General features: G+C 43.5%; 1 long non-coding RNA gene across 1 annotated transcript; it reads left to right on the top strand.

Annotated features, from left to right (window-relative positions):
• Positions 1-64,410: 64,410 nt before the first annotated feature.
• LOC138259454 (uncharacterized) lies at positions 64,411-267,696 on the top strand. Its single transcript, XR_011198735.1, has 2 exons — positions 64,411-65,834; positions 262,357-267,696. It is a non-coding gene; the product is annotated as an uncharacterized lncRNA (long non-coding RNA).
• The last annotated feature ends 20,662 nt before the right edge of the window (positions 267,697-288,358 follow it).

Genomic DNA, 288,358 nt, shown 5'->3' with positions numbered 1-288,358 from the left:
TGCAGCTGTGGTCCGTCCATTGGAGTTCGGTGGTGTGGCTGACGGAGACGTGGTTGCTGGCGGAGAAAATGGGGTCCAGTGTGTGACCCGCTGAGCGAGTGGGAGTGGTGACGAGTTGCTTGAGTCCGAGGCTGGCGAGATTTTCAATCAGGGTTGTGGAGTTGTTGTCGTTTGGGTTTTCCAGGTGGAAGTTGAGGTCCTCCAGTAGGATGTATTCCTTTGATATAAGAGCGTGGGTGGTGGCTAGGTCAGCAATGGTGTCGCAGAATGGGGAGCGGGGCCCAGTGGCTGGTAGATGAGGGTGCCCCGCAGAGTGGTGTTAGGGTTGGTTCCAAACTGGAAGTGGAGGATTTCCATGTTCGTTGTGGAGTCTTCGGTGCTGGTGGATAGGCGTAGGGACTCTTTGTGGACCATGCCGATGCCTCCCCTGGAGCAGGTAATGCGATCTTTGCGGATGATCTTGTAGCCGTCTGGGATGCCGACGGTGATGTCTGGAGCCGAGGAGGGGCTAAGCCATGTTTCTGTGAGGAAGGCGACGTCCGGGAATGTGGTGTCGATGAGGTTCCAGAGTTTGATAGCGTGCCTGTGGATGGAGCGAGTGTTGATCAGGATACATCTGAGGCTGTGTTTTGCTTTGTGGGACCTCAGGGATGGGCTTGAGTGATGGAGGCTGGTGAATTTGCAGTGGTGACAGGTGAAGGGTCCCTTGGTGTTACTTGGAGATGCCTGCTTACAGTTGTTGTCATGTCCTGGGTTGAGTGCGATTAGTGCTGCTGGCATGTAGCGGTGGTTGGTGAGAGGTCCAGAGGTCCTGGCGGTGGTCGCGGTTGGGTCACTGACGGGTGCAAACGGGCTTGCCTTAAGTGTGCCTTTGGCACGCCAGTAGCACACCCGCTGAGCGGCCACGCAGCAGCCGCCATTAAGTAGGGAGGGGGGAGGAGAAGACATCTGGGAGGTGGGAGTGGGAACGGCGTGAAAAAGGGGGGCGGGCCACGGGACCGCAGAGGCAGCATCGGCGGGGAGACTGCGAGAGATGAGGGGGGTGGGCCGCAGGGGCAGCAGCGACGGGGAGAATGCGAGAAGAGGGAAGCGTAGAAAGTGAAAATGCACAGAGACAGCACACTGAAAGAAAGAGGAGGAGAAAAGAGAAAGAGGCAAAGAAAGAGGAAAGCGCCTAAACGAAAGGCACAAAAACAGCACACTAAAGAAAAAGGAGGAGAAAAGAAAAAAGAGGCAGAGGGCAGCCCAGCAGAATAGCAGAGCTCTCCCACTAGGCACCAGGGATGAGGCGCAGGCAGAAGCCTGCAGGTGGAGGAGAGCCTCGAACTTCTGACAGAGGTTAGAGTTTGAGCCAGGACGGGCTTTCACTTACTGGTGGAGCTATCCATGTTAGTGCTGGGTCTGTAAACACCATTTAGGAAAGCACACTAGGCCTACATCATGTTTTTGCTAACTTTCACGTGTCCATTTTGCTGCATAATTCCAGTAGCCTTGCATATGACCTAGCGTTCCATAACAGCAGTATGTCTAGTGGAGAGTTCGGCATCAGTGTTTCCAGTGTTCGTTAGATGAGGTATGTTGGGGACGAGGGACCGTGGGAGAGGACTCATAGTACCTCAGCACCACCGCAGGGTTGAAAGGTGTGTGGAAGTCATTAATTGGAGTAGTGACCTTGAAGGGAATTATGCAAATGAGGAGGTGTAGGGTAGTTGATAGAGGGAGCAGGGTAACAGACTGTAGGAGGTACAGTGACTGAGTGCCCTTGGTGTGGGGAGAAAAAGCCACTCCAGGTATGCATAAAGTGGTACCGCTCAATCGAGGCAATGCTCTCAGGATACCTGGGGCAAGGTCCTCAGGTACAGACAACACACAGGGATACCAACCTCTCTGAGCAGGGTGTGGAGTTGCCAATGGTGCTGCAAGTGCAGAGGCACTGGGGCCCAGGGGTGTGAGGAGCCACTGAGCTCTAATAATAGCTGCCTTTTACTACCCAACCAAGGCCTATGGGGCCCTTGTTGTTCCCCATATTAGGACCCATGGTGATCTTGCTATGCCTTCTACTTTGGGAGGGGTTCTCCAGACTCATTGGATGCAGAGGGATTATGGCCCATCAGAGTAGAGCTGACAGAGTCCATGAAGGTTGACATTGTGGTAACCCCTCATCGTGGCAATGGGGCACACACAGGCACAGTCACTCGTGGCACAGTGTGCGTGTTACTGTACATGAGGCACAATCCCCTGGTAGCAGGGGGCACATGACACCGATCAATATGGGTGCCGCTCTCAGGTGCACGAGGCATCGTTCTCAGTATTCAGGTCACACAAAGGGCCACCGATCAGGTAGGGCACTCTTATATGGGATCATGTCGCAGAATCCTTGGGGTGCACAACAAAGCACCAATTATTCATCTCAGTTTGCACAGAAGGGCACCAGCCACTCATGCAACAGTTTGAAGTGTACACTGGGCAAAATCCTCAGGCTACACAGGGGCACTAGTGACACGGACACAGGGTATATTTACACGGTTCTCAGAATGCAAGGAGTTTTGCAGAGGCACCATCGGATAGGGCACAATCCTCAGTGTGCCTTGGACAACGTATTAATCATTGTGCACAAGGAACTAGGGCCCAGTCACTCACATTTTGTTATTGTAGCGTGTCGATGTAGAATACAGGGATGGCCAGGGTTGGACCGGTACAGAAAATAGTTTTGAGAACCAAAATAAAATTAACCCCATTAGTGAAACAGATAGCCAAAAAATGTGGCCGACATTCTCAAACTGGGGCACTTTTGAACTTCTAAAGACGCACTGCAAAAGTATTTTGCAAAGTATAGAAGAGTGCATGGATTTAAGCTTGCACCAGGCAATGTTTGGGGTAATACCATGCAAAGGCAGCTGTCAAAATCGCCCCATCAAACCATAACAAACGCCAACAAACAGCCACAAAACTGGACCATACACTGAGCTGCAGAACCAGCCCTTCTGTCACAATCAGGTTGCCCTACAGGCCAGTCCGACCCTATAGATGGCTGTCCAGCTCTCAGAATTCAGGTGGCCAGACTGTGAAGTGCTTCACGCACCCACCTCCCTCCCTTATATTTAACTGACTGGTGGTGGGGCCCAGAGAATGCACGTGTACAGCCTGTGGTATTTGTTTCTGTAAAATCAGGAATCAGTGATTGTGTTACTGCACCAAATAATCATAATATCAATGTGATTTTGAGGTTTATATGTGTACTAGGAGTCCGAAGTAGTATTTACACATGTTGTTTTCTGCTTCTGTCGCTGAGAGATTAGTATCCACATTTTCTGGGGGCTAAGTGGAGTGATATTCCAATGCAGTGAAATAAACCAGATATGCCACATCACTGCACTATACTGTCACATTTTGTATTGCGGCAATTCCACTTTTTTCTAAATAGAAAATGGTGTTAAATACCCAGAAAAACTCTTACTGCATATTTTTTTTTTACATCTCGGCCTACACTAAATAGGCGCCATGGTGTGTTTTCTGAGCCATTTGAAAGGTGACAGCTGTTTGTTTGTGGTGATGGAAGCTATTCCAACTTCTTTGCAGGGCTTCGGAAATAGTGAGAAATTCTAGAAAACCATTCAGGAAATTAAAAGCGTATATCAAATAATAAAAAATCTAAATACCCGCTTGGTAGATTTTTAAATGCCAGCCACACAGCTAAATTAGCATTCAAATTGTATGAATAGAAATGACAGGAATAAAGGGAAATGTAATCAGGGCAAAGGGTGCTTCAAATCCATCATCTCCATTCAATCCGTGTGTAGGATGCACTCGCGGATACAGTCTATTCTGTGTTGGAAGTTTTGGGTTAATCTCATTAAGGGGATATTGATCATGGAACTGTTATATTGATGTCCTGACTACAGTGCTATCCATGGCATTTACTAATTGATTGATAAAATGGAATGGGCGGTAAGGGTCTGAGCTGCTGAAGTCTCTCGTTGCTTTCTGTGCATGGAGTGTGTGTGGAATTTTGTCAGTACTTGTTGGTGTTTGAAGTAGAAGAGGACACCCCTTTCTCTTTCTGCTGCACACATGGGTCAGAGCATTCTTTAGAGAAAACGCGATGTTGTTCCATTCCTGAATGCAATAAAATAACAGATAATAACTCATTGTGCACTGAGGTCACTGTTCAGAATCATGGCTTCAAATCCCAGTAGTAAAACATTTGGCAAAAGTCTAGGGCAAGTGGTATTTTTGAATGATCTCTGTTTTTATTGGCATACACTAGGAAAAGAAGTGTGACGAGGAAAAAGTTACACTTGATGCGGGTAACATGAGGTCATAATGTGGGAAAGAGGTCCTCCAGAGTTAGAGAACTGATGGATATTTATGGATCATTGAATAGGACAAAACAAAAACAGGGTAGAGGCAGCTGCTGCTCGGCTAACCTAAGTGAATGTAAGCTTGCTTCCGTGGTAGCACTAAATCTATAGGACACAGTAGTGAGGTGGTGGGAAAGTAGTGGATCCTCATTTGGACTAAAGTCCAAGCCCACTACCCCGCCCAGTTCCACTGCTGTCCTAGTAGCAGGACAGGAGCCCCTGAGGCGGCACTACTGTTAAATAGGTGCAGGTGGGGTCATCAGTACTCTTTTTGGGGGGCCCAGACATATTTTCATCATCAGATTATGACCCAGAGTAAGAGAAAGATAGGCAGAAAAGGGAAAAAGACAGAGGAAAAGAAAGGTAGGAAAAGCGAGGAAACAGGGACCTGCAAGAGTGAGACAAAGGGACAGGGAGTGTAGTGTGGTGGAAGATAGAGGCATGAGGTGGAATCAAGACTAGGGTGCCTTCATGTTCAGAAACGCAGCAGTCGACGATGCTGCTAGTGGGCTACAAAGAAAATCTTTGGGCCTATGCACTTTTTTTTTGCACTAAGCAGTGTCCAGCGTGCTTGGTCATCCACATGGCTACCTCGACCACCAATCAAACAGTTTGGTGTATTCCTGAGAGTGTGAGGAGAAGAAACTAGACGGCGACCACTCCAGCATTTGTACCCGTGTGAAAAGGCACATAGCCCATTCCACCCCATCAGTACTAATGATGCCAGCAGTGGGTGCCTCAGGGCCCACAAAGCCCTTCGCTCACTGGAGGATTAGTGAAACCTTTGCTGCGCGAAGGCCGAAGCTGCTTGCAGGGTAGGGATTTCCAGTGCAAGCATGCTGCTCTAGAACCTGGTCCATGGGTCTGCGTACTTTAGATACAAAGATCTGCACATGCAAGAGTCACCCCTCCCCCCGTCGCTCCCCCGTTTCAACAGCATCAAGAGTTTGACCATTGTAAGCGTGCTCTGTTAACACAACACAGCTACTTTTCTGATGGCTTTTCCCAGACCCATTATCTATTTAAATATTACACAATGCTTGTCATTTATCACTTCCTCTATTTGTAAACTTTTTTGAGGCTTACTTAAAATAGGGGACGCAAACCATTAAAAAAAAAAAAGTTTGAAGGGTTTGCTATAGGTGGAGAGAAGAGTCAAAACAACAGAAGGTTCGTACGGTGATTCCTGGCCTATTTGTTATAGGAACTATGGGGCATATTTATACTCTGTTTGCGCCGGAATTGCGTCATTTTTTTTTACGCAATTTTGACGCAAAACTAACTCCATATTTATACTTTGGCGTTAGACGCGTCTAGCACCAAAGTCCATGGAGTTAGCGTCATTTTTTAGCGTGGACACCTACTTTGCGTCAATTATATGCAAGGTAGGCGTTCCCGTCTAAAAAATCGACTCCGAGGCATGTGCGTCGGATTTATACTCCCAGGCAAAATTCACGCCCGGGAGTGGGCGGGTAAAAAAAAATTACGTACGCCCGCTTTTGCACCGTTTTTTAGCGCCTGCAAAAGGCAGGCGTTAAGGGACCTGTGGGCTCTGAAGGAGCCCAGAGGTGCCCTCCCATGCCCCCAGGGACACCCCCTGTCACCCTTGCCCACCCCAGGAGGACACCCAAGGCTGGAGGGACCCATCCCAGGGACATTAAGGTAAGTTCAGGTAAGTACTTTTTTTTTTTTTTTTGTGGCATAGGGGGGCCTGATTTGTGCCCCCCTACATGCCACTATGCCCAATGACCATGCCCAGGGGACAGGAGTCCCCTGGGCATGGCCATTGGGCAAGGGGGCATGACTCCTGTCTTTGCTAAGACAGGAGTCATTTCTATGGGGGTTGGGAGTGAGAAAAAATGGCGCAAATCGGGTTGAGGCGAACAAATTGCCTCAACCTGACTTGCCCCATTTCTTGACGCCCAAGCCCCATATCCCCCTACGCCGGCGCTGCCTGGTGTACGTCGTTTTTTTTAACGCACACCAGACGGCGCCGGCGGCTAACACCGGCTAACGTCATTCAATAAATACGGCGCCCGCATGGCGCTTCAGAATGGCGTTAGCCGGCGCTAATTTTTTTGACGCAAAACTGCGTTAGCGCAGTTTTGCGTCAAAAAGTATAAATATGGGCCTATATATTTTGAAATATTATCGAAAATGGATGTTAAAATTGACAAACGAATGCAACAATAAAAGCATTTGTGGTGGAGCTTGAATTACATTCTAGACTGGCCACCTAAGATCCAGTGGCAGCTGGTTTCTCCGTACCGCGGGAGGCGGGATACAATGATAATAGTAAAAAGAAACTCACTTAACTGCTGGCGTCTTCCTCTCCTCATATTGTCTTCTTTCCCTCTCCTTGGGGCAGGTCCAAAGCAGCCGCAAGCAGAACTGACAAATCCTGACGCTGCTTTTATGCTGATAATCAGCATGAAAGCAGCATCAGGATTGGTGGGAGCGGGCTCTGTCAGTGTTCACAAGAGCCCTGGAGACCTGTGCTTTCTCTAACCCAGGTGTCTTAAGACAGTTGGGTTAGAGATGTTTAAAGTGTGCATATCTGGCAGGCCATCTCCCTGCTGCCACTCGGCAGCAATTGCCCCGTTCCATCCTGACACTTGGTTCAGGACGGGGTACTGAAAAATAGAATGGTAATAAAGAAAGTTTATTACCATTTTATTTTTCAGTTCTGGGGCATTTTTGCAGAGGGGCGACACTCTTCTGCTTACGTGGAGGGGCCGCGCCTGCTAAGATCAAAATGCATGCAAAATGTCACTTATTTCTAAGAGATAAAGGGGTCATTTAAATTTGTGGGGGCACCCTGCCAGCCACAATGTCAGTAGAGGCTATGGCATCTGCTCTATGGCCTCTGCTCCCCTGGTGGAGGCCCATTTATGCTCCTACCTCACTGGTGAGATTGTGCTTCTGAATATCGAGGTATGAATATTGAGATCCAGGAATATCATGGACAAAATATTAAAGTCCATAATACAGAAAGGTAAGTGCACGCAGAGGAAGTATAGATTTACCATTCCTAAATCCACATCTATCTACTTTGGAAAAAAAAAATCTATCCATCTATCTATCTATCTATCTATCTATCTATCTATCTATCTATCTATCTATCTATCTATCTATCTCTCTCTTTCTCTCTCTATCTCTCTCTACATATATATAGAGATTACAGGGACGTTATAGTTAGGAAATGGAATTTAAAAAACCCAATACAAATTAATTTAAATGTACAAAACCATAGAAATTGACCTGTTATAGTTAAAGTTATATCAAGTAACTATAACTTGTGCCCTAGGGTAAATATAACTCATGCCCCTGCCATGCACACTTTTCTCATCACAAATTTTACTGCAAATATTACATTGATATAACGAATTATGTTATCAAAGAGGTCAGGAGTGCTGTAATTTTTGGGGTAATTAGCAGTGCATGGCAAGTGCGCGCTTGAATTTCTATGTTTTTCAAATTCTATCTCCTAACTAGAAGGTCCCTGTAACCTTTGTTTTTTTCAGTGAATTTCTATGGTTTTCAACGTAAAGTAATTTTCATTACTATACGTTCATCCAACCACCACCTACGGCCAACCCACATAACCACTCAACCCCACGCTGTGCACGGCATTTGGCTGTGTAGAGCAGGGGTTGGCCACAGGACCCTCCTCCCCAGGCCAATCTTGGCTCCGGGACCCAATCCCCCTGCCTAAATATTTAATTATTTTTTGGAGAGCAGGGCTGCCTGGTCCCCCTCCCCAGGCCGATCTTGGCCCTGGGGACCCCATTCCCTGGGGTCCGGCCTAAATATATTTTTTTGGTGGGGTGTGAGGGCCCCCTCCCCACGCCAACCTCGGGCCCCAGGTACCCCATCCCCCTGGGCCTGGCCCAACAATGAAATTTTTGGGGGGAGAGGAGGCGCATGGTCCCCCTCCGCAGGCCAATCTCGGCCCCGGGGACCCCATTCCCTGGGGTCCAGCCTAAATATTTATTTTTTTGGTGGGGGTGTGAGGGCCCCCTCCCCAAGCTGATCTCGGCCCCCAGGTACCCCATCCCCCAGGGCCTGGCCCAAGTATTTAATTTTTTTGGGGAGAGGAGCTGCATGGTCCCCCTCCCCAGGCCAATCTTGGCCCGGGGATCCCATCCCCCGGGGCTTGGCCTAAGTTTATTTTTTTTGTTCCGTCCCTGGGGCCCACCCAGGTGATCTGGGTGCCTTCACAATGTTGGGGGCCAAAGAAGGGGGAGTCTGAAGGCCCCGTGGTCCCAGCCGGCTCTCCACCTCCTGTGGGAGCCGGCAATGCTGTCACAGAGAGGGAGCTGCTGAAGCAGCTCACACTCTGTGAGAGCAATGCAGGTAGGGAAACAGAAGAAACCTCTACTCGCGGCAAGAGAGAGCTGTTTTACAGCTCTCCCTCACCACGAGTGGAGTGTTTGCTCTGACTTCGTGGGAGTTGACTAGGTGGGACCTCTAGCCAAGTCACAGCAAACAGCTATGTCCCAGGTCGGGCACTCCAGGACATAACAAGAGCTCGAACTGGGGGGTGACAATCCCCAGGGCCATCTGTGGCTCTTTAAGGAGGGACACATGGCCCCCCTCCAATGTAATAGCACTGGGGAGGTGGTGGTCCCTGGGACCAGGGGTCCTAAACAGGCCCACGTTGTTATTTAAATTGAGCACCGGGCAGGTGGCAGTCTCCGGGGCTGCGGGGGTGCCAGGCGCTCCCCCCCACATTTCACTAAACAATGTGCTCCAGGGAGGTGGTGGTCCATGGGGATGCTCACCCCGCATTCTCTTTAGTTGTAGCCCTGGGGAGGTGGCTGTTCCGGGGGCAGCAGGAGGGAGCTGGGTGACCCACCCTACATTCTTTTTTGATATAGCCCCAGGGAGGTGGCAGATTCCGGGGGTGCGGGGTATGGGGGGTGGACGCATGGACACCCGCATTACACTTACTTGAAACCCCGGGGAGATGGCACTCCCCAGGGCTGTGGGGGACCGGGCAGCCCCTCTGCAATCAATTAGAAATATTTGCCCCAGGGAGGTGTCTGCCCCCAGTGCTGTGAGGGGACCAGGCAGCCCGCCTGCATTGAATTACGAATAGATGCCCTGGGGAGGTTGCGGTGCCTGGGCTGCAGGGGACCAGACGGCTCACTGCACTCAATAAAAAACATGTGCCCCAGGTAGGTGGCGGTCCCCTGAGTACCAAGAGGGGGCTGTGCGGGTCCCCTACACTCATTTAGAAATATGTGCCAGGGAGGTGACGGTCCCTGGGGTTAGGGGGGACAAGTGCCCACCCACATTTAATTTGTTTAAAGCCCTGGGGAGGTAGTTGTCCCGAGGGCTGCGAGGGCCAGACAGCCCCCCAAATTAAAAAAATGTCAATGCCCCCCAGACTTGGCCCACTCAGGGGCTCCATTTAAACAAACGCGGGAGCCCGCGCTTGTTTTTATTTTTATTTTCACTGAGATTTGTGGATGTAAAACAATGTTTTTTGCTCTGGGGTCTTCCCTCTGGGATCCCAGCACCAGAGCTAAGGGTTCAGGGTGTCCCTACACCGTCCCCTTTTCTTTTTTTTCATCTTTTTTTCTGGGACTCGGCTGAAGCCACATTGCTGTCACAGAGAGGTAGTAATTGTTTCCTCTGTTTCCCTGCCTGAAAGCAGGGAAACAGAGGAAACCTCAGCTTGCAGCTTGCAGCTTGCAGCTCTCCCTCACTGCGTTTGGAATGTTTGCTCTGACTTGGTGGGAGCTGTCAAAGCTCCCTCCAAGTCACTGCAAACATCTATGTCCCAGGGGTGGGCACACTAGGACATAGCAGGAGTAGGCCCTGGGGGGTGGAGGTCCCCAGAGCCATCTGTGGCTCCTCGTGAGGGGCACGCGGCCCCCCTCTCATGTAAATTGCCCTGTGGACGTGGTGGTCCCCGTGGCCCGAACTGGCCCCCCTTTAATATTTAAATTGAGCATTGGGGAGGTGATGATCCCCGGGGCTGAGGTGGGGGCTGGTGACCCCCCTGCATTTCATTAAACAATGTGCCCCAGAGAGGTGGTGGTCCATGGGGCTGCAGTGGGGCCGGGCAGCCCTCCTGCGTTCTCTTTAGCTGTAGCTCCGGGGAGGTGGTGGTCCCCAGGGCTGCAGGGTGGGGCATTCTCTGTAGATGTAGCCCTGGCTGGAGGGTGGGTTCAGGCGACCTCCCTGCATTCTCTTTAGATGTAGCTCTGAAGAGGGGATGGTTCCTGGGGCTGTGGTGGGGGGGAAGCCCTCTGGCATTCAATAAAACTTTTGTTGCAGGGAGGGGCCATTCCCCTGGGCTGCGGTGGGGGGGGCGTTTGGCCCCTTGCACTCAATTAGAATCATGTGGCCTGGGGGGGGTGGCGGTCCTGGGGCTGCGGATTGTGGGCTGCAGGGCCCCCTGCATTGGATTTGATTGTGTGCCCCGGGGAGGTGGTGGTCCCCAGGGCCCCCGGCATTGGATTTGAATGTGTGCCTGGGGAGTTTGTGGCCCCCAGGGGACAGTGAGGGGACTGGGTGACCCCCCTGCATTGGATTTGAATGTGTGCCCTTGGGAGGTGGCGGTCCCTAAGGCTGCAGGGCGGTCGGGATACCCCCCCCCATTTAATTTGTTTAAAGCCCCGGGGAGATCGTGGTCCCCAGTTCTGCAGGGGGGGTAGGGGGCTCGGCCTCCCTCCCCTACATTCAAAATTTCAATGTCCCTGGAACCTGGCCCACCTGGGGGCTCCATTCAAACAAGCACGGAGCCCGTGCTTGGTTTTTTTTTTTTTTTTTTTTTAATTGTAAATGAGTCCCACATGCAGTTAGTCAAATCTGGCTTCTTTTTATCTCATTAACTCAATGCATGCCCCTTTAACACTTATGTAAATGATAACACTAACTCAATAACTGCCCGGGAGCTGCAAAAAATAAAAGGAATTGTTAAGTACAATGTGCTTTCGTTTACAGATCGCACAAATAAAGTGTAATTCTCCTGGAAGTCACATTCGACAGCATAAAAAATGTATTGAAATGCGTGCGGTTAGAGCGATAATAGCTAGAAGCTAAACTGAACTAAAATCCCATCTCGTTTATTTATTCAAATGAGATTGAAGTAGGCGATTGGACTATACGAAGCCAGACCAGCTAATTCGTGATGTAGTGACATTTACAGTGGTGCGTGCAAGATAACGATGCAATGTTCTTCAATTTGCCTCCAGGTCCTAACACTGAGCCAGAAATAGCACACATCCGAGCAATGATATCTTTGCAAATCAGATACTGGGAACAAAAGAGTACGAATCTATGTTTTGTATCTGATGTTAACCGTGTTTTTTGCTTCAGCTCACTTCATTCTGGGCCTGGTTCGCAAATGATTTGTGTGCCATTATGTAACCGAGGTAAGCACAAGACATTTGCAGTTTGAAATTCGACACGCGACATTTTTTGAATTAGAAAGGCCCTCATTAAAACTGGGAGGGAAAATTCCTACCCTCTATTTAAACCCCTGTTCGCACAGAGGTTAGAATTATGAGTTGTGTGGAGTTTTACCGCATTTTGCATTTATGAGGTGCAATAAAATCCGCTCCCCTGCAATTTCCCAAAGCTGCATAAGAGCCTGGCGATCCTGCCAATTTACTGGGCAAAATACTGAGAAAATATATGGATTATGTTGATTACCGTGCAAAAGGCCCAATAATCTGCATGTTATGCACCACTTTGAAGCGCTGTAATAAGCAGTGGTTATTGCACCCAATAAATACTAAACCCGGACTTATTATGTTTTACAGGTGCGATGAATCACACCAACAACGGGGACACTCGTAATCGAGGTCAGAGTATGTCCTATGTTTCCAACCCCCAAACCTCATGTAGAACCAGAACCACACATTCTGAAAGCAGGTGGGTTGGAACAGTGGAAAGGGGAGAGGGCGCCCACCTTTTTAATGTAGATGCAGTGGAAGGAGTGTCTCTACAGGGAAATACATTTTCACAGTGGAGAAAGAAAGTTGCATCTACAAATTCAGGTTTCTGCAAGATATAGTCATGCAGAAGTTTAAACCGATGAGCCCTGGAGCTATCAGTACTTCTTGGATAAACTTTGAATATTCCCAAACTCAAAAATACTTGGAATAGGTTCAGACTTTTGAAAGAAGGGCTTTGTGAACCTGAGTTTTTCTCCTGAATGACAGATCACAAAACACCGACAATGTGCCAACCACCGATGAAAAGAGCAAACACCTTCAAGATGGAGTCCTGCATCACCCTTGATAGGCAATATAGAGGTGCAATTTGCTCCTTTGTAAAGGCTCCTGTTGCTGACAACGTCCTAATAGCTGACAAGATGTCTCCAGAAGTTAGCCAGCGATGCTGATATCTGCAGATACCTACGGGCTAGAATTTCAGTTTTGAAAGGCCAAACTCTACTTTTCATCCTAACAAAGTTGATGGACTGAATACCATTAAAATTTGTAAAAATGACTCTTTGCATTCATATTACAAAAATATACATAAGCAAGAATAAAATTTCAAAGCTATTTGTAACTTTTTTGTTACTCATGCAACAGGGAATGCAGCAAATGATTTTTACACAATGGATAACACGTGCTTATATATTAAGAAGTGGAGACAACACATTTTCTAAACTTTTCACATGTGAGAAGCAGAACGGTGTTTGATACAACATTGGCTCATTATATTTTTTTTGTTACACATTTAACAGACAGTGCAAAACTATAAGCTTTGTCCTAAAATAAAAGCGTTGTTCTTTTTAAAGAAATATCACTAACTCATTTTCAATGAGTTATAAGCAATTTGCGCGTGTTCAAATCCATTTTCCTCCATAAACGTACATTTGCATTTTGCGCCAGAACATTTTTCTAAATACCCATCATGTATTCACATAAGAAATCGTGGCAATTGCAAATTGATTTTCTACCTCATATTTCTATGCCATGACTGTGGAGAAACGTGTAGTAGTAACTCACATGCAGGAGCTGGAGGTGGACCAAACAAGATGTGGTCAGCAGTTTGAGTTTTGAAAGCCCGCACACATGTATCTTTTTGGGCAGTCACAAATCCCAATTGGCCCTTTCTCCATCTTGGAAATGGTTGTAGATTTACTCCAGCAAAGGGCTGGATTAACTTTCTTCCTGGAAAGCAGGGAAGGGCGAATCATCTTCAAGATTAGGTGCGATGTAGGGAAAGGGTTTCTCCATAGGAAAACAAGTTTCCCAATGGAGAAAAAAATGTGTGTTTGCACTTCAGGCCCAATTTTCCTAGTGCCTAAGGCAGCGCTATATAGAATTAAGCATTGTGTAAATTAATCCAGAGCATACGTCACATGGTATTCCATACTGGCACAGCTTTCCAGACACCCACTGGGACTGTTTGCAAATTCTAAAACGTATTAAATATGCTGCTGTTCCTAGTAGTAGTTTTTACAGGAGCACACTGGCTACTTTTTTGCATCCGAATTCATTGTTTTTCGCCCACCATGCCATATGCAAATCAGTCTTGACCCTGTTCCTCATGGGAACAGTCCAAGCTCTCCCTGAACCAGCACACAAACAATCCAGGATCTGTTTTGCCCTTGTTATGGGTGTCAAATGCAAAAACAACAAGATGATGGATGGAACCAATCTTGTCCGTAAGGCGTGAGGTGATGCTTAACAAGCTCTTGAAAAATAGGGAGGACATTGTCACTGTATTCCAAAAACGATCCTTAAAGTAGGCCAGCGGATACTATGCCACAAGTAGCACTTATCCAAATCATCATTCGTAACTTGACAGAGTTTCGCAGGAAGCAGCTTCCACCTATCCATAAATTCACCCATCCATATATCCACCAATAAATGAGATCAGAGACCTCAAAAGGTATATCAGGATTATCTACAACCTTTGATTATCTGCTTGTTGCAACAGCAACACACAAGCCTGATCCTCCAAGCCACTAAGAAACAGACCCAGTAAAGTTCAGTAGCAGCAACATCTTCATCTCAGTGGCTTTTTCGAAAGAGACAAGGAGCTAAAGGTCAAGGTTTCCAGAGTTGCAGTCAGAACTATTCACTTGTGGTCTGGCCTGCTGGAACCCACTAGAATGATTGTCGCTGTCTAAGATAATAGAAACATGGACTTTTGCCTTAGGCACGGGATCTTCACTACTGGAATATCTTCAAACTTCACAACACCACTACTCTGCTGACTAAATCAAACAGTACTAAACAATACATCAACTGAGAAGAGCCGACAGTCTAGGTACTGTTAATTTTCCCAACCTGACCATTTATCTGCAGTGATCTTTCTTGAGGTTGTCTGTAATTCCTTGTTCTTAGGAGACAATATCCATGCTTTCTTGTGGGTGCTTACATCAGAAAGCTTTCTTTATGAGTGTTAGTTTTAGTACTTAAAAAACAATGTTTATTAGAATTAGCATGGATCCGAGTCACATTCATGTCATGTAAAGAGCACATCCCAGGAACTAAAGGCAATTGGGTGGATTCCTTCCTTTACACGAAGCACGTGAAGAGACACTGTAACGTCAAGCACTGTATCAGACCGTCTACTACCATCTAGGAGGCAACGAAAAATCCTTCATAGTTTGATTTGTCTGCCAGGGCGTTGGACGTTTTTCCACCAAAGTGGACATATTTTTCATAGGAGTGGCAAAATTCATGGAGAAACTCAAAATTGGAAATGTCAAAATGTCTGTCACCTCTGATGGGTTCCATGACAGAACCACGTGTGCCAGAACAACCCATGCCTTAACAACACAGTCGGAACCACGATCGCGTCTTTTCCACCCATGCCTTTATCATGTATTCCTTTACAATGAATTTCATTGTAAAAGCATGCTTAGTAAAGGCAAATGGGGAAACAACATGTGCTGTTCTGCCATACTGCCCCCCCACCCCCCCGAGCCCCAAAACTACCCCCACCCCTAATGAATAAAATACCCAGGCACCCCCACCCCCTGGGCCCTAAAACCTTTCCCCACCCATAATAACTAAGCTACCCTGACCCCCACCGACCCTAAGCCCTAAAAACTAATTACCCCAAACCCCCACCCGCCATGAGCCCTAAAAAAAGAACTACACCGATCACTCCACCCCTGCCCGTAAAATCTAAACTGCCAACAGCCCCACCCACCCTGAGCCCTAAAATCTTCCCCCTAATAAGTAAACTACCTCGCCCCCCACCCACCATGAGCCCCAAAAAAAACTAAACCTACTCCACCACCCGCCCCTAAAAACAAAACTATCCTGATCCCCACCCGCCCTGACCCCTAAAAAAATCAACCCTGACCCCCATCCCTGCCCCTAAAAACGAAACTACCCCAACACCCCCACCTGCCCGGAGCCCTAAAACCTCCCCCAATAAGTAAACTACCCCAACCCCCCCACACACCCTAAGCCCTAAATCTACCCCATGCTAAAAACTACCCACCAACCCTGCCTCAATCCAACTTACCTCATCGCATCACAGTGCTTTATTTGTGCTTGTTATTTCCGGTGCTGAGCACCAGCACTTATTTTTGAGGGCCGGCGCTTATTCTTCTGCCTCAAGCATTTGCTGCGAGCAAAAGACACTTTTGGGAAAGACGGAGGAAGAGAAACACAAAAAAGCGTCACAATGGGAGAAAGTAGAAAGCTGCAGGAGCGATCTGAAGGGGCAGGAAGTGGCTTTAAATGTATTGAAGAGGCTCAAGATGGCTTCAGGATTACACTGCTCAGTATTCTCTGCTTGCATATTTAATTGCAGCAGCTGCGTGTTTCAGAGGAGAGCACTGAGCACCGGCACGTTTTTATTTACAAATTAAGTACTGCCGCATCCTCTCCTGATCCCTCCTCCTCTTCCCTCCTCCCTTCCTTCCTTAAACCTTCCCCACCCCTAAAAAATAAACTACCCCACCTCCCACCCTAAGCCCTAAAAAAATAAAATACCCCAAATGCCCCACCACACCCCTAAAAATAAAATATTCCAACACCCCCACCCTAAGCCCTAAACAACAAAATACCCAAACGTCCCCACCCCTAAAACAAAAGTAGCCCGCCCCCCCACCCACCCAAGCTCTTAATCCACCCCCACTCCTAAAAACTTCCTACCAACCCTGGCCCAGCCCCACTTACCGCACTGAGTCCTCTCCCGACCCACTCTTCCTTTTTCTGTGCCTTAACCATGCATATGCATAGTTTGTGTAGGTGACTGGCCTTCTATGTAGTGTGCAAAGCTGGGCACACTGTGCAGGGGGTTCAGGCAACCACACATTGGTTTACAGGGTTAAAAACTAGATCACCAAATGCTCTAATTTTTAAGGTAGCTTGGTTGAGCAGTTAGGCCAATCTTGGAGAAGTGCAAAGCATTTGTTGTACTCACAACATCAATCTTGCAAATCACACACTCAAAGGAATAACTCGAGACCAATTTATAAAAAAATACTTCAGATTTTTATGTACTTTGTAAGACCAAGATTATCAAAATTGGTTAAGTAATTTTTGAGATATGAATTTTTGAAGTTTGATAAAAATATTCTTTTTGTGCACAATTGCGCACCATAGGAATCAATGTAAAATCACTGTTAAAAATACATATAAAATCGTGCAGTTGGTTTACCAAGTTCTTCTTTTGCACGTTGGTCGAGGTCATCAGTGAGCACACTGTGCTAGCTGGAGAAGTCCGGGTGGCTTCTGGTTCCAGCGAGAGCAGCAGCAGAACGTCTCTGCAGCTGGTTCAGGGCCACTGCGAGGGACCACTGCACAGGTAAGTTTAAAGACGGTTCCGTGGGGTCCCCATGGAGTGTCAAGGTCACAATAGGTGGGGAACCATTGGGGCACAGCAGGTTCTTTGGTGCAGGATACAGGGCAGCCGTATGCAGAGCGAATTGGTGAGCCAGGAGATGTGTGCAAAGATGCCCTCAGAAGCAGGAGGAAAGTTGGTTCAAGGGTCGTTTGCAGGACAACGAGTGCACTCTGGCGGGAGGTCCAATGTGTTCCTGAATCCCTAACTGGGACTACTTCCTGGTATTTTTTCAACTCCGGCGGGCTGGTTTTCTTGGTGTCTGATGTTAGCTGACCAATACCAAGGGTATTGGCACAATTTGACCACTGTAGGACACAGTACCACCAAACTTGGCACACTAGCAGGGTTTGTCCTCACGGTCATTGTTGCCACATTTGGTCCAGCTGCAGCATCCGGTTCAGGATTTAGTGGCTGGTCAGTGAAGGGACCCTCACTGGGTTGCTGGTTTCTAGTTGCTGTAGAGTAGTACCTCCACTCTGGAGGGAGTTCTATGGCAATTTGTAAAGCCTGGAGGTCCTCTGGGGTTCTTTAGAGTTTTTCCAGTTGCCCAGCAGCTCCCTAGCAGCAATTGTCGGATCCTGGGTGCAGCAGGCAGGATTTGGCACCTTTTCTTTGTTGCAGCAGGTCTGCAGTTCTCGTACCTTGGATCTGCTTGGTGCTGGTCTTCTTTTATCTTTCAAATCTCAGTTCCTTGTCTAGGGAGGCCCCACTAAATGCTGTATTTAGTGGGCGTTTTCGGGGGAGCCTGGTAGTGACCAATGGGTCATCTACCTCAGGGTGGCTACATCCACTAAGTGACCAGTTCCTGTGGAGAGGGGTCACTTCCCTATACCTGGTTGGCTATTTTTCCTCGATCCAAGGTGGAGGAAAGTGAAATGGAGTGCCCACCTTGCAGGAAACACCTTAGGGGTGGGGTAAGCCAGGTGGGTCCACTCCTCCTACCCTTTGTGTATTTTTCCGCTTTTGCTCCCAACAAAAGTGGAGGCTTGCAAGGAGGGTGACCAACTGCTGCTAGCATGTCCTTTGAAGCTTGCCGCCAGGGCAGTGCACATTCTTAGGGGAGGGGGTGTTAGCACCTCCATCCAGGAAGGGCTCTGTTCTACAATCCACAGAGACGGATCTCTCCCCCAAGGTTGTAGTGTGGCCATCTGGCAGTGGCAGGCTGGACAGGACCAGTCATCAACCATTCCAGGGTAGGTGGCTTTTGCAGAGGGCTCCTCCAAGGTGACCCCTGGGTACATTTAGGGATAAATCCAATACTGGTACCCGTTTGGATTTATCATTCTGAGTTGTTTGATACCAAACAACCCAGGGTTCAGAGTGGCCACCATGTAGCTGAGAAACTCGTATTGACCAGTGTCCAGCACATGTATTAAAATGGCTGCTCTTTTCACTCACTATGTCCCAGGTTTGGCAAGTACACAGTGGGGGCATATTGCTCATGCAGCTATGCCCTCACATATAATATGGTGCAACCTGCCTTAGGGCTGGAAGGCCTGCCAAAGGGGTGTCTTATCCCTCGTGCATGGAGTGTATGGTGACAGGGTACACAGGCAGTGTGCCAAGTCGAATTTGCTTTTTAGGTTTGCACCAGGACACCCAGCCTGCAGTGGCAGTGCTGGGTGCATCTGAATGCATGGGCCTAAAGGGTGACACAAGCAGTGCTGCTGCCCTCAAGGGCCTACCCTTAGTACCCCATGCCCTGGGTACCTAAGCACCTTTTACTAGGGACTCATAGTGGTAGCTAAAGGTGTATTCAATTGTGCCAATACATCACAACAGGTTTAGGAAAAGAGCTCTGGCCCAGAGAACCTGGTTAGCAGGGACCTTGGACTCTACAATTTCTAGGCTACATCATACATGAGGCAAAAAGCAAGGGTAACCATGTAAAAAAGAGGCCCTCCCTCACACTTTGGCACATGCGTGGTTAAGGCACAGAAAAAGGCAGTTGTTGTTCCGGCAAGCGTGGTTACGTTTGTGTGGTAAATGTCCATGTTGTTCACAACGCTTTATTTGGGACATTTCCTTTGGTGATGGAATTTCTAACACCAACTGTGGGTACTGGAAAAATATAGGCCCTCATTACAACTTTGGCGGGCGGCGGAGGCCGCCCGCCAAAGTTGCGCGTCGTGAATACCGCACCGCGGTCGGAAGACCGCGGCGGGTATTCAGAGTTTTCCCCTGGGCTGGCGTGCGGCCGCCGAAAGGCCGCCCGCCAGCCCAGGGGAAAACGACCTTCCCACCATGAAGCCGGCTCGTAATCGAGCCGGCGGAGTGGGAAGGTGCGACGGGTGCTACTGCACCCGTCGCGTATTTCACAGTCTGCTATGCAGACAGTGAAATACATTTTGGGGCCCTCTTACGGGGGCCCCTGCAGTGCCCATGCCGTTGGCATGGGCACTGCAGGGGCCCCCAGGGGCCCCGCGACTCCCCCTCCCGCCATCCGGTTCCCGGCGGGAGAACCGCCAGGAACTGGATGGCGGGAGGGGGAGTCGGAATCCCCAAGCCGGCGCAGCAAGCTGCGCCGGCTTGGAGGATTCCTTGGGGGCAGCGGGAAACCGGCGGGAGACCGCCGGTTTCCCTTCTCTGACCGCGGCTAAGCCGCCGCGGTCAGAATGCCCCGCGGGGCACCGCCGGCCTGTCGGCGGTGCTCCCGCGTGCCGCGGCCCTGGCGGTTCTATACCGCCAGGGTCGTAATGAGGGCCATAGTCTGTAGGAAAGTGGGGTATTATGCAGTAAGTCTGGTTAGGTCTCACTATGTAGTACTCTCACAATACCCCAAACTGGGTCCTTTGGATTCACGCTGGAAACCCTTGCTCAGTTCTAGTAGTGTTACACAGAGCATTCAGGCTTTACTAGAGGAATATGTGTTAAGCATTTCAGAGCACCATCATGGATGGAAAGTAAATAACACTACTTAAAGTAATCAGGCACCAATTTATAAAAATTGAGCAGATTGTTATATAAATGTAGACACTAAAATGAACACAATTGGATCAGTATAACCAGGGTTATACATTTTAGAAGGAAAAATAAATAAACGCATTTCACTGTTGTCAAACTTTAACATTACGGTCAATGGAGAAAGCAGCTTGTGACAATGGTCCTTGGCTGGTCGAGCCCAGTGGAAACCACTGGGTGTTATAGTGTTGCAGGTCCATTGACCAGGGTTCAGCAGTCAGTACAATTTTACTTGGCTTGTGTGGCCCGGGCACAGAATGGTCCTGGATGTTCTTGATGCTGAAAGCAGGAGCCGCAGTTGCTGTACAAACACACTAGTGACATTCGGTCACTTGCAGGCTGAGTCAGCAGACCACCATGTCACAGGACACCATGTCTGTGACTGCTTTTAAATAAAGCATTTCTTTATTACATGCAACCCATTTTCCTTTGATGCATTTTAAATAAATGAAAAGTTAAACTAACATTTTTTCACACTCACAAATATGAAGGAGTCGCTTTGTGTAAGATTAATGTTTTGCAAACTGAATTGGGTGAAAAACATTCATACATACCACTGGGATTCAGTATTTGTAAGCAAAGCCCTAAACAAGTCCCTTTCAAATACGAATTGCAACCTCAAATTGCAATTGGGTAACTTGTTATTGAATGGCAATTTGTAGGCTGTGCATAAGAAAAGGTGTGTTTGCAATAGCAATAAAACTGATTCTGCAAAACAGGTTGCTTGCAACTGCAGCGATGCTTTGTATATCTGGTCCTTAGTCTAAAAAATGGAAGTCCAAAATATTTAGCAGTGTAAGGTAGCAGGCTGGAGCCAAAGTGGGTTCCACAAGGTTGGATAGCCATTGGACACGGTCGCAGTGAAGCTGTTGGGTTTTGGTGGGAAAGCTCTAAGCAAGGGCCCTTCGAGGTTCATGCTTGGAGAAGGTCCCTTGCCAGTCGGATACTTTCAGTCCCGTTGCCTGGCCAAGATGTCTGCGTTCGCACTTAGTAACTTTGTCAGAGCTTGGAATTTTTCAACAGAGCAAGGCTGCCCGCTGTAGCTGAAGAAGGCTCCATGGGGCTAGATACCTTTTCCGTGAGGTCAAACTGAATCGGATATGCTGCTGCGGAAAAGCTCAGAGTGGGAGATATCTGAATCTTCAGCCCAGCTGCAATGAACCTCAGTCAGTCAGATCGGATTGGCAGGTTTGTCCCAGTCTGTTGGAGATCTTGGAAATGTTTCTAAGTCTCAGATTTTCAAGATTTGTAGGAGAAGTCCAGCCAGAAACAGCCAAGGGTTCCAGGATCTGAGAAACAACACTTGGGGGGTTTGGATGCACCCTAACAGCGGCCAACAGAAGGGTCCAGCTCACGTCCAGTTGGAACTGTTCAGTTAGGCAGTTGCAGAAGAGACCTCTTGTAGCTTGCTGAATCCCTGTAGCTTGCACAGGAGGTCAGTCTTATGACCCTTTGAGTCCACTGCTTTGTCCTGGATACAAGAGGAAGCATAACCGGTCCTCCAGGGCTCATTTCAGGTCACAAGCAGCAGGTCCAACTTACTTCTGTTCTTCCTCGGGTCCAGAAATTATTCTGAAGAGGGTGCTAGGGGATGAAACATTTATGCCTGGAACTAGCTTGTGGGTGGGGGTGAAACTTAGCTCCTCTCTACCCATGGGGTATAGGTTCCCAGGGGTAACCATAGCCACTTTTGAAGCAGTTCCTGTCTGCCCTAATGCAAAAAATCCCACAGTATCCCTCTGCCTACATCCAAGCTGGCGAAACCTTTCTCCCTTGTGCAACGCCTGTGTGACCACCCAGATGTTTGGCCAGGGTAAAGAACGGCCCCACCTCTATGGTCACTCCTAACCTGTTCTGGGGCAGATCCCTTCCCACTGGGATTGGTACCTGCTGATTGGGGGAACAAAAGAAGGGACCTGTCCAGGTGTCAGCTGGACACCCACTTGAAGTAAATTAAGCTCCTGTACACAGACCAAATACTCATTCTGCCTGAGGAACAAAAACTCATCCCCATACCCTGGCCTTTGTCTCTGCTCTGAGATACATTTTCACACAACATCAGGGCCTGAGCACTCAGAGGGCTACAGCTGGAAGCTAATGCAAATTAGAACCCAGAGGATTTAGGCAGAGAAAATATAACTTTTTAAAAGTAACTGGTCCATAATAATTAGCAAACATTTGACTTCGTCATTAAAATGGGCTTTTGCTAAATATTAGAAAGAGTTGTTGAATCAAGTGTTTGGCTGGTCCCTATCCTGCAATAGCAGAATTAATATTTAATATTGCTTCCCAGTGTTTCTCTGTGGGCCAACTAGCCTTCCCACAGTGAAAATAGCTTTTGGGTGCTAATTACTGTAAGGACATGTTAACATTACATGTCTACATCTCTTATTTTTAAATACCATGCAATCTGACCTGTGGTCTTAAAGACCTAATTAGGGGTGACTTGTTAATATTTAAATAGATGATTTAGCCCTGAAAAATACATTTATTTTGACAGGTGAATTGCATGTTTTCACTGCTCAATAGTAGGCCTGAAACCATATTTTGCACTGTAGTGGATGGCACAACAGGTGCTACAGCCCACTGCAGGCATTTAACTTCCAGGCCCTGGATACACCTTATACCATGCACCTGGATGTTTAGGCAGGCTAAATAAGGCCAATTTGGAGCATAGCAAATCGACCACGCCGTCAGGAAAAGGACAGGCACTTTACATCTGTTAGCAGGGGTAAAGTGCACAGAGTTCTACAGCAAGCAAAACAGACAGAGCAAAGATCTTGGGGTACACCAAGCAAAAAATAGCTATTTCCTACATTCAGGTATAGCATGGACCTATGGTACATTATGCTTGCTAGATTAGAATATAAACTTTCACTCTACACTACCCAAGCTACAAATGTTTGTTGACTGCAGGTTCAAATTGGGGGTAGACCAACAAGCACACATTCACTGAAAGGCTTCTCTCTGGTTGGGGTGATTGGAAGCTGACACATTGGAATTAACCAATACAAGGATCTTATGAATGTTTGAGATGAACACCATGGCCATAAACAGGTGGTATTATTCAACCCTCTTTTGGATTACCATCAACTCCCTCAAGCTGAGATCTGTAAATGCATTGGTGTTTGGAGAGGAATTTTCACTATCATATAAATTCACTGTATTTGGCCAAATATCTTACACTTTAGGGAAACGAAATAAGGCTAGTGCCACCTGTCTATACCTCCAAAGTGAATAAGTCTTATTCCTGGTAAGGTTGATCTGCTATCAAAGCCAAATGTAAAGGAAAACTAGACTGTCAAATCCAGATACCCAGTAGACCAGAGGTACGAACAGCCAAACGGGCATAACAGAAACCAATACCAAACTCATATAATGCAAGATTCCAGATGAATGGTGGTGGACTCTGTGCAGACTCAAATTCTTGTGGCTAAACACCAAGTCCCCTGCTGTTGGCAAACGCCTGTGCTATGACTTACTCCCAACTTTTGTTTCTGGCCAAATATACGAAACAATTGCCTGACTCTCAATTAGGAGACTTCCAAACACCTTTGTAAATGACTCTCGACTGCCAAGATGGTGATGAATGTAAGTATCCTCTCAAGGGGAAACAAACAACTGCCTACACCTATGGCATGAAGCCTAACAAAACAATAATCCATCATGTACAGGATCAACAATCAGAAAACTATACATACTGCTTTAGAGCCTCCTTCTGAATTAGTCTCTCCTTTTAATACTCCTGCTAAAAAAGGGGTGAATAATCCAGACAGCGTTATGTTGTTGGAATAATCATTTTGCAGTCATAGTAAGTCATAGTAAGTCACTTTAACAGTATCCCTGATTGGACACAAGCCTTTAACGCAACAATAAATATTGGAAAGTCACCAGGTCCACATCCTACCATAGCTCATCAGTTATCACGTTTCATTTTGGTGTTTGGGATGAGGTTTGTTATTAGCATTGCTGTGTATGCTGTGTTATGTTACGTCAATTGGTATTTCTAGAACATGCTGTTACCGTTGGGGTATCTTGTTGCTCCCTGAAAAGATGAAGTGATGTGCCTAAAGTATGAGAACCTTTAGGAACGGAATTTAGAAACTATGAAATGAAGTACGGCTACCTAAACAAAAACAATCCTAGTGTATCACTATATCCCAATAAAATGAGGGATACAAACTTGGGAATTATAAATTGTACATTCCACCTTTCCAGGAGATAAATGTTAAAGTGGTTTGCTGGCTCACTGTGGCCAAAGGTGGCTATATATATTTTCTTTCAGCTGCATCTTGGCTGGAATGTGTGATGATTTAATTTTCTTACCATGTGTATATTTTCAATGTCTAATTTGGCTGGTTATGCAATGTTACAGTTATAATATGACCTAAGCTGTAGCAAAAAAAGTGGTGTATGGAATACTTGAATTGGTCTCAGTCACTGGTAATTACTCCAGGTCGCATCCCAGTCTATCATTATTTTGCACACCGTGCCACCTCAGTTTGGACCCAAACATATGCAAATCAGTCTTCACCCTGCTCCAATGGGAACAGTCCAGTCAAATTGCCAGGCTACATCCTCCTTGAACTGGAACACAAACAACCCTGGACTGATTTCACCCTTATCCAAGCTCATCAGCCAGACATAGCTTGTTCCAGTGGCACAGTGTGCACAGGTCCCATTTTTGGCATCACACTAAAGTACACAAAAAAATGATGGATTTAATGCTTGGCTTAATCTCAGTCACTGGCAAATACTCAGGTATCTCAGTCCATTATTCCTTTGCACACCATGGCACCTCAGTTTGGACTCCGTCACATGCAAATCAGTCTTCACCCTGCTCCAGTGGGAACAGTCTTGCCCAAACTGCCAGTCCGGTCCTCCATGGATGGGAACACAAGCAACCCAGGACTGGTTTCATCCTTATTAGGGCTCATACGCCGGGGATAATTTGGTTAAAGTGGAACAGTTTTCACAGAACCCAGAAAATTGTCCCTGCCCTTTTGGTGCATCCCCTCTAGTTCCACACATGCACTTCTAAATTCACCCAGGCTTTCTTCCTACCTCTACTGCAAGCTGTAGATGCAGATATGAGAAAACCTCTAATTACTGACTTTAGGGCAGTGGTCTTCAAACTTTCTAATGCCGCGCCCCCCCAGTTGAAAAATAAAAATCATTGGCCCCCCCCTCAGTATTTTTCACAATTATTAGAAAGATGGCAATGTTTAAATAGGTCTAAAGCTATTTAAACATTGCAGTTAAGTACTGTTACCTTTTTAAAACCGCAATAACATGCTTCTGCTTAAAACAAAGGCATGTTATCTGTATAATATTTCTTTTGGACAGAGTTTGGTGCCCCCCCTGGGATCACTTGAGGCCCGCCCACCAGTTTGAAGACCTCTGCTTTAGGGTATCCCAACCTCTTCCTTATTGTTTTCTACTAAATAGTTTTTTCTTTCTTGAGCTAGGGATTCCTATGTTATGGATCTCACAACATTCTTTCTTTAAGACACCAATACCTTCTGGTGCTTTATCTGTCTGCCAACTGAATTTCTACAGAGGAACTAATTTTCCCAGTTTCTGGTGTGGTAACATCTTTCCAGAGTTCTGAAGGAGCTCGGGAAGTAATGCAGCATGGTTTATGAGTTATGACTGTGTGAATGGAACGTGAAATCTAGATCATTTGCATACTGTCCCCTCCAGATACCCATTTGGCCCATTTGGATGAGCCACTAAATAATTTCTGTTGTGAGTGTCCCTGCGTTATCGGCTCTCAACGCTGATCCCTCTCATGCTGTATCCATCATTGTTTTTAGACCCCCTCCTACGATAATATCTCTAGAATCCTCTTCTAGAGGTATTATAATTCTTCCTTGAGGAGGATATTTTGATTGTTATTCGGGTGAAGTTTAGAAAGTTAAGTGAACGTGCCCCTTCTCGGATCTCTAACATTAGTCATTTACTCTAACAATCTATTCTCACTTGGTAAATTTCGCAGTTGTGGCGTGGCGTTTGCTTCATCTTTTTGGTCTGGGGATGCACTGTCTGCAACTGCTGCGTTGTATCTCCCCCCGGGGGTCCATTTTCAGGCATAAAGTGCCAGACCGCTCTGACAATCTAATCCCATGGACGTTTCGTGCCTGCCTTCCCTTTCATTTCTGGAGTTGTCAAGTGCCAGTTGCAGTGAGTGTCTGCGGGATTTGCTGCTTTTGGGGCACTGTGAGGAGGAGGGGACTTTCTCTCATGCTGCCACCTTCACCCAAAGCCCATTAACCCTTAACTTTGTTAAACGTTCCACCTGTTGTCCATTTTGACAATGGTCACTAAAAATGTAAACTATACCAAAAACGTACATAATATTCGAATTGTTTAAGTGTTATTTCACAGTACTGCCATAGTGGAATTGCCAAAAAGACGATACAAACACAACACAATACAAATGCCCTCAGAGGCACAAATATGAAACTGCAAACTTGCTTAAGAGAACTTCCAAATGAGCAAGAAATCACTGGATCCAAACTGTGAAACGTTGCAACCAAAAGCTGCGGGGGTTGAATCTTTCTTACCTGAGTCGAACATTGCACAGTGCTAGAACGCACACAGAACAAGGAGCCCTGATCGTAGATTAGCACTTGCCAGTTTCAGGTCGGAGAGTGAGAGGCATTCTTAGGTTAAAGCAGACCTCTGCTTTCATTTCATTTACTTTGTTCCGGTTATTAACCATTAAAGTAAACACAAATACATTCCTATAAATGTTTAAAATGTACGTTAAATACTACACAATTTTACTGCTAAAATCAATATGACAAATAGACAATAATTATTATTCCATTAAACCAAGTTCTAAAATAACGCTACAAACAGCAATTAAAATTTCAAACCCAATTTCAAGCCCATGATCCTTAGAGCCTCTAGATGCTTCCTAACACCTTAGTTGCTGCAGATGGGTCGGATCCATCTCCGTCTATCAATCAATCAATCAATCAGTGCATTTATAGAGCGCGCTACTCACCCGATAGGGTCTCAAGGCGCTGGGGGGGTTGGGGAGTTGGGGGAGATGGGGGGGGGGGGGGGGGAGGGAGTTACTGCTGCTCGAAAAGCCATGTCTTGAGGAGTTTCCTGAAGGCAAGATGGTCCTGGGTAGTTCTTAGGTTTGCGGGGAGGGAGTTCCATGCTTTGCATCTTTACTTATCATAAACTGTACAAACCAATAGCATGTGCAATACCTTCAGTGCTGTCTAAAGTGCATAATGCACAGAGTGCAGCTTCTTTGATGTTCTCAGGTGACTTCCATTTTGCAGTCAAAGGTCTCACTTGGAGAATGTCATAACGAAATTTCAAGTATAAAGTCTAAGCTAACTGTGGTGGATCATATCAAGGAACTCTTCAAAACCTGGGTTAGGCTTGGCCATTACAAATTGTGTAGATAATCTGCCTAAACTAGATTCTTTTATAGAGCCTCTAAACTATACTCCCAATATGTCAGTTTAAACAAGATCTTTGATCTTGATATCAGTGTATGGTATTCACTCCAAAAAGTGAAAAACACAAGCTTATTAAACCAGGTCTGGATATAACGAAGCCAAGGAAAAGTTTAAAAAACTGTCAAGTGCCTTCAGTTCCTCAAGGGCTTCTCTATAGTGGATCAGTTCTTGGGTTATCCATAATCTTACGTAATAGAGTAACGGTCTGAAGGGGTAAGTATTCTATCCGTCTAATGTTCAAGCCCTGGTGCATGGGTATTAATGGTGTTGGACTGGGCGGTCCCAATAACCCCATTAGAAACTTGTTCTCAGATAGAGTGAGCTGTTTTAGAGCTCCTGTAAACCATAAATCAGCCACATTTGGTGCAGCGGCTGGAGCCTTGTTCTTATATAACTCTAAGGCTAGGGTAACTGTTTTGATTTTGGAACCTTGGCATTTCTTAGTAATAGCCCTTGCATTGTGAACAAGCACTGTTTTTGCTTTTCTTAAGTGGGGGTGCCATGACAACTTCAAATCTAGGGTAATACTCAGATAGTTGAAATTGGGAACAACCTCTAACTTTTGCTTATTAATTTTTACATTTATCTTTGAGATCCTATGAGGATTAATAACCATGCACTTTGTTTCACTAGGGTTTATATCTAGCCCCCTTCTCTCACAGTACACATTAAATTCATCAAGTAGACACTGAAGGCCCCTGGGTATCTGTGAGCCCAGAAAAATGGTGTCCGCAAAGAGTAATGCTAGGGCAAGCACCCCATTATTCTTTGGGGTGTCATGGTTGGATTTTTTAGATGATCAGCTTTGTCATTCATGAAGAGTGAAAACAGGATTGGTGCAAGCACACAGCCCACCTCACTCCCCTATTAATGGGAATTGGCTCCGTGAGGTCACCATGTACACCCCACCGCACTTGGGCAAAGTTGTCCTGGTGCAGTTTTATAATCTGGATTAGAAGATCATCCGGTACTTCCTCCCTCTGAAGCACGGTCCATAGAGGGCCTCTTGGGACAAGATCAAAAGCTGCCCTGAGATCTATAAATGCAATATACATGTGCCCTCTCTTAAATTTAGTATGTTTCCATAGGATGCAGAAGAGCCTGAAGTCTTGGTCAACTGTACTCACACAGGTTTTAAACCCTGCCTGTTATGGTGAAAGTATATTATTATAATCCATCCATTCATTCAGTTTCCTTAGTACCTGCCTGGCGTACACTTTTTGCAATACATCTATAATACTAATTGGTTCCTGCCTACTCCCTTTCTTATGAAATGGCACTGTTTTGTCTCCTTCCATGGTCGAGGCCCTGGCACTCCTGAGGCTACTGCATTGCTAATGAAATTAATGTATGGAGCCCAAACATCTTTATCATGCTTAAATAAATCCCTGGGTATTTTATCCAGGCTAGGTGCTACGCCTGGTTTAATAGCATCTATAGTTTCTAGTGTTTCCTTGATACTAAAATAGTTGCTAGATGTCATAGTTCTCCCAAGGGAGTTAAAGGAGTAGCCATATCTTTCTATACTGTGCCCTTTAGGCTCAGAGCATAACTCTGCAGTGTTGAAACCAAGAATTGGTATCCAGATGATGTTCAGTGCAGGTTTATTTATTTTCACTCCTGTGGGCAATTATATTCCAAAATGCAAAGGTGTCCATGTGCTTTGCAAATCCTCCCAATTCTGTTCTTCCAAATCAGTTTCTTCCTTTAGTAAAGCTCCCTTATATCTAGCCATTGCTACCCTCACCCCTTGTATGTCTCCTTTTTTTAAAGATTGAAGGAGTAACTTCTTCATTACTTTACATTCCTTCAAATACCAAGGGTTAGACTGATGAGGGCTAAGAGATGTGACTAGGGGCTCCAAAATCGAGGTATCACAACAGCTCTGATATACATAAGGGCTCACAACCTCTACAAAAGTGTTTTAAATATTAGTTAACATTTCTGGCTTATTCAATAATTTAGGCCACCTCAGTTTCCTACGATTGTTCCTGATTATTGTTTGAATATGTACTTTGCTTATGCCTCAAATTTGTGTTTCAGCAAGGCTCCCTTATGACGTCAGACATAAAGAGAAATGGTGACTAATCTCTCTCAAGTCAATTTTGAAAGCCTTTGATCTTTCCCATAGGGTAGTACTACATAGGATAGAGGTGGTCATTTCAACCCTGGCGGTCGGTGTTAAAGCGGCGGTAAGACCGCCAACAGGCCGGCGGTAAAATTTTAGCAATTACGACCGTGGCGGAAACCGCCAACAAAGACAGCCACTTTTACACTCTGACCGCCACGGCGGTACAAACAGACAGCGTGGCGGTCACCCCCAACAGCAGGCGGAGGACAAAGTACCACCAACAGTATCACAACCTACCAATCCCCCACCTTTTTCGGGGGTGGATTCACCGCGGATAAAAACACGGCGGAAACAGGATTCCGAAGGGAAAACACTCACCTCTACACACCCCATGATGAACTAGGACACCATGGAGCCGGAACTCCAAATTCTCCCTGCGATAGTCTTCCTGCTCCTCTACCAGGAGCACGAACGCCGGCGGCGAAGATCACGGTGAGTACTGCACCTACGACACAGGGGAGGGGGAGTTAAAAAACAGGGACACACACAAGCAACACCCCCACCCCAACCCTCACCCACCACAACACACACACTAATCCATATTGATACATCACAGGTACACCCCCCAACCCCCTGGAAGAATGCAAAGACAAAAGAAAATGAGTGTAACCATTGTAATCTATTAAAACCAAGTAGGCAAAAATATATACATACACCATTAACAAAATATACACCAAGCATAGTAGTCCAGGTATTGCTCCAATTAAGTCAGTGGAACACTGGGCCCACACGGTATGGGCGAGGCCCACACAAGATCCCCGACCATGACGGAGAGAACACTGCAGGGGCATCCGATAGCAATAAAACAGGCACCTCAGGGGGAGGGAAAGGGGGGGCACCTCAGCCGGTTGAGTGCACGACGCCAAATCCACGAGGGGGCCACATACCCACTGTTCAATCCTGGGGAGTGCAAAGCCACAGTCTCTCAAGTCTCTACAGTGGGTGGGTTGCCCACTGTTCAATCCTGGGGAGTGCAAAGCCACAGTCTCTCAAGTCTCTACAGTGGGTGGGTTGCCCACTGTTCAGTCCTGGGGAGTGCAAAGCCACAGTCTCTCAAGTCTCTACAGTGGGTGGGTTGCCCACTGTTCAGTCCTGGGGAGTGCAAAGCCACAGTCTCTCAAGTCTCTACAGTGGGTGGGTTGCCCACTGTTCAATCCTGGGGAGTGGAAAGCCACAGTCTCTCAAGTGAATAACAGTCTCCACTGGTTCTGGAGGGGGCATGGTGCCCAGAGTGCTTCATTCTGCTAAGGACAGAGGTAGTGGATGGATCTCTCCACTGGTTCTGGAGGGGGCATGGTGCCCAGAGTGCTTCATCCTGCTAAGGACAGAGGTAGTGGGTGGATCTCTCCACTGGTTCTGGAGGGGGCTTTGTGCCCAGAGTGCTTCATCCTGCTAAGGACAGAGGTAGTGGGTGGATCTCTCCACTGGTTCTGGAGGGGGCATTGTGCCCAGAGTGCTTCAACCTGCTAAGTACAGAGGTAGTGGATGGATCTCTCCACTGGTTCAGGAGGGGGCATGGTGCCCAGAGTGCTTCATCCTGCTAAGGACAGAGGTAGTGGATGACAGTCTCCACTGGTTCTGGAGGGGGCTTTGTGCCCAGAGTGCTTCATCCTGCTAAGGACAGAGGTAGTGGATGGATCTCTCCACTGATTCTGGAGGGGGCTTTGTGCCCAGAGTGCTTCATCCTGCTAAGGACAGAGGTAGTGGATGGATCTCTCCACTGGTTCTGGAGAGGGCATGGTGCCAGAGTGCTTCATCCTGCTAAGGACAGAGGTAGTGGATGACAGTCTCCACTGATTCTGGAGGGGGCATGGTGCCCAGAGTGCTTCATTCTGCCCGTGACGGACTCAGTAGAGTCAGTGCCCTTGGCGCTCATGGGCCAGCATTGCTTGAGACGGCGGTGCCCTGTTCAGCGTTGCTTGAGACGGCGGTGCCCTGTTCAGCGGTGCTTAAGACGGCGGTGCCCTTTTCAGCGGTGCTTGGAGCGGTGGGCTCCTTTGCAGTGACTCAGCTGCTGGCGGTCCTTCAAGGCCCAGCGGGGCTGGTGCTGGCGGTCCTCTCTAGCCCAGCGGGGCTTGTGCTGGCGGTCCTCTCTAGCCCAGGGGGGCCTGTGCTGGCGGTCCTCTCTAGCCCAGCAGGGCTGGTGGTGGTGGCCTCCGGGGCAGCAGGGCTGGTGCTGGCGGGGGCCTCCTGGGCAGCAGGGCTGGTGGTGGCGGGGGCCTCCTGGGCAGCTGGGCTGGTGCTGGCGGTTGCCTCCTGGGCAGCAGGGCTGGTGCTGGCGGTGGCCTCCTGGGCAGCAGGGCTGGTGGCGGTGGCCTCCTGGGCAGCAGGGCTGGTGGCGGTGGCCTCCTGGGCAGCTGGGATGATGGCAGTCTTCTCTGCCGTGCTGCTCTTCCCAGACTTGCTGAGTTTCTTGTGCCCCTTCCCCACCTTGGAAGGTGTCACAGCTGACTCCACACTCCCACCTGTACCCCTGGGAACGGCTTTGGTGGCTGGAGTGTTCCCCCTCTCCCGCCGGGCACTGGCCAACTTCTGATGTTTGACAGGTGGGGGACTGTCTGTGCTGTGGCTCCGTGCCACACTGGCTGCCCTGGTGGCGGGTGCACTCCAGATTCCGGTGACTACAGGCACCACTGGTCCCGGAGATGTTGTGGCTGAGGTGCTAGTTCGGGACCTAGGAGACGGACGGGGTGGGGGAGGTGTGGGAAAGAGGTCAAGGTTGGACAGGAAAAGTTTCTTGGAGACACTGGGACGGGTAGCTGGAGGGGGTTTGGGAGTGGAGGAAAAGGTTGTGGTTGTAGGAGGTGTTTGTTTGCTGACTTTGGGTGAAGGTGCATGCGCTGGAGGCTGTCGTGAGGTGGATGGCTGTTGGGTGGGTGTGTGCCTGCGTTTGTGTATCTTGGGAGGGGGCATCACAGACACACTGGGAGAGGACGCAGGGGACGAGTGAATGGTAGTGGGAGTGGAGACTGCCCGTGAGCAGGGTGTGGTGGTGGGTGTGCTGGTGATGGTAGTAGTGGCTGTAGAGGTAGTGCATGCAGGTGTCAGTGTAGACAAGACTGGGAGGGAGGAAGGAGACGATGAGGAGGGGGACACAGTGGAGGCAGTGGATGTTGGTGTGTCTGCATGTGTGTGATGCTTGCATGAGTGCCTGTGGTATGTGTGGTGCTTATGTTTGCCTGAGCTTCCCTTGTGTGTTGACGTGTGTGCATGCTGGTCTGGAGGTGTGCTTGGGATAGGCTGGGATACAGGGGATGGGTCTGGGTGGAGGTAGTTGGAGGGGGGAGGCTAGAGACAGGGACAATGGCTGTCATCAGTGCTGAGGCCAGAGTCTGAAAAGCTTGCTGAAGGGCCGCCTGACCAGAATGAATGCCCTCCAGGAATGCATTTGTTTGTTGCAACTGCCTTTCTACACCCTGGATGGCATTCAAAATGGTAGACTGCCCAACAGTGAGGGACCAGAGGAGGTCAATGGCCTCCTCACTGAGGGCAGCAGGGGTGACTGGGGCAGGGCCTGAGGTGCCTGGGGCGAAGGTGATGCCCACCCTCCTGGGTGAGCGGGCAAGGGGCAAAGGCTGAGGGGCTGCTGGGAGGGCCGTGCTGGAAGGGGGGGTGGCGGCTGTACCTATAGATGTGGGGGGGGCACAGATGTTGCCGCCACCACAAGGGAGCTCCCATCAGAGGACGAGTCCATGTCACTGGTCTCAGTTCCTGTCCCCGCCGTTGAGCTCCCCTCGCCCTTCGTCTCACTGGTGGAGTCCGATTCCGTAGTGTGGCCCTCCATGGCCATGTGGGATGCAGCCCCCTCGTGGTCCGGTGCCACTGCTCCTCCGTCTGATGATGCTGATGCACACAAGAACAGGGAGACCACAAAAAATTGGGGGATGACAGAAGAAAGACATGTTGAGTGCATTCATTACCGCTACCGTTGGCGGACACGACAGACACACAAGCCCCCTGCACTACGCCGCGCTGTTGAGCTCCACTGTTCAATTCCTGGGAAATGGCCTACTAGGCTATGGACGACATCTGCACACATGGATGACACAGGGGCATGACTAGGTGTAGTTGGCACTCTACAGAGGTGCGGTGGGGTGCCAAATGGCCTGCTTTACGGAGGTAGCTTGCCTACGGAAATCGTCCTGGCCTAGGGAAACCCACAGCCCACCTCCCCCACCGAGACCCCTCCACTGCACGCAAAATCAGCAGAATGAGAGTGTACTTACCCCCTTGTGGCTGCTGTGATGCCCTCAAGCGCCCATCCAACTCGGGGTACGCCACCGCCAGGATCCTGAACATCAGGGGGGTCATGGTGTGACGGGCACCCCTCCCACGTTGGGAGGCCATTCCCAGCTGAGCCTCCGCCGTCTTCTTGCTCCAGCGGCGAATGTCCTCCCATCTTTTCCGGCAGTGGGTGCTCTGTCTGTGGTAGACCCCCAGGGTCCGGACGTCCTAGGCGATGGCACGCCAAATATATTTTTTCTGGTGTGCGCTGACCTACATGATTTGTACAGGGGGAAGAGAAACGTATTACCAACTGCACCGTCACAGTCATTGGCCCCCATCCCTACCCTTGGCATGTGGCACATGGACTCACCGTTGTTTCATGCAAGCTGCACTCTCCCCCCTTCCTTCTTACATCCACCCCTCTCCACACAGGCATAGCCCATACAGCATGCTCCCAGTGTACTTACCTGGTTGTCTGGTGGACCGTAGAGTAGCGTGTACTGGGGGAGGACCCCATCCACGAGTTTCTCCAACTCCTCCAATGTGAAGGCAGGGGCCCTTTACCCAGACACTCGAGCCAATTTCTCTTCCAGACCGAGGTCACAGCAGCACTTGCAGTGTAGGTCCTCTCCTGTCGAAGATCAGGTATCGAGTGATTGAAGTGATAGAAAATGGCAGTCACGTCCGCGGTGGTGCGTACCGTCATCGCCGGCGTACATCGTCATTGGCTCCTGGGACCCACAGGGTCCAATGTTAACCAATGCAGCATTACACCACGGTCTTCGACCGCCTACTGGGACGGTGTACAACGCCAGCGCAGTTGCCTCACATCCCATTGTCCCACTTTACAGGTCAGGCAGCCGCCATTTCAGGGGCCCACATGGCTTTATTTTCAACTGCGTCACACATACCTAGGCCTAGACTCAACACACATACAGGTCACTTTTTAGATTATGATTGGTGTTCTGTGTAAGCTGGGGGTACATACCTGTGAGTTGTTTGACTCTGTGCTCGCTGTTGTCCTTCATAGGCACCGTCCGCTGGGACATGTGAGGAGATGGTGGCATCCTCCGGTGTACAGACCGCTGGTGGACCTGTCGACAATGGAGGAAAGACGTGATCATCACCTACAGGCTTGACCGTGCCACAATCCATGAACTGTGTACCCAGCTGGAGCCAGACCTGATGTCAGCTATCCGCCATCCCACAGGAATCCCTCCTCAAGTGCAGGTGCTGTCAGTGCTCCATTTCCTTGCAAGTGGGTCATTTCAAACAGTGGCCATAGCATCAGGGATGCCCCAGCCTATGTTTTCCAACGTGTTGTCCAGAGTGTTGTCTGCCCTGCTGAAACACATGCGAAGCTTCATCGATTTCCCTCAGGTGGAGTATTTGCCTACAATGAAAGGTGATTTCTATGCCCTGGGACATATCCCCAACATCATAGGTGCCATTGATGGGACACATGTGGCTTTGGTACCCCCCCACAGGAGTGAACAGGTGTACAGAAACCGGAAGAGTTATCATTCGATGAATGTACAGATGGTATGTTTGGCCGACCAGTACATCTCCCATGTGAATGCCAAGTTCCCTGGCTCAGTGCATGACGCCTACATCCTGCGGAATAGCAGCATCCTTTATGTGATGGGTCAACTCCAGAGGCACCGTGTGTGGCTATTAGGGGAGCACCTGGAAGCTAGTCAGTGGGAATGGTTGTCTGGGTCTGGGGATATCCCTCCAGGTTAGTGTGTGTCTAACAGTTGTCCCTCGCCATTTGCAGGTGACTCTGGTTACCCCAACCTGTCATGGCTACTGACCCCAGTGAGGAATTCCAGGACAAGGGCAGAGGAACGCTACAATGAGGCCCATGGGCAAACTAGGAAGGTGATCGAGCGGACCTTCGGCCTCCTGAAGGCCAGGTTCAGGTGCCTCCATATGACAGGTGGATCCCTATTCTACTCACCAAAGAAGGTGTGCCAGATCATCGTGGCCTGCTGTATGCTTCACAACTTGGCTTTGCGACAACAGGTGCCTTTTCTGCAGGAGGATGGTCCAGATGGCGGTGTTGTTGCAGCTGTGGAGCCTGTGGACAGTGAAGACGAGGAAGCAGAAGAAGAAGACATGGACATCAGGGACTCAGTGATCCAGCAATATTTCAAGTGAAACACAGGTAAGAATACTAACCGGCCTACTACATGTACTTAAACACTACTACCTCTCTACTGTCTGTCGTTTTCACCCAGTGTATGGTCACTGAGTTGTCACTTTCCCTTACGATTTCACAGATGTGGGTCCCACTGTGTGACATCTGCTTTGATTCCTCATGGACTAGAGCTGTGTGACATAGGTATGTTGACATTACAAATGAAAGAGCTTTTTGCCATAGTAATTGCTAATACAGTATTCCGAAATCACAGACTGACTCCAGATTGTTTTGTGCTTTAAGGGTGTTTATTTTAGTGCTCACAATTGGAGGGGGTAGCAAAATGGTGAGGGTTGATGGAGGAGGAATGTCCATGGCAGAGTCCAGTCTATTAGTCTCACAGGTGCATTGCCCAAATGGGAATTGGAGGTGGAGCTGGGGCAGTTTAAGGATGGACAGGGTGACAAAGTGGGACAATAGGATGACAATCAGGGTGGTCTCATTTCTTGGCGGGGGTCTTGGCATCGTTCTCTGTCTTTGTCCTGGATCTCAGGGACCGTTTGCGAGGTGGTTCTCCATCTGCAGGGGGTGGGGTGCTGGTGTGGTGGTCCTGGGCGGTGCCTCCTGTCCACTAGCTCCGGCGGCGGTGGTGGGCAGTTCATCATCCAGGCTAGTGTCAGGGGCCCCTTGTAGTGCCACAGTGTCCCTCCTGGTGTTGAGTACTTCCTTCAGCACCCCTACGATGGTGCCCAGGGTGGAATTGATGGATCTGAGTTCCTCCCTGAAGCCCAAATACTGTTCCTCCTGCAGGCGCTGGGTCTCCTGAAACTTGGCCAGTACCATTGCCATCGTCTCCTGGGAGTGGTGGTATGCTCCCATGATGTTGGAGAGGGCCTCGTGGAGAGTGGGTTCCCTGGGCCTGTCCGCCCCCTGTCGCACAGAAGCCCTCCCAGTTCCCCTGTGTTCCTGTGCCTCCTTCCCCTGGACCGTGTGCCCACTACCACTGCCCCCAGGTCCCTGTTGTTGTTGGGGTGGTGGGTTAGCCTGGGTTCCCTGTAGTGGTGGACACACTGCTGATTGACGTGTCCTGGGGACGGAGGTATGGGCCTGCTGGGTGGGTGCTGTGCTGGTGTTTCCAGAGGAGGGAAGCTCTGTGTTGGCCAGTGACTGGGTGAGGGGAACCGACTGTCCCGAGGTCCCCGATGGGCCGGGCTGGTCATCTAGATCCAGTTGGACAGAGGTGCTGTCATCACTGTGGGCCTCTTCTGTTGGTGGTGTGGACATGTGTGGACCCTCCTGTCTGGTGACGTTGGGTGCAGGGGTATAAAAGGATGTTTATTACATCTGTGTGTGCCATGGTGTGCAATGGGTGGGTGACCGTGTACCCCAGTGCTTGCATTCCTGTGTGGGACCTTGTGTGATGATGGTTTAGGGGGGTGTATGGGTATGTGCAGTGGGCATGCTTTAGTGATGGGTGTCCTTGATTTGTTGTTGCATGCAGGGCTTTGGGTTAGGATGTGTGGTTTGTGATGTTGGGACATCTGTGAGTAGTTAGAGTTAAGGGGGTGAGGGTGGGGGTATGTGCTGGCATGCAGGTAGGGTGGGGGATGTAATAATTAAGATTTGACTTGCCAGAGTCCATTCCTCCACCTACTCTTGCGAGGCCCTCAGGATGCAGAATCGCCAAGACCTGCTCCTCCCATGTTGTTAGTTGTGGGGGAGGAGGTGGGGGTCTGCCGCCAGTCCGCTGAACCGCAAGGTGGTGTCTTGAGACCACGGAACGCACCTTCCCCCGTAGGCCGTTCCACCTCTTCCTGATGTCCTCCCGCTTTCTTGGGTGCTGTCCCACTGCGTTGACCCTGTCCACTATTCTTCGCCATAGCTCCTTCTTCCTTGCAATTGAGGTGCGCTGCACCTGTGATCCGAATAGCTGTGGCTCTACCCGGACGATTTCCTCCACCATGACCCTGAGCTCCTCCTCCGAGAACCTGGGCTGTCTTTGCCGTGCCATGGGGTGGTGTAGGTGATGTGTGGGGTGGTGTGTGGGGTGATAAGTGTGCTGATATGTAGTGGTGTGTAGTGTGAGGTGCGTGGAAGTTATGTGGGTGATGGTGTTGTGTGCCTGTGGATGCTAGTATTGTTGATGGTGGTGTTGTCTCTCTCTGGCCTTCGTTCGTGATTTTTGGTCGTAGGGGTTTGTGGGTGATGTGGGTGTGTGTTTTATATTGTATTGGGTGTGTGGGAGTGGTGTGTGTATGTGTATCAGGTGTGTGTATTTCGAATTGTCCAATGTGGTAGTGATTTGCATGTGTGTGTGTATTCGTGGTCGTGGATTCGTGTGTCGTGATAGTGTGGGTGAATTTCTGTTGGCGTGACGGTGGAGGTTTTGTTTTCGCCAGTTTATCACTGACCTTTGGTGTGGTGGACTTGTGTGGGTGTCTGGATTTTGGCGGATTCCGTGCTGTGGGTCATAATAGCTGTGGCGGTTTTCCGCGGCGGTGTGTTGACGGTCTTCTGCACGGCGGTATGCAGCTTTTACCGCCAATGTTGTAATGACCGCCATAATCTATCTTTGATTGGGCATTCCCCCTCTTAAAGGTATACAAATTAACATTATCAGGGTTCAATCTGCCATTAGAGGCTTGCAGGCCATGCTCTAAAGTAAAGTGCAAAAGTTGTATACCAGTGACAGTACAAGGGACTGGGTCGCATCCTCTAAATGATGGGATTCCTGTAGCCATATTCTCTTTTTCCATGACAAGACCAAGCCCAGAATTGGGTCATATGTGCAATTGAAATCCCCCACTATAACTACTGTCCTTTTATTTACTATAGTTTTAAGGGCGTTATCTAATATTAGTGCAGTCCTTAATTCCTGGTCACTCCTTTACGGTCTTATATATACATTGAACACATGCAATGCGCCCTTATTACGCATAGTTAATTTTGCTCCTTGGATACCTAGCAAGTCTATAGGGTAAACAGCTATTGTAGGACTCTGTGAGATTTTTATCCAAAGGACTAGCCCCCGTGAGGGCCTTCCACGCGACAAGGGGATCTCATTAATTGAATATGTTGTATATCCTAGTTTGTAATGTGGATCAACTAATCAAGTCTCTTGAAAGAGCCAAAGATGGAAACCTTCAATATATTCCTGCCAATCTAGGTCTCTTAACTTGAGTTTCAGACCTGCTACGTTTCAGGAGACCAAACAAATAGATTCTAATTCAAGTATTTATGGAACCAGCTTTATACCATGAGTGTCTGTGTGTCCCCGTCCCCTTCCTTCATACCGGCTGGCCTGTAGTATGGTCCTATCAACATTTATAACTCTACTTCCTCTCCAGGTTTGAGCCAAATTGTCCTCTTGTTCCCCAAGCTCTGTTACATTGGGTAGAGGACAATTCAGGTTGTATGCCTCAAGATTTGCATTGTGTTAGTTGCTACTTTGCTGGGGACCCTTAGCCTCCTGTTCTCTAGGTGATGTATTTCCCTCAATCAATGGATTATTATGTTTAAACTAGATTGTAGATTTAATAAATGGACTAGCTCTTAGATCCAAAGCAATCAGACCCCCTAATATTGCTTTATCGTTGACCATGAGTTCTATAGCATCATTTCCCCCATTCCTGTCGGTCATCTGCTCAGCTCTTAGTATGTCAGAACGAACAACCAACAGGCAGTGTCGCTTATACCTGATCCAATAGATGATCCTGTTTTTAAGTGAGTCCTCACTTTCCCAGCTGTTCTGATTTAACTTAGGAACATTTGTCATGAACAGTTTATGGGCCCTCACTTTACTTATATATTCCCTAGGATGTTGTTTACTACAACTGTGGTACATTTAACTATACTCAGCCTTGTTTCTGGGGTGGCATGTATTTCAATTTCTCATCTGGCATGTGGATGACCTATAGTATTGTGGCGATTTACAGGGAGCCTTCGCTGAATGACGGCCATCTATATTGAATGATCCCCTCTCTGCATCGTTGCTACTATTCATCTGATTGCAACATGGAATATTACTACTCCTCTGCCACGAGGATGTGTCCACAGGTAGATGCTTTGGCTCAACTGAAGAAGGTCGTAAAATACTGTGTGTATTTAGAAAATCTTCGGTTGAGGGCATGGTCGATTAGTGGACACAGTGAATTAGTGGACATAGTCCTAGGACTCTCTTGTCTGCTTAGGGGTAAACCATCATGACCCTTCACATGTATCATTAATTTAGACACAAGATATTTTAAACCCACGATCTCATTTGTCAACATATCTATTTTTGTCTGTAATTATCTCATATCTTCTGTTGAATGCCCGCAGCCTAATTTTTTTGGCACTGATTCTTTCCCCTTTTTAGCCTTCTCCCCAATTTGCTTACTCACTTGCCCTATGGGGCCGTGCCCTTCCAAGCTTACCTCAGTGGCCTTTGCTGGTTGTCCAATTGTCAAAGGAATATATCTAATCGAACAAACAATGCCCAAGGTCAAACTCTCGCCCCCTTTATCTGTTCCTGAGAGTATTGAGTTTACTGCTAGATGGGAGCCTGGCGTTTGAGTTGAGGTCACTACAGTTCTCCCATCTCTCTACTATGGCAAGAGATTGACAGTCCTTCTGCTCCATGCCATTGTATGATGCCAGTGCCTGTTGTGTGTCCATTTCTTTCTGGGAATCTCACTTTTTTAAATAAAAGGCAGTGATCTTTGAAGTTGATGGCTTGCCCAATTTAGCTGTTTCGCTTAACATTGCCTCTACTTCCTCAATTAGGTCATCTGTTTCTGCAATTGTACAATTATCTCCTGCACTCCTTTTTATTTTGGGGGGTCTTCCCCTTACCAGGTAATACATCGGTTATCTTGCACTTCCCCATATTTTACACAGATCACTTTCATGCTATTCCCTTCCTGCAAAGTAGGAGGAGCAAAGTATTGATCAGGTTGCCCATCCTTGAAGAATACATATGATTAAAAACTAAGTCTCACGTACGACAAATCGTGTGAGGGGCTAATTCAATAATTCAAGCCAAACTCCTGCTCCCAATAGATCCTAATATGTTATCAGTGTTTCATACCACCTGGCTTATTCCAATACCAAATCAGTTCAATTTCCGTTTTGCTCATATGATGTCAGCGGATGATCAATTGCAAAAGTCAAATAGCCTAAGGGCCGCTAGACTCAAATAGCCATAAATACAAGTACCTGGGGTCGCACACACACCTGCAAACACCTGATTACCAAAGTTCCAATGCAAAGCATCCAACAGCGTCCGGAGTTGAAACAAAAGAAGGGTGGGAAGAGGGAGCGCTATATGGCTGATGCAGGTGTCTTCTCTCTTAGGGCAGCTGATGGCAGGTATCAATCTCTGAGGCAAGGCACCCTGGGACAGTTACTCTCACCAGGGCAACAGGCAGGTAATGAGTGCCACAGACGAGAAAAGGCAGAAGTACATACACCCTGGGGCAGTCCGTCCCACCATGGCGAGGATGGTCCCCTATGCAGTTCGCACCCAAATACAAATGCATCCTCATTTGTTTAGTTTGAGATGAAGTCCAACCAGAGACATACTGGTTACTGCAGATGGCAAGAATTACTCACTGCGAATAAAGAATATGAGATCAGCAGCCAATAGCATAATAATTATAAATTGATAGTACAGGATTTAATACAAATAAAATGGCATAGCAAAGGTGATATTTTAATGGACACCTGAGTACAGCTAGGCAAAATGATTACCAGCCATTGCAGCCCTCTCGCTTTAAATGAGGGTGTGGGTGTGGCTAGGAAATGCATCACTGCCACCACGGCTGTCAGGGAGTTGTAGTCTTTCAGTGTCCCACCCTCCTAACCTACATGTGTGTAAATGCATTGCTTCTGTTCTTAGGCAGGATGGCGCAAAATCTGGATATGGTTTGTGGGACTTATCACCCATTCCAGCTCCCAGAAACCTGCTACCAACTTTCCAGCTTTCTCGAGGTTTTTGTTTACTTATTCAAGCGGCTTGAATCTATTGTGGTGTTGAATGTGACCGACTAAAATGTTGACAACCCAATTAACCATGTGCTTTTCAAGATCAGATCAGTAAATTGTATTTATACATGTTACTTCTTGTACAAGTAGCAATTAGAAAACAATCTCATGAATGTGATTAATCAATTAGCCTAATGACCTCTGTCAGTGATCATCCCCCTATAACTGAAATTCTCCTACCAAAAGTAATTGATTTGCGTCATCAATGGGTAAGAGTGCGATTACTTTTGACATGCTATTGTATTGGGCCAGACCACTGCTGAGTGTCTGCTTGTCTGGAAATGACATCCCATTTGCACGTTGATAATGTTTGAGGTTAATGGCATCCATTTTCTTCAATAGTACGAGTGTGAATTGTAAAGGATGCAACTGTGACCTTAAGTACCCGATTCTGCAGACCAATTTCTGATGTTACTAGGATTCTTAGTGTCACTCATTGCAAACTGGGGATTTCACAGAGCTAAGTGACTCTTTTGATCTCCAAGGAAAGCGGAGTGCTCAGAATCACAAAGTGGCTCACAGGATGGATGGATCAGACAATAGTCAAGTCCAAATTGCTCTAATGTGTAGAAGGGTAGGCACATAGAATTATGACAGGATAGCTGAGCAAGTCAGAAACCAGGTAGCATGACACTAATCGCAGGAAAAAGGACCTTATTTCTCAAAACAAAATAGGATTACAGTGAGGATTCTGATTATAGATTGAAATAAGGTTAAGAAGGTTGTATGTGAGATATAGCTTGCTTCCAGGTAATCATAAATAATCAAAACTTCCTTGAACGTGCTTTGAAACATCATATGCAAGTATTCTTTGACAAACCAATCAAACAATCCACTGCTGGCCACAATTAGAAAGGCAGTTCACTACTCAGTGCATCACTCATAAGTCTCTTTACTTCTCATCCTAAAAAGGTTAGAGGCACTGATTTCAAAGAGTGGCTCTGAAAGTATGTTTCAGTATGCGTAGACGTAGAGGGGTGGGGGTCAACAGACCAATCAATAATCAGCCCAAATGAGTCCTCAAGTACGCATCTTACACATTTACATTAATTCACCAACTGTGAAAAAACAAGTGATAATGAAAGAAACTGCTGAGTTCGTGAAAATCTAGACTTCATCTCCTGGATGAAATAAATCCTTCTTTGTCTAACTGGCACTAAAACAGAGATCCTGATAGCAGGAGGGCCAGACAATGACGAGCCTCCTTTGGAATTGCCCAAAAGGCTCTGATTCCCACCGTTCACACACCTCGGAAAGTATGGAATCTGGGGATAACCTTCAATGAAACCTTGGGCCATATTTATACTTTTTGACGCAAAACTGCGCTAACGCAGTTTTGCATCAAAAAAATGAGCGCCGGCTAACGCCATTCTGAAGCGCCATACGGGCGCCATATTTATTCAATGACGTTAGCCGGCGTTAGCCGCCGGCGCTGCCTGGTGTGCGTGAAAAAAAACGACGTACACCAGGCAGCGCCGGCGTAGGGGGATATGGAGCTTGGGCGCCAAAAAATGGGGCAAGTCAGGCTGAGGCAAATTTTTCGCCTCAACCCAATTTGCGCCATTTCTTTCGACTCCCAACCCCCATAGAAAGGACTCCTGTCTTAGCAAAGACAGGAGTCATGCCCCCTTGCCCAATGGCCATGCCCCCTGGGCATGGTCATTGGGCATAGTGGCATGTAGGGGGGCACAAATCAGGCCCCCCTATGCCACAAAAAAATAAAAATAAAAACACTTACCTGAACTTACCTTAATGTCCCTGGGATGGGTCCCTCCATCCTTAGGCGTCCTCCTAGGGTGGGCAAGGGTGACAGGGGGGGTCCCTGGGGGCATGGGAGGGCACCTCTGGGCTCCTTCCGAGCCCACAGGTCCCTAAACGTCTGCCCTGACCAGGCGCTAAAAAACGGCGCAAAAGCGGCCGTACGTCATTTTTTTTGACCCGCCCACTCCCGGGCGTGAATTTTGCCCGGGAGTGTAAATACGGCGCACATGCCTCGGAGTCACTTTTTTAGACGGGAACGCCTACCTTGCATATCATTAACGCAAAGTAGGTGTCCACGCTAAAAAATGACGCAAACTCCATGGACTTTGGCGCTAGACGCGTCTAACGCCAAAGTATAAATATGGAGTTAGTTTTGCGTTGGAATTGCGTCAAAAAAAACGACGCAATTCCGGCGCAAACAGAGTATAAATATGCCCCCTTCTATTTGATTCATAAGTGTGAATGAATTACACACTGCTTGACTCTCCACGAGAGGGTGTGAGAGGGTAGGGTGTTGCTTGGATGCTTCCTGAAATGTGAATGACTTGTTCTTGTGCTTTTGCTCCTTCCAGCTACTCTGATGCCGGTGGGGTGGCTGTGTGAATGAACTAGCCCAAGGAGTACTCATCTCACTTGGATACTTTATGGACATGCTGTTCCAGCAGGACACTGACCAACCGATCCCAACAATGTCATCCTCATACATGCTAGATTTTGTGAGGATTCTATATAGCAGACGTATAGATTTTACTCCTTTCTGTGGTACTGAATGTCTTGCTGCTGTTGTTTAATTTCCTGAGGCTGACCAGTGCACCCCTCTTCAACCATTGAAGTAATGCAATGCAATAGAGACTTTGCAGTGTGACCTGAAGGACAGTGAGACCCCACATATGACTACTTCGACAGACATGCCCATTTTATGATCTTTAGGATCCTAGAGTACTGAGTCTTCACTAAATAAAGATGACTTGCCCTCCACGCTTGAGATGAGAGAAACAACCTGGTCTGACTGTCAAAAAGTGGTATGCATGGCTAACAGAAGTTAAAGACGGGACATGAACAAAGGTGGGAAGATTCATTCGGGATCCTTCCAGTCCGGTAATATAGCAGCTAAGGTGCACTGAAGCAAAAGCAGCTCCATCTGTTTCACTGCTGGAGCTGAAGAAACACCACTTATGATAATCTGGACAATTCTGGGGCATGGAACCTCAAGTTTTCCCTCATTTTAGCTAGGATTACATGGAACCAGTCCAATGGAATGCAATTGCTTTTTATTCTTTAACACTTCCTTCTATAACAGAGCCCATGCAAAACTCAGATGAACTGTTCCTACCTCCAGAGTCGGACTGGTAAAGCGGGCATTCGGGCATCGGCCGGTGGGCCAGTGCCTGCGACCCATTTCTGGGCCGATTTTTTTGGTGCGATTAGGATGCCCGTTTTGAAGGGTTTTGGGATTAGCTGTGTTGTCTGGCATTGCCGAGGCGGAGACTCTGTGGAGGCTAATTGCCCTCTCTGGACGCCTGCAGCAGGGACAGACGGTCTCCTCCCCATCTCCTGCGGCATTGTCCCTACCTGTCCCTTGCTGGGTCTGCCATATAGTGTGTGGGGGTGGTTTGGTCTGGCAATGGCCACACTTGAGTGCAAATCGATTCATGTGAGGGAAGAGAGGAAGAGCTGCCTCACTGGAGCACAGGTGTGAAGAGAATTATCACCCCTTACCTCTCTGTAGGAGGCCAGCAGTGTCCTACATCTGACATCCCCCCTGCCAAGCTGAACATGAAGGGCATTGTGGTGGAGGGGCGGATGGTCCTGAGCAGCCTCGCTGGAGCCTGGGTGAGGTGGGCCATTTCCCGCCGTCACCTTCCCACAGGACACTGGCTTTGTACTGCCCTGATCCCTGCCTGCCAGGTTCTATACACTTGCACGATGGAGGGAGGGGGATGGGGGTCAGTGTTGTTTGTCCCTGCAAAGCCATGGACATAGTGACTCCCTGGAGGAAGGCAGATGGAGGAAGACAAAGGAGTGATGGGGCAAAGAAAGGGTAGAGGACAAGCTGAAGGGGGAGAGTTAGATAGGAGAGGGGGTGATCTATGGAATAGATGGGAAAGAGGCAGAACTATGGAAAGAGTAAGAGAGGCAAAGAAAGACAGGAAGATTTAATATTAGCAAAAGAAAGTGGTGTGTGGGGATACGGTTCAGCTGTGCTACAGGAGGAGGAAAAAGTTACAGAATAAAGAGAAACTGGAGTGAGTGGAAGAGGGATCGAAAGATAAGAGACAGTGAAAGAGAAGAATGAGAAGTAGAGATAAAGAGTGTGTGAGAGGTAGAGAATTCTGTATGCATAGAAATATAGCTGGGCACCCACCGCAATCTCCTCCCTGTAGCTGGGCATCTTCCTCTCTTTCCTCCCTATAGCTGGGCACCTTCTTCTCTCTCCTCCCTATAACTGAGCACCTTCCTTTCTCTCCTCACTATAGCCGGGCACCATGTGCACTCTCACTATAGCTGGGCACCCTTCGCACTCTCCTCCCTATCACTGGAAACCTTCCTCTCTCTCCTCCCTATAACTGGGCACCCTGCACATTCTCACTATAGCTGGGCACCCTCCACAGTCTCCTCACTATAGCTGAGCACCTTTGTCACTGTATTGCATCTTCATCATGGGCAGTTGCAAAGGCCCACACCTCCCTAGGTCCTCCTCATAAAATTAACTCTTACTCTCTTTTTCTGCACCTTTCACTTGTTATACCAACGGTTCTCTGTGTCTCTCTCTTCCTGTCTCACCACTTGCTACCTTTCTCTCTGCCTCTTTTTCTTCTCTCACCCATCACTTGTTCTAGCATCTCTCACTATCTGATATCATCCATCTTTACTGACCTCTCTTCTTTTTTTGTCTACCTCGTTTTCACGCTTCACCTCATCTCCCTCTATTTACCTCATCTCTCTCCATCTCTCCCTTCTCTTTGTACTTCACCTTTGCTACTTCATCTCTTTCTACCTATGTTTTTGTGCCTCATTTCCTTCTACCTCACCGGTCAACAAACCCTGCTAAAAATCACCCACTCTCTCTGCCTACCTCATCACCTTATGGCTCTCTGCCGCTTTCTCTGCCTCACCTATCTTTCTGTTTCAGATCTCTTCCCTTTGCTCTTCTACCTAAAACCTTCACTTTCCCTCTCTCTTCACTGATATCTAGACTTTATGTACCAACCCCAAATCTCTATTTCAGCCCTTGCTACCACATTTCTTTCCATCACACCTCTTTCTTCCAAATACACCTCTCTGAATCCCATTTGTCTCTACCTCTGTCCCCTAGTCTCTCTAACTCCACACCCTCCCTATACTGTTGCTACCTCAGTCCTTTTCTCAGCACCTGGCAGTCCTTTTCATATTACTGCACTGCCTTCCTCCTCCACCTGCTTTGCCCCTCTCTCTCTCCCTCACCTATTTCATCTATTTCTTTTCCGCACCACTCTATCTATATGTCTCATCTCTACCTTTCTCACCTATCGCTCTCCCGTATCTCACTCTCTACTTCACATTTCATAGAGTAACTCATCTTTCTCCCCACACAATTCCCAACCTCTCAATATCTATCATTTAAACACTCCCTCACCTCACCTCCCCACTTCTTTCTAGCTCTAATCCCCTCTGTGTTGCTTCTCTCACAACCTTGCCCTTTCATCACTATTTCTTTATCTCTAGCCATCTTTTTAAACTATAATTGCTTTTCTCTCTGTCATCCATCTCTTTCTCTCTGGCCTACCTCTAAACACACCTACTGTGCTTCACATCTTTGGTTCTTTCTTTTTATATCCATCTACTTCACCTCTTTGGCTCTTCTTCACACCTTCACTCTTTATCTATCCCAATTCCCACTCTTTTTCTCCACCTGACCTCTGGCTCCACTTCTTTTTATTACAAGTAATCTCCTTTTCTTACGTTCGCCCTTCTCAGTCTACCTTTCTCTCTACCTAATAGCCTACTTTGCCTAAACAATCTTTCTGTGCCTTATTTATCATTCTGCCCCCCCCCCCCAACTCACAGCTGCCTCCATCTTGGATTTCCGTATATTTCTGCCTCATATTTTTACCTGGGTACCGCTGCAGCAACCCTCTTCCTACATTACCTTTCCCTCTATTTCACCCCTTTGTGTTCCCCAACCTCTTACTTACATTTCATTATTCTTAGCTCCATCTATATGTATCTACCTCTCTAACCCACTCCAAAATATTATCTATCACTCTACATCCCTTTTCCTATCTAACCCTTCCTACCTCTCCATATCTTTTTTTTGGCCTCCTTATCATTCTCTTCCTACCTCATCTCACCCATCTATATCATCTCAGTTTTACCTCCCTTCTCCCTCTACATCTCACCGGAACATTCTCATTACTTCTCTGTCCTTTCAATTTTGCTTACTCAAGCCAGGAGGACCACAGGTCACCAAACCCAGAGGACAATCAAATTCACTGGCCTCCCCCCACTCCCGTACCCAGAGGACTGACCAATGCAAGCTGCCCTTAAATCTTGGCTTTGAGCTAGATTTCTATGATTGAGACTGCAAGTATGTATTCAGCTTTTAAAGATACAGTATTTCTTGTCTTGGTCAACGTTGCTACCCCTATAAGCTTAAAATCTACCACACATATTTGCAAAAATGAGCCCCCTGATATTAATCCAGCAGTGTTTTGTGAAACTGCATACTCAAATGTGGGCCACTATTTTTGGGGTGCCCGGGCTGATCTTTTACCCCAATCCGACCCTGCCTATATCCCAAAAGATGCCCTTCTCTTTCTTTTCTCTGCTCCTAGGACCACTACAATGAACTTCCTGTTTTCCCATCATGCAGACTGTTTGTTGCCTTTTGGCATCCTTTTTAGATTTCCTGTGATGCTTTCGTGGGAGTGTGGTGTGAACTAGAGAAAGAGGACTCCACAGAGATATGGCGCCTTTGTGAGGCACGCTTACAATGTGGATTGCTTTTCGGGTGAGAACAAGGGCACCACTTATCCTTGAATTGCTATTAACTTACCTGAACTCTGACGGATATTAACCAGTTCCCTTTTGCTCCATTGTGGAAACTAAAATTGCCCACAAAGTGAATGCTACTGTCTCAGCACATAACTCCCATTCAACATAGCTCCTCATAGTAGGAGGTGGGGCCCTGGTGCTGTCTGGCATTACCACCTCCACAAGCAGATAGCATTCTAGATCAGAATGAACAAAAGTGAGATGACACTTCACCATAAATGTACCGCTTTTATCTACTTTCTCCTGATCATCTTAAAGGAGGGATTTGTGCTGCGTTTTGCATCTCATACTCCTTCTGATCCCATCAAGTATGTTTGTTGGGACAATCTTGCCAATTAATGATAGATATTCTGTAACATAACCCAGAATTAAGAATTGTGGCACTTCAATGAGGTGAAGGGAACATATGCCAGAACATATTCCATTCATCAAAGCCTCTTTCTCCAGAACAAAACAAGGCACGAATTGTCAAAGCCAATAGGTCTAGCCTTTGTGACCTTTGGCTTTGCCAATGCTTGTTGTGTCGTTGACCTATTATTTTTTAGCTACACTGCACATCATCAACAATGCTGTGCAGCTTGGCTAAAGTTTAAAAACAAAACAGGCCTTTCACATGCCTGAGTCATTTGAAAGGCACGTGCACCACACATGCACGTGCTTACAAAATGACAAGGGAGTTTTTTAGGTCTCGTCCAAGACAGTGCATACGCCATCTGTTGCAAGATATAGCTTACAGTAGGGTTATAGCCCAGAAATTGCTTATCTTTGTTGGTTTTATTGTCACTCTCATTTGCTTGCTGCTTATTCATCATCATCTGTAGGCTTTCCTTCCTTCTCTGGTTTTTGTCTCCCCTAGGAACATGGTTCTTCTGGTGCCATTTTTGCTTCCCCGTGCCCCGCCCACTGCCCACACTCCATTGCCTGTTTGCTCCCATTGCCCACACTCCAGTGCCTGTTTGCTTCCCCAACCTTGCCCATCCACCCTCCATTGTCCCATGTGCTTCCCTATACCCCAGTGTACACCCTCTGTTGTCTGTGTGCTTCCAAATCACCGCCTGCCCTCCCTTGTCCAACATTCTATTTACCAACCAATTCGGAAAGTTCATTACAAAAATACTTACTTCATTTTGTAGGCACACACATCCATATTGGGGCGTGCCTGAAAAATGATGCGACAGTTGCCCCAAAACACTCTTTTTTTAAAAACGTTGTTTAACTCATACTGTACAGCACGGCTAAAAATAATTTCCAAAGCTACTAAGCCTAATATGCAAGACCTATTGGCTTTGCCACTGCTTTCTTTTTTAGTTTCCTATCCGAGTAAGTTTGACAACTAAAAATAAAATAAAATGCGCAAAAGCAACTTTTTTTAAGCTGGCAGTGGGGTGCTGAATAGCAAAGCCACAATGTGCCTCGTAACAGATAGCGTATATGCTGTCTATTAGGTATGATCTAAAAAATGCAGGTGGGTCCTCTTGTGGCATACTTGTAGAGTGGGAGAGTGAGGTAGTCAAGTCAGAAGTCTTTCTTTCTCTATAGTTGCTGTATCAGAGATGAACAAGCCCTTTTTTATGGGCGAGCGCAAAGTGCTCTTCCCATGCTGTAATCTCTCTTTGGGCTTCTAACCACGCCCATGACATGTCATTCACTTTCATTGGTTCGTGGGCTTGCCTTTTAAAGTCTGCTTGCTTTAATGTGTGAAAGGCATGCATACATCATGCCTTTTCCGGTGTTTATCCCACCTACACAGCACTGGTAAACTACTGAAACCATTCGAGGTTCAATCTTTTTATCATGGTTTCCGGACTACTTTACCTTTTTATTTTCCATGCATCAAGATTGCGCTGGGGTTTACGTAGCACAATCGCGCTCGGTATTTCCGTTTTCAATTTCAGCGCGATCGTGCTGCATTTTACATAGCGTGATCGCGCTTTGTTTTTTTTCTTGTAATTTGTGTGGCAAGAAAAGTCCGGTTAGGAGTTTACAACGCTAATAGCTCTAACTCGAGCAAATGCGAGACCCGTTGCATTGCAAATGCTTGTTCTCTAAAGCTGCTCTACCGGAGGTGAACATTATCTCAAAGGTTAGACAGCGGGAAGTGGTGATAACTAATGACGCTATGTTCTCTGGAGCTTTTTCATTTGACCCCTCTCCAAATCATTTGTGGTCTAATACTTTTCAGGCAGACACGTGTTTCTTTAAAATATTTTTATATTTTATGCTGATACTTTTCCAATTGTTCTCACTTATAGGGTTGCATTAATTTCTGAGTTCCTTTTTGTTCACAAAACCTTTCACTGCCTGCTCTGGTGGTGTTCCAGTAAAGGAGGTTTGAAGAATAGATGGAAAGAGTTGGTGCATTCACTCGAATCAGCCTTGTAATGTGCTTCACAAAGGATGCCTCTCTTGGAGACTACGCTTTAGACATTGCATAAAGCATTTTTATGTAGTGCTGTTTGTTCTTTAAGGCATTACAAGATAAACTTGTTTTCGTGTTTACAACATTTTCAGTAAGCGTCTTGGGTATCGGGGGAGAGACACTCTTATTGTTTTCAAGCCAACCAGAAATGACCAGCCAGCCTAATGTTCATACTGCAAAAATACTGAAGCACGAATACCAAAAACAAACATATTGTGAATGTAAGTATTTTTAGGAGATTACAGATCTGCTACAATTAATTCTGCATAAATGTACCTTGAAAATATATATTTTCAAAGTTTCTAGATTTGGAGTACACACAGACACGCACTCGAAAAAGACAAGGTAAAATTAGGTAACTTATAACTTGAGCACTTACCATTCACATTGATGGCATCAATCGTGTCATTTCAAATGTTCTCAGTGATGTTATCATTATCACAGATAATGTCATTGTTGGTGATGTAATAGGTAAGGTCATGATCAGTGCATGGCAAGTGAGCAAGCTATAGTTACTTTGGTTAACAATAACTGGTGAATTTCAGAATTGTTTTTAGTTTAAAATGGTATTTTACGTCTCGCCTGCATGCATACACTGTACTGCGAGACAACTTGTTTACAATTCAGTGGGCTTACAACTCATCTACAACATACCATTATTTGTTTTTGTTGTCACTCATCTGCAATCTATTGATTGCTTAGCTCCCGTAGGCTTCCCTTCCTTTCTTGTGTTAGCTCCTCCTCGAAGCATTGAGCAAGTACATGTCCTCTTCCTCATCTTTTTCTTCCTCGTCTTTTTGCAGCGCAATATAATTTGTTTTGTTTTATAAGCATTTTGGTATTATTCCTAGATGTGAAATGTGCTTTCTTACTTTTGACACAGGCATACAACTTCTTGTTTACCTTGCTTCACCCATCTGCTCTCTCTATTAACAATGTAATTACTTACGCCCACAACTGTACTACTCTCTGGCCCTCTACTCTATGCTACTCCACTATATGCCACTCCAATTCACTCTACACCACTCCACTCTGTCACTCCACCCTATGCCACATCACTTTACGCCACTCCACGTCAATCCACTCCACTCCACACCACTGTACTCTACGCCACTGCACGCCACTCAATGCCAATACATACAGTGTCATAGAGTAGATTGGCTTAGAGTAGACTGATGTGGAGTGCAGTAGAGTGATGTCAAGTGGAGTGGCATAGTGTGTGGTACAGTGGAGTGGCACAGAGTGGAGTGAAGTGGCATGGAGTAGAGTGGCATAGGGTAGGGTGGCACAGAGTGGAGAGGCATAGAGTGGAATGACACTTTAGTTGAGTAGCGTAAAGTGGAGTGACATGGAGTAGTGTAGAATGGCGTAGAGTAGATTGGAGCGGCATAGACTACAGTGGCATAGAGCGTGGGTTTTAATTAATACAACCTGTTTAGCAAGTTCAGAACACTCTGTATGGAGGTCTGCGAGTTATAGTAAGTTTTAGCCAGCGTGAAAAATGCTAACTTTAAGTTATAATTACAAAGTTAAATCTATAACTTTTGAATGTCTAATACCTAATGTTTGTGTAATTTAAGTTGGTTTTCTTTAGAAATAATACCTTTGTATTTGTTTGTGTTTTTTTCATTGAATTTCATTTTCTTGTTTTTACAAATCGTAGAGTGGAGTGTTGTCGAATGGAGTGTCATCAAGTAGAGTGTCGTAGACTGGCATAGAGTAGAGTGTTGTAGAGTGGAGTAGAGTGTTGTTGAGTGGAGTGTTGTAGAGTACAGTGGGAGAGAGAGTCATAGAGTGTAGTGTTGTAGAATGTAGTGTCATACGGGTCATATGCACAAAATTCTGTTTTTACATTTCCTAAATAGAGAATCCTAAGAAATCGCTATTTAGGAAATGCAAATTGGAATGTACAAAAATAGAGATTTTCTAATAGCGATTCCTGTGGAGTAGGAATAACTATTAAGAAATCACTATTTAGGAAACACTATGGAGTAGGAAGCGCTATTAGGACATCGCTATTTAGGAAACGCTAAAACATTAGTTCCTAGGGGCTTAAATTTGGAAATGCAAAACCAAGAGTGCCTATGAGCCTAAGGCCCCCCCTTGATGCACCCCAAAAAAGTGGTGCACATGTAAAGTGCACAAATGCCCTAAGTGCAAGTGCGCGCTCTAGTGCACTTTAAAAAACAACATTTTTGGGTGTTTTTATTAAATTGCACTTGGTTAGCATCAGTTTGGATCCAATGGTAATAGCATTTCCTAAATGGCCATTTTACATTTAGGAAATGCTTTGTACATGTGCTTATGAAATCACAGATAGGAATTTGTGATTTCCTATTTAGGGACTGGGTAGAAATCACATTTTGCAACCTTGTTAAGCCTTTGTACATGAGGAAAGGCAGTATTGCATTTCTTAACGGATCGAAACTGCGATTCGGTATGTTAAGAAATGCAATTTCCTTTTGTTCATCTGGCTCATAGAGTATAGTGTCATAGAGTGGAATGTCATAGAGTGGCATAGATTGTCGTGTCATAGATGTCGTAGAGTGGGATGGCATAGATGGAGTAGAGTGTTGTAGAGTGGAGTGTCAGAGTGTCATGGTGTACAGTGCTGTGGGGAACAGTGTTGTGGTGAACAATGTCTTGGAGTAGAGTGTCGTGGGGTAGAGTGTCATTGTAGAGTGGAGTGCTGTAGAGTGTAGTGACATAGGGGAGGGTGGTGTGTCGCAGAGTGGAGTGAAGTGACATGCCGTATGGTGGAGTGGATTGTCACAGACTGGAGTGGCACGTCGTAGAGTGTCTTAGAGTAGATGGTGATGTGGCATAGAGTGGAGTGGCTTGTTGTAGAGTGGCGTGAAGTAGATTGGACTGAAGTGTCATATAGTGGAGTGGAATCTTGTGGAATGGAGTGGCATATCGTAAAGTGGAATGGAGTGGCATGCTGTCGATTGGAGTAGATTGGCATAGAGATGAGGGGCATAGAGTGGAGTACAGTGCTGTAGAGTGGAGTGGCATGTCGTAAAGTGAAGTGGCATTTCAAAGAGTGGCATGTCATACAGTGTACTAGAGTCAAGGGGGTAGAGTGCAGTGTCATGCCATAGAGTGGAGTGACCTGTTGTGTAGTGGAGTGGTGTGATTTGGAATGTCATAGTGTGAAGTAGCGTGTCGTACAGTGGAGTGGCGGGTCATACAGTAGAGTGGAGTGGTGTGGTATGGTGTAGAGTGGAGTGATGTGTCAGATTGGCATATCATAGAGTGTCGTAGAGTGGAGTGGCGTGTTGTAAAGTATAGTGCACTGGTGTAGAGTGGAGTGGCATGCCGTAGAGTAGGGTGTATAGAGTGGCATGTCGTACAGTGGTTTACAGTGGAGTGGCATAGAGTGGAGAGGTCTGTCATAGAGTGGAGTGGTGTCTTGTAGAATGGAGTGGAGTGGTATCTTGTAGAGTGTCGTAGACTGGAGTAGAGTGACATACATTGGAGGCACATAGAGTGGATGGAGTAGAGTCTTGCAGAGTGGACTGGCATAGAGTGGAGTTGTGTGGTAGAGTGGAGTGGACTGGCATAGAGTGGCGTGTCGAAGATTGTCTTAAAGTGGAGGGGCTTAGAGTGGAGTGGTGTGTCAAAGGGTGGAGTGACATGTGGTGAAGTTGTGTTTTTTGTATAGTGAAGAAGTGTGTCGTAGAGTGGAGTGTTCTGGAGTGTCATTCGAGTGAAGTAGCTTGCTGTCAAGTGTTCTTTGTAATATTTATTTATTTTCATTTCCATAGGTACAGAAATTCTACCTGGATAGTTTCGAGAAAGTACAACGTTACTCCGTAACTTTAAAAAAAAACATATAAACGAATAAAAAAATACTTTTGCCTGACCATAGACACTTTTCTGAAGTGCCATCTTTGCTTATATACATTATAAAAACACTAAGAAACAATATATCTCCTTCAATCTCTGAGCAAACACATAGGCCCTCATTACAACACTGGCGGTATTGACCGCCTACTGCCACGGTGACGGTGTGTGCGCATATAGGTGTGTAAATGTGTGGGGGGGGCAGGAGAGGGAGGAGAGGGTGGGGGAGGACTCTGGGGAGGGGGCGGAGGGAGGCGGGGGAGAACCCTATCAGTGCCAGGGAAGGAATTCCCTGGCACTGATAGTGCCTACCGCCATGGTTTTCGTGGCCGTACGCTTTCCATGAAAACCATGGCAGTAGGCGGGGTCATAATCCCGATGGTGGGATTGTGACGGCCGCCTGGCTGAAGACCGAAGTCTCCAGCCCAGCGGCCGTTACCACCCTTGTGGACGGAGTGGTACATAGGCGGTTTGGCTTTAGCCAAACCGCCAATGTCATAATTTGGGAAAAGGTACCGCCAGCTTGTTGGCAGTACCTTTCTCCAAATTACCGCCGACCGCCAGGGTCGCAATGAGTGACATAGTGTAGTCAAAACAATATTGATGCCTTTTTAGTCTGTAAAGGCTATCATCAGCCAATAATATTGTGTTTTGTCATCAACTTGTGCTGCAATATACCATGGCCCAATATGGCACTAAGTTTTTGTTCCTTATATCTTTAAAACTACTGAACCAATTCGGATGAAATAGCAAAAAGAACCCTTTCAACCCCAAAACCTGTATTCCTGAGAAATTTCATCTAAATTTGTTGGGCCATTTTCTCACTAGTTCTGAAATGTGTTTTTGGACTCACCTTTTTTCTTTGCACCCCCTTAGTTAATCATCACAAAAACGTGCATCATCAGCCAATGTGGAATAAGGACTAGGTCTGCAAAGTTTTGTGGAGATTCATCAAACGGTGACAAAGTTATTCACAAGCAAAAATCTGAGGGATTCCCATCTCTGAGCTACAGCCATTCTGTAATATATATATATATATATATATATATATATATATATATTTATTCACTGGCGGTCGCCAGATTAGGACCTTTATTTTGCTAATAAATCTGTTCAGTAGTTTTGGAGGTATTCAAGAAAGTAAATGTAAGTATATCTAGAGATGTGGAGGGTCCACGAATCCAACAGATCTCAAAAAGAGATCTGATTGGCTGCCACCGCCTCAACCAGGAAGGTGTGGTAGCCATCTTGGGGCTCGCACTCAGCCAAGTTCTAAGAAAAAACATAAAAAAGACAATGGAGCAGGGTAGGAATACTCTGGGGGTGATTCTGACTGCAGATTGCAGACACTGAAATACTTTGCGGGGCCCTCTTACGGGGGCCCCTGCAGTGCCCATGCCATTGGCCATTGGCATGGGCACTGCAGGGGCCCCCAGGGGCCCTGCGGCACCCCCTACCGCCATCCTGTTCCTGGCGGGAGACCCGCCAGGAACAGGATGGCGGTAGGGGGTGTCAGAATCCCCATGGCGGCGGAGCGCGCTCCGCCGCCATGGAGGATTCTCCCGAGCAGCGGAAAGTCGGCGGGAGACCGCCGACTTTCCGTTTCTGACCGCGGCTGAACCGCTGCGGTCAGAATGCTCGAGGGAGCACCGCCAGCCTGTTGGCGGTGCTCCCGTGGTCGGTGACCCTGGCGGTCACCGGCCGCCAGAGTCAGAATGACCCCCTCTGACCCCTAGGCCTGGTGGTAGGGTCCCACAGAGACCCCATTGGTGCCAAAAACATATTTATTTTTAAATTAAAAATAAAATAAAAGAGAAAACAAGTGTAGTTGCTAGGGCTTGTTTTTATGAGACCCCACTGGGTGGGCCAGGTCCCCACCAATGCCAGTATTGGCCCAGGGAGCCCCATACCTAGGGGCCTGGCTGATATTTTAAAGGTAAAGGGGGCTGCACGCCCCTCCCTCTCAGGCCTGTTTTGGCCCAGGGACCCCAATCCCCCAGGGCACATCCATAAAAAACAAAGGGGGTGGAGGGCCGTGCACCACCCTCCAAGCCCAATTTTGGCCCGGGGACCCCATCCCCAGGGCCCCGCCTTAGCAAAAATAGGAAATGGGGGCACAAGCCCCCCTCCTCAGGCTTCATTCAGCCTCGGGGACCCCATCAACGGGGCATAACCATGCATTAAATGGTGGGGGGTTGACTGTGCAGCTCCCCTCCTGGAGCCACTAATGGCCCAGGGACCCCCTCCACAACGGCTGGCTCCTGCTATGTTTCTGGGTGCCTAACCCAGGACATAGCGGTTTCCCTGCTCTTACTGTTGCAGGCAGGGAAACCTGTGTTTGCTCTGGCTCGGTGGGCCCAATTTCAAAGTTCCTGTCAAGCAAGAGCAAACACTAAGGGGGTCGTTAGGAGTTTGGTGGACAGAAACATCCATCCACCAAACTCCCGACTAGGAGACTGCTGCAGTGCTGGCGGTCTCCCCACTGGCTCCATTACAACTTTCCCACCACGCTGACCAGCAGAAACCAAGGTGTCCGCCGGTCAGCCCAGTGTGAAATGTGTGGCAGCATTGTTTTCGGCTCATAACACAGGGTGCACCAGCATCTTTGAAATGCTCATTGTCTGCATAGTGCATTTCAAGGGTGCTCGGCAGGGGGACCCTGCCCCCTGCACTTGTTCTGCGCCAGTCTTTGCATGGTGGTGAGAACAAGGTTTTAACCAGCAGGGCGGCTCTCAGATCAGCGCCGCCCTGGCTGATTACAACCAGGACCGCTGTAAGCCCGTCGGAGTCTTGGATCCTGGCGCGGACAGTGGTAGGTTGCCGGGTCTGCCCACCAACCCTCTAATGTGGTCAGACCGCCATAGCCGCGGCGGTCCAACCACCACTGCGAGTCTGGTGGTCTTGTGACCGCCAGACTCGTAATCGATCCTTAAGTCTGCTCCAGTGGGTGAGAGCATGAAAAATGCTACCCCCTGCTGGGAGCAGACTTTTCATCTGTTTCCCTGCTCACACTGAAGGGAGCAAGGAAACAGATGAAAATATTGCTCCCGCCAACATGGTGCAGCATTTTAAGCTCCTCCCTGTGGCCGGGAGCAAGGCCAGTTCCATTTGGAGGAGGGGAGCTAGTTAGGACAATGGGGGTCTTGGGGCTCCCTCCGCAAATCCCAACAACAATATTGTGTGTGCCATGTGTGAGCTCCAGGGCACCAACCCTTTATTGGCCATGCCCCGGGTTATGGGGTCCCTAGGGCCGAATTGGCCCTGAAAGGGGGCTACATTCCCCCTCCCTCTTTATAATATGGCTGGGCCCCAGGACATAGGGTCCCTAGGGCCAGAAATTGGCTTGGGGAGGGGGATGCGTGTTGCACTCCTCATTTACAATATGGACGGGTCCCAGAGATGAGGGTCCCTGGGCCTGAAATGGGCCCAGGGAGGGGGCTGCATGCCCCCTCCTCCATAAATACAGTGATGGGCCCCGGGTGATTTGTCCCTGGGGCTGTATAGTTCCAACAAGGAGGGCCACGTACCCTCCCCTAAAAGAATAACTTGCACTCTAGTCATCCGCTGCTAATTACCCCACTTATTAAGTCATATTAAGTCAGTCATTACATCTTCTATGATGTCACTGATAATTTCACTGTAACATTTACAATACAATTACTGATGAGAAACGTGTGCATGACTAGGGTGCAAATTAGTTACCTGAGGGCACGAGTTATAGTTTCTTGAGATAAGTATAACTATATACACACAAATTAGGAAATATAGAAACATATACTTACTTACATATACATTGAAAATATTTTTGTTGACGATATTCTTGCAATGATATTTATGTAGCATGACACTTTCGTATCTAATATTCTGACATTATTTGACATTTCTGCCTCAACCGTAATAACCTAAAAAATTGTGCACACATTTTACAGGTTATGTTAGCTACTTATGCTATGATTTGTGCTGGGGTGCATATCATTCCGGGGAACAAAGCTGGGATCAGAACTGGCTGCCGAGGAAATATTTCTGAACACTACCACTGGAGAGGAAATTATCAGTGTGGAAATATCCAGGGGCTATTCCTGTCTCAAGCAAAGCGTAAACATATGCTTGCTTTCATTACAATCTCCTCAATTATAAACAGACATTTGTTGAGTTTTTGTTGTATTCTGTGCCATCGCTGAGACAGTGATTGTATTTAATTGTTAGTTGTCCATTGCTACTGATATGCAGTTCTTCTCATATTAAAATCTCTGATTTGATGCACGCTTAAAGCAGGAGTAAAAATTGTATATGCGAAAGGAAGCAGCGATGCAGATCACATATTACTAACCAAAATGATACAGAAATCCATGAATACCTTCACTTACAGTAAAACAGCTGTTCATCAGAAGATACCACATCGGATATCATGTCAGTTATTCAATGGTATGTTCCCCCTAAAATCTAATTTCTTAATCATATCCAAATATTTATGCTTAGATAGAAAGAGCGTTCAAATATACGAATAACCAAACACAGAACCGCTGAATGCTCCTTTGCAGTGCTCTGTCTAATTGCGTTTTCTAAACAAAAGGGTTTTCCAAATTCCTTGGCTCTATGTTTTTGCCCTGTATGGACCTAGTTGAAATGCGGGATGTGACTCCCCAGAGGTGGTTGCCTAGCAACCAGTTGCTGCTTCATGATAGCCAAGGCTGATGCAAAAAGCGAAAAGAGGGGAGGGGGAATCCCTGGCATCATTACATGCATGCATGAACAAAAATAGACCATTTTTAAATATACATTGCGAGTACATATTATGAACGTCAACTTTGATTCTGACGCCGAATCCTTTTACTGCAACCTGAAGGAGCTACAAAAAGGAAACACGAAATAAAAGTAGGGGATTCCCATGACAGTTTAAGATTGAGGGACACCCTAATCAACACAGCCCACCTACCATAAACAACATGTTTGCGACGCACAGGCACTTTTATAAAAGCCATTATTGTTTTAATGTCGTGAATTTAAGTTAGCATCTAATGTTCAGCGATGCATTCTGTACCTCTTTCTCTCATGCTATGATCACCGAATGGCTAATAATGCCTGCCAGTGTTCTCGAAATGTCTAGAAAATGCAAAATCGAGTGATACAATGACTGTGCTTGCTTCACTTTTAATATCTAGGCCTGCGCACTTTAAGGTTTATTAATCTCTCACTCCATTAACATGCACTGATGCATGTGTCAGTTAGAAAATGGTACCATTAGCTTGCCTCCACCCCCGCCTTGCATTGCACCTTCTCACCTCTGATCTAAAGAATCATGAAATCTGCAGCAAGAATGGAATGGAAAGTAAGGGGAACTCCAATAGAAAAGATTAGTTTCTGCAGTTTGTACTCATTTCCCTTGTATAGAGAAACAAACTGGGGGCTCATAAGGTCTAAGGGTGATACAGAGGCCACCCATACAATGTCGTTGGGGATGAAGGGGCACATGATGTAATTTCTGCTTCCTTTGATATTTTAAGAAATCAGACCTCATTTAGTTATATAACGTTTTTCTAATATATATATATATATGCATGCAATATATGTGCATGCCTGTGATGCAGCTCATACAATGGTGTAAACATGAATACAATATTGAGGACAAGGATGGGCTAAGGAATGCATTGTAGGAATAAATTACATTTTAAGACTGTGGACAACGAACGAAAACTGAGGATAGGCAGATGAATTTGTGGTTATAGGCAGGCACTTGTTATAGAAGGAAATTTAGTAGAAACAAGCATAAGCAAAGGCAGAGGGCCTTGCCTTGTCAAGCTTGTATTTTTTTGATTCATTTTTTGAAAATATATGCCATAGGCATTAAAAGGTTAAGAGTAATAAAAAGTAAACATATTGCGGTGTAAAAGTGGCGTGCCTGTGGTCTAAAAAAATAAAAAGTAATAAAAAGAACCACTGAAAAGCAAAAAAGTGACATTAAATGAAAGCAGTAATGAAAAAGAGATTGAGGAACCAGCTTTTGCACTGAAGAGAACTGCTTTTCAGGTGGATGTGTGCAAGCAAAATGCTGTGACTCATAGTGAAGAGAGCCGACGGTTCAGGTGGGTTGACCCATTGCCCCTGTTGTGTGCTGGGTTAAAAATGCAGTAGAACACAGAGGAAGGCGGAGTAATGTTTTCATTAGGTAGCTAAAATTTCATCCCAGGCCATCAGTGGTGCCAGACGTCTGGATATGCGTACCTTATTTTTTATAAGTACTCTTCTTCCATTTTTAGCAGTTTACAAAAACAACAGGTGTGGTGATATAGTTGCTCATGGTGGGTATGAGAGTGTAATAGGAATCTAGAATGCAAGTTGTGGTCGAATGTGGATTGAAAGATGCAAGGCAATTGGCAGACAGTGGCCCTTTGTTAATGCTATTTTCTTGGTGCCTTCTTACTGTTTATCCTGAAGGAAGACTAAGGGGCATATTTATACTTTTGGTGCAAAACTGCACTAACGCAGTTTTGCATCAAAAAGTTTTGACCGGCTTGCACCATTTTTGAGCGCCAGCCGGGCACCATATTTATGGAATGGTGCAAGCTGGTGCAAAGGGTAGGCTAGCGTAAAAAAAAAAATTACGTTAGACTGGTGGGGTGGCGGTATGGGAGAAGGGGGTTTTGCACCAAAAAATGACATTAGGCTGATTAGAGTAAAGAAAATGACTCTAACCAGCCTACTGTCATTTTCTGACGCAAAATCATCCATACCACATGACTCCTGTCTTAGAAAAGACAGGAGTCATGCCAATCACCCCCAATGGCCAGCGCAGGGGACCAGGGTCCCCTGCCATGGCCATTGCACCCAGTGCCATGTAGGGAGGCCCATTTCAGGGTCCCCAATGGCACTTTAAAAAATAAACTGAAATACTTACCTGTACCTACCTATACTTACCTGGGATGGGGTCCCCCATCCTCTGCTGTCCCTCTGGTGTGGGTGGGGGTGTCCCTGGGGCACGGGGAGGGCATCAGTGGGCTTATTCCATGGTGTTCCACCATGGAAATAGGCCCACAGGTCCCCTAACGCCTGACCTGACCCATGTGTTAAATAATGGTGCAAAGCAAGCTTTGCACCCTTATTTGACCCCTCCTCCCCCCTTGCGTGATTTTAGCACAGGAATAAATATGGTGCTAAGGCCATAGAGTCATTTTTTGCACGGGAACGCCTTCCTTGCATCTCATTGATGCAAGATAGGTTTCCACGTCCAAAAACTGACTTTGACTCCATAACTTTGGCGCTAGATGGGTCTAGAGCCAAAGTCTAAATATGGAGTTAGTTTTGCACCGAATTTGCGACAAAAAAATGAAGCAAATTCAGCGCAAAACAAGTATAAATATGCCCCTAAATGTGATTCTCATACATCAGCGTCGACCTCCTGTATACTGATGCATCAACTACAATGGCATTAAGGAAGTGATGTGGGAAGGAAGACTATATGGTTACGCAACCTCAAGCTTTTGTATGTGTAAACATGAAAGCATTTACATAGCGCTTAACACAAAAATAGGCAACTAAGCACTACCTTGACCACAAGGCAAAGCCATTCACAAAAAGAAACATTTCCAATGTGAAATAGTTGGCACGGTTTCCTCAGTTCCTTGGGAAGCGCGCCCCGGCCTATTTATTACAGACCCACCTCATCTCTCTACTTTATGCCTGCCCTTGACAGACTATGCACGTCTCTGGCCAGTGTCAGATTGCCCATTTATTCCTATGAACATTTTGATGGGATACGGTTGTCTTTAGAGGCTGTTTTTTCAAAGCAGCAGTGCTTAATTTAGCCGGTGGTTACCGGTGCGGGGCAACGGCACTTAGTTTTGAGGGCCGGCGCTTATTTTAATGCATCACGCATTTGCTGCGAGCAAGGGACACATAGGGGAAAGACGAAAAGGCGTCACAAAGGGAGAAAGCGGAAAGCTGCTAGAATGAGCTGAAAGAGCAGGGAGAGGCTGTAAATGAATTAAAGAGGCCCGAGATGGCTTCAGGATTAGGTTTCCTCAGCATTCTGTGCTCGCACATTTAATTGCAGCAGCCGCGTGTTTCAGAGGAGTGCTTTGGGCACCGGCACGCTTTTATTTACAAATTAAACACTGGAAGGCATGGGATTGTTGCAGGCACCTCTGCTACTTCCTCCACCACTCCAGGTTAATTGGGCAGGCACACTGGGTGTTTTGGGAAAGCTAGTGGAAAGGGAGAGGGAAAAGACAAAACAAGCGAGAGGAGGGAGAGAGGGGGCTATCTTGAAAATGCTTGCCAGGGCTGCTTTTAAGTCCCAGACCACCTCTTTCTCCGGTTTTACACTTGCTTTATCATTACTATTGCCTTCGAAGTCTGTCATATTTCATTTTTGTGATCCTCCCTCAGTCGGAGGGTGTTGCTCCCATTTACTCCTGCCCCATCTTCGCTGACATCTTACCCTGGGGGCCCTCAATGTACAGGAAATTGTATCCCTCGCTTCACCTGGATCCCATTTCTATCCTTCTTCTCCCAGTCTTCCTTTCTCGTGGTTATCTGTCTCCCTAACTCCTCTCCCACAGCTTCCCAAAGGTCCTCTACTTTCTCTTCACTAACACTCTTGTCCCTACATCTTCTCTTCATATGGTAGTGATTCCCCTTTTTCTATCTATGCCTCTTTCCTTCTCTGAAATCGCGTTTCTTACATTCCCCGTAATCCCTAACTTTGTCAACCGTTCTTCTTTATCTCCTTCTCACTACATCGTCTGTCTCCATCTCCCGTTTCGGAGTGCTCCCGGTGTTGCTTTCTTACCAGTTCCCATGAATTCTCATTTCAAATTCTCTTTCCCTAATTCTGCCCCTTCTCTGCCGCCGTGTCTTTCTTTCATGCTATTTTTGTCCCTTTCAAGTCTCCCTTCCAATTCCACTTTTATTGCTGCTCAAAACAAAAGGTTCATCTTCCTCTGGGGTCCTGAGTAGTTGACGTTTTTTGCATTCAACACCCGCTTCTCGCGGATCCTCGTCTTTCCTACCTGAGCGAGTCCCAAACCCCAGGCCAATTATAAATCTTTTTTTTCTAGTACAGCTCGGAGGAGCACGAAGGAGGTGGGCGCACAGGTGGCCGCGTCCACAAACAGAGCGGCCAAGAGCCACTTTCCTCTCCTCGACGGCAACCTGCGGGAGATAGCGGGGCGGAAGACTGAGCGATACGGGTAATAAGGGGAGGGAGGGAGAGGAGTGGGAGGGCGAGAAGACGTGGTATCAGAGGGGGAGGTAGTAAAGGAGAGTAGCAGCTACGGCGCACGCCTGGCCGCGGAAGGAGATAAATCTGCCGGACGCACGAATGCAGCGGGCCTGAGGCGCCTGGGGCTGCCGAGCCGCCACCTCGCCCGCGGACCCAGGGGAGGGCCACCGCCCTCCGGGACCTCTGACGCGCGCTCGGTGAGGAGGAAGGGGCTCGGTCCACTTTCCTTCTACGACTCGGAGGCGCACACAGCGCGATATCGCAGTCGCGGAGGGAGGAGGCTACCTGAGAGGCCAACACGCCCGCCGAGCCAGCAGCAGAGTCCGTATTTGAGGCGGGGCGGACTGGACACTTCCCTGACAGGCCACCTAGCACGCCCCAAAGAAGCGCGGGAAATGGGCACGTTGCTCTCCTGGGACCAAGCGTTCATAAAGAGCGGGGCTTCCGGGCTCGGAGGTGATTGGAGATTGGATCGGTGACTCCCGGACCCGAGGGGGCAAGCAGGTGTCTTCCAGGGTCGGAGGGAACCGCGCAGAGGAGAGGGGCCCCTGGCTCTGAAGAGACTGAGCAGCAGGGAAACCGGAGAAAGGCATCTAAGTGGGCATGCAATGACGGGGAATTGGGGAACTGGGTCTCACGTGCACTGATTGCCTCAAACAGGTGCAACGAAGAGAGAAACGGCGCCTCGGTGGGCTGATGGGACGAAGCAAGGGCTTAGAAGCAGGGCAATTTTGCCTCTAACTTTCGAGTCAGTAATGGGCAAGGATACAGAGATTACGGGTAACTCATAAATACGCATGAAAATGTGATGTTTAAGGCATAGGGAAGCAGTGCCGTGTCAGACATCCCAGGAAAGCCAATCAGGTGATTGACACGAAATACATGTAGGTATAGTAAGCGAAATTCAGGTCTTTGGATGCTTCGTAAGGGGTAGGTGAGAGGCAATGGCCACTTTCACGAGGCCACAATCATGAGGGAAAAACCCCAGCTGCTATTACCTCTTTGGGATGAGGCGGAGAAGACCTCGGACACCGCACATCAAAAGTAAATGCAGTGCCAGGGACTTAAGGGTGATGGAGAGAGACACCTGAAAAGGGCCTTGCTGGTGAACACCCAGAGTCCAGTGTCCTGAACACAGTATCTCGCTTTATTAGATAGACTCTGTGCGGGGCATAATCCCAAAACTTCTACCTGGTGTCATTTCTGACGTTTAATGCATCGTCTTTCACAGCCCTACTCCGGATCCGCTAATCCTGGAAAGCAGTTGCATCCAACAGGCCGAAACTGTACTCTGGTTAACAATAGACAACATAATGTGGGCTACAGAGTGAAGAGACTCCAACATGAGGCTTGAGTAGTCTGGGAGAAGAAGAAGGGATCACATCTTTTAAATTGAGGTCTGATGGGATTATTTACAGCCACCTCCCGATGCAGTGCGTGGTGAGTATGCTCCTCTGTCCACCACTCATTATTACCATCAATTTTAGCAGCCATCCATCACTTTTACAGGGACTGAAGATGCAGTAGAGATTGCTGGCAGGAGACAAGCATTAGAAACCCTAACCATTCATCAGAGAAAAATAATTTAAAACAAAAAATAATTTAAACCAACATGAATGGAAACCTTGCTTTATAATCGTCTTGTTCAGCAATTTGAGATACGTTTGTTTATTGAACTGGTGTGGTGTCTCATTGCTGACCCTAGTTTTAAATTACATTCACAGTTTTTGGTAACACGTAAATACATACACAGTCTTGATGAACAGTAATTTCAAGCAACACCAGATAAATGCTGTTGAAAACAACTTTGCAAAAATGATCAATGTATCTGCACGAGACAAACGTAAGGTGAAGGCAGTTTAGAAGGTGTCAGCTCTTTCTTCAAGAGCATACACTGTGATAATTGAGGAGTATCGGGGATTGCAGTAGTTGTCACTTTGGCACAGATATCTCAACACATCTGATGAAATGCTTAGTGCCTGTAAGCCTAGAGAACTTTGTCAGTCCACTCTTGCTCCCAGTAAAGGAGATGGGAGAAGATGAGCTAACCAGGATAAAGCAGGGTAGTGCATGTACAATCTTCAATATGTTCACTCCACACGAGTTCTTCATAGGCCCCTTATTTAGAGCATTGCAGTTGTCCCATTCATCGCTTAGTTAAAATAAGGTATCTCCTGAAGGAATTATCATAAATAATGGTCCAATCCAACATTAAATCCAGGAATTTTCGAAGTAAGAGACGAGTGGTCTGGACCAACAGTATTTTTTAGTGGATACAACATTTCTAGTTTTGGGGTTCTGTATGTCTTTCAGGCTGGTAAGAAATTGTCTAAGCGGCAAGGCACGTCAGCAAACAAATAATTGTTTAACTGAAAAAACCCATGGATTTCAAGAGTTACAACCAGTAGCCATTTTGAAGAGCATTTTGGAAGAGCTTAGAACTGTTTAGGGGATATCGATTTAGGACCACACTGAAATATTTTAAATAGTACACATCTACCTAATAACAGTCTCAATAAGATTATTTTTACTTTAGGATCTGTGTCTAAAAATGTATGACATTTGAGAAAAGTTATAGGAGATATGTTTTGGGGCAAATTTATGCCTGCCCCTAGTCCTGTGCGTGCCCTTTTTTGTGATAAATTCGAGGTAATCTGATAATGAACAAAAAAAAACCAAATATATATTTTGATTCCACTGAGCCTGTGAAACAATTTTCTCTATTGTGATCCCATGAAGTAGCAGTAGGACAGATATTTCAGGTGTGTCGTGAGGGAAGTGTAAGGTGGCTTACTACTTTCTCAGCGTGGTGTACTCGTAGAAGTAAGTTATTTTTTTCCCCACTGTGCATGAAACTGCATGTGTGACTATTTTGCCATGAAGGTAAAATGGCCCGATCGAGAAGTATTGTACTTTATTATTGAAAGTTTATTAACTGAAATGCCTATACTTGTGTTTAATCTCTATGAGGTAGTTTTTCTTTTAAGCACCCCTTTCAGAAGTTCATAGCTAATACACACTCTCTGCTTTGTATCCCAGAACACTTACCCCACCTTTTATGCATCATGGAACTGTTGGGTAATGTTCCCTTTGTTTCCGTGTACTCTAATGCCTTACTTACTGTAGCTTCCCATCTACTATTAGATGTCACATGACAGGTGTCCCATAAGCCTCCTTTTCAATACACTAAATAACTATATTCAAAATAGCTGTCATCTTACATTTGATGTCCCCCCAAATAACCAGCATCTGGCACTATGCTACTCCTCCCTGCACAAAGGACACATATACCTGTTGTCCGGTGCCCTTCTCATACAAAACACATAAAACTGTGCTCCACTCTTTCTTCTCTACGAAAACACCCACAACTGCCGGCTGCTTCCCAAAACAAATGCGGCCTTATTGAGGGAAGTACAATAATGGGGCACCTGTCAAAAATGGTACTTATCTGTTCTGCCGTCATCTCCGTTCCCTAGTCTAATTTGGAGTACAGGTATTTTTCCTTTGGCTCTCTTTTTGAGAAAACTCTGACAGCAAGCCCAACACCGGCAGGGTTTGTGTTCACCGGGCACCTCTTCTCAGCATCCTCTCTGTGACCCTGGACACAAAAGTCCAGATATTCTCTCATGCACCCACAGAAAACTTGCAGTGCATGGGGGATACTACTTATGCTATTTCAGAATAGATTTCCTTGCATTGGGAATTTGTCTTTGAAAATGCCATGAGGGGCTGTCGGTCCAGCCCTCCATAGCATGATGGACATGCTGCCACCTTTTCCCTTCCTCCTGAAGTGGGTACTTCCACATGGATAAGAGCCAGTTACGGTCAAAACTAAAAATGAGCCCTGTATATTCTCCTCTACTGTTCTGCCCCCTCCTATATCCTTTTTACATCCCCAAACACACATACCAAACGCCCTTACCTGCTTCTTCTAAAGCCACTGGTGTCCTGACCCACTTCCTTGTCAGAAGATGATGATATACCTGGTGCTGTACTCTTTCTTTCCTCTCAAAACATACATACCTGTCTTCCTCATCCCAAAGCGCCCAACCCGAAATAATGGCACACCTCCTTTGTCAACACCATATTTACTTTCGTGGCAGTCACCAGTCTTTCCAGAAAACCAATATATCTGGCATCATGTTGTCTTCCTCCTCCGTTGCTACTTGGCTCCACCTTCCTGTCGCGTCTTCTCCCATTTACCTCATGGCTTTCTCTTTAAATCATTCAGACAGAATGTAACTTTTGAATCCGCTAGTTAACGTTTGACATCAAGTGAAGCAGTCTTTGATGGTGCAGTATTGTGCAATGAAGTGGCTCCATAGTCACTGAAGTGAGTCGCAGCACTGTATCCTTCCTCCCTCGGATCGTGACCTCTTGCAAAACCTGACCTCTTGCAAAATTGTCTTGTCACATCCATTGACTCTCAACTCTGCCATTTTAAGAAAATGGGCTGTACAAATCGGGCAGAACAGTTGAACCCTATAATGGGATTGACCGGGAAATTTTTGACATTTGTTCATTGGCTATAAGTTTGGAAAGAATGCATTTGCCCCGTCTCTGTATTAAGCTGCTGAACATCTCATCCTTTCACTTTTTCTGAAAAAATTGCAAAGACATTGTCAAATAGTTAAGAAGTAAACACCTTACAATCCTAATAGGCTCAGTCCTGATAAAAATCAACTGTTGTTAAATCCGACAAAACAGCACTAAAAAGTATTAAATTAATCAAATTTGAAAAATAATGTTCAGCTGGATTTACTTAAGTGATAAAAATAGGAAAGTGCCACAAAAACCGACCTACAAAGCCTAAGGTCCACATTTCTTTTTTGGACAGGCTATTTAGCCCGGTCATAGTTCCCCCTACTGCAGGTGGTAGAGATCACCCCTTGTGTAATATATGTTGTGATCAGTTAAAGAGCAGTATTTATTTATTGAGAAACCAATGTTGCTAATTTTTTGGGGAGTGGAGAAGTACAAGAGTATTTATGGGGTAATTCATTTATGCTTCGTGTGGATCACTGATGGTTTTAAGGTTTAGTCTTAACTGGATAAAGATGGTTGGGCATGTTGTCAACAAACTGAATAGCGTTTGACTTTAGAGTTGAATATTTTCTGGTGAGAGAAATGGGAGGGCTTACGTAAGACTGTCTTGTGCACGGAATATGAGAGAAGTTATGAGTCAAACGTTAAAGTAAGGTATCACTAGTGGATGTATATGCAGTTAAGGATTGATTTGAGGCCATGAAGGTTATAGCAAGGTTTCAAGCATAATCAAAATGGTCATGGACTGGTAGTTGCTTCACGAACAGTTGTGCCTATTGCAAGCTTACTGGAACTTTGCAGATGAGTTGCTGGGAGAAAATGGTGTCTTCGTCTGATAAAATATATTCTGTCATCTCACTTCTTTAAGGAGGAGAATTATAGTGGTGCCTCACGATGCACAATCATGTGACCTTCCTCACTTGACCAAGATAAGCAAGGAATGGAGATTTAGAGAATGTGTTGCTGTCATGCATGGTACAGTGTTTGAGAGTGAAACTTCTTATTTCCTAAGCGGTGCTGCACAAAGAAAGCTGTGACTTGTTTAGGTCAATATCAAGTTCTGAAGTGGCATGTACATGCCCAGTACATACGACTGATACATTTTCAAATTCGGCACACTTGAGATTTGTAGGAAATCCCTATGCGGAGTTGATTATTCCGTTGTTTTCAAGTGTTTTCTATAGAGTGGGGTTCCTATATTAGCTTGTGCTCAACAGTGCTCAGCTGTTTACATTTTAGATGCCCCGGTTTTTTGTTATAAAGTGAAATGTGTAATCACAAGTTTGCATGGTATTCTCCACAGGTAAGTGGCCTGATAGAATGGGTAAACAAGTCGATGTCAAATTGTGTTCAATGGATGTACAGTAGTTTTTGTCGGATGTTTCGAAGGAAGTGTTGAGTATGCATAAGGAGTGTTGTGCACACCAATTGTAGCTTCCAGGATAGTGCCTTGTGAATTGCTGCAGGACAGAATGAAAGGTACGTTGATGTTCCCAGTGTGAATATGTATGTGGAGTGACTAGGAGACATGTAGATGTATGCCATGAGCAAAGAATAAAAGAGACAAAAAGGGTTATTGTAAAGAAGGTGAATGTAGGGTTAGAAAAATAGAACCGTACAGGGTGGGGGGTAGGTTCCATATTAAACTTGTTTTAACAACTATTCGAGGTATTTTGGTATGACGTGGCAAATTACAGCACCAGTATCTGTAGATTTTTTTGTTTTCTCCTACACATACCTGTTCATGTGAAACTCACTGCTGCCTTTGCTTGTTTATTCTCAATATGTTTTGCTCTACATGACTCACTTTTTCTCCATTACTTATTAACAATGGATTTAGAAAAATAAGTGCTTGAAAGCCGAAGAAGTGAGAAGGAAATGGTATTCTTAGTTGGTTTAACAAGTCACACCTATTTGTAACCCTGAGGCACTTTTTCCGGTCAGCATATGGCCTCAGCTTCAGTTCTAATTCATTTAGCACACAGCAATACCATTTATGTTGTGCAAAAGGAATATGAACTGTAAATAGCACAGTGAGGGACTGGGGTTTACGTCCACCAAAGACAGAAATGTTGGTGTGGACAGTTAGTGCAATTGTGTGTCTGTTGACAGCAGAGACAGTCATCATAGATAACCATAACAAGACAAAACACTCACTCATAAAGGACTTAGTGGAGCAATAATCACTCTCGGCCTTCTAATAGTAGACAATGACATTGTAAGGCTTTTTCAAACTCCTGGAGTGAAAGGCTTGACTGAATAACTGATTACAATGAGGTCCAGTGCAGAAGACCTAAGAGGTTGAAGGAATGGAATCTCGAAGAAGCAAACAATTGTTTCAGTGAGAATAGTAGGTTATGGGTAGCTGATTTAGGCTCAGAGAGGAGCATAGTGAGAAAAGAAATAAGAGTCATAGGGGAAGTATCATGGACAATCTTATAAACAAGCATCAATAGCTTACATGGTCTCTGTTATTGACAGGGATCATCCATGGCGATGTTAGTTGAGGTAGATCATTGCCTTGTCTCTCATTATATCGTAGTTTGGACTATAACCAGGCTCCAATTTTGCCACCATTCCTTAAATCTACACAGAGGAATGGAAGTAGGTGGGAAACAGGAAGTCCAGGGTTTAAAAGCACTCTGAATGCTATGTTAAAAAAAGAAGCAGGGAACCCTGGGTATTTCCTAATTTTAAGATGGGAAGCTGCTCCTTCATATGGAGCACTCTTTAACCCCACCAACACTTGCCTCACTGACACTGCTCACCTCTAATACCTTACCTTTGAGTTGAGCAGTTTTGGAGTATTGCTGGTGTTGTACAATGCGCCATATAAAAAAGCTGCCTTCCACCTAAAACCTGAGAACTGCCTGGGATTTCCTACTTCCTTTTTTTGCATATTATATGCGTCACTCTAAGCCTGAAATGGTATTGCTTTAACTTATACTGGGTGCTCGCTTTTGTATGGACAGAGCTAACATTGAGTGTTTACACAATATCTTCTTGTTACAGTACAATAACACCAATGCTAGATATTTGTGCTCAAATAATAGTCCTATTTTCTATGTTCTACATTAAAACTAAAAAAAGAGTTTATATCACTGTTGTAAGTGTACCTTGCTGCTAGAATTCACCAGGCAATGTTCTATTAAATTATTTTCAAAACTTATACTTTATTTTTATTGCAAATATATGTCCACCATGTTTAGGGTTCTTGTTTTATGTTTCTGGCACATACTGCTACACAAAAATAAAATAAAAAATAACCACCATTCAACTGCTAATGCCTGATATATTGGCTTTTCCAGTGCTTGGTTACATATTTGCATGCATCAAACATGTTTTACAAAATGCTGCCACCTGGCCATTTTTTCAAAGTTATTACATTTCAAATTGCATTTTTGTGTATATTTTATTTTGAAAGCAAGCAATCTCTATTCTTACTTTCAGGATTCTGTGTGTATTTGCATTTAATCAGGAATCATTCTGGGAGCATTACAATTAGTCTCAAGTTGGTGAATTTTGCAAACAGTTGTACAGATTTCCAAACTAACACCAATTCCATAATGCATTTTGAACTCACAGCTCACTGTTTTTACTTAGACCACGCACTCTAATTGTAAATACTTTGCATTAATGGGCTGTATATACAAGCTTGTTCAACTTTTCCAAATGGATACAAATCTTGCCTTTGCAGCAGATAATCTTTGTTCATATATCCATACTATGGGACTGTAAGCTAGCAGTCAAATGGTATGTGCTGTAGATTGTGCTTACTTGTCCAGCGGATAAAATACATTTTTGTTCTTGACCACAGACAATACTTGAGTGTTGAACAGTAGCAATTCCACACCCCTGGAATAGGAAGGTTGAATAAACTTATAGTAGCAAAATTTAAGACCTTGTCCACTGGGGAGAAAGAGTATTAGAGGCGGCCCTCTGGAAGGATGCCCCAGATGTTCCACTTGGAAGTAGATTTAACTAGAGAAGCCGGCGCAGACAATAACAAGTAAAGTACAGGACCTTTGTCTTGGTGGTCTTCAACACAAGGGGGCTTATGGAGATCTGGTGACAAATGGCAAAGAGACACTTCAATATACATGACCAGAGTGGGGTGAGAATGTAAGAAAAAATAAAATGTGTCTGTTGTTTGATAGTAATGACACAAGAAACCAAATTAAAAGATGAATTTATCAGGGTGTGTGGTGTAGAGAGAAAACACATCAGACCTTTGGACTGAGCCTGGAGGCACCGCTCGCTGTTAGTGAGATGGATGCAGATAGCTTCAAGTCTCAAGTAACAAAAAAAAGGAGCAGACAGAGAAGTAGGAGGAGAACAATTTGTGTGATAGGCTAGTGATGCCTTATGGCTGTAGGAATAGTAGTAGGGTAGGGTGATCAACTGCATCAAATTAAGACCAGAAATAGATTAAGCACTATGAGGATGGATGAAAGGTGATTGTGATGTGCTGAGGAAGTTGTGTTTATGTGAGTGTGCAGTTTCTCTTGAGTGGAGCACATAGAAGTCTGATTGGAAGGGATAAATCAGGTTGTTACAGTAGATCTATAGGTTATGCTTGGCTCTAACTAGAAGGAGAGGAAGAATGTACTTTAGTTTTTTTTAAGGAAGGACAGAGCCACTGTATAGTTGAAGAGGATTTGCAGAGACGAACCATAGAAGTTAGTGCTAGAGGTTTGATAGGTTTTGGGCTGAAGGGGTCAGGTGGAGCATGAGATGAACCAGCTGATTTGATTATGGAAATGAGCTGAGCGTGAGATGTGAAATGCAAGAGTATTGAAGAACAAGGTTGGGCAATTAGGTGGTGCAGGAGTAGGGAGGAAGAGCTTTTAGTAGCACAGAAACAGCTTCTTTAGTAAAGGTGAATTTTGAAGAGAAGTAGGTCGGAACATATTTGGCCGACAGTGAACAATGTCTTACAGTTGTATGTAACTGAGCAAGTAGGTAGTTGGTTGTGTGTGTACGTTTTTTTGGGTGAGGATAAAGTGAGGTGATGAGAGTTTGGAAGTATGTTTGACATTAAGGTTAAGGGTAAAGTATGAAGGCCTTGTATAAGCTTCAAGATGCATGACCATGTAATTCTTACACCTTTTCTAAAGTAGTGCTCTCATCCTTTGTTTCATTGTGTGAATAGTTTGTGAAATCTCGGTTTATGGAACAGAGGAAACTGGGGTGAACATTCAAGGAGAATAAGTTAAAAACATGTTCCAGGGCATCGAGGAGATGGTGAAAAGATGTAATTTTTTTACAGAGGTGTGGAGTCATGATGGATTGGGTTCAAGGATGCTAGTAGGGAACCTGTAAAGTGTATCATTGTAAAGATAGGGGTGTTAGTGAAAGGATGGACGTCTAGAGGCACGCTGACCAGAATTTGTGCTGTGGTACCCTAGGAGGGAGAGGAGTCAGTGACATATATTGTGAGGCAGTGTGTTGGATATTACAACTAGATACATGTTATTTTCTTAGGGGTTGGTATCTAGTTGATGATTGGGGTTCATTCTAAAATCACCAAAAATGATGAGTAGAGTGGTGGGGAGTGGGTTGATGCCACATGATCCACTGCTAGACGCGTTTCTGGAACCTCCCATCTTGCTTCGTGCAGTGTCTGTTTCTGGGAACTCCTTCTGGGTTGGTTGCAGCTGCAGTCTGGTTCTAATGTTCAGCGGGTGGAGGAGGGATTCGTGCAACATCCTCTCTAGACCGGGTAACTCTCGAGAGGCTGAGGAGTTCAAGGGGTCTGGAACTGCAAAAAGGAAGGGCAGGATTGACCAGCTGAAGCTACTTTTAGAGACTATTTTGTGTGAAATATGTGAGCTGAAAAATACCCATGCTAGAGAAATGATGTCACTCTATCAGAGGGTGGGTAAAATTGAGGAGTGTATGGGTCAAATTCCAGCGAGTTTGCAGGAGTTGGAACAGAGGAAGTCAGACCTGGAGGACCCGTCTCTTGTCTGGGATAGGGAGATGAGTAATATACAGAAAAAGCTGCTTGAATCATACAGTAAAATTGATGATATGGAAAATTATGCACAGAGGTTGAAGCTCTATTTTAGGGTGATACCAGAAGGGGCCGAGAGCATGGGTAACTATCAGAATATGCTGCAATATATGGAGTTGTTGATTAAATCATACATTCTGGAGAACCTACCAGAGGACTTATCTGTTATGAGGGGTCATAAGATACCTGCTCAGAGGCCAACAAATGCAAAGTATCTTCGTGCGGACATTATGAGTTTTACGGATTGCAGAATAAGGGAATTGATACTTACAAGGCGATTCAATAGAAGTATTTTATGCTACCTGAGAATGTCCAGGTCTGCATATTGTCAGATATGTCTGTGGCATCAACACGAAGGAGTGGCACTTTATTGGTCTGATGGGACAATTTAGGGCAGCTAGAGCCCAGGCGTTGATAGTCCAGCAGTCAAAGTTAAAGTCTTATTTAAGGGCCAGATTTTTCTGTGTTCATCCTTCGAAGATGCTGAAGGCCTACTGAAGAAAGTCCAGACCTGACGTGTGGCATAAAAAACGATGCAAATGTTGCATTGTTTTTGCTGAAGTGATTTGTCAGCTTGTGTATGTTAGGTCTTATCCAAAATGCTTTGCGTTGTTAGCTCGTCTCAGCAACCCAGCTTTGCATAGTATCCATAGGATGTTTAGAGCAGTAGCGGGCCTGGGTGCTAGACCAGGGCACCCGAACTAGGAAGGGATTGTTGGGGGTAGGGTGGGCTATTCCTCCCTCTAAGGGTAGGTGGGTACTGGGGGTGATGGAGATGATGAGGAGGGTACACTTGGGGTAGAGTATGACAACAAAAGAGCAAATACACCAGCAGGAGTGTGATTTTAGTTGTAAAAACAGCAGTGAAGGGTTATTGAGGAGTGTGGCTGAGTAGGAATACCCAGGATATTGCGGAGCTGACTTTGTCAGAGTCTAAGCTTTAGACAAAATGAGTAAAATGTGTAAGATAGGGATAGTTTCATTCAAAGTAAATGACATTTTAAATAGTAAGAAATATGGGGCTATAATAAACTGGTTATCTTCCTTTAATTCAGAAGCCATTTTTCTGCAGGAAACCCACCTTAAGGACAACAGTCTGAAACTTCACATCCCCACGAAGTATGCACATGCTTTCTTTGCTTCTGCAGGGCTTGATGTACAGGGGGGTGGCAATATTTCTTTCTAGATCAGTAGACTGGGACATGAAGGAAGTAATAAGGGGCAAACAAGGAAGATGAATTTGGTTGAAATTCTGGGTACGAACAGCCATTCTGAATCGTCTAAATTGTTATGGCCCTGTTCAGGATGAAGTCACCCCCTTAAAGGAGTTGTTTGCGTTAGTAATGGGGACAAAGAGGCCCCTGATATGAGGGTGTGGGAGACTTTAATTTTTATCAAGGATCATAAACGAGATATTTCAAATAGAAATAAGAAACAGTTAAAGCCTAAAACTGTTTCGGTTCTGGACTCCATGAAGCACAGGTTTAAATTGATAGATTCTTGGCACTCGGATCACCCTGATCAGGTGCAATTTACATGGTTTTCTTGCCATTTTAATACAGCCTCACAACTAGATTTCTTTCTGATTTCACAATTGTTAAAATGGGGCAGTAGCGATAATATGGCCAATGCCTTTTCAGACCATTCAGTAGCACATGTTACATTGGAATTAAAAGAGCAAGGTACCCCAATGCCGAGGTGGCAGTTTGACAGAACTCTTTTGGTAAAGTGGGCTTGGCTGGGGGCTCCTGAATTTTTATTCAAGAATGTTTTTAAATCAATCACGGTATGGCCTCGCCTTTTGCGGTTTGGGAATCTTTTAAGGCCACATTACAGAGCCGTCATTGCATTTAAGTCAGAGCAGAACAGGCTTCGGAAAGCCCACACTGGTGAGCTACAAGCAACTTTTGATAATACAGAGGATGCTTTAGCCAGGGCAAGGCGAGGTGAAAGTGTCAGTCTAAAATAAGGGTTTGATCAGGCCAGGCAAAAATTAAATATTTTGTTCTGGAAGAGATCAATAATGCGAGAACCTTCCAGCAAAAACAATATGAAGAGAGGCAGTTGGTAGGCAGGTTATTGGCTTGGGTGACATGCCTTAAGCAAGACTCATCACGTACTACTGAAATCTGGGATCAAGGCTCAAATGTAGGGCAGACAGAGGGTCACAAAATTACTCAGATATTTTTGCAGCATTATAAAAACATTTACGAAAATGCCAAAACAATCCCAAGGTCAGTCTCGAAGATTTTTTTTAGATTGGTCCAGCTCCCACTTCTGATAGATACTCAGGTAAGGATATTGCAGGAGGCAATTTCATTAAAAGAAGCTGCCCTTGTTTTTTAAGGAATGCCGAATGCCAAGGTGAGTGGGAGCGATGGGATTCCAACTGAGGTGTAAGAGATGTTTCAGAAAGAATTGCAACCTCATTTGCTGGAACTATTTAATGGAATTAAAAGGGGTGCTGACATCCCACCTACCTTTAAGAAATCAGTGTGGGTGAGCTTTTAAAAAAAGGATAAGCCATCTGCTAGCACAAATTCATATTGCCCAATAAGCGTGCTTAATGCAGACTATATGCTGTTTGCTAAAATCTAGGCATCACGTATAGTCTGGGTTTGGCAAACTTTGGTTCACAGTGACCAAAATGGTTTTTTGCCAAATAGAACAATGACATGAGCGAACACTCATTATCTGGTACAGGCAATAGATTTTTTCTTGAATTGTCAAGAAGAAGCTGCAATAATCCCTCACCTAAATGCATTCTGGGAGGGGATCTTTGCAAAAATATCAGCCTGCACTGAAAGATCACTGCATAATTCTCCAACTGCGGCCTTATTGGGGGATTTCCCAAGGCCATCAGCTTTTAAAATATCCAACAAGTTCATAGATCTAGCCCTAATTCTAGCCAGACGTGAAATCACCTCAAATTGGAAATCCCCAGCGGGTCCACAACTAATCAGATGGCAAAACACAGTCGAGAAATGGGCAGAGGTGGAAGGATCAGTTCTAATGCGCGAAGCAATCCGAGAACAAAGACCTAGGGAAGACACCATACAATGGGACTCAATTCTGGAGAAATTAAAATCACCAGAAACATCCACCATAGAAGCAACTGTAACTACCTCGGACGCTGACACAGACTCAAATGCAGAACCTGAACAATAAAGCTCTGCGAATGATAAGAAAGGGAAAAAGGGGAAAAAATAAAATAAAATAAAGAATACAACAGCTGAAACCACTGAGACTTGCCAACAGAGAACTATATCACAAAATTTGAATTGCATGAGGGGAGGGAGGGGGGTTTAGTTATATAATGTAGAGTAATCAATATATCATTTTTACTGTTATGTTGTAAACTTCAATAAAATATTATTTAAAAAAAAGATATTGGCAGTGGGTGTGTGAAGGGATTTCTAGGGTCCCTCTAAGTCAGAGGTCTTCAAACTTTTTAATGCTGCGCCCCCCCAGTTGAAAAATAAAAATCTTTGGGGCCCCCCTCAGAATTTTTCACATTTATTTTAGAAAGATGGCACTGTTTAAATATATCTAAACCTATTTAAACATTGCAGTTAAGTACTGTTACCTTTTTAAAACTGCAATAACATTCTTCTGCTTAAAACAAAGGCATATTATCTGTATAATATTTCTTTTTGCCAGAGTTTGGCGCCCCCCCTCGGATCACTTAAGGCCCCCCAAGGGGGGCTCGCCCCCCAGTTTGAAGACCTCTGCTCTAAGTTGTATTTACCTGTCTGCTCAGCTAATCATTTTTGTTACATCGAATAAAGTACTCTTAAAGTTGAAAAAAAAAAAAATGCAAAAAAAAAAGAAGCTGCAATAATAACGCTTGATGTCGAAAAGGCATTCAATCTTGTTAACTGGGATGCCTTGTTTTGTGCACTCAGTAGGTTTGGATTCCTGGGCAGCATGGTGGAAATGCTTATAAAGCTGTTTCAATGGGCAGAGGCGCGGATTATGGTCAATGTAAAGTAACTGGTATGGTACAGATCAAGCGAGGCACCCGTACTCAGTGTCACCAATACTTTTTGCTTTGTTTATTGATCCACTCTCAGCTAAAATACATGGTGCAGATACTATTGTTCTCCCGCTTCAAGACGTCCAAGCTCAAATTGTTTGTGGATGATATGTTCCTGTACTTAAAAGTAAACAGGGCTAACATTGAAGGAGCCTTAAACATTCAAGACTATACTAAGATAGGTGGCTATAAGGTCAATCAAGGCAAAACCGAGACTCTCTTCTTTTTAACACCCAGTCATCTGCTTTGCCTTCAGACTTAGTAGATCAATATAATAGCGGTTGCCCAATTCACTGTCTTGGAGTTTATGTGACTAATAATTACGCAGGTTTGTCCAAATTGAATTACATAAAGATGCTAGAGAAGATGAGAAGTCTTCTGACCAGATGGTCGCTCCTGCCTCTCACAATAGCAGGGAGCGTTTTATTAATAAAATGTCCATTTTGCCCCTGTTTTAATTTTTGTTTGCGAATATTTCAGTCAAACCAATAGGGCCTTTCTGAGGAGCTAGACTCTCTTATGATTAAGTTTTTATGGAAGTGTAAAAACGCAAGAGTGAGGTATTCAATCCTCCAACTCGATAAAGAACATAGTGGGCTGGCTTTGCCTGATTGTTTTCTTGTACTATCAGTTTGCAGGGTCGGATACCATGGTTAGAAGGGGTAAGGCAGAAGGAGGGTTTTATACTTTCCTGTTGGGGAAAATGGTACAGGAGTTTAGAGGCACTCTTCCTGTGTCCTGCAAGAATGCCGAAAAGATCAAGATATGAGGTGCTAGGAGAAATTAATTGGGTTGTAAACTCTTTAGAGTAAGACAAGTCCTGTCGTGCCACTGTTTATTAAGGTTTCAGGATTGCCAGGCGTTAGATTTGTCTATCTCAAAAACTGGTGGAACTCTCGAAGGTACCAAGTGTTGGGTGATTTTAATGTTGGGGGAATGATGGTAAATTGGGATGATGCCCAACAGCACATAGGCACTGAGGGGCATATTTATACTCTGTTTGCGCCGGATTTTGTACCCTTTTTTTACGCAAATTTGGCGCAAACGTAACTCCATATTTATATTTTGACGCTAGACCTGTGTAGTGCCAAAATATTGGAGTTAACATCATTTTTTTACTGTGAAAACCTACTTTGCGTCAATGAGATGCAAGGTAGGCGTTCCCGGCCGAAAAATTACTCTAAGGCCTTAGCGCCTTATTTAGCCTCCTGTGCAAAAATCACGCACGGGAGGATTAGGACCTTAAATAGTGGCGCTAAGCCTGTTTAGCGCCATTATTTAATGCCTTGGTCAGGGCAGGTGTTAGGGAATCTTTGGGCTCTTTTCCATGGTCGGAGACCATGGAAGCAGTCCACAGGTGCCCTTCCTTGCCCCAGGGACACCCCCAGCCACCCCTACCTACACCTGGAGGACACCTAAGGATGGGTGGACCCATCCCAGGTAAATCCAGGTAGGTTTTACATTATTTTTTTTAAGTGCCTTAGTGGGGGCCTAACTTGGTCCCCCCTACATGGCACTGTTCCCAAAGGCCATGCCCAGGGGACATAAGTCCCCTGGGCATGGCCATTGGGCAGGGGAGCATGACTCCTGTCTTTACTAAGACAGGAGTCACGTCCATGGGGGTTGTGCATCAAAAAAATGACGCTAGTCAGGTTAGAGTCATATTTTTTTACTCTAACCTGACTAGCACAATTCTTTGATGCACAACCTCCTGTTTCCCCTACGCCTCCCCAACCCGGTTAGCGTCATTTATTTTTATGCTAACCGGGACTTACCGTCGGCTAGCGTCATTCCTTAAATATGATGCCAAACTGGTGTCCAGGAATGGCGCTAACCGGTGGTAAACTTTTTGACGCAAACCTGCGCTAATGCAGGTTTGCCTCAAAAAGTATAAATCAGGGCCTGAGTGTCATAAATTCTGGCAGAATTTTGTGCAGATTCGAGGTATTATGACTAGCCACTTGCAAGAAATGAGTCAACACACGAGGCCCTGGTAAAGCTTTGGTACAAAACTCAATTGATGGGGATAGAGAACTGATATAGGTCCCTTCTGGAACACTCAGACTTTTTTCTGATTGGAGAATATTTGAGTAAAATAGAGCAGAGGTGGGATGCCGGGTGTCAGCCAAAGAATGGGAGTATAATTCTATGCTAGGTTATAAATCCCTCGGAGCAACTAACTTTCAATGGAATGAGTGTTTTAACTAGTTGGATGGCATACAGTACTCCACTGGCAATACCTAAAATGTTTCAGTCCATCCGAAATAAGTACTTCAGGTGTGCTCAAAAAGATAAAGGCGATTGGTTGCAAACTTTTTTCTTTTGTCCCAAACTGTCACAATTTTGGGAGGAGGTTCTTCAAGCCTTCAGTGAGTGTTTACAAGTCATGAAACAGATCGAAGCAAAGCTAGTCCTTTTTGGGCCATGCAGTTCAGCCTCCCAGCTTGATATTTATTGACAACACAGTTTATTGCCGCATCTCTAGCAGTAGGTAGATCTTTGATATTGCAATGCTGGTCGACGGCAACAGTCCAAACGTTTAAGATTTGGTTAGAAAAACGTAAAAAGACGAGTATGTTTGAAGAAGCATATGCTGGGAGGGTGGCCAATATGAAAAGATACATGGCTCATTGGGCACGTTTGGATGCCCTAGTCCAGGATAAACTCGCAATTTAGCACTTTATATTGGATACTCCAGACGCCTTATCGTTCTTGCACTTTCATTGTCTAAAAAAACTGCTATCTTTTAGCAATTTATCTGGAGACTCAAGTCTAGGCACCTTAGACAACTTTAAGGTAACTTTAAATTGGGAGGCACTCAGGAGGGCTCATTTTTGGTACTTTATTACTCTTGCACTTTTACTAATTAATAATGCTGCTACCCTCTGTAATGTAAATGTGCAGTGTTTGAATGTTCTTAATTTATGCACTGTGTTTTGGGAATGTCATTAGGGACAATCATTTCCAATAGTCATTGACTAAGGTAACCCCATCTGTGTGACCTTTTCCAAAGCGGCTGTGCTTCATTAGATTTCGTTGGTGCTATTTTGTGGCAGAGCTATAATGTGGGAGCTATGCGGTTTCATAGGCTTGGGTGTTTTTTGAAACATGGAGTGCAGACGAGCACTTTCACTTGTGTGGTGCTAAGTTTTTTATGATGGGTGTTTGCAATGCGCTGCTGTTGAGAAATCGTGATGTTCCTAGTTAAGTATAGAGAGAAGTGAAACGATGTTTTAAAGCTTAGCATAGCCTTACAAACTAGGGAATTCCCTCCTTTTCCCCACAATTATTTATTTTGTTTAATTTTTTGTTGGTTCAACATTTTTTTGGTTATGAATTATGTTTATTGCTTGTTTAACTAAAGATCCATTCAAAAGTTATATGGTTATCTAGACTACCATTTTTAAGCCCATTTTGCAGGTGCACTTTTTACAAAAGTACCATATATAGACTCAGTAACATACCACAGGTGGGAGTCTAGGGAAACGTCCCCTTTTCATGGGAATGGAAGTCAGCAAACTAGATTCACGCCACGCGGTGAGGAACACACCTCTCAAAAGGCAATGCTTGATGGTGTTTGCTTGGTCTCACTATTGTCTTTTGAAGACAGCCCGTTTAGTGTCACAGCCGCTTTGAAGTGTAAGAAATCAGCTCAGTGAGGACAGAAGGTTGCGGTCATGTCAGACATTCGAAGCACAACGCTATGGGGTGTGTGCCTCTGACTTTTCTGTAGTCATATTTTCAACCCAAGGGCTCCACGGAGTATGCTGAGGCACATACCAGCGCCTTTGTAAGTACATCCAGTGTGCGCATTAGTTTTACTATCGCCCCTTACTTATATTGTCCTTTTCTGCAACAGGACAAGTTTCACTTTTTTCACTTTTCCTGGTGACAAAATGCCATTAGAAGCATATGCACGGACGATGTCCAATTAAGCACTCCCACATTATTGACGCCCAATTCAGCTTTACATTATAAGCATGAAGAGTTGAATAGGCATGGAACCAGCACCATAAGCCGAGCACAGTGTTAATTTCGCTGAATCTTTTCGGAGGCAGTCAAGCCTGCGCACATGGCTCAAATGTGCAGGGAGAAGCAGTTTCCTATACCAACAGTGTATGGACTTGATTTTGATTTTTGTAGTAAATTAAAATCCTCTGATTTCTGGAAGAAATGCTGAGCTCGGATGAGAATCCACCAAAGAAAGGCCCAACATGATAATACCTCCAACACTCCACCAATATATTTCAAGACTACAGGCTAGCCTAATGCATTTCAATCTAACTGCCAGGCAGAAAACTTAAAAAAACCACACTGAGACAAACAAAATCTATAAATTCTAGTACGCTAACTGCTATTACTTCATTTCACTTTTTTGGTGTTTTATTGCTTGGCCTCGAGTACTCGGCGGCAGTATAATCAAACTCGAACCCAAAGGTCTTATTTCACGTGCCTATTTTAGTGGAGTGTGACCAGTTCTGGTATTTCAGGTGGAAGGACATACATAATATTTCTTTAATGTCATCATCCACAAAAAGGGCTCTATATTTTCAGTCTATGTGCAAATAAACAGCTACCCAATCCATTTGGTCATTTTCTGGATGCCAAGTAAAGAGGTGGTTATCAATAGTTGCTGCTGCTTAAGAGCACAGACAATAGCTCGGGACAAAAGAAACGAATCTACATGGGTACACATGAATCAATGAATTAAAAATCACCAAATTGCAATAAAAGGGTTATGCCACTATTTACAAAGAGAATTGTGACAAATAAAGTCAGTGCAAATGATGATAACCCTTAATTTTAAATGGAAAGCGCTCGTGAAAGAAACTAAAAGAAGGTAAAAAACATTCATGAAACCTATAAAACAATTTTGCCCAATCTATTTAGACATTGTTTGAACCAGACTGCACTATAAGATTTGGACAAGGCGTTTCTTTTGCAACTGCTTATAAAGATTCGTTTCAAGATGTTCAAAAATCCAGTTTAAACTACTGTTTCAGAAATATGGACTTTGAACCCATGATTGACTCTGTGCCTAATTTCCACTTTTAATTCACCGCTATCAGCTATTAATTATGACATATTGACCCCTGGAATTGGCACAGAACTGCTATCACCCGACAAACATGTCAAATGATGAATTTAGTAGACTTATTAATGCAGCTTTAACACTTCACTTCAGTAAATAAGTGCAGATGAACGTGGAGGAATACCCGCTGGCCCTGCACAGCTACATCCCATCTAGCCAGTAACCCTATGAAAACACTTTGAAATGTGCAGAGCAACAATCCAGTTCCAATATAGTTAATTACTGATATTGATATTAAAGGTTGATGTGAAAATGAAAAAATAAATGCAGCAATTACCGACTGGTACAGTTTGAAATTTTACTTGTACATCAACAAGTTTAGATGTACCCCTGTTAGTACATCTTAATTGTTGCATAATATTTCTGTGCTAGAGAATGTCATCCTACTGAAAAAAAAATGTAAGAGATGTAAGCCTACACGTGTTTCGCTGATGTCTTCTGTTTATACAAAAAGCAGAAGGCATCCGATTTTCCTTCAGAAGAAGAGCAAGATAAAATCCCTAGAGGGACCTCTTGGAGAGGATAGCAGAGGAAAGTTGAAGTCACATTAGTTCTTGTTGGTGGCTACGTGTGCAGATGCATGTAAAACCGGTTTCTAGGATGTTGTCACTTTTTGGGCAAAGCCCTGAAGTGTCAATGCCAGTAGTCTGTGCAAGTTCGTTCTAGGGATTGAATTGCAGTTTTCAGATCCTCTTGCAGTTTTTGAAAGATGTTTAATTTGGGGTTGCAATTTAATGTATTTGTAAGCTGTGAAGCTTAGACATCTAGGCAACACCACTAATTCAATGTTGATAATACATTATTTTAGGACAGTAAGCCACTTGTGGTTGATTGTCGTTTCTTTGCTGTGGAAGTGAAAGAGGAATCCTGCCATAGCATTGTGTGGTTTTTATCTAATTTTGAATTGTGATGAGGCAGAATGTCAAGAGTTAGGGGACGGAGGGGTCAGACCGATGAGTTAGTTGTTCTCTGTGTTCTGTACAATGTTGAATTCTAATTCTCTCATGAGTTCGCCTGTGGATTCAGTGTAGACACGGAGTTGCACGGGTACCAGGATAAACCCATGGGAAATTCCCGAGTTTGAGTGTGAGGATATGCTTCCATTTTTTGGCCATGTCAGGAGAGAACTTATTTTCAGTTCTCCTAGCATGTTCCCTTTGTTTTTTTAAGAGACCTTGTCTAGGATGTTTGTCAACATTTTGATGCAAAAGTTTGGTACTGTGGTTGTTTCGAGATCAGGGTTATGGAACTTCGAAACATCTTCGTTTGCTTTTTATCTTCAGCATATAACTGAATGCTTGCTAGATTTTTCACGATTTGCTGTCCCAGTGTTCTGCAGGGCACTTGATCAGGCCATGTCTCTTAGGTTTGTTATCCTGGGAGGATGAGCTTGGGCAAATAAGGTGAACGACACCAAGGTCTGGTCTGGCCAGTCCATTAGGCGATAAGCCCCTATTTTTATGGTGTCATTTTGGCTATAATGAGGTCTGGAATGCCGTCTTTTTTGTGAGGTGGGGATGTTGGAGTGTTGGATGAGAGGTTTGACATGGCTGGGTGTTTTTTGTTTCTTGAGTTCTGGTTTAAATCTACTGAAACTATATTGTCTCTGCAGGTGAGAAGTAGGTGTGTCATGTAGTCAAGGAAGTCCACAGCGAATGTTTGCTTTTTTCCCCAGTGTGTAGTGCAGGATGTGATATTTTTGGTATTTTTTTAGGTTAAAAGGATGAATAGACACCCTGCTAGTGTGTCTTAGATTGTGTCGAGAATGGTTTTTGACATGGTTTCAATTAAAAACGTGGCATTGGTTTCCATGTGTAAATGTAAATTAACATATGCAATTCATTTAAGGATAGGAGGCATTGTTTGCTTACTTATACGTTTGAACAGCAGTGATTTTATTCAAGTTACACTTTTACCGTTTAGGAATGTAGATCCCATTTACACACTTGTGGGGCGAGCCAACAGAAGGTCAAATTTACGTGTCGCGTTTATAATTGGACTACCCATTGGACTCTTACCTCTTGAATTTCCGAAGCGTTCAGCCTTTACTTTTTAATATTGTTAATTAGCACTATTTGTACTCTTAATGTTTTGTTTAAATCTTTTATCAGTGGATATATTTACATATGATATTGATGTTCTCAAGTTGAAACACATTATGGGTGTGCCAGAATGCTATTGGAGATGCACTACCTTTGGAGGTATACTTAACTGGGAGACACTTACCTAATGGTCAGAGTTTCCTGACACAGAGCCTCATTTAAAGGTAGGTGGACTGATGTCCATACCACCACTTTGGTTGAGACTGTGTCCCTGCTGGGGCAGCCACAGCTTTGCTCCCTAATTTGAGCATGTCTGCAGTGGTTATGAACATTACACCCCAACACCCTCCTCCCCCTGAAAATGTTTCCTGTGTACATGGTGAGAGATGCGTTGTGAGAAAAATGATCCGCCACTTATGGTATTCCTTATGACAGACCTATCAAGTGAATGAATTATGTATCTTATATATCCCAGGAGCTGGGAGTTGTCTCCTAGTGAGAATGGAACATTTCAAGTGGTTCATCTCATCCCATGCAGGAAGGGCACAATTTCCAGGCCAGGACTCTAGCGAAACGCCCCAAACACTGCATTCTGCAGCAGCTCTACCCTTTTTAGCACTGGTTTAAAACAATGACCTAAATAAGTTGGGGACAACAGAGTCGAATGGCTGGGATATCCACATCCACAGGCCCAAAATATTTCCCCTGAATGGCATGTATCGCTGCCTATCGAAAGTTGAATTACCAAATAGCTATTTATTTATTTCATTTATAAGTTTGAGATGTTTGAAGTGTTTGATTTTAACTGTTTAGGAGTAATGTTGCAGCAATGGCCATCACCGATAAGGACTCTGCAGTTTTCCAGTGGGTCTTCAAGGTGTTTCAGGAGACTTCATGGTCAGTTGTGTGGAATGCCGGCTGAACGGGGTTATGAGATATACTTTACTATTATCCTTTATACAGAATGCACCATCAACAGTCCCTTCGGTGTAGCCTTTTCAGTAGTCCATGTTAATCAGACGCCAATTAATGTTTGTCAAGGAATTTGTTGTCAGAGATGGATGAGGAAACATAGGTCTTTATTTTTGTTTTCTAGAAATGAGAGGTTTGTGATAGGGTGGTGATTCCCGCTGTTGGATGGGTCGAAGGAGGATTTTCTGAGCTTAATGGGCAGTCTTCATAGTGGAAGGACATTTTTTGTTATGTCTGTGTGTGCCAGTGGTGAAAAGATAGTTTTGAAAAGAGTAGCCTGTATATAGATAGAAAAATATGTGTCTGGTCTCTTCAGTGGGACACTCTTTGTAGGTCAAGGTGCAAAACTGAGGAAAAGTTGATCAATGTAGGTTTGTAAATTGCTGCTTTCATGAAGGCAGTGACTTGGAGTCTGGCGTACTAACTGATTTTACAGTTGCAGAGCCTTTGATGTGCAAAATCACAGGCATTGCGACTGCAAAAATCAAGGTTCATAATGTACAAAAACACATTTTGTGTTTTGAAAAAGTCTTTTCAAGTTGCAAAATGATTCTTTGCGACCCATTCCAACTCACAAATAGGAGAGGGCATGAATGAAATGGGACATTCACCTCCTATCTGTGATTCACAATGCTATATATCAGTGGTTTGTAACCTCAGTTCGGGTGGTAAACCTTTCAAAGGATACTAAACACCCAGATGGACGGTGTCCCTTAAATGCTGGTGAGCAATCTTGAGGGTGCAGACAGTGGTGCATGGTACCACTACATGCTTCCTTGATAGCATTCCCTACAGATGGACTTTTTAAAAATAAAAAAACAAGTCCCTGATGCTTATTAAGAGGCACCCCCTGTATTCTCAGGCCTTTGCAAAAGGTTGCAAAATGTCTACTGTTACATCCATATTAATGATTCAGCCAACTGTAGGTAAGAGATGTGAGACCTATGTTGGAGGGAGGTGATAAGTTATGTGCTTTACAATTCGAAGTGTATTTTTTCATCAGTTGCTGGCTTTGATTCATTGGGATTTGAAGTACGCTGTTTTTGACTGGACAGTTTTTTTTAGACTGTCTCGTCATAAGCCTTAGGGTGCTTAGGTTGCTTTTGATTGTAGATTTTGTTTCCTTGTAGAGAGCTCATCTTTCTGTCTTGTGGCAGACTGGGTTATATATAGACTTTGGTTTCCTCCTTAAGAAGACAGCGGTACAGGAGCTTTTGTTGTTATGAAGTACACCCGGATCTTCCTTGAGAGTTGCTAGGCTAGTTGTTAAACGTGACTATGTTAATATTTGGATTTTTCCACATTTTCTGGAGAACTGGGTTGTCATGAGTGTTGTGCCAGTTAAGGAGAATATGAAATGGCCTAATCAATCGACCCAGACTGGCATTTTGAATTAGTAGCCTGTAGTTCTTAGCTACAATGAGATCAGGCGATTTGCTAGCTGTGTTTATATTCAGTACTGTTCGTTGGCCTTTAGGAAGTAGACAAGGGAAGACATTAGCTAAGTTGCCATATGAAGTCTCCACACAGAAGAGTGCACCTTCCTGGGAATATGTTGTTATTTGACTCAATGAGTTCATTGGTTATTTGGTCAGCACAATGCTCCACAAACAGACTGTCCATTTGTCAGGTGTGACAGTGTTGAGTTTAAGAACTTTTGAGGAAGTGATTTATAACCCTACTTGAATTTTGTTTTGTTTGTTTCTTATTGGTTCCAATTTCATCTGCACAGTGCATCTTCTACAAGAGCAAGCTCTCAGCAAGAGCAGCATTCTACAGTGGTAATCAAAGTGTGTACCTTAATTTGAAAGGTAACCATAGCACACAAATGCATGCCTGAAATGAAATTGTTTGGTGTAACCGAGATTGGCGGGGCAAGATAGCCACATATATAGTAATTGGAAGGTGGTCTAGTAAATGTTCTATATGTCATAATGTTTATGTCGCAACACTGCCCCTTCAGTGGGTAGAGCTACTCTCTATAAATACCTAAGTAAATAAATAATGAAGCGAACTTACTTGCTATTCATTTGAATATATACTTTTTAAACCTGGCAGCATCAATTATTTTGCGTTTGTGAATTATTTGTTTTATATTATCTTCTTTTTTATTCAACCTATAGTTTTGCTGTGGTGACTGATTAAAGTGGAAAGTAGTCACTTGGAAGGAACGAGTTGATGATGCTTTGTGATGAAAGTTTAAGTAATGTTTCCATCATAATGACTTGGTTAAGGATTGTATTACAAGATGATGTCCACTAGTGAAGTAGTTGTAAGAGGGGTGATGGGTGTATGCTTATAGCATGGGTTTCAAAGAGTAACTGGTAAATGAAATTTTAAGAACTCCACCACCATGTGTTTATGCAAAATCCATTGGCTTGAGTTTTTTTGTTAGGCTCTGCCCCAGGACTGCAATCGCCTAACTTGGTTTGTGGATGATGTCATGTCATTCCCTAGAATCCCGGCAGAGTTAACCATTGATATTCCATTGGTGCCGAGAAAACTGGCCACTGGTATACGTTTCCACCTGCAACAGGTTCATCAACTGCCATCTGAATGGCCTGCTGCAGGTTGTTCGATAATATGTGATTGAGAACGCCTGGAAAACAGCTCTCCTGACAGTCATTACATTGATAAGGTACCTAGTGATCTCAGACGATAGTCGACTCTAAACTGAGTACCATTTTGGCTTGAAGGGTGGTACTAAGCTCCCAGTTTAAAGAAATGTATCTACCAGTCCTGTCTGTGTCTTCACTTTTTCTTGATTGAGATGATGTTACATAACATCAATGACAGGTACGCTGTATGTTTCTGTCTGGATTGTACCTGGTGTCTTTTACTTTATAACCAGTTTTCATCACTTGTAGTGACCTAGAAGCAGGAAAAGCTTCTTCGGCATCAATGCATTACCTTCTGCAGCCACCATCACGCTGGCTTGGAGGGGACATCCTTACAAACAGTGTCCATCCACATTAAATCTGTCAGAAGATGGCGTCTGGTTTTCCCCAACCAAATCACGTTCAGATAAATAGGCAAGGCTGCCAAGTGAGGCACACTGAATATATTCTGCAACATTCAACCCTCAATTAGCCGCAAGCTGATGCAAAGTGTTCCAGGAGATCTTGAGAAAATGTGTTTGCTTACGCTGTTGACCTGGTTCTTGCCTCATTTACTCTCCTCATTATTCCTGTTCTGTTCCTTGGAAGTCACATTTTTGATAACAGGAGAGGTCTAAGATATAAAATTTGATGTTACCTTCACTGTGAATCTGTTACTATTACTCTGTAGTTTGTTTCGGAATCCTAAACGTTCCCACCTATAACCTGCCATTGGCCATAAAATCACAGAGGCAGGTTCTTGTTAAAAGGAGGGATCTTGCTTGCGTGCCCCAAAGGGCATTGGAGTTTACTCATTTACACACACTCACTCATTCACACACAAATACACAAACACACACATTCTGTCTCCCTCTCTCTTTCTCTCTCTCTGTAGGTATCTATAAGTTTGGAGAAGCACCCACAAATATATTTTCAGTGCCTTGATTGTTTTTTAGAACAACAAATTACAATTTTTGCACCTTTTTTGGGATGCAATGGAATTTTGGTGGCAAAATGTAGTGGAACTGAACTTTAAATTCCATATTGATTTATTTTTCCTTTTTTCTTATGGGTAGGTAATAGACATTTCTCATTATTAACTAAATTGGACGAGGGAACAGCCAAATCATGGTATCATTTCTCACATTTTTGTTGTCTCTGTCTACTTGCTAGTTTTCATACTTTCCTTGTAATATTAACACACAGCACACAGTTTGTTGAATAATGGTCAGCCTTTTGGAGTAACTGAACCATCTATCATGTTTCATTCATTGTTTGGGATAATTGTGGGCCTTTGTTTTCTAAAGGTTTTTCCTCATTTACAGCATTAACAATTTCCACGTTCTTACAATCCTCCTGTACTGCCTTAAGCCAAGATAGATGTCCCTAATTCATGAAGGGTTTTGTTGTTTCATAAGACATTCTTAAGGCTACATTTTCCATCTTTATCCAGTCTTAAGATTGCCTTAATCTAGAAATGTATTGTAATACTCATTAAACCATGGTCCTGGTAAAATTTACTCCTATAAATTTCATCCTATTTTTGGGTAATTCACAAGGAGTTCTAGATAGTTTCCATAAATGCACTGGGAAGAAGTGACACATTTTAGGATCCCAGTACCATTCCTTCTGAAACATTTCTGAATTTCTGTTTACGACAGTGATAAGGCATTTCCTAATGCGTCAAGGCATTTCCTCATGCATAAGTGCTTAAATGTGAAACAGTCATGTCTTAACTTTTTATCTGTATGAAAAAGTTTGGAACCAGTATGTTTTCCTGCCTAGAAACACTTTCTTTACACACCTTCACCAACTTTGATGGTGTTATCTCGCCATTCCCACCAAAGAAACAGATTTACTCTACCTTTGCTAGAAGTACATATCTGACCATGGGCCTAGGAAAGTTTGGGAATATTCACAAACAGGTATATTTGTGGATGTTAGTAAACTTTCCAGAGAATTCCTGCCCTGCCTAGGAGAAGATTTATTTACAGACAAAAAATGTGACTACGTGTGTTTACAAGTGTAAAACCACATTTTGTCAGATACAAATGTGTTTTACACTTGTAGAATTATCCATTGTCCATGTAAGTTGAAGTATATACTTTGTCTAGACAGTCTTGAAAGTGCATTAGGCCGGGGCCAATATACAGAAACTCATGATGATATATTAAAGGTATCAAAAATATGAACCCAACGCCGCTAACTGGGTTTAGGAGGAGGGTCTTAAAATCTGGTTCCAATGATAATGCACCCGCAGACAATCTACAACAAGGATTTCTCCCACATGAGTTTGGTTGGTAGGTTGCCTGATCTACCAATTATCCCATGGAGCACAAAAGTGGAGAAACGCATATTTTTCTCCACTACGCATACACAGTTGAGCAAGGTACTCAGTGGGCATACTAACAAATGTAGATCCACCCTCTGGATCAAAAGGTCTAAGAAACGACTTTACTGGTGGGCATACACCATATTTTCAGTCTCGTACAAGGAGCGGATCTGGTACAGTCATTTCAAGCCTCCTGGCAACTCAGACAGTACTGCAATACTGTAAGATCCTTCAGCTACTGCTGGAAAGGATCATCCATTCTGAATCACAGCTCTTCATCTGCCATCTTATTGCACTTTTGTCCATTACATCAGTATCTACAAGATAGTTTGGTGGTACCTACTGTCACACCCATCCCCCTACTCCTTCAAGGAATGTACTGAACCAATCAAACCGTGCATGACCAAAGGGTACTCTCCACAGACAGCTCTGGTAATATTCCATACTTCCCACCTTGAAAGCATTGTTAGCTTCTCCAGAGATCTCTCATATGCTTGTTATAATGTGTCCACATACTACTGCAAGCAACCCTCTGGGTAACCTGACCTATCATCCCACAAAACCATTTAAGATGCTTACCCTGGCTTTCATAAACATCTCTTCTAGATACTTCTTTTGTTATCAAACATAACTTTCCTTTTGTGGCGATATAAGCCCTTCCCACTTCACTCATCCCATATAAGTACTGACACAGCCATTCCACACAACTTTGATAGATGTCTGCAGTTGCCATCTCATAAATCCCTGTTAGGTACTCACTCAATACAACCACGCAACACGGATAGGTTTCCACATCTGCTGCCCCATAATTCCCAGATTGGTACCTGTTCCCAACAGTTTACAGTCTCCTTATAGGATTTAGTGTATGACATCCTAGTATTCTTGATCAGTATTTGCTCTTGCCAGCAGGTTATTTATGATTGGTCGCTGCTTCTGCCATCATTCCCATTCCTGGTAGTTACCCTCTTCATTTGTCCTACACATCCCTGTTAGATATCTGAGTTATTTCTGCATATTGCCCACAACTCGCCTCATAGATCATAACCTCCTTTTTTGAAACCATAGCATTGCAGTGTAACAGGACCTAATTACCTTGCGTCTATCAATTATGCCACAAGCTACTCACATGAACTCACATGACCCCATTAATGATCTCATCTAATGTTTAATCTACCACAAAGAAAATTGATTAAAGTAATGGTGTGATTTCCTTGAGAGTACAAAACTAGTCCCAAAAAGAACTGATTAATAAGCAAGCAATAACCACTAGTATAACCATTAACCTTGGGTTCCAGAACAGCGTATCATCACCCAAAAGTGCCTTGCCTGGGGTAGTAAGCACTGTATAAGTACAATAAAAAGTGCATAACCGGACAATGTGATTTTCATCCACATTAGTCTCTGAAATATTGTCTTTAGCTGGTGTTGTGTATCCATTGCACAACCACCTAGAGCAGTGCTTCCAGAATGTTTTAGAACCGCAACCCAATTTTTACAACATCAAACTTTTACGACCAGCCTAACTTTAGTGGACATGAGGTGGGGCGGTTTTTGAATGTAACTAAAGCTTTGTGTGGCAGAGCCTTATCATTTACAGACAGCACATTTTCCGTTGAAATGGCCTCTAAGTTTGCACGGACCTATTGTTCTACTGACAAAACAAAATAGCACACAAATGATAATGTGTAGAAATTGGATTTCTATCAGTAGTTATCATTTGTGCATCACTAAGTAAATTGTCTTGATTTGTATTGATCCTATTGAAATCTCTTTTTCATTGCTCACTTGCCTTCGAAAGTTGGAGGGATATGTTATTGTGTTTGTTTGTTCTCTGCAAAAAATGAATAAAGAGATATTAAAAAATGTCTTTTTCCAGCCTACTTCAGTAGAACAAAAAATGTGCTCCATTTTTGCTTTCTTAACTGCTGAATGCATACAGATCATTTACAGGTATTCACATATTAATGGGTGCTGCAAAAATGGCACCCATAGCCTTTCCTTTCACACTCCCTGTACTCCAGCAAGATTGTCACATAATTCTCTTTAAAAACACCTCTCATTTTGCAAAAGAGAAAGATAAATTAATGTCAATCCCCATGTTAAAAGAATAAGCAGCTGTTTGTCAGCATACACAGTCTGACATTTGACCTCTGTCTTTGAAGCACCCGCAAATGTGACAAAATAAGCCCAGAATTTAAAGGCACCTTTATTTACTTCTTGGACCTACCGACCCACCATAATTCAGGTCGCAACTCACAGTTTGGGAAAATGACCTAGAGAAACCCTTGTTGCATCTGTGATCAGATCTCCAACAAAGTCAGTTTAAAGCTAGCCTTTATACTGGACACACATGATTTCTTTTCACGAAAGGTGAATGTTGCAAATCAGTGATTGACAGTGTATATGATTTGTAGAAAAGTGAAACCAAAAATGAACAGCCCATTTCACCAAGCATTTGCTAAATGAAGGTGTTGTTAAGATGAAAAAGAAAAGTTCTAATCTGGATGGTTTAAATTGTTTGAAGACACTGGTAGCTTTTTCTACGTGCTAATTTGGGGCCCATATAGTGCCATCTGGTGAACTGAAGTCCACAACTAAGGCTAGTCATCAAATCAATATATTTAAATAACGTGAAGCATACTAGGCTCCACAAGCAAGACCAAAATTGTTTATTTTTTTTAAACCATAATGGTTTACTGAGGTTAAAAAGGTTTGCATATTTGAAATCATCAAAAGGGCCAATCAGTAATCAATACATAGATGCATTAGTAAATCTGAAGCTCAAAGCCATCAAGTCATATATGCAAGATGATGAAGTGTCATAAAATCACCTCAAAGGGAACAGGTAATTAAAGTTAGCACTCCCATACAGGGAGAACCCGAGTCTGCTCTAAGCAGTTTGGAAACGGATTCTGTAAGCATTCTGAGAAGGTTCTGAACTCCCATCTACACTGCTGTAGCTTAAATCACACAATTCTTAAATGTGCTACTTCTGCACATGGTTCTTACAAAACGAAACAGTCAGGTTAAAGCACAGAAATACAAAATAGAGCTCATTAGTTTCTCAGGATCTTCTGCAGTACAGCTTCTCTAAATGTCATTCAGGCTTACAGACACCTTCATAAATCGAAACCCATTGGACAAGTCTGTACTCTGCAGGTGTACTGTCGCAAATAATTAGGGCATTCCACAGTTATCATGCAAAAGAAAGCATTACACATGAAAAAGAAAACCAAGACACACGTTTGTAAATGTGTACTTCAGTTTTTCCTCGAAATAAAATGCACAGAGTTATGTAATGAGATGGCAAACAGATGTTGGCCATTTTAATATGCAGACCTACATTAGCTATGGTCAATCTAAACACGAATAAGAAACAGTAAATAGCATTTACGTATTTACATGTTAATGTTGATAAGATGTGAAACATTTAATATGGAAAAGAACATTCAATATGATCTAACTTATATGTGATATCTTATTTTGCAGGTACAGACACTTCACTGTCTGGCATGCGTGAGCAATCAAAGCTATTTATAGACCTGCTAATGGTCTTACTTTTATGCCCTTTTTAGGATTTCTGAGAAGCTGATGTATTTCTAGCTTTACTGTGAATGCATTCTCTCTCAAATTAACCATTTGTTGTGCAATTAATGCAGGGAACTCAGCTGCTTCTGTATGTTTAACTGAACCAACATTTGTCTGCAGACCCTCGATCGCCAATGAAATCTTAAAAATGTATTTCAGCTTCAAAGTGCAGGAACTTATAAAGGATGCTGTAGACAGCGTTTTATCACATGGAAAACAATTATGAATTGAAACACCTTTGTGGTGGTGTTGTAGCCACCCAGTTCGGTCATTACCATTGAATAAGACTTTTATAGACCCAGAATGGCAGCTTGGCTTGACTTTTTCAATAGCATAGGTTTACTACGCATTTTTCCACGTTCTGTTCTTCTGAGAGCCCATCGTGGTTGAGCATGACCATCTTTGTCCCCTTCCCCCTCTGTGTTATTTCACCAACATCATAAGAGTAGCAGAAGTGACTTTGGCCCTCATTATGACCCTGGTGGTCTAATGACCGCCACGGTTAATGTGGCGGTATCACCGCGAACAGGCTGGCGGTGAATAACACCACATTATGAGTGTGGCAGGTTGGCCTCTGCTAACCCGCCCTATCTCTACTCATACCATCATGGCAGTACGAACTGTTGGGCCAGAGATGTTCATCTCCGACCCGGTGGTCCACAGAAGACCCACTGCAGCATTATGAGCAGGCCGACCGCCATGGTTACCGCAGTGGTAGCACCACCACGAAAACCATGGCGGTAGGGCTACCGGTGACAGGGAATTCCTTCCCTGTACCTGATAGACTGTCCCCCCCCAGCAAGCACTTGACCCCCACCTGACACACATAGTGCCCCCACCCCTCCACAGTCACTGCACCCCCATACCCCCCACAGTCACTGCACCCCCACCAACCCTTCCCACATACATGCACACACACCCACACGCACCACACATACACCCATTCAACTCCATTTCCATACACCCATTCACTCACACTCATCCATACATGCATTTACTCACACATACTCACACGCATTCAGGCACACATCCATACTTACATGCTCACATGCATACACACACTCACTGCAACATTCATTCATGCATTTATTCAATGCATACAGGCATGCATAGACCACAACACTCACAGACGCATTCACACATGCACACACACATTCAAATACACAGGCAGACACCACACACAACACTCCCCTCCCCCTGTTGGATGCCCAACTTACCTTGTCCGGCGAGGAGGTCGTCTGGCAGGGAACGGGAAGGGGCACTGCTACTGCCGGCAGCGCCCCACCAGCAGGATACCGCCAGGCCGTAAAAATGGCCATAATACAGCAGGCAGCGTCCTTCTGGCGTGGCGGTGCATGTGTTAGCACCGCCCAGGTGCCTCGCCTGCCAGCATGGCTACTGCTGGATTTCCACGCTAATTGTGGCGGAAATCTGTCAGTGTCTATATTATGGCGGGCGGAAGGCCGTCAGCACTGGCGGTCTTTTGGCGCCTGTGGAATCGGCAGTCTTGGGAAAAGACCGCCGATGACATAATGAGGGCCTTTGTGTTACGTTATGATTTGTTATGTTAGGGGCATGTGCACTGTTCTCTATTAATATGGTCTTAAACCACTGTGTTTTGTTTTGACCCAATCCTTTCTCTTCGGAATTGCATTCAGGAGCTTGTGTTGGGGAGCAAAACTAAGGCAGGAATGAAGTAAAAGTAAAGGAAATAGCTATTTACCCTGCCACTGGTCAACTGGTACCTAATCTCTGCTATTTCCCAGTGGCCAACAAAATAGTGCATAATCTATGATGTTTAGTTGGCCACGGGCTAAATGGTAGAGATGATGTACAATTTGACTGGTGCTGGAAAAATAGTGTGAAGGAGGTTTTTATTTAGCTGGCTGTGAATTAAAATGGAAAAACAAGCAATGGTACGGTGGTGGCAGTCTTGTAATGGGCATGCAGCATGTGTGAGGCATTAAAATGTAAGTACATATACAAATGTAAAGTAGTTTGTATAAAGGTAACTGCATGAATTAAGCTGTTTTCAGATGAAAAACAGTAATCAAATTTTGAATAAAACATTTCATTTTTATTATTTTAATATTCAAATAAGAAATGTAGGAATCAAACGTTTATTGTAGGAGCTTCAGGATATGGCACACATATATTTTGTTCCGTAGCATAGGAATATTTGGCTGCCTGCAAGGAATAATGAGTATGGATTTAAGGCATGTTACATAAATGTTTTATTCACTCATGAGAACACATTTTTTTTTAAAGTTCATGATCCTCCTTTTGATGATTTTTTTAGACCTGGGCTCTTTTTAGGCTTCTTACAGAAGGCCTTCAGCTAGTTTTAGGATTCTTTTAAAAGGGGGTTGTACTTGCTTAGTATTTCAAACTTGGTAACCCAACAGCAGTCAACAGGCAGCAGCCAACAGGGAATGCGAACAGAAAGGTGGTATCTGGATCCCAGATGAAGGGACATTTACAGTCTGGAATTGGTGCGTGGGGTCACAGTTCTTTGAGATATTTGTAGGAGGTAAATTGAGTGAGACATAGCATTAGAGTGTCTGTCAGATGGGAAAGTGAAAGCAGCAGACAGGTAAATAATGCATCTGGATAATTCACAGTAGGAGTTCACTCAGCTGCCTCCGAATAAACACACGTGTTCATAGTAATCACTCAGGAGAGTGGGTTTCAGACATAGATGCTTATTGGGCCCATGTCATAAGTGGTCCATTCAGCCACTCAGACATTTTAGTCAGTTGTACCATGTATCTTGAGAATGGTAGTTTTGCTTTTTAACATGCTAAGCAGTGTTTTAAGGGGGCAAGGTCCTGTCTCTTCTGAGCTCTCATTTCTCTTCCTGATAATGCCTCAGCAAAAGAAATCTGGAAGCAAAAAAAAATAATCTGGATGACAGGATTGGAGGCTTTACCTGACTAAAGGCATTGTGAAAGGGGTCTTGGGAATGAAGGAGTAGGACCAGTAGTAGTAGGAAGATGATAAGTAGCGGAATAAGGACCAGAAAGTGGATCAGAAGGAGGGCTAGGACGACCAGAGCCATAAGAGCCAGGACAAGAAGAACCAGGACAGGGGAGATTAAATCTATGAGGACCAGGGTTACCAATGCCACAGGGGACAAGGAACAAATAGACAGTGTGGAACAGGACAAGAAAAAGCATTATTAGAGGTACTGGGATCAAGGTGATAAGGATCAGGAGGGCCAAGAGGATTTGGAACAGGGGACCTTGTCCCAGTCGGCAATGGCCTGATGGAACAGAAGCATCAGGGGTCGAAGGAACAGAAGGCCCTGGAACACAATGACAAGGAGAGCTTGAGTGCAATGGCCAGGTTCAGAGGATCAAGGATGACCAGGGCCAGAAATAACAGACCCATGTAGACAGACTACAGAGGACCAGTGCCAGGAGACCAGTGGAATGAAGGATTGGACACAAAAGAGCCAAAGCCACAGAGATCAGGTCAAGGAGAACCAAGAGGACAGAGGCAAATAGACCAGGATCAAGAAAGCCACAGCCAGATAGGACTAGGGCTAGCAGTACTAGAAGACTGTAGAGCAGAAGGACCAGAATGGATATAAAGGCCCAGTGAGACTAGGATCAGAAAGTCTATGAAGGTCAGACTCACAGAGATCCTATCCCAGGGTGACAGGGACTACATGAACTAGGGAGACTCACAACATTGGAACAGGAAGGACTAGCGCCACAGGGATGAGGAAGACCAGACTGAAAAAGACCATTCCTCGGAGAGCCATAGTCAGATAGTCAAAAACAAGGAACTAGGAGGTCTAGGATAGACAAGGTCACTGGGACCAGCACCACAAGTCCCGATACACAAGGACCAGTCAAAGAAGTAGCTAGATAAATGTGGGGCGCAGGGCCAGGAGTACTGATGGATGAGAATTAGGTTGAAGAGGATGAACATGTCCAGCACTGAGAGCGTGTGAAAGTGGAGACCAAGGATACAAAGGATTAGGGAAGAAATACTTGGGAATGATGACCAGACAGACGAGGCAAAAGAAGTACAGGGTCATGAGGTTCAGAGACTAGCATGAACGAGAGGTCAAGAAACAGCAGAGCCAGGAAAGGCGAGGGTGATATTTGACAGGACAAGGTATTGCAGACCCATGCAGGCAAGGAGCAGGAGAACGAGGGTGAAGAAGATCAGACTTAGATTGAAGAGGACTATGTAGAACAGGGCCTGGATGACAATAGCCAGTATGTCCACAATACTAGGATAAACAGGACATGGACGAGCAAGACCATGGGGCAGTACGAAGGGAACCAAAAAACAGAGAAAAAGGACTAGGTAAACTAAAATGATCATGACCTGGAGGATTGAAACAGGGCTAAGAGGGGCATGAGATCCAGACAGAGGGGACCAGGGATTGGATTACCAAGTAGGGCAGAGCAATCAGTACAAGTAGCAGAACCAGGGTGAAGAGGATCAGATGTAATAAGACCAGCTAGAATCAGAAAGACCAAGTGGAATGGACAGTGGTGACCACGAGGACAAGTGCTAAAATAACCAGCTCAAGAGGACCTGAACAAGGAGAACCTCAATCAAGCGGGCCTAGATCAATGACTACAGTACCAGTAGGACTAACTGGACAAAAAACAGATCCAGGAGAACCAGGGCAAACTAAACCAGGAGAACAAAGACTGAGGGCCTGATTTAGAATTCAGTGAATGAGTTACTCTGTCACAACGTGCCAGGACATGAGAAAGAAGCTGGGTCAGGACCATGAGGACCAGAAGGGAACAGGGCTAGATTGGACTACACTGAGGAAACCAAGAAGGGCCACAGTTATTAAAAGGCAACATTTATGATAACCAGCACAATAGAACAAGAAGAACCAGGGCTGTGGAGTCCACGACTAGGCTGGCACATGAGTCAGGTCCAGGAGAACCCAAAGTATAAAGAACAGGGCCAAGAGGATTAAGGATAATGGACACAGAATCTCGAGAAGGACGCCGACTATGAAAAACAAGAATAACATGACTTTGCCTCCAGGAGTGCCAAGTAGGTGAGACTAGAGACACAGGCAATCAGATTTAGAAGGAAAAGTTCCAAGAGGACAAGGAAACAAAGGACTAGGGGGACTAGGAAGATCAAGACATAGAGGATCAGGACCTCGAGTGCCAGGACCAGGTGAACTAGGGTAAAGAGGATCTGGACCAGGATGAGCATAGCATAGATGTCCCCGCCACAGGGCTAGGAACAGGATGGCTATTAAGGTAAGCAACAGGATGGCCAGGCCCAGGAGTACCAAATAAAGGAGGCTCCTGATAAGATTTTCTGAAAGCACCAGGACGAGAAGCAGAAAGACCAGGGCCAGCAGGATCAGGACCAGATCCAAGAAGACCAGATCCAGGCGAATAGGACCATTGGGCCACAATAGGCAAAGAAGATGAGGGGGCCAGAATCAAAAATATCAGTACGACCAGAGCCAGGAGGACCAGAATGCGAGGAAGGAGGATTAGTAGGATCAGTACCAAGAGGACCACAAACAGCACTAGTCATGCCAGAGGGACCATGGCAATGCAACCAGGACCCAGAGCTCCAAGTGGAGCAGAAATACCAGAACCTGGGAGTACAGGACGACAGTGAGGAAGATCATGAGCACCAGAACTAGGATGATTCAGGGCACTGGTCCTGGATATCCAGGAGCACATGGACCAAAGTGATGAGGCTCGCAAGGACCCAAAGATAATCAGGACCAAAAGATCCCAGACCATAGGATGCAATGCCTGAAGGGCCGTGAGGTCAAGGATAATCCAAACCAGGAAGACAAGGGCTAAGAGGGCCAGGTAGATAGGGGCACCAGCAGGACCAGAAACCGATGTACTAAAAATCAAATGAGCATGCTGAGAAGAATCAGAAGGGCCAGGTCAAATGGGCAAGGGTCAAGAGGATAAGGAAAGAAACGGAAGAAGTAGAGGAAAGGGGTCTGAAAGGATCAGGATGGCCAGGAGGACCAGAACCAAGAGGATTAGGCATACAAAGACCCAAACAAGAAGAAGTAGAAGAATCAAGATGGGCTGTGAGGATCAGGAATAGGAAGATCATTGTTAAGCAAACCAGACAGATTGAGGAAGACCAGGAAAACAGGACCTAAAGAATAAGGAAATGATGGCCAGGCAGCCTGCTAAGAGAACCAGTGCAAGGAGGACCAGTGGGACCACACCCAAGGGGAAATAAAAGCTCAAGTCTCAGAGGCACAGGAATATCAAGACCTGACCTACTAGGACAAGCAGGACCAGGACGAGGAGGAAAAGGAAGGCTATGACAAGGAATGCCAGGATGACAGGAGCCTTGATGATCAAGACGGGTGGCTGAGAACAAGATGACCTGAACAAAGAGGATCAGGACAAAGTGGACAAGTTAGTCAAGGATGGTAGCGAACAGGAGCACCAGGGCCAAGAGTATCATGACATTGTGGAGAAGGACTTGTGGAACTTTTCAGGTCAAGAGCAGGGGGACTAGGGCTATTAAGACTAGGGACCAGATAGGGGAGTATTAGATGAACTGAAAGGATCAGAATAAGCAGGACCAGGAACGGGGCTAGGAGGACCAGAGAGGTCAGAACCAAAGGGATCATGATCTGAAGTTGAGCAGGAGGACTAGGAGCTGGATATCAGGATGGCGAGGACCAGGGGAACAAGGACAACCAGAGCCATGAGGACCAATGGGACCAGACCAGGACCAAAATGACCAGGCCCAGCCCAAGTATACCTAATAAGGGGGACCGGTACCAGTGGATGCAGTACCTGGTGGAGCACAGGAACCAAGCAGGGAGAATCAGGGTGACCAAAACCAGGAAGACTCAGAGTGCCAGCCCAAGGAGAACCAAGACAACAAGGCTAGGTGGATAAGGATGCAGCAGGATCAGGATGAGCATCAGTAGTAGCAAGATAAGGAGCCTTAGGAAGGGCTAAAACAAAGGCTAACCCAGGAGCAGGGCTGAGAGAACCAGGGTCAGGAAGGACTACAACCAGGAATATCAGATTCAGGAACAGGTAGACCAAGAACTAGTTATACCAAGGCCAGGATGAGTATCCGGAGGACTAAAACAGCTGATAAAAGGAGGCTTTGGAACCAGACTAGGAGGAGAAGGGTAGAGAAGGACCTGAAGGAGAAGGAAAAAGACCAGGAGTAGGATGACACCTATGTGTGTCTAAGCCACATGTATCAAGCCATTCCCTTTGTAAATGTTTTTATATTTTTATTCATGCTTCTTATGTGCCAACCCAGAGAAAACTCCACCTCTTTGGCCCATGTATAGAACGGGTAGGTATATGCTAAAAAATCAAAGCATGCAAAGTGAATAAAAAAACGGGACTGTTACTTTCTGAGAGATAGAAAACGCTGTCTCATGCTGGCACAGTAGTCCGAGGGAGGATCTGAGGGCATAGAAACTGAAACTTGACAGACTATTTTAATGGTGGATCGGTAAAAATGAGTATGGTTTGTGAAGGATGGCAGAAAGGGTTTGAGAAATTCAGATGGCTGAAATCAGGAAAAAATGGTTAGTGGTTAACAAAGGGCTCAAATGGCTTTGACAATCAGTAAAGGAGGCTATGATGAGCAGGAGAGGGGGTGATTGAGGCCTAGATACAGTGTTTCAGATGGCCCAAAGAGGGATTCACAGTGACCCTAGGATCTTTGCCCATGATGTTCCATCTACATGTATATGCGGTAGGTATGTAGCAAGTGTGTAGTAGTAAGACGTCTGGTGTGATGAAAGTCTAAGTGAATGGACCAGTGGGATATATTTTGCATGACATGATGGGGAGTAGATACAGTTTCCCTATGCAGTGGGCTTGTAATGATCGCATCCCTGTGAATGGAGGGTGGAGTCCTAGAACTAAAATGAGGGAGACTAGAGAAAAGGCTACCCAAAGAACTTTTATGAGGTCCTTTGCATCCCTGTGAATGGAGGGTGGAGTCCTAGAACTAAAATGAGGGATACTAGAGAAAAGGACACCTGAAGAAATTTTATTAGGTCCTTTTTAACAACGGGCTGCTGATTAGTACTTCCTGAGTGATAACACAGGGTTGATAGAAGGAGTAAGGGGTAAGTCATTTGTTTATCTCGCTAATGTTGTCAACGTTTTTAAACAGGGCTGCCCTTTTGTCTGTGCCTGATGACTGCTCAGAAAGGCTGATGACAGCCAAGTGCTGAGATCTTATGCTTCATTGTGTCCTTGTTGTGGATATTTCTGCTTGGAACGAGAACTATTGCTACTGCAGTGAAAGCCACCACCTAGCTCAAAGGCTGTGTCTGAGCTAGAACCAGAAAATTATAACTGAAAGAAAATCACCCGAAATCAGTTCTGAAATCTCAATAGTGGATCCACATACCATGTCTGGAAAATGAGTGTTATGGTGGAAATGTGAAAAAATCTATCTGTAGGTCACAAGAATGTAATAAAATGTCTCTATTTATTCAGTCACTTATTTCTCCTAATATTTGTAATAAAGTGAATGAATAAAAATCACTGAGTTTATTTTCTTCTGTGTCTTTGATGGATATTTGTCTTTCTCTGATTTATTAGGAAAGTCATTCATATTCCAGTGAAAATCAATGCAATTAATTATATTCCCATTCCTTTGCTTGTCGGTCCTCCAGGGAATATTTCCACTGATGGCCTGAGAGAGTAGGGGCCACCAACGGAATAACTTTATCCTGTCACTTTGTTAAGAGTAAAACATGGCTCAGGAAAATAATAATGACCCGTCACCCTGGGTGAAAACTCCCAACGCGTGCGACCATTAGCTTTTTTGTTTTTCAAAAATGAACTCTCACTTTGGAAGTTTGTTTTTGAAAACAAAACTTTTTTTAAAAGTTTGCTACCCGGCCAATATGTCTGATGGTACTGCCTTTCAAACCAGTGACATAACGAAACTTAAGGGGGCCCCCCGGCAAGTCCCTGAAAAGGGACACCTTCCCGCTGGACCCTGGTAGGGGACTGCCTCTTGTGCACAGTGCACTTTGCTGAGGGGGTCTCCGGGAGCTCCGGAGCCCCCTCCATACCATGGGAGCTGCTGGGGCCTTTGTTACACAACTGCTTCAACCATTTTGTGCTTAGGCAGGAACTGTCATGTGAGCAGTTCCTGTCAATGTAGAGAGTTAGCCTCAGAGCCAGTGGAGGTCCCTCAGGATGGTTGAGGTATTGTACTCTGCCATCCTGACGGAGTTGACTCCAGCCCCGAAACTCTAAAAGAGGCCCATAGCTTTTCTTTCTTCTGTCATGAGATTGGAATAAGACCTCATTATTATACCTTGTTGATCACTTCATGAGGGGGCCCAAAGAAATTGTTTCTGTTTTGATAAAATCACCCTAAATATTAGATTGCATTCTGTCACTGGGAAACAAAATTTCTAGATCTTCTTTTCCTATTACAGATCATTGTTTTCAGCTGGTTTAGTCTGAATTATTGAATTGAACTGAACCAGAACTGATAATTCTAGAATGCATTGATTGGGTGCAGAAGAAAAGGTGTTCTGATAACATGGAGCCTTTTGGTAATATTATATCTGGTCCAGTACATTCCGGTGGCTTTGTGAGTAAGTGAGTACATAACTTTAGAAGAGCAAACAGCTATAACTAGTCTTGCAGGGGTTCTAATCATCTTTATCATTAGTCACCTCTGCAGATAAGGAGAAGAAGCGTTTGTGGAGCATGAGACAGCTCCATAAAGGGCCTCTCAAGTCGCTGTGTCTTGACTCATTGTGTAATGGAGTGGCATCCTGTGCCATGTCTATTAAAATAATTGGAAACATTCAAACATTAGACCTATAAGTTATCCCCTGCATCTAAGTCACTTGTAGCACCAAGGGCCTCAAGTCACAAAATCACAAGGTTTGTGACCACAGACGTGCTTATCATTATGTACAAAACTCTTTTTATAAGTTGGAAAATGATTTCAACTTGTAAATGGCCTTTTGCTGTTGTTTCTGAATTGCAAATAGTAGGGTTTCCTCCCACCTCTATTCAATTTGGAAAGGAAATGTTTGTTAGTTTGTGACTGCACTTGCTGCTGCAAACCATTGATGCTCTAACAACTTTCGAGTTGGGGTAGCAACTAATTCGCAAAGGGAAGGGTTTGCCTTAGGACCCCTTTCCCTTTGGGAATCATGCTGGCAGCCTCAGGGGGGGAGAGGTTTTCCAATTCCAAAACCACTTTTTAAAATCTAGCAATGATTCCTCAAAGGAACATGGGCTGCTTTGAAAAAAAAAAAAAGGTTCACATTTCGGAATGCGGTCATAGAGTTGATGGTGTGCTGTCCTTTGCAGGCCACCATCTATGATTAGAGCCAGGGTCGCATATTGGCACCTGCCTACTGAATATTAATTAGGCAGATCATTCTGATAACCCTTGCGATTCAGCTTCTGACCAGCCGAAGAGTACATATTTTAATTTGCAAAATACTGTTCAATTCAGAAAATGTATGAGTGGAATTTGCAACCATTTTGCAAGATGCTACATGTTTTCACGCAGTGGCAGGTTGATAGATATATAGTGACTGACCTGCCGCATTTTGGACCAGGAAGACTTACTGAATTGGCAATTCTTTGAACTGCCCCCAGATTTATTGGGATTGGTGACTACCATATGCTTATCGTGATGAAGACCCTGAATGATTTATCTATTAAAGGGGTTGAAATGCCGACTGTCTTTGGGTCTACCCAGATCATTTAATGCTGGATATTCAAACTGAAATGCTCTTTACATTGTGTTTTTTATTTTTCCATCCTTGGGGTCTGACCCTTATGTACATATTGTAAATAATTGTTTATTTTTGTAGTTTTTAAATGTATTTGCTTATGGCACACTAATTTTCACTTCTCACAGCACAGTCACTTGGAGCACCTCCTTGGATACTTGATCAGTCTCTTAAAACACCTGATTGTGAATGCATACTCTGTGAAAATTAAAAAAAAATTGAATGATCTATGTTTTTGGGTTGATTTGGTAAGAAAACATTTTTGTGATATTCCGAGAAAAAAACTTTTTTCAAACCCATGCCCATTTTTGTGTTTGGTATGAAAAATAGGCTATCCTTGTAGAACACTTGTTCATTTGTAGCTTCATTACCCTTGTTCTAGGGATTACAGGGTGCTCAATAGTTTTATTACTTAAAATCAGCTAGAGTTTTGATTTAGGACACTTGTCATTTAGATTTAAACTGACTTTCATACAACTTAACAGGTGGGTTGAAATGTCTTCTGTTTCTGCACAACCTCTTGTACATCTCACAGATATGTGGTTTGTAGCGTTATTCACCAGTTCATTTAAACATTGCTAACAAGTATTATGTCACAGTGCAAACTTCAGAGCTACAAGCCACTACTCTTCCATTACATTGCCTACGTGGGACCTACATATGGCTCTTAGGTGCCGAAGAGAAGTGAATATTTTCACTACTATTCTACTCAAATATCTGACTAATTAAATCACACTCTGACATTATGTATAGTTTGTGAGGGCTACAAATGAGCAATAACATGCACTTCATATTCTTTTTTTTCATCCACGTAGGGCCACGTACAAAATTTCCATTTGCAAAAGGTGGTCACAAATTTCTCTTTGAATTTTTGCGAATGGAAAATAATTTTGTGAGCCAACCTATGTATAATAGGTTGGTTCACAAAAATCATGAATCATTTTGAGTTGCAGTACTACCTATCTGATTAATGTTTATGAGGTAAGTTGCAAATTAGTTGGCATCGCAGAGATGTTGTCTTGCTGGGGTCAAAAGACCACAAAGTCTGTGGTTAGATTTCAGTTAAGTAAACTGGTTACCCCATCCCTTTTCCAAAGGCGTCACCAAACCAACTAGAGAGTCAGTAACGTTTCAATGTTTTGCAATCAGATTTCAGTCACAAAAATCGATTCATACCATAACAAATTGTTATTTGAAAGGAAGGCTCTAAAAACTCCCCTTCCAAATAACAGTTTTTATGCCTTTTTTGCAATTACAGAATTGCAAAATGGGTTTAGTACGTTTAAAAAAGCGATTTTATGGTTGCAAACTCTAAGATGTTGCGAGTTGTAGACTTGGGGACAGCAAAATGGCTTTATAACTCTTGTTGTGTATCTTTTTCTCAATAAGTCTAGGGCCAGAGGTTCACACATATTTGTTCTTTAAATATGTTAATTTAGTGACTTTGATAGGGCTGTTTGTGCATTTATTATTTGTAAAATAAGAGTAAGACAACATAGCAACGTTCTTGTTGGTGTAGTCTGTACTGAAAAATAGATCTTTTGAAATTCAGAATAAGGTGGAATATCATTAGTAATTCCATTTTGCTAATTATTTAGGACTATAGTAGGCATCTCTTGACCTTATGTGTATTTAAGAACGCAACAGAGTAAATTGATTGAAATGATAATCTAACAGCCCATCTAGAGGTATAGGAAAGAAAGAGCTGTGACCTCACCAACTTTGTATATAAGAAGTAAGAGAAGAGTAAGCCAAGAGACAACTCTTTATGACATGCCCAACTAGAAGGTTAAATAACTTCTCTCAGCCCTTTAGCCTTGCAACATCACTCCAACAGTTTGTAAGGGATGCAACCTGATCAAGGATAGATAAGGAACTTCCCAGACCGTAAGACTTTGTTCTCACTTCACTAAACAAAATAGGCAGGCATACTCTTTGATTCCTGCCCTGCTCTCTGTTGAGTTGTACCTAGGTTCACACTTTTTTGCACCACTTACCACAAAGAAACCAACCTGATTGGTATTTCCTATAAGTAGAATTGCTTATGTAGGGTTTCCATATTACTTTGTAGACCACAAAAACTGAAATGCTAAAAGGAAGATAGACCTCACCAAAATACTCCATTTGGATATATTGTGAAAAATGTTGATATTTTGATATTCAATAACCCTGAGCCCAATTCAGAGTAAGATTGTATTTTCTGTGTCTTTTGAACAATAGATACTCATTCACATATTCTTTGGTTAATAACAGGTTGGTTCTGGAACTTGTTTCAAGACTTGGAAACCCCCCTGTTCTGTGTGTGTGTGGTGCGGACATTAAGGCCCTCATTCTAAGTCCGCCAGACTTCCCCCCTCCAAAATACCGCTCCGCGGTCCAGAGACCGCGGAGGGTATTCCAAGTTTTCCCCTGGGCTGGCGGGCGGCCGCCAAAAGGCCGCCCGCCAGCCCAGGGGAAAACAACCTTCCACGATGAAGCCGGCTCGTAATCGAGCCGGCGGAGTGGGAAGGTGCGACGGGTGCTACTGCACCCGTCGCGTATTTCACTGTCTGCTATGCAGACAGTGAAATACTAGCGGGGCCCTCTTACGGGGGCCCCGCGACACCCCCTACCGCCATCCTGTTCCTGGCGGGCGAACCGCCAGGAACAGGATGGCGGTAGGGGTTGTCAGAATCCCCAAGGCGGCGCAGCATGCTGCGCCGCCTTGGAGGATTCATTTGGGCAGCGGGAAACTGGCGGGAGACCGCCAGTTGTCCCGGTCCGACCGCGGCGTTACCGCCGCGGTCGGAATGCCCAAGGGAGCACCGCCGGCCTGTCGGCGGTGCTCCCGCCCTTGTGGCCCTGGCGGTTCTGTACCGCCAGGGTCATAATGAGGCCCTAAGTGTTAATGAATATGAGCATATCTACTTATTGATCCCATTCCAGCTTGTTGGTGATTTCTGCTTCAAGGTCTTCAAATCTTCAGATTGAACAAGTGGATGAGTATCTATTCTCGCTTGGAGAAGGTAGGCAGGTAGTACAATGAAACACCTCAGTTGTTTAGCAAATAACCACTTATTGATTCCCTTGTCTGACCCTCACATTTTAGCTTTGTAGTGCTAAAGCTAAATCTTGCTCGTTTTTAAATCTCTTGTGTACTTCATCCCTGTGGGTCCAGACCAGTGCATTTTTCATTTAGCATTGTGAGACTGCCTTGAATTCTCTAGCAATTTTGAACCCCTTTCATTCCTCATTTTGGCAGTCTGCCAGACAAATGAAATAACACACTTTAACTATTATTTGTAGACTGTGCATGTCCTTGATCACTTTATCTGTCTGAGTGCTATCCACAAGTTGAGTGGCTGCCAGAGTTGTTGCTGGTGTGAAAAGTCACTGTCATAGGAAAGTCTTTTGGAACATCATCTTGGGGACTGCTATAAAATGAAGAAACATTTGGGAATATAGCCAATCTTCTAACCACATTGACCTCATCAAACGATACACCAGACTCTTATTTGGTACACCCAGCTAAATCCCTTGTCTCCCGGTTTGGAACAATTTGCAAAGACAAAATTAATAATCCTTGCATAATATATATAACTATGTATTGAAACACTTGCAGTATTCATAGATCTGGAAAAACGTAAATAGAAGCTCACCACTTTGTAGGACAATCAAACAATTAATATGAATGCATCACTTGGGTTTCCTGGTGTTCCCAGAATGTAACTGCAAGATACGGGCAAGTATCACTCCTGAGTCATGGACACAAAAGCAATTATGGCAAGAGATATTCCCACAAACGGTTGTAATGTATCCAGAACCAGACAAACCAGAGGTTCATTAATGCAGACAACCTTGGAGGACAGGAAGTGAACTATGATGGAAAAGGTCATCCTTTCCCCACACTTTTAGCTAAGGGAGGGTAGAAATACAAAAAGTAGAAGTAATACGTTAGCCCGTATAATTTTCTGGAAAGGCATGACATTGGCTGTACAATTTAGGGTGATATCTCTTTCTCCTCTCTGCCCTCCAAAGACCAGCATTGGGCTGTATGGATTCACTGTTCTTACCACTACATTTACATACTTTGGCACATCTATGTGGAGTGAAATATATACTAAACCTCTAATCAGCTATAAATACGTACCTTCATAGCATTTTGGTAGTCGATAATTTTGCTACAATATTGACAGTGTTGTGGTGTCATCCCAGTACTTCAGGGGCATCCATTTAGGACTCTCCAGGAAGAGACTGTTAGCTAAAATAATAATAATTAATTAAGGTAATACTAAGAAAAGAGATGTAAACTACAAAGGGATCTATCTCGAAAGAAAAACAAGGCGGCTTAGAATTCATTATATTTCAGTTCTCAGAAGACATTTAGTTTTACAGATACCCATTCTATGATCTCTCTACTAGCATGTACAAAAGTCGTAGGGCAGGAAAATACATCACAGTTCGTTCCTTTGAAAGGCTCACTGATATGGAGTCAGTGCTTCATTTAGTTATAAAAATAGTTCCCACTCCCCAATCAATTCACCAAAGAGAGAACAGAGAAGAAAGGGAAAGAGAATAGATTGAAGCCCCTGGGTTGAGGAAAATGCTGAAAGGACAAGCGTTGGCAAAGCCAATAGGTTTCGCCCATGAGAAAGCAATTGGCTTATGACAATGTCTTTTAGCCATGTTGTACAGCAGTGTGACTGTGCAGCTTGGCTAAAAGTTAGAAAAAAATTGCTATAGCACTGCCAGTTGGTGGCTTTTCTGCCCTGCTACCTGGATGCTGCTAATGCCACTGCTTCCTTTCTGCATGCATGGCAGCTTTGCTTTAATTCCTGCCCAGTGGCTCCTCATGCCTTCATCCAGGCGATGCTCACACAGTGAGCATGCATGGTGGCTCCTTTACCCTGATGACAGGAGCCTGGTTATGTGGTAAACTTACCAAGTAACTGTTTTCTTCTACCACCAAGCATGTGCTCCACTTAAGTGCACCCCGCTTGTTCCTCCACCTGCATTTAAACATTCACAAAGCGACTGTATAACTAATATATATCACAGTGCAAACCAGGACAGTCGTATTGGTTTTGTCCGTTTTTGTTCTTAGGTTAGGGACCATATACTACAAAGTGGCTTCCTTATCTTCCTTTTTTATGTAAGTAGAGTCTCTCCTTAAAAGCTTTGGCAACAGCTATAGCAGCTGTCCCAGACATGTGTCCTTTCAGCAATGGTCAAAAGTCCCCAAATATGAGTGTATAGGATGTGGTTTGTCTATTGGAGTTTAATATTTCAGTGTATTTCAGAAAATACAATACAGTAGACTAAGGGGCAGAGACCAAGCTTACTTCAGGGCTAAGCTGTCCTTCTCCAAATGATGCAATTATTTCAGGTCCTTACTAAATCCCTGCAAATAATTACAGGGCAGGTGATACCTGTGTCATGAAACTTAGGCCCTGATTATGAGTTAGATGGAAATCCATGTGGAGAATCCTAGTTGCTGAAATTAAGGTTACTGTCCAGTATTGCCACCTGGAATCCCACCTGTTAAGCGATGAATCATTTGGAATGGGGAAATCACTGCAAGGAAACATAATAAAAGTGTTCTAAGCAGGTGGTAAATGGGTGCAGTGGCTTCCCTACAGGGTGAGGTTGGAAGAAAAGGGATCTGGGAGAGCAGGGAAGAGAAAGCAACCATTTGTTTTGGTGAGGGTAGCATTGCAAAGCATTGCATACTCCACCTTGCCAAAGAAAACACTTGGCAGGTTCCAGATGATGGGGCTTGGCTGTTGAAGATAAATTAGCATGTAATTTAACCAGCTAGAAGTTCTGGCTGGTAAAATCGGGTCTGATGTTCCTGCACTTGGAAAAAACAGGTGCAGGAGCACCAGGCTATTTGTTACCATCAGGGAATACTCCTTACTCGTAATCAGGCCCTTAGTGGGATGCACTCTGGTACACCAGGGGTTTTTCAGAGAATCAATGCAATCGGTCATTCCCATTAAAATTCACAATGTTCAGCATTGAGGCATTTGAAGTAGATATTACTGGTGACCTGCTGAGAATCTGGGCCTTTGTCAACATGGGCTAACTTGGTGTCGAGGACTCAGCCGTCATCTAGAGCCTTCTATTGAGATGCTCTCCATCGAAGCACATTTTGTGTCAAAAAGTTTTTATTTTGAGATCTGCTTTAATCGTCAAGAAGTTTAGTTTCGGAGAGTGATTAGTCAAATAGACAAAGGAACTTCCCCCCTCATTGGTCTGAATAAGGGGAACATATTTTCAAGGATATGATTTATACAGGTCACTTGATATTCCTGACAAAGGACTTTGTTGGAGTTTTGGATCATGGCTGTTGCCTCAGTGCGTCCATGAGAAATCTCTCAAGATTGAGACTCATTTCTCTAGGTTCATACACTCAACTGAGAAATCTAGACCATCTTTTCAAATCTGTTGGCTTGAATAAAGGAAGAGGTTCCCTAGAATGAGGGAAACTGCAGCCTTCAACAGCACTTGCACTGGCCCCAGCAACCCAGTAGCAATAGATTGGTCGATTTGCCCCTCATGCTTTAGCGCCTCAGTGAGAAAAAAAATTAGAAACCAGTTTCCAACAACAAAAGGCAAATAACTAAGAGATTTTACACGGTATAGACACTACACCTTTTATCAAGAGAAAGGTTAGTACAGACTCCAAAGTAACAAAGGATTCATATATTGGTGGAAGGAGTATTTTCTGTGAGAATGGCAGAGTACTTAATGACTGCCATTCGAAGTGTACTCTGCTTGCCATATTTAGATCTGTCCTTTTGGCCTGAGGAAATGCCTAGCATTTCCAGAAACTGCTGTCACGCAGTGAAAGTTTGATGGATAGCTCTGTCAACATGACAAGATTTTATTTTCAAAAACAAAACCCGAAATGGGAATTTGTTTTTGAAAATATAAAAAATGCACCTCCTCCCCATGGGAGTTATCTCCTGTATTCATGTGGGCATTTTGCAGTTTTCACTGCCCTTTATCACCAGATTTTTCCTGGCAGTGATGAGTAGTAAAAACTGACTGGTATGTCCTCCTTCTGAGTTAGGTGGATGGACATGGAGGTCAACCTCAGCCGACACATATTTGGTTGTAGGGGTATAACCACAGAGGAGATGGAGTACTCTCTGCCTTCGTTACAGGAAAGGACGAACCATCATGTTGGCAGAGCGGGTACTCAGTTGCCGTTGCAATTAAACACTCCTTCCCGCAACATATAAATTACGGTGTAAGTATTGTGTTCATAGTCCATTTGGACCTTTCTACCACTTTCAAAATTGTCTTCCTTCCCACACTTATTCAGTGACTTTATGAAGTGGGAGGCAAAGCCCTAGCATGGCTTATTTCATTCTTGGCGGGACATACCCCAGATGTCTCATTGGATTCTCACAACCTTAGCAACTGCACTGCAGGGTACCTCAAGACTCGTCACTGCTTCCTTCCTTGTTCAAATAATGTATGAGGCAACTAGCAACACTAAACAACTTATGTGGCTTTCGTTTCTATGGTTATGCAGACAACCGTAAAAATAGAAAATACCTTTAGGGCCTCAGCAGTGAAATGCGTGACGGTCGGGCAGTGAAATGCGCGACGGGTGCTACTGCAGCCACTGCACATCAGCATTGCCGCCGGCTCTATTACAAGCCGGCAGCAATGTTTATGTGACTTTTCCGCTGGGCCAGTGGACGGTAACACTGTTACCATCCGCTGGCCCAGCAGAAAAGTCGAAATAGGGAGCCAGAAATACCGCCAGCACTGGTGGTATTCTGGCGCCCGCTGCCTCAGTGGTCTTCTGAGAAGACCGCTGAGGTTGTAATTAGGGCCTTGTAATGAGGACCTTAATGTTTATCATTGAATTGAGGACAAGATGGACTCTGTTCAGCAGCATTTTTAGTTGTTTATGGTTGCCCTGGCCGGGTGGATGACTTAACGCTTTTTAGTTGAATATCAGTGAGATTGAAGTTATAATATTTGGTTGTTGCCAGCAGCTGGTCTGACATTTGGTGGTCTCCCTGAGTGAGTGATTCAGTGGAGAATCTCTGCTTTGGCTATAGCAGTAATCTGGCATTCACTCCTCAGATTAGTAAATTGAAATCTACCGTGTCTCACTCTCAGGACTCTAAAAACAATTCTCTCATACTGACAGAATGTCCAAAACTATAGTCCAGATGGCAATTAGTATGTGCATAAGCTATGACAGCTTCTTGTCTGTAGTTCTCCCATGCTACTATCTCTGGATGATGCAGATTATTCAAAATATTGCAAACAGATTAGTTCTAAGCGTAAGAAGGCATGATGCATTCTCTGAAGAAATTATTTTTAAATGTCTCTATTTGCCAGAGTACTATTCAATGATGAGGCTGTTTTTCTTCAGAAGGAATTTTGTAAATACCTTCTCTGTTTTATGCTTGTCCATCCTTTAAAGTTGCCTAAAGTCCCCTGTATGATATTAGATGTACCTGTCCTCTCTTTTTAAACTACCCAGGAATTGAATCAACTACCCTCCTCTATTCAGAGTGAAGCCAATCATTTCAAACTTAGGAAAAAGATAAAAACTTAATTTTCCACTGTTATTATTTTTGGGTGATGTAAAAAACATATACTTTATGATCAGTCTCTGTAGCTCCATCAAGTGCAGTTTGCCATGCTCATTTCCTCTGTCAGTACCGCGATGCCCCTAGGGGTCGCCATGCACTGTACAAATAATTAAATTGACATACATACCTGCTGCTTTGTAGCTAAGCAGGAAAGGTCCAAAACAAGAATTCAAACCCATAGTAGTCCTCAAGACTGTGAACACATTGCTCAAGAAGGAAAAATTCAGAATAAGTAGCTACAGCAGATTTATCCACAGGAGCACCGAAATTTTAAAGAAGCATTCTTTTATATTTGAATCTTGGGAAACATAGTGCCTGATTTAGAGTTTGGCAGATAGGTACACCCTCACAGACGTGACGGATATCTTGTCTGCTTTTCTACAAGTGCATTAGGACATAATGCACTTGTAATAAAGTGAACAGGATATCCGTCATGTTTGTGGCTGAGTATCCATGTGCCAAAATTTAAATCAGATCCATAAAGTTTTCAGTTTTAAGCTCAACAACCAAACTAAAGTAGAATATATATATATTACTACTGGCGGTTGCCAGTAGGTAGTTATAGTTAGCACCATGTTACCATAGGGAAAACGTTTTTTGACTAGCCTATATCTTTGGCACAGTTTCAGGAATCTTCACAAAACTTTCCTAAAAAAGTGTTGCAGTGATTCTTCTTGTGCATGGAAAGTTTTGGGGTGATCCGTCAAGCGGGGACTGAGAAAAAGCAGGTCCGCTGTCAAACAGCAGAGCTTTCATCTCTGTCTCCTGCAAGCGGACAGGGCACAGAGATGAAATGCTTCAGCAAGCACAGAGCTGCTGTCAAAGCCAACCATAGCAATTCAAGAAATCCATTAACTAGGTGCATACGTGTATACAAACGCCACAAAAGTGCATCCTCCATAGGACAGGTGTTTCTTTAGATATGGATGATCCCTGATCTGTTAGATAATTTTTTTCTATTCTGTACTTCACGGCAACATGTATTTTCATTGTCCTAAAAGCAAAACTAAACAAGACCTCTTAAGGAGTGCTAAGAGAACCAGTTGCGGCTCGCGGGTAGGGCTGGAAGGGTCGGGCCGGCACGTTGCAGGGAGGGCACAGAAAAATAAAATAATACAAATTAAACGTACCTTTTTTTCCGTGCCGCTCCATTTGCTCTGCTCCTCTGTTGCAGGCTGGAGGCAGGCACAGGCTCCTAGCCTGCCTTGCGACCAATCCTGACGCAACTCAATGCAGGGTCAGGATTAGCTGAGAGCGCCCAGCCAGGGTGCTCCTAGGCAGACTGGGAGCCGGTGCAGGCTCTCTGCAGCCCAGCCTCTATGTTGCTGGGCTGGAGAGAGCCCTGTGCGCATGTGTGTTTGGCAGGCCTCAGACGGCCTGCCAAACATACTTGCGCACTGAGGCCCCTCCGTCCACGTCATACCTGTGGCCCAGCCCACTTTTACAGAAATAACATAATAAACTTAGTTTATTATGTTGTTTCTATAAATGTTTTGCAGCTCCTGCTGCTGGCAGGGGGGCGACGCTCCACCCTAGTGGAGGAGTTGCCCCGGAAGAGAACAGGTGATGCTGGAGAATAGGAGTTTTAGAGGTCAGCAAATCTCCCTCGGCCCTTCCTTGTTTTTTGGTGATGTTAGATACTGAGTGTTCTGTGTCCCCTCCAGCCTTTCCATAGTAGGAGAAATTTTACTCACTAAGAAATACATTGGTGGTCAGCACCTTTTAATCTCTGCCCTGTCTTGCCTTAGGACCAACTACTATGTTTCCTTCCTTGAATGCCATTCCACTTCATAGACTCCAGCAGGCTTCCTCCCACCTACACCCCCCCCCCACCACACTAAAGCATTTTGACATTGTCATCATTCTGGCCAGGGGTTAGGTCTTCTTAATTTGTAATTTAGGTGACATATTATCACATTTCCTGTAGAATCAATCAGTTAAATTGTCTGTTACATCTACTTAATGCAATGCCTAGTAGCTGCAGATAAATGGCAATCCCATAATCAAAGCAGGAGAATGCTTGCTGGTCTTTGTCACTGCTGAGCCATAGACTGCTATTGCTTGGCTTATACAAAAGGCAGCAATGTATTCTTGAACAGGAGAGATTTGGAGTACTGTGACCTCTTCAGGTTTCACTTTACAAAGGCCTTACCCACCTTAACTTTAACATTCTGCTGTCTACTTAACTGAAGTCTATTAAAAATGTACAAGACCGTGGCATTCAGAGGCACACGTATTAAGGAGACAGGAGTGCAGAATAGCTTTTTATTTTAAATGGTTTCATTTTCCAAATCATGTAGCTCTTTCAGACGCCAACCTTAGTGTGCCCTTATTTGTTGAGCTAACAAGGAAGCATGCAGTAAATCGGAGCTGTTGTCAGATGGTGACGTGTTAGATATAAATATTTGGCAAACATTTCTGCAAAATCAGCAAAGGAAATTTGTACATAGTTTTAGGATTCCGATAAATGGTTCAGGATCATATATGTTGCCAGGACGATGAACGGTGAGAAGGATTGTTTTCTGGTATTATCCTTTTGAGTTCTTCGTTATTTATAATACACCGATGTAAAAGCATTCTGCGTTGCCTTGACTTATGAGATGGTGTTTTCTTCTGTCAAGGGAGAGTTGCCTTTTGGTTGTATTTGCTGTGTAGGTGAAACAGCACATACCTTGATGATAATGATGCTGGCCTGTATGGAGCTAGTTTACTTCTTAAATATAGGAGTTTGGTAATGGTGGAATTCTTCAGACCTTCGGTTGGAGGGCAAAGGTCAGAACTCTTCATTGCAGCTCGGTAACAGCTGAGGATGAAAACGCGCAGAGAGTTGCTTATTTGAAAGCAGAAGAGGATCAAGGTGTGTACAAGGATAACTGGTAGCAGTCTTGGTGGAAGAGTTACTCCATCACAACTGTGACGGATATCCCTTCTGCTGATATCTAAATCTCATGGGATATAACGGGATTTAGATTTTGGCGGATTTAGATTTTGGTGGACGTGATATCCGTCACTGTTGTGAGGGAGTAAACTGTCGCCCATTATGTAAATTAGGCCCTTAGTTTTATCTCTGATGTGTATGCTGGAAGGTTTCGGTCAGTAATGAATTGGAGCTATTCTATTTGTGCAGTGAGTACATACATTTGTCTCAATTTATAATGAAGAACATCTTCTAAATCTGGGCTTGTTTCAATCTGCTGTCATTGAGGATGAATTTGGCCTTGGTAAGGTTTAGTATCAGAAATACCAGTTCTTATGAGAACCTAGGTCTTAATCGCACCATACTCTTTATCTCTCAAATGTCCTGTGCTGATCCAAGAATTCTCTGATTCTTGGGTCTCTCAATTTCCCTTGGGAGATGTCTAGATGGTTAAAGCATTCACTATTTTTGAGGGATATGTATAGTTCTTTTTCCAAACATTTTTGCCAAAGTATTGGGTAATGGTTTAGTTGAGCCAAAAGCAGAAATTTTTCAACTGATCTATGGCCTCTTCCCTCATGACACTGGTCTCGTCGCTAACATGTCTTATTTCAAGCCTTTACCTCCAGGTGACTTGAAGGTGGCACTGGAGCTTCACCAATAATCGGGTTTCCTCTATGCACCTTCCTTCGATGGGATACTCCACAAACCTGATTCCCGTATATGTATTGGAGGACTTGGCTCCACTGGTGCTCCTTCACGCAGTGCTTGTGATATGTTCAGGCTCAGGGTTGTCTGATGCTAAGGTTAAAAAAGGCCACTGGTCTACATGCACAGCTTCCATGCATGCCCATACTATTTCTGTGTGTTCAATTCTTGTCGGAAAGTCATTCCTCTTTCTCTCTTTCTTCCTGGTTTAGTTGCACATAGTGGTAATTTTCTAGTGTTGCGTCTACACCTATAGGCTTCCAATCACAGCATCAGCTTTCCTGATAGGGTTCCAGTTGGAGTCAGGTTACTTGTGGCCTGCAGATGCTCCTGGCAAATCACCTGAAGCCTGGTTAATCTAGCCCAGAACTTGTTGGGTCACCAGTGACATGCAGGCCTTACAGCCAGTAGCAGCTCCTGTCTGGGGTATAAGCGCAGAGTGCCATCAGGTATTGAAGTCTATCAGTTAGAGTGGCTGAAGCTGTTGGGGTCTGCCCTTTATGCACTGCTGCTCGAAGGACTACAATGCTCCAAACCCTTTGATTAGAAGCTCCATGGCCAGGACAAATTGTGCATGTGCGATGGACTGAGTTTCCAAACCCACATACACAGATCAGATTGTTTTAGGCATAGGCTTTGGAGTAAAGCTCATGCCAACTGTTTTGACACAGTCCTATGGCACCTCACTTACAGTTAATAGTGGTTGCTTTATGCCGACAATGTATTTGCTAAGAGGTCAGTGATGCACTCAGACTGACTGTATTTCACATGATTGCAACAAAGGGAGACAAATTAAATGCCTAATTGCTGGTCTACAACTTGCTGATGGTATAAGCGTTTAGTATGAGAAGAAATCAACTGGCAATTTTTGGGCAATGGCCATAATTTTAAAACGTCAGTGAGCTACTGTTGGACCTGGCCCTTTTTGCAGGGTCATACCCATCCTTTTTGTCTCCTTCCTCCTATTTTTTCTGGCCTGTTTTTGTTGGCTTTAGGACTATGGGCACTTTACCACTGGTAACCAGTGCTAAAGTGTATATGCTGTCTGTCTAAATTGTACTGGTGATTGGTTTATCCATGATTGCCATATTTAATTTACTAGTAAGTCCCTAGTAAAGTGCAATATGTGTGCCCAGGGCCTGTAAATCAAATGCTACATGTGGGCCTGCAGCACTGATTGTGCCACCCACGTGAGTAGCGCTGTAAACCTGTCTCAGACCTGCCATTGCAGTGTCTGTGTGTGCAGTTTTAAACTGCCATGTCGACCTGGCAAGTGCACCCACTTGCCTGGCCCAAACCTTCTTTTTTACTATATGTAAGTCACCCCTAAGGTAGGCCCTTGGTAGCCCCACGGGCAGGCTGCACGGTATTTAAAAGGTAAGACATGTCCTGTTGTGTTTTACATGTTTTGGTAGAGAAATATTACCAAATTCATTTTTCACTATTGCAAGGCCTATCTCTCCCATAGGTTAACATGAGGATTGCCTTTAAATTTTCTTTAAGTGCAGTTTCCCATTGGGAGCAGATATAGATGTGAAGTTTGGGGTCACTGAACTCACAATTTAAAAATACATCTTTTGGTAAAGTTGGTTTTTTGGCTGTCTGTTTGAAAATGCCACTTTTAGAAAGTGGGCATTTTCTTGCTTACCCATTCTGTGCCTCTGCTTGGCTGCTGAATCCACGTCTGGGTTAGACTGACAGTTGGGCTGTTTGTGAATTCACTCGGGACAGTAACACAAAGGTAGCTAAGGTGTATCTTGCATATCCTGATGAGTCTTCCTGGGCTAGAGTGGGAGAGAGAAGCTGTCACCTGTCCTTGAAACGGTTGTGTCTGTCCCCTCATAATACAGTCTCCAACCCCCTAGAGTGTGGCTGGGGCAGGGCAAGGAAGAGGCAGGGTCTTGTGCACTACAAAGACGTTCCTTTGAAGTGTGCCTACTTCAAAGGCAGGAATGAGAATAAGTAATGGACCCAAAACCCCAGATTTTTAGAATTTTTCTGGATCAAGAGGAACCTCTGCCAAGGAGAAGAACTGTGAGGAGGAGTACTGCCCATTCACTGTGTGTGCTTTTCTGGGTTGCCCTGCAGTTGCTGCTTCTGCCTTAGAGAGGTCAAAGACTGGACTTTGCTGTGTATCCTGCTTGTGAAGTTTCTCCAAGGGCTTGAACTGAGCTTGCCTCCTCTTAAGAAGTCTCAGGGACATGAAAGACTTCACCTGCCAGCACCTGGGCTGTCTTGCTGAGACTCCCTGACTTGCCAAGTTTTGCCACATGCAGTCCCTGGGACCCTAGAATGAGAAGCTGGTAGAACCTGAGTGAAAATCTACGCACCAGAGACGAGCGGCTGAAAAATCAACTGTGACATCGATGCATCACCAGATCAGTGTGGATTCTTGCCGCTGTGCGTCTCGATTTTCCATGCATTGTTCCTGGGCGTCAAAATCTTCAACATCACCGCATAGACCTGAGGCTGCTTGTCTGGAAACCGACGCATCCCTTCCCTGTGAGGAAAGCATTAACTCATCATTTACCCAGTGGAGAAAGAATTGACGCACAGCCTCACTTGCAAGTAAGGAAGTGACACATCACTTGCTTTTCAGATGCACACTCGCCCTGCAGCTCTAGTTTTGATGCATACCAGGTACTTTGTGCTAAAACAACGCATCCATTGATTCTTATGGTTTAGGGCTCCATTATTTTTACTTTAAAATTTGATTAGTTTACTTGAGTATGTTGGATTTTTGTTATTTTGGTTTCTGTGATTTAGAGAAATATTGACTATTTTTCGAAACTGGTGTGGAGTTATTTTGTGGTGTTTTCACTGTGTTACTGTATGTGTTTGTGCAAATACTTTACACATTGCCTCGGAGATAAGCCTGACTGCTTGTGCCAGGCTAACAAGGGGGTGGGCAGTGGTTATCTGAGCTGTGTATCTCCCTTACCCTGACTAGAGTGAGGGTCCCTACTTGGACAGGGTGTAAACTGACTGCCAACTAAAGACCCCATTTCTAACAGCTACACATTGACAAGATGACACTATAACGCTGTTTTGCAAAAGAGGCTTGAAATCTGGCCTTTCAACAAGGCTGGTGCTAGGAAGGAGGTACGCTTTGCATCCTCTTAGGCTCCATGTCTGAATAGTCACAGGACACATATATTGCGTTAATGAAAGCAGGAGGTGTTATCCTACCAGGCACGTGAAGAAAATTGCCTTCTTATCACAAGGCTGTAAATACTACATCACATGTAAACCATAGGCAAAAGTGAAGATTTATTTATCCTGCACAAATTGCATTTTCTATATTGATTGCACTAGTGGAATGAAAATGCTTTACTGCTACACCTCCGTTTTCACAAATATTCCATCTATCCACATTTGTTTTTTTTTTCAAAATAAATCATAGTGATGCTGTTTTCTATATAATAATTCTGGACTAATATTCCAGATGTGTACAGAAAAATCAGTTGGTGCACTTTGGTCAAGTTTTAAAAGTACCAACTTGCTTATCAACTATTTCTGCTTAAACCTCGTGTATTGTTCCTACATCTACATTTCTATAACCTATTAATATCTAATATATTAAATGGCAATATAATGCTGACTTAGGACACATTAAGCTGTCCCTGATGCACTTGATCCAATTCCTGACCACTCAATACCTTTTTCCATTGTCTTGTTAAAGTCTCCTACTAAGATAGCTACTGATTCTGGCAAACCCATTATTTTACGTAAATCGATTTTGACTATGGTTGGGGGCATACAGAGCTCATATTCTTAAGATCTCCAGACCTGTCCTATTTACAAGATCATATATTCTGTGTCTGTCTTTTAAGGTATAGAACGTCTGGACATTCAGAGAGCCCCTAATTTGGACAGCACTTCACATGCTGACGATGTAGGTACGTTGATGCGGAGAACAGTAATGACTAATTACCTGTCTACACCCACTTACTTTGGTAGTCGATATTCTGTTTATGATGTTTTGGAAGCCCATTATTTTTGTGCTCAATATTTCATCATACACAAACTCAGGCCTCATTCCTTCGTGGTTCCATCTCCTTTCTGAATGTTGACGGCTTTACCATCAATATGACTCTTTTGCAGTTCTGTTTCTGACTGCTATCTTGTTTCTAGTCTTATATGGTGACTACCTCAGTTTCAGTCTTGGCTTCTAATATATCTAGCTGTTCGCGTATGTCAGTGACATTGTGGTTCACTCCATCGCTTTGGAACTGGAGACCACAGGAAAAGTCCACCTGGATTTGAAGTTCTTTCCAGCTAGTGTTTCGACTTCCCGGAGAAAGTTCTCTTCTCCAGTGTAGACTGATAGGTTCTACAATAAGAGCACATTGTCGCCACTGAACAGCACTAAACATTGGCTTTTGGCTTCTATTATAAGTTGCTCCTTTTGCTGGAGCAATACCATTTTGGTCAGTGCATCCAGGGAGCACTTTCCTGTTCCTACAGAGCGAGGACCAAACCTGTGGATCATTAATACCCATGTAATCACAACCTGAGAGACCCATGAGAGCAAATAAGAGATTTATATATCATGTTATATGAGAGTGTGCAGCTTCCTCATACACATTGTGAGGTCTGATGGGACTTAGTTCAGTTTTCAGCCTGTCAGATTTATTTTGTGATGTCAGAATTTGTGCACTCATTTAGACTAATTAATCTGTATCTCTACGTCCCTCTTCTGAAGCTGGAAGAGGCAAGGTTACTTGTGGCATCTGCCTCCTCCACTTTCCCTCACAACATTGCCTTATTTTCCAAAAATTCTCAGTGAACCCCCCCCCCCATTAGTCCCAGGAGCACTTCCGTATTGTTTGCTTCGTTTGCTCAGTTGGTGCATCTAGCGGTGACTACTTGTGCCACAATGTTCCCCCAGATTCTCTTCTGCCACTCACCAAGGGAGAATCAGCGGCCTTAGAGTACCTGTAAATAACGACCTATCTACGAAGGGGTAAAGTGGACATCTTCTACACTCGTAAGGAATTGATTCAGTACACCGTGACTGAAGCATGCGTCTGCTAAGCGTACGCAGGTACCTCTGTACGCCTGTTTAAAATAGTGATTTCAACATCCGTGAAATCAGTTTTTCAAAATGAATATCCTCAGCCGACTTTCAGTTAATTTCACATAATTGAGCTTGCAGATCTGTGGTACAAATCCATTTGGACATTTATTGTAAAAGCCTCCGGAATCGTTGCAGGGATGCAAAAATGCTGCCTGGGAAACGATGTCACGCTTCCCTTGTGGGCTTCAAGGGGCAAGAGAATTTGATTATGTTGACATGAGAAAAAACGTCTGACAGAATGTCGCCTCTCATCGGTTCCCTCTGAAAGGGCTGATGGTAATTACAAATGTCAATGATTATCTGTTTTAAGACATTTATTCAATGGTGACAGAGGCACTCCCTTCCCCTGAAGGTCTGTCATTGTGTATCAGTAGCTAAAACATTATAAAAACGAAGTCTCTTTTCTATACAGTCTTTTATCATTTAGAGCTAGGTAAGTACTCTCAGAGGACTATCTGGATTCGTTCTCAGTTTATTGATGACAGTTTTTTATAAGCACCATGGTGGTTATTATTTGACCCTTTTGTCTTGTTTGTTGTCTTGCTTTACTTCCGAGTAGGGTGTCTCTGGCATTAGTTGACTTCTTATTGGCTCTGAAATATCAGATAATATCAGCTTGACAAACCAAAGAATTGTGTCAACTCATACAGGCCGTGGGTATTCAGCTATGTCCCCTCTGACACTTGGACACATGCTGTGACTGTTACTCGACTCCTCATTTCTTTGTCTTCAGTTCTATGGCCCCGAGGCTTGGCTGGGCAAAATATTGTAATTTGCCATTGCAAGGCTTGTCTTGGCTATCTCAAGGATGCTTTCCCTGGGCAATTTCAATATATACTTAGAGTGCTAGATTACTCAGACGTGCACTGCACTCTTGCATCCTGTGCTGTTCTTGGTCTGGACGAACTGGTTGTGGGTCCTGCTTATATTGTTGGCTGTATCATACTTTTCCTACTCCTGGCAGCATTGATTCCTTCGTCCCCTTCCCTTATCGTAGTCTGACCAAATTCAACGAAGTGATATTCACATACAATAAATCCTGCATTAGCCTAGCTCCAGCACTACAAAGGACATGTTTATCAATGGCAAGAAACTATCAGTACCTACATATTCTTAATATGTGGTCTCTTTTTGTGTAACCTCTGTGATTCGCTGCATATCTTTTTCATTCGCAAAATAGTCGGCTTTCAGCAGCATCTCCTTCCTACTGCAGTTCGTCCTGAAGGCCCCCAGTGCTGCTGTGACTGTGATGTCCTAGTGTTGTGGAATGTTATACTGGTTCTCGTGTTTGCTGGAATGTTCTAACAATACAGGATCACCCACATTTGGGGCTGGGCTCAGCCTTTTCAAAGCGCCTGATTAGGGTTTTACTACGAGAAATTAAATGGACCTGCAGTCTACATTTTGGAGAATAAAGTATCTGTAGTCTGCACCTTCCTGCTACCAGTGATCCCTCAACGTGCAGACACATATCCTTGCAATCATAGACAGAGTTATCTGTAACAGGATAACAATTCATGAAATCTGCAATTTTCAGTTTTAATAAAATGCATAACTAGAAAGTGAAAATATGTCCAGCACACTGCTATCAATTGAACTTCTCACTGGCTGGTTGTAACGAACGGTACTGTTTTCTTAGGGGAAACATCCCCAACCACGACTCCCGAACAATGAAGTCATGAACAACGAAAGCAGAACAACGCTTTTGTTAACCATGGTTTCGTTGTTCTGTGCCTTAACCACTCATGTGCTGAACAACATATAAGCGTGGTTAAGGCACAGAAGAAGGGAGTCGGCTTCGTCGGAGGACGCGATCAGGTAAGTGGGGCTGGGAACATGGGTGGGGGGTCAGGGTATTTTTAGTTTTTTGGGATTGGGGTGGGGGTCAGGGTAGTTTAGGTTTTAGGAGGTTGGGGGGTCATGGTAGTTTTAGGGGCGGGGTGGGGGGTCAGGGTATTTTTAGTTTTTAGGGGCGGGGTGGGGGGTCGGGTAGTTTAGGTTTTAGGGGATTGCAGTAGTTTTAGGGGCAGGGGTGGGGGGGTCGTTGTAGGGGTGGGGGTGGGGGGTCGGGGTGTTTTGAGGGGTGTGGGGGGTTTGGGGTAGTTTATATTTTAAGGTGTGGGGGTTGCGGTACTTTTGGGGGTGGGGTGGTGGGTCAGGGTATTTTTTGTTTTTAGGGGTGGGGTGGGGGGGTCGGGTAGTTTAGGTTTTAGGGGATGGGGGTGTCACAGTAGTTTTAGGGGCGGGTGGGGGAGTCAGGGTAGTTTAGGCTTTAGGGGGTGGGGGTTCGCGGTAGGTTTAGCGGCGGGGGTAGGGGTCTGGGTAGTTTAGGTTTTAGGGGTGGGGGTTGCGGTAGTTGTGGGGTTGTGGGGAGTCGGGGTATTTTTAGTTTTTAGGGGCAGGGTTGGGGGGTCAGGGTAGTTTGGGTTTTAGGGTGTGGGGGAGTCACTGCAGTTTTAGGGGCGGGGTGGGGGTTGGGATGTTTTTAGTTATTAGGGAGTGGAGGGTCGCAGTAGTTTTAGCGGTGGGGGTCGCTGTAGTTTTAGGAGCAGGGGTTGGGTATTTTTAGTTTTTAAAGGTGGGCTGGGGGGGTCGGGTAGTTTTAGGAGTGGGGGGTCGGGTAGTTTTAAATTTGAGGGGGGGCGGAGTGTCCCGGTAGTTTTAGTGGCGGTGGTAGTTTAAGTTTTAGGAGTGGGGGTTGGGGTAGTGGTAGAATTGTTCTTAGGGGTGGGGGTGAGGGGTTGGGGTACGATTGTTTTAGGGGTGGGGGGAGTTGCATGCTGGAACCATGCATGCCATTCACGCATGCCTTTACCAGGAATGCCTTTACAACGAAAAATCGTTGTCAAGGCATTCGTGGTAACAACGCTGTCGTTGTTTCGACCGCATTGTTTAGGCATGCGTGGTTCCAGCATACGTTGTTCCAACTCTGTTTCTTTTCTTAGACCTTATAACATCTTGTTAATCTATTCTATTGCATCTGTTGAGATTTGGGCCTTCTTCAGAAATACTTTTGTGTGCTAACTCAGGAAGGCCTGTGATTGTAACATGTAAACGTAGTTCTCCTTTTCCTTACTTTTGTTTTATTATTTTCTGCACATCAAACGATAACATCTACAGTTTGTCATGATAGTTTAAGATTGATCAAATATAACATATATCTTAAATAACAATAACGATAACAACTCAGGTCTTATCTCCATCTACTTTGCACATTTTACATCTTGCAGTTAAATCACTCGTTCTCTTCAGTATCATTCTTAGCAGTTGACTTAGGCTTTCTTGTTTTCCCATGCGTTACTCAGTTGCATCGGGGGGCCCGGGTCAGGGGACACTTATTGATTTTGTGTGTGCTTGTTCCACTAGTGTATATTATGGCCATGTGGAGAATTTTCTTTCATGTGTGATTGTATATAGTCTATGTCCTATATGTTTTTCTAAATCTCTGTCAGTTTTCATGGTGGACACTCATCGTTTTTAGCCTCCAGTTTGGCCACAAATGTTTCCCAGGCTTCGGACCCAGTGTGTTTCTGGCCTTCATCTAACATCTTATGTAGTACCTGATACTCTGTGCGTGCCCAGCGTAGTGTCAAGGCTCGCCATGTTTTCAAATCCGGTGGTTTAGAGGCTTTCCAGTTGGCGATTAACCTTTTATACATTACAAACTCTAGATCTGCAAACCTATGTATGTGTTTATGCTTCTTATCCCTCTTCCTGATTCCAAGCAGACAGGAGCTAGGATCCAGTGTGAATACAAGGTCTGTAATATCTGATATATCAGTCACTACCGCTTGCCATATTGAATCCAGAGGGCACACTCCCAGACCATATGATAAAATTTAGCTGAGGGGGAGTTGCATCGGGGGCACTAGAAGTCCGCACCGGGGAACATACGCTTCAGCCGCTCAGGTGCAAGATGTGTTTGATGTGTGTAATTAAATTGAGTATATCTAAACCGGGGGTTTCTTGACACATTGCGAGTATGGCCTACTGCTTGAGCTCACTCTTCTGCCGTCAATTGGTTCGGTAATACAGTACTCCATCTAGTCCTAGCGTTTTCTAGTCCGTTTACGGGGAAAGTATGTAAGGCTTTATACGTGTTTGTTATGACTTTGTTATGATTGTCGTATGTTAGCATGTGGTGTAATAAAGGGGATGTATTAGGTTCCCGATCCCCTGACGACCATGCCTTTTTAATTAAGTGGCAAATAGAATAATATGCCATAAATTGGCCCATTCCTATTGAGGTAAGTTCTCTCATAGCTCCAAATGTCATTAGCTTTCCGTTCTCAAAACAGTCTCCCACTGTTAATATACCTGCCTCTGACCAAATCACAGTGGAGTACATGCCCGCTATGTTCCCTTTCCCTAGGATATGCCTTAAAGGGATAAGGGGGAGTATGGGATTCCTTTTTGACCCTTTTGTACGTATTTTGTCCAGCATGCGTGTGCGGTTGTCATTAATAAATTATCGGTTGCCCTTTTTGCATGGACATTAAACAACCTCTCCAGCAACGGTTTGCCATGTAGCTGCTTCAGGATCCATGTGGTTTCAGCCGATTCGGGTCTATGTATCCAGTTCAGGATCCACTGTAGCTGTGCCGAGGCAAAGTACAGTTCGAAGTTTGTGGCTCCTACTCCCCCCTCACTTAACGGCCGCTGTAATGTGGTGAGGGCCACTCGTGTTCTGCCACTCCCCCATATGAGTCTCAATAAAGCTGCATTTAATTCTCGAAAAAAGCTTTTGGGTACTAACACCGGTAATGCCGCAAAGAAGTATGAGTCGGGGGAGTAGCAACATGTTTGCTATCGCCACTCTACCTAATGGCGATGGTGGTAATGCGCACCAGAACCGCAGAGACCCCTTTATAGAGTTCAGTGCGCGTCCCAGATTCCCATCTCTCAAATCCTCAGGTTTATGGTATATATGAACTCCCAGGTACTTGAAGGTATCAAAGCACCATCTCAAGCGCCCCTCTTGTATTGAATCCCTATTCTCAGTAGGCCAGACAGTCAGTGGGAACACACATGATTTATCCCAGTTTACCTTTAGACCAGATATTACGCCAAATTCCTCTAATAGGGATATCACCAACGGTTTAGTTTCATTACACTCTCTTACATATATCAGGGCATCATCTGCTTATAACAAAATTGTATGGTGTGTCCCTGCGGTGATCACTCCCCATCGTTCCCCTACCATGCGTAATCTGGTCGCCAGTGGTTCCATCGCTATGGCGAACAATAAAGGAGATAATGGGCAACCCTGCCTGGTGTCCCTTTCAATAGGAAAACTGTCCGAAATAATGTCTCCTGTCTTTACTCTGGTCCTGGGTTGGGCGTATAGTGTCTGCACCCAGCCTATGTAATTAGGTCCAAACCCCATATTTTGCATTGTTGCGAACAGATAGTTCCATCCCAGTGTGTCGAATGCTTTCTCGATGTCCAGTGACATTGCCACATCATTATGTGCCTCTGGTAAAGTATCTCCTAATATGCTTAGCAGTCTGTGAATGTTTAAAAATGTGTTGCGTTTTGGGGTAAACCCATTCTGATCCTCGTGTACCAGGGTGTGTATTATGGGGGCTAATCTGTTCGCTCGGATTTTACCTAGTATCTTACAGTCTAGATTTAGTAGTGAGAGTGGTCTGTAAGGCCTAACATCTGTGGGCTCACGGCCTTGTTTGGGCAGAACCACTATCAATGCTTCTTGCTGCGAGCATGGGAGTAATTTATGCGTCCATGCTTCTTCAAACACCATCAGTAAGTGTGATTTCAAATGTTTGGGGTACATACTATAACATTCTATTGGTAAGCCATCTATACCAGGCGCTTTGTTCCTAGACATCTGTGCTATGGCTGCCTCTAGTTCCACCATCGTCAGGGGGGCTTCTAGTGTCTCAATATCCGGTTGTGACAATTGTGTTAAGGTCGCTCCCTTTAGAAAGGACCCAAGTTGTTGACTAGTGCATGATTCCCGTCCCTTGTATAGGCTTGTATAATAATTTTCAAACGCTTTATTAATTGCTTCTTGGCTAGTAGCCATAGTTCCATCTGCCTGTCTTATAGCCCCTATCGGAGCTTGCTGGCGGTCCTCACGGAGTAACCACGCCAATAATCTCCCCGATTTATCCCCTTCCATCTGCAGACGCATTAAATAATAGTTATAGTCGTGTCGACGGAGCCTCAGATCCGCCTTTTTATACTTTAAGCGGATGTTCACTAATTCTTCCTGTGTTGCTCCATTTTGTGCCCCTGTGATTTCTAGCCTTTTCAATTCTTTCTCCAGTGTAGTGACTTCGATGTGTAGTGAGCGCCTGACCCCCCAAGTGGCAGACAAACAGTGCCCCCGAACAATAACTTTGTGAGCATCCCACTCTGTCGCTCTTGTGTCTGTGGTGCTCTTATTAATTTCCCAATAGTTCTTTATAATTGTGTATAGTTCTTCTCTGAAAGCCTGGTCTAGAAGAGCCTCTCTTTGCAGGCGCCACGTAGGTATCATGGATCTTCTCCTTCCCTATCGCAATGTTAGTCGCAAAGCTGAGTGATCAGATAGCGTTTTGGCCAGGTATTCCACATCTTTGACTAATGAACATATTTCGTGGGTGCCCCATATGATATCTATCCTGGTATGTACTTTGTGGGGTATGGAATAAAACAAATATTCCCGTTGTATTGGGTGACTTTTGCGCCAAATATATAGTCTCAGGTCACTAGCCCATGTCGCCAATGGCCCAGTGGCGTTTCTATGTGTCAATCCACTCTGAGGTGGGATGGAACGGTCGAGTATCTTATCTGGTGTGCAATTAAAATCCCCACTCCACACCGCTGGAGCCTCGGTATTACCTAATAGGGCCGGCGTGAGGGTGCGCAAAAATTCAGGTAGTGCACTGTTAGGGGCATAAATTCCCACCAGTGTAAGTTGTTTACCATCTAATTGCCCCTCCAGCACCACATATCTGCCCCCTTGATCTATTTTGTGTGTGTGTTGCACATATGGTACTCCCTGGGCTATCCATATAAGTACCCCTGTGGCGTAGGCCGAGTATGATGTGCCTATTATCTGTCCACCCCAGCGCCCCCGTAATCCCTTTAGATCAACCTCTAGTAAGTGTGTCTCCTGAAGTATGGCAATGTGTACCCGCTGGCGCTTAAGACAGGTGTGCACACGATATCTTTTGCCCTGAGATGCCATTCCTCGCACATTCCACATGATTATGTTGTATTCATGCATGATACAATTTGTAATTTGTCTTGTATACTTTTAAAGCATTTTTACCAGTGTTTCCCGGCCCGCGCCCCCAGCCCATCCGCCCTCATTGCCACCCGCTTTGCTTTAACAACGTCAACTGCTAGTTGTATCAAATTATCTCGCTGGTTGGAAAGACCTGTGTAACATAACTCCCTGCCAACCCTTTTCCCCACCACCCCAACTAAGTCCCCACTACAATACTTAACTTGAATATGCGACGCATGCATGACACTTCTAATAACATAAGACCGTATCCATACGGATACCTTCTGGGGAGGCATAATAGCAATTGAAGGTGACCCTTATATGGGGTCTCCACCTTTGGTCAAGATATGAATGTCTAGTAAAAAACATAGATTACGAGTGTCGGCGCCTCCGGTGCACGCCGGCCCAGCAGCGAACCAGAGCAATAGATCCTCCCCTCCGGTCCTCCCCCTAGGCCCGTACCCCCCCATACCTACTATGTTCAAACCATGTCCCATTTGTCCTGTCTTGAGCTTCCGCCACAATTTTCCTTGAGAGTCCCACTGGAGCCGATTAATGGTGAGATCTCTTTAACCCCTCCTTTTGCCACCATCACAGTGCATCCGCTGATCTGGGAGTAACCTTCGGACCTCTTAATGCCTCTAATAACGTCGAGTCGGAGTCTGTGTGGTCACTTACATTGGACCGCAGTGCATTGAAGAAGTTTTGTGTGTGTAAGGACGTCTCTTGCAATACCTTTGCCCTCTCGGCTGCCGCTTGCTTCACTGAGGGTTGTGATTTAGAGCGTTTCCTAGTTTTCCTTCGATCCGATGGTGTTATCCATTCCTCATCCTTTCCCGTACCTTCTCGGGGTTGTGCCAGCCCTTTGGCATGCAGCCATGTCCATGCATCTTCAGGGGAGTGAAAAATATGCGTTTTGTCCTCTGATATCACTCGTAACTTAGCAGGGAACATTAGAGCGTATTTAATGTTGTGTTCTCTAAGCCGTTGTTTGATCCTCAAATAAGAGTTACGTTGTTTCTGCACTTCTTGGGTAAAGTCCGGATAGGCAGTGATAGATGAACCTTCATATTGGACGGGCCTTTATTACGGAAGTGTTGCAGTATAGCGTCTCTGTCTCCGTAGTTCAGAAACCTGGCTATTAGTGGCCTGGGCTGCGTTCCTGGTACCGGTTGTCTCCCGGGCACCCTGTGTGCTCTCTCCACCGAGAAAAATGTTGACGGGTTGCCCAGCATAACTTCGTTTATTAACCATTGTTCCAGAAATAGTTCTGAGTTTTGGCCCTCTGATCTTTCGAGGAACCCCAAGAAGTGGACATTGTTGCGCCGAGATCTGCCCTCCGCCTCCTCCGCCCTGCGCCATAGGATCTTGACTTCAGATTCCAAGCGAAGAATCTGTTTTTGATTTCCTTGTACTAGTGAGTTCAGTCCGCTTAGTGTATCTTCCACTGTGCCCACTCTTTCCGCTAAGTTGCGATGATCCACTCTTAGTAAGTTGAGGTCTTGGGACACTGTGTCAATTCTATTTTCTAGTGAGGATTTAGTGTCCAATATTGCCTGCAGGATTTTCTCAAATTGAGTTGAGTGGGCTTGTAATGTGGATTCTAAAGAGGACAGGCTGGGCATTGTTTGCTGGTCAGCTAGTGTTGGGGCCAGAGTGGATCTCTCTTGGGCTTTGGCAGCTTTTGATTTCCCTGCCATAGTCACTGTTTTGCGGTGCTCCTCTGTGTTTAATTAAATGTATAACTGTGGTCACGGGGGGAGGGGGTCTATTTCATCGGGTTGGCTCGGAGATACTCTCTACGCAGTCTCGTTAGGTGGCCAATGGGTAAAGTCCCTTCGGGTCTGGGGAAATCCTGTAATGGCAGCACTCTCTTTGACCTTTGCTGCCTTTACCTATTCACTCCAGGTAGTAGCGGCCACCAGAGCAGAAGTCCACCTCCCTAATAAATTGTACAATGGCATAGCCAATTTAACATTCATTAATGTTCCAACCCCAGTCCATTACAGGTCTGCGCTCCGATCTTATTTCTGCGTCTCACGGTCCATTCTGTCTGGGGTGCATTGGTTGATTCACATTATTTCACTGTTTTACCTTGCTGTCCCTCTGGGCCTCAGGAAATAAGAGGGGGGGAAAGCAGGGGGAGGGGAGGGCTTTTATATATCCAGCCTGGGCATTCTTTGCTTGGCTTGGGCCCCCCCCCAAAAAAAAAAAAACGACTTGCAATAGTTGTCTATCGTACTTTTTCCATGCCTGGTCCCATTAATGCCAAGAAATGAGTTTTTATGCAACTGTTTGCGCTGGGAGGCCTTCCTGCTGTCTGTGGCCAACCCAAGCGCTATGACCGTTTCTTCCCTGGCCTCCAAGGTCGATATCAGTTCTTCTTTTCCGTTTTCTCCCATTTCTTTTCCTTTCTCTTTCCCTTTCGTTTCCCCCCTCCCCCCACCCCCCGTTTGGGGAGCCACGCGGCTCTTTCTGGAGCCGCGCGCGTGCTTTATACTGCTGTTGGAAGGGGGGGAGGGGGGGAGAGGAGGGAACAAGCGATCCTCCGGCGGGGGCCGGTAGAATGATGACTGCCCCCGCAGGTCCCCTCTCTCACTCACTGCTCCCTGTATTTAGCCTGCAGGGGCTTGATAGCCCGGACGCCGGCAGATGGGCGGGCCCATCCTCTGCCTCCTCTGGTAGCGAAATGGCTGGGGATCCCTCAGTGCTAAGGCCTCGCGCAGTTCGCGAGCCTCCAGGAGTCATCTCCCTCACTCCGACCTCCTCCTGATGCGCCGCTGGGGCCGCAATGCCCGGAAAGGCAGCGTCCGCCGCTCCACAGCGTCTCCGGAGGCGCCGCTCAGGATGTTAGGTGGGACCAAGACGGAGCCTATGTGTCAGGCATCCGTCGCGGTCGCCATCTTGGCCACTCCCCTCCTCCTTTTCCTTACATTTAGGTTTATGCTATGGAGCACAATGGAACAATTGTAGGACATGTAGTTTTCAGATGTGCTTTACACTAATTTTGGATTTACTAAAAACTTCTTTCTTAGTGTCTGGTAGGTTTAACACAGGATTTGTATACTTTATTAAATGCTGTGTACTTATTTAACCCCTTGGGTGCCGCTGGTTACATCCTCGGCGCTCGTGTGCTGAGAACGTAACCAGCTCATCTTGGACCTGGCCCACAGGGGATAACTAGGGTGGGCCTCCCACCCCCCTCCCCTGGGCAGGGATGGAATGGGAATTGCTTCTCCTTCCACCCATGACACTCCTCAGTGACGTCTGATAATGTCAGTGCGCGATTGCGCTCTGACCTCATCAAAGACGAGCTTCCAGGCAAAATTGTTTTTTTGCCAAATTGTGAGGTTTGCAAAGGATTCTAGGTAACAGAACCTGTTGAGAGCCCCACAAGTTGCCCCATTGTGAATTCCCCTAGGTGTCTAGTTTTAAAAAATGTATAGGTTTGCTTGGTTTCCCTTGGTGCCGGCTGAGCTAGAGGTCAAAATCCACAGGTAGGTACTTTGCAAAAAACAGGTTAGTTTTCATTGGAAAAATGTGATGTGTCCATGTTGTCGTTTGGGGCGTTTCCTGTCATGGGCACTAGGCCTACGCGACAAGTGATGTAGCATTTTTATCAGGAGACTTGGGGGAATGCTGGGTGGAAGAAAGCTTGTGGCTCCTCTCAGATTCCAGAACTTTGCAGCACCGAAATGTGAGGGAAAGTGTTTTTTTTTTTGCCAAATCTTGAGGTTTGCAAAGGATTCTGGGTAACTGAGAGCCCCACAAGTCACCCCATCCTGGATTCTCCTAGGTGTCTAATTAAAAAAAAATGCCCAGGTATAGTAGGTTTCCCTTGGTGTAGGCTGAGCTAGAGGCCCAAATCCACAGCTAGGCACTTTACAAAAAAATGTAAAATTTTGAATGTAAAAATGTTGCGTTTCCTGTTCCGGGCACTGAGCCAACCCACACAAGTGAGGTACCATTTTTATTGGGAGATTTGGGGGAACACAGAATAGAAGAACAAGTGTTATTGCCCCTTGTCTTTCTCTACATTTTTCCTTCCAAATATAAGACAGTGTGTAAAAAATAAGTCTTTTTGAGAAATGCCCTGCAATTCACACGCTAGTATGGGGACCCAGGAATTCAGAGATGTGCAAGTAACCACTGCTTCTCAACACCTTATCTTGTGCCCATTTTGGAAATACAAAGGTTTCCTTAATACCTATTTTTCACTCTTTATATTTCACCAAATGAATTGCTGTATTCCCGGTATACAATAAAAACCTATTGCAAGGTGCAGCTCATTTATTGGCTCTGGGCTCCTAGGGTTCTTGATGAACCTACAAGCCCTATGTATCCCCGCAACCAAAAGAGTCCAGCAGACGTAATGGTATATTGCTTTCAAAAATCTGCCATAGCCGGAAAAAGTTATAGAAGAAAAAGTGGCCAGAAATGGCTCTTTTTTACCTCAATTTCAATATTGTTTTATTTTAGCTATTACTTTCTGTAGAAAACCTTGAAGGATCTACACAAATGACCCCTTGCTGAATGCAGAATGGTATCTACTTTTCAGAAATGTTTAGCTGTCCAGGATCCAACATTGGTTTTACACCCATTTCTGTCACTAACTGGAAGGAGGCTGAAAGCACAAAAAATAGTTAAAATGGGATATGTCCCAGTAAAATGCCAAAATTGTTTTGAAAAATTTGGTTTTCTGATTCAAGTCTGCCTGTACCTGAAAGCTGGGAAGATGGTGATTTTAGCATTGCAGACCTCTTGTTGATGCCATTTTCAGGGAAAAAACACATGCTTTCTTCTGCAGCCCTTTTTTCCAATTTGTTTGAAAAATACAAACGTTTAGCTGTATTTTGGCTAATTTCTTGGTCTCGGCACAGGAGGAGACAAGGCCTGGCAGCAAAGGGGTTAACTTTAAAAAGACAGATCAAGTTGAAATTTTGCCCTCGTGAAGGCTTAGGAGGGTGCCTATCTATAATGCCCCAAAGGGCAGGACGTAACACCATCACAGCAGGCGGGGGCGAACCCGGTCCATAAATTGAAATAAAAATAATAATTTCTTAGCCCACTTAGTTACAAATTGGTTTTAATCTAAATTAAAAATTTCCAAAAATAAAAATAAAAAGAGTCCCTTGGAAGAAAATGGCTCAGCTATTTATTTACTAAGCCAATTTAAAATAAAGGAATAGAAAGGCTTTGCAGCAGAAGGGCCCACTAGAGGGACAGAGCATTTAGACTGTCCCCTAGAGAACCTCAGCATGGCCAGATGGTTCTCACAGTCCAAGGGGCAGGTAGTTTAGTTTGGTGAATGCATGGCTTTATCAAAAGCGTCTGTACCACTGTGGATGCTGACATGTTAGTCTAGGGACAGGTAAACTCTGTTGCTATGAAAGCATCCCTTCTTTAGTGGGTCTTCTGTTCCCAGATGAAGATTGCATGGTGGGTGAAGATTGTACACATCTAGGCCATTTTTAGGCTGTATCAACAAGGCTGTAAAATGACCATAGCCTTGATGCAAAGGTGCCGCAGTGGTTTCTTCAACATTTTACTCTACTTCGATACACAGCAAAGTGCAAGCTCGCTCTCAAATGTACAGGAGTGCTCATCCGTAATCCCTGGATGACCATGGCCTTTCCCGATAGCCCACCACTATGGAATTCAGAATACTTGGTTCTCTCACAGCAGACAGAGGACAAAGGAGCAGATGGTATCACTCTGTTTCACAAGGGAGATTGCTAATTCATATGGTGTACAGAATACAGGTCTTCTATGACAATAGAATGGACTTCTTTTTCTTTAATAATTAATCATTGAAAGTCCCAAACTCCAGAATGCTTTAAAGGTCAGTGGAACATAGCAATGTACACTCTAGGTACATACAGCCTTAACAGCACTGATTATAAGCTACAGATGTATGCCCTTTTTCATAAACTTGACTTTAGGACAACCTAGTGAGGTTTACTTTTAGCCCATTCAGATTTCATGTGTGACTGCCTAGGGTCAGTAGAACACTCGGATTTGGTGAAGAGTTGCTCTGTTCCTCTCTCCCAGGCTGTTCTTTACAACAGAGAGATTCTATGTAGTGAGGCAGGGCAAAAGAAGTGGTCATATTTCTAAGCATGGAGCCAGCAAACTGACTGTCTCCCAGTAGGGGCAGAATAGTGTGCATCTGTTTCCTTATATTTCCCTCCAGGGCAAGTTACTAAGGCGTGACCTACATTTTTATTTTATATCTTAAGAATGTTAATTGGCGCTTGCTGATGTTAAAAAAAGGCCTAGGCAGCAAGTTCTATATTCACACGGTTGATTGGATGTATAACCTGTAATGTTTGTAAGGATCTGACACTATAGGGAATTATGAATGTAGTCTAAGTTGTTTAATCAATGACTGATTTTCGTCAGTTCCAGCAGTCATGGTCTATCTAGTGCGTTTTCCATTGCAGATATTTAAAGTTCATAGTGACACCTTTCCATATTTACGACTTCCCTCAACAGAGTCTTTTTAACGCCATCAGAGGTCTTGATACAGATCCCTAATGTCTCTGAATGAGTGGTGTGGAATATAAGAAATATACCTTATGTTGTTTTGCCATATAACCCAACCCACTTACATACCAAATGCTAAAATTATATCTATGAATCATTGCGGGGAGTCTTCGGGGGAAGGAAGTGGCACAGCCCAACTATCTTTGTGTGTATGCTGAATGAACGCTGTGATTGTAGTCCATGCTTCGGCCTGTGGGAGAAACATAGGGGGTGATTCTGAGTCTGGCGGGCGGCGGAGGCCGCCCGCCAGACTTCCCCCACCAAAATACCGCTCCGCGGTCGAAATACCGCTGAGGGTATTTTGGGATTTGCCCTGGGCTGGCGGGCGACCGCCAAAAGGCCGCCCACCAGCCCAGGGCAAATCAACCTTCCCACGATGACGCTGGCTCAGAATTGAGCCGGTGTAGTGGGAAGGTGCGACGGGTGCAGTGGCACCCGTCGCGTATTTCAGTGTCTGCAAAGCAGACACTGAAATACAAAGTGGGACCCTCTTACGGGGGCCCCGCGGCACCCCCTACCGCCATCCTGTTCCTGGCGGGTCTAGGGGGTGTCAGAATCCCCATGGCGGCGGAGCGGATTCACAGGGGCAGTGGAAAACCGGCGGGAGACCGCCGGTTTTCCTTGTCTGACCGCGGCCGAACCGCCGCGGTCGACGGGTCAGAATGACCCCCATAGTGTTTGAATGTGGATATTTACCTGTGCCCCAGTCAAAGCCAACCAATAAAAATGAAAGCAACAACTTAACCATAGTCCCAAGATGCGCATATCTGCAGCGTTTTGCAGCAAGTGGTCTTACAGTTGTGTGTAACAATGCTAACTTTCTACTGTCATATTGACAACGGTCGAATCCAGTTTGTGCTTTGCAATGTCTCAATTAAGGCCATTCACTGCAACTCCTTCACTTTGGCAGTCCTGGTAAGTTAAGATCAAGTCACCTAACGGCCTGGGAGTGACCAGGGTCCTTTCGAGGATGATGCTTGTCCTTCTGAGAACATTGGGGGTCATTAAAACCCTGGCGGTCGGCGGAGAAGCGGCGGTAAAACCGCAAACAGCCCGGCGGTCAGAAAAATGGAATTTGGACTGCGGCAGTTACCGCTGCGGTCGACCGCCACTTCACCATTCCGACCGCCATGGCGGTAATGACCGCTGGGCTGGAGGTTGCGGTCTCCGGCCCGGCGGTCGTCACTAGACCGCCAACGGTATCAGGACCCTGCATACCGCCATGGTTTCTGGCGGTTGGGAACCGCCATGAGAACCATGGCGGTAGGCACTATCGGTGCCAGGGAATTCCTTCCCTGGAACTGATAGGGTCTCCCCCACCCTCCACTACCCCCCACGAGTCCTCCCCCCACCCCCCTGCCACCCCCTTCCCCACCCCCACCCCAACATGCACATACACGCACCCCTACACGCACACACCCCCAACATGCACATACACGCACCCCTACACATACACCACGAGAACACATACCCGCACACATACATTCTGACATGCACACCGACCGACCCGCACACATATCCCATACACACAGCACCCCCCGCACGCATACACGCACTCACACACCCCCTCTACACACTCACACGCACACCCCCATGCACGCACGCACACAACACACACCACCCCTCCCCTAACGGACGATCAACTTACCTTGTGCGTTGGTCCTCCGGGAGGGGACGGGATCCATGGGGACATCACCGCCACCAGAACACCGCCACACCGAATCATGGGATGTGATTCTGTGGGCGGTGTTGTGTTGGCGTAGCGGTGGAGGTTGAGCAGCCTCCACCTTACCGCCGACCGCCAGTATGGCTGCTGGCAGCTTTCCATACGGAAAACGTCGGAAGGCTGCCAGCGGTCATAATACGCGGTGCGGAAGACCGCCACGGCTGACGGTCTTCACCGCGGCGGTAACTTGGCGGTCTTGCAAAAAGACCGCCAATGTTGTAATGACCCCCATTGTCTCTGATTTACTCTTGGTCATCTCCGTAAAACTGGATTGTCGATGGATACAGGGTTCCCTCTTTGTGCAGATATCTGAGTTCAGGGGCATTCTCTCTGCTACTGCTTGTTCCTTCATGGGAGCCCCTGAAGGAAGTCTTGGCGTGCGGCATTTAAGTTGCCCTTCTTGCTTGACATCATTCTTGGTTGCATGTAGACAGGAGCATTCATTGCCTTTATTGTCCAGCTGTGTCCAAACCTTGTCAGAGGAAGTGAAGAAAAATGTTTGAATTATTAGATGTGATTCTCAGTTTCGCAGGGTAAAGCAGGCCATAAGTTATCCTCAAAGTCTTTAGCGCTTGCTTGGCCACCATGAAGCTATGCCGCTCCTTCAGATTAGCCTGCACAGTATCATCAGGGAAAATGTGCACTTTGTGGCCTTCTAGGTCCCATGGTCATGGGCCTTTGCAAGATGTTGTCTCAGCTGCAGGTTGAGCACCAGTTTGGAGCCAACCTAGACAGCACTCTGTGCGGTCTTTTGCCTGTAAAGAAGTTGGACTGAGTGTTCATAAGTACTGTTGTGAGCAGCCATTCCTCCATGAACATTTTCACAGAAGGGTCCTTTGTCTTTTCTAGTAGGCCCACAACTCTGATATTATTACAGTTGGACCACCCCTCTACATCTTCTGCTCTCTCCTGCGGAATCTGTAAGTCTCGGTGCATTTTGTTCACTTGGAGTTGTAATGCAGCTACTGTTGGTCCCATAGCAACAAGGGTGAACACCATTTCCTCCACCCTGTGGGACAGTTTTCTATGGTCTGCCCATAGCAGGTTCAATGACAATTGCACTGATTTTCTGTTCCAGCATCATATGGGAGTCACAAATGACCTGTAGTATCATTTCGGAATGGTCTGCAGTGGCAGAATCTCCATGGGTGCTCATCACTAATGATTCAAGAGCCACAGCCCCTTTAGATCTATGATCATCCTGGGGGCTCTGCCTTGCACCCCCTTTGTAGCTAGGCTTGTGGGTGGGTTTAACCATGCTTTATATCCACGGCCAGGGTCCAACAGTGGATTGATACTGTATTGCCCCACTTGTCTAGAGCTTCTCAGCAGCAACTGAGTCAATGGAGTGTGCTGTGCATGTGCTGCAAGGCCTTCCCCCACAATGGCCAGGTCAAATGGGCAGTCTTCTATGTCCTGTTAGCAGATAGGCCTGATCAGTAGGTAGCAGGTGAAACAGGGAGTTCTCTAGTGAACTCTGCTGCCCCATTTTGTAGCCTGTCTCAGTTCCCCTCAGAGGCAGGCATCTTCGTGTTGCCTCCTCTACATCCCAGTAATAGCTAGGGGTGACAAGTTCAGGCCCCAGGAATAGATTTCAAGCGCATATCTCATGTATCTTTCAAATTGCTTGGCCAAGCTATTCGTAAACCTACCTGCAGAGGTCTCCGCCTCTCATTTTTTTAAAGTGTTGAGATCTAAAACCTGACTACAGAGATCTACCCACATGTATGTACATGTTTTTTAGTGAATTTGGGAAGGACCAGGGGGAGTGGTTGGACAGCCAAAAAGCACCCAAAACGCTTTATATATCTACTCCAGCTAAGACCTGTAGTACGTCTAGCACCACACTTGCCAACCACTGATACTAAAACACCTTCCCGTGGAAAATAATGAAGGTGGGGACTGAATATAAAACCCCACTAGAAATAATATTAAATTAATGTATTTCTACTTTGTAAAAATATGTACATACACTTAATCTAATTTAAAGAAAATACCTTTAGTTAAAAAAAATATATTATTTCATTTTAAATTAATTGAATATTTTTTAATTTTAAAATAAATGTTACTTTATTTTTTGCAAAGTGATTTTTAATTAAATCATGAAAAAATAAATTAGATTGAACATATGTAAGTTAATTAAATATTTAATTTAAAATTCACTTAATGGTGTCACATTTTTGTTTTGTTCTACATTTAAAATGAATATATATAACTGATTTACAATAATATCTAACATTAAAATATGTTTACTATTTTCTTTAACATTTAAAAAACTTTTGCGCTATAATTTACCAAGGGGGATCTCTGCCCTGGTGGTGGAGGTCTCCCCCTACATGTGTAAAGTTACAACTTTACACTTGTATATTAGGCTCCACCCACTGTATAGGAAATTGGGGTAATGGTTGAGGAGGCTGAAACCCTACGCAAGCAGCAACCACTATTCTTGTCAGGGTGAAACACAAGCAAAACCAAAATTAACCTTTGCTTAAACCTGTGGTAGCTTGGCACAAAAGCAGTCAGGCTTAACTTAGAGGCAATGTGTAAAGTATTTATGCAGCATACAAACAGCTGTACATTAAAAAAACACTACATTAAAAAACAAAACTCAGTAATTTAGAAAAACAGAGTAAAGTTTAATACATTATTTGACACCAAAACAACAGAAATCCAATTAGTAGAACCAGAGATATGCAGTTTTAAAGCTTTAATTAGAACTAGTGCTTAAAAGCGCAAAGCACCAACTGTGGTTATGTGGTTGCAATCGACTGTTACAAAGTCACAAGTTCAGGCCGACTGCAATGGAGTGCGGTCTGAATATAAGGACCAAGTTAGTCCCACTGAACAAAGTACCTTAAATCTTGGTTACTGAGTGCTGTGCGATCCTGTGTCAAGAACATATCACGCAGCAGCAATTCTGAGGAACTGTGGGCTAGGATGCAAGGTCCTGCGTCTGGGATGCATTTCGCAGCTACGGGTCCGAGGAGCTGAGGGGCTGCGATGTGAGATGCTGTGTCAAGAAGGATCCCGTGATGGACAGATGTCACATTTTTATTTGTATAGTGTCCTGATGCCTGGCTCTCTAAATCATGAATTAGTTTCAAGTTCATGTTGACTTTTTCTTGCAACTTTGAAGAATGAAGAAGCAGATCGGGTGGGGTTTAGCAGAACTGGAAAATGAGAAGAGTTGAAGGGATAGCAAGCAATTAGCTTTACGAAAACAATAAAAAAAAAGCAGCATTAAATAATTAGGATTACTGAACACGGCAAAGAATAATATGCACTTATTTAGCAAAAAGGTCAACATGAAAAGGAGAAACGAGCACTCAACAATACGTTATCAGGTGACTTCCTCTCATTGGGAACATCATATTCCAGGACAGGGCTTTTTTAAATCTAATCTGTTGAATCATTCAGGAAGCTGTAACCTAGTATTCTAGATCACAGTGTACTCCGAAAGGAAGCATTGCAATGGAATATGGTGTCCCCCAAAGAAATAAATTAATGTTGTAATCTTACCCTATCTAATGGTGAGGTCTTAAAGTATTCAAGACACAATGCTCTGCATTCAAGAATGCCATAGGTAGTGTGAAATCATTAGGAAGAATAGGCAGTTAGCATTTTTATGTAATAGGCCTACTCCTTGAATATTACTAAGGAAAGGCAGCAGCCTAAAGGTGCCCTATCAAAAATATTGTAGCAAAACAAGGGCCTTAGTATGAGTGGTCGAGAAAATAGGCCAGTATTTTTCTTCCCTGGGATGCTGGTATCTGCAGAGGTGAGAAGAATCTGGCCTATTTTGAACTGGACCCTGAAGGTCGACTAATAGATGAGCAATTACCAAGGGAATTTGTAAATTGATTTCCTTGATAATCCATCATTTGCCCCAGACTTTCAAATGGAGATGGTGTTCCTAGGTATCTCATAATCCATTGGGCCTGTAACTTGAGTTACCATTCCTGTCGGAATTAAGAAGCCCCTTGTAATTAGGGCATAAGTGTCATCTTGCCCCATGCCCTTCTGACTTCAACTCGTCTTGGTTTTTCAACAACACGAAACATGTGGGCCTTTAAATAATTGTTATGGGAGAATTACAAGAAGCCTATAATCTTTAGTGTTGTTTGCAAATAGTCACCATGGTGACATAGAGCCAGCTGATATGAATGCATTCTGCTTTACAAAAAGTTTACTTATAGAGAAGTTGGTAGTGTTGCTTCTTCATGAACTCAAAAGTAGTACTATAATTCTTCTCTCTATAAATTTGATAAACTAAGCACACTGCGGTCTTCCTACTATGCCAACTTCAATCACAGCAGTGAAGAATAAAGATGATCGAAAATGCTACTCTTTCTGCCGCTGGGCTGTTCTCTTTGCTTTTTGTGAAAAAGAAAAACAAAATAAAAAAGACTGCACTAGTCTAGGCATCAGGACTCTCCATTTCTGGTTGCTTGTTGCGTATACACCAAGTCCATCTCCTTGACTCACAAATTCATACAGTTAGAAGGTTCAATTTGGCTCTGATCTGTGATTCACAAGTAGGAAACATGAAGGCAACTCTTTCTTTCTAACAGTCCAAATATTCCTCAAAGAGGGACACCAACATTTTCACCTTTCTTCTGACTTGCTTCCTCGAAGATCCTACAACAAGGTAATCCATGTCTTACCAAACTGCATACCAACTTCTGTTGATTGTTTTCTCACAACTCCTACAAGGTTCCTCCTTTAGGTGCATGGCTGTTTTAGCTTCAGGCAAATCATATACGTCTAGTAAATGTACTGTTATGTGTACTTGTATGGCACACAGTTCTCCCAGAAGGGTACCCTGATGCTGAAGAAGGAGTTGTAAGGGCCTGGGCAGGTACGTAGCCAGCTGAAGAGCCAGGTGTGTCGTTTCTTGTGGCATTCAGGATCAGAAGAGGCAACTGTGAAGTGCAGTGGTAGGTCATCCCAAGCTTTAGGAGCGAAGTAGGAGAAGGCACAAATGCTGGATCTAGTTCTGCATATGGAAGGGTTTGTGCGAGTAGGAGTCCAGATTAGCAGTGTTGTACGTTAGGTTAGTATCAGTTTATGCGGTTGGATGTGTGCATGAGGAGTTTGAAGACTGCTTGTTTATGGACTGGGAGCCAGTGGAGCTCTTTGAGGTGTGAGCCTGGCCGCTGAGTTTTGTATGGTGTGGACTCTTTTGGTCAGTTAAGCGTTGATTCTGGCATAGAGTGAGTTGCTGTAGTCTATCCGTAGATGAGAGCGTGTGTGACGATTCTGCGAGGCAGTTGGTTTTCATCTATCTGGCTACTTCAGTCATGTAGGTAGAGAAATTGGTTTGGTTGTTTGGCATCTTTTCAAAGAGGGAGAATATGCGCTCGGATAATTAAATATGAAAAGTCCATCCTTGATTAAGAAAAGCCCATCCTGGCCACAACAGCCATTTTCGGCTCTCATATTAATGTTCTGTTTGAGTTTTCTCACATTAAGGTTGTGTTTGAAGAAGTCAACAACGTTAGTGACTCTGGTAATAGAGAGCAGATGTTTACCTTTGATTAATGTGCCTAAGCCGTTGCCCTGGCACAAGCTAGACTGCACAGCGGCTGCAATATCCTTGTGCTTTTCGTGATACAGCTTCAAACATCTTTCATTTCAACATATTGCCCCCATCAGTAAGGACTCAGTTACAAGTGGACCGGTGGGTGTGAGACATTAACCGCACCCAGTAAATTACATTACCTCAAAGTGAGATATTTACAGAGTGTGATATGTGCCTCCTTTTCCAAGTTTTTCACATGGAAACGAAGCACAGTATGTTAAAATGGCGAATTTGGATGTTTAATTTTTGTCTGGATATTTTCTTCCAGTAGATCTCAGAAGAATTGGCATGTAAACTCTTTCAGGGGAAAACAGAGATTTCTGTTTTCGACCCCTGTGCAAATTTCTGCCTGCACAGTGTTAGTGCGTCTGACCTTAATAAGTAAACTTGCAAGGGGACGGGAATAGGTCGATGAACCTTTTCGTAATTAAAGATGTTCTTACCATAGCTCCAGTACATAATCAATAATCAATACACAATATCAGCAATCACCAACAATCAATAACATCAATAATCAATGGAGTCAGTAATTGTCACACACCATGACCTTTCAGTCATGAATAACCACACCTTTTAGTAAACATTAGAATATTTATTTCCCTATATTAACAATGCTAAGGTCATGTAGATTAATCTCACTATCAAATGAAAAACATACAAAAACAATACCGGCTTTCCAAAATGGCGAAAGAAACGTAATCTAATCAAAGCTTGAACTACAACACATTCTAAGGTTATGGTGCAAATTAATAACAAAGTCAACTGCGTCAAAGTGATTATATACATTTAAGTTCAGCAAAGAAGTTCATCAAGCATTATTCCCTATTAGCACAATTTCATTAGTGAGGATCCTTAACTAACATCAGATTAGCATCAGCATGTTGGGCTTCATGCAAACAATTTAGTAACACGAATTTGGAAAAAACATCTAACTATGGCTCTGTCAAAACAGTGCAGTTGGTACCTAGAAAGGAAAAGCAAATATGCATGATAGTCAACAGTCTAATTTATAATACCTATCCTCAATGTGGATCAGCAAGCAGAGCCAGTCTTTTTCCTCAGGACATCAGTCGATCAGCAAGGCATCGGGATTCTGCGTCAAAGTTCAGAAGATGCAAAGTCTTTAAGCTCTAAAGTTAAGCACGTCTCTTGTCAAGACGCACAAGGAAATACTGACCTTTCGGCCAGCAAGAAAATGGGCAATGAATATGTCTGTTCTAAGTGCAGCGTCATTAAATTAAAACAACTAAAACTACTTCCCAAATCCCAATTGGTCAGTTAATCGCATGTTCACACTTTGTCCAATAAAACTAAAACTCCTTATCTATGAATTCTACCATTACTCCGTTCACATGTCGTTGATTGTTTTGTCCTGCAATGTCCTCATCGTCCAGCTTGTCAGGGAACAATATTGTTGCAGCTTCTACTCCAGTCAGTATCTCTATTGTTCTTCTCCTGAGAAAGCCAGTCTCACACGCATTACACACAAAATGTTACATTAGCAAGAACAGCATCTTCTAGCAGTCGGTTTTTATGAGAAAGGACTTCAGCTATGAGCACATTTAAACAACGCAAAATGAAATCACAGTTCACCACTCTAAGACAGCCATTTATTAAACGTTAAGAAATACAGCTTTGACATGAGGCCTGGCAAACTAGGCCAAGACATTCGCTAAGTTAAGGCCTACAATTAATAAAGCTAGATCCTAACACATAACCTTTAAAATGACATATTACTATATTAGTCAAACATATTCAACATTTCACAATATTAAATCACTTTGTGAACATTGGCGGCCACTCTTCGTAATCACATTTTCAAATGCGTGCATTATTTTCTACGTTATTATTTTTTCTACACAAATCACTTATTCAGAATACATGAACACTCGTTAAAATCTTGTATTAATACACCTGCGCTAGCATAGGGACTGGAATGTAACGCCCAGCTTGTAATCAGGACCTGCATCAGTCTGAAGCGATGTTGAGGTCTGTTTTAGGCTATCATTCAAGGCCCAGCATGTGGTATTTACTGCACCTAGTAAATACCAATCCCCCAGGGTTTGGTATTTACAAGAATGATGAAAACCTTGTTCTGAGTATTTCTCAATTTCTCAGAAAAATTAAGAATTGTTACGTTCCACACCAAATTCCTCATGAGTTAGAATTTACCCCTTATTTCCTCCCTGGTAAATTTTGGCTGCTATGACCTGATGAAATTTAGCAGGAAAAATTGTGTGGGATTCGTGGTTTGCCACAAAACCTGAAATCTCTGTATACCCCCTCAGAGATGTAAGTGCACATAACAGAATTCATATCTGTGTTCAAGAAATATATCGTACTAGCATTACCACAGTGAATGCTTGATAGGCTTTGACTATTAATGATATTAACCTGTGGTGACACAGATACAATCCAGTACAGAGGTGAAAATAAAGACCCTGGGGGAAGCCTATAAAAGTGCCTTTAAAACTTGCAGTCACCTGTTGGGGCCTACATTGCAGGAACAGGAAGAAACACCACAATGCCCCTCCCCTTCCTGCTAGGATGTTAGAGGTTTGCCTGGTATCACCTCATGGCTGATTGTTATAGAGAACTGCTGCTGCTCTTTCTTTGTCACTTTACCTTTAAACAGTGTGGCAAAGCTATCTGATAACTACAATACAGTAAGGGCAAGTGAGCAAATACATTCGTTTCCTACTCCACCAACTTAATGACTGAATCATTCTAAGTGGCTCATTACAAGTTTGGCAGTCGGACACCATGTTGGGGGTCCGGAAAAAAACACCATGTTGGCGGTCCTGAAAAGACCACCATGTTGGCGGTCCTGAAAAGAGCACCATGTAGGCGGTCTTTCAGACTGTCCTATTATCAGTTATACAAGCAGGACCGCCGAGCGAAAAGGGCAGCCCGCCAACAGTGTGGTGGCATGGAAATAGGCAGTCCGACCTCAAGCGCCGACAGCAGTGCGACCAACCACTAAGCATATTACAAGCACACATTTGCTGTGGCCGTCCCCCCCATGGTAGTCAGCCAATGGCGGTCCAAACCACAGCGGTTCGCGGTCAGCAAAGTAATAGACAACTGCACATTAGATACATTTGAAAACAACACAGCTGGCACACATTGCCACAATGGACATACCTACAAAGGACACTATAAAACACATACTGAGTCAAAGTACATATTTCAAGGTACAGACCCCCAGACCACAGAGGAAAGGGATTTGTCAGACATTGTCCTGTAGAATAGGAAAACATTGAAGTGATCAATGTCATCAGCTTCAGTCTTATCACATACCACACCAACATAATCCAATTCCCATGCAGATACAGAAAGTTTACAGTGCAACAGTCCCTGATCACAGGCCAATCATAATCCAATTCCCATGCATCTGGTGGTATGACACAAACTTATTTCAGTGTTGTGGCACAGGCACTGTGGACTACAATGATGAAACACAGTCATACAAAAGAGTGTTTAGCCAATGTGAAAGAAAAATAAGTTTGTCAAAAGCTAAGACTACGTATTTTCAGACCATAAGATGACTCAGATGATGCATCAGGCCCACCACAAGACACAAAACAAGTGCAATGTACACTTCTGTACCTCCACCCAAACACTGTGCCAACTGTCTTGTTATAGGTCTCATACATCCAAACTCTGCGACCTACATTACCTGAATAGTCCATGCCCACTTTCTGTCAGAACAACATCTGATACCAGCCAATGTCACAACTCTGAAATGCCCACAAGAAGATGCCGTAGTGAAGGTACGTGTACAAAGAACAAAACAAGGAGTATATGATTGAAACCATACCTATGATACAAGTCACATAACAAGCAAATGGAAAATAAAGTGCAATGCAAGGAAACTGACACAAACAAAGCAACATCATCAATGTGGGTATGTGTCAAAAGCTATCTTATCAAGCAGACTTTGGTTGAATATTGCAGCTCCCTAGCTGTTTCCAAAACACTCAGCTCCACACATTCTCACAACTACAGTTCATTGTACAGTCACAGTCATGACATCACATGACATACACTTACGAAAATTAGCTGTTGATGAGTGAGTCCTTCCCGCAAGTCCGCTCCTTACTCTTCACCACTGTCATCCTCCCTTGGCATTTCATGAGTCTCACCCGGTGGCCCTGCAGGCTCCCCCTCCTCTGGCATGTATGGGCTATGCCTCTATAGGGCGATGTTGTGGAGAATGCAGCATGCCACAATGATCTGACACACTTTCCCAGGTGAGTAGACAAGGGCTCCACCAGTCCGGTCCAGACAGTGGAATCTGGTCTCCAGTACCCAAAAGCCCACTCCACTGGCCTCCATGTTCTTCAATGGACCTCATTCAAGCAGACTTTCCATGGCTTAGTTGGATTTGTCAGCGGCGTCAATAACCAAGAACGGTTTGAATATGCTGAGTCTCCTGTCAAGGAATTAGACATAAGTGCAAAAATGAGTCCCTTACTTGATGATTGTAGCACCTTACATTGCACACACACAAACAGGACAAACATGACTTACCATCCAGCCAGACCCTCTCTGCAGTTGTGACATCAGCTGGGGTATGGTGCTGTTTCGCATTATGAAGGAATCATGGGCTGAACCTGGATAATGGGTATAGACATGTGAGATCCGCCAAACAGACAGCTTGCACGTTGACGGAATGGAAGTTCTTTCTGTTGTAATACACTTGTGGCAGGCAGCCAAAACTATAAAAGTCAGCCTTCACATTGGCGAAATCCCCACGACTGGGGAACCTGATATAGCTGTCAATGTGTTTCACCATTGCTGATCCATCAACACCAGACTGAACATAGGTTGGGACATACCAGCAGATAGGACCACTGTATGTTGGAAGGACCATGTGGCTAGGAAGTGCAGTACTATAATGACTTGTACAATAGGTGGTATGCTGGTTGAATAACTAATAGCTGGCTTCAGATCTGGCTTCAGCTGACGGCATAACTCCACAGAAGGTAGAGCAGGATGATGTGACATTCTTCCATGGTCCAAAGGTCTGGCAGCAGACAGGAGGTTGTCACATTCGCCCTCTCCCAGCGTACCTATGTGTGACAAGACGTGATTTGGAACACTAGTCAGTGTGTCCCCAGCAACATACATGATGCATGCCAACAATATGTGACAAATTTCATACTGGATAGACATGACACCTAGTACACTTCACATTTGGTAACTATAAAAGGGTCACATGTGGCCCACATGACTTTCAAGACATGTGTCCACAACATGGATTTGGATGAAACTCAAAGGTGTGCTACACAAGTGCCCCTCAAAATGTGTCTGCATATTCCGACCTGCAAAAAGACCGTAGGTGGTGGTGGCCCGTAAACCGCAGTTAAATGCCATCTGTGCCCTGTAGAAAACTACAATGGTGGTTGAGTAGAAGGTCCTGCATGACAACACAGAGTAAGGATGTTTGTAATGCAATTAAACATATTATGTAGGTGTAACGCAGTTTATAAAGTCAAATACAGCATTTCAGGTCGGCAAAATGGCGGATGCATGAACTACTCCACTGGACATTAGGAACCGCCCAAGAACGCCGGCAACCACGGCAGACGCAGCCAAGGCTAACTTTGTTGCCTGTGGCGGTCGCATCCGAATGGCTGTCCGCTGGCAGTGACGACCGCATATGTGGCAGACGTGACCTCCATGCTGTGCATATTTACTCTCTTGACTCCAGACACTGCTGCCAGCAACACCTTCACGACCTGAGCTGCTGTGTGCTGCCTCTGGGAGCAATCATGCCATGTCTAGCAGGTGATAGGGCCCCTACCTTCTCTCCAGAGGAGCTGGAGAGGCTAGTTGATGAGGTCCTACCCTTGTATGGACAGCTCTATGGCTCACCAGAGGAGCAGGTAAGAATCTCATAGTCAAAACTGATACTGTTCGACACCATTCTTTCTCTCCTCACAGACTAAAATGTGCCTGTGTGCCAGTTAGACTTCTTGTGTGCCTGTTGTTGCAGTCTGTGTGTCATCAATGGGATGTACATCGTGCAGGTATTGGTGGCTAGTAACATATGTTAAGTTCAGTCACACTGTGTTGTGTGAGGTGTTTTGGGGTCCTATATCTTTCTTGTGCTGGGTGCACATAACTAAGTAAGGAAACTTTACTGCTACCCACTAACATCTTTTTTTTACAATTTTTGAAAATGTTAGACAACATGTATGTGCATGACAGCATGAGCTGTATATGCATTTTGTGTGAGTCATTTGAGTATCTTGTGAGCAATGTGTATAGTACCACAGATCATTCACCTCAGATCTGGCCTTGTCAAACCTTAGTCTGGAAGACATATCATGACTCACTCTGCCCTTCAGGTTGCCACACACACCACATGCAAAATTGCTGATGGCCCCATGATGTACTGTCATGCATGGAAGTGAGGCAAATGGAGTGTCATGTAAGTTGTGTATGCTCAACCTGCAGAGACCAGGGCCTGTCAAATGTATCTCCCAGTATGGGACATAGTCCAGGCTGGGGTAGGGTCACTGTAGCTATGCAGTATTGGCACTGTGCCTACTTCCTGTACACCAGCAGATCCTTTTGTGGGGCCAGTATGAGGCTCTAATGGCAAAACGTGCCTTGAATACCTCAGTACATTGCCTAGATTAGGAATGAGTACTGAGGTTAATCCCTGAACTAATACATATGTGCATTTAGCATCGTTGTCATTGTGTGTCTTTGACTTATGACAGGTTCCTTAATCAACAGCTCTGTTATCACCTTCACATGAGTCATATTTGTCCTGTACAGGCTAATTGCACTGATGACAGCCCCACAGTGCAGACAGTGTGTTGATTCCTGGGAGGCCATGACATGTGACTCAGTAGCTTGGTCACATAGCAGACATTCTACAATGCATACCTTTGTATGTTGGATGCCATCTCTGTGGGATAGACACATATGTCCAAAGGAATGTTTTGTAGTACAGGTACATACCACAGGTCCCACCCCCTGAAGAGGCATGAATCTGCATTTGGTAGGCCACATGCCCACAAATGCGCAAGGAATACATTTTCTGTGCCCACCATGCCAGCCCCTTCATTTTCACTCAAGTGCAATGGGGAAGTCTATTCTATGGCAGTTGCCTGTAGGGACTGTATGCAGTGAGTCAATCTCTCAGACTGTGAATGTGTTGGTTCAGTCAGGCCTCAGGAATTTACCCTTCAGAAGCCACATATGTGTGTAGTGTTTAATTGTGGCTCACATTACACTACATGTTGTTGGAGCATGGCCTACTTGATGTGAGAAGGCTTGCTTAATCATTGTAGGCCATGAAGAGGGTAGTGGATTAGTCTGCAGATGGATACAAAAGTTTGTAGGCATGCCCCTGTACTTATTGACTTGTGTGCTTTACACTTGGGGTGTGTTAACAAATAGAAATTTTCTAGCTTGGTTTTTCTGACATATGTGTGACTCAACCATTTGTGTGAAAACTTGTGATTGTATTCTTTTGATTTGTCTCTTGCACCTATGCAGGTCAACACCCATCAGAAGAATGAGATATGAAGAGCCATCGCCCGGAAGGTGCGGATCCTGGGGGTCCACAGCCAGCGGAGCACCCAGTGTCGCAAGCGGTGGGAGGACCTGAGTCGCTGGGCCTGTAAGATCGTAGAGGTCCCACTGGGGCTTTCCTTCCAACATGGGCAGGGTGCTGGTCGGACCATGACCCCTCTAATGTCCTGCATCCTGGTGGTGGCATACCCATACCTTGATGGGCACTTGAGATGAGTGCAGCAGCCACAAGGGGGTGAGTACAGGGCATATTCCTGTCTATCACATTGCCATGTTAATGTTTTAGGTTCTCCCCCTGACAATTAGGGGTGTGCCATGAGTGACACAATAGATAAGTGACTGTTTGTATAGTTATGTAATGTGTTGCATACTGATGTACCTTGCCTATTGGCCCATGGACCTAGGACACAGCTGTGTACAGTCCACAAACAATTTGCTCTCCAGGGACAAGATATGGCTGTGTACATTGATCAATCAAGTACTTTTTGTTGTTGTAGTGGTTGTAAATTCTATGCAACAGACCACTACTCCTCAGTGTTACAGGCCAAAGTAAAGGAAGTGATGGATCACTGTCCTAAGCCATGTGTCTGGTTAAATTAGTATATTGACATCTGCCACCCAGAGGCCACTTGTCTTCAGCATGTGATGATGCTGGTGCCTCACTACTGTCTGTAATGTGAAGACGACCATCATACATGTGACATAGCATACATTGTTCTTTGGGTGCAGCTACAGATCAGTACTTTCCCCTGGTAAGTGGGGAAGGTCCATGGACATGATTTGTGTGCCATAATTGTTGCCAACATTCCTTCTGCCTACATGTTAGCATGTGTCCGTTTCTCTTTTGACACAATGGCCCTCATTCTGACCTTGGCGGGCGGCGGAGGCCGCCCGCCAAAGTCCCGCCGTGAGGTTACCGTTCCGCGGTCGAAAGACCGCGGCGGTAATTCTGACTTTCCCGCTGGGCTGGCGGGCGGTCGCCTTCAGACCGCCCGCCAGCCCAGCGGGAAAGAGGCTTCCACGATGAAGCCGGCTCGGAATCGAGCCGGCGGAGTGGAAGCTGTGCGACGGGTGCAGTTGCACCCGTCGCGTATTTCACTGTCTGCGCAGCAGACAGTGAAATACATGTAGGGGCCCTCTTACGGGGGCCCCTGCAATGCCCATGCCAGTGGCATGGGCACTGCAGGGGCCCCCAGGAGCCCCGCGACCCCCCCTACCGCCATCCGGATCTCGGCGGTCCGACCGCCGGGATCTGGATGGCGGTAGGGGGGGTCGGAATCCCCGCGGCGGTGCAGCAAGCTGCGCCGCCGCGGAGGATTCAATGGGGCCGCGGTACACTGGCGGGACCCCGCCAGTGTTGCCGGTCCGACCGCGGCTTTACCGCCGCGGTCGGAATCCCCATTGGAGCACCGCCGGCCTGTCGGCGGTGCTCCCGCGGTCCTCCGCCCTGGCGGTCAAAGACCGCCAGGGTCAGAATGACCACCAATGTGTACACTGCTGTTTAATGCAAAGTCTACCTGTGATCATGGGATGATTCCTGTATTCCTTCACATATATGTTCATGCCAGCCAGTGTTTGGAATAGGACATTTGCAATGGGAGTACGTTTCATGTGGTGCCACAGACAGGAGTGTGTCACCATTGACTGTTGTCTGACACATACTCTTAACCGGCATTGCATGTCATTTGGCATCTACAACTTCAGTAGGAATGAAGGACAATACGTGTATGACTAGATTTTTTAGCCACAATGTGCATTTCCTGGCCACTGATGTGGCATCATGTAGCAAAGTGCACTGCACATGTGTGATGGGAAATGTTTTTTACCTGACTGTTAGTATGCGTGATGGAATGTCTTGCAGTTATGTTGAAATCACACGTGTTTGGGTCCAACCATTCTTTCACAGACATCTGGATTTACAGGACCAAAATAGAGACTGTTGTAGCTTTCCATTGGGCAACATGTTGAGGACCTTCTACCGCTACTTGCAAATCTGTATGTCTCTCCAACATACAAAGGACTAATGTCTTCTACTGATATAATCAGAGTATGTAATTGTAAGGGGTGCTAGACATTAGTGGTGATTTCCCTTAGGCTTGCTGATTCATTGTGTTGTGGATTTTAGGGGCATACCTCCCTGTCTGTTTGCACAATGCCACCTTTTCCAGGCTATTGTACTGTTGGCAGCAGCATGGCATGTTATGGGAGCATCATTTCTTATTGTTGTGATATTGTGTATGTGACAAATGTATGTCTCCCTTACCTTGTGTGGGATCTGAGGGAATGCAGTTGACATTGGCCTACTATTGTATGACAACAGGTAAGTGATGTATGCTCCATGAGTCAAAGCACTGAAGGTGTTGTGGTCTTCTACTTGTTAAATGGTTACTGTGATTGCACAAATTCAGCAATGCAATTGAGGTTGTCTGAGATCCTGCTTTATCAGTGGACAACTGTTGACAGCTCAGATGGCATGCATGCATATGGTATGGTACATCTAGGGGCCACTTAGGCGAAGTTTGTTGCTGGGGCCTATTTGACATCATGATTATGGGTGATATTCTGACCCCGGCGGGTGGCGGTAAAAGACCGCTGGTGCCATTACAACCCTCCCGCTGGGGTAACATTGTTAGCACCTGCCGGCCCAGCGGGAAGAGGGCCTGCAACACTGAAGCCGGCTCCGAATGGAGCCGGCGGTGTTGCAGGTGTGCGACGGGTGCAGTTGCACCCGTCGCGCTTTTCACTGTCTGCTAGGCAGACAGCGAAAAGCAGGCTGGGGCCCTGTTAGGGGGCCCCTGCACTGCCCATGCCAGTGGCATGGGCAGTGCAGGGGCCCCCAGGGGCCCCAGGACACCCGTTCCCGCCAGCCTCTTCCTGGCGGTGAAAACCGCCAGAAACAGGCTGGCGGGAAGGGGGTCAGAATCCCCAAGGCAGCGCTGCCCTGGAGGATTCTCCCAGCCGGGGGAAATCCGGCGGGAAACCGCCGGACCCGGCTGGGCGACCGCAGCTGTACTGCAGCGGTCGGAATGACGAATGAAGCACCGCCAGCCTGTTGGCGGTGCTTCCGTCATTCGCGACCCTGGCGGTCTATGACCGCCAGGGTCGGAATGAGGGCCTATGTTTGCTAATCACAGCTGTTGTTCATATGTAATCATGGACTTGTGATGACCCTATTCCTCTTTGTATTTGCAGCATCAGCCCACGGAAGCATAGGACACAGGGCACAGCTGAGTGGGGAAGCATCTGGTCACAGGACCTCGGGTCAAGACATCATTGACACAGAAGGACCTAGTGGCCTGGAGGGTGAGGGGAGTGCCACAGGGTACACCGGATCTACATCCTCATCATCAGATTATTCCTCCAGTGGCCACTCCCTAGTGGTGACAGACCCATCGGGACATACACCTGTACCATCCTTGTTCACCACCCCCAGTTCTCTCGCCACCCTCCCTGTTGTTGCCCATCCAGTTGACTGTGCCCTCTCACCCAAAAGGGTGGGCATCTCCTTTGCTGCAGGCACCTCCACCACAGCCCCTGTTACCGGTGATGCCCTGAGTGAGGAGGCCATTGACCTCCTGAGAAGTATCTCTGAGGAGCAGACTGCCATTGTGAATGCTATCCAAGAGTTTGCTTGCCAACTTCAGCAGACCAATGCTTTTCTGGAAGACATTCATAGTGCCATGTCTGGCCTACAGAGATCTTATCAGGCTCTGGCCTCTTCACTGAAGCCAGTCAGTCACCCCCCACCTTCTGTCATCCCTCCACCTCGCTCTTCCCAATCCAAATCCCCCATTCCCTAACCTATCCCAAGCACACAGACAGATCTGCACGCACCAACCTAAACGCACAAAAGCAGCACACATAAACACAAAGACTATAAAACACACCGGTACTCAAGCATTCAACATACACCCACACACACAACATAAGCCACCACTTCCCCAGACACCCCCATCGCTCCCACTGGCCCACATATCACATCAAGCATACCCAGAGGCACCACCACAACAGGCAGTGATACACCCTCCACACCTACCATACCCGAAGACACCACACCAACAGACACACAGAAATCCACCATATCTGCATACACCACTCCAGCAGACACACACATCCACCACTCCAAGCATACCTGCAGAAACCACCCCAACAGACACACACACATCCCCCACTCCCATATCACCCAGCACCTACACCTCCCAGCCCCCCCAAGATGCCCACACTCACACATGCACCAGACACCACCCAAACATAAGCATACTTCAAACATGCACACACTTCAGACATTCACACTGACACACCAGACAATCACTCCCTCTACCTCCAAATTCCCACCCCCTTCTGATGACTGTCCCCATGCTCCTAAGAAAGGATTTTCTTTAACCTACCCTTTCAGGAGTTTTTTTAACCTTCCCTTTCCCCTGTTCCCTCCACACCCTATCCCAAACCCAAGACGCCCCAGCCCACATCCCAGCCCATCCCTTCCACCTCCACATCCTCCCGTCATACCTGCACCCTTGCAAGCACCTATACCCCACCCAAGAAGAAGCCCACCCCTCTAAAGAAACAGTCCACCCCTCCGAAACCTAAACCCACCCATCCAAAATCCACCCCACGCAAGATCCCTGAGGTGCCTGCCTGCCCACGCGATGCCCCTTCCTTTGGAGGGTCCCTGGCAGTAGTTTGGGCACAGTACTGTGCACTGAAAGACTGGTGGACAGGCCAATGGCCTTGGACATTTTGAATTTCCTATCAAGTAAACCCAAACCATTGTTTTTATGGGTATACATTTATCATGCAATTATGTTTCTACCTTTATGTTGGTCCTGAGTAACGTGTGTTGTCTGCCTACAGTTATGTGTGTTTCAGCCTGCTTCCTGATCCATTTGCTGTTGTTTGCCTTCCGGGGCGGATTCACCGTGGATAAAAACACGGCGGAAACAGCTTTTGCAATGGGAAAACGCTCACCTTAACACACTCCACGAGGAAGGAGGACACCATGGAGCCGGAATTACAATCCTACCTGCCCTTGTCTTCCTGCTCATTTATGAACACCAGCAACGGTGGTGGCGAAGACAACGGTGAGTACTGCACCTACGACTTAGGGGAGGGGGGAGGCAAAAGTCAGGGGGACACACACGCAAAACCCCCACCCCCACCCTCGCACATCATAACACACACAGCAATGCATGTCAAAACATCACAGTAACAACCCACAACCCCCCCGGAAGAAAGCAAAGACCAAAGGAAATCAGTTGAAAAATTGTAATGTATCAAAATACAGTTAACAAATATATACAGATATATATATATATACACTTTCAAAAGTATATACATTACGAGAAGCAGTGCAGGTATGCACATATCAATGTCCGTGCACCACTGGTCCAAAAATGCATGGGCGAGGCCCACAATAGATACCTGTCCACAAACGGAGAGAACACTGCTGGGGCATCAGATAGAAATACAACAGGCACCTCAGGGGGAAGGGAATGGGGGGGCACCTCATTCGGATTACAGCACCACGCCAGATCCACGACGGGGCTCCATGCCCATTGATGTATCCTGGGGAGTGCAAAGCCACAGTCTCTCAAGTCTCTACAGTGGTTGGTTTGCCCACTGAACAATCCTGGGGAGTGCAAAGCCACAGTCTCTCAAGTCTCTACAGTGGTTGGTTTGCCCAGTGAACAATCCTGGGGAGTGCAAAGCCACAGTCTCTCAAGTCTCTACAGTGGGTGGGTTGCCCACTGAACAATCCTGGGGAGTGCAAAGCCACAGTCTCTCAAGTGGATAACAGTCTCCAACGGTTCTGGAGGGGGAATGGTGCCCACACTGCATTTAGCTCCCCGTGACGGTTCCTGTACCGTCACAGTCCCAGCTGTACACGGCATAACGATGCTTGATGTGGCGGTGTTTCCTTGTTCAGCGGTGCTTTGCCATGGCAGTCTCTGATCTGTTCATTGGTTCTCTGCCCTGTTTAGCGGTGCTGTGCCCTGTTCAGCGGTCTTCACCATGGCGGTGATTCCCTTGTTCAGTGGTGCTTTGCCATGGCGGTCTCTGACCTGTGCATTGGTGTGTGTCATGACGGTCCCTCATTTTCCAGCGGGGCTGTGGCAGCCGGGGCCCTCCTGGGCACTGACTCCCACGGTGGTCTCCTGACCAGTGACGATACTCGTGCCCTCCTGGGCAATGACTCTGGCGGTGGTCTCCTGACCAGTGACGATACTCGTGCCCTCCTGGGCAATGACTCAGGTCTCCTGACCAGTGACGACGGTGCTGGCGTTGGCGTCCCGGCCGCCGGGGAGGATGGCGGCCTTCTCCGCCGTGCTGCTCTCACCAGACTGTGCCGACTTCCTCTGGCCCTTCACCACCTTTGGAGGAGTCACAGCAATCCCCCTGGGACCCTTGTGAGCAGTTTTGCCGCCCGGAGTCTTCACCCTGTCCCGTCGGCCACTTTCCAACTTGAGATACTTTTCAGGGGGGTGGACTGGCAGTGCTTTGGCTCCGTGTCACACTGCCTGCCCTGGTGGCCGGTGCACTCCACACACCTGTAACACGCACCACTGGTACTGGAATCTTTTTGGCTCAGGTGCTACTACGGGACTTATGAATTGGAGGGGTGGGGATGGGGGCAAAGAGGTCAACGTTGCTGAGGGAGAGTTTATGACGAACACTGGGATGGGTAGCTGGAGGGGGTCAGGGAGTGGAGGAAGAGGAGGTGGTTGTAGGAGGTGTCACTTTAGGTGTTTTGGGTGCAGGTGCAGGTGCAGGTACTGGAGGCTGTTGTGAGGTGGATGGATGTTGGGTGCCCGCGTTTGTGTACTTTGGGAAGGGGCGTCACAGACACACTGGGAGAGGACACATGGGACGTGTAATTGGAGTGGGGGTGATGAGTGCAGGTGAGCGGGGTCTGGTGCTGGGTGTTCTGGTGCGAGTCCTAGTGCCTGTAGATGTAGAGCATGCAGGTGAGAGTGTAGACGACACTGGGAGGGAGGAGGGAGACGATGAGGAGGGGGACACAGTGGAGGCAGTGGATGTTGCTGTGTCTGTATGTGTCTGATGCTTGTGTGAGTGCCTGTGGGATGTGTGGTGCCTATGTTTGCCTGAGCTACTTTTGTGTGTTGAAGTGTGTGCATGCTTGTCTGTTGGTGTGCTTGGGATAGGCTGGGGTACAGGGATTGGGTCTGTGTGGAGGAAGTTGGAGGGGGGAGGCTAGACACAGGGACAATGGCTGCCATCAGTGCTGAGGCCAAAGATTGCAGGTTTCGATGAAGGGCAGCCTGACCAAAATGAATGCCCTCCAGGAATGCATTACCGTGTTGCAACTCCCTTTCTACACCCTGAATGGTATTCACAATGGTAGACTGCCCAACAGTGAGTGACCTGAGGAGGTCAATGGCCTCCTCACTGAGGGCAGCAGGGGTGACAGGGGCAGGGGCTGAGGTGCCTGGGGCAAAGGTGATGCCCACCCTCCTGGTTGAGCGGGCACGGGGCGAACGCTGAGGGGCTGCTGGGAGGGCGGTGCTGGTAGGGGAGGTGGCGGCTGTACTTGTAGAAGTGGGGGCACAGATGGTGCCGCCACCACAAGGGAGCTCCCATCGTCGGACGAGTCCGTGTCGCTGGTTGCTGATCCGGTGGCCGACGTGAAGCTCCCCTCGCCCTCCGTCCCACTGGTGCATTCAGAGTCTGTGGTGTGGTCCTCCATGGCCATGTGGGATGCAGCTCCCTCGTGCTCCGGTGCCACTGTACCTCCGCCCGATGATGCTGATGTACAAAAGGACAGGGAGAGCAGATAAAGGGGGGGGGGGGGGGGACGACAGAAGAAAGACAGGTTGAGTGCATGGCATACCGCTACCGTTGGCGGACAATACAGACACAGCAGCCCCCTGCACTACGCCGTGCTCCTGGCCTCTACAGATGCAATTCCTGGGATATGGCCTACATTGCTATGGTGGACATCTGCACACATGGATGCCACAGGGGCATGTATACCTGTACTTGGCACTCTACTGCGGTGGGGTGGAGTGCCACATGGCCTGCATTACGGAGGGGCCTAGCCTATGGAAGTCGCCCTGGCCTAGGGAAACCCACAGCCCTCCTCCCACACTTAGACCCCTCAACTGCGCGCAAAGTCACCAGAATGATTGTGTACTCACCCCCTTGTGTCTGCTGTGATGCCCTCATGCGCCATCCAACTCAGGGTAGGCCACCGCCAGGATCCGGAACATCAGGGGGGTCATGGGGCGACGGGCACCCCTCCCACGTTGGGAGGCCATCCCCAGCTGAGCCTCCGCCGTCTTCTTGCTCCAGCGGCGAATGTCCTCCCATCTTTTACGGCAGTGGGTGCCCCCTCTCTGGTGGACCCCCAGGGTCCGGACGTCCTTGGCGATGGTACGCCAAATGTCCTTCTTCTGGTGGGCGCTGACCTACATAACATGCACAGGGGAAGAAGAGAAGTCATTAGCAAGAGCACCGTCGAAGTGAGTGGCCCCCATCCCTGCCCTTGCCATGTGGCACATGCATTCACAGTCCTTCATGTTCACTGCACTCTGCCCTCTTCCCTCTTACAACCAGCCCTCTCCACCCAGGCGTAGCCCATACAACGTGCTCCCTGTGTACTTATCTGTTGGTCTGGAGGACCGTAGAGTAGCGTGTACTGGGGGAGGACCCCGTGCACAAGCTTCTCCAACTCCTGAGCAGTGAAGGCATGGGCCCTTTCCCCAGACGCAGCAGCCATTGTCTCTTCCAGACCGAGGTCACAGCAGCACTTGCAGTGTAGGTCCTCTCCTGTCGAAGATCAGGTATCAAGTGATTGAACAGCTAGAAAATGGCGGTCACATCCGCGGCGGTGACGTCCGCGGCGGTGCGTCTCATCACTGCCGGCGCACTTCATCATTGGCTCCTGGGACCCATAGGGTCCAATGTTAACCAATGCAGCTTTGCGCAGCGGTCTTCGACCGCCTACCGCGACGGTGCACAACGCCAGCGCAGTTACCTCACATCCCACTGTCCCAGTTTAGAGGTCAGGTAGCCGCCATTTCAGGGGCCCACATGGCTTAATTTGCAACTGCGTCACACATACCTGGGCCTACACTCGACACACATACAGGAAGATTTTTGTCTTTGGTGTCGTGTTCTGTGTATCTGTGGGTACATACCTTGGATTGTGGTGACTCTGTGGTCGCTGTTGTCCTTCCTAGGCACCGTCAGCTTGGACATTTGAGAAGATGGCGGAATCCTCCGGTGTACCGACTGCTGGTGGACCTGTTGACAATGGAGGAGCGACATTTACTCATCACCTACACGTTTGACCGTGCCACAATCCTGGAACTGTGTACCCAGTTGGAGCCAGACCTGATCTCACCTATCCGCCATCCCACAGGAATCCCCCCTCAAGTGCAGGTGCTGTCAGTGCTCCATTTCCTTGCAAGTGGATCGTTTCAGACAACAGTGGCCATGGCATCAGGGATGTCCCAGCCTATGTTTTCCAACGTGTTGTCCAGAGTGTTGTCTGCCCTGCTGAAACACGTAAGGAGCTACATCTTTTTCCCTCAGGTGGAGGATTTGCCAACAGTGAAAGGTGACTTCTATGCCCTGGGACATATCCCCAACATCATAGGTGGTATTGATGGGACCCATGTAGCTCTGGTCCCCCCCCACAGGAGTGAACAGGTGTACAGGAACCGGAAGAGTTATCATTCCATGAATGTACAGATGGTATGTTTGGCAGACCAGTACATCTCGCAGGTAAATGCTATGTTCCCTGGATCAGTGCATGACGCCTACATCCTGCGCAATAGCAGCATCCCTTATATGATGGGTCAACTCCAGAGGCACCGGGTGTGGCTATTGGGGGACTCTGGTTACCCCAACCTTTCCTGGCTATTGACCCCAGTGAGGAATCCCAGGACCAGGGCAGAGGAACGCTACAATGAGGCCCATGGGTGGACTAGGAGGGTGATCGAACGCACCTTCGGCCTCCTGAAGGCCAGGTTCAGGTGCCTACATAAGACAGGTGGTTCCCTATTCTACTCACAAATGAAGGTGTGCCAGATTATCATTGCCTGCTCGATGCTTCACAATCTTGCTTTGCGACGCCAGGTGCCTTTTCTGCAGGAGGATGGTCCAGATGGCGGTGTTGTGGCAGCTGTGGAGCCTGTGGAACCTGTGGACAGTGATGAGGAGGACGCTGAGGAAGAAGACATAGACAACAGGGAGTCAGTCATACGGCAATATTTCCACTGACACACAGGTGAGAACAGTTTTCTTTTTACCATTACATTCACTTTCACACTTCTACCTCTAACCTGTCTGTCATTTCATAGCAGTATTTGGTCACTGAGTTGTACCTTTCCATTACGGTTTCACAGGTGTGGTTAGCAACGTGTGTCATCTGCTTGCATCCTTCAAGGACTTGTGATGTGTGACATAGGTATGTTGTCTATAAAAATGGAAAGCATGTTGACACTGTCATTGATTATACATATTTAACAAATCACAGACTGACTCCAGATTGTTTTGTGGTTCAAGGGTGTTTATTTCAGTGCTCAAAAATGGAGGGGGGTAGTGATATGGTGATGGGGGACGGTGGAGGAATGTCCATGGCAGAGTCCAGTCCATCAGTCACACAGGTGCACTGACCATATGAGCATAGGAAGTGGAGATGGGGCAGTTCCAATCGGGACAGGGTAACAAAGTGAGACAGTGGGAGGACAATCAGGGTGGTCTCATTTCCTGGCCGGGGTCTTGCCATCTTGCTCTGTCCTGTTCCTGGTTCTCAGGGACCGCTTGCGGGGTGGTTGTCCGTCTGCAGGGGGTGGGGTGCTGGTGTGGTGGTCCTGTGGCGGGGCGTCCTGTCCACTAGCGCCGGCGGAGGTGGTGGCCAGTTCTTCATCCATGCTAGTGTCAGGGGCCCCTTGGAGTGCCACGGTGACCCTCATGGTCTTTTGTATGTCCTTCAGCACCCCTACGATGGTGCCCAGGGCGGAGCTGATGGTTCTGAGCTCCTCCCTGAACCCCAAATACAGTTCGTCCTGCAGGCGCTGGGTCTCCTGAAACTTGGCCAGTACCGTCACCATCGTCTCCTGAGAGTGGTGGTAAGCTCCCATGATGGAGGAGAGGGCCTCGTGGAGGGTGGGTTCCCTTGGCCTGTCCGCCCCCTGTCGCACAGCAGCCCTCCCAGTTCCCCTGTGTTCCTGTGCCTCCGTCCCCTGGACCGTGTGCCCACTACCACTGCCCCCAGGTCCCTGTTGTTGTTGGGGTGGTGGGTTATCCTGGGTTCCCTGTAGTGGCGGACACACCGCTGATTGACGTGTCCTGGGTACGGAGGTATGGGCCCGCTGGGTGGGTGCTGTGCTGGTGTTACCAGAGGGTGGAAGGTCAGTGTTGGGCTGTGCCTGTGCAAGGGGAACCGACTGTCCCGAGGCCCCCGATGGTCCGGGCTGGTCATCAGGATCCAGTAGGGCAGAGCTGCTGTCGTCTCTGTGTGCCTCTTCTGTGGGTGAAGTGGAGTTGCCTGGACCCTCCGGTGTGGTGACGTTCCGTAGTGGTCCTGCAGGGATATAAGAGCATGATTGGTGCATGTGTGTGAGTAATGGTGTGCAATGGGTGGGTGTTTGTGTACCCCAGTGCACGCATTCCTGTGTGTGGGTTTGTGTGATGATGGTTAGGGGGTTGTTATGGGTATGTGCAGTGAGCATGCTTTGGTGAGGGCTGACCATGCTTTGTTTTTCCATTCGGGGCTTGGTGTTGGGATGTGGGGTTTGTTTTATGAGTACATTAGTGAGGAGTTGGAGTGATAGGGGAGGGGTTGAGGGTGGGGGTGTGTGATGGCATGCAGGTAGGGTGGGGGATATAATAGTTGAGATTTAACTTACCAGTGTCCATTCCTCCACCGACTCCTCCGAGGCCCTCTGGATGCATGATGGTCAAGACTTGCTCCTCCCATGTTGTTAGTTGTGGGGGAGCAGGTGGGGGTCCGCCGCCAGTCCGCTGTACTGCGGTGTTGCGCCTGGATACCACTGAACGCACCTTCCCCTGTAGGTCGTTCCACCTCTTCCTGATGTCCTCCCGATTTCTTGGATGCTGTCCCACTGCGTTGACCCTGTCCACAATTCTTTGCCATAGCTCCATCTTCCTGGCTATGGATGTGTGCTGCACCTGTGAGCCAAATAGCTGTGGCTCTACCCGTAGGATTTCCTCCACCATGACCCTGAGCTCCTCCTCCGAAAACCTGGGGTATCTTTGGCATGACATGAGGTGGTGTGGGTGATGTGTGGGGTGGTGTAAGTGTTGATGTGTGTGGTGATGTGTAGTGGTGTGTGGTGCATTGTGCGTGTAATGTTGTGTGGGTGATGGTGTGGTGTGCCTCTGTGTGGTGGGGTTGTCTATTGCTGTGCTCTCTCTGTCGCCTTCGTCTCTAATTTTTGGTCGTAGGGGTTTGAGGGTGATGTGGGTGTGTGCTTTATATTGTGTTGGGTGTGTGGGAGTGGTGTGTGTATGTGTATCAGGTGTGTGTATTTGGAATTGTCCAATGTGGCAGTGTTTTGGAGATGTGTGTGTATATTGAGCGCGGCGGTGTGTACCGCCAATGGAATACCGCGGTTGAATGACCGCCGCTTGGATTCGTGTGTCGTGATAGCATGGGCGTGTTTCTGTTGGCGTGACGGTGGAGGTTTTGTTTTCGCCAGTTTATCACTGACCTTTGGTGTGGCGGTCTTGTGTGGGTGTCTGAATTTCGGCGGATTACGAGCTGTGGGTCATAATAGCTGTGGTGGAATTCCGCGGCCGAGGCGGTGTTTTGGCGGTCTTCTGCACGGCGGTAAGCGCCTTTTACCGCCAATGTTGTAATGAGGGCCTTAGTTGTTTTCCGTCCACTACTTCTGAATGAAAATGTCCATTTGCAATACTCCGGGATCTGTTTTCCATCTGAACTAACTTGGTAGCCTAAAGAGGATGAAACAGGACCATAATACTTTGACTCCACTTGTCTATTAACCAATTTAATGTGGGCGTCGGCCACTGGCCGACGCCTGCACTACTTCCATGGTGCGGGTCACGACCAGTGGCCTACACCAGGGAGGGGGTTGAAAAATCCTCCTGTGCATCGTACCGTAGGATTTTATTTTTTAATTTAATCCCCATCAGGAGAAACGGAAGAGCTTCTGTGTCTACCCCCGCCACCCTCCACCCGCCCATATCTGTTTTCCCCAGCGGAGCAGGAAGCGGAGGTAAGGCAGCTTCCTGCTCCGGTTTGGTAAACGGGCCCAAACAGGCCTCCCCACCGTTCGGGCATTCCTAAAATGGTTTCCTAACCCCTAGATCACAGCGCGGCTGTGATCCAGGGCCAGGAAACCCCACGAGACACCAGGCCACTCACTTGGCGGCACCTTAAAAAAAATGCCAGTGTACCCCTGGGCGGGCGCAATCTCGCCCCTCCCCCCACTCCCAGGGGCTAAAAAATTTCTATATATATATATAAAAAAAAAAAATATGAAATTGACAGGGGGTCGCCCGTGAGCAGGGCTGACCCCATGTGGGGGCAATTTTTTAAAATAGTTGTATGGTTTCCCTGGGGGGCACTATGGCCTTAGGGAAACCATACAGCTATTAAAAAATATATAGAGCTATATATATATATACATATATATATATAGATCTATATATAGACATATCTATGTAGAAATGTATCTATATATAGATATATATTTATATATCTATGTATATATATATATATATATATGTATATATAGATAAGTGTATATATAATATAAATAAATATATATATATATATATATATAGAGAGAGAGAGAGAAAGGGGAGGGAGAGAGAGAGAGAGAGAGCTAGAGATCACTTTTGTCAATCGTGTGTGGTTTCCCTGGGGGCTGCGATCGCCCCCAGGAAAACCACACCCACATATAAAAGTGATCTCTCTCTCTCTCTCTCTCTATATATATATATGTATATATATATATATTCGCCACCATTTTTCTTGCAGTTGCAGCTTGCATCTTTGACGCAATGCACATACTTCAACTGACGTGTTTCAATTGTAGCTTTTAGGCAGCAATAAAAAAGTCAAGTAACTCTTGTGATTATGTTTCTGCTACAAAAGGAAGGGACTTTTGTCTAGTGGCAGTTTTGATTCCATAAAGTAGCGCAGAAGCTTTATATGCCTACTGCAAAGATCAAATCAGTATTTTATGTAAATAGCTGAGTGGATTAGTAAAGCCAGCCATTACCTGCGCTTTAATATAAATGAAATGTATGTGCGAGGAGGACTATGGAGAGATGAAGGGGACTTTTGCTGGGTGGTAGTGAGGGAATCTGAAGAGGTCATGGGAGTGGGAGCACCAATAATGATTGTGGGACTGGGTGCCAGAGGCTCTAAAGACTGTGATGATTGGTATGTGACAAGGTGAAGTAATACTGTGTCTTTTTTGTTTTTTGAAGTCTTGAGAGAACGTGCTGATTGAGGGAAGAATCGAAGGTAAGGTGACTGACCTTTACTGTTGCACGCATCACACACACACACCAGAAATCCTGCGACTGCCTACATAGGCTAGTGTTTAGAGCAAGAGTTTAGCCAATAGCAGAGATGGCGTCTCGTTAGATGACTGCTGCTCAAGCCCTAACTCGGGTTATAGAGACTGAGACAGCAAATACTGAGACAGCATCTGAGGAATAAGACAATGGCGCAGACTTGGAGTGATTTTGTCGACAACTCCTCTTCCAGTGATTCTGAGGGAGGTGTTGAGGTCAGTCCTGCTGTCCCTTCGCAAGCACAGTCTGTGCAGCGAGACAATAGTGGGTTAGCCCAACCCAGAGAGCAGGTGAACGTGGCGGTAAGCACAGAGAGAAGGTTATACATTGGAACAACGCATGCTGGAACCACGCATGCCTGAACAACGAGGTCGAACAACGACCTCGTTGTTACCACTAATGCCTTTACCACAAATGCCTTAACAACGATTTTTTGTTGTAAAGGCATTCCTGGTAAAGGCATTAGTGTACGGCATGCATGGTTCCAGCATGCATCCCCCCTGGCCCTCCACCCCTAAAAATTACCGCGACCCACACAACGATCCCAACCCCCACCCCCAAAATTACCACAACCCCTCACCCGCCCCTAAAACCTGAAACCACCCCAACCCCCCCCCTAAAACCTAAAGCACCCCAACCCCCACCCCACCCCTAAAACCTAAACCCTCCCCAGCCCCTAAACCTTAATCACCCCGAGCCCTCCACCGCACCCCCAAAAACTAAAAATACCCCGACTCCCCACCCCACCCCTAAAACTAAAAATACCCGACTCCCCGCCCCCTGCCTCTAAACCACCCCGACCCCAACGCCCTAAAACTAAAAATACCCAACCCCCCTGCCCTTAAAACAGCCCCAGTCCCAGCCCAATTTACCTCCTCCTTGATCGCGTCGTCCTCCTCATCTGACTCCCTTCTTCTGTGCCTTAACCACGCATGTACGTGGTTCAGCACATGCGTGGTTAAGGCTCTGAACAAGGAAGTCGTGGAAAACGAAAGCGTTGTTCCGCTTTTGTTTTCCACGACTTCATTGTTCAGGAGTCGTTGTTCGGGATGCTTCCACAGAGAGAATGCTCTCTTGGGAGCTCCCCAATTTAGTTTAGCCCCAAATTCTACCGCCCAAATCGTATTGTGGAGACATCAAAATTATCTATCACAAAACAACCTGCTTTTGTAAGGCAGGCACCTGCGTTTTTGTGCCCGGGCTCGGCAGCCATATAGGGAAACCTACCAAACCCAGACATTTCTGGAAACTAGACACCTGGGAGAGTCCATAGAGGTGTGACTTGTGTGGATTTCCGAAACTTTTCTTACACAGATTGCCCTACAAAGGTGAAATGTTGAATAAAAACTATTTTTTCTTGCATCTCTGTCACACAAACTACAGGAATATGCTGGGATCCACAAAATTCATACCACCCAGGGTTTCCCCACCTGTCATGATAAAAATGCTACCCCACTTGAGTGCCTGTACCTAGTGCCTGCGTCAGGAATGGATCACCCCAGGGTCAACAGTTGCCCTCATGAAGGACTAACATTGACCATTGTGTGATCCATTCCTGACACGGGCACTAGGCCTACCCACACAAGTGAGGTACCATTTTTATCTGGAGGCTTGGGGGAATGCTGGGTGGAAGGAAATTTGTGGCTCCTCTCAGATTCCAGAACTTTCCATCACAGAAACTTGAGGAAATGGTGTTTTTGTTTGCCAAATTTTGAGGTGTGGGGTAAGAGAACCTGGTGAGAGCCCCACAAGTCACCCCATTCTGAATTCCCCTAGGTGTCTAGTTTCCAAAAATATATAGGTTTGCTAGGTTTCCCTAGGTGCCGGCCAAGCTACAGGCCAAAATCCACAGCTAGGCACTTTACAAAAAAGAGGTCATTTTTCTTTGGGAAAATGTGATATGTCCACATTGTATTTTGGGGCATTTCCTGTTGCAGGCACTAGGCCTAACCACTCAAGTCAGGTACCATTTTTATCGGGAGTCTTTGGGGAACACAGAATAGAAGAACAAGTGTTATTGCCCCTTGTCTTTCTCTACATTTTTTCCTTCCAAATGTAAGACAGTGTGTAAAAAAGACGTCTATTTGAGAAATGTCCTGTAATTCACATGCTAGTATGGGGACCCAGGAACTCAGAGATGTACAAATAACCACTGCTTCTCAACACCTTTATCTTGTGCCTATTCTGGAAATACAAAGGTTTCTTTGATACCTGTTTTTGATTCCTTGTATTTCACCAAATGAATTACTGTATACCCAGTATATAATGAAAACCCATTGTAAGGTGCAGCTCATTTATTGGCTCTGGGTACCTAGAGCTTTTGATGAACCCACAAGCCTATATATCCCCACAACCAGAGGATTCCAGCAGATGTAATAGTATATTGCTTTCAAAAATCTACCATAGCTGGAAAATGTTATAGAAGAAAACGTGGCTGGAAATGGCTCTTTTTTTAACTTCAATTTCAATATATTTTTATTTCAGCTATTACTTTCTGTAGGAAAACCTAGAAGGAACTACACAAATGACCCCTTGCTGAATTCAGAATATTGTCTACTTTTCTGAAATGTTTAACTGTCTGGGATCCAGCATTGGTTTCACACCCATTTCTGTTACTAACTGGAAGGAGGCTGAAAGCACAGAAAATACTTAAAATTGGGTATGTCCCAGTAGAATGCCAAATTGTGTTGAATAATATGGTTTTCTGATTCAAGTCTCCCTGTTCCTGAAAGCTGGGAAGATGGTGATTTTAGCACAGCAAAGCCTTTATTGGTGCAATTTTCAGGAAGAAAACCACATGCTTTCTTCTGCAGCATTTTTTCCACTTATTCTGAAAAAAACGAAATTGTAGCTGTATTTTTGCTAATATCTCCTCCAGGGGAAACCACAAACTCTGGGTACCTTTAGAATCCCTAGGATGTTGGAAAAAAAGGACGCAAATTTGGTGTGGATAGCTTATGTGGACAAAACGTTATGAAGGCCTAAGTGCAAACTACCCTAAATAGCCAAAAAAGGCTCAGCACTGGGGTGGGGGGAAGGCCCAGCAGCTAAGGGGCTGAGGTCCAAACCACCTTAGGGTCCTGCCTCTGTGCACTGGAGTCCTGGAGACACTTCGAATTACAGTGTATTATTTTATTTGGCTAGCCTTGGTGATATTTCAATGTGATACTTGATTCTCCAGGTAAAAATGCAGGAAATTCTTGTTTAACTCTGCCAGGGTCTTTAAACAAGTTCCCCAAGAGTGACTTCTGTATCGAACTTCTGAGGCGAGGTCCATCTTCAGCAGGATACAGCCTTTATGCCGTCCATGGTCATGCTTCTGACCAGAAAGAAGCCTGCAACTTACGTGCAATCTGAACTCCTTTTCACTCCACTACCCTTGGGTGGAGAATTCGGTGTACCTGGCTTACCCACCCAGATTCCTGGCATTCGATCACCAGGTCCAGAGTCAATCTAAAGAGCGCCTTCCCATTCCATGCTTCTATGAGTGTCCATCTGATCCAGCCACTATTGGATCTTTGACATGGCCTCCATGGAACATTGAATAAACTGTGAGTGTGTTAGCTTGTTCCTCTGTGAATGGCTTTAAATCTCTGAAGGGCTTTGTAATACATCGGATGAAGAAATGTTTCTTGGATAGATGACGCCATCACTTCCAGGACACTATGAAAGCTACAGAAGCAATCCTTAAACCTAGGAAGGACAGGATACACAACAATTTGAGAACAACAAGCGTCCTTCTGCGTATCATGTAACTGAATATTCAAAAGCAATGGTAAAGTGCCAAAAAAATCCAATCAAGCAAACAAAGGAATGTAAACATTAGGAGATCTCGATTCTATGTAACAATCCTTTATAGGCAACATTAATTCATAAAGATCTACAATAAATCAAAATGGTACTCTGTGAGATAAATTGCAAATGGTTGTAGTGGTTAAAAACAATAATGTAATTGTAAGTTAGGCAACAGACAGTAAGGAAGTCGGTTGTATGGCTAGCAGATTGAATAACTAATTGTAGTGTTGACTGTCTCAATTGTTATAGATCAACAGCTGCTAATTGACCAACTTATTAATTAGACTGTTCTTATGCCCAGTACTGTCAACGACATTTTGACCCACAGTAGGATTTTGGAGGGTCATCATCAGGACGAAAAACACATTTGTAAAGCTCGCAGGTAGATCCAAAATGAATTGTGAAGAGCTGTTCAGAGGTAGGAGCTTTCATGGTCCTTAATTCAGGGCAGCACGTAGCGTGTCTGTAAGGGATAGTTAAGCAGCATGAACAAATCAAAGCAAAGGGAGGAACCTTCTAATCGCTAAAAAATAGCAAAGATGAGTAGTGCAGCTTCTAAATTTGGTATTGTACAGCAGGTACTGTCGCAGAGGGATGAATCCTGCTGACAGCGCAACCACTTTAGACTTTACAGCGTGGGTGCACCGTAGAATACCAACATTTAGAAGCTGCAATACATATCATAGTCATTTTGTTTTAGCACGTGGCAGGTACCTCTCTTTTCTTTGGCTACTTCTTTACCCTTTTCACCCATGCCTCTTCTGTGGTATTTAGTTGGAAAAATGTTCCAAGCTCAAATGATGATAATGATGCTTGTAGATCCCAAGTAATCATGATAACCTTGGTTCTCCAATCTCGTGAGATTTTGAGCAGATGTTTTCAGAAACCTATGTGCAGAGCAGAAACCTTTCAGACAGCAGTAAGGTATAGTATTACACCCTGAAATATTGACAGAAGTACAGGACAGTGATGTTTAATGACATACGCTTATCCATTACAGGCCACACTGATGCACTACATGTTACTTTCTAGTATATTATTCAGTACGTACTGATGCATTTGGCAGCCGGGGTACCTTATGTTCCAAACAGGGAATACAAGTCCATATTCAGAGTTCCCCTATTTAAAGCCTTAATTATATCTGAAGAATTAGATACCATCAAATGCTGATCCTGCTATGGAAGTGAGTTTGAAAATAGGTCTGACAAGACATATGACGTAACCATTTGCAGCCTTACATTGTTGTGCCATTAAAGAGCTGTCATGTGAGGTAGCCTTTTTAGTTGGTATCTCTTCTTTACAGCGTTCACATTAATATTCTTTTTATCTAATTCACTGTCAATAGCTTCATGTTTATTGCACAATGTCGATGTAGAAAACACCATCATAAATTAATTGATCACAGAAAACTGTTCTCACTGTCAACCAAGTATTTGTAAATACAGCTCCTTATCTGGCCTTGTCATCATCATTCTTATCACACTTGCTATGCAAGCACTGATCCTCACCTTCATCCGACACCTAGATGATATTTTACACATGCAGCAAAATGATTCTCCATGCACTTATTCATAAAATATTGTTCTGTAGATATTCAAGCTAGATAAGAGCTCTAAGGAGTCAGATAGTTTTAAATACACTATTCCAGTTGTTTCCTTCTACTGCATTCACACCAGTACTTTAATGGGGGTTAGGGTTCTACTTCACAGTCAGTGCACAGCATGTCAATCTCCAATAGGCACATTATTAAAACGTGAAATATCCCTTACCTGTAACCATCAACTTTTAGCTTGTTTCTTTTGTAGATTCACAGAGAACCAACTCACTTCTCTGGGCTGTGAAAGATCTAATTAATGCACCAGCCCTAGGCAACGAAAAGATCACAACACTTCTGTTCGCAGATGACACCCTGATAGTATCCAAAACCCTGATGGGCCTCTAATCCTTGTTGAATCGATTTAATGACTTTTTGCTCCACGAGAGGCCTATAAATAAACACCTCTAAAACCAAGTTCATGGTCATGAACCCCCACAGGTCCCATGGGGGAACCTTTTCCTAGGTGGGTCCAAACTAGAACTAGTCAACACCTTTGATTACCTGGGGATCAAACTATCAGACTCAGGGGGTCATTCTAACTTTGGCGGGCGGCGGAGGCCGCCCGCCAAAGTTCCCCCAACAGAATACCGCTACGCGGTCAGGAGACCGCCGCGGTTATTCTGTGTTTCCCGCTGGGTTGGTGGGCGACTGCCAGAAGGCCGCCCGCCAGCCCAGCAGGAAACACCTTCCCACGAGAAAGCCGGCTCCGAATGGAGCCGGCGGAGTGGGAAGGGTGCGACGGGTGCAGTAGCACCTGTCGCAATTCTTAGTGTCTGCATGGCAGACACTGAAAATCATGTAGGGGCCCTCTTACGGGGGCCCCTGCAGTGCCCATGCCATTGGCATGGGCACTGCAGGGGCCCCCAGGGGCCCCACGACACCCCTCACCGCCATCCTGTTCCTGGCAGGCAAAACCGCCAGGAACAGGATGGCGGTGAGGGGGTCGGAATCCCCATGGATGGAGGATTCCTCAGGGCAGCGGAAAACCGGCGGGAGACCGCCGGTTTTCCGTTTCTGACCGCGGCCATACCGCCGCGGTCAGAATGCCCTTAGAGCACCGCCAGCCTGTTGCCGGTGCTCCCGCGGTCGTTGACCCTGGCGGTCAATGACCGCCAGGGTCAGAATGACCCCCTCAATGTCCTGGAAAGCCCATATCAACTCATCATTAAAATTCGGCCAGTTAGTGGGTGTCCTTTTAAGGGAGCACCATGCCTCATCACGACCAATAGCTGCTGCTCTCCACATCTATAACATGAAGTCTGTTAGCGCAGCTCTATACGGGGCTGAACTCTGGGGCTTCGAGGATGTAAGGGAACTCATCCGTATAGAGAATATGTTTATGAGAAAACTCACCTCTCTGCCCCCAAGCACCCCACTTCTTCCTCTGCTCATGGATCTGGCCCACAAACCCCTAGGCGCTATAGCTGGTCTTAGGCCGCTGCTGTTCTGGAGAAGAATCATGGCAACTCTCGAACTTTCTCTCTTACGGGGGCCCCTGCAGTGCCCATGCCTTTGGCATGGGCACTGCAGGGGGCCCCAGGGGCCCCACGACACCCCTCACCGCCATCCTGTTCCTGGCGGGCAAAACCGCCAGGAACAGGATGGCGGTGAGGGGGTCGGAATCCCCATGGATGGAGGATTCCTCAGGGCAGCGGAAAACCGGCAGGAGACCGCCGGTTTTCCGTTTCTGACCGCGGCCATACCGCCGCGGTCAGAATGCCCTTGGGAGCACCGCCAGCCTGTTGGCGGTGCTCCCGCGGTCGTTGACCCTGGCGGTCAATGACCGCCTGGGTCAGAATGACCCCCTCAATGTCCTGGAAAGCCCATATCAACTCATCATTAAAATTCGGCCAGTTAGTGGGTGTCCTTTTAAGGGAGCACCATGCCTCATCACGACCAATAGCTGCTGCTCTCCACATCTATAACATGAAGTCTGTTAGCGCAGCTCTATACGGGGCTGAACTCTGGGGCTTCGAGGATGTAAGGGAACTCATCCGTATAGAGAATATGTTTATGAGAAAACTCACCTCTCTGCCCCCAAGCACCCCACTTCTTCCTCTGCTCATGGATCTGGCCCACAAACCCCTAGGCGCTATAGCTGGTCTTAGGCCGCTGCTGTTCTGGAGAAGAATCATGGCAACTCTCGAACTTTCTCTCTATGCCACTGCATTTAGGGAAGTTTGCTCTTTGGAGAGCTACAAGACCAGGTGGATCCACTTAGTTAAGTAAGCATTGATTGCCATTGAGATGGGAAACTCGTGGAATTTTCCACACACAGGGCCACTACCGACCAAAGAAAGAGTGAAGTCCTGCAATTGGGAGTGGGTATCCCAGTCCATATCGCTCTCGCTCTCACTAGGGCGTCTGTCTAGCGAGTTTCTGGACTTCAAATCTACCTGGTCGCTAGAACCTTACCTGGATTGCATTTTGGATCCGACCGATAGGAAGCTTTATATGCAGTTCAGATTTGGTTCCCTCCCTCCTAATACCTTTACCAGCAGATGGCAAAACAAGGCCCCAGGTAACAACTTATGCCCCTGCTGTACCCTGTACCAGGAGTCAACTGCCCATGTTTTCGTTGTTTGTGCATCCTACGTTCACCAACGAAGGAAATGGCTCACGCCAACTTCCAAACGGCTTGGGACCCCAGATCATGCTGTGGCCATGAGAATCTTAAAATCATACTCCAGTCCGCCCATTGCCATTGCAGTTGCCAAATTTCTCGAGGGAATGTGGCGCACCAGAAGGAATTCGACTGAGACAGTCTAGCTCCATGTCTTTTTAGTTATACATGTCTATCTTTGTCCCAATACTGTATCTTGGAACTGTGTTATGCCATATTCTTTTTATTGTACTGCATTTCATTAACTATTGTTTTTCTTATTTATTTCAACCCAACCTATTTTATGAATTCTAACCCATTATTTATTGTGGCGCTATGCGACTTTTATGACACTGGATGCCGAAATAAAGTTTTTATGATGATGGAGTGGGTTATAAAGTAATTATGGTATGTATTTTTTTATCGTTTTTTTAAAAAAATTGGTAGCATGCAATGTAAGAATTTTTCCAGTATGGACTAATTAATGTTAATATTCCTGGATATGACTTCTGGTGATCGAGGTCTAAGTTGCAAATTATTTTAGCCGTGGTTGTGCCAAGATTCATGATTCCTGAGATTGTACATTGCTTTTTACATTGATGTTATACGGTTTAAGAATTTTCCAATTATGGAGTAATCATCATTCGGTCTTTATAAATTGACTGTCATAACTATGCGCCGCACTTATCTTGCTTTGAATTTTGCACTTGATACACCAAATCCTAATAATGCCAGTCATTACATTTCATGTTAACTGCCTTGCATTTTGATTTCTGTAGTTCTTTATAATAATGTTGGAATATTTAATTTGTTATGTTTTACTTTCTAAACGTCAACTCTGGGTAATTCCCAGGTTTTGGTTGAGACCAGCTCCTTTATATAAAGCACCCCATAACACCACTAGCACTCTCAATCTGCTCACCTCAAATGTCAGTGGATGGCACTTGCTAATCCTGTGCTTAGTGTCTGTTGTGGTGTTGTAGAGTGCTTCACCTAAACTTGGGAAATACACAGGGATACTTCCTCCATTTATGCACAATTTATTCAGCACTGTAAGCCTGAAAGAGTATTGTATTGACTTATATTGGGTACTACCTTATGTCTGTGCAAAGCTATACCTCTCTGATGAGCTCTAACTAGAGTGAAAAACATGTGTCAGGAGTTAGTTTTATTCATTCCAGGCTGGCTTGGTTGGTATTTTACCAATCCAAAGTTGTAATGCTGGACCTGGAGTGGGAAAAAGCTGTTGTCATATTTAGCTGTGTGTGGAAGGCACCTGCTAATCCTATCTGTAAAGACTTTGCTGTAAAAATGGCAAAAGGCTTTGTCACTATCTAGCTCGGTGTGGAGGGCACTGTGCTAGTGCTATGAATAGAACTTAACTAGAGAGACAGACTTTTGAGGTGAGCAGATTCAGAGTGTTAGTGATGTTGTAGGGTGCTCCATATAAAGGAACTGACGTACACCTAAACTTGGGAACTCTCCAGAGTTCTCAGCATCTATCTATCTATCTATCTATCTATCTATCTATCTATCTATCTATCTATCTATCTATCTATCTATCTATCTATCTATCTATCTATCTATCTATATCTGTCTATCTGTTTTACTTTAACACTACCTCCACCCTTTTGTAAAACGTAACCATGTTTATTAAACTAAAGTAAGAATGATCAATTTCAGCCCCCACAAATGTATAGACTTTCACAAATATTATTTGGAATGGAGTTAAAATAGTAAGCTTCACACCTCTAATGTACCCACATTCCACAATTTTAGCTGGATTGAAGTTACAATAGTAAATCTAAATCTTTGATGGTGTCTCTTCAGTTTTAGTTGGATTGGCATTAGAATAGTAAATTGTATCCTTCCAATTAATGCACTATTCCTAGTGTTTGAGAGAGAGGAGTTTAAAAAGTAATTCTCACCCCCTTTCATTTATATCCTTTCTTCAATTAATGTTAGATTGGAGTAAGACTAGTAAATCACATCCATTTAATTATGCACTTGTCAAATTGTACTTGAATTGGAGTTGGGATAGTATCAAAACCCCTGATTTATGCACTTTCTTCATTGTTTGTTGGGCTGTATTTAAAGTAGTAAATCTCACCCATTCTTTTCATGTTAGCACGTCCCCAAAATGTTTTCGATGGAGTTAGAAAAGTTAATCTTGCCCTTCTGATTAATGCATTTTTCTCTGTGTTTGTGAGACTATTAATGCACTTTCCTCTATGTTGGTGACACTGGAGTTAGACTACTATATCTCACTTTCTTTAATTTGTGTGATTTCTCCAGTTTGGGCTGGAATGGACCTAGACTAGCATATCTTATAAATCTCACTCAGTTGATGTATGAAGTTTCCTCAGTGTCTGCTGGCTTGGAGTTACAATAGTAAATCTTCCTCTTCAAATCAAATGATATATTTTGTGATGTTTGTGGGATTGTATTAAAGTATATATTACATTTTTTACATGCTTTGTTAGCAATTTTTGCAATGATGTTATGGTATGCATGTATGTATGTATGTATATGATCTTCTGTAGCTCACATCTAGTCCAAAGGCAGTGGAGTGCAAGCATAGAGTCAACAGTGAGAGGAGATGTAGTTTGGTTGTGAATGGTTGATGCTTTGTGATATAGTTATCTTTAAAGATGTGAGTCTTCAACTCTTTTCTATATAGTAGCATTTTGGGGTAGTCCTGATGGATACTGGGATGTTATTCCAGGTCCAAAACATTTTTTACACTTCTTAGTTTCCAGTCTGGTGGTGTCCTGGCTGCTGGTGTGCCAAGAACCACAAGAGATGATGAGCTTGTCTGCAAGATAAGCGGGGATGATGGTCGAGATGGCTTTATAAATGATGCAGTTGGCTTTAAAGATGGTATGGGCTGACAAGGAGAGCCAAGGGTGTCCTATTAGGAATTATGGATAGCAGCAGGTATCCTCATTTCTTGTGTGCACGGTCCACACAATGGACGTTGTAGCCTTTGGGAAGAAGATTGTCTAGGGTGTGGTAGGATGTAGGGGCAACCCATTTTTCTGTGATGACAGGTCATCAAGCTTGTGGTTTGCTGAGGTATGTGATTTCTTGTGCATGGAGTGCTGTATAGCGAGCTTTAATGAGCATGACTTGGAATGTGAGTTCTCTAGTTTGAGGGTGTGAGTTAGTTAGAGGGATGTGTACAAAGTTGGGTCTGTGCTATGTGAGTGTGGACCAACTGGATCTGGGTGTGATTGTGATGTTTAGCAGTATTGGGTGCTATTTGAGGTAAATGATTCTATCTTACCTTGTATGTTTCAGTGGAATAGGTGCCCTTCCTGGCCCTAACAGGCTCAAACAGATGATGTACTTGCTGTATCCGTCCTTCGCTAGGGATGCCCAAGAGATGGGATGCCCTTAAGAAGGGGGAAGGCAAGAAGTGACATCACTTCCTATGCAGATGGATGATAGGAAATGAGGTCCTTTTGCTTGGTGTCTTCTTTTAAAGTGATGTTGTCTGACTTTTATAATTACTTTGTGGATGCTTTTTATTTATGAAAGAGCTTAAACAAGTTTAGATATTTAATTATTTAAATTATTTAGAGTAGTTGAAGAAATATTGTGTATGTGTTTACATATATGTATGTTTTATGTAAAATGTGTATATTTATTAAGCAACATATTTTTATATTGTTATTAATTTTGTCTAAATTATTATAATTAAACATTGGTATTGTTGACATTTTATATTTGTGTATATTTTTCAACTATTTAAAGCTGTTCTAATTATAAAAACAAATAAATGTGCTAAAATTTAATATTTTAACTGTGTAAGCTAAAACTATTTTTTGGATTAATATTTTCAAAATATGAATCTGGGATTTTTCTTTTTTAACAGGTACAATTATTGCCATTTTTATGTTTGTATAAACATATTTTTAATATATAGCTTTATATTTAAAAAAACAATCAAGTTTAATGAGTATTCATTAGAACATTTAAACAAATGCTCAAACTAAAATTTTGATGGTAGATATGTTTGATAATGCTCTCATTTTTCAAATCCTATATTTTTGTAGTAGATATTTTAATAGATATTTTTATTCTTACAGTATTTTTTCTGTTAATACTTTTGTAGTAGATATATTTGTCATTTGCATTACAAATATAGATATTTGATATTTTGCCTCTAGATATTTTAAAGTCAGTATTTTTGTAGCTCGATATTATGTGGTCTGTGTTTGTGAGACTATTAATGCACACATTTGGATAGGGCGTATTTGGAGAAGGAAATAAAACAAGATTTACAGAATTGTAGTGTAAAATGGAAGAAAGCTAAACAGAGAGAAAAAATTGTGATAAGCCAGTCTTCGTGAAAAGGAGAGGCAAATGCCCCCCTTTTAGAAGGAATTGCTGCAGGCTGTTTGCTAGCCACATTCTGTTTTACTGTGTACCGTTCCGTTTCCCCATTTACATATTATACAACTAATGTGAGTTTGACAGGCTTTCTTCTCTTTGTAATGGAAAGTGTTTGAAAAACAGAGCAATGTAAGCATAGGTTACATAGGGAAATCTCAGTTTCTGTTAGTGATCTTGTAATAGAGAGCTCAGTGTTGTTGTTCTGTTGTAAGGATCATTGCATACTCCATCTGTATTGTTCTGCACTGAAATGGAACTGGACTGGTTATGACTTCTTTTGGTTGCAGCATAGACGGACTTGCTTGCAGAGTACTCAAATAGACTGGCTCCTGGGGTTATGAGTTGCCATGATTAAGCCCTGAAAGCGCCTGGCATCTTTGTGGCTACGTTCTTCCCTTAGTAAAGTGTAGGGGAAATTTTAAAAAAGTGTATTAAAATTAAAAAACAGAGTATACCTATGTTTTATGTTGAATATTCATGTCAATTATTGTTCTATATTTATTTTAAATGAAGAACAAAATAAAAAATGCTGCAGCACAATGAATGTAATTTTGAATGAAATATTTAATTAATTGAAATATAATAAATATTAACACTATTTTCTGGACTTAAATATGTATTATTTATTAAACTCTATGTATGGAATTAACTAAAAGTAATGTATTCTTATTTGAAGACAAATAATACATTAACTCTTAACTTAAAGAAGGATATTACAGTGTTAAAATGAAAAATGTGTTATTTTTAGATTTTTTGGCATTAAATTAAATGTATTTATGTCTTTAACTACTTTAAATAATTTAATTAATTTTAACACCATTTCTTATAGGATTTTATTTTACGTCCTTACCTCCTTTATTTTCTTTGAGAAGGTCATGCAGAACCATTGGTTGGCCATATGTGGTGCTGGGCTTACTCCAGCTCTGAGCTAAATTGCTTTACGTTAACTACTGTTCTTGGTCCTTTTTGTCATAGTAATTTTAGAAGGGCAGTTTGTGAATAGAAAAGGGCTTATCTTTTATGGATGGGTACACGTCCCTCCCTATACCACTCCTTACTATCCCTTAACCCCTCCTCACTTTTCCCTTAACCCTTTTCCTTTAGTAGTAAGTGTTCGCAGTTTTCCAAAACAACTACATGTTCCTCCCATTACTACTAAAATGTATTCTTAACGTGTGCAGAGACTTTGCAGTCCTGGTGGAGATCGAAATCTATAGACCTTACAGTAAATTTGGTCATAGTTATTCATGCCTTATCACAGTACTTTCCCCTTGAAATCATTTAACTTTAACCACATGACACAGACCAAGAAATAAACAAACCTGTGACCCATGCGATTAAGGAGTAATGAAGCTCAAGTGTAGTACTTAAAATCACCACTGCCCGAAGAAATATGTCAGGCAGACCAAAATATAAAAACAGTTCTGCATTACAAAACCACTGACCTCAGGTTTCCAGAAGACTCTATTCCATACTGCTGAGGTCTAAGAAATATCAAGTCGATTGGAAGATGATGGCAGCTTGGCAGCATGTCCCCAGCTAGAGATGTCTTAACTGTTGCAAACCTCTCCAATCTCAGCCTTTGCCATCTTTCTCTGAAGCTGTGAAGTCATGCTCAATCTTTGCCTGCATCTTGCCAGTGAAAAAGATCAAGGGTCCGTGAGGTCTTTGGACGAAGGGCCAATAGAGGTTTATTAAGACTTCATATTCTGTATACTGTGAAGAATATGGTTATGTAAGTTGATGATCCTTCAACTCCAAGCACTTATTTGGATGTTAATGTGATGCACGGCCTAGGCTACTAAACAATGAGAGAAGGAAACTTTTCTGACTGTATTTTTGCGCTGCAGGGGTTCCCTGACCAGGCTGATGTGGTAACCTAGCCATAGAACACATCTGCGTCTTTTCTCACTGTGCGCAGTTTGCCAGGATATCATTCAGGCACATGTAATATCTTCTGAGGTGAACATGTACGTAGCTTGTTTAGGCACACGGACACAGTTTTTTTGAGCCATGCATGTACGAAAGTTAAAGAAATGCAAACTTCCACCTGGAGCCAACTGCATGTGTTTATAGGATTTCAACAGAATCGAGGAGACGTGTCTATGCGAGTAGAGACTGTGTAACCTGCTGTGACTCTTAGCACTCCTTCCTCTTTTTTACGTTTTCAGGCTATATCAGCAATTACATTGGAGTGACTTATTTTGCTGCTGGTTGTGATGACGTATTCACCTTGACATTTATTAACTATGAAGCACCTTTTGTTTGTGAATTTGTTAGACGCTAAAAGCAACTTTGTGAAGCCTTCATATTTGATCATGTCTTATGTTTGATGTGGAGCTCGGAAGGATTCTTCCCCTGTGGGCATTTTGAAAATGCTAGAATTCAGGTTTATCTTTCTATGGCAACAAGTAACCTGCTTTGGAGTGAGTCGGACCAACTGGAAGACGCCACAGGGACTATAATAATTTTACAGCAAATTAACACCAGGCTCCAAGGGCATTCTATAATTCAAAACCATCCCTGAAAACTATCCCCTCCCCGTAGCCCCCTCAGAACACTATCATAGCTAGTACTTAATTTGTGCGTAAAGAAGTGTTTGAACCCAAAATATTTCAATGGAACCTGATGCAAGTGCAGCAGAATGTTGGAGTTGATGAATACCAAGTTTACTTATGGCCTCATTAGGAGTTCGGCGGATGGGAAGACCCATCCGCCGACCTTCCGACAGGGAGGTTGCCACCACGCTGGCTACCTCCCCGTCAGACCCATTTAGACTTTCCCGCTAGGCTGACTGCCTAGCAGGAAAGTGGCGGCAGCATTGACTCTGGCTCATAATCGAGCCGGCGGCAGTGCTGTCATCTGCAGGGTGCACCACCACCCTTGCAATGTTCACTGTCTGCACAGCAGACAGTGAACATTGCAAGGCTGCTGGGCAGGGGACCCCTGCGCTGTCCATGCCAAGTGCACAGGCAGCGCAGGTACCCCCGTGGCCCCCTGCATCTGTTTTCACCGCCATGAAAAGGCTGGCAGAGAACCAGGTCGTAATCAGCAGTGCAACTCTATTCTGACATTCACCCACCATCAACCCATTGGGATCACTGATCCTGACGGAGACGGCGGAACCCCGGTGGTCTGACCACCAGGGTCTTAAGGTGGTGGTAGACTGCCACAGCAGCAGCGGTCTTAACCGCCACCGCGAGCCTCTTAATGAGGCCCTTAGTCTTAATTCCACCTCATGCCTCTGTCTTCCAAAACCTTCCTTTTCCTATCTCTTCACCTTACTTGTTACAGTTCTTTTAATCTCTTTTTTCTCTCTTTGACACAGCCTCTGTGCACTACTTTCACTTTGTGTGTTGGAGTCAAGAGATTCTTTTGTGGTGTTTCACACTAAAGATTTTCCCAATGAAGTATCCGTTTTGCTTCAAACACAATAAAAATGAAAAGTGTCTCATATACATTCGATTTCTTTGTGATTTTAAGATACAGAATAAAGAAATTTGAACATTTCCCCAGGTGTGTATTGCCAAAATATATTGAAGCGAGGACAGTGTGAAATAGTGAAGTGTTTAAGAGTTAGCAGTTATGGCTTTGGGGTTAGCGATATAGGGTTAAGGCAGTGGGGTACTGGTTTAAGGATTAGGGTTATAGAGTTAAGGGTGTGAGGTACATGGGGTTAAGTTTATATGTTTATGAATTTGGGGGGCAGGGAATATGGTGTAGAGATATTGGGTTAAGGATTAATTGTTACAGGTCACATTTCTGTAGGTAAGGATTTGTGGAATAGGATTAAGGACTTGGAACATTAGGTTAAGGGATGAGTTAAGGGTTTGTGGTTGGGGTAAATGGTTTGGGGTTTAGAGTGTATCTGTGATAAGTGTTAGGACTTTGCGGTACAGGTTTTGGGTAAGTAGTTGAGGATTAGAGTTTTAGGGTTAATAGTATGTCTAAAGGTTAAGGGTATGGGGTTAAATATTTATGTGAGGAGTATAAAGTTTAAAGGATTATGGTTAAGGTAAAAGTTTAAGGGTAAAGGTTTAAAGATATAGGGGCAAATGTACTATTATTTAATGCAATGCAGTGCACCAACCAGATTTTCTGCACTGTGTTACATGAGAAGGAGCCTGCAGGACAGTGACACGCCTACTAAGATTTGGCCCTTCTGCTCTCGTCTCAGTCTGGTGCACAATAAAGCTGCCTTGTGCCACCACATACCTGTGCACCATGGAAATTCGCTCGGGAACTGATACAAGCTGAAGGCTAGTGAATCCTTGGGTTCACTGGTTACTGCTTGCAGCAGGATTCCCTTTATCCATGATTTGTTTAATGTCCACATACAAATTTAAGGTAATGTTTTTCTCTCTAAACCCAAGGATGTCTCAGTTGACAGAATGAATCAGTGTTGGCTTTTATTGTCTTGTTCCTTCTGCAAAAAAGGTTATTTAGTTCTGTTCTTGGAGTAGGTCTCTGTTGTTTTCACAAGGTCAGTGCAGTTCTAAGCAGCCATCCATAATTTGTCTATGAAGCTGTGGCTTATTTTCATGACAGGCAAGTATTCTTCACTAATCTGTGGATAATTCCCATCCCTTTGCAAATACCATAGTAAAATTGCACATTCTTAGACGGCCAGTAGAGATGCATTTTAGTTTTATATGTTGACTGCCACTTTTGCACACATCTGATTTCTTTTACTGGCAATTGTGAATTCATAGGTGTATACAGAGATAACAATCTCGCAATTTCTCAGGCTGGGCCACCGGAAAATGAATAAAAATGCAACACAGTAACCTGGCGAATTGCCCACAATTATTAAGACCAAATTATTGGCAAGGTTACATACCTAAGAATCCCTAAATGGACTACCAACACATGTCATCTGCAGCTCTGACAGTAGTCAGAAGTGCACATGATGCAGCCTCGCTACAAAAACTTGTCTTCTCTTGCATCCTCCACCGGAACACTTTTTAAACGTTTTTGGTGCCTTGATTTCTGATGCCTTTGGTCCATTTGGGTAAAATGTGTACTTTTAAGTTAATGGATGACATAGAAATTAAATTTCCATGTGCCCTTTCACATTTCCTCTGGCTTTGTGATATTGGTGACGTAAGAGAACAACTCTTTTAAGCCTTTGATCCTTTCCCTTACCAGAGCCTTCAGACCATTCTGGGATCAGACTGGAAAGAGGGTGAGAGAGAGAACTGATCCCATTGTTTGTGAGAAGTAGCACCGATTCGGGGTTTGTTATTTCTCTTGTCTGTTTTTTTATTTACCACTTTTATATAACACAACAGGTCACTGAGGTAGCCAAAGAGCCGTTCTCGATAAGATGCTTTTTGCACGAAGAGCATGTTTGAAGACATCCTGCATTATTAATTAATCCTTTACTAAAGTGACTATTGCTGCCATGTGGATGATGGTTTTATTACTGTTCTGTGTGAAGTCGAGAGGGCACAGGTGATGGTATCCAGGGCTCAGATCCTTTATCACCACCAACGTTCGCTTCAGCTGCGATGGAATCTGGCAGACAAATTACACGCTTCAGTTTTAGCACCGATCCCCCCGCCCAAAAAAAAAATGGGTGTGTTCCCTTTTATTATCAGCATTTTGGGCATGTGTGAGGCCCTCAACATTTATGTAGCACCCCAACATCGGCGCACGATATTTCAACGCCTTTACAGGTCATTTCCAGATTGTTTTCCTCCTTTGTAATTATTGTGTACCAGATTTGTTTTAAGGCATGGACATAGTGGGCAATTGCCCAGGGCCCCCCGCCTTCTAAGGTTTGAGGGGGGGGGGGGGGGGGGGGGGGGTTGGCAAAGTGAATTTCCTTTCTAGCTCAAGTCTGTATTGTGTATCTTACACTTTAATCTATAACTCAATATTGTTAGGCAACAAAAGGATTGCATTATCAAAAAAATGGGTATTAAAATTCAAAGTTGTTTTAAACCCCTCCAGAATAATTCTTGCCATGGGTTCCCACATCCTTAAGTTGACACTGGTGTGCACGGGTAATAGATGGGACTTGCGAGACCTAATAATGTTATGTTAGACAAAAGATTGGAAAAGCTAACCAGTGAGGGGGGTCACAAGGAGGTGGATGTGTATTTCTCTAGAAGAGACGCACGTGCTCTCGGTGTACTGATCAGCGATTAATCAATGTTCTAATTCCTTTCGATGCCTTGTGCTGAGTGATTCATGCTTCTTGGGGCGGACATGCGTCCCACTAATTCTCACTTTGTATTGATTGGGGCCTTGTAGCTTGTGTTGTCTCTATCGGGATGCTGTAGCCGAGGTGCATAATAGATCAGGCTTCATTGACTCAAAGCTGCATTAATAGAGCTTGCAGAGTTTTCTGTGCGTCTAGTATATTATCCAGACAGGCGTGTACAAGCAAATCCGGAGGGAGAGGACGGAAGCTCGAATCTGCTCAATAGTCACAGCCCATTTCAGCTCGGAAATGTTTCCGATTGTAATGCATGTTTAGCACTGTATCCCTGTACACTACTTCCTTTCTCGTGAAACCTTATTTCGACAATCTGCAGGATGTGAACGCCATATTGCTGGCCCCAGGCTGAGGTAGTTTAGGAGTTAGTCATTCACCCTACAAAGACTGAGCCCAGGCAATCAGAGCGCTTAGAATGGTGACAATACGCGGACGCCACGCCCGCACACACACACACACACGCGCGCACACAGAGCATGTGTGTGTGTGTGTGTGTGTATATATACATATATATATATATACATATTTTCACTGAATAAAAACCAAGGGTTAAAGTAACGTTATAGTGTAATAAAAAGATCATTTAAAAAACAAAAAAAGAATAGAACCCTTGAAATTCACTGAAAAAGCAAAAGGTTAAGTTATAGTTAGGTGAATTTGTCAGAGACATTAAGGTTCTAAAACAAAAAAGCACAGAAATTCACCATATATAATTAGCAGAGCTAACTATAGCTTGCATCCCAATGCACACGTGTTCTATGACATAATTTACGACATTACTGATGACATCTCAAATTATATCAATTAATGTGGAGGGGGCTGCACACCCCCCCTCCCAAGCCTTGTTAGGCCCTGGGGACCCCATCCTCTAGGGCCGTTCCTAAAAATAAAGGGGAGTGGATCCAAGTGCCCCCCCTTCCTGAGTCATTATCAGCCCAATGACCCCATCCCGTTGGGCCACTTATATAAATAAAGGGGAAGGGGCCGTGTAGCCACCTCTCCAGGCCTTGTTAGGCCCTGGGGATGCTATCTCCCATAGTAATTCCTAAAAATGAAGTAGAGGGCGGCAGTGTGGCCCCTTCGCTAAGCCGTTGCCGGCTCCAGGACCCCATCCCTCGGGCTACTTATTTAAAGAAAGGGGGGGGGCTGTACAGCCTCCACCCCATTGAGCAAATCTTTTAACCACTTCGGTACAATGGTGCTCATCTGCGCACATGGCATTGGAAAACCCTCTGGTGTGGGCACCAGAGGGATTCCCTTCTCAAAGAAACAGCCTGTTTCTTTTGTTTTAGTGAAATGACAATCAGCGCGTGAAATTAGCCCTCCCGGGAGGGCAGAACACCCACTAACACACCAGAGAATTACTTATTTACTTAGTTGTGGGATGTGGACAGCTCAGGCTGCTCCAGGATGGGCCTGTCAATGCCCTCAACCCCTTAAAACTTGGGCAGTCTTTCTGCCCTCCACTTAGGGTTGAGATGGGGGCAATAGTCCTCAAACTTCACCCGGGGGCGGGGTCAGAAAGCCCGCTATGCACCAGGGAAATTTTTCTTTTATTAGTGTAGGGGCGAAGCTGGCCAGAATGGACATGACAATGCCCCCCTTATAAAATGAGCACAGTCTTTCTGCCTCCCCGGGGGCAGAAAGCCTCTTTGGCACCATGGACATTTTTTGTATTATTAGTGTAGGGGTGGGGGCTGCCCAAAATGGGCATGATAATTCCCACACCCCCCCCAAACAAATGGCCACAGTATTTCTGCCCCCCACTTGGGTTTGAGATGGGGGCAAAAGCTGTTGAACTTCCCCAGAGGCTGGGGGTCAGAAACCCAGCTAGGCACCAGGGAAATTTTTCTTTTATTAGTGTAGGCACAGGGTTTCCCAGAATAGGCATGACAATGCCCCCACCCCACCCTAAAAAACAGACACAGTCTTTCTCCCCCCTACCCCCGCTTGGGTGGGCAGATGGGGGCAATACCCCCAATCTGCCCTCCCCCAGGGGGCAGAAAGCCAACTAGGCAACAGGGACTATTAGGGGTTTGGGCTGCTCAAAACAGGCATGGCAATTCCCCTCCCCCAAAATGGGCACAGTCTTTCTGCAGCCCTCTTCGAACTAAAGCATCTCATCCCAATGGCAAGCAAAATGAGATTTGACTCTTTTGGGAGTCGGGGTTACTCAGTGCCTTTACATTTTTAAGTTCTTTGTTGGGATCTTTGGAAACTTTTTGAACCTTTAAGTTGGAGCATTTTGTTTTTTTTGGAAAATTTTTACATTTAATTTGTTTACAATTTTTAGCCCTGAAGAAGTCGTTTGGGATGGGAGAAAACAATGTCCCGGGACGAAACACGTGTTGGCTTGAATTGTAAAATCATGGACGGGCTACAAGCTTAAATTATAACATGATGGACGGGCTACAATGAATGTTTGAATCGATTGTTACAAATTGAAATCATACCAAAAATTGTTTTGAATCAGAATACTACTAATGAACGACAATAAACGTTTGGATTTGATTTGATAAACTGAAATTATATCAAAATTGATTTTTCTGTTTGAATTGTACTTATCAATATTGAATTCTAACACCATTTGAGAGGTACCGCACACTGTTGTGCAGCAGTGCTTGGCTAACTCCCAATATTGTCCCACTTGCAATGGTGAACCGCTGCACTTTTGGGGCTTGGTAGGCTGCTACCTGGAAAAACCTACCAGACCCATTCACTTCTGAAAAGTAAACATCTGAGGAAATCCAGGGTGGTGTGCTTCAAATGCACCCTGCACCATTTTCGTACCCACAATGTCCTGCAAACCTCCAACTTTGCCTGAAGTCACACATTTTCCCTACATTTGTGTGAGGGAAACTTGTGAAATCTATAGGAATCCACAAACTTCCTACCACCCAGCATTGCTCCATCTGTGCCGATAAAACCCTGCCCCACTTGTGTGACTAGGCCTAGTGCCAGTGTCAGGAATAGACGCGTGCACTAGGTCTACCCTCACAAGTGAGGTATCATTTTTATTGTGAAACTCAGGGTATTATCGGGTGGAAAGAAGTTTGTTGCTCCCCACAATTTCCAGAACTTTCCTTCACAGAAATATGAGGAAAATGTGTTTTTTTCTTGTGTTCCAGTTTGAGGTTTGCAAGGGACTATGGGTCAAAAATATATGGTGCGAGCCATGCCAGTCAGCCTACCCTGGATACCCCTAGGTGTCTAGTTTAAAAAAATGTACAGGTTTGGCTAGGTTTCCCTAGGTGCCAGCTGAGCTAGGGTCCAAAATCTAGAACTACCCACATCGAAAAAGAGGGTTAGTTTTCGGTGGAAAAATGTGCTGCATACATGTTGTATTTTGGGCCATTTCCTATCACAGGCACTAGGTCTACCCACACATTTGAGGTACCATTTTTATTGAGAGATTTGGGGAAATGCCGGGTGGAGGAAGTTTGTGGCTCCCTACATTTTCAAAAGCTTTCCATCACAGGAATGTGAGGAAAGTGTGTTTATGTCATGGTTTGAGGTTTGAAAGGGATTCTGGATAAAAACACATGATGAGAGCCACACAAATCAGCCCACCCTGGGTGCTCTTAGGTGTCTACTTTTCCAAAAATGTCTGGAACACCATTCCCCTATTTTTCTAAAAAAAAATCAAAATGTTGCTATATTTTGCATATTTTCCCCATCCCCTTCAGAGGAATCCACACACCCTGTGCATCTTTGGAATCCCCAGGATGTTGGAAAAAAAGGACGCAGATTTGGCATGGATATCTTATGTACACAATATTTTATGGGGCCTAAGCGCAAACTACCCCAAATAGTCAAAGGAAGGCTTAGCTCAGGGGGGAAAGGCTTAACACTGAAGGGGTTAAATAAAGGGGATGGGGTGCATGTCCCCCCCCCCCCCTTAGCCCAATTTGGCCATGGGGACCCCATCACCGGGGGCCTGATGTAATTTTCAGGGGGGGCATGTTCCCACCCTTGTTGGGCCAGCTTTGACCCCGGGGACCCCATCCCTGGTGTCTGGCATAATTTTCAGACGGAGGGGAGCACACTGTCCCCATCCCAGGCTGATTTCTGCCCCCAGAGCACAATACCCTGGGCCCTCAAATTTAAAAGTGGGTGCCAACCCAGGGCACCCACCATACTGTTGTTGGGGACCATGGGGTTGGCACCAAGGCCCCCTGCAGCCCCAGCTGGCTCCCCACATACAGAGAGAGCTGGCATTGCTCCTATCAGCAGGGAGCAGCTCCTAATACTGCTCTCTCTGGGCAGGAGCAATATTTTAATCTGTTTCCCTGCCTGCTTCAGTGAAGACAGGGAAATGGATCAAAAGCCCGCTTCCAGCAGGCAGGAGCATTTTTATGACTTGCCCGCTGGGAGGGGATTTGTTGTTTGCTCCAGCTTGGAAGGAGTTTTGAAAATACTCCTGCCAGGAGCGAGAACAAACACGTTTCCTTGTTCGCACTACTGTAGGCAGGGAAACAGTATGTCCCAGGGGTGGGCTCCTCAGGACATAGCTTGAGAGCTGGCCTTTTGAGGCTCGGAGAAGGGGACCACACTAAATAAAATAAAAGACGTGGAAATATCACAATTTTTGACAGGGCCACCCTACCTTCCACCAGGAGTCGGAGAATTCTCCAGAACACAATCTGTGGATGGAAGGAAGCAATGGTTTTTGTGAGGTTGCCATCTATGAAGTCGCGGGTGGCATGATAGATGTTAATGCCCAGGTACCAAAAGGTGTGTGATTCGCAGTGAAGGGGATGAGCATTCCGAGTGAATCAGAAACAAACAAGTCTTCAGACAGTTAACCCCCAGTCCTGAGGTGGTGCAAAACTCTCCCACTATGTATCTTATGTCAACAATGCCATCCCATAGGTCCCGCACATAGATCAATATGTCACCTGCATATAGCGAGACCACGTGCATTGTCCCTTCCAATGGTATATCCCAGGCCTGACACTTCTGCTTAAGTTTCTGTGCTAATGGCTCAAGCTCCAGGGCGAACAGGAACGGAGAGAAGGGACACCCCTGGCCATGTGGCTGTTGATTCTGAAGGGGGCTGAGACACACTGCCCTGCCTTCACATGTACCATGGGCTCTGAATAAAGGAACCTGATGAACTTCTGCAGACTTCCATCTATGCCCATTGTGGTCAGAGTTGCAAACATGTACTCCCACTATCTCCAGGTCTAGCTCTATGCATGCTGCATAGGGCCATTGAGCTGGCGTATTTTTCAACAGTTTACCGATGTTAAGGGTAGTAGACCGACCTGGTTTGAATCCATTGTGGTCCCGATGGACCAGGTGAAGAAGGTGTTCAAGAAATCTCAATGCAGTGATCTTGCTCAGTATTTTCTAGTCTGTTCCTAGCATTGATAGGGGTTGGTAGGATATTACCTCTAAGGGATCAACCCCAGGTTTTGGAAGCATGACTAGTTATGCCTCTTGGAGAGTTGGGGTCAGTAGCCACGCTGTGAGAATGGTAGTATATAATTTTAACAGTCTTGGGACCAGCAGAGCTTCATATGCTTTGTAAAACTCGACGGGTAACTCGTCCAACCTGGGGGTCTTACTTGTAGCAGCTCTTCAGATGGCGCACAGGATTTCCTGATCTGTAAAGGGAGTGTTGAGTTCCTCTCACCCTATTGGTTCATGACAGTTAGCGTAATCAAGCTGAGGGATTCTTGGATCAGAGCCCGACGATCAACCAAGGGGGATCATAGAGAGATCGGTAATGTGTGGTGAACGCAGCGTACATGTCAATTTGGTTAGTGGTGAGTCAGGCCACTCGTATCACCGTTATGGGTTGGAAGCCACTGCACTCGTTAATAACTAAGCCAACAGTTGACATGGTTTGTCACCACAGCAATTTCATACATCGGCCATGTCACTCTCTCGTTACAGTCAGGGATAGCTTTTCAGCTGTGTTGGTGCACGCTGCAGGCTCAAGGGCTCCAAACAAAGCCTCTGTTCGAACCATGTCATGATGCAGGGCAGCTCGGGTGCCAATCATAATGGGTATGCAGTATCCTTGCAACACTACCTTCATGGCTTCCCATTCTGTCACTCTGGTGGTAGCAATGCCCTTAGTTATCTGTTCAGTAGTTTAACAGTGAAGTGTTTGTTCAGTTCCGAAATACCAGATCCTGTAGTGCAGCAGGCTGTAAATACATATTTGACACTGAGAAATGTGGGGCACCCCACGTTAATTTGAGCTTAAGGGGGTTATGATCCGACAGATTCCTCCCTAAGTATTCAGAACTTGTTACATGCAACTGGGTGGCAGGGTGACAGAGGATGCGATCCAATCATGTGTGGAGCTCATGCAGCAGTGAGTAATACGAATACTCCCTGGTGTCTGGGTGCAGTATGCCACTGGGACAGGCAAGTCTCAGCTGTCACCACAGGAAGGCCGGCAGGGGAGAGTGTCATATGTCCAGCAGTGGGCTCAGCACAAAATTGAAATTTCACCCTCTCATCCTGGGTATATTCGCCCATCTTGTCAGTATGATGGAGAGGCATGGAGAATAATAGTTGTGCCACATTTAGAGTAGAAATGGTTACCAGTATCAGGGGCTTGCCTTCCAGTTGGCCCTCTACAAAGACATATGGCCTCATTAAGAGCCATGCGGTCCTAGGACCTCCAGCCTCGTTGTGGCAGTCGGACTGCTGCAGCTGTGGCGGTCCGATCACCAAATTACAACTTTGGTGGGCGGACCTGCCTAAAGATCATCGATCCCGACGGAGTGACAGCGGTCGGGCTTGTAACCAGCCATGGCAGCATTGAATTCAGCGCCACCTGGCTGATTACAACCCCACTTTCCTGCAGCCTTTTCATGGCTGGACCCCGCCATGAAAAGGCTGGTGGAAAACCAGTGCTTGGGGCCAGAGGGGCGCACCTGCACTGCCCATGCCTATGACATGGGCAGTGCTGGGGCCCCTCGGTGCACCACCATCGGAATGTGCACTGTTGGCTTTGCAGACAGCGCGCATTCCGAGGGTGCTGAACGGCCCCCTCTGTGCTACGATATAGAACTCTGGTCCCACAACGAGAGCCGAGACCTAAATCATAGCACTGTTCTCGCCGACTGACCTGCCAGAACGCGTATTACAATGTTCCCACCAGTCAACCCAGCGGGAACATTTTAATACACACGGTGGAGATGTCACCACCATGGCAGTGGTGTCCTCCCCATGAGTTTGGTGGTCCCAAGGTGGGACTGACAAATTAAAAATGAGGTCCATAATGCCCTTCTGGGTCTATTTCTGTTACCATGGCATTAAAGAGCACTGATGGTCTCACCCATATAAGGGCCCCTCGAGGAAACCGTGAGTATGTGGTGCTATAACATTGACCCGCCACATTCCTGTAAGCGTATAGCTTTCCCTTTGGATATGTGGGTTTCCTGAATGAATGCAATCTGGACCCTCATCTGGATATATTGTTGCACTGCTTGTCTCTTGCACGCTGTCCTGTTCCCCTGACATTCCATGTGATAAATTGCAATTGAGTCATCATACTAGTCACTATCAAAGGGAGGGAAAGGGGTCAGAGATGCACTCACAAGGCATGCTGAAACAGAGGGTAGATGGTGCTCAGCGCTTGTGTCAAACATGCTGCATGGCTCAAGAAAAACTATGAACAGACTCCCAACACCCATTCCCCGGGTGCAAGAGCCACATCTATTTGCCCAAACAACATACATTCCCACTTGGGGGGGTCTTTTAGCCTGTATGCCATGTTAAACAACAGCTGACTTGGAGAGTGAGGGGGTTGACCAATCTACCACATTCAGCTTGTGAGGAGCCAGTGCGCATCTGTTAATAAATGTTGTGGAAATTGGGGTACAACCCTTTCAGAATCAATCTTTGTATTAATGTTAAAAGCCTTCCAGACCGGCCCCACTTTGTTTATCTTTTGGTCACAGCATGACTACTTTGTACTCAGGAGAAGGGGGATGGGAACAGCCACACTGGTATAGTCTAAATCTGAGAGGGTGGGAAAAGGCTGCCAATCGCACCCACAGTGCAGAAATTGAAAAGCGACCACTCCATGGGAGCCTCCAACGCCACACTGCAGTTGGGCTCAGGCAATATCGTCCGCTGTCTGCGATATGGCAGCTGGTAGGACCCTAGAGGCAACGCTGTTCTTGGACGTGCTGGAACCTGCCTCAGATAGCGTCTCTTCCAGGTCTCGATCAGAAAGGGAGAGCCTCTCCACCCACAGGTTGGTGGCTGATGACGGTGCATATAACTGCTCTTCACATGCCTGGGCGGGCGTAAGGACTCCAACAACCACTGCGTCCGCGCTCTCAGAGCTTTGGCAACTCCGTCTGTGATGTGCACCAGATAGCAGTGTTCGTGTTGTCTGTGCAGTGGGTTCTTAGGATTTGTAGAGACGCTGTTACACCCAATCACAAGCATCTGCAGGTTCAGTGAAGAAGTAACTGGAACAGTTCACCATTACCTTCAGCTTAGCCTGAAACAACAGTAAGTAAGTGAGACCATCCAACTTCAACCTCTTCTTCACTCCCAAGGAAAGAGGCTCTGCGGTGCTGAGCAGCCAGGGTGCATTCCAGAAATATGAATTTATGTGCATTGTCATGAGCAAGAGGGCCCTGGGTGCGTGCAGCCAGCAATATGGTCTCCTTATCTCTGTAGTTCATTAACTTGGCCACGACCATCCTTGTTAGCGCACTCAGCAGTGGTCATCTTGCTGACACTCTATGTGGCCCCTCCACAAGGTAGTGAGCTGATAGCCCGGTGAACGACACTGCCTACACCAGCCACCAGATCAGAGCCTTCCAGAAGCTAACAATATGGATATTGTTTTGGTGCGACTGTCCCTCCAAGGCCTCTGCTCTGTTTTCCAGCCCATTGACCTTAGCAGTGAAACCTCTTGACCCTCCCTTCAAGTTCTGTCGCTGTAGGTTGAATTGTATCAAGTGTACTCTTGGCTTGTTTGATGCATCCAGTAAGCTTCCTCTGATTGTCTCGCAGCAGTCTAAGTTCCACTCTAACCGCATCTACTCTGTCTCCCAGATCTTGCTTAGTGTTAGCAATTGCTGCCAGGATTTTGTCCTGTTTTGTTTATGCACGATCCATCTCTGTTTGAGTCTGTGGTGTGGCTGTACAGTCCAGGCCGTGGCTCCCAGCACCCAGACGCCCCCCAGGGTGGGAGCTCCCTGCCCCTTGCCACCCCATGCAAGATATGGGCATCATCTTTAGTGAAGTTGTTCCCTGCGGATCTTGAGGGCCAAAAGAAAATAGAGGGGGTAATGGAACACATCTACTCTGCTGGCCTCGACCACTGGCCCCCCTGTTCTTATGGACTCTCCTTTCCCCTGGATTTATCTCCAGAGTCGTTCACTGGGATGGCACAGGCAGTCCAAACAACAGAGGGCCCAACACTCTGTGAGTGTTGAAGGGGTCAAGGTGGCCCACATTTCAGCATTGGCTAGCTGAGTTTGCTTCTGTGGCCGGTTCTGTACCCGTCTCACCTCTCAGGCTGGCAAAATGTCACCCACCAGTCCCGACAGGGGCACAAGCAGTCCGGTAGTGCCCCTTAAAAGGGCCAGGTGCAGATTGGTCCACTGCAGCCAGTAGGCAGATATTAACTTCCCTTCACAGTCCTTCCCGTGGAAGTAGAGGGCCCACTTCAGCCAAGAGTTCAGCCTCGATGGCTGGTATATGTCACAATGCCTGCTCCTCTAGGACCCGCCTCACCCCTTGAGTCATTATATGAATAACACTTGTCCCATAATGTGGCAGGAGCAGTCCCAAAGCACTCAAGGTAAAGGGCCTGCCCCAGGGAGAGGACTATTTTTGCTGTCCGAGAAGGCCACGCTCACTACAGCATAATGCAGCCTTGAGGCACCCTATGGGGCCGTCAGGGCAGGGGGGCCTCCCCTGGCACCTCAGTCACTCCCCTGTTTGATGAACACTTCTCATCCTGTACCCCCGCACCAGGGCAGATCTCAGCAGGCCGAGCCACAAATGGGAGGATCATTCCCCAATCACACAGGCCACTTGTTCCTGGGCAGATGTACAGCAGAGGGGGTCATCTCATTTCCCCCTTTATGCATGTGAGGGGGCTGTGCAACACAAATCTAACACGAACTGCCTATTGCCCATCATATTGATGTGTCCCAGTCTGCCGCCACTCACCAGAATGTCCTCCAGCAGGGTTGTCTGGTCCAGACGTCCTTCAATCCCCATGCATACCGTTCTGAGAGCAGCACGGCACAACTTGGATGGGCCACCTCTTCCTGCTCCCTGCAGTCCTAATGACCTTGCCACCTCGTGCCTGTCATCAAGCACATCAATCCTGGATCACCCCTGCTCTCCAGGGGGATTCCAGCGAGTTGCGTCCGGGCCCCTCAGGGTGTCTGCACCCACCAGGGGCCTATGCACTTAGCGGCCCATCCGACGACTCCCGCCATCCTCACAATCGGGAAAGAGGGGTCGCCACACTCTCCAAGCATTCTCTGCTATAACACCCCACAGTTTGTGAGTCTCTACGGTGCAGGCCGATGGCTGGATTGGACTATTACCTTTGGAAATGGTAATGAAATATTTGGTTAACTAATAATTGCAAAAGAGGAGGTATTAGGAGTTGATCTAATAGATCATGGATGGAGAAAGCTAATAGGTTGCATAGGTGGCATTTGCTTAAGGAACCAATCATGTCACCACTACAGTAATACAGACACATCTTAACAGAGATCCATACAGGAACCCCCAGGCCACCTGCACCTGTCCTCCGCCAGCCTTTTCATGGCGGTGACACCGCCATGAAAAGGCTGGCAGAGAACCAGGTCATAATCAGCAGGGCGGCGCTGCATGCAGCGTCACCCTGGCTGATTCCTACTTCCGCCACCGTCAGCCCAGAGTCGTAATGTGGCAGTTGGACCATCACAGTCTCAAGACCGCCAGCCTCGTAATGAGGCCCTTTGGTTTGACCACTAAAAATGTGTACGAATTAGCAACTTCATGACTGTATACCGATAGATGCCTTTTGGGAAACTTGTAGACTACAGTGGGCCTGAGCTGGTTATGGTAAAAAGCTGCTGATAAAGGCTGTAGACCTGATTGGTTTACTCTAAAAAGTTGTCAGAGACCGTAAGTCGAATCTTTGTATTAGGAAAATGTAAAAGAGGCAGACCATTTATTTATCTTGAGTGTTTATAATGCACTACATTTCACCTTTTAGAGCCCTTGGCATGTGCATACTGTGGAGCCAAGTTTGAACTGTAGAAGGCCTAGAGTAGACACAGGGCTTTTCAGTTCAAGTCGATGATAGACCTACTGAAGTATCAAAAACCTGATGAAGCCTGGAGTATGACTAGCCAAAGCCCAGTGTAAGGCAGACCGATTTTAGGAGTCTGACCTGTAGATTGGAATGAAATACTTGGTGATGGTATTATCCAAATGCTGTGGAGAAAATATTGGTCTTTAAGGATTTCCTGAATTTGAAATAATACTTTTTCCATTCTGAGGAAGTTAGGTAGGGAGATCCATAAAGGGGTACCTTCAGGGCACAAGTCCTAAAAAAGAAATGGTGGGATTAACCAAGTTAGGCAGTATACAAGTGATATCATGGCATGTGACGTCACCTTGCGTGACATCACAGCGCATGACATTGCATGGGGAAACACATGAAGTGGTTTTGCAACTCATGACCTCCCAGGAAATTACATCACAAGAAGTGACATCAGATCTTACTACCTCACACATATATTTAGCAGGTCTATCATAAATACATTTAAGTACATTAAAATATTTAACCAATGAGATTTTGTATCAGGGTTGTGCCCAAAAAGTGGCACAAACCTGACACAAAATCTGGTCCTCAACTTGTACACTTACCTTTTTTAAACCCTGCCACAAAGAAATTGGCAACAAGGAGAAACATGGCAGTAAATCTGTTCTTAATTGGTGGCAAAGTCTGCATTTGAAAATATCTTATGTGGTTAAGGCACCTGCTGCAGAGATCTTTGTGTGCCAAATAAAAGGAAAGGATATTCTGGAGGTTAACATATTTGCTTGAGAAATCTGTGTTTTTTTATCCTCATTTACCACAGTCTGACTCAAAGGGGGCCCCAGAGAACTCAGGCATCCTCCAACAGCTCTTTTCCTCTCTCCATGGGTAGGCTCCTGTCCAGAAAACAGAACTGAGTCACGGATCCTGTGCTGCATGAGATCCACAAAACATCAGAAGCAGTGTAATCATCGGACAATCAAGGCCCCAGGGAGGAAAACTAATAGTGCGTTCCTTCCAACCAAACTCTAAAAGGAGCCCAGAGCTCTTGCTCTTTCCTCCCCCTCTTCATATCCAACGTAGAGTTGTATATTAGCGCCTCCAACCACTCCTGCAATGTCGGGGGGAAGACCAACACCCATTTTCTACAAATTTCTCTTCTAGCCAGCAGGATCATATAAAAAAGCAGCTTCTTCTTTCCCCTCTTAAATAGTAACTGAGTTTGTTCCTGAAGCAACCCAAAGACAACAAGGGAGGGGCCGAGTTGACAATTGATAAAAAATATCTCCCTTAGTACCTCCTCCACCTTACACCAAAATTTAGTCAACTGGGGACAACTCACAAACATATGGAGATCATCTACGGTGTCCAGCCCACACTTTCACAGGCCAAAACCGTTCCTTGCCTGATCCTAGATAATTTCTGTGTTTTGTCCAGTCCCAGTTTTGAATTAAAGTAGCATAGGGGGTTAATGTGTCTTCTGCAAAGCACATTTCGTAACACACAGATGACAGATTTTTATTTTATGTAGCTGGGTAAGTGTGTTGCTGCTTTAAATACAAAGGTCCTTTTTAGGGTCGAGCCTGCTTTGCATGCGCTCGCGCATGCGTATAGCAGGGAGACTCTTTAGTATTTAGTAAAGGGCTCCGAGCACTGTCAACTTCACATCAGTGCTTTTTATTGGTTCGTGGGCTTCCCTAATTAAATCGGCTTGCTTTCATTAGTCGAGGCACGCATATGGCATGCCTTTTCCGGTGGCTAGCCCTCCTCCAGCGCAGCGACCAAGTACAGAAAACATGCAAGGCTCGCTGTTTTCCATCGGGCTCGTGGACTTCTTTTTTAACTAATTTACGAGCCCGATCTCGCTTGGCAGAAGTCGAGCGCTTTACCTACTTGATTTCACTTTTTCGGGTTACGTGCATAAATGCACTTTTGCCCGATAGGTGAAAAGTCGGGTTAGGAGTTTACAACGCGATCGGCTCTAACACGAGCAAACGCGAGACCCGATGCATTGTAAATGCTTGTGTTACTTGCAGTTCATAAATTGTAATCCGTCTAATAGCTACGAAGGGCATGTGACACCTAAACTTGTAACCCTCATTGTCTTTTGTAACAAATCCTGGACACTGGTTTACACATTTATATGAGTTTGTGTCAATGTATAATGTGTACGTGTGATGGAAAGCACTCTGACACCCTCACTGGGATTAGCAGTGCTATATAAAAGAAATAAAACAAAACAGTGATATTTAAATTACTTGTGTAAATACTGAGACAAACCAAAACATCTGGCATTCGTACAGTGCATGCATATGTCTTATATACAGTGACTGAACAAAGTCAAAAGCATGCCTCTCTTAATTACCTGTGAAGTGATTACAAAAAGTGTGCATTTGTGTCCCCTCCATTGAATTTGCACTTAGGTGTGAGGCTCCCGATAAGCTTCCAGCCAGGCTACTCTAACAAAAGGAGGCCAGAGGGCCCCTTAACTTCGTCCTTTGCTATGTGCACAGTTGGAATCTGATAACCCCCCTCGCTGCCTGCACATTACTACTTGAAAGGAAAGCAAGCAACATGCACTGCTGAATGTGTCCCGATTGTCGGGACAAGTTCAGTATATTTATGTGGGGCCCAAACTCATGGCAGCGTAGAAGGCGCCAATGTTGTGAAAATAGTGGGTAGACAATGTTGACTCGTGTGTTACTTCGACTTAGGCTCTGGGTACCTTGTTAAAGAAAGGTCTGGCCTCCAATAATTGAATATCTGAAGTGATGTGGTGTCAAGAACCTTCTGTTTGCAGACCTGAGAACTGTGGGTGGTTGAAAGGGAACACAAAGACTGGTGCTATAGTTGGGAGGGCAGTTATTTACGGCCTTGTGGACAAGATAGAAAGTTTTTAACTTTACTTTTTCTTTTTAATATGGCATCATTGCAGACATCTGAGAGTTGGGGTATATTTGAGATTACATGGCAGTCAGGCAACTTTCACTCAATTCAGTAGACCTGACAAACCGCTGATAAAGGCTATAGGCCTGACTGGTTCATTAGGAAAAGCTGTGTCAGATGCGATATGCTGGAGCTGTTTATTATGAGCAGTTACAACAAAAGCAGTAGGCCTGACTTATTTATTGTGAAATGCATATGTTCAGGCCAAAAGGCTTGATGGTGGATTTTTATTACACCCTACTAAAGCCTATAGACAGGTGTGTGTCACATGGACGGATACCCATAGATTGCTATATTAGGCACAGGATCAGGGGGTTGCTTACTTCTCTAACAAAAACACTGGGGCTAGAAGATTAGCACTCAGAGGAGGGTTTGTAGATTACTTCCGCAACTCTAATTTAGTACATATTTTTTATTGATTGACTGTATACATGCTGGATACCTTGCACAAAAGCTTATGCGCAATATGGTAGGCTGGAACTTGTTATGGCAATGGATCATTGATAAAGAGTATATGTCTGATTGGCACATTAGGAAAAGTTATAGATCAGTCCATGTATTATAAAAAATTAGAAAAAAGACCATAGGACTGTATTTGTGCAACACTGTAGGAAAAGATATAAATTAGCACTAGCGAAAAGGAACAAAGAAATTCAGGTGCTGGCCTGGGCCATGTGGGTGCAGGAAAGTAATACTAATAATAATGCATTGTTTTGGAAAACTTTAAATATGTCTTTTAGGGAAAACATATCCTCAGTTTGACTACAGTTTCTTTGGATGGCTGGTTCAGTCATTTTGGACTCTTATTTAATTTCTTCGATAATCCTTTTATTTACGCGAATAAGGTTAGGGTATATATATTGCCAGGTTCTGAATCACTAAGATTTACTCTCTAGGAAGTCACAACGGCCCTATCAAGAAGCAACATGCGGAAGACCCTGGGACTGGATGGAGTGCTAGTGGACGCATTTCACACTTTAACAGATTTATGAGTGACAGTTTTGACAGTAGTATTAACTGCAGCAGGAGAATTTTATGACAAGACCGGAGGCTCCTATTATGCGTTTCTTCTCTTGCTTTATTTAAACAGCAGCAGTCAAGAAGAACTACAAATCCCATGAGGCTAAAACAGACAGCCAATGGGATTAAAAAAGTAGTATACTAATATGACATCCAATAGGAACGACCCCATACCATTATGACGTCACTTGACTGCAAGCAGCTCTCTCTTTTCTTGCTGCTGCAGTCAAGATAAGTTCGAAAAAAAAAATTCTCTCATAACCTTTCTTTATCGTTTCCATGTTTATTTACATTTCTTGATGCTTTACTGTTCTGATATTATTCTTTGTTGACGGCATGTTGCCGCATTGATGACAGCGCGTTATTGAGCGCTCGCGTCTCCTTCCCGGCTCCGGGTGCAACTTCGGTTGCTCCCGGGCCACGAAGCACAACCGTGTCGCTGCCCGCCTCGCGCGTGACATTCTAAGGGAGCCTCCCTCGCGTCTGGGAAATAACCGTTACTCGGGTTTTGTCCCAGACGCGAGGAATACTCCTATTTTTGCCGCTCTTACCTGACTGCTCCTCCGACGCATACAACTTCACTCACGGCTTCGGGTAACTCCGTGCAACTCGTTCCTCGGCCCCGCCCTCAGGAGGAGGAGTTTTTGCTGTTCCAAGCCGGTTTGCTTGTTCTATTAACCCCCGGTTGCCTGGGTTTTAACCCTTTCCTGACTATTTACATATATTCCTGTCTAGTTTTTTCATAGAGAATTTTTTTTTTTTTTTTCCTTACAGTTTAACACTATTTTTCCTTTATAATGGAACCCAATTCCTCACCAATGGAACACAGTGTTGAGGAAATAAGGAATGACCTGCGTAATTTTATTAAAACTTCTGTTAAGCAGGCAATGCAGTCATCCATTCAAAAATTATCAAAAAATTTGGAATCAAATTTTGCTAACCTATTGTCTAAATCTTCGGCCCAGACTGCGGGGGAATGCAGTCAACGCCTGCCTGTCAACCCCTCGGGTTTGACTCAAAAGGAGAGTGAGCTTGACTCACACATGTCAGAGGACGCGGTTCCTCCCAAGGCTCCTGCCAAGGAGAATAATAATATGGCTTCCAGACCCTCTTTTAAGAGGAAATCCAAACAACATAATATACCCCCTTCTATTCCCACGGCCTCTGCTCCAGATACCGATGAGGACATGCCAGACGCGGATTCAGACTACTACGCTTCTGACAAGGACCATGATGATTCTTTTTACCCCCCCTCCAAAGAAATCAAAAGTTTCATCGGTTCCCCCCCTCTTGGATGCAGAAGGCTTACCTATGTTCGATCCTTCCCACATTTTACGGCCCAACTCTACAGAATGGTTTCCAGCTGAACATGTCGGGGATTTTGTGGCTCAAAAGTTATTCACTCCCCTTGATCAACAAACTAGAGCCAAGCTGAACTCAGAATGTCCACGTCCTGTGCTTCCGCACAAGGCAACAGCTACCCCTGTCATTGACCAGCAGATGTTAACCTTTTTTACTAAGCAAGGCAAGGACCCTCGAAAAGGGGTAGACAAAGCGTGGTCGTCCTGCCAGGACAAACTCCTCGATATAATTGGCCCTTTAACAAGAATCTTTGACATGGTGGAGACGGCCAGACTGGAGGGTACCTTTTTAGACCCAGAAGAGCTTTCCCTGTGGGTTCAACGCTGTCTTTGTCTTTTCGGAAATGCTAATTCCGCTTTCATTCACGAAAGACGCAAAGGCCTCCTGATCAAATTGGACCCTAAATTAATTAATTTAGCGACTGTACATCCTCAGATCCATACTGAGGGACAACTGTTCGGTGATTCCTTCATAAAGGACCTCGGCAAATATGTGGCCACTTTTACCTCACTGGACAAAGCCCAACAATCCATGAGGAAGATGTTTAACCAACGGGTTTTTGCCAGGGCCGGTAGAGGCAGGGGCCGCTTTACCGGCCGTGGTTTCTCCAATCAAGGCTCCAGAGCGTACTATAATTCCTACCAACAAGACTTCAGACCTCAATTCTACCCCCAACGTGGCAGAGGTTATCGTACCAGGTCCTTCAGACATACTAGAGCCTCAAACCCTACAGGTAAACCCTCAAGTTGCTCTCCTTCCAACAGGAGGTCGTATTTTCCATTTTCTTTCAAATTGGTTAACAATTACAGCAGATGTGTGGGTTCTAAACACGGTAAAGGGTTACAGCATAGAGCTTTACTCTACTCCGGTGCAAACATTTTTTTCCCCGCTTCCCCATTTTTCAGCAGAAATGAACGAGTTGATATCTGCCGAGGTCGGCTCTCTCTTACAAAAACGAGTGATTTCAATAACACACCCTCATCCCTTGGGATTTACCAGCCCAATTTTTCTAGTTCAAAAGAAAAACAAAAAGATGCGTCCGGTCATCAACTTAAAGCATTTCAATCGCTTTGTGGTGTACCGACATTTCAAAATGGAGACAATTTTTCATCTCAGAGATATACTTCTCCAATACGATTGGATGGTCAGATTGGACCTTCAGGATGCTTACCTAGTGGTTCCGGTTCATCCAGATTCCAGGAAATTTCTGCAATTCCTATGGCTAGATCAAATGTATCACTTTACCTCTCTACCCTTCGGTCTATCGTCTGCCCCTTGGTGTTTCACCAAGCTTCTCAAGCCCGTAGTTGCTCATCTAAGGGCTCAGGGTATAAGGCTCCTAATCTACTTAGACGATATCCTCATCATGAATCAGTCTCCCCAAACTCTGCTACTCCACTTGCAGATCACTTGTTCTCTCTTAGAGGACCTCGGTTTCATAATAAACAGAGAAAAATCTCTTTTAACTCCCTCCCAAGTCCTAGAATTTCTGGGTTTCCAGATCAATTCCATTTCCGCTACTCTTCTTCTTCCTACAACGAAAATAAAATCCATAAAGTCGGAAATTCTTCAGGTTCTTCGCACTTCTCTCATCTCCCTCAGAACTTTAGCTCGAATAGTAGGTCTGCTTTCCTCTTCCATCCAAGCGATATTTCCAGGTCCACTCCATTACCGATCTCTCCAGAGGCTAAAGATCCAACACTTAAGGAAAGGGCTCTCTTATTCCGACCTCGTGCCCTTAGATCTCGAATCTCGTACAGAGCTTCAGTGGTGGATAGACCATTTAGATGCTTGGAACGGGAAAAGTATTTTTCCGTTAGCCCCAGATCTTGTGTTAGAATCCGATGCAAGCCATCTAGGCTGGGGGGCCCGTTGTGGTCCCATCTCGACTGGAGGTACATGGTCTATCGAGGAGTCCAAATTGCACATCAATTGTTTAGAGATGCTTGCCGGCTCCTTTGCAATCAGAAGTCTGGCAAAAAACAAGGTACATTGTGCAATCCTTCTCAGAATGGACAATATATCCGCGGTCAGGTACATAAATCATCTCGGAGGTACAAGGTCCAAACCTCTGGCGGATTTGGCCAAGAGTTTTTGGGAATATTGCCTTACAAACCATCTTTCGGTTCATGCAGAATATCTTCCAGGAGCCCTCAATTCAGTGGCAGACTGGCATTCTCGTCATCTTCGAGATTCCAGCGATTGGAAACTTCATCCTTCAGTGTTCCACAGGATACAATCCTTATGGGGTCCGCTCTCCATAGACCTTTTTGCATCCCGTCTCAACACACAGCTTCTTCGATTTTACAGCTGGCGCCCAGATCCATTAGCCTTAGCATCAGATGCTTTCTTGCAAGATTGGTCTCATGCGCTCAATTACGCCTTCCCCCCTTTTATCATGATCAACAGAGTCTTAGCACAAGCCAGACGTCAACAGGCCTCTCTTGTCCTCATAGTTCCGTTTTGGCAATCCCAGGTATGGTACCCTATCTTACTGGAACTTTCAGTGGATTTTCCCCTGCTAATCCAGCACTTCCCAGATTTACTCCTGGACCCCCTTCATCGTCCCCACCCCCTCATTTCGGACAATCTCCTTATTCTATCCGCTTGGAAGATTTCAGCAATTCCCAAACTTTCCCTTTCATTTCGTCAGAAGCTTCTCAATACATCGCAAATTCCTGGGCCCCTGGTACCAAGAAAGCATACAAGGCAGCCTGGTCTCTATGGAACAGCTGGTGTTTGGGAAGGCACATTAATCCCTTTTCAACAGATATAATATTTATAGTCAATTTTTTGGCTGCAGAAGCCAGCAAAGGCAAAGCTTTCCGTACTATCAACCTTTACAGATCAGCTATTTCCTCTAACCATACACACGTCAATGGGAAACCGGTTGGCGAACACCCGCTGGTATGCAGATTACTAAAGGGAGTAAAATTTTCCAAACCTCCTCTACCAAAGTACAATAACTTGTGGGATGTTAATGTTGTTCTAAAGTACTTGAACTCTTTACCAGACAACTCGATTTTATCACTAAAAATGTTATCTGCCAAACTTACAATGTTATTATGTTTAGTCTCTATTAAATATCGGATGTCAAAGCATTGGACGTCTCCAACCGTCAATTCACTCCTTCGGGGGTGTTGTTCTCGGTTGTTCGACGTACCAAGACCAACTTATCATCAGTTTTCTATCCTTATTTCCCTCAACATCCGAAGTTATGTGTAGGCCAATGTCTTAAAGTTTATGAACAAAGAACTGCAGAATTGAGAACATCCTCTTCCCAACTTCTTATTTCTTTCAGGAAACCTCATAACCCGGTTTCATCAGCCATCCTAGCACGTTGGGTTAGATGGATCATGTCTTTAGCAGGCATAGATATTTCCAGATTTGGAGCTCACTCTGCCAGAGGGGCTATGGCTTCCAAGGCCTTCTGGGCAGGTTCTCGTTTGGAGGATATTCTCAAGTCTGCAGACTGGTCCAATGATAATACCTTTCGAGTTTTTTATTGTAAACCTGTTGATAATGTGTCGTTCAATGTAATTAATATGCTTTAAACTCGCATAATAGGAGCCTCCGGTCTTGTCATAAAATGTAGATTTTCCTAGTTTATGACGGAAAGTCTTAATTTTATTAAAGACACGGAGGCGAGTATTATCCCGCCTCTGGATTAACTTGGTTTTTCTCTCCCACCCTTCTTTCCAGCGCCTGCTGCAGCTTCGCAACCAGCATCCTGATTGGACTTCCTGGCATCACGTTCATCTACCACTCAATTCAAGTCTGGAATCGTATCCCTCGGATTTCAGGGCACATCCCTACCTTTACAGGATACTTGACTTTTGTTCCGACGTTTTTGCTTTTCTCATGGCATTGTTTATCCTTCGTTCTATATTACCATTATTTTTCAATGACTGACTATTCGCAAGAAAAGAGGGCTGCTTGCAGTCAAGTGACGTCATAATGGTATGGGGTCGTTCCTATTGGATGTCATATTAGTATACTACTTTTTTAATCCCATTGGCTGTCTGTTTTAGCCTCATGGGATTTGTAGTTCTTCTTGACTGCTGCTGTTTAAATAAAGCAAGAGAAGAAACGCATAATACTCGCCTCCGTGTCTTTAATAAAATTAAGACTTTCCGTCATAAACTAGGAAAATCTACATTTCCCACTGCATGAACAGAATTGCTTTTTGTGCCAGTCTTCAAAAAAGAAAGTAGGAGCAACCCCTAAAGCTGCTGACCCTTATCTCTCCTGGACTCTTCCATTAAGCATCTTTGATCTTGCTAACCCTATCAAATTATGGGAAACTATGAAACCTCGTGCTCTGTAGGAGATAATCCCACTTTTGGCAAGACTATACAAAAGGGCTACTGCCAGAGTCCATTATGGACCAAACAGGGAATGCACCAATCTTGAGGAGAGGGGTAAGGCACGGATGTGTCCTCGGTCCTTTCCTTTTCTCACAGTACATCAACGGTGTTGCTAAAACAATGCAGAACAGTCACTTAGAATCGGATCCAGGCATGTCCCCATTTCACTGTATGCAGATGATGTGGTCCTCTACGACTGTAAAAAGTCAGCAATATTTAATTGATCTATTTACTGCCCATATGGAACAGAGGCATATGAAAATCAATTAAAACTAATATTTTTCCATGATTTGCAGGCAGGGGATTCCCAAGTCCTACACCCGTACTATAAACGGAGAACATATTAAGAGAGTGGCCACCTTCTCATATTTGGGTATTCCATTTGACACAAGCTGAGGGCATTTGAGGAATGTCAGACAGTTCATTAGATTAAATGAAAGGGTATTTTAATATCCACAAAGCCAGGCAACAAGCCAATTAAGGAAATGCTGGCCATTTGCAAGAGTAAGGCCATCTCTGCCATTACATATGGAGTGGGTATATTGGGTATTTGCAATATAGCTACTCTTCAAAGGCAAGAGAATATATTCTTAAGGAGACTCTTAGCTCTACCACAATCCATTTAGACTTTTATTATATATAAGAATATCAAAATATGTCATGCTATATTCTCCTTTGTCAATCAATTCATTATGATGAAACGATTTGGAAGCTACATTATGAATTTGAAGGGGGGTTGGGAGCACACTGCCTCACATCCCAGCAAGGTTCGCCCCTTTGCATCCTGGTAAATGCAGTTCACAGTTAGCACTTACTTGAAAGTTATCTGTAGTTTTTCATCAACGTTGGTGCAGTCATTGCTGTATATCTCTGGATACGTGTTTCTGGGTTTAGCTCTTCATCAATAGAGAGTACAGAACAAAGAAAATTCATCTGGGGTTGCTGGAAATGCTGCCAAAATCCTCTCAGGTCAAGTACCATTCACAGGCCCACAGGTGCATCGCCAAAGCTCGTCAGCTCCCTGGCTCAAGGGAGCCTTTTAAACAGGATTTCGGGTTGGAAGCACACTGCCTCACATCCCAGCACAGTTCACCCCTTTGCATCCTGGTAAATGCAGTTCACAGTTAGTGCTTATTTGAAAGTTATCTGTAGTTTTTCACCAAAGTTGGTGCAGTCATTGCTGTATATCTCTAGACACGTGTTTCTGGGTTTAGCCCTTCATCAATAGAGAGTATAGAACAAAGAAATGTAATCTGGGGTTGCTGGAAATGCTCCCAAAATCCTCTCAGGTTAAGTACCACTCACAGGCACACAGGTGAATCTCCAAAGCTCGTCAGCTCACTGGTTCAAGGGAGCCTTTTAAAAAGGAAGGGGGGTTGGGAGCACACTGCCTCACATCCCAGCACAGTTCGCCCCTATGCATCCTGGTAAATGCAGTTCACAGTTAGCGCTTACTTGAAAGTTATCTGTAGTCTTTCACCAAAGTTGGTGCAGTCATTGCTGTATATCTCTAAACATGTGTTTCTGGGTTTAGCCCTTCATCAGTAGAGAGTAGAGAACAAAGAAAATTCATCTGGGGTTGCTGGAAATGCTGCCAAAATCCTCTCAGGTCAAGTACCACCCACAGGCACACAGGTGCATCTCCAAAGCTCAAGGCTCAAGGGAGGCTTTTAACCAGGAAGGGGGGTTGAGAGCACACTGCCTCACATCCCAGCACAGTTCGCCCCTTTGCATCCTGGTAAATGCAGTTCACAGTTAGCACTTAATAATACAATGTGCGGCACACCCTTTATGGACACAGTAATATAAATAAACCCAAAATTGAGTAGTCTTAAAGAAACAAAACATCCAATTTAATACAAGTTCGAAATGTCCAATCCAATCCAAAGATCCAAAATAAAATCTTCAACTATTTGGTAACCCATCCATGGTATTACAACTCAAGCCGTAGTATAATTCAAGCCAACACGTGTTTCGTCATGGGAAATTCTTTTTTAGATCCCGAACGACTTCTTCAGGGCTAAAAAATTGTATCTGATGAATTTACTTCGTAAACCCTCATTTTGTGCATGCAAATTATTGCGAAACGTATTTTGGAATGTGACCCCCCTAGCTAGACTGTCAAACAATTCTTCAGCTAATTTAGTCCTATCCATGACAAAAGTAAATGTATATTAAAGCTCAGAACCAAGCAGCCCCCTCAAATAACGTAATCTAACTCATGGGGTGATTTGTTAGGGTATAAAGGCGATCAGAATCCTAGTCAGCGAATTTATGCAGAGAAATAAGAGGTGCCTGCACAAGGGAAAACACCCATCCCTCAAAGGTTACAAAAAAAAACAACAGTCTATAATACAATATGCGGCACACCCTTTATGGACACAGTAATATAAATAAACCCAAAATTGAGTAGTCTTAAAGAAACAAAACATCCAATTTAATACAAGTTCGAAATGTCCAATCAAATCCAAAGATCCCAAAAAAAATCTTCAAATATTTGGTAACCCATCCATGGTATTACAACTCAAGCCGTAGTATAATTCAAGCCAACACGTGTTTCGTCATGGAAAATTCTTTTTTAGATCCCGAACGACTTCTTCAGGGCTAAAAAATTGTATCTGATGAATTTACTTCGTAAACCCTCATTTTGTGCATGCGAATTATTGCGAAACGTATTTTGGAATGTGACCCCCCTAGCTAAACTGTCAAACAATTCTTCAGCTAATTTAGTCCTATCCATGACAAAAGTAAATGTATATTAAAGCTCAGAACCAAGCAGCCCCCTCAAATAACGTAATCTAACTCATGAGGTGATTTGTTAGGGTATAAAGGCGCTCAGAATCCTAGTCAGCAAATTTATGCAGAGAAATAAAAGGGGCCTGCACAAGGGAAAACACCCATCCCTCAAAGGTAAAAAAACAAAACAACAGTCTATAATACAATGTGCGGCACACCCTTTATGGACACAGTAATATAAATAAACCCAAAATTGAGTAGTCTTAAAGAAACAAAACATCCAATTTAATACAAGTTCGAAATCTCCAATCCAATCCAAAGATCCAAAATAAAATCTTCAAATATTTGGTAACCCGTCCATGGTATTACAACTTAAGCCGTAGTATAATTCAAGCCAACACGTGTTTCGTCATGGGAAATTCTTTTTTAGATCCCAAACGACTTCTTCAGGGCTAAAAATTGTATCTGATGAATTTACTTCGTAAACCCTCATTTTGTGCATGCGAATTATTGCGAAACGTATTTTGGAATGTGACCCCCCTAGCTAGACTGTCAAACAATTCTTCAGCTAATTTAGTCCTATCCATGACAAAAGTAAATGTATATTAAAGCTCAGAACCAAGCAGCCCCCCTCAAATAACGTAATCTAACTCATGGGGTGATTTGTTAGGGTATAAAGGCGCTCAGGATCCTAGTCAGCGAATTTATGTAGAGAAATAAGAGGTGCCTGCACAAGGGAAAACACCCATCCCTCAAAGGTAAAAAAAAAAACAGCAGTCTATAATACAATGTGCGGCACACCCTTTATGGACACAGTAATATAAATAAACCCAAAATTGAGTAGTCTTAAAGAAACAAAACATCCAATTTAATACAAGTTCGAAATGTCCAATCCAATCCAAAGATCCAAAATATAATCTTCAATTATTTGGTAACCCATCCATGGTATTACAACTCAAGCCGTAGTATAATTCAAGCCAACACGTGTTTCGTCATGGGAAATTCTTTTTTAGATCCCGAACGACTTCTTCAGGGCTAAAAAATTGTATCTGATGAATTTACTTCGTAAACCCTCATTTTGTGCATGCAAATTATTGCAAAACGTATTTTGGAATCTGACCCCCCTAGCTAGACTGTCAAACAATTCTTCAGCTAATTTAGTCCTATCCATGACAAAACTAAATGTATATTAAAGCTCAGAACCAAGCAGCCCCCCTCAAATAACGTAATCTAACTCATGGGGTGATTTGTTAGGGTATAAAGGCGCTCAGGATCCTAGTCAGCGAATTTATGCAGAGAAATAAGAGGTGCCTGCACAAGGGAAAACACCCATCCCTCAAAGGTAAAAAAAAAAACAACAGTCTATAATACAATGTGCGGCACACCCTTTATGGACACAGTAATATAAATAAACCCAAAATTGAGTAGTCTTAAAGAAACAAAACATCCAATTTAATACAAGTTCAAAATGTCCAATCCAATCCAAAGATCCAAAATAAAATCTTCAAATATTTGGTAACCCATCCATGGTATCACAACTCAAGCCGTAGTATAATTCAAGCCAACACGTGTTTCGTCATGGGAAATTCTTTTTTAGATCCCGAACGACTTCTTCAGGGCTAAAAAATTGTATCTGATGAATTTACTTCGTAAACCCTCATTTTGTGCATGCGAATTATTGCGAAACGTATTTTGGAATGTGACGCCCCTAGCTAGACTGTCAAACAATTCTTCAGCTAATTTAGTCCTATCCATGACAAAAGTAAATGTATATTAAAGCTCAGAACCAAACAGCCACCCTCAAATAACGTAATCTAACTCATGGGGTGATTTGTTAGGGTATAAAGGCGCTCAGGATCCTAGTCAGCGAATTTATTCAGAGAAATAGGAGGTGCCTGCACAAGGGAAAACACCCATCCCTCAAAGGTTAAAAAAAAAACAACAGTCTATAATACAATGTGCGGCACACCCTTTATGGACACAGTAATATAAATAAACCCAAAATTGAGTAGTCTTAAAGAATCAAAACATCCAATTTAATACAAGTTCGAAATGTCCAATCCAATCCAAAGATCCAAAATAAAATCTTCAAATATTTGGTAACCCATCCATGGTATTACAACTCAAGCCGTAGTATAATTCAAGCCAACACGTGTTTCGTCATGGGAAATTCTTTTTTAGATCCCAAACGACTTCTTCAGGGCTAAAAAATTGTATCTGATGAATTTACTTCGTAAACCCTCATTTTGTGCATGCAAATTATTGCGAAACGTATTTTGGAATGTGACCCCCCTAGCTAGACTGTCAAACAATTCTTCAGCTAATTTAGTCCTATCCATGACAAAAGTAAATGTATATTAAAGCTCAGAACCGGGCAGCCCCCCTCAAATAACGTAATCTAACTCATGGGGTGATTTGTTAGGGTATAAAGGCGCTCAGGATCCTAGTCAGCGAATTTATGCAGAGAAATAAGAGGTGCCTGTACAAGGGAAAACACCCATCCCTCAAAGGTTAAAAAAAAAACAACAGTCTATAATACAATGTGCGGCACACCCTTTATGGACACAGTAATATAAATAAACCCAAAATTGAGTAGTCTTAAAGAAACAAAACATCCAATTTAATACAAGTTCGAAATGTCCAATCCAATCCAAAGATCCAAAATAAAATCTTCAAATATTTGGTAACCCATCCATGGTATTACAACTCAAGCCGTAGTATAATTCAAGCCAACACGTGTTTCGTCATGGGAAATTCTTTTTTAGATCCCGAACGACTTCTTCAGGGCTAAAAAATTGTATCTGATGAATTTACTTCGTAAACCCTCATTTTGTGCATGCGAATTATTGCGAAACGTATTTTGGAATGTGACCCCCCTAGCTAGACTGTCAAACAATTCTTCAGTTAATTTAGTCCTATCCATGACAAAAGTAAATGTATATTAAAGTTCAGAACCAAGCAGCCCCCCTCAAATAACGTAATCTAACTCATGGGGTGATTTGTTAGGGTATAAAGGCGCTCAGGATCCTAGTCAGCAAATTTATGCAGAGAAATAAGAGGTGCCTGCACAAGGGAAAACACCCATCCCTCAAAGGTTAAAAAAAAAACAACAGTCTATAATACAATGTGCGGCACATCCTTTATGGACACAGTAATATAAATAAACCCAAAATTGAGTAGTCTTAAAGAAACAAAACATCCAATTTAATACAAGTTCGAAATGTCCAATCCAATCCAAAGATCCAAAATTAAATCTTCAAATATTTCGTAACCCATCCATGGTATTACAACTCAAGCCGTAGTATAATTCAAGCCAACACGTGTTTCGTCATGGAAAATTCTTTTTTAGATCCCAAACGACTTCTTCAGGGCAAAAAAAATTGTATATGATGAATTTACTTCGTAAACCGTCATTTTGTGCATGCAAATTATTGCGGAACGTATTTTGGAATGTGACCCCCCCTAGCTAGACTGTCAAACAATTCTTCAGCTAATTTAGTCCTATCCATGACAAAAGTAAATGTATATTAAAGCTCAGAACCAAGCAACCCCTCTCAAATAACGTAATCTAACTCTTGGGGTGATTTGTTAGGGTATAAAGGCGCTCAGGATCCTAGTCAGCGAATTTATGCAGAGAAATAAGAGGTGCCTGCACAAGGGAAAACACCCATCCCTCAAAGGTTAAAAAAAAAACAACAGTCTATAATACAATGTGCGGCACATCCTTTATGGACACAGTAATATAAATAAACCCAAAATTGAGTAGTCTTAAAGAAACAAAACATCCAATTTAATACAAGTTCGAAATGTCCAATCCAATCCAAAGATCCAAAATTAAATCTTCAAATATCTGGTAACCCATCCATGGTATTACAACTCAAGCCGTAGTATAATTCAAGCCAACACGTGTTTCGTCATGGAAAATTCTTTTTTAGATCCCAAACGACTTCTTCAGGGCAAAAAAAATTGTATATGATGAATTTACTTCGTAAACCCTTATTTTGTGCATGCGAATTATTGTGGAACGTATTTTGGAATGTGACCCCCCTAGCTAGACTGTCAAACAATTCTTCAGCTAATTTAGTCCTATCCATGACAAAAGTAAATGTATATTAAAGCTCAGAACCAAGCAACCCCTCTCAAATAACGTAATCTAACTCTTGGGGTGATTTGTTAGGGTATAAAGGCGCTCAGGATCCTAGTCAGCGAATTTATGTAGAGAAATAAGAGGTGCCTGCACAAGGGAAAACACCCATCCCTCAAAGGTTAAAAAAAAAACAACAGTCTATAATACAATGTGCGGCACACCCTTTATGGACACAGTAATATAAATAAACCCAAAATTGAGTAGTCTTAAAGAAACAAAACATCCAATTTAATACAAGTTCGAAATGTACAATCCAATCCAAAGATCCAAAATAAAATCTTCAAATATTTGGTAACCCATCCATGGTATTACAACTCAAGCCGTAGTATAAGTCAAGCCAACACGTGTTTCGTCATGGGAAATTCTTTTTTAGATCCCGAACGACTTCTTCAGGGCTAAAAAATTGTATCTGATGAATTTACTTCGTAAACCCTCATTTTGTGCATGCGAATTATTGCGAAACGTATTTTGGAATGTGACCCCCCTAGCTAGACTGTCAAACAATTCTTCAGCTAATTTAGTCCTATCCATGACAAAAGTAAATGTATATTAAAGCTCAGAACCAAGCAGCCCCCCTCAAATAACGTAATCTAACTCATGGGGTGATTTGTTAGGGTATAAAGGCGCTCAGGATCCTAGTCAGCGAATTTATGCAGAGAAATAAGAGGTGCCTGCACAAGGAAAAACACCCATCCCTCAAAGGTTAAAAAAAAACAACAGTCTATAATACAATGTGCGGCACACCCTTTATGGACACAGTAATATAAATTAACCCAAAATTGAGTAGTCTTAATGAAACAAAACATCCAATTTAATACAAGTTCGAAATGTCCAATCCAATCCAAAGATCCAAAATAAAATCTTCAAATATTTGGTAACCCATCCATGGTATTACAACTCAAGCCATAGTATAATTCAAGCCAACACGTGTTTCATCATAGGAAATTCTTTTTTAGATCCCGAACGACTTCTTAAGGGCTAAAAAATTGTATCTGATTAATTTACTTCGTAAACCCTCATTTTGTGCATGCGAATTATTGCGAAACGTATTTTGGAATGTGACCCCCCTAGCTAGACTGTCAAACAATTCTTCAGCTAATTTAGTCCTATCCATGACAAAAGTAAATGTATATTAAAGCTCAGAACCAAGCAGCCCCCCTCAAATAACGTAATCTAACTCATGGGGTGATTTGTTAGGGTATAAAGGCGCTCAGGATCCTAGTCAGCGAATTTATGCAGAGAAATAAGAGGTGCCTGCACAAGGGAAAACACCCATCCCTCAAAGGTTAAAAAAAAAACAACAGTCTATAATACAATGTGCGGCACATCCTTTATGGACACAGTAATATAAATAAACCCAAAATTGAGTAGTCTTAAAGAAACAAAACATCCAATTTAAAACAAGTTCGAAATGTCCAATCCAATCCAAAGATCCAAAATAAAATCTTCAAATATTTGGTAACCCATCCATGGTATTACAACTCAAGCCGTAGTATAATTCAAGCCAACACGTGTTTCGTCATGGGAAATTCTTTTTTAGATCCCGAACGACTTCTTCAGGGCTAAAAAATTGTATCTGATGAATTTACTTCGTAAACCCTCATTTTGTGCATGCGAATTATTGCAAAACGTATTTTGGAATGTGACCCCCCTAGCTAGACTGTCAAACAATTCTTCAGCTAATTTAGTCCTATCCATGACAAAAGTAAATGTATATTAAAGCTCAGAACCAAGCAGCCCCCCTCAAATAACGTAATCTAACTCATGGGGTGATTTGTTAGGGTATAAAGGCGCTCAGGATCCTAGTCAGCGAATTTATGCAGAGAAATAAGAGGTGCCTGCACAAGGGAAAACACCCATCCCTCAAAGGTTAAAAAAAAACAACAGTCTATAATACAATGTGCGGCACACCCTTTATGGACACAGTGATACAAATAAACCCAAAATTGAGTAGTCTTAAAGAAACAAAACATCCAATTTAATACAAGTTCGAAATGTCCAATCCAATCCAAAGATCCAAAATAAAATCTTCAAATATTTGGTAACCCATCCATGGTATTACAACTCAAGCCGTAGTATAATTCAAGCCAACACGTGTTTCGTCATGGGAAATTCATTTTTAGATCCCGAACGACTTCTTCAGGGCTAAAAAATTGTATCTGATGAATTTACTTCGTAAACCCTCATTTTGTGCATGCGAATTATTGCGAAACGTATTTTGGAATGTGACCCCCCTAGCTAAACTGTCAAACAATTCTTCAGCTAATTTAGTCCTATCCATGACAAAAGTAAATGTATATTAAAGCTCAGAACCAAGCAGCCCCCCTCAAATAACGTAATCTAACTCATGGGGTGATTTGTTAGGGTATAAAGGCGCACAGGATCCTAGTCAGCGAATTTATGCAGAGAAATAAGAGGTGCCTGCACAAGGAAAAACACCCCTCCCTCAAAGGTTAAAAAAAAAGAACAGTCTATAATGCAATGTGCGGCACTCCCTTTATGGACACAGTAATATAAATAAACCCAAAATTGAGTAGTCTTAAAGAAACAAAACATCCAATTTAATACAAGTTCGAAATGTCCAATCCAATCCAAAGATCCAAAATAAAATCGTCAAATATTTGGTAACCCATCCATGGTATTACAACTCAAGCCGTAGTATAATTCAAGCCAACACGTGTTTCGTCATGGGAAATTATTTTTTAGATTCCGAACAACTTCTTCAGGGCTAAAAAATTGTATCTGATGAAGTTACTTCGTAAACCCGCATTTTGTGCATGCAAATTATTGCAAAACGTATTTTGGAATGTGACCCCCCTAGCTAGACTGTCAAACAGTTATTCAGCTAATTTAGTCCTATCCATGACAAAAGTAAATGTATATTAAAGCTCAGAACCAAGCAGCCCCCCTCAAATAATGTAATCTAACTCATGGGGTGATTTGTTAGGGTATAAAGGCGCTCAGGATCCTAGTCAGCGAATTTATGCAGAGAAATAAGAGGTACCTGCACAAGGAAAAACACCCATCCCTCAAAGGTTAAAAAAAAAACAACAGTCTATAATACAATGTGCAGCACATCCTTTATGGACACAGTAATATAAATAAACCCAAAATTGAGCAGTCTTAAAGAAACAAAACATCCAATTTAATACAAGTTCGAAATGTCCAATCCAATCCAAAGATCCAAAATAAAATCTTCAAATATTTGGCAACCCATCCATGGTATTACAACTCAAGCCGTAGTATAATTCAAGCCAACACGTGTTTCGTCATGGGAAATTCTTTTTTAGATCCCGAACGACTTCTTCAGGGCTAAAAAATTGTATCTGATGAATTTACTTCGTAAACCCTCATTTTGTGCATGCGAATTATTGCGAAACGTATTTTGGAATGTGACCCCCCCTAGCTAGACTGTCAAACAATTCTTCAGCTAATTTAGTCCTATCCATGACAAAAGTAAATGTATATTAAAGCTCAGAACCAAGCAGCCCCCCTCAAATAACGTAATCTAACTCATGGGGTGATTTGTTAGGGTATAAAGGCGCTCAGGATCCTAGTCAGCGAATTTATGCAGAGAAATAAGAGGTGCCTGCACAAGGGAAAACACCCATCCCTCAAAGGTTAAAAAAAAAACAACAGTCTATAATACAATGTGCGGCACACCCTTTATGGACACAGTAATATAAATAAACCCAAAATTGAGTAGTCTTAAAGAAACAAAACATCCAATTTAATACAAGTTCGAAATGTCCAATCCAATCCAAAGATCCAAAATAAAATCTTCAAATATTTGGTAACCCATCCATGGTATTACAACTCAAGCCGTAGTATAATTCAAGCCAACACGTGTTTCGTCATGGGAAATTCTTTTTTAGATCCCGAACAACTTCTTCAGGGCTAAAAAATTGTATCTGACGAAGTTACTTCGTAAACCCGCATTTTGTGCATGCAAATTATTGCCAAACGTATTTTGGAATGTGACCCCCCTAGCTAGACTGTCAAACAATTCTTCAGCTAATTTAGTCCTATCCATGACAAAAGTAAATGTATATTAAAGTTCAGAACCAAGCAGCCCCCCTCAAATAACGTAATCTAACTCATGGGGTGATTTGTTAGGGTATAAAGGTGCTCAGGATCCTAGTCAGCGAATTTATGCAGAGAAATAAGAGGTGCCTGCACAAGGAAAAACACCCATCCCTCAAAGGTTAAAAAAAAAGCAACAGTCTATAATACAATGTGCGGCACATCCTTTATGGACACAGTAATATAAATAAACCCAAAATTGAGTAGTCTTAAAGAAACAAAACATCCAATTTAATACAAGTTCGAAATGTCCAATCCAATCCAAAGATCCAAAATAAAATCTTCAAATATTTGGTAACCCATCCATGGTATTACAACTCAAGCCGTAGTATAATTCAAGCCAACACGTGTTTCGTCATGGGAAATTCTTTTTTAGATCCCGAACGACTTCTTCAGGGCTAAAAAATTCTATCTGATGAATTTACTTCGTAAACCCTCATTTTGTGCATGCGAATTATTGGGAAACGTATTTTGGAATGTGACCCCCCTACCTAAACTGTCAAACAATTCTTCAGCTAATTTAGTCCTATCCATGACAAAAGTAAATGTATATTAAAGCTCAGAACCAAGCAGCCCCCCTCAAATAACGTAATCTAACTCATGGGGTGATTTGTTAGGGTATAAAGGCTCTCAGGATCCTAGTCAGCGAATTTATGCAGAGAAATAAGAGGTGCCTGCACAAGGGAAAACACCCATCCCTCAAAGGTTAAAAAAAATACAACAGTCTATAATACAATGTGCGGCACATCCTTTATGGACACAGTAATATAAATAAACCCAAAATTGAGTAGTCTTAAAGAAACAAAACATCCACTTTAATACAAGTTCGAAATGTCCAATCCAATCCAAAGATCCAAAATAAAATCTTCAAATATTTGGTAACCCATCCATGGTATTACAACTCAAGCCGTAGTATAATTCAAGCCAACACGTGTTTCGTCATGGGAAATTCTTTTTTAGATCCCGAACGACTTCTTCAGGGCTAAAAAATTGTATCTGGTGAATTTACTTCGTAAACCCTCATTTTGTGCATGCGAATTATTGCGAAACGTATTTTGGAATGTGACCCCCCTAGCTAGACTGTCAAACAATTCTTCAGCTAATTTAGTCCTATTCATGACAAAAGTAAATGTATATTAAAGCTCAGAACCAAGCAGCCCCCCTCAAATAACGTAATCTAACTCATGGGGTGATTTGTTAGGGTATAAAGGCGCTCAGGATCCTAGTCAGCGAATTTATGCAGAGAAATAAGAGGTGCCTGCACAAGGGAAAACACCCATCCCACAAAGGTTAAAAAAAAAAACAACAGTCTATAATACAATGTGCGGCACACCCTTTATGGACACAGTAATATAAATAAACCCAAAATTGAGTAGTCTTAAAGAAACAAAACATCCAATTTAATACAAGTTCGAAATGTCCAATCCAATCCAAAGATCCAAAATAAAATCTTCAAATATTTGGTAACCCATCCATGGTATTACAACTCAAGCCGTAGTATAATTCAAGCCAACACGTGTTTCGTCATGGGAAATTCTTTTTTAGATCCTGAACAACTTCTTCAGGGCTAAAAAATTGTATCTGATGAAGTTACTTTGTAAACCCGCATTTTGTGCATGCAAATTATTGCGAAACGTATTTTGGAATGTGACCCCCCTAGCTAGACTGTCAAACAATTCTTCAGCTAATTTAGTCCTATCCATGACAAAAGTAAATGTATATTAAAGCTCAGAACCAAGCAGCCCCCCTCAAATAACGTAATCTAACTCATGGGGTGATTTGTTAGGGTATAAAGGCGCTCAGGATCCTAGTCAGCGAATTTATGCAGAGAAATAAGAGGTGCCTGCACAAGGAAAAACACCCATCCCTCAAAGGTTAAAAAAAAAACAACAGTCTATAATACAATGTGCGGCACATCCTTTATGGACACAGTAATATAAATAAACCCAAAATTGAGTAGTCTTAAAGAAACAAAACATCAATTTAATACAAGTTCGAAATTTCCAATCCAATTCAAAGATCCAAAATAAAATCTTCAAATATTTGGTAACCCATCCATGGTATTACAACTCAAGCCGTAGTATAATTCAAGCCAACACGTGTTTCGTCATGGGAAATTGTTTTTTAGATCCCGAACGACTTCTTCAGGGCAAAAAAATTGTATCTGATGAATTTACTTCGTAAACCCTCATTTTGTTCATGCAAATTATTGCGAAACGTATTTTGGAATGTGACCCCCCTAGCTAAACTGTCAAACAATTCTTCAGCTAATTTAATCCTATCCATGACAAAAGTAAATATATATTAAAGCTCAGAACCAAGCAGCCCCCCTCAAATAACGTAATCTAACTCATGGGGTGATTTGTTAGGGTATAAAGGCTCTCAGGATCCTAGTCAGCGAATTTATGCAGAGAAATAAGAGGTGCCTGCACAAGGGAAAACACCCATCCCTCAAAGGTTAAAAAAAAAACAACAGTCTATAATACAATGTTCGGCACATCCTTTATGGACACAGTAATATAAATAAACCCCAAATTGAGTAGTCTTAAAGAAACAAAACATCCAATTTCATACAAGTTCGAAATGTCCAATCCAATCCAAAGATCCAAAATAAAATCTTCAAATATTTGGTAACCCATCCATGGTATTACAACTCAAGCCGTAGTATAATTCAAGCCAACACGTGTTTCGTCATGGGAAATTCTTTTTTAGATCCCGAACGACTTCTTCACGGCTAAAAAATTGTATCTGATGAATTTACTTCGTAAACCCTCATTTTGTGCATGCGAATTATTGCGAAACGTATTTTGGAATGTGACCCCCCTAGCTAGACTGCCAAACAATTCTTCAGCTAATTTAGTCCTATCCATGACAAAAGTAAATGTATATTAAAGCTCAGAACCAAGCAGCCCCCCTCAAATAACGTAATCTAACTCATGGGGTGATTTGTTAGGGTATAAAGGCGCTCAGGATCCTAGTCAGCAAATTTATGCAGAGAAATAAGAGGTGCCTGCACAAGGAAAAACACCCATCCCTCAAAGGTTAAAAAAAAACCAACAGTCTATAATACAATGTGCGGCACATCCTTTATGGACACAGTAATATAAATAAACCCAAAATTGAGTAGTCTTAAAGAAACAAAACATCCAATTTAATATAAGTTCGAAATGTCCAATCCAATTCAAAGATCCAAAATAAAATCTTCAAATATTTGGTAACCCATCCATGGTATTACAACTCAAGCCGTAGTATAATTCAAGCCAACACGTGTTTCGTCATGGGAAATTCTTTTTTAGATCCCGAACGACTTCTTCAGGGCTAAAAAATTGTATCTGATGAATTTACTTCGTAAACCCTCATTTTGTGCATGCAAATTATTGCGAAACGTATTTTGGAATGTGACCTCCCTAGCTAGACTGTCAAACAATTCTTCAGCTAATTTAGTCCTATCCATGACAAAAGTAAATGTATATTAAAGCTCAGAACCAAGCAGCCCCCCTCAAGTAACGTAATCTAACTCATGGGGTGATTTGTTAGGGTATAAAGGCGCTCAGGATCCTAGTCAGCGAATTTATGCAGAGAAATAAGAGGTGCCTGCACAAGGAAAAACACCCATCCCTCAAAGGTTAAAAAAAAAACAACAGTCTATAATACAATGTGCGGCACATCCTTTATGGACACAGTAATATAAATAAACCCAAAATTGAGTAGTCTCAAAGAAACAAAACATCCAATTTAATACAAGTTCGAAATGTCCAATCCAATCCAAAGATCCAAAATAAAATCTTCAAATATTTGGTAACCCATCCATGGTATTACAACTCAAGCCGTAGTATAATTCAAGCCAACACGTGTTTCGTCATGGGAAATTCTTTTTTAGATCCCGAACAACTTCTTCAGGGCTAAAAAATTGTATCTGATGAAGTTACTTCGTAAACCCGCATTTTGTGCATGCAAATTATTGCGAAACGTATTTTGGAATGTGACCCCCCTAGCTAGACTGTCAAACAATTCTTCAGCTAATTTAGTCCTATCCATGACAAAAGTAAATGTATATTAAAGTTCAGAACCAAGCAGCCCCCCTCAAATAACGTAATCTAACTCATGGGGTGATTTGTTAGGGTATAAAGGCGCTCAGGATCCTAGTCAGCGAATTTATGCAGAGAAATAAGAGGTGCCTGCACAAGGAAAAACACCCATCCCTCAAAGGTTAAAAAAAAAGCAACAGTCTATAATACAATGTGCGGCACATCCTTTATGGACACAGTAATATAAATAAACCCAAAATTGAGTAGTCTTAAAGAAACAAAACATCCAATTTAATACAAGTTCGAAATGTCCAATCCAATCCAATCCAAAGATCCAAAATAAAATCTTCAAATATTTGGTAACCCATCCATGGTATTACAACTCAAGCCGTAGTATAATTCAACCCAACACGTGTTTCGTCATGGGAAATTCTTTTTTAGATCCCGAACGACTTCTTCAGGGCTAAAAAATTCTATCTGATGAATTTACTTCGTAAACCCTCATTTTGTGCATGCGAATTATTGCAAAACGTATTTTGGAATGTGACCCCCCTACCTAAACTGTCAAACAATTCTTCAGCTAATTTAGTCCTATCCATGACAAAAGTAAATGTATATTAAAGCTCAGAACCAAGCAGCCCCCCTCAAATAACGTAATCTAACTCATGGGGTGATTTGTTAGGGTATAAAGGCTCTCAGGATCCTAGTCAGCGAATTTATGCAGAGAAATAAGAGGTGCCTGCACAAGGGAAAACACCTATCCCTCAAAGGTTAAAAAAAATACAACAGTCTATAATACAATGTGCGGCACATCCTTTATGGACACAGTAATATAAATAAACCCAAAATTGAGTAGTCTTAAAGAAACAAAACATCCACTTTAATACAAGTTCGAAATGTCCAATCCAATCCAAAGATCCAAAATAAAATCTTCAAATATTTGGTAACCCATCCATGGTATTACAACTCAAGCCGTAGTATAATTCAAGCCAACACGTGTTTCGTCATGGGAAATTCTTTTTTAGATCCCGAACGACTTCTTCAGGGCTAAAAAATTGTATCTGGTGAATTTACTTCGTAAACCCTCTTTTTGTGCATGCGAATTATTGCGAAACGTATTTTGGAATGTGACCCCCCTAGCTAGACTGTCAAACAATTCTTCAGCTAATTTAGTCCTATTCATGACAAAAGTAAATGTATATTAAAGCTCAGAACCAAGCAGCCCCCCTCAAATAACGTAATCTAACTCATGGGGTGATTTGTTAGGGTATAAAGGCGCTCAGGATCCTAGTCAGCGAATTTATGCAGAGAAATAAGAGGTGCCTGCACAAGGGAAAACACCCATCCCACAAAGGTTAAAAAAAAAAACAACAGTCTATAATACAATGTGCGGCACACCCTTTATGGACACAGTAATATAAATAAACCCAAAATTGAGTAGTCTTAAAGAAACAAAACATCCAATTTAATACAAGTTCGAAATGTCCAATCCAATCCAAAGATCCAAAATAAAATCTTCAAATATTTGGTAACCCATCCATGGTATTACAACTCAAGCCGTAGTATAATTCAAGCCAACACGTGTTTCGTCATGGGAAATTCTTTTTTAGATCCCGAACAACTTCTTCAGGGCTAAAAAATTGTATCTGATGAAGTTACTTCGTAAACCCGCATTTTGTGCATGCAAATTATTGCGAAACGTATTTTGGAATGTGACCCCCCTAGCTAGACTGTCAAACAATTCTTCAGCTAATTTAGTCCTATCCATGACAAAAGTAAATGTATATTAAAGCTCAGAACCAAGCAGCCCCCCTCAAATAACGTAATCTAACTCATGGGGTGATTTGTTAGGGTATAAAGGCGCTCAGGATCCTAGTCAGCGAATTTATGCAGAGAAATAAGAGGTGCCTGCACAAGGAAAAACACCCATCCCTCAAAGGTTAAAAAAAAAAACAACAGTCTATAATACAATGTGCGGCACACCCTTTATGGACACAGTAATATAAATAAACCCAAAATTGAGTAGTCTTAAAGAAACAAAACATCCAATTTAATACAAGTTCGAAATGTCCAATCCAATCCAAAGATCCAAAATAAAATCTTCAAATATTTGGTAACCCATCCATGGTATTACAACTCAAGCCGTAGTATAATTCAAGCCAACACGTGTTTCGTCATGGGAAATTCTTTTTTAGATCCCGAACAACTTCTTCAGGGCTAAAAAATTGTATCTGATGAAGTTACTTCGTAAACCCGCATTTTGTGCATGCAAATTATTGCGAAACGTATTTTGGAATGTGACCCCCCTAGCTAGACTGTCAAACAATTCTTCAGCTAATTTAGTCCTATCCATGACAAAAGTAAATGTATATTAAAGCTCAGAACCAAGCAGCCCCCCTCAAATAACGTAATCTAACTCATGGGGTGATTTGTTAGGGTATAAAGGCGCTCAGGATCCTAGTCAGCGAATTTATGCAGAGAAATAAGAGGTGCCTGCACAAGGAAAAACACCCATCCCTCAAAGGTTAAAAAAAAAGCAACAGTCTATAATACAATGTGCGGCACATCCTTTATGGACACAGTAATATAAATAAACCCAAAATTGAGTAGTCTTAAAGAAACAAAACATCCAATTTAATACAAGTTCGAAATGTCCAATCCAATTCAAAGATCCAAAATAAAATCTTCAAATATTTGGTAACCCATCCATGGTATTACAACTCAAGCCGTAGTATAATTCAAGCCAACACGTGTTTCGTCATGGGAAATTCTTTTTTAGATCCCGAACGACTTCTTCAGGGCAAAAAAATTGTATCTGATGAATTTACTTCGTAAACCCTCATTTTGTTCATGCAAATTATTGCGAAACGTATTTTGGAATGTGACCCCCCTAGCTAAACTGTCAAACAATTCTTCAGCTAATTTAATCCTATCCATGACAAAAGTAAATGTATATTAAAGCTCAGAACCAAGCAGCCCCCCTCAAATAACGTAATCTAACTCATGGGGTGATTTGTTAGGGTATAAAGGCTCTCAGGATCCTAGTCAGCGAATTTATGCAGAGAAATAAGAGGTGCCTGCACAAGGGAAAACACCCATCCCTCAAAGGTTAAAAAAAAAACAACAGTCTATAATACAATGTTCGGCACATCCTTTATGGACACAGTAATATAAATAAACCCAAAATTGAGTAGTCTTAAAGAAACAAAACATCCAATTTCATACAAGTTCGAAATGTCCAATCCAATCCAAAGATCCAAAATAAAATCTTCAAATATTTGGTAACCCATCCATGGTATTACAACTCAAGCCGTAGTATAATTCAAGCCAACACGTGTTTCGTCATGGGAAATTCTTTTTTAGATCCCGAACGACTTCTTCAGGGCTAAAAAATTCTATCTGATGAATTTACTTCGTAAACCCTCATTTTGTGCATGCGAATTATTGGGAAACGTATTTTGGAATGTGACCCCCCCTACCTAAACTGTCAAACAATTCTTCAGCTAATTTAGTCCTATCCATGACAAAAGTAAATGTATATTAAAGCTCAGAACCAAGCAGCCCCCCTCAAATAACGTAATCTAACTCATGGGGTGATTTGTTAGGGTATAAAGGCTCTCAGGATCCTAGTCAGCGAATTTATGCAGAGAAATAAGAGGTGCCTGCACAAGGGAAAACACCCATCCCTCAAAGGTTAAAAAAAATACAACAGTCTATAATACAATGTGCGGCACATCCTTTATGGACACAGTAATATAAATAAACCCAAAATTGAGTAGTCTTAAAGAAACAAAACATCCACTTTAATACAAGTTCGAAATGTCCAATCCAATCCAAAGATCCAAAATAAAATCTTCAAATATTTGGTAACCCATCCATGGTATTACAACTCAAGCCGTAGTATAATTCAAGCCAACACGTGTTTCGTCATGGGAAATTCTTTTTTAGATCCCGAACGACTTCTTCAGGGCTAAAAAATTGTATCTGGTGAATTTACTTCGTAAACCCTCATTTTGTGCATGCGAATTATTGCGAAACGTATTTTGGAATGTGACCCCCCTAGCTAGACTGTCAAACAATTCTTCAGCTAATTTAGTCCTATTCATGACAAAAGTAAATGTATATTAAAGCTCAGAACCAAGCAGCCCCCCTCAAATAACGTAATCTAACTCATGGGGTGATTTGTTAGGGTATAAAGGCGCTCAGGATCCTAGTCAGCGAATTTATGCAGAGAAATAAGAGGTGCCTGCACAAGGGAAAACACCCATCCCACAAAGGTTAAAAAAAAAAACAACAGTCTATAATACAATGTGCGGCACACCCTTTATGGACACAGTAATATAAATAAACCCAAAATTGAGTAGTCTTAAAGAAACAAAACATCCAATTTAATACAAGTTCGAAATGTCCAATCCAATCCAAAGATCCAAAATAAAATCTTCAAATATTTGGTAACCCATCCATGGTATTACAACTCAAGCCGTAGTATAATTCAAGCCAACACGTGTTTCGTCATGGGAAATTCTTTTTTAGATCCCGAACAACTTCTTCAGGGCTAAAAAATTGTATCTGATGAAGTTACTTCGTAAACCCGCATTTTGTGCATGCAAATTATTGCGAAACGTATTTTGGAATGTGACCCCCCTAGCTAGACTGTCAAACAATTCTTCAGCTAATTTAGTCCTATTCATGACAAAAGTAAATGTATATTAAAGCTCAGAACCAAGCAGCCCCCCTCAAATAACGTAATCTAACTCATGGGGTGATTTGTTAGGGTATAAAGGCGCTCAGGATCCTAGTCAGCGAATTTATGCAGAGAAATAAGAGGTGCCTGCACAAGGGAAAACACCCATCCCACAAAGGTTAAAAAAAAAAACAACAGTCTATAATACAATGTGCGGCACACCCTTTATGGACACAGTAATATAAATAAACCCAAAATTGAGTAGTCTTAAAGAAACAAAACATCCAATTTAATACAAGTTCGAAATGTCCAATCCAATCCAAAGATCCAAAATAAAATCTTCAAATATTTGGTAACCCATCCATGGTATTACAACTCAAGCCGTAGTATAATTCAAGCCAACACGTGTTTCGTCATGGGAAATTCTTTTTTAGATCCCGAACAACTTCTTCAGGGCTAAAAAATTTTATCTGATGAAGTTACTTCTTAAACCCGCATTTTGTGCATGCAAATTATTGCGAAACGTATTTTGGAATGTGACCCCCCTAGCTAGACTGTCAAACAATTCTTCAGCTAATTTAGTCCTATCCATGACAAAAGTAAATGTATATTAAAGCTCAGAACCAAGCAGCCCCCCTCAAATAACGTAATCTAACTCATGGGGTGATTTGTTAGGGTATAAAGGCTCTCAGGATCCTAGTCAGCGAATTTATGCAGAGAAATAAGAGGTGCCTGCACAAGGAAAAACACCCATCCCTCAAAGGTTAAAAAAAAAACAACAGTCTATAATACAATGTTCGGCACATCCTTTATGGACACAGTAATATAAATAAACCCAAAATTGAGTAGTCTTAAAGAAACAAAACATCCAATTTAATACAAGTTCGAAATGTCCAATCCAATTCAAAGATCCAAAATAAAATCTTCAAATATTTGGTAACCCATCCATGGTATTACAACTCAAGCCGTAGTATAATTCAAGCCAACACGTGTTTCGTCATGGGAAATTCTTTTTTAGATCCCGAACGACTTCTTCAGGGCAAAAAAATTGTATCTGATGAATTTACTTCGTAAACCCTCATTTTGTTCATGCAAATTATTGCGAAACGTATTTTGGAATGTGACCCCCCTAGCTAAACTGTCAAACAATTCTTCAGCTAATTTAATCCTATCCATGACAAAAGTAAATGTATATTAAAGCTCAGAACCAAGCAGCCCCCCTCAAATAACGTAATCTAACTCATGGGGTGATTTGTTAGGGTATAAAGGCTCTCAGGATCCTAGTCAGCGAATTTATGCAGAGAAATAAGAGGTGCCTGCACAAGGGAAAACACCCATCCCTCAAAGGTTAAAAAAAAAACAACAGTCTATAATACAATGTTCGGCACATCCTTTATGGACACAGTAATATAAATAAACCCAAAATTGAGTAGTCTTAAAGAAACAAAACATCCAATTTCATACAAGTTCGAAATGTCCAATCCAATCCAAAGATCCAAAATAAAATCTTCAAATATTTGGTAACCCATCCATGGTATTACAACTCAAGCCGTAGTATAATTCAAGCCAACACGTGTTTCGTCATGGGAAATTCTTTTTTAGATCCCGAACGACTTCTTCAGGGCTAAAAAATTCTATCTGATGAATTTACTTCGTAAACCCTCATTTTGTGCATGCGAATTATTGGGAAACGTATTTTGGAATGTGACCCCCCTACCTAAACTGTCAAACAATTCTTCAGCTAATTTAGTCCTATCCATGACAAAAGTAAATGTATATTAAAGCTCAGAACCAAGCAGCCCCCCTCAAATAACGTAATCTAACTCATGGGGTGATTTGTTAGGGTATAAAGGCTCTCAGGATCCTAGTCAGCGAATTTATGCAGAGAAATAAGAGGTGCCTGCACAAGGGAAAACACCTATCCCTCAAAGGTTAAAAAAAATACAACAGTCTATAATACAATGTGCGGCACATCCTTTATGGACACAGTAATATAAATAAACCCAAAATTGAGTAGTCTTAAAGAAACAAAACATCCACTTTAATACAAGTTCGAAATGTCCAATCCAATCCAAAGATCCAAAATAAAATCTTCAAATATTTGGTAACCCATCCATGGTATTACAACTCAAGCCGTAGTATAATTCAAGCCAACACGTGTTTCGTCATGGGAAATTCTTTTTTAGATCCCGAACGACTTCTTCAGGGCTAAAGAATTGTATCTGGTGAATTTACTTCGTAAACCCTCATTTTGTGCATGCGAATTATTGCGAAACGTATTTTGGAATGTGACCCCCCTAGCTAGACTGTCAAACAATTCTTCAGCTAATTTAGTCCTATTCATGACAAAAGTAAATGTATATTAAAGCTCAGAACCAAGCAGCCCCCCTCAAATAACGTAATCTAACTCATGGGGTGATTTGTTAGGGTATAAAGGCGCTCAGGATCCTAGTCAGCGAATTTATGCAGAGAAATAAGAGGTGCCTGCACAAGGGAAAACACCCATCCCACAAAGGTTAAAAAAAAAAACAACAGTCTATAATACAATGTGCGGCACACCCTTTATGGACACAGTAATATAAATAAACCCAAAATTGAGTAGTCTTAAAGAAACAAAACATCCAATTTAATACAAGTTCGAAATGTCCAATCCAATCCAAAGATCCAAAATAAAATCTTCAAATATTTGGTAACCCATCCATGGTATTACAACTCAAGCCGTAGTATAATTCAAGCCAACACGTGTTTCGTCATGGGAAATTCTTTTTTAGATCCCGAACGACTTCTTCAGGGCTAAAAAATTCTATCTGATGAATTTACTTCGTAAACCCTCATTTTGTGCATGCGAATTATTGGGAAACGTATTTTGGAATGTGACCCCCCTACCTAAACTGTCAAACAATTCTTCAGCTAATTTAGTCCTATCCATGACAAAAGTAAATGTATATTAAAGCTCAGAACCAAGCAGCCCCCCTCAAATAACGTAATCTAACTCATGGGGTGATTTGTTAGGGTATAAAGGCTCTCAGGATCCTAGTCAGCGAATTTATGCAGAGAAATAAGAGGTGCCTGCACAAGGGAAAACACCCATCCCTCAAAGGTTAAAAAAAATACAACAGTCTATAATACAATGTGCGGCACATCCTTTATGGACACAGTAATATAAATAAACCCAAAATTGAGTAGTCTTAAAGAAACAAAACATCCACTTTAATACAAGTTCGAAATGTCCAATCCAATCCAAAGATCCAAAATAAAATCTTCAAATATTTGGTAACCCATCCATGGTATTACAACTCAAGCCGTAGTATAATTCAAGCCAACACGTGTTTCGTCATGGGAAATTCTTTTTTAGATCCCGAACGACTTCTTCAGGGCTAAAAAATTGTATCTGGTGAATTTACTTCGTAAACCCTCATTTTGTGCATGCGAATTATTGCGAAACGTATTTTGGAATGTGACCCCCCTAGCTAGACTGTCAAACAATTCTTCAGCTAATTTAGTCCTATTCATGACAAAAGTAAATGTATATTAAAGCTCAGAACCAAGCAGCCCCCCTCAAATAACGTAATCTAACTCATGGGGTGATTTGTTAGGGTATAAAGGCGCTCAGGATCCTAGTCAGCGAATTTATGCAGAGAAATAAGAGGTGCCTGCACAAGGGAAAACACCCATCCCACAAAGGTTAAAAAAAAAAACAACAGTCTATAATACACAGTGCGGCACACCCTTTATGGACACAGTAATATAAATAAACCCAAAATTGAGTAGTCTTAAAGAAACAAAACATCCAATTTAATACAAGTTCGAAATGTCCAATCCAATCCAAAGATCCAAAATAAAATCTTCAAATATTTGGTAACCCATCCATGGTATTACAACTCAAGCCGTAGTATAATTCAAGCCAACACGTGTTTCGTCATGGGAAATTCTTTTTTAGATCCCGAACAACTTCTTCAGGGCTAAAAAATTGTATCTGATGAAGTTACTTCGTAAACCCGCATATTGTGCATGCAAATTATTGCGAAACGTATTTTGGAATGTGACCCCCCTAGCTAGACTGTCAAACAATTCTTCAGCTAATTTAGTCCTATCCATGACAAAAGTAAATGTATATTAAAGCTCAGAACCAAGCAGCCCCCCTCAAATAACGTAATCTAACTCATGGGGTGATTTGTTAGGGTATAAAGGCGCTCAGGATCCTAGTCAGCGAATTTATGCAGAGAAATAAGAGGTGCCTGCACAAGGAAAAACACCCATCCCTCAAAGGTTAAAAAAAAAACAACAGTCTATAATACAATGTGCGGCACATCCTTTATGGACACAGTAATATAAATAAATCCAAAATTGAGTAGTCTTAAAGAAACAAAACATCCAATTTAATACAAGTTCGAAATGTCCAATCCAATTCAAAGATCCAAAATAAAATCTTCAAATATTTGGTAACCCATCCATGGTATTACAACTCAAGCCGTAGTATAATTCAAGCCAACACGTGTTTCGTCATGGGAAATTCTTTTTTAGATCCTGAACAACTTCTTCAGGGCTAAAAAATTGTATCTGATGAAGTTACTTTGTAAACCCGCATTTTGTGCATGCAAATTATTGCGAAACGTATTTTGGAATGTGACCCCCCTAGCTAGACTGTCAAACAATTCTTCAGCTAATTTAGTCCTATCCATGACAAAAGTAAATGTATATTAAAGCTCAGAACCAAGCAGCCCCCCTCAAATAACGTAATCTAACTCATGGGGTGATTTGTTAGGGTATAAAGGCGCTCAGGATCCTAGTCAGCGAATTTATGCAGAGAAATAAGAGGTGCCTGCACAAGGAAAAACACCCATCCCTCAAAGGTTAAAAAAAAAACAACAGTCTATAATACAATGTGCGGCACATCCTTTATGGACACAGTAATATAAATAAACCCAAAATTGAGTAGTCTTAAAGAAACAAAACATCCAATTTAATACAAGTTCGAAATTTCCAATCCAATTCAAAGATCCAAAATAAAATCTTCAAATATTTGGTAACCCATCCATGGTATTACAACTCAAGCCGTAGTATAATTCAAGCCAACACGTGTTTCGTCATGGGAAATTGTTTTTTAGATCCCGAACGACTTCTTCAGGGCAAAAAAATTGTATCTGATGAATTTACTTCGTAAACCCTCATTTTGTTCATGCAAATTATTGCGAAACGTATTTTGGAATGTGACCCCCCTAGCTAAACTGTCAAACAATTCTTCAGCTAATTTAATCCTATCCATGACAAAAGTAAATATATATTAAAGCTCAGAACCAAGCAGCCCCCCTCAAATAACGTAATCTAACTCATGGGGTGATTTGTTAGGGTATAAAGGCTCTCAGGATCCTAGTCAGCGAATTTATGCAGAGAAATAAGAGGTGCCTGCACAAGGGAAAACACCCATCCCTCAAAGGTTAAAAAAAAAACAACAGTCTATAATACAATGTTCGGCACATCCTTTATGGACACAGTAATATAAATAAACCCCAAATTGAGTAGTCTTAAAGAAACAAAACATCCAATTTCATACAAGTTCGAAATGTCCAATCCAATCCAAAGATCCAAAATAAAATCTTCAAATATTTGGTAACCCATCCATGGTATTACAACTCAAGCCGTAGTATAATTCAAGCCAACACGTGTTTCGTCATGGGAAATTCTTTTTTAGATCCCGAACGACTTCTTCACGGCTAAAAAATTGTATCTGATGAATTTACTTCGTAAACCCTCATTTTGTGCATGCGAATTATTGCGAAACGTATTTTGGAATGTGACCCCCCTAGCTAGACTGCCAAACAATTCTTCAGCTAATTTAGTCCTATCCATGACAAAAGTAAATGTATATTAAAGCTCAGAACCAAGCAGCCCCCCTCAAATAACGTAATCTAACTCATGGGGTGATTTGTTAGGGTATAAAGGCGCTCAGGATCCTAGTCAGCAAATTTATGCAGAGAAATAAGAGGTGCCTGCACAAGGAAAAACACCCATCCCTCAAAGGTTAAAAAAAAACCAACAGTCTATAATACAATGTGCGGCACATCCTTTATGGACACAGTAATATAAATAAACCCAAAATTGAGTAGTCTTAAAGAAACAAAACATCCAATTTAATATAAGTTCGAAATGTCCAATCCAATTCAAAGATCCAAAATAAAATCTTCAAATATTTGGTAACCCATCCATGGTATTACAACTCAAGCCGTAGTATAATTCAAGCCAACACGTGTTTCGTCATGGGAAATTCTTTTTTAGATCCCGAACGACTTCTTCAGGGCTAAAAAATTGTATCTGATGAATTTACTTCGTAAACCCTCATTTTGTGCATGCAAATTATTGCGAAACGTATTTTGGAATGTGACCTCCCTAGCTAGACTGTCAAACAATTCTTCAGCTAATTTAGTCCTATCCATGACAAAAGTAAATGTATATTAAAGCTCAGAACCAAGCAGCCCCCCTCAAGTAACGTAATCTAACTCATGGGGTGATTTGTTAGGGTATAAAGGCGCTCAGGATCCTAGTCAGCGAATTTATGCAGAGAAATAAGAGGTGCCTGCACAAGGAAAAACACCCATCCCTCAAAGGTTAAAAAAAAAACAACAGTCTATAATACAATGTGCGGCACATCCTTTATGGACACAGTAATATAAATAAACCCAAAATTGAGTAGTCTCAAAGAAACAAAACATCCAATTTAATACAAGTTCGAAATGTCCAATCCAATCCAAAGATCCAAAATAAAATCTTCAAATATTTGGTAACCCATCCATGGTATTACAACTCAAGCCGTAGTATAATTCAAGCCAACACGTGTTTCGTCATGGGAAATTCTTTTTTAGATCCCGAACAACTTCTTCAGGGCTAAAAAATTGTATCTGATGAAGTTACTTCGTAAACCCGCATTTTGTGCATGCAAATTATTGCGAAACGTATTTTGGAATGTGACCCCCCTAGCTAGACTGTCAAACAATTCTTCAGCTAATTTAGTCCTATCCATGACAAAAGTAAATGTATATTAAAGTTCAGAACCAAGCAGCCCCCCTCAAATAACGTAATCTAACTCATGGGGTGATTTGTTAGGGTATAAAGGCGCTCAGGATCCTAGTCAGCGAATTTATGCAGAGAAATAAGAGGTGCCTGCACAAGGAAAAACACCCATCCCTCAAAGGTTAAAAAAAAAGCAACAGTCTATAATACAATGTGCGGCACATCCTTTATGGACACAGTAATATAAATAAACCCAAAATTGAGTAGTCTTAAAGAAACAAAACATCCAATTTAATACAAGTTCGAAATGTCCAATCCAATCCAATCCAAAGATCCAAAATAAAATCTTCAAATATTTGGTAACCCATCCATGGTATTACAACTCAAGCCGTAGTATAATTCAACCCAACACGTGTTTCGTCATGGGAAATTCTTTTTTAGATCCCGAACGACTTCTTCAGGGCTAAAAAATTCTATCTGATGAATTTACTTCGTAAACCCTCATTTTGTGCATGCGAATTATTGCAAAACGTATTTTGGAATGTGACCAACCCTACCTAAACTGTCAAACAATTCTTCAGCTAATTTAGTCCTATCCATGACAAAAGTAAATGTATATTAAAGCTCAGAACCAAGCAGCCCCCCTCAAATAACGTAATCTAACTCATGGGGTGATTTGTTAGGGTATAAAGGCTCTCAGGATCCTAGTCAGCGAATTTATGCAGAGAAATAAGAGGTGCCTGCACAAGGGAAAACACCTATCCCTCAAAGGTTAAAAAAAATACAACAGTCTATAATACAATGTGCGGCACATCCTTTATGGACACAGTAATATAAATAAACCCAAAATTGAGTAGTCTTAAAGAAACAAAACATCCACTTTAATACAAGTTCGAAATGTCCAATCCAATCCAAAGATCCAAAATAAAATCTTCAAATATTTGGTAACCCATCCATGGTATTACAACTCAAGCCGTAGTATAATTCAAGCCAACACGTGTTTCGTCATGGGAAATTCTTTTTTAGATCCCGAACGACTTCTTCAGGGCTAAAAAATTGTATCTGGTGAATTTACTTCGTAAACCCTCTTTTTGTGCATGCGAATTATTGCGAAACGTATTTTGGAATGTGACCCCCCTAGCTAGACTGTCAAACAATTCTTCAGCTAATTTAGTCCTATTCATGACAAAAGTAAATGTATATTAAAGCTCAGAACCAAGCAGCCCCCCTCAAATAACGTAATCTAACTCATGGGGTGATTTGTTAGGGTATAAAGGCGCTCAGGATCCTAGTCAGCGAATTTATGCAGAGAAATAAGAGGTGCCTGCACAAGGGAAAACACCCATCCCACAAAGGTTAAAAAAAAAAACAACAGTCTATAATACAATGTGCGGCACACCCTTTATGGACACAGTAATATAAATAAACCCAAAATTGAGTAGTCTTAAAGAAACAAAACATCCAATTTAATACAAGTTCGAAATGTCCAATCCAATCCAAAGATCCAAAATAAAATCTTCAAATATTTGGTAACCCATCCATGGTATTACAACTCAAGCCGTAGTATAATTCAAGCCAACACGTGTTTCGTCATGGGAAATTCTTTTTTAGATCCCGAACAACTTCTTCAGGGCTAAAAAATTGTATCTGATGAAGTTACTTCGTAAACCCGCATTTTGTGCATGCAAATTATTGCGAAACGTATTTTGGAATGTGACCCCCCTAGCTAGACTGTCAAACAATTCTTCAGCTAATTTAGTCCTATCCATGACAAAAGTAAATGTATATTAAAGCTCAGAACCAAGCAGCCCCCCTCAAATAACGTAATCTAACTCATGGGGTGATTTGTTAGGGTATAAAGGCGCTCAGGATCCTAGTCAGCGAATTTATGCAGAGAAATAAGAGGTGCCTGCACAAGGAAAAACACCCATCCCTCAAAGGTTAAAAAAAAAAACAACAGTCTATAATACAATGTGCGGCACACCCTTTATGGACACAGTAATATAAATAAACCCAAAATTGAGTAGTCTTAAAGAAACAAAACATCCAATTTAATACAAGTTCGAAATGTCCAATCCAATCCAAAGATCCAAAATAAAATCTTCAAATATTTGGTAACCCATCCATGGTATTACAACTCAAGCCGTAGTATAATTCAAGCCAACACGTGTTTCGTCATGGGAAATTCTTTTTTAGATCCCGAACAACTTCTTCAGGGCTAAAAAATTGTATCTGATGAAGTTACTTCGTAAACCCGCATTTTGTGCATGCAAATTATTGCGAAACGTATTTTGGAATGTGACCCCCCTAGCTAGACTGTCAAACAATTCTTCAGCTAATTTAGTCCTATCCATGACAAAAGTAAATGTATATTAAAGCTCAGAACCAAGCAGCCCCCCTCAAATAACGTAATCTAACTCATGGGGTGATTTGTTAGGGTATAAAGGCGCTCAGGATCCTAGTCAGCGAATTTATGCAGAGAAATAAGAGGTGCCTGCACAAGGAAAAACACCCATCCCTCAAAGGTTAAAAAAAAAGCAACAGTCTATAATACAATGTGCGGCACATCCTTTATGGACACAGTAATATAAATAAACCCAAAATTGAGTAGTCTTAAAGAAACAAAACATCCAATTTAATACAAGTTCGAAATGTCCAATCCAATTCAAAGATCCAAAATAAAATCTTCAAATATTTGGTAACCCATCCATGGTATTACAACTCAAGCCGTAGTATAATTCAAGCCAACACGTGTTTCGTCATGGGAAATTCTTTTTTAGATCCCGAACGACTTCTTCAGGGCAAAAAAATTGTATCTGATGAATTTACTTCGTAAACCCTCATTTTGTTCATGCAAATTATTGCGAAACGTATTTTGGAATGTGACCCCCCTAGCTAAACTGTCAAACAATTCTTCAGCTAATTTAATCCTATCCATGACAAAAGTAAATGTATATTAAAGCTCAGAACCAAGCAGCCCCCCTCAAATAACGTAATCTAACTCATGGGGTGATTTGTTAGGGTATAAAGGCTCTCAGGATCCTAGTCAGCGAATTTATGCAGAGAAATAAGAGGTGCCTGCACAAGGGAAAACACCCATCCCTCAAAGGTTAAAAAAAAAACAACAGTCTATAATACAATGTTCGGCACATCCTTTATGGACACAGTAATATAAATAAACCCAAAATTGAGTAGTCTTAAAGAAACAAAACATCCAATTTCATACAAGTTCGAAATGTCCAATCCAATCCAAAGATCCAAAATAAAATCTTCAAATATTTGGTAACCCATCCATGGTATTACAACTCAAGCCGTAGTATAATTCAAGCCAACACGTGTTTCGTCATGGGAAATTCTTTTTTAGATCCCGAACGACTTCTTCAGGGCTAAAAAATTCTATCTGATGAATTTACTTCGTAAACCCTCATTTTGTGCATGCGAATTATTGGGAAACGTATTTTGGAATGTGACCCCCCCTACCTAAACTGTCAAACAATTCTTCAGCTAATTTAGTCCTATCCATGACAAAAGTAAATGTATATTAAAGCTCAGAACCAAGCAGCCCCCCTCAAATAACGTAATCTAACTCATGGGGTGATTTGTTAGGGTATAAAGGCTCTCAGGATCCTAGTCAGCGAATTTATGCAGAGAAATAAGAGGTGCCTGCACAAGGGAAAACACCCATCCCTCAAAGGTTAAAAAAAATACAACAGTCTATAATACAATGTGCGGCACATCCTTTATGGACACAGTAATATAAATAAACCCAAAATTGAGTAGTCTTAAAGAAACAAAACATCCACTTTAATACAAGTTCGAAATGTCCAATCCAATCCAAAGATCCAAAATAAAATCTTCAAATATTTGGTAACCCATCCATGGTATTACAACTCAAGCCGTAGTATAATTCAAGCCAACACGTGTTTCGTCATGGGAAATTCTTTTTTAGATCCCGAACGACTTCTTCAGGGCTAAAAAATTGTATCTGGTGAATTTACTTCGTAAACCCTCATTTTGTGCATGCAAATTATTGCGAAACGTATTTTGGAATGTGACCCCCCTAGCTAGACTGTCAAACAATTCTTCAGCTAATTTAGTCCTATTCATGACAAAAGTAAATGTATATTAAAGCTCAGAACCAAGCAGCCCCCCTCAAATAACGTAATCTAACTCATGGGGTGATTTGTTAGGGTATAAAGGCGCTCAGGATCCTAGTCAGCGAATTTATGCAGAGAAATAAGAGGTGCCTGCACAAGGGAAAACACCCATCCCACAAAGGTTAAAAAAAAAAACAACAGTCTATAATACAATGTGCGGCACACCCTTTATGGACACAGTAATATAAATAAACCCAAAATTGAGTAGTCTTAAAGAAACAAAACATCCAATTTAATACAAGTTCGAAATGTCCAATCCAATCCAAAGATCCAAAATAAAATCTTCAAATATTTGGTAACCCATCCATGGTATTACAACTCAAGCCGTAGTATAATTCAAGCCAACACGTGTTTCGTCATGGGAAATTCTTTTTTAGATCCCGAACAACTTCTTCAGGGCTAAAAAATTGTATCTGATGAAGTTACTTCGTAAACCCGCATTTTGTGCATGCAAATTATTGCGAAACGTATTTTGGAATGTGACCCCCCTAGCTAGACTGTCAAACAATTCTTCAGCTAATTTAGTCCTATTCATGACAAAAGTAAATGTATATTAAAGCTCAGAACCAAGCAGCCCCCCTCAAATAACGTAATCTAACTCATGGGGTGATTTGTTAGGGTATAAAGGCGCTCAGGATCCTAGTCAGCGAATTTATGCAGAGAAATAAGAGGTGCCTGCACAAGGGAAAACACCCATCCCACAAAGGTTAAAAAAAAAAACAACAGTCTATAATACAATGTGCGGCACACCCTTTATGGACACAGTAATATAAATAAACCCAAAATTGAGTAGTCTTAAAGAAACAAAACATCCAATTTAATACAAGTTCGAAATGTCCAATCCAATCCAAAGATCCAAAATAAAATCTTCAAATATTTGGTAACCCATCCATGGTATTACAACTCAAGCCGTAGTATAATTCAAGCCAACACGTGTTTCGTCATGGGAAATTCTTTTTTAGATCCCGAACAACTTCTTCAGGGCTAAAAAATTTTATCTGATGAAGTTACTTCTTAAACCCGCATTTTGTGCATGCAAATTATTGCGAAACGTATTTTGGAATGTGACCCCCCTAGCTAGACTGTCAAACAATTCTTCAGCTAATTTAGTCCTATCCATGACAAAAGTAAATGTATATTAAAGCTCAGAACCAAGCAGCCCCCCTCAAATAACGTAATCTAACTCATGGGGTGATTTGTTAGGGTATAAAGGCTCTCAGGATCCTAGTCAGCGAATTTATGCAGAGAAATAAGAGGTGCCTGCACAAGGAAAAACACCCATCCCTCAAAGGTTAAAAAAAAAACAACAGTCTATAATACAATGTTCGGCACATCCTTTATGGACACAGTAATATAAATAAACCCAAAATTGAGTAGTCTTAAAGAAACAAAACATCCAATTTAATACAAGTTCGAAATGTCCAATCCAATTCAAAGATCCAAAATAAAATCTTCAAATATTTGGTAACCCATCCATGGTATTACAACTCAAGCCGTAGTATAATTCAAGCCAACACGTGTTTCGTCATGGGAAATTCTTTTTTAGATCCCGAACGACTTCTTCAGGGCAAAAAAATTGTATCTGATGAATTTACTTCGTAAACCCTCATTTTGTTCATGCAAATTATTGCGAAACGTATTTTGGAATGTGACCCCCCTAGCTAAACTGTCAAACAATTCTTCAGCTAATTTAATCCTATCCATGACAAAAGTAAATGTATATTAAAGCTCAGAACCAAGCAGCCCCCCTCAAATAACGTAATCTAACTCATGGGGTGATTTGTTAGGGTATAAAGGCTCTCAGGATCCTAGTCAGCGAATTTATGCAGAGAAATAAGAGGTGCCTGCACAAGGGAAAACACCCATCCCTCAAAGGTTAAAAAAAAAACAACAGTCTATAATACAATGTTCGGCACATCCTTTATGGACACAGTAATATAAATAAACCCAAAATTGAGTAGTCTTAAAGAAACAAAACATCCAATTTCATACAAGTTCGAAATGTCCAATCCAATCCAAAGATCCAAAATAAAATCTTCAAATATTTGGTAACCCATCCATGGTATTACAACTCAAGCCGTAGTATAATTCAAGCCAACACGTGTTTCGTCATGGGAAATTCTTTTTTAGATCCCGAACGACTTCTTCAGGGCTAAAAAATTCTATCTGATGAATTTACTTCGTAAACCCTCATTTTGTGCATGCGAATTATTGGGAAACGTATTTTGGAATGTGACCCCCCTACCTAAACTGTCAAACAATTCTTCAGCTAATTTAGTCCTATCCATGACAAAAGTAAATGTATATTAAAGCTCAGAACCAAGCAGCCCCCCTCAAATAACGTAATCTAACTCATGGGGTGATTTGTTAGGGTATAAAGGCTCTCAGGATCCTAGTCAGCGAATTTATGCAGAGAAATAAGAGGTGCCTGCACAAGGGAAAACACCTATCCCTCAAAGGTTAAAAAAAATACAACAGTCTATAATACAATGTGCGGCACATCCTTTATGGACACAGTAATATAAATAAACCCAAAATTGAGTAGTCTTAAAGAAACAAAACATCCACTTTAATACAAGTTCGAAATGTCCAATCCAATCCAAAGATCCAAAATAAAATCTTCAAATATTTGGTAACCCATCCATGGTATTACAACTCAAGCCGTAGTATAATTCAAGCCAACACGTGTTTCGTCATGGGAAATTCTTTTTTAGATCCCGAACGACTTCTTCAGGGCTAAAGAATTGTATCTGGTGAATTTACTTCGTAAACCCTCATTTTGTGCATGCGAATTATTGCGAAACGTATTTTGGAATGTGACCCCCCTAGCTAGACTGTCAAACAATTCTTCAGCTAATTTAGTCCTATTCATGACAAAAGTAAATGTATATTAAAGCTCAGAACCAAGCAGCCCCCCTCAAATAACGTAATCTAACTCATGGGGTGATTTGTTAGGGTATAAAGGCGCTCAGGATCCTAGTCAGCGAATTTATGCAGAGAAATAAGAGGTGCCTGCACAAGGGAAAACACCCATCCCACAAAGGTTAAAAAAAAAAACAACAGTCTATAATACAATGTGCGGCACACCCTTTATGGACACAGTAATATAAATAAACCCAAAATTGAGTAGTCTTAAAGAAACAAAACATCCAATTTAATACAAGTTCGAAATGTCCAATCCAATCCAAAGATCCAAAATAAAATCTTCAAATATTTGGTAACCCATCCATGGTATTACAACTCAAGCCGTAGTATAATTCAAGCCAACACGTGTTTCGTCATGGGAAATTCTTTTTTAGATCCCGAACGACTTCTTCAGGGCTAAAAAATTCTATCTGATGAATTTACTTCGTAAACCCTCATTTTGTGCATGCGAATTATTGGGAAACGTATTTTGGAATGTGACCCCCCTACCTAAACTGTCAAACAATTCTTCAGCTAATTTAGTCCTATCCATGACAAAAGTAAATGTATATTAAAGCTCAGAACCAAGCAGCCCCCCTCAAATAACGTAATCTAACTCATGGGGTGATTTGTTAGGGTATAAAGGCTCTCAGGATCCTAGTCAGCGAATTTATGCAGAGAAATAAGAGGTGCCTGCACAAGGGAAAACACCCATCCCTCAAAGGTTAAAAAAAATACAACAGTCTATAATACAATGTGCGGCACATCCTTTATGGACACAGTAATATAAATAAACCCAAAATTGAGTAGTCTTAAAGAAACAAAACATCCACTTTAATACAAGTTCGAAATGTCCAATCCAATCCAAAGATCCAAAATAAAATCTTCAAATATTTGGTAACCCATCCATGGTATTACAACTCAAGCCGTAGTATAATTCAAGCCAACACGTGTTTCGTCATGGGAAATTCTTTTTTAGATCCCGAACGACTTCTTCAGGGCTAAAAAATTGTATCTGGTGAATTTACTTCGTAAACCCTCATTTTGTGCATGCGAATTATTGCGAAACGTATTTTGGAATGTGACCCCCCTAGCTAGACTGTCAAACAATTCTTCAGCTAATTTAGTCCTATTCATGACAAAAGTAAATGTATATTAAAGCTCAGAACCAAGCAGCCCCCCTCAAATAACGTAATCTAACTCATGGGGTGATTTGTTAGGGTATAAAGGCGCTCAGGATCCTAGTCAGCGAATTTATGCAGAGAAATAAGAGGTGCCTGCACAAGGGAAAACACCCATCCCACAAAGGTTAAAAAAAAAAACAACAGTCTATAATACACAGTGCGGCACACCCTTTATGGACACAGTAATATAAATAAACCCAAAATTGAGTAGTCTTAAAGAAACAAAACATCCAATTTAATACAAGTTCGAAATGTCCAATCCAATCCAAAGATCCAAAATAAAATCTTCAAATATTTGGTAACCCATCCATGGTATTACAACTCAAGCCGTAGTATAATTCAAGCCAACACGTGTTTCGTCATGGGAAATTCTTTTTTAGATCCCGAACAACTTCTTCAGGGCTAAAAAATTGTATCTGATGAAGTTACTTCGTAAACCCGCATATTGTGCATGCAAATTATTGCGAAACGTATTTTGGAATGTGACCCCCCTAGCTAGACTGTCAAACAATTCTTCAGCTAATTTAGTCCTATCCATGACAAAAGTAAATGTATATTAAAGCTCAGAACCAAGCAGCCCCCCTCAAATAACGTAATCTAACTCATGGGGTGATTTGTTAGGGTATAAAGGCGCTCAGGATCCTAGTCAGCGAATTTATGCAGAGAAATAAGAGGTGCCTGCACAAGGAAAAACACCCATCCCTCAAAGGTTAAAAAAAAAACAACAGTCTATAATACAATGTGCGGCACATCCTTTATGGACACAGTAATATAAATAAATCCAAAATTGAGTAGTCTTAAAGAAACAAAACATCCAATTTAATACAAGTTCGAAATGTCCAATCCAATTCAAAGATCCAAAATAAAATCTTCAAATATTTGGTAACCCATCCATGGTATTACAACTCAAGCCGTAGTATAATTCAAGCCAACACGTGTTTCGTCATGGGAAATTCTTTTTTAGATCCCGAACGACTTCTTCAGGGCAAAAAAATTGTATCTGATGAATTTACTTCATAAACCCTCATTTTGTTCATGCAAATTATTGCGAAACGTATTTTGGAATGTGACCCCCCTAGCTAAACTGTCAAACAATTCTTCAGCTAATTTAATCCTATCCATGACAAAAGTAAATGTATATTAAAGCTCAGAACCAAGCAGCCCCCCTCAAATAACGTAATCTAACTCATGGGGTGATTTGTTAGGGTATAAAGGCTCTCAGGATCCTAGTCAGCGAATTTATGCAGAGAAATAAGAGGTGCCTGCACAAGGGAAAACACCCATCCCTCAAAGGTTAAAAAAAAAACAACAGTCTATAATACAATGTTCGGCACATCCTTTATGGACACAGTAATATAAATAAACCCAAAATTGAGTAGTCTTAAAGAAACAAAACATCCAATTTCATACAAGTTCGAAATGTCCAATCCAATCCAAAGATCCAAAATAAAATCTTCAAATATTTGGTAACCCATCCATGGTATTACAACTCAAGCCGTAGTATAATTCAAGCCAACACGTGTTTCGTCATGGGAAATTCTTTTTTAGATCCCGAACGACTTCTTCACGGCTAAAAAATTGTATCTGATGAATTTACTTCGTAAACCCTCATTTTGTGCATGCGAATTATTGCGAAACGTATTTTGGAATGTGACCCCCCTAGCTAGACTGTCAAACAATTCTTCAGCTAATTTAGTCCTATCCATGACAAAAGTAAATGTATATTAAAGCTCAGAACCAAGCAGCCCCCCTCAAATAACGTAATCTAACTCATGGGGTGATTTGTTAGGGTATAAAGGCGCTCAGGATCCTAGTCAGCGAATTTATGCAGAGAAATAAGAGGTGCCTGCACAAGGAAAAACACCCATCCCTCAAAGGTTAAAAAAAAACCAACAGTCTATAATACAATGTGCGGCACATCCTTTATGGACACAGTAATATAAATAAACCCAAAATTGAGTAGTCTTAAAGAAACAAAACATCCAATTTAATACAAGTTCGAAATGTCCAATCCAATTCAAAGATCCAAAATAAAATCTTCAAATATTTGGTAACCCATCCATGGTATTACAACTCAAGCCGTAGTATAATTCAAGCCAACACGTGTTTCGTCATGGGAAATTCTTTTTTAGATCCCGAACGACTTCTTCAGGGCAAAAAAATTGTATCTGATGAATTTACTTCGTAAACCCTCATTTTGTTCATGCAAATTATTGCGAAACGTATTTTGGAATGTGACCCCCCTAGCTAAACTGTCAAACAATTCTTCAGCTAATTTAATCCTATCCATGACAAAAGTAAATGTATATTAAAGCTCAGAACCAAGCAGCCCCCCTCAAATAACGTAATCTAACTCATGGGGTGATTTGTTAGGGTATAAAGGCTCTCAGGATCCTAGTCAGCGAATTTATGCAGAGAAATAAGAGGTGCCTGCACAAGGGAAAACACCCATCCCTCAAAGGTTAAAAAAAAAACAACAGTCTATAATACAATGTTCGGCACATCCTTTATGGACACAGTAATATAAATAAACCCAAAATTGAGTAGTCTTAAAGAAACAAAACATCCAATTTCATACAAGTTCGAAATGTCCAATCCAATCCAAAGATCCAAAATAAAATCTTCAAATATTTGGTAACCCATCCATGGTATTACAACTCAAGCCGTAGTATAATTCAAGCCAACACGTGTTTCGTCATGGGAAATTCTTTTTTAGATCCCGAACGACTTCTTCAGGGCTAAAAAATTGTATCTGATGAATTTACTTCGTAAACCCTCATTTTGTGCATGCGAATTATTGCGAAACGTATTTTGGAATGTGACCCCCCTAGCTAGACTGTCAAACAATTCTTCAGCTAATTTAGTCCTATCCATGACAAAAGTAAATGTATATTAAAGCTCAGAACCAAGCAGCCCCCCTCAAATAACGTAATCTAACTCATGGGGTGATTTGTTAGGGTATAAAGGCGCTCAGGATCCTAGTCAGCGAATTTATGCAGAGAAATAAGAGGTGCCTGCACAAGGGAAAACACCCATCCCTCAAAGGTTAAAAAAAAAACAACAGTCTATAATACAATGTGCGGCACACCCTTTATGGACACAGTAATATAAATAAACCCAAAATTGAGTAGTCTTAAAGAAACAAAACATCCAATTTAATACAAGTTCGAAATGTCCAATCCAATCCCAAGATCCAAAATAAAATCTTCAAATATTTGGTAACCCATCCATGGTATTACAACTCAAGCCGTAGTATAATTCAAGCCAACACGTGTTTCGTCATGGGAAATTCTTTTTGAGATCCCAAACAACTTCTTCAGGGCTAAAAAATTGTATCTGATGAAGTTACTTCGTAAACCCTCATTTTGTGCATGCAAATTATTGCGAAACGTATTTTGGAATGTGACCCCCCTAGCTAGACTGTCAAACAATTCTTCAGCTAATTTAGTCCTATCCATGACAAAAGTAAATGTATATTAAAGCTCAGAACCAAGCAGCCCCCCTCAAATAACGTAATCTAACTCATGGGGTGATTTGTTAGGGTATAAAGGCGCTCAGGATCCTAGTCAGCGAATTTATGCAGAGAAATAAGAGGTGCCTGCACAAAGGAAAACACCCATCCCTCAAAGGTTAAAAAAAACCCAACAGTCTATAATACAATGTGCGGCACATCCTTTATGGACACAGTAATATAAATAAACCCAAAATTGAGTAGTCTTAAAGAAACAAAACATCCAATTTAATACAAGTTCGAAATGTTCAATCCAATCCAAAGATCCAAAATAAAATCTTCAAATATTTGGTAACCCATCCATGGTATTACAACTCAAGCCGTAGTATAATTCAAGCCAACACGTGTTTCGTCATGGGAAATTCTTTTTTAGATCCCGAACAACTTCTTCAGGGCTAAAAAATTGTATCTGATGAAGTTACTTCGTAAACCCTCATTTTATGCATGCAAATTATTGCGAAACGTATTTTGGAATGTGACCCCCCTAGCTAGACTGTCAAACAATTCTTCAGCTAATTTAGTCCTATCCATGACAAAAGTAAATGTATATTAAAGCTCAGAACCAAGCAGCCCCCCTCAAATAACGTAATCTAACTCATGGGGTGATTTGTTAGGGTATAAAGGCGCTCAGGATCCTAGTCAGCGAATTTGTGCAGAGAAATAAGGGTGCCTGCACAAGGAAAAACACCCATCCCTCAAAGGTTAAAAAAAAACAACAGTCTATAATACAATGTGGGGCACACCCTTTATGGACACAGTAATATAAATTAACCCAAAATTGAGTAGTCTTAATGAAACAAAACATCCAATTTAATACAAGTTCGAAATGTCCAATCCAATCCAAAGATCCAAAATAAAATCTTCAAATATTTGGTAACCCATCCATGGTATTACAACTCAAGCCATAGTATAATTCAAGCCAACACGTGTTTCATCATAGGAAATTCTTTTTTAGATCCCGAACGACTTCTTAAGGGCTAAAAAATTGTATCTGATTAATTTACTTCGTAAACCCTCATTTTGTGAATGCGAATTATTGCGAAACGTATTTTGGAATGTGACCCCCCTAGCTAGACTGTCAAACAATTCTTCAGCTAATTTAGTCCTATCCATGACAAAAGTAAATGTATATTAAAGCTCAGAACCAAGCAGCCCCCCTCAAATAACGTAATCTAACTCATGGGGTGATTTGTTAGGGTATAAAGGCGCTCAGGATCCTAGTCAGCGAATTTATGCAGAGAAATAAGAGGTGCCTCCAAAAGGAAAACACCCATCCCTCAAAGGTTAAAAAAAAAACAACAGTCTATAATACAATGTGCGGCACATCCTTTATGGACACAGTAATATAAATAAACCCAAAATTGAGTAGTCTTAAAGAAACAAAACATCCAATTTAATACAAGTTCGAAATGTCCAATCCAATCCAAAGATCCAAAATAAAATCTTCAAATATTTGGTTACCCATCCATGGTATTTCAACTCAAGCCGTAGTATAATTCAAGCCAACACGTGTTTCGTCATGGGAAATTCTTTTTTAGATCCCGAACGACTTCTTCAGGGCTAAAAAATTGTATCTGATGAATTTACTTCGTAAACCCTCATTTTGTGCATGTGAATTATTGCAAAACGTATTTTGGAATGTGACCCCTCTAGCTAGACTGTCAAACAATTCTTCAGCTAATTTAGTCCTATCCATGACAAAAGTAAATGTATATTAAAGCTCAGAACCAAGCAGCCCCCCTCAAATAACGTAATCTAACTCATGGGGTGATTTGTTAGGGTATAAAGGCGCTCAGGATCCTAGTCAGGGAATTTATGCAGAGAAATAAGAGGTGCCGGCACAAGGGAAAACACCCATCCCTCAAAGGTTAAAAAAAAAACAACAGTCTATAATACAATGTGCGGCACACCCTTTATGGACACAGTAATATAAATAAACCCAAAATTGAGTAGTCTTAAAGAAACAAAACATCCAATTTAATACAAGTTCGAAATGTCCAATCCAATCCAAAGATCCAAAATAAAATCTTCAAATATTTGGTAACCCATCCATGGTATTACAACTCAAGCGTAGTATAATTCAAGCCAACACGTGTTTCGTCATGGGAAATTCTTTTTTAGATCCCGAACAACTTCTTCAGGGCTAAAAAATTGTATCTGATGAAGTTACTTCGTAAACCCTCATTTTGTGCATGCAAATTATTGCGAAACGTATTTTGGAATGTGACCCCCCTAGCTAGACTGTCAAACAATTCTTCAGCTAATTTAGTCCTATCCATGACAAAAGTAAATGTATATTAAAGCTCAGAACCAAGCAGCCCCCCTCAAATAACGTAATCTAACTCATGGGGTGATTTGTTAGGGTATAAAGGCGCTCAGGATCCTAGTCAGCGAATTTATGCAGAGAAATAAGAGGTGCCTGCACAAGAGAAAACACCCATCCCTCAAAGGTTAAAAAAAAAAAAAACAGTCTATAATACAATGTGCGGCACACCCTTTATGGACACAGTAATATAAATAAACCCAAAATTGAGTAGTCTTAAAGAAACAAAACATCCAATTTAATACAAGTTCGAAATGTCCAATCCAATCCAAAGATCCAAAATATAATCTTCAAATATTTGGTAACCCATCCATGGTATTACAACTCAAGTCGTAGTATAATTCAAGCCAACACGTGTTTCGTCGTGGGAAATTCTTTTTTAGATCCCGAACGACTTCTTCAGGGCTAAAAAATTGTATCTGATGAATTTACGTCGTAAACCCTCATTTTGTGCATGCAAATTATTGCGAAACGTATTTTGGAATGTGACCTCCCTAGCTAGACTGTCAAACAATTCTTCAGCTAATTTAGTCCTATCCATGACAAAAGTAAATGTATATTAAAGCTCAGAACCAAGCAGCCCCCCTCAAATAACGTAATCTAACTCATGGGGTGATTTGTTAGGGTATAATGGCGCTCAGGATCCTAGTCAGCGAATTTATGCAGAGAAGTAAGAGGTGCCTGCACAAGGGAAAACACCCATCCCTCAAAGGTTAAAAAAAAAACAACAGTCTATAATACAATGTGCGGTACACCCTTTATGGACACAGTAATATAAATAAACCCAAAATTGAGTAGTCAAGCTAGGGGGGTCACATTCCAAAATACGTTTCGCAATAATTCGCATGCACAAAATGAGGGTTTACGAAGTATATTCATCAGATACAATTTTTTAGCCCTGAAGAAGTCGTTCGGGATCTAAAAAAGAATTTCCCATGACGAAACAAATGTTGGCTTGAATTATACTACGGCTTGAGTTGTAATACCATGGATGGGTTACCAAATATTTGAAGATTTTATTTTGGATCTTTGGATTGGATTGGACATTTCGAACTTGTATTAAATTGGATGTTTTGTTTCTTTAAGACTACTCAATTTTGGGTTTATTTATATTACTGTGTCCATAAAGGGTGTGCCGCACATTGTATTATAGACTGTTGTTTTTTTTTTAACCTTTGAGGGATGGGTCTTTTCCCTTGTGCAGGCACCTCTTATTTCTCTGCATAAATTCGCTGACTAGGATCCTGAGCGCCTTTATACCCTAACAAATCACCCCATGAGTTAGACACAGTTAGCACTTACTTGAAAGTTATCTGTAGTTTTTCAGCAAAGTTGGTGCAGTCATTGCTGCATGTGTCTAGACATGTGTTTATGGGTTTAGCCCTTCATCAGTAGAGAGTAGAGGACAAAGAAAATTAATCAGGGGTTGCTGGAAATGCTGCCAAAATCATCTCAGGTCAAGTACCACTTACAGGCACACAGGTGCATCTCGAAAGCTCGTCAGCTCACTGGCTCGAGGGAGCCTTTTAAACAAGAAGGGGGGTTGGGAGCACACTGCCTCACATCCCAGCACAGTTTGCCCCTTTGTATTCTGGTAAATGCAGTTCACAGTTAGCGCTTACTTGAAAATTATCTGTAGTTTTTCACCAAAGCTCGTGCAGTCAATGCTGTATATCTCTAGACATGTGTTTCTGGGTTTAGCCCTTCATCAGTAGAGAGTAGAGAACAAAGAAAATTAATCTGGGGTTGCGGGAAATGCTGCCAAAATCCTCTCAGGTCAAGTACCACTCACAGGCACACAGGTGCATCTCCAAAGCTCGTCAGCTCACTGTCTCAAGGGAGCTTTTTAAACAGGAAGTGGGGTTGGGAGCACACTGCCTCACATCCCAGCACAGTTCGCCCCTTTGCATCCTGGTAAATGAAGTTCACAGTTAGCGCTTACTTGAAAGGTTTCTGTAGTTTTTCACCAAAGTTGGTGCAGTCATTGATGTATGTCTCTAGAAACGTGTTTCTGGGCTTAGCCCTTCATCATTAAAGAGTAGAAAACAAAGAAAATTAATCCTGGGTTGCTGAAAATGCTGCCAAAATCCTCTCAGGTCAAGCACCACGCACAGGCACACAGGTGCATCTCCAAAGCTCGTCAGCTCACTGGCTCAGTGGAGGCTTTTAAAGAAGAAAGGGGCTTGAAGGCACACTGCATCACATCCCAGCACAGTTCGCCCCTTTGCATCCTGGTAAATGCAGTTCACAGTGAGCACTTACTTGAAAGTTATCTGTAGTTTTTCAGCAAAGTTGGTGCAGTCATTGCTGTATATCTCTAGATACGTGTTTCTGGGTTTAGCCCTTCATCAGTAGAGAGTAGAGACAAAGAAAATTAATCTGGGGTTGCTGGAAATGCTTCCAAAATCTTTTTAGGTCAATTACCACTCACAGGAACACAGGTGCATCTCCAAAGCCTGTCAGCTCACTGGCTCAAGGGAGCCTTTTAAACAGGAATGAGGGTTGGGAGCACACTGCCTCACATCCCAGCACAGTTTGCCCCTTTGCATCCTGGTAAATGCAGTTCACAGTTAGCGCTTACTTGAAAGTTATCTGTAGTTTTTCACCAAAGTTGTTCCAGTCATTGCTGTATATCTCTACCACTCACAAGCACACAGGTGCGTCTCCAAAGCTCGCCAGCTTACTGGCTCGAGGGAGCCTTTTAAACAAGAAGAGTGGTTGGGAGCACACTGCCTCATACCCCAGCACAGTTCGCCCCTTTGCATCCTGATAAATGCGGTTCACAGTTAGCGCTTACTTGATTATCTGTAGTTTTTCACCAAAGTTGGTACAGTCATTGCTGTACATCTCCAGACACGTGTTTCTAGGAGCAAACTGTGATGGGATGTGAGGCAGTGTGCTCCCAATCCCCCTACATTATGAATTTGATTCATACATATTAATGCATTGTGTGCTTTATGGTTTGTATTTATGAATGGACAGAATAAAGCTAATTGAATTGATTGTACGGCTGACTAACGGGCTTTTAAGGGCGGATTGATATTACACTCTTATGCAGCATTTTGTTATGTGGAATTTCATAAATTACTGTAATAAGGCCATTGTAGTCATAGGAAAAAAAACATAAAACTTTACATAAATATACATCCAGAACCAGTCTTTGGGTGAGCCGTTTTTTGTTTGTTCATGTGTCACTGATATTTTGCTTCTGCGTATGATGGCATGATACATTGGGCAATGCCTTAATATTTTAGCAGTATTGGGCAGTGAGTGACAGCATTTTGCCTCACTGCATGTGCACATCCACCTAAAAATGAGTATGTTTTAGTGACCAATCATTTATTTTTTCTTTTATAGGTCCCCTGTCATTTATTTCCTTCTCCTTATATTTTATGAGCATGCTGCAGCTCCCCAAAATCTCCTACTGCCTGCTTACCCCTCATTCCATTTGCTGTGTGCTGCATCCTGTGCAGCCACTGTTTTTAAACAGGGCAGCCATTTTTAAATAGTAGTGTCTGTAGTGTGTCATTGTCTTTCATTCCTAATATGACCAGCATGTTTAGTAAGAGTATGCTAGCTCCCTCAACAAATACAATAGTGATATACTGTTAACTTTAGGATTTGAAAATGGCCACCCAGTGCAATGTTTACTGTGTGGCCGTCTTGGAATGGGTTTGTGCATATTGTTTTTACCTTAATGTTTCTAAGATGGCCAACACATTGCTTCGAACTGTGGCAGCTATGTTGGAACTTTAAAGCAGCAATACTTTGGCCCATATTTATACTTTTTTAGCGCCGGTTTTGCACTACTTTTTGACACAAAAAGGGCACAAACTTACAAAATACAATTGTAATGACGCAAATGCGGCGCTAAAAAAGTATAACTATGGGCCTTTGTTTGCAATTCCATTATAAAGTAGATGCCTGCTGTTATGTTTTAATTTTATTTTTGTATTGCAGGTATCTGCTGGCCAAGTTTAGGTGTTTTCTTTTTTCTATCATTATTCTATTTGTTCCCCTCATATGTTTGCTTGTTGAGTTTGTGTGCTTGTTTTATTGGTGATGGATAATTAGGTGAATTCAAGAACGTGCAATCACTTATTGAGTGTTTAAACTTATCAGTGACTGAAGAAGCACTTTCATTTATGAGATATTCCTATTGGCACTGCCAATGCTTGTTGAAAAACGCAATTATTTTTCCCACTTTTGAAGATACAGACACATTTTTTTCCAAGACAGATGGGCGATGCTGTTGTAAACTGCAGAAATATTCCAATTAAGTTCCTGATATTTTTATAATTCCTTTATCATGCCAAGATGCACTTTATAGTGTATTTAGCACATTATAAATGAATACATGTAGACATAAATGATTAGCATATATGCAGAAAAGAAAAAATATGTGTTACTGGTAGTGCACTATTGCCATATTTTGTAAATGCTTTTTTTAACAAACCAGGGAAGCACGTAGTACTAGACTAATAGAGAAACTCAAACCAACCTTGTTGTTTTCTCAAAGTATAGTGGGACTGCAATACAGGCAAAAGTTAGAAATTCCATTGTGACAATCACCTCCATCATAGGTGACCGTGATAGGTACAGGATGACTGGACCAGCTCCAGCTTTTCGGGCTAACCACTAACTACTTGAATTATTTCCATGTATGTTGAGTCTATGGGAATTTGTTGCATGATGATATCCTCAGTATCTGGCATGTATTCGCGCTGCTACACCTCCACTGGAAGATTATTTTTGAGGAAGCCCAATTTCATTAAACATAGCGGTATAAGAGAGCGAATGCCTTTTAACATAATGGATAGCTTTTTGAGTGACAGATGGATTTGATTTTTTTTAATACGTTTATGCCCAGGCCAAGAAGTGGCTGGATTAATGTTTAATTAGTGCAGTGTTGTCATATAAATCCTGAATGCCTGTTAAATCCCTACTGAAAGTTCCTGACAAACCACTGGTTGAGGTTTGGATGAACATGTAACACAGTAAATAGCTTGAACGATTTAACACAAGATTTAATACAAGACCTTGCTTAATTAAGTATCACACGTTTACATGAAACCCCTGGATGGCAGGGGCATAGCTACCATTGGTGGAGCAGGTGCAGTGGTACTGGAGACCAGAGCTGCCCATTGAACCCAGATAATTGATGTATTTACTACCCAAACAGCAGTCAAAGGGGTAATTTTCCTTGCTTGCACCTGGGACCATGGCCCTTGCTATGCTACTGCTGTATGGAAGAAAGTAAAAATTTGTTTGCTTTCAACAGCCAATTAGCAGGCTGCTTCATTTTGTCTTGTATCTACCCTGCGGTAGGTAATTGAAAATTATGGGTGAGTGAAATTCATGTAATGTGCCTTTTTTGCATTTTTCGCAAAATGATGGCAAAATTATACATAAGTACGTGAAAAATGCAAGTCCGTCATTTTGCATTATATTTTAGAGCAAAATGCATCCTTGCATAATTTTGTTTGGGGATGCATTAAATACAAGCCACTTGTGTTCTTGTGTTCCCGTGAATTTGTGTCAATTTTAACCACTAATTGCACCATTCACAGTAAATCTTTAAAGTGAATGCCATTTAATTATGTAAAGTGGCGTAATGGCATCATTTTGGGATTTTCACATAACGAATTGCAACCCCAAATCCCCAAAATTACACGAAATAAACGCAAAATTTTGCCTACTTTACTCAAAATGCTACTCAGGTTGACAGTGCGTAAACACTGATAAGCCAAAGTAGTTATCCAAAAGAAGTCAACTCCAATATACTTTCTATAGTCAGATATGCACTACTACAAAAAACAAGAATTCCTGGTAACATTTTTGGGCCTTGCTTTGAGTAGTGGGCCTATGTTTTCATCTCAGGAACAGGTCGCACTATTTACAACTATCCACCGTATTTTGAAAACGGCTTAAGTCCTTAATAATTACATTGCAAGACCACTGGGTGGTGGTAACTCTGTTACAGACTTCGATGAGTGCATGGATACTCGGGAAGGGTATAGTGCGTGTACCACTGTTATTCCACGCCTCCACAAATAGTTTAGACTGTGTTGCATATTCAACAGAATGAGACTGTACCCCAACCATCCAAAATGAGTTTGTACTTAGGGTCAAATGTACGAAATTCAGGTTTTGCGACTCGCAATTTGTGAGTCGCAAAACCTGATGTACAACAGTGTCAATGACACTGTTTGCGACTCCCAATGGGGTCGCAAATGACCTACCTCATGAATATTCATGAGGTAGGTCGCAATCTGCGACCCCATTGGGAATGGCTGTCCTCATAGAGATGGTGGCCTGCTGGAGACAGCAGACCACCATGTCTGTGACTGTTATCAAATAAAGCAGTTTTTTTTAAAAAATGCAGCCCGTTTTCCTTCAAGGAAAACGAGATGCATTTCAAATACAAAAAATGAAAAGTTTTCTTTTCATTTTTTCAGAACAGGCAGTGGTTGGTAGGACCACTGCCTGCTTTGAAAAATATTTTTGCTGCCATTCACAAAGGGGTAGGGGTCCCCTGGGGACCCCTTCCTGTTTGCGAATGGGTTAGCACCAGTGTGAAACTGGTGCTATCTGCGATTGTTTTGACAATCATACATGGGACTGCGACTCCTAATTGCGACTCACAAACCCTTTTTGCGATTCGGTAAATAGATTACTGAATCGCAAAAATGGATCTGTACATCCCAAATAGCATTTTTCAAGTCACAAATGGTCTGATTCGCCGTTTGCGACTTGAAAAATGCTTCGTACATCTGACCCTTAATGTAGTGCTGCTTCTCCCATTTCCGCCGCTCCTAAGCACTGTAAATGACAGATATTATCATCACCATATTTAAGGTACTCAGTTTATCCACCTATGGGGAATGAAAGGTTGAGGCTGCCTTGCTACGGTTCGAAGTTGCAACACAGCCCTGTTATAGCTCCATTCCCTCCCATTCTACATAAAGGACCTGATTACTGTGCTAAATATCCTTTCTGCTGACATTCCAGTTTATCTTTGACCCACCTCTTCTGCCCTCCCGCCACCTCACTCAACTTGTATGCAGTTAGGTGAGTGGTAACAATGATACCACAAACCTGAATTCTTAGGTCAGTGTAACCAGTACTGTGAAAATTTGATTGTCGGAATAGACAACCTAGTGCCTAGTCGTAGCAGCAGAAGGTTTAAAGCCATGTCACTCATTGCAAACCTCCTTTAATGTAGTTAAACAACATTACAAAAAGTGACATGACATTGCTCACAGAGATTTACGAAGAGGCTAAAGAAAATGCATCCTTGCGTCCGATCCACGCATTTTTACGTTTCAGTGCACAAAGTCAGCCATTGGAAGCTACTGTTGATTTGCAATGCCACAGTAGTGATACATACCTACGACAAACTCTTTTTTATGTATTATAATTTTACCTTATGTTTTTTATTGAGCACTCCTAAAAGCGCTGACTGGGCCCTGGACTGCAATGGAGTGCTTTAGACAGGATGAGGAATCTGTCAATTGCCTGGAAGGTACAGATGCACTGTCAGATGTATACCTGTGTAAGCCTTCAACAGAACCTTTTCTCCCAATGTGTACTAAAATCTCACTGGAAATATTTTTTTCCACAAACATTAAATTAACTCCCTCCCTAAGTGACTTGTGATTGATTTGTTATGGCTCAGAGCCACTCCCACTATCCAAATGACTATTTCAACATCGGCAGGGTCTCTTTTTTTGTAAAAAATAAGACACCCATTGCTTAGAGCTATTCCTATAGGTTGACCACCTCCAAAGAAGGCTAACAATTCAAGAAAGATGTTACCCTCTAAGGCTTATTAGCAGGTTATTGTTCCAGTTTTGACCATGTTACAGGCAGCATCGGCTGTATTGAAGATAGCATCTGATCATTTCTTCAAAGAAATGCAGAGAGAGAGTGGCCTTTAGCTCCACCCCTTTTGTTTTCTCATTAGGGTATGGTGATGTGACCACCATGTTGTCACTTTGTTACAGTTCAGATACCAATGTAGCTTGTGAGCCAGTGTATGTTCTTTGATATATTTTAAATTGCTGGTGCTACAACACCCTAATTGCTGATTAATGGCCTCTTTGTTTAGGAATGTCTTGGTTTTTGGATGCATTAGCCTCTCAGTAAGGCAAAATGCTGCTGGCTGACTGTCTTTATAGTTGTGTTCCACTTTTTGTCATGAAACCATGTTGGGTTTATATCAATTTTGTTCACAAAGAGTTGCCACGTATTTAAGATGTAGCAAAATGCAGCCTTTGTAAAAAAATGACCTAATGTGCAATATTTTCTTGTGTGTGCCTTTTTTTATCATCACCTCAAGCAAAAAGCAAAACCGTCTAACTTTCATGTACTAGACACAGTGCTTAATTTGTGCTTGTTGTTTCCGGTGCTGAGCACCAGCACTTATTTTTGAGGGCCGGGGCTTATTCTTCTTCCTAAAGCATTTGCTGAAAGCAAAAGACACAAATGGGAAAGTCGGAAGAAGGGAAAAACGAAAAAGCATCACAAAGGGAGCTGCTGGAGTGAGCTGAAGGGGCAGGAAGTGGCTTTATTGAAGAGGCCCGAGATGGCTTCAGGATTACGCCGCCTCAGTATTGCGTGTTCACACATTTAATTGCAGCAGCCGCGGGTTTAAGAGGAGGACTGTGAGCACCGGCACGTTTTTATTTACAAATTAAGCACTGACTAGAAACCTTCCTAGAATTACTAATACTTAATCCAATCAAAAGCCAATAGCTCCAGAGGATTCCATACATGTTTTTAGTTATTAAAACGTACAAAGAAATCTCTTCATACACAATTCATTACGAAAAACGTGTTCACACATTTTTTATCAGATGTTCTTCATATCAAACTCTTTCATTAGAACCTCAAGATAACTTCTTTTATTTAAGACGCATACTTTTTTATCTCATGCTTTGATCATTTACCACCCGACACCTCCTCCAAATTCCCACCATTAAAAACTCAGATCATTCAAACACAGACATACTCATCCACTCAGCACATTCATATAAAAAATCCACAAAACGTTTTTGGGGTCTGTCCTCTTCAAGGGAAACAGATGGTGCTTTTTTGTATCCCATGATTTACATAAATTCTGTTGAGATAGCCATCAACACATGCCATATAGTAAAACATTATTACATAATTTGTTGTACAATTTTTTTTCCTCGCTGCCTATTGTTACCAATATTTCATGTCTATCAGACCCTGTTTTTATGGTGCTGATGTGAATTTTGGTGCTATACAGATAAATTGCTGCCCACCTGCTTCAGTGCACTGGCAGAGTATGAAAATCAACTCCAAACAAAAAGGAGCTGGGAGATGGTGACAGAACTCAATGAGGCAGATGCAGTACTTGTAGAAAAGACTGAGTCACAATGAGCATATGGGCTTTTTCAATACATATATTGGCTTCTTATAATCACTCTCAAGCCTATGAATCCACAACGTTTCATGAGTAGATGGAATGAAGACAGTCCAATAGACTACTTTCACCAAGGAAGCCTGGTAACATCACATATCACAGTGAGTTTCCTATCTGGGGGTCTGAGTCTCCCACCACCTTGCAGAACAAATGACGGCCAAGCTTGCAAAAGAGAGGCCAGATCGCCACTTCCTACCCAGACCTCAACTTCTCTCTTCTTTTCATAACACTCTTCTTTAATGGTACTGCTTAATGCTCCTAATACAATCTATACAGCTAAAGGGCCTTACTCTCAGGTGTAGCCCATGAATTTTGGCATCATTGTAGAGTTTTCTTTGTAGTAAAAGGAAGGACAACACACACAGCCACCTACCCTTTAGCCAACATTACTAACAAAAATCCAGACCTATTGACTTTACCATATTGATTTTGTTAGTGCTGGTTTAGGTCGGCTAAAGAAAGTTTTGTTGTTCAGGCGACTTTATGTCAGCAATAATTCAGCTTTCAGTTTTGTGCAGCTGGGTTTTGCTGCAGACAACCATATACCCATGTGCTCAACTGACAACTGAAAAAGAAAAAAGAAAAATAGTTCCAGATTTACTTGAAATCATTGAAGTGGCCAGGCTGCTCCTATACTATGCACTGTTCTCACACAGAGCACCCCATCGTACTTTGTGTGGACTTTTTAAAGAATATCGATCTTCTTGTTGTACCCAAAGGAGGGGTCAGGGACACCATCAACGATTAAAGTAAGATTTCTGGGGGCTGCAGGGACTACATCATCACCCAAGAATTGTAAAAAAAAAAAAAAACAATAAAAGGACTGGATGTCTCCTGGGTCACTGAATGCAAGACGCCAGAAAAGCTTTCAATTACTTACGAAGCACTCCAAGCTCGGCATAATCATCTTTAGCTGGAGTTTGGGGACCCATTATGGCTGGTTCTATGGCTGTATTTTGTAGCCTGAAGACTGTTAAAGAAAGACTCAAGCATGCTTATGATTGTTTTGAATAAAATGTTTATATCTTAACTATTTTTATGTCAGTTATTATTATTATTGAGCATTACCCTGTATGTATACATAAAGGATGCATTCAATTCTGGTTATTGCTGAATTATTGTGGTGAATTTGTAACAAACCAAAATAGGTCTGCTTTATAAATGTTGATGTGCTGACCCCCTGATAAAGCCAATAGGCATGTCTTCTATATTTTAGTTTTCTGACCCTTTGACAAAGTCAGTAGGTCTAATTTTCCACATAGAACATCTCTTTATATCCATACTTCAGAAATTCATTGCAAAACCAAAGTTAAAGTGATGTTAGAGTTAGATATGGAAGTATTATCCTAGTTTACATTTAAAAAACCCTCAGGAATTCACGGAAAAAAAGCAAATAGTAAAGTCATGTTATAGTTAGATGAAAATGTCAGTTAAAACATAGGGGGTCATTCCGACCCTGGCGGTCATAGATCGCCAGGGCCGGGGACCGCGGATGCACCGCCAACAGGCTGGCGGTGCATCCAGGCCAATTCTGACCGCCGCGGTCAGAAAAGGGAAACCAGCGGTTTCCCGCCGGTTTTCCCCTGGCCTGAGGAATCCTCCATGGCGGCGCTGCAGGCAGCGCCGCCATGGGGATTCCGACCCCCTTCCCGCCATCCTGGTCCTGGCGGTAAAAACCGCCAGGAACAGGATGGCGGGAACGGGTGTTGTGGGGCCCCCTAACAGGGCCCCATTGAGATTTTCAGTGTCTGCATAGCAGACACTGAAAATCGCGACGGGTGCAACTGCACCCGTCGCACCCTTTCCACTCCGCCGGCTCCATTCGGAGCGGGCATCCTCGTGGAAGGGGGTTTCCCGCTGGGCGGGCGGGCGGCCTTCTGGCGGTTGCCCGCCAGCCCAGCGGGAAACTCAGAATGTGCACTGCGGTCATTTGACCGCTGTGCGGACATTCGGCGGCTCCCGCCGGCCCTGCGGTTACCGCGGCCGGCGGGAGTCGGAATGACCCCCATAGTGTTTTAAACTGAACAACCCTGAAATTCATCAGTTATAGTTAACTGAAGTAATTATAACTCATACCCTTGCCATGCACTGGTTATGACATTACATAGTTCTTCACTCACAACATTCTCTGTGACATCATTGATAACATCACTGATAACATCTGAAACAACATCATTGTTAGCACACTGTGAATGGTGAAGCAGGAGGGACATCAAACTGTTGTCTCAAATATACAGAACAAGTACAATACTCATGGCTATCACACAAAAGAGGGACCGTTACATGCTGTCTGGAAACAGACACAAACATACAAAAAGGACAACAGTGCTGTAAGCTTCAGTCCATTGGAAACGGGTGCAACTTGCTTCCCCACAGAACACGTACAGAATGTCAGTGGGAAATGAAGGTTTCTTCTCTAATAAAAGGCAGTAAGTGCAGTCTTCCATTACTTGGAGAACAGATTCATAAGGGCAGACTAGTTCAAGCTTTCATCACTCAGAGAACATGCACAGTTAACGTATGAGTGACATGGATAAGTCGATGAAGGCGTGAGTATGTGAAAGTCCTGCTGCTGTCATTTGGAGACCTACTTTCAGTGCGGTAACGCAAGGTGTCATATTATACAGTCTTCCTCCTTTCACCTCCTTTTGATCCAACTGCTTCCATTCACATGCACAATGTCAACCTTAGGCCTCAAAGGCCGAGCCCATGCTGTACCAATACAGAGACCTTCACTACTCTTTTGATGTGAAAGGGGAAGGAGCAACGGTTACGTGGTCAATGTCTCCCTTATAATGACAAAATGGGGAAAACATAAGAATATCAATGCTGCTGTGTTGTTTACCCTCACCACGGCCTCTTCTGTCTTCATAATCTCCCCCTGTCTATTTGTTGTTCCTTTCTTTCACTGAAGTTGTATCTTGCCTATACCTCTATCCATTCTCTTCTTTCCTACCGTTACACTCATTCTTATTCTTGTTCCCTCCCTCTCTCATGTCTGTGTGTGCCTTATATTTCAATTTCTTCTCAGGCTCTTCTCATAGTCTCTTGTTTGACGTTCATTTGTAGTTCCATCCCTTTCTCTTACCCTCAGTGCCCCACACTCTTCATACCTGCCTTTCTCTTACATTTGTTCTATCCCAACTAAATCTGTTATACATACCCCGTCACTCTCTTTTCATTTTTCTGCTATCCCAGCTCCCTATCTCTCACATACCTCACTATTTCTTGTCACCACTCCCTTTATCTCCCTCTGTACCTTCTACGACCAGCAAAAGGATTTTTGCCATCCCTAGTTCAACGTATTACTCCGTCCCACCCATTCTGGCAATGGTTCCACATTTGCTGCTTTTACTAGAAATGTGAGGCCCCTTCCAGTAGCAGTCTAGGCATCAACACCGTGTTCTCTTCCCCAAAAATTGCCCCTGCTCTCACGTGTCTCACATTGCTTTCTATTCACACAACTACTCTCTGGAGCTGTTTTATTTTCATTCATCTTACTTTTCTCAAATGCATGAGCATCACATTTTTCTCTACTCATCCCTCCACCTTTCATTCTCTCGCTCATGTACTGTTCTCTCACACTTTTCATTTGAAGATGCATTTTGGACCATCCTATGAAACCCTGTTCTTTCCATCATTCTCACTTCCCTCAAGCTCTGCATACACCCTACTATTCCTGAAAGTCACCTTTCTATCATCTCATACATTCCTTTCTTGCTTTCACATATCTTCTAGTCTGATCTTATCAAACCTTTGTCTCAAAGAGACCCTTTTCTGCCCCACGCATTCTTCTTAGCATCCCTTTTTCATTCACACAGACTCTCACACCCTTACCTATCAATGAAATGCTCCTCTCACAAACACATGCACGCATCTTGTTCCATTTTTCAAATACTCCTTTTGCTGCAGTCCCCACTTAGTTCCTTTCTCACACACTTAACCCCTCTTACACTTTCGTCTCTTTTTAATATCATTCTCAGGTCCTGTTTCTCACAATCACTTTCAGTTTTTTTGCTCACTGCCTCCAACAGATGCAGACAGTCAGTAATTGCAGTGCTTAATTGTTTTTTTATGTTCCTTTTCACCAGTTTGAATGTTGGATGATACTTTTTAGAATTACATTTGTGAAAACAAGCTATGTTCCACAATTTGGCAACATAGACTTAGAGGCCCTGCTGTTGAGGTCTGAAGAGAAACTCCTATGCAGGATTGTAGGCCTCAGTCAACACAGTGTTAGTTTCAGTATGAAACTTGAATATTTATTTGGCAAACTGAAGTAGAATGAAAGTTTGGGAACATTTACAAACTACTGAGTTTGTGTCGATTCTTTTGTTTTCCACGTATTGAGACGTGGTCATTACCTAGTAGGTAAATGTTATTTGAAGCACCCCATCCATAGTCTAAGTAACAATGTTATAGACCGATACATGGGGCCAACCTCTACAAAAATGTTCTGATGTTACAGGGCCAGGTGCTGTGTGATCCCAGCTTCAGTGTGGCACCTTTGCAAAATGTTGAGAGCTGCTAGTAGTGCATACTTTGAACTGAGTCGCCTCCTGGAGAGCTCTGGAGCTGAGGCTGAAAGTAATGCAAGATTTCCACAGTGCCTGTCTGTGCGTCAAAAAGTGTTCAGAATACATAATCATTCATTATTTAGCTTCTCTACAGAGCGCACAGAGCAACATATTGACATTGCAAATGTAAAAGAAATTGCAGGGCTTACAGGTGTGTGAATGTGTAGCGTTTGGGGGTGGTAAAGTGAAGGAGATGCAAGGAAGCGCATTCAGTAGAGACTGAAAAGAGGATGCTAAAGATGGTAGAGATGAGATGTAAGATATTCATATGAAGAAGCTATAGAGAGAAAAAGTAACATACATGTCTAACATAGAGTGAACATAACAGGCGTGATCGAGATATTCGGAGGGCAACTACCCCTTCCATGGGCATCAGTAATGTTTAACCCACAGTCTGACAGTTTCATAATTTAAACAATTCAGTGTTAATAATTTACAACAAAAACATTGTTGTTACTCATTTATCTTCAGCAACAAACAACCATTGACAAATCCAATAGCCCTGACAGTTTTTAGGTGTATGTCAGTTGTGTTATATATTGGATGCAACAACAGAAAGCTCATAGAGAAACCAAAATAACAGTCACGTGGCACGCTTTGGGAATCACAGATATTTAATTTACATGCTTAAGCCACATCCTTAATTAAATAGGCCACTGCTTTCCAACCTGTGGTCCGGGGACCACTGGGGGTCCACAAAGCCTGCTCAGGGGGTCCGCGACTGCTTAGAAAGTTAAATAATATTAACAGACTAGTTCCCCAGCTTTCAATAATGACTCAGTTGGGGGTCCCCAGATTCCAATACTGATTCATTAGAGGTCCATGTGTTCCAGTAATGATAAAGTGGGGGTCCACAGAAGTCAAAAGGTTGGGAACCACTGAACTAGGCTGCACCCTTTCAGAGACTCTTCCTTTTTTTCGTTCCACGTAAAGCTATGGTATGAGGGTTGGTTGAGGACTAGAAACAATAATACATAAATTAGTCCATACAGAAACGTAAATTGATTAAGATTCGTATTGTCCTTATGAGAGTTGAACTGGAATGAAACAAACACGGTTTGCCTTTATTTCTTTCAGCATAGCTCATCGTCACAGGTTATAGCTACTACCGGTGCCACTCTAACACCCTTCCTTTCCCTCTTCAGCAGGTAGACCTGAGGCTACGTGTGGAAAAACTCAGTGTGAAGATGGTGCCAGGGGGTCGTGGCGATGGACTGAGCTCCGGCCCGCCCGATGAGTCAAAGGAGGACCGCGAGGAGCGCATCTTGGCCATGCTGGGTATCTTCGGGACGGTTTTAAACCTGCTGGTCATCATTTTTGTTTACATCTACACCACAATTTAAAGAGGGAGTGGAAGATGGCAGTGAGTGGGACACACTGGCCAGAGGCCCCACTACTGGAGAATGGAGCAACATTTCTGATGGACACCACAGTGAGCTGGAATCCGTGGTGGATTGTGCTTTTATTCATGAGGATCAGAGGGCAATTTCTACATACCTATTGTTAAAATGAACCCTACATAAAAATACATATAAGCCATTTGGGTGTAAAGAAATGTTCAAGTGTGAAACGTTGTTTATTAAAACATGTCAAGGTTTCCTCTGGAACATTAATGAATACAATCTCCAGGAACTTTGAATAAATATTCCATACCTGCGAAATGCACCTTGACACACGCCACTTTTATGCCTATGAACTTGGGGCATTTGTACCTACGTATCCCTTGAATATAAAAAGTACATGTCAAAACCGTAAGTAAAGCACAATGGAATTGTTCCCTCCTCAAAGGCAGTAGAGGGTTCTACCTTTCAGGACATTCACATGGGTTAATTTTTAGAAACCGCTGGCTTTCCCAGGTTGGGCAAAAGGGTTAGGACGCCTACATGGAACCCCGATGTTGCTTGGGATTATCAATTGTGCCCTGCCATGCGGTGCAGTGAAGCGGCACAATAATTGTAAAAATCTGATTCTAGCCAACCCAGCGTTAGAACCTACGCCAATCACCAAAATGCTGTTTATATTTGCAAAAGCGCGAAAAAACTTAAGATGGGAGAGGGCGGGAGGGTGCAGACAGGGAAACTATGTATTTCAAATATTTGTACTGTGAATATTTTGTTTCTTCAAGGTTTTAAAGTTAAATTGAGCTGTGTGCAAAACACGAGAGCTTTTATTGTGTTTACATGATCTATGGAAAGATGTTGTGAAGCCCTGGTGTCTCGCTTTGACAATGAAGGAACTCCTTATAGATGTGTTGCTCCACTCAAGTTTCTTGATGAGTCAGCGGAAATTACATTTCAAGACATTTCAGGCCAACTTTGAAGGGTTTTATGTAGCCCAGATGGTTATGGTGCCTCCTTGAGTGACCATGTGACTAGCCAATTCACACCCGTAGTTTCATTTCTGCATCATTTCACTGGACAAAACACATTGTCCACATGCTACGCCAAATGAACCATCCTGGCTCGAAAATCAGAATTCTAGGTAGAGTCTTGCTTTTGTATCAAATAATGTCTTCCTCTATCTCCTATGCAACTGTCACTGTCTTTAGCAGGATATTGCTCTTCACTGGATCTTGAGTCTTCCATGGTGAACTGTGACTGGGCAGAATTTGAAAGTTCAAGAAGGCACGGTGTGTTCCTTTTTATCTGCTAGATTATTTCAAATTTTAGGCAACACTTTGTTGAGTAGTTTAAAAAAAGACTACACTGCATCCTACAGGATGTTGATATCTAGTCTAGTCTGCTTGTTCCTTTACTATGTAGCCTTGCCTTCTGCAAAACCATATATAACAGTCCATTCTTAGACCTGATCCATTGACTATTAACACAGCTTTATGTAGGATTTCACCAGGATGCATGGGGGGAAAAACGTAGACTGGTTGTTGTACTACATTGTACGTTTGCCTCTTTAGGATGTCATAGCAGTGTGAGAACCGGGCAATATGTTGGTTCTTTCTTGCATAACCTATGATGAAGCAAAATCATACTGTGCTACTTCCAAAGAGGTGCCTGAATCGGATGTAAAGTTCATTGTAGTCAGCTGTGTACCATTTTGTATTGAGAGGAAATTCTGGTGGTTTGCTTGGATCAGATAATAAAGGCATACAGAAACCCCATTATACACAATTTCCTCCATACGAGCATTGAGGGCACAGTAATGCCTGTTCGTCTTAGTAACCCATACTCACATAATGTCTCCCATCACTGTGTTATTGCATCATGGATTAAACATCCATGGGTGATCTTATTGGCATGCTCATGGTTTACGAATACATCATTCCTGCAGACATAAATAACTATAGTTTTAGATTGTGAACTTTACTAAACAAAACATATACTCCAAAAGAAACACAAAGAGAAACAAACAATCTTTGAAGAAAGGAGAAATGGCCTAGAGCTACATTGTGCTCTCTGATAACACCCGCTATCACCTTCTGTGTTTCATTCAAAGTAGGTGCAAATACAAGGAGGATTGGGCACTAATATATATTTTTTTAAATGATTGATTTATTATAAATTTGAATGGTGAATATGCATTGTTAAATTGAATCTTCTTGTTATAACAGTATTCTCAAACAGTAGCGTTTAAAATATTGTGTTTCATGCCCTTAAAATATCAGCCAACAGAACTAATTTATAAAATTAGCTGGTTCGGCCCAGACAGGCAAACTGGTTTCACAATCTTAAACATTTGATTAAAGGAGGTGTCAATATTTGTTCTTGATATGACTTCCAGTCATGTCTCCGTGCTTCCCTGTAGAAAAATGAAGATTGCTCTATTTCTGCACTCATAAAGTAATTATCTACATAGGAAACCATATCAAGAGCGCTTTATTAACCATTTGTTTAGTCAGATTGTTAATACTGGGAAACAACTTTACTTCAATTAGTAGATGCAGCTAATTTCCTTAATTAAGTCCGTCAGAAGTTGAGAAACACGTTTTGGTTGTTAGTGCCCTAGTGAGTGAGGACTTAATTTGACTTTTTCTTTCTGTGACTTCTGTGGCTTACATGGTGACTTAAGGCAGAACAGACACTGCCAGCCCCTCCAAAGCCATATTTACTAGCATTGTGTCAGCCCTGGAGACTTCCTGGCTCCTAAATGAGGTCGAGATCCAAGACATATACGGCAGGAACATAAACTAATTTTTGATAGATGTCCTATTACTGCCCACCTCTAAATGAGATCTTTACTTAGGGGCGAGCAGAAAACAAGCATCAGTCCAGTCTAATGATGATTTTTTGTGTCCTAGGCACGACAGATAGCCATTTAGTGGATAATGCCTTCAGCTGAGCCGGACCCTCACTGATGAACAGTCGAGCAGTGCTTCTGTTACAGGTGTCTGGCCATGATGCATTCAAGCCATAAACACTGGCTGGCTCGCCACACTGCACCACTATGGCAGCGCAGGCATACTTCTGCAACAGCTTGGCTGTTGCCTTTCTGTGTCTTCTTTTGTGTGCTTTGCAGAAAAAATTATTGTTTTACAAATACCACTGATGTCTTAATCGGAGCAGTGATAAAAAACGACCTGACAAACTGCCTCTGCAAATTTTCTTCACTTCAATGGACGCTAAATAGTCCCTATTCATAGGTCATGACTCTGACAAGAAAACTGAAGTTCCTCCTTTCCCTTCTCTGATCAACGTCTGACGATTTGTCAAAGAGGTCTCTTTAGTTTTTCCTTAAATTCAGTAAAACTGAACAAAGGCAAAGGGTGTGACTTGGATCCAGTGAAAGGTGACTTTTGGATAGGCCATGTATTGCTCCTGTTCATCAGATCTTCCACAGAGATAAGCCTGTAGCACTATTGGGTATCCTGGTCTCTTGCGTATTTAAAGTCGTCTCCAAACCTAGAAGCTTAGAGGAAAATGAGAATTAGAAGTTGCTGCATTCCAAAAAACACGTTCCCTTGAGTAAGGGATTGGGAATGAGAGAGAGGTAAGTTTCCTAGGTGAAGGCACATTTCTAGTTTCATGCTTCAAACATCACCTGCAGTCGTGAAGGTGTGCAGAGTTTACAACTTAACATTTTTTCACAGCTTCGCCAGATGAATTTCAGTTCATCTAGTCATAATCCCAACTCCCACGTCAGGCCTTCACTTTGTGAAGCAGCATTTTGTAGACTTAGCTCATCTTGACTGTGAGTGACGTTTCTTGCACAAACAAATCCAGTTGCAACTCATTTTGCTGAAGTAGTATCCTCCTTACAGAAGGCTTTGCAGAGGTTTTCTTCACAGATCTACTTTGAGTGCTAATTGAAAAGCTTTTCGTTTTTTTAAACTTTGCCTGATGCTGATGCATTGGTGAAATTGTGAAAAAAAACTTCATGAAGTAAGCAGATGCAGAGCATGCTGGTTTTTGTACACTGTTAGCTTGCTGACTGTTGTGTCCCAATAAGGATAAGCGGGATATCGGCCCACTCTGAATTCCTCTGCTTAGAAACAATGAGCAAAAGGCAAGAAAGATCAATAATGAGTGAGTTTCACAGAAGAGGGCCTCACCTCTTTCTCCTCTAGCTACACAGTCGCCGACAGACACACAAACACAGATATACAAACACAGAAACATGCCTAGAGCCCCTATCATAAAATGACTTACTGTAAATGCAGAATCACTAAGGAAGTTAAATGAAACCTTGTGCACTAAAACTAGTACTTCCGACATTTCATCCTGACAATAAGTACATGCCAATAAGAGCATGCCAATAAGTACAAAAACTGCAGAGTGGATGTTTCTGCATCTAATTCTAAAAAAAGATGTCGCCATCATAAGCACAAAACACCTATTGAAAAAATAAAAGGATCAAGAGAAAGTTAGAGTCAAATGTTCTCACATGGTAAAAAAGTAATCACTTGGAACAGTATAGACACACATATGCATAGGAGTCTTATAGGAACGTGCCTTTCAGAATTATGGGGTGTGGGTTCTGAAGTGACTCGGGGGTATTTCTGTACCCGGAATAAGTGCTCCATGACTTATGTTTTGGATGAACAAAAGACCACATGAGTATGTTCTAATTTGCCATCTCTAGCACTCGTATGTGGATCCGTCCAAATTCCACCATCAGTCTCATTTTCCCTCTGGAGATGGGAATATGTGTAAAGGCTCAATAAAGCGGGCTTCTCTGTTTGCCTCTCTAGGAACACAATGTGCAGTTGTACAAACTGGGAATGGTCATTCTGTTCTCCCCAGGGCATCTGTCTAGTTGAATAACACAATAACTCTGTGCCATGTCTTAAGACGTAGATCGGACATTGGAAGAGGGAGATGGAAGTCAAGGGAAGAGGAGAGCAGTTAGGTGCTTGTAAAGATTGGAAATGCAAGGCAGAATGAATAGACTGGCTTGCCTTTTACTGGTCACCGATGTAAACAGGCAGTTCAGGCTCAATAAGAGGTGTTTCAATAACTTGACTTTCATGTGAAACTGAAGACCCTCTATGAATACTGCTGTTTCAATCACAGATTGATGGGCTCTGATGAAAAGAAAAAAAACATGGGGCAAATATATCTTTATTAAAAATCGCCAAAATATTATGCACCTAACCACAAAAATGCTGTTGTGGCCTTCTGAAATCCTCCAAAGAGTAGCTAGTCTATGAATTTGGCAGTACAATGCAGACTGTTGCTTTGTACAGGTAGGGGACTGCACCCATGCCCAGGGCAGATGAGGGAAGCCTGTGACCCTTCCCCCGGCCTGCCCCTGAGCCCACCGCCAACAATGGAAGGCAAAGAATTGAGGGAATTGACCTAAGACAATCAGATTTTGCCTTTTGAGTAACAGTTCTCAGGCTGTATTTATTACAACAGCAAACATTAACATTCAAACCATTTGGTTCATTCAAACAATGTGAATACTACATAACCCAAAGTGTTTGGAGAAAAGCTATACATAAAATCACCTATCCACATATATTTAAAGTCATGTTTGGCCACCCTATTGGTCATCAGAACACTGGTTGCACACCAGGCCACACATATATGCACTGTACAATGCAAACTCCCCTGCTTCCTCACAGAGAGAGGTGCAAAACAGGTCAGCAAGTCAGCTAAGCTCCTAATCACCCATGCGAGAGCAATCCAAAAGAGGGACCCCCCTGGAGCCCTTTGGGAGATGGGCCTGGGCAACCGGGCCAGATCTTGGTCCCCTGGCATGAGGTCCAACTTGTCACAATCCTAGGGCAGTGTCATAAACTATCCATAGTGCCAAGGGCAATCGCTGTAGTGGACGACCCTGACCCTTGCCTTACAGACTGCAGTACTTTTGCACCTAGTTGATCAAAGATGTAAAACCAATTGTATCCAGAATTCACCTGCCTGTTCTAGATGCCAAGGTGTTTACTAGCTTTGTAGCCAAATCTGACTCCACCACCTCCACAGAGCTGGTTGGTTAACTTGCCTGCCCGGTCTTCCCCATACATTGGCTACTCCCAGATCCTGAGAAAAGGTGTACTGCAAAGGCCAAGAAAGACTCCAAACACGTCATTACCCTGAGCAGATAGATGAAAACCATATTTGTGGAAGCAAGCTGCACCCCTAAGGCAGCCATGCAGGATTGTCTTCAAAATGGCTGTATCAAGGAGACTTCTCATTCTACTATTCAAGTGCCTCACTGGCTCAGTCAGTCCTTTTGTGGGAAGACCTGCACACCTATGCGGGACAATATGGGCCCAAGCGATGACAGTCCTCGGGAACCTCTTAGCAAGCGATGAGATCTCCATCAGCAAAGTCTCAAAGATGCCTCTTCCCCCCACTAATACAAGATCGTTTCCACCTATGTGGAGAATGATAGCCTCTAGTACTCAACCTCCTTCACTAGCTGACGCAGTCTATCGAGCTGAAGACCCCCTTTGCCGGCCCAAAGGAAATGCATTAGCTGCATGCCTATCAAAACGACTCAGATTGAAGCCTGCTTCTGCTCGCCGAACAAAAGAATGGCTAAGAATCCACACTCTGGCTGTAACCATGTGCCCAAATACACAGAAACAAGAGAAGTAAAGGAGAAACCGTTTTAGAGTTGCCTATTGTGACTGGGCCTTCTTTATACCATATCCAGGTGTATGTAGTATTTGTAGCAATTAGACCTCCACCTCCCGATTCTCTTGACTGCTTCTGCTTCAAGACCTGATGATGTTGCCACGCCTATCCTAAAAGAATGGGAGCTATAGTTGGTGGGATCTGAACTGACCTTGCGCAGAGTTGCCCACATGACGTAGGTAAACTGGTATTTTGTGAGAGGTAAACCTGAGTCATGTACTAACAATGAGGTAGCGGCATTGCATGACCGAATACATAGAAAGGCAGTCACAGTGGCCACAGGGCACCCAATGATGCCCTCGGCCCTCCTCAAGATCACTTGCTCTCCCTTCCCCAATTGATCAGTTTTGGAATGGTGCAGGGGGATAATTAGATTCCCTCAGAGCAGGGCGACCCAGTAACAGCCTCCATGGGTATCCTGCTTAGATCCCGCCACTAGCTCTGATACCCTGAACAACCCATAAAATGCAAGGGAAGAGGTGACTAAAAACAGTGCTGCTTCATAAGGTGAACCACCGACCACCGGGAGGGCTCCTAGTATCTTGCCCAGTCTGTCAATGTCGATGGGATGTCTGGTGTACCGCTGGGGCCCCTTGCAATCTTTCCCAACCCCTGAGCGTCTTCTTAACCAAAATGGAGTGTGAATGATATGCTTCCTGAGGTGCAGCAGGATACAGTGATGATCGGCAGGGTCACAGCTCTCCAAGAAGCTATGTGGGTCTTCTCTAGGCTCACAGCTTAAATGCCTCTACTTGGGCTCCTGCTGGCCGTCCAGGTGACCCTGCTGACCCCTGGCAGCCAGTGGGTACCATGCACACCTCACGAGAAATCTGTGCAAGTGCACCAAATTCCAACAGCAAGAATGGTGTTGGTGCGCACCTCCCCGAGGCCAGGTGTCAGCCCCACCTGTATTTGAGGCCTGCCATTACGGCTTGCTCTTCTTCTTCATTGTTGTACAAACATAAACAGAGGCCTACTTTCGCATCTTTGCAAAAAACAAAATTCCTGTACAATCTGTGCACATTACCTTGCTGTTTTTGGCTCAGTGTTGACCATTTTCTACACATGATCAAACTTCGGCTTGCTATTCTGTAAAGATCATCATACTCACCTGACCAAATATAATGAACTATATTAATTTAGTTTAAAAGCAAACCTAACAAACTTTCATAAAAATGTTAAAACAAAAAACACTTCATTTACTTCATATAATATGTAGATGAAACTTTTCATCACCATCACAATTTGATCAAAGCAGTACACAAAGTCTATGGTGATTAGCCAATTGTATCAGTTTGACCTGCCATGCAAAATGCACACATGTCCTATTTATTTGTGGCCTACACAGCCCAAAAAAGAGGCTGAAATAGGTGTAAACTGTTATACTATCTGCGTATACTTTCTTTGACAGTGCAGTGGTAGTTGATATCCTGCATCAGTATTGTTTCTAGTCTATGCTAAAAGCTTGATTTTGTGGTAGAACACCAGATAACGTTTGTGATCCTTTTGCCTGTAGCACACCCCTTCAGTAAATGGCTTGTATGCCTTTGATGAACAGATAGGGATGTTTTTCTGAAGCCAAATCATACAAACACTGGTATTGTTTTTTGGCTGGGCCCTTGATGAACAGATAGGAGTATTTTTCTGAATTGAAATCCTACAATGGTTTATTGGCCGTGCCCCTATTGATAATCAAGAAACATTACCTACTTCTCTTGCAAACCCCTTACACCAACTGTGGCAGTCAAGAAGTTGGAGATCGTAATTTATAATGATATTTCTGGCATCCCAAATCACAGCTACTGTCAAAACAGGCGTTTCACTTGCCGTCATTAAAAAGAAGTGCCTTGACCTGGATAAATCCAAACTGTACCAATAACTCGTACCATAGTCCCTTCCAGACTTGGCTTTGCCATTGGCCATGCTGTTGGCATATATTGGGGTTTGTCTACCTGTCTTGTGCATTGTCTCTATGGTCTGTTGAATGCAGCATCTGGAGCAGTCACTCACTTGCACTCAAATAAAATATACACGGGCCAACTCTGTGAAAACTTGCTGGGCTTCCTTTCAAGCTGAGGGTACAGTTTGAGACCTGCTGTATCATCAGACCCTGCACAACGCTGACTCTTCTTTTTCATTAAGGAAAATTTAGCATACTACCAGAAATAAACTCTGATGTCTACCGTTACTAAATCAATCAGACTACCATGACTTTCAGTGGTGGTGTGTGGGAGGTAGCTGTTTTTCAGTAGGTGCCTCTTAGACGTGGAATAAACTTCCTCTGGGCATGAAAACAACCACCAATTTTATTTCCTTCTGGGGAAAATTAAAAATGTCTGTTCTCGCTAAAGGCAACTTGCAGCATAATTTGTTAAGAGTGTCAGTTTTAACAAATCGATACGTGGTAGAACACCATAAAAAGGACAAACATAAACAAGGAGCTCTACAAATATACACGTACTTAAGGTTCCACAAATTAAAAAAATATATACAGCTCTTGATATGAAAGCAAATGCTTTCCCAAGTTCACATTAAGAGACATTTTATAGATTTGAGGGGACAGGGATTCTTCCTCAGATCAATGCCTTAAGCACAATAACAGATGCTTTTGATAATTAGTGCATTCTCAAATTATACTGCAACATCAATATCCTGACACAATTATGCAGTGTACTAATGGATATTTAAAAAGAGAAATACCTATTTAGAAATGTGTTATAAATATAATAGACATAGCAATTTAATCAATGATCACATAACTCTTAACATGATACAGACATCTATTAACATGAATATTTAGATTAGTGTGTTTGGATGAAGACACTAGGTGAGGAGCAACATTGATGAAATTTGCTGATAGATAGGTATTATGACGAAAATGTCCTGTCTTTGATTTTAAAAAAATGCCAAAACCTTTTTCCCCTTGCCAAATTTTAAATTTTTCTTGACTCTAGTTAATTACTTTCAAGATACTGTTGAAGGACACAACACACAGAGAGATTTGAAATCTGGAGAGAAACTAGGTAAGTCATATAGTGTATGGAACTCAAACTGAGCATGTAAATTTTAACAAGTGACTCCCTTCTTCAGTATGATGCTAGAGATGGTGCTAATATCTCTGTGGTTGACTCGCTGATGGCTTACGATGTATACACAGCTCCCATCCAATAAATAATTCTAATTATCAAGCCACATGTGGGGAAAGCCTTTGTAAGATTTAACCTGCATATTAAGATTCAATATGTTGTCCTGCATTGTTTCAGCATTGACTCCCACTCCTTTGGCAAATGGTGTTTAAAATTGTGGGCATTCAAAATCTTGTCATATTTATTAATATAATTTATTGATCGATTTATTTGTGCATATTATATTGCTCAAATATGACCCAAAGGTAGGATACCAGGGCACAAATTACCAGATTAAGTAAAATGACCACAAACTAATCATTAAATTCCCATACAAAATATGGTTAAAAAATTAAGGAATCTATGAGAGGTTTACAGATTTCTGATGTCCAATGCAAGTCAACAGTCCAATGAAATTTGAGAGGGAGTCAATTTGGTAAACATTGGAGAGTCAGATGCACAGAGGAGATGGAGGAAAGAGTAAGTGGGAGATGTTGAAGAGACACCAGCAACAATATGAAGAAAAAGCTGGAAGAGGTAGTAGTAAGGGAGGTGGCATGATAGCAATCACCTAAGTATATGTGCCGGGGAGGGATGAATTGTTCAAGCCTTTTATGTTGCACGTCACCCAGGAGGAAGGTTGGCCGTGGTCTATATTTAAAACAAACCTGATCAGGAATCACTTGCATACAACATCTTCTTAAGCTAACATGGATTTTCTGAAGTTGTAGAATACAAATAAACAGCCAGGCATATTTTTCATACCACCATATGTTCCTCTAGGGCTAGAGATAAATCTTATTTTTTGATCCAGCGTTTGTTATCTTACATGATTTAAATAGAGCAAGTCCTCCCCATAGTTGCAAACAAATAGTGTGCCAAACTTCTGGAACTGTTACCAGCACAGCCAGATAAGCGCTACATAATCCTGTGCACAGAGGGCTACCTTAACTCTTACTGCAATCATGGATCACTTATTAGGACCAACTATATGCTCTACATTCTCTCAATCCATAGGTAGCCTCCATTCTTCCAGAACTATGAGACCGAATCCAATGGATAATGCTTATTTGGCTGTACAAAAGCTAGCAGAATGTTTATCTCTCATTAAATATATGGACTACTAAGGATCTATTGAATTATTGAGGAAAATGTTAGTCATAAGATTTTTTAAAACCATCAACTCATTGCTTGTTTCTTTCCAAATGTTGACCATTTTTTGCTTTAAGGCCAAAGCACTAAATGAGCACCCGAATGTGACAGGTCTGGCAACCTTGTACATTAAACTTTTCTATGGACAAACACTTCCTGGTGACTTAATTGGCAACGTTTTTGGGCAAATGTATTTGTTGAAGCTTGCAATCAGTATGCATTTGTGTGCCACAAGAAATATTGCAAAGCAAAGAAAATGTACTACTATATTAAGTAAAAGAGTGTTTTTTATGTTCACTTTTGGAATATGTCAGTATCGTTATAGTCTCCTACAGTTTTATACAAAGTGGGATTTAAATAAAGATCTTGGAATATCAATTGAACTTTACCATTTGCTGAAAATAAATATTCCCATAATTCACTTTTATATGTGTGCAGAAGCATGAAGTACATACGCTAAGAAGTATGAATGTAAGAATATGTATAACATAAGGTCATGAGAAATTAATCAAGCGATTAAGAGGTACAGTACAAGTGTCCTCCCTAGTATGAATAGGACATGAGAGCATATCATAATCCTAAATGTCAAGTCACCTCAGGGCTAGGCTGTGAAAACCCTGAAAGACACTGCGGAGTTCAATGGTGGCTAACGACTTCAAGGAGTTGATAACATGGGCGGGTTTAATTCCAGTTTCTGAAGAGGATAAAGTACATATTAAAAGGTTGAGTGCACGTACGACACATCAACCTTCACATGCTGAGTGAAGTGAAACCAGAAAGAAGTTGAGGCCAAGATGCTCATCGATGAGGCAGGCCCAAGCACATTACTCACTTGATCAAGCTAATCCAGTTCACCATCAGCATTAGCCGATGACCAGATAAAGGCATTCCTTAAGAGTTCTCCCAGTTATTGTAAGGGATTGGGAGTATCACTGGGAAGAAAAGGAAGCTGCAGATCACCAACTCAGTGCAGCAGTGGATCTTTGACATTATCGCACCTCACTGCACAGAAAAAAGCGGGAGGAAAAGAACTTTGAAAGCAAAGCTGGAAGAGGCCATAATTCTAAAAGAAAAAAATTGCCGATCCGTGGGGGTCCTTAAGTGTTTGGATGGAGGCTAAGCAAGCCAACAAACTTAAGACACTCAGACAAGCCATCTAGGAAGAAAGCTATCGTACATCAGCATAATTAGCATAAGAACGGAATCATATGCTGTAGTTCTTCAACTTGGATCTAGATGCTGGGTACCATCAACTTCGGCAGCTTGACTTCTGGTAAATACAAATTTTTCCATCCATCTTACCTTGACACCTTAAAGAAAGAGTTTCATCCGAATGTTTCAAAATACCCTCACAGAAATGCTGATTACTTTACCAGGGTTTTAAATGTAGTGACAAAACGTGCATGATGCTATCACAGAAAAAAGAGCTCTGGCCATATCCAAGTCAAACTGCAGTGTCTATGTGGTCACACTTCTCCGTTCACCAGAGCAAATATGAATTCCTGGAGTCCCTCTTCAGCAGTGTCTTTTTCATAAATGACGTGAAATGTGAAACATATCAAGAAAGTGGTGGTTCCTGGGGATGTCTTAGAGCTGTAGATTCCTAAGCATCGTTGTATAGTGCAAGTGGTTCAATCCTAATTTGGCCTGTCTGAATAAACCATGAGAGTGTTGCATAAGTAGAACAAAAAGTGCTGTTGCAGTGAATAACAAGATAGCAAATATGTTGTGCTGGTAGTCAACACAAATGCTTGAACCACCTGCAAAGTGCAGAGCATGTGGTAGATGCAAGCCTGTGAATCGTAGGTGCAGTCCTACTGTAAAGTGATCACAGGGGTTTATGGGCTTTCACATACATTACCCTTAAATCAAGTGATAGACAACAGTCATTTTGTGAGTATGCCAGGACTGTCATTTTTATATCACTGGGTGCTGTTAGTGATCTATATTCACCGTAGGCCCCTTACACATCTATAGAACAAGCCATAGTCTTGTCTGCTATTTTGTATAGAAAAGTGGATCCTCTAGCTTCAAGACTAGACATACACAGTGAAGTACTAACAGGGTAGTACCAACTGGGGCAAGCAGCTCTGCCAACTGCTTATCAGGGCACCACAAAATCACTGTCTGTACTATGTGTACTAGTGGAAACTGCCAGAACAGAGGAGTGTCTATTAATGAAGGTGAAGTCACTGTGCCAAAATCCATTTCAGGAAAGAGGTAGTTATGTGGTGAACAGAGTGGTTTACAAGGATTACCAGAAGAGCACACTTTTGAAACGGGTAACCATATCCCTCAAACCAAACTCTTATGGCTCTCACCAATGTTTACTATAAGGATTTCCTACAGGGCTCCTTTATCATGATGTCTCGTCCCCTTACCATACACTGTACCCAACCGACATGTAGTTCACAAGGGCTGGGAAATATAAAAGCCCATATAAGATTTCAAAGAATTGATGGCTTCTGAAAAAAGGAAATGGCCCCAGTGTCTCTTGTGTAAGGTGGTCACAGGACCTGGTGGGCAGCAGTGCTTAGTTTGTAAATAAAAACGTGCCAGTGCCCAAAACTCTTCTCTGAAACATGCAGCTGATGCAATTAAATGTGCGGGCACAGAATATTGAGGCAGCGTAATCCTAATGCCATCTCTGGCCTCTTTAATCCATTTACTGCCATCCCTTGCCCCTTCAGCTTTCTGCTTTCTCACTTCTGAAGTTTTTCCATCTTTCTCTTCCTCGTCTTTCCCATATGTCTTTTGTTTGCAGTAATTGCCTGATGCAGCAAAATAAGTGCCAGCCCTCAAAAAAAAGTACAGGTTCCCCCCACTGGCAGCCAAGGGCTCAAATTAAGCACTGGTGGACATCCAAGGATCCACAGCAATGGGAGAATTTGTTTTTTTACCTTGCCACCTATAATTGATGTGATGTCTGTGGCAGACGCACACTTGAATACTTGCTTCCACCTCTCTCCTCTCTGCTGCGATGGCATAAAAACTGAATTATAACATCTTTTCTGGCTTGTCACATGAACTTTTACCAATCCTTTTGTCCCCATACTAGCAATGCTGGTTTCAAGGCAACCCACCACATGGCCTTATATGGACCATAACCATCACCTTCACTACCCTCCAACCCCATGCTTCTCTGGTTTTTCCCAATTTCAGCTCAATCAATGCATCTACCCACTTCCGCCTTATCTAAAGCACCCATACGAGGATGCATACATCCTAAAACGTCTGTGAGGATTGGGGTCTTCAAAGCCATTCTGACATTTCATGACTAATATTGTTTGGAAATTTAAGTGAAAACTAATTTCCAAGTGTATACTCAATGGGTAAGAGAGACGTTATGGAGGAAATAGAAGATCTGGACTGAACTTGATTGGACCCTGAAAACTGATTCACAGTTTTAGGGTTTTCAGCCTAAGCTTTGTGTCAAATGGCTGGATTAAGTAACTTCTGCATGCTGTATAATGAACAACATGTCACTCCATAAGATTACTTCTGAACCACCTCCTCACATTAGTGTGCATGTGAACAGTTGATTAAGATTTGACTTCTTGAAAAGCAAAGACACTGACACGCTCAAATGTGAACATGATAAACCCTTAAAGATAAAGCAGAGTGGAATGCTGCACTATTGAAAAGGGATGATGAATAACCAGGTATGGATAGACAAGCTAAACAAATGTGGGCGAACCTGTGGACGAAACAAACATGAAGAATGCTAAGTGGAGTGCGAACTGATATGAACAACCTTAAACCTTGCAACACACGGAAGTTATTAGACACGTTGTTAATTGATGACTCTGTTTGTACAGCCCCAGAACCTTTCCCATGCTTCTTCCTCCCCGACCTATGTATCTCATGAGTCCTCACTGCAAAGTGTACCCCATCCTCCACAGGTCCTTTCTCCAGCTGATCAATTTACCTTACGCTGTTCCGACCTTACACATAATGCTCTTTGCTGGTAACTCCTTTTTAATGCTTTCTGGAAAATGCAACTAAATGTTTTGTAATGATGAGTGAATTTGTACAGTTACAAATTGCATACCCTTTCCCTATCCTTCTTCACCTTCTCTGAATGATGCCACCTTTAGTAGCTTCTGTGGATCTATCTAAACCGAGGAACACTTGTTTTGAACACTCAACTTCTTTGCCAGTACCTAAACTCCAACCCGCACACTACATCTGATTTCAGTTTTACCTCAAACTTGTTATAATCAGATATCATGGTCTCTGAAGAACTCACAAAGACAGCAGGGTTACAAATGCAAGTGAAGTTAATTAATATGAGCACCAACAAGGCAACAGCCATCCATGCCAGCACCAAACACCTACTGACCAGAAACAGTCAAAAATTAAATCTGCATCCAGCATGATGAATGTGTACACAGAAGGACTAATAAGAAGGGCATGTAACTCAGCATGAGACCAGGGAAAGTAACACGAAGAATAGTCATGGCAAATGGAAGCAAAACACAAAACAAACAAACTTCAAGAAATCAACATTCCAAACTACAAGAAAGATGGCACATCCAATCGAATCTTATCACACATACCTCCCTGCATCTAGTACTGTTATCAACTTCTTCCCCACTGTAAACAAAGTCACTTACTGATATACTTGTTTTACTGTCATATCTGGATTGTTTGGAAGGGTGAAGCTGGGCATGCTTACTGAAATCCTCATCCAAAACCAGATCAAATCTATTGCCTGCGTTCTGTTACAAGATTTCTACCAATTAATTATTGATAACCACCAGATCACATATTGTCCACCATTGTCCATTAGCCTCTTGCCAGAAATTCGGAAAGCCCTTGTGACTAAAAAAGATCCTTCAAGTTCAAAATCAGTTTTAATTTCATGTGCACCTTTTTTCAACAGAACCCACATGGCAGCCTAAACATGATTTTCTTTCATGCTAATTTTCTCATCATAGTACTTCATTTCTTTCCGACTCAGCGACACTCATTCACGCACCAGGTTTTCATCCACAACATCCCAACTAACATCTTTTAGCCTTATAGAATCAATCTGGAACAAGCCATGCCATCCTTTCTCATTTTCTCAGTATCATAAAAGGAGTCTGTTTTGTAGTAGCACAGGCAGTATTGCGATAATTCCATACCTTGTCTAAGAAAATGAATTGACACCTCTGTGATTAACCAATGTTGGTTGAATCCTTATTTCAGTACCCTCTTTCCTCAACTAGCTCATTGGCTTGTGGGCTATACAAAGATGCAGTTTCATTTTTATACCCCAGTCCTTCAACCTGTTGTATCCAATTGTCTGATACAAGCTCTTTAGGATTTCCTTCCAATGCAAAAATATAACTCACAATTTCAATGGTATTATCAGTAGTGGTACAGCTGAAGGGTAGAGCATTCACTTAAAAAAATAGTCCATCAGAACTACTAAAACTGGTTCTTTATAAAGATATTAAAACCAGCACAATCTATAGCAGCCTTTTCCTAAGGTCGATCTGGCTAAGGCACAGGATGAAGAGAATAATTGCTCAGCTTTAAATGTTTGTTAGCAAGTAGACATACCTCACAACAGTCCACAAAGGTTTCAATCTTCCTATTCTTTCCAGACAGCCATAACATCTTTTGTAAAAAAAATTAAGGGCATGCTACCTCACTGTCCTCTGAGAGCTAAGAAAATAACACACTCTCTTAAGTTCACTGGTGGCACAATGTGCTAGTCCTGATAAGTATGCCTGGTTTCAGCTTTCATAATTAAATCTTCTGTAGCTTGGCAAAACTCTATCCAATTGTCCTTGTAGATGTTTTAAGCACGGCTATCCCTTCAGAACATACTTGCAAACTTTCTTTAAACCATTGTCATCCTCATAACCTTGAAGCCATTCCTCCTCAGTGATCACTTGCATGCAACAAGCCAGAGCCTGTACAGTAGGAGCTACACATTCCTTATCGATCACCTCTATCTTCGACAGGTACTCTTTTATCAGTAATGTTCATAAACAATCAGCACACATTTCAGTGCCAGAAGATATGTGAATTACGTCAAAGATATATTCCTGCAACTTTGATGGTATTCTAAATAATCTAGTGGATGCTTTACCGGCACCCTGCTCATCCAGAATGTAAACTAGGGGGTTCATCATTGGTACACATGATGAAATGGGGGCATCACACATCTCTTACATTTTTCTGCACCCTAAGAACATGCAACCTCTTCTCTCTCTGAAGCACTATTTGCTTTCTGTGTCACTGAAATCAACTCACCTTCTTGAAGCTTGTTTTCTACTCAACTCCTTGAAGCCTGTTTTCTACTCCATTCATACTCTGATACAAAATTGTGCCAACAACCACTGCACTGTCATCAACGGTGGCAATACACTCACTTGAAACAAATGTTTTTAATGCTGATACTCTAGTTATTACATGTGTAACCTGGGTAAAGTTTTGCTGTTTTTTGGAACAAATAAACCTTTCCTTTCTTTAGCATTCTTTTTAGGCACTCCATTAAAAATATGCACCCTTCAGTTACTATAGAAGGATAATTACTAAGCCCAAAAAATAGTTCAGTTGATCCTTGTCTCATGATGCTGGGGCACCCCAAATAGCCTTTCCTAATTTTACTTTTGGTTTAGTACGTTCTGGTGTTATGCGGTGACCCAAGCAAGTAACAGAATCCTGTAAGGATTTACATCTACTTTTACTTGCTGTCGTACCTTGATCCTTTGGTATGCTGAGCACCCTCTCTAAAATGTAATGTTCCTTAAAAATGTTGGCAATTATCAGGATATCATCCAGGAAAGCGGGTACTCCATAAAAGTCTTTAAACAAACAATACATTACACTGGATGCTCACACTAATCCAAATGGAAGTCTAAGATACTTTTAAACCCCATACGAAAGTAATTGAAAATCTGAGATTTTCTCAAGAGCTCACTCCCTGACGGTATGTTGCCTTTGAGTCAATTGATGTGAATAATTTGGCACCACTGATCAGTACAAGCATCTTCTGAATCTTCAATAGCAGATGGCAGTCCTCTACAGGTTTCTCAATGAGTAAATGTAGGTCCCTTCTTTCTAGCAATAACTGTGCTAGTAACCATCTCACAGTAATACCTAGTTCAATAGTTCCCTGTTTACACATATTATCCAGTAGACCCTTTAGCTCCTTTTAGCTACATCCGTTACCCAGAGTGAAACTGGCATGGTATTCTGTTGAAGAACAATCCTTTCATTAAGCCCCTTACACATGTAGTAGTCCTGAATATCAACCACAAAAATATCGAATTACCAGTATATCAGATCAAGATATCATAAACCCTACACTGATAATTAAACTAAAATATTGATTCCAAAATATTGCAACAAAATTGATCTACCAAAGTATTGAAGTCAAAATATTGACTACCAAAATATGGTGAAACATTTACTTAAAATTAAAATAAGACAAATGTTGATTACAAAATATTTTCTACAAAAATATCCAAATATTGTGAAGCCTACGTTTATAATTAAAATATTTAAAATATTGATTCTAAAATATCCTCTACAAAAAGCTCCAAGGCTTAAAAATATCTAATACAAAATATAGATTACAATAATATTGAGGTTTAAAATTAACATTAGAATTAACAAAAATATTGAAAACCAAAATATAACGTATAAAATATTGATAATATAATTTGAAAATATGAATGTATTTATTTTAATTTTACATTTAAAAAATAACACTTTTTAAAAATGAATTTTTATTTTGAAAATATTCTTTACAAATATTTATTTTAAAATAATATAATCAATCCACAAAATATGTTTTTACATCTAAAAGTATTTATTTTAAAATGTTTAATTGTTCAGTTTTTAATACATAATAATATAGATACATAAGAACATACCCTAAAGTAATGAAAGGTAAGTACATCTTCATAAAAATAATTTACTAAATATTTAATCAATAACAAAATAACTCAATCTAAAACTTAAAGAACAAAAAAGATACATCAGTTACAAAAACCTGTGAGTTAAATATACTCCAGTCCAAAAAGCAATGTACTCCAGTCTAACTCCAGTCCAATGAACATTGGAGAAACTACCTACATGTAGGAAGGTCACATTGTTAACTTACAAGTAATTACTAATATGTCCCACAAATAGAACAAAATAATTAAATATATTAATGTAATGAATAATTACACACATAATTAAATCAAAAACAGACAAAAAACATTACCCACCGACCCTCCTATAAAGACCACCAACCTGAAAAAGGACTTTTTTATATAATGTATTTTATATTATTAATAACAATGTAATATTAACAAAACAAAAAAAAAATCTACAAAAACTGATATTAAGTAAAATGACATTTTACAAATTAATATTCTAACGTTCAATATTATTGTAAAAAAGTATACTTACCCGTGATATTTGCTTCTTTAATAGTTTTGTAGTCACAATATTTTGACCCTGAGAGTCTAAAATCATTATCCTAGAGATAACATTTAGGATCTTCACCCTTTCCACCACTCTGTTTTTTTTACTTAAAATATCTTTCTCCACATATGTAAAGTGCTTATGGAGAACTGATTCAAGTTGTTCAGCTAGCATAAGAGGAATGTTTGTACATTGTCTCAGAACTATGCCTATTCTCCCTTGATCATTCCAGCCCACTATGCCTCTCAGATTCTGTCACTTTTATTTTTGTAAATGTTCTCCCATTACTAAACTCCAAACAGTCTTCAAAATAACCCCATGCATGGAACTGTGTTAGTCCAACGCCACACAATTGATGTTTGATGGTTTTAAAATACCTTCTCCAATATTTCTTAAATGTAGCTCCTGAAGCCACCATGGTCAATGTAGACCTAATATAGTGTTGATTTCTACTCGCCACAACACCCAAAACCATCAGGAAGTAAAATTCATTAAATCCTTTCACTAACTATTTTCACTTCTTCCCTTATGTTGCTAACTTGTATTGATTTGCACCACCAAGACAAACCTTATAAAATGATCCACTCTTAAATTTTACTGCACCGCTTTTTCATAGCAACCTGACATGCATTCACCCTTAGTGCAACCCACTCGAACTCCTCCACATCTGTTACTGACCCACCTACTCTATATCATTGTCAACACTTCCTTCATTACCATCCAATGGTAATCTTGACACATTTGTGTTGATGTGGTTATTTCCTGGAATATTATTCAATGTAAGTAATTTAGGTGTGTTTGAGATTGTGGTTTTTTGTTTCGAATTTTCAAGAATGGTATGCCAAATATGAGTTACTGGTGTCTTGAGAGAAAATGTTATATGAGGCAATACCCTGAGTAACACATTGAAGAGACATATCAGCAAGACACTGGTTGAAGTAGAAAATGCTAGCAGAGCAAGGCGTTTTCTGCATGAACTAGTCTCCCATGGCCGTAAATTGTGAATTTCACGTAAAGCAAAATTCTCAAACTTCATCCAACGTAACAAAATTTCTCGCAGGATGACTATTGATGTGTTTATAGCAGCATTGCCAACTGTGCTGTGAACGTTCTTGCAGTACCCATGGCAAAACATTCTGTCACACAAAGGAAAGTTTGGAAATGTTCCAACCTGGAAGTCCACATGTTTCACTTTCAGGATAGTAAGTGTGGAACCAAAAAGCAACCACTCCATCCTTCCCTGTAATTCTCTGTACTAGTTCAACCCTAATGCCCCCTAGCATTGACATCTTGATTAAATCCAAACAAGCAAGTTTTTCTTTACAGTAATACTTCATCAGCGAACGTGCAGAAAGCAGCCGCTCATGAAATGCAGTGTGACCCTGGGTGAGATAGAGCAGGAATCACTGAAACATCCTAATAGGGGGGCAGGAGTGAAAGCAACGGAACTGCTGTGTTGGCTGTTGAATGCATAGTAGAAAGCTCCTGCCCAGGTAAGGGACAGTTTAATGAAAAGTCCACAGTTGCACGGCTACATCCCCAAACAATATTAAACACTTAAAACATAATATTCTTGTAATTGCACATTTTTTTCACAATATTTGCGCTGTATGATACTTTTGACACAATATTAACGTCATGCACCTCATGCACATTGCCATTGCTGAGATAGTGGTCACATGAGGTGCAGCTGAATAGAGGTAGACCTTCTTTTTGTAACTTTTGAACTCAAGGATCATTGTATGATCTCTTACAGCCACAGCCACTACACATACATCACAACCAAGCACAGCTGTTGCACCCAGACCAGAGAATCATGGGTGATGTAGTGTCCTGAAAACACAGGGCACCACATCACCTGTGACACTAAAATGCCTTTTAGGTGTTCCTCCTCTTTATATAGTATCATAAGGAAGAGGAACAGATAAAAGACGTTTTAGCCATGCATCATCACAAAATATGCCTACTCGGGCAATAAGCAGCGTATGACCAACATCATAACAAATTCTTCCAATCCCTCTCTCATATGAGAATCATACAACGGGGGAGTGAATACTTATGCTAAGGGTAATTATACTATATACAGTATAACTCTGATGCATGACAATGATCAGTACCAAGTTGGAATGAACAGTCCTGCCCAAGTGGGCTAAAATGCCTTATGTTAGTGCAGAGACATCAGATAATGCACCCACTGCTCTCAGCAAACATCTTGTCAAACTCCCAACTGCATACAAGGTCACCACAGACAAAGTGAAGAGAAACAAAGTGAAGTACTCAAAGCTGCCCTCGAACTCTCTCTGTGTGCAAACCTGTATAAAAGACAAATAAAATAAGGGCTCTTCTCACATAGGCCCTCATTATGACATTGGCGGTAAATCCCACCTACCGCCATGCTGACTGCCGCCAACATAACGCCGCCGCGGAGGATAACCGCCAACCATATTATGATACACACATACCAATCCGTCACTATACAGCCACACACACAAGTCCGCCAGCCCTAAGGTCAGTGATAAACTGGCGGTAGCAAAACCCACACCGTTACACCAACCGAGCTACGCCCACAACATTATGACCCACGAATCTCCGCAGCGGACATTCAATGGTGGTAAACCATTGGCGGTACATACCGCCACGCTCAAAATACACACAACCTAACAAACCAACACCACATTGGACATTCAAACTACACACACCTGACACCCATACACACACCACACCCACACACCCACACCACTATAAAGCACCCACCCACATTACCCACAACCATTTACGAATACAAACCATTGCCAACAGAGAGACAGCAAGACCACCCACACAACCAGAACCACATACCACCATCATCTATGCACCACACACGCACCTCACAACACACACCCCAACACATCACCCTACACACCCTCACCCATACCACCAACACCACACTCATGGCACCACAACAACACCCCAGGTTCTCTGAGGAGGAGCTAAGGGTCATGGTGGAGGAAAACATCCGGGTAGAGCCCTAGCTATTTGGATCACAGGTGCAGCAGAAATCCATTGCTAGGAAGATGGAGCTATGGTGGAGAATCGTGGACAGGGTCAACACCATGGGACAGCACCCAAGAACAAGAGATGACATTAGGAAGAGGTGGAACGACCTACGGGGAAAGGAACGTTCCATTGCAGCAAGACACCAGCTCGCAGTACAGAGGACTGGCGCTGGACCCCCACCTCCTTACCGACAACTTACAACACGGGAGGAGCAAGTCTTGGCAATTATGCATCCTGAGGGCCTGGCCGGAGTAGGAGGAGGACTAGACTCTGGTAAGTCATATCTCTATTACTATCACCGCCCGACCTGCATGCCAACACATACCCCCACCCTTACCCTCACTCCCATCACTCCATCACCTCCCACATACCCCACAATCACAACCCACTCATCCCAAAACCAAGCCCTGCATGCAACACCAATGCATGGACACCCCTCACAGACCTGCATGGACACCTATCACCACACAATCACCTAGCCCACCAAATGACAACTCACACAAGGCAAAGCTGCCAGGGCAATAACAACCATAGAGGGCAACACACCCATGCACAATATGTCACACGCAGAAACAATAACACTGCATTTACATCCCCACAGGTAACCTACCCAATGTCTCCGATGAAGAGGTGCCAGCAACATCCAGTCCCCCAACAGAAGAGGCCCACAGTGACGACAGCAGCTCTGGTCACCTGGATGACCAACACTGGCCTTTCAGGGATCTCCGGGCAGTCGGTTACCCATGCACAGTCTCACACCACCACAGAGCCTCCCCCCTCAGGAAACACCACCACGGCACCCACCCAGCAGGCCTATACCTCTGTCCCCAGGACACGTCAATCAGCAGTGTATCCACCACTACAGGGACCCCAGGCCACCCCACAAACCCAAGACAATCAGGGACCTAGGTCAGTAGCAGTGGGCACACGGTTCAGGGGACAGAGGCACAGGACAACAGGGAAGCTGGGAGGACTGCTGTGCAACAGGGGGAGGACAGGCCCAGGGAACCAACTCCCCAGGAGGCACTCACCGCAATCCTGGGAGCATACCAGCATTCCCAGGATACACTGGGCCAGATACTGGACAAGTTGCAGGAGAACATGCGGCTGCAGGAGGGACAGTACCTGGGGATCAGGGAGGACTTGAAGGCCATCAACAGCACCCTGGTCTCCATTGCAGGGGTGCTGGCAGACATGGCCAACAGTATGATGGAGGCAGTGGCACACCACTGGGCCCCTGACACTAGCTAAACTACCGAACAGCCCTCCATCTCCGCTGCCGCTAGTGGACAGGAGGCCCACCACAGGAACAACAGGCCACTAGCACCCCTCCCCCTGCAGAAGGAGAACCACCCCGCAAATGTTCCCTGCGATCCAGGCAGAAGACAGAGACTATTGCCAAGACCCCCGCCAGGAAATAAGACTCTCCTGATTGTCACCCTTGTGTCCCACCCTGTCACCCTGTCCACCTTGAACTGCTATTGCTCCACTTCCCATGCCCCCTTGGAGAATGCACCTGTGATACAAATAGATTGGACTCTACCCTGGACTTTCCTTCATCGTCACCCCAGGCCATTGCACTACCCCCTCTTCTTCAGAGCACTGCAATAAACACACTTTGATAAAATACAAGTATGGCGTATGTCAGATGTTTTCAAAAGGTATTCATTTAACAAAGGATTAAACATTGCAATTCAACTGTACAGTAATGTTTACATTGGAAAGACCTGTAGTTGGCTGCACTGAACACACCAGGGGCAATAGTGGGGCACCGACATCTGCAAAAATAGATGCCAAAGGCTACAGTGAGTGGGCATAGAAGTAGGAATGCACAGCCTGTCAGTGACAATGTCACACATCATACTGTCAATTATTATATGTGTATCAACACTGTCTTACCTGTGTCTCATTGGAAGTACTGACAAATAATTTCACTTCTGTTGTCGTCATCGTCATCCTCTGCCTCCTCATCTTCACTGTCCACAGGGTCCAGTGCTACCACACGGCCATCTCCAGCCTCCTCCTTCTGAAGAAAAGGCACCTGGTGACGCAAGGCAAAGTTGTGCAACATACATCATGCCACGATGATCTGGCAGACGTTCTTGGGTGAGTAGCACAGGGCTCCACCTGTTAGATGGAGGCAACAAAACCTGGCCTTCAGGAGGCCAAAGGTCCTCTTTATAATCTTTCTTGTTCGCCCATGTGCCTCATTCTAACGTTTCTCTGCCCTTGTCCTGGCATTCCTCACAGGGAGGTGAGAGGTTGAGGTAACCAGAGTCATCTGCAAATATTGAGGGACAAGTGTTAGCCACACACTAACCCTTAGGGCCCACACCATACCCATACACCAACATATACTGGGTGGGATTCAGGGCTCACCTATTAGCCACACCCTGTGCCTCTGGAGTTGAGCCATCACATATGGGATGCTGCTATACCTGAGGATAAAGACATCATGCACAGACCCAGGATACCTTGCATAGACGTGGGAGATGTACTGGTCCGCCAGGCACACCATCTGCACATTCAAGGAATGAAAACTCTTTCAATTTCTGAACACCTGTTATTTATACTTTGGATCCCCGGCTCGCGCCACATTCGGGAACGCAGCCGCAGGGGTAGGTGTACCACTGAGCGCCGGTAACTTCACAAGTAAGTGCCTCTGGTCCGTCTGGATATTATATTTAAAACTTTCGGACTCGCACGTCTCTCTAGCAAACCTGGGCGCGATCAGCCGCCCTTTCTAATAATTCGAAGGAGTAATCGGCCTTTGATTTATTAATTACTTATAATAGAACATATATCCCCGTACTACTCGGGCTTTCTGTTATTGATACTTATAGGTAACACTCGTGATATGACCATAAGCTATGTGGGCACCTGCTTTTTTTGCTGCAGGTCTCTCCCCCTAAAGGTCTCCTCTCTACTAAGATCATGTACATTTACCTAACACGAGTGTGATCATTATTATCACCTTGTAATTCCATCATGTTATATCTGTAACGCAAAAACAACAAGTGATGGACGGAATGCTGAACATTGTCAAACACTCACCCCCAGTCATAGATCTGGGTTTAATCCATCGTTCTTTTGCTCACCATGCCACCCCAGTTTGAACCCAGCCATATGCAAATCAGTTTTGACCCTGTTCCTCATGGGAACAGACCAGACCGAACTGCCAAGCCAGGTCCTCACTGGACCGGAAACAAGCATCCTGGGACCGGTTTCGGGGTTTCACCCCTCATCAGCCAGGCTAGCTTGAATCCAGTGGCATGGGAAGCACGGGACCCACGTCTGGGCATACCCAACGAGTGATGGACGGAATGCTGAACATTGTCAAACACTCACCCCCAGTCATAGATCTGGGTTTAATCCATCGTTCT

Source organism: Pleurodeles waltl, chromosome 9 (genome assembly GCF_031143425.1).
Source record: "Pleurodeles waltl isolate 20211129_DDA chromosome 9, aPleWal1.hap1.20221129, whole genome shotgun sequence".
In the NCBI taxonomy this organism is placed as follows: Eukaryota; Metazoa; Chordata; class Amphibia; order Caudata; family Salamandridae; genus Pleurodeles; species Pleurodeles waltl.
Note: the sequence above shows the minus strand (reverse complement) of the source record. Positions and strands in the feature narration are given on the sequence as shown.